Genomic DNA, 246,401 nt, shown 5'->3' with positions numbered 1-246,401 from the left:
AAATGGTCCACAGTAACCCCCTTCTCCCCTACACAGTGAGACAAAAAATGAATTATTATCGATATAATTTTTTTAATCATCGATAAGAACTGACCGCTTCAGCCATAATGATTTTTGGTATTTTATATCAACCACTTCCACAAATATAAAGGCCTGTGGTTTTAATTCAAAAAAGTTATGTAACTTTAAAAACAACCTTGCACATGTCTCAGTGTGTACCACCCGTGGTACATTTTTATTTGAAACCAATTTATTCTTTTGTTTATAATAAGCAGGTTTCCATGGTAAACTTTAGGCAAACTTTTTACTGTAATATTGCAGCATCATATTCTTTCCATTAAAATAAGATCAGCTTGTTGGTAAAAAATAAGCAATGTATTTAGAACCATAAAGTTTAGACATTCGTTAAGTCCATATAATCAGAAACGCAACGGTATATCAATTTATTTATGGATATTTTAAACTGAATTTTGCAATGTAAAATCAAAAGAGAATTGCGCATTTTTCAACCACTTGAACTAAGTTTTCATCTCATATTTTTGTTTTTTTTTTTAATTTGGTCCAACGTATTAAATATTGCCTCGAAAAATGCTAAAATTGTTTTTTTTTTTTTCGGATATTTTAGTTGTTTATTTGAAATTTACACTTAAAGTAAGCGTTTTAAATAAAAATCACAAGAATAACTTTCGGCTTTAGATAACATAAATTATTAAAGAAATGATTTTGAAGTGAAAAAAAAATTTTTATACTTAATTTGTTCAAAAAGTGTTATATGTTAATAGGTTACCATAAAAATTTTCTTTAAACTTTTCGACATAGCATATTGGCATCATAATAATATATCCATTAAAACAAGTTTCAGCTTGTGGGTTGAAATCGACATTTTTCGACAAAAGCCACCCGCGTAGCATGCTTAGCAAGAAATAAAACCTAGTTTATTTGAGATTATTTATTTCCAAAGCAATACATAATCCAACACTAGTTTTAGAAATAACTAAATAGGATAATTCGTTTTTTCTAAGATCGTTTCGTTTTTTACAAATGGCGCTAAAAGATGTCTTAATTCTTGTAAACAAAGATGCTATCAATTTAAAAAAGGGACTAACTTTGTAACAAATTGTTCTAGGACCACTTTTTTTCTTTCAAATTTGTAAAAAAATGCAGGCTTTCCAAATATGAAAAAATAATTTTACTGCAGGCAATAGTTAAAAAGTTATTTTAATTGTTTATAAGCAAAAAATCGACATGTTTTTGCAAAATTATCTTTTAGTATTTAAAATCATTTTTTTTTTCAGTTTTTTTAATAATATTATTGAAATAAATCTTCTTTTAGAGGTTAGCGGTATAATTACTATACCTAACTACGCTGCACGAACGACATCCGAATGAAGTCAGTCAAGACTATGTCGACAATATAGCGTCGAACTATTGGCTGACATCAGAAAAGATGTTCCCTGAAACAGAAAGTTCATTACTCGCCATTCAGGATCAGGTTATACCAACCAAAAATTACCTGAAATATATCGTCAAAGACCCTCAGGTCCAAAACGACAAATAACGATATGGATGTCAAGCCCAAGAAACTATCCAACATCTTACCGGGGCCTGCCAGGCATTTGCTGCAACTGAATATAAGGAACGGCATGACTCAGTAGGGAAGATCCTACATCAAGAGATAGCTTTTAAACTGGAACTTCTACAAACAAACCATGTCCGATATTATCAAAACGTTCCTGAGAGTATGCTTGAGAATGACAACTACAAGCTATACTGGGATCGCACTGTGCTCACAGACCAAACTGTAGCACATAATAGACCAGATCTCGTGTTAGTTAATAAACTCACAAGACAAACAACATTTATCGATGTGGCGATATCTAACAACAATAATATGCGTGTTAAGTACAACGAAAAGATCGCCAAGTACAGAGATCTGGAAATACAAATAAGGAGACAATGGAGAATGGAAAGTGCCCAGACGATACCTATTATTCTTTCTACCACTGAAGTCATCTCGAAGAACCTCCTTGAATAATAAAAAAGCTGGGTCTAAATAAATATCTATATAAGATCATGCAGAAAGCTGTGTTACTTTCGACGTCCAGTTGCGTGCGAAAATTTTTGGGGATACACCGACGTACCAAGTCACCTAGGACTCGATAACATGGAAAGAGTCCCACCAGAGCTCAATCCTTTTGATACCGTAGGTATCTGGGATGAGTGAATTTTCTCCTTAAAGGGAGTGTGAGCCGTATGGCTAAATCTGAATAATAATAATTGATTCATTATGAAAGATCATTTACATGATATAGGATAAGTCGAATAAAAAATATAAAATACTTATAAAACATCACAATTTCAGAATTAAAAGGTAAAAAAAAGTACATAGGATTAATTATTTACATCACCCAGATATTCCCTTACACTGTAAAAACAATTTTGCAATAGAATTAATTTACCTCGAAATTTACTTAAATTCGTTTCAGATTTAATACCGTTGGGAAGATGATTGAAAAGTCTTATACCCATATAATACTGGGATTTTTCAAATCGTGCTGTATTATGTTTTGGTACTCTGATGAAGTCATTTTGCCTAGTTGATGCCTACTGGTGATAATCAGAGTTTACATGAAAAGTAGTTACATTGTCTTTTATATGTAGTATACATTTAAAATATATATATATATATATATATATATATATATATATATATATATATATATATATATATATATAGAAGGTACTGTTAAAATGTTGTATTTTTTAAAATATTGTCGACATGAATGCCTATATGGTAAATTAAAAATTAACCAAATTATCCTTTTCTGAGAGACAAACACTCTCTCATTCATGCTGGATATCACTTACTCATGTAACCTCTACAAAAATGAACAAAGTAGACAAATAAACATGGAGATTATGTGAAAATGTAGAAGAAATGACCTAATCTATTGTTTGTAACTGGAGAGTAATTATTCGCCAGCATCACATAAGTATATTTAAAACCTAATCAGATAACAAATTTATCTCCAAAATAGGGTCTCTTATATATTAAAGATTTTTGTAATAAAAATATTCATGTATCGTATACATGGAGGATCTTTCAGGTGACACACAGTATAGAAAGGTCTACGTGGCCAAATTACACCTTGAAAATCTACAACTACGCAATGAGTTTTGGAAATTTTAGACAAATGATTATGCCTGCTGGAACAACCGCCAACCAAATTGACAATGTCTTGATATACAAAACGGCCGCAACAAGTGTACGAGATATAAAGAGCCGAAGAGGAGCATGCTGCGAATCTGAACATCTCATAGTACAGATAAAATACAGATGTAGAATTCAAAGAAACAGGAGGGACAGAAAGGAACAAACAACTGAACAACTAGATATACAAAAATTAAGACAAGATATCCAGCAGAACTATGAGACAGAAATAACACAAACATTGACAAATACAGGCAGTCTAGGCACCGAACAACATTGGGAAGAAATTAAAACACAAGTAATTGACGCAGCAAGAGAGATCATAGGCAAAAAAAGAAACAAACAAAAACAGAATCGTTCAATGACGAGTGTACAAATGCCATGCAGAAAAGAAATGAAGAGCATAAGAAATGTATGGAAAGAAGAACCAGAGAAAGAAGAGCAAGCTACGAATATGAAAGACGGAGGGCCAATAAAATATGTCGAAATATGTATAAGGAGAAAAGAAAATACGAGAACGGTAATATACAGAAAATGGAAGAAAATCGCCAAAGCAACAATATAAGTGAAGCGTATAGATATCTACGTAATTTAAGAGAAGGATGCAAACCCCGAACAAATCTATGCAGAAATCAAGAAGGGCAAATAACCAGGGATCCAAAAGAAATAAAATCAGTCTGGAAAACTTATTTCCAAACTCTCCTAGAGGCGCAAGAAAATGAAGAACATATTGACATGCATCACATTGAGGGAGACACAGAAAATATAGAACCTCCGACGATGGAAGAGGTAAAACAAGCAATACGAGCCCAGAAGAATAACAAGGTTTCAGTTATTGACAGCGTCGCCTCTAAGGGGTCTATATAAACTAGGTAGCGAACACCTAGTAAGACAAATGCATATGCTTATGAACAAGATTTGAAATGAGGAAAAGATCCCTAGCGACTGGAAAACCGAGATTATATGCCCAATCTATAAGGGAATAAACTCATCAACAGCAACTGTCAGAGTACAAAATGAGATCACTGAAAACTGTTCAATAGTCAAATGATTAAAACAAGGAGACGGGCTGGCAGCGACACTATTCAACCTGACTCTTAATTATCTGATTAGACAGCTGAATATAGGAAGAAGTAGTCTCCTAACAAATAAATCAATACAGATTGCCGCCTATGGCGATGACATTAGCATCATGTCTCGCAGAATAGAAGAGGCTGCAGAAATATATTCACAATTAAAAACAGGGACAGAAGAGACCGGACTAGAAATAAATATTCAAAAGCAAAGGCAAAAAAACTAACACAGGCAAGAGCCAGGAGAAACAGACGCACAGTTGAATAAGAGGACGATATTGAAACTGTAGAAATTTTCACATATCTGGGAGTTGCATTAAACACGGATGGAACAGAAGAACCAGAAATTCAAAACAGAATAGTAAAGGGAAACAAAGCTTACTTTTCACTTGCCCATGTGTTGCGCTCCAAAAACACACACTGGAGATCGAAATTCAGGGTCTACAAAACTATTATCAGACCAATAGTATGTTATGGATGTGAGACATGGCTGATGATAGAAGACACAAAATGAAAGCTAGAAGTATTTAAAAGAACAGACCTAAGAAAGATATTTGGACCTATTAATGAAAACGGACTGTGGAGATCCAGGTACAACCATGAACTTTACCAACTGTTCAAAGAGTCACCGATCTCAGAATTCGTAAAACTTCAGAGACTTCAATTTGCTGGTTATGTAGGTAGTGGGAATGGAGACTGGAAGATTGCCAAAAAAGCCCTAGATAGTAAAATGCGGGGCGCAAGACCAAAAGGAAGGACACGGAAAAGGTGAGAGGATGAAGTGGCAGCGAAAGCGCAAAATTTGCTAGACGTGAGAACCTGGAGACGATCGGCGCGGGACCGACAAGGTTGGAGGCATATTTTGAAGAAGTCTAAGGCTCGATTTGGGCTGTAGCGCCATTGGAGAAAGAGAGAGAGATTATGCCTCTTGATCTATAGGTAAATATTTCCATAACCTCCAAGGTGCTACTTTCAGAAAAATTTTAGTTCTCGACTTTCGTGAGCAACAAAGTATCAATTTATTAATGATATGTTGACCGCAAATATTTATATTATTGTTTATATTCACAATTTGTTTTTTCAAAATTGTATTAATATGTTTATCAGTTAGAGTCCAACATAATTGATGGGCGTTATTTTTATAAATACAAATAGTGAAAATAAAATTAGTAACTACTGTATAAATCACTTTAGACGCAATGCTTTTATCATATCTTTTCAGTGGAATTCCAGCTTGTGGTTTCCTCTAGCAGATAACAGAGTCAAATATTTTAAACTTCGTGGTACATCTTTTTGTATAAACGGTAATTTTTAAATGCATCAGAAAACATAATAAACAGTAGTTTTATAAATGAGAGAACAGCAAAGCAAAAGATATATTCCGTAGTGCTAAAGAACTGGTAATAAAAGTATGGAGCTAAATAGAATTCGACTGTTAAGTGAAGATAATTTGTTGAAGGCAATTAAAGACGTGAGTAATGTTCGTTTTTTTTTTCGGATTTTTATTTTTATTCCGTCATCATTCAGAATCGGATTACCTAATTAAATTTTTTTCCATGGTCACACCAATATTATCCGGTCTGCTTGACAAATTGCGTTTCCGATTAAAAATTCTTTGATCTGTCCTATTTCTTTTAGCCCTACTTCTAGAAACAACTACGCGATATTACGTATTGGTTGATTGATCACATCTGCGTTGAACGAGTTGTAAAAGTCTTAACCTAAGCTCTCTAATTTTAGCATCAATGTGTGCCACACCTAGACTTTACTTAATCAATTCATTGTTAATTTTCTTCGTTTTTGGCACTCTAACCACTTCACTGATCCATATAAGCGTTTTCATTCCTGTAACATGCATTGATTATTCTTTCTTTGTTTGATTAGAATTTTTCTATCACGTAATACACAACTCGTGTCTTTCATTACTATGTGTAATACCGATCCTAGATACTTAAAACTATTACTTTTAGCAATCATTACGCCATACAAGTTGATCATCTCATTTGCAGTACAAACTCCGTCTTTAAATAAACATTTAGGCCAATTAAGTTGGATTTTTACTCAACACAACTGTACAGACGTGTTTGACAGTTTAAATGTGTAGTAAGAGATATTACAAAAAGACTCTCATCTAGGGATTCATCAAATTTTTAGTGGGAATATTTTTAACTCAACTTAACTCAACTCAATACGCCAAAATCTTTATTTGGCTCATAACTTAAAAGCTTGTCTATTTAGAGATTTGACGTCAACAAATAACTTAAAAAAAAGTTACACAAAATGAGATATGCTAAATTAAAATCGGATGATAAACAAAAAAGTTATTGCAAAATTAACAACATCGCTGTTTTTGAATATTGTTAATAATTTTTTATTTTTTATTGTTTATTAAAATTTATTGAAATGTACCTGAACTTAAGGGTCTTATCGTGTTTGAATTGTGTGCAAAAGATGGGCCAGATCGGTTGAATAGTTTTTGCTAAATTTAATTTCTTGATTGTTGAAATTGGTGAATGGTGAATTTTTGAAAAATGAGCTAATTTCTAAGCCCGGTCCAGACAATTTGACTAAATATATCTGAATAACCCAGAGCTTATTTTTTTTTGTTAAGACGTATATTAATACCATTGCGAAAAAGAGGGAGAAAAAAAATTACGTTTATTATGTACACAAAATGATTTAATAATAAATAGCACCTTTTAAGCTTATAAACATTTACAGTAACATTATAGTACAGTCAAATTAAATCACAAGAAATATACGGAAAACTGGATAAAAACACAACGTTTAGAAAAAAAAAGAGGTCTTATGACCTTTAGGAGCCAAGATAGCCGCTTTTTTAAATCATTGTTACGTTATTTATTAACATTAAGTCTGAAATTAACCAATCTTTTATAAGAAAAGTCAAAGTTTTTAACAAAGCTTTTAACAAACAAAATTATTGAAAATTGTTTAATCAGGAGTGTTGTAAACAAAGAGTACTTTTCGTTCCGACTCGAGTAAAATGAGTGAGGATAGCCGGGTACACGTAAACTCATCACCAATTACTATAAATACCCTTTGACATAGTACAAACTCATCACCGCCATAAAAGTAGGGTTTTCAAAATAGACCCTGAGAGATCGGTAAACTGATCACTGGCGTACCTGCACCCCGGATCAGGTGTAGACCATAAAATCCCAGCAAACGGCTAGTTTTTGCTAATTTCACAGTATAATCCAAATCCAGATGTCTTAAATGCAACTGCAATTTATTGGTTTTAATTTGGGAATTCCACAAAATTCTATTGATAGCTACCTAAAATCATGCGAAATGAAAAATTTCTGTTCATTTGCCCTTGTTTCTTCAACATGGATAGTGAACTGCTAATTGATTACGTCTTGAGCCAACGCGGACAAAAAATAATGATTATCAATAATTTCAAATTTCAATAAAACTCTAAAAAAATCGAATTGCCTTTTGTGGACTTGTGCGACGAAAGGGTGTAAGGCTAAATGTCATACAACTGGTGAGTAGAAATTTTATACCGTTTTTGTTTAGTTGTTTCGCACTAGTTTTCGCGAATCGTCCTAATCAAACAGGTAAACAATATATACAGGGTATCCAATTAAGTCGGCACCATATGTGAAACCTTTTTATTTTTAGTTTTATGAATTTTGTTATATAAAATAATGATGTTACACAAAAAGTTTTGAATGATGTAAAACCTAGAATACAACGATCAGATATTAAATTTTTTTAGTTGTATACGCGGTTTGTCAAAAAAATGAATTGTGGATATTCTCAAGTCTTAATAAAATTCATGTTGTTTAACGAACCGCGTAAATGACTGAAGAATACTAATATCTGATTCTGATGATTGAAGTTTTAGATCATTCAGAACTAGAGAATAAATTTTTCTTCATAAAACTAAAATTAAAAAAATTTTCTATATGGTACCGACTATATATATATATATATATATATATATATATATATATATATATATATATATATATACATGAAAAAGCGATAAACGCTTGTAGTCAACGCTGATCAGTTAAACTACAAAACACAACTATTTGGGTGTGCAGTTGAAGATAGGACAAAGAAGTACTCTGTTTAGTCTACCAAGCTTTCGCAAATCTTTATTTGCATCATCAGGGTGCTACAATAAACAAAATTAGTACAAATTACAGAATAAAAATTATTTTGTATCTTACACTAATTGAGGTTAATTGTCATGATGTTTATAAAATGAAATGAACAACTCATCTGACTCCTACAAATAATGGCGAAAACTAACCAAAAAATGTAAAAAAATTGCTTTTAAAAGCACTCTAATATGCGTTGATGATTACTTCAAATTTAAAAATTTCCGCCAATGATGCCATAAAATGTAAAGCTTTGCACGTGTAAAAAATTAAGTTTCCTTCGACTTCAATGCACTAATAGCACACTTAAGTTTTTAGCTTTTCCTATTTTTTAGACATTTTATATTTAGGTACTTCCTGTCCAAAATCGTCTATTATTTTCGAGATAGTCAAATAACGCCAAAACAGTAAGACTTAGACCGAATATATGCTTAACAAATTATTTCGAGAATTCAATGAGGAATATAAAAATGCAATGAAAATCAAATAACGAAGTTGGGACTACTTCCGATATAAACAAAAATAGCACATGTTGACAAATATTTTCATTTTAAAGTTCACTATCGAAATCCTATGTAACAAAATGTTTAGATCTTAAAACCATTTAGATTGGCAGATACGTCTAATAGGCCACACCGTGAGACATATTAATATCTCAGTTAAATTTTAAAGCAACTTGCTTAAAATAATTTCTGATTTTATTAAATTATCACATAAACGAGAAGTATAACAGGTAAGAGGCAATCTTTCGCATTAGAAACCAGGCAAAAATCCCGGTGATGAGTTTACCTATCTGCGGTGATGAGTTTACCAATCTCCAAAGGATGCCGGTGATCAGTTTACTATATCTCCGACGGTCTAATAATTTTATGGGGGGCTATATAGTGATGAGTTCGTACACGTCCGGATAGCCGAATGATGTGCCAGCCACGCTTTTTAAAAATTCAACAAGTTTCAAGATAGAGCGCTCGGAAAAAAATACCATATTCGTAATAAATAAATAAATAACATAAATCGTTGGATTGGAAGAAGAAGAGCCATCGAACGGCCAGCAAGATCCCCGGATTTAATAAATTTAGATTATTTTTATGTTATTTAGTTATTTAAAAAGCATATTAAGCAAAATGCATTTGGCATTTGTGGACTTGAGAAAGGCGTATGACTCTGTATGACTCTGTACCAAGGTCAGAACTATGGGAGGCAATGTACAAATTAGAAATACAGACAGAACTCATAAAAGCTACAAAAGCTCTGTATAAAGAAAATAAAGTGTTCATTAAAATGGGAACAAGAATCATAGGAGACTTCACCACAACAAAAGGGCTCCTGCAGGGTTGTTCCATATCTCCAACCCTATTCAAAATATACTTAGAGAACGCCTTGTCTACATGGAAAAGAAAATGCGAAGGCATGGGAGTACCGGTACGGAACGAATACCTATATACGTTAAGCTTTGCAGACGATCAAGCAGTGATTGCACAAGACCAAGACGACCTCAGCTACATGATAAAGAAACTACAAAAAGAATATACCAAGGCTGGCCTAGATATTAACCTCGCGAAAACCTATCTACAAGTGAAGAAGACATAGAAGATCTACAGATTGATGACAACGTAACAATCAAAGGAAAGGATAAATTCAAATACTTGGGGTTTATAATCACGAAAAGGGCAACAACAGAGGAAGAAATTATACAAAGGAAAATATGAAATGACTGCGAAGATGCTGCAGAGTAACAAGAATGGATATGACGAAATAAAGCAAAGAACATCAATAGAAACAGACATACTAACATGCATAGAACAAAAAAGACTAAAGTGGTATGGACATGTAAGAAGAACTAGTGACAGCAGATGGATAAAAAGAATAACCGAATGGAGCCCCATTCCCCAGGAGGAAGGAGGAAAAGAGGACGATCCCGAAAATCCTGGAGGAACGGAGTAGACGACGCCATTAGTAAGAGAAGTCTAAACGATAGAGAATGGGACAACAGAGAGAGATGGAAACGGTTGAGCGAGGGAAGGCAGTAAATACTGTAGAATCCCTGAATATATATGTATATATATATATTTAAAAGGAACAACGTGGTCTCGAATAGCACAAGATAGAAAAATATGGGCGCAAATGAGCGCAAATTATTAGAACAACGAATAACTAAAACATCGTCGAATAATAATAAGAACATAGAATAACATTGAAATAAGGGAGGCTGCACCGTAATTGGAAACGGTTGATAAAGCTGCACATGATGATGATGATGATGATATATTTAAAAAGCAAAGTGTATGTAAATAGGTAACAGACTATCCACGAACTGAAAGACAAAATTGCAGAAGAGATAACACTAATTTCTTCTCTTTTCTAATCGGAAACGATTAGAAAAGTCTTAGATGAATTTTCACTTATATTGAATATCTGTTTCCAAAGACAAGGTGGTCATATTGAACACCACCTTTCATTTTTTTCTTTAGGTGCTTTCTGTTTATACAGCTATATTAATTACAAAATAAACATTTTAAATCGTTGGTGCATGTAATATAAATAACCACCATTTTTATACTATTTCATACTGGGTGTCACAGATATCTTTATGTTTCCGTACTTGACGCGCGCATTGTATAAATAAAATTGCAAAATTTTTATATATAAAACGTGGAAAATAGCAAGTTCATTAGCGAAAGCGAATTGTTAATTATTTAAATTATTTTTTACAATGTATTTGCAACATTATTTGGTTATAACTTAACTTATTTGGTCTAAAGGTGGCACCTTTTTGGACGCGCGATAAATTGTTTAATTCTACTATATTATAGAATCTTTCCTGGTTAATTAATTTCATTTCTTTTAGAGCGGCAATGACGATATTGCAAATCTGTTAAAAGACAAAGGTATAGATGGAAAATCATTCTTGGTAAGAAATAAAACCGTTGCTAAAAACAAACTACCTGTTTAAACAATTTGATTTTAGGAATTTCAAGAACTACAAGCAATAAGTTGGAAGTTACCTCGAATTCAAGTTAAAAATCTAACTACATTCATAAGTCAAGTGAAACAAGATCCTTCGGTTCTCGTAAATTGCCTACCCGATCCTCAACCTTTTTCGCCACGCCGTGTTTTTCCAGTTCCAGGTAAATCCACTGTAGTTAAACCTCCAGTCAAATTACCCAATATACCGCACATTGAAAGTAATAATACTCGGTTTAATAAACCTCCTTTGGAGCTTAAGTTTCCTCTAAGCAGCCCCGATGTACCCCCTGTACCAAAACCTATAGAAAACCAACCGCCTGCTAAATCAGAATCTGGAATGTCAATTGCCAGAATAAAAGAAAGGCCGGCTTTTCCATTACCACGAAGAGCTAGTACCAAACCAATCGAACCTCCTGATGATCCGCAGGTCGATTACGGATACCTGACACCAGACGATATTGGCACCAAATACCCATCTTTCGCAGATCAATCTGCTCCAAAACAAAGAGTACTTCCATCCTCAAATAATAAATTATCAAAAGCCTTAAATACCACCAACAACCATCAAATAAACGTTGCTAGTGAAGATGATGCTCCAGCTTTGCCCCCGTTAAGAAACTTGCCGCGTATAGAATCTAAAAAATCACCAGTAGGGAATAGAAAATTACCACCTGTTCCACCTGAAAGCCCTGACATAAAGAGAAGGTCAGCAAGTTTAGAACCTCCTACAAATCGTAGATTTCAACAAGTTGCCCCTGTAGAGCCAGAAGATGAAAACGACGATAATAATATTTATGATGATGTACTAGAAGAGCAGAAACATAAGAAACAAGAACTGGTAAGTCATACTGTCTTTTTTATCCATATATTATCTAACTCAATATTTTCCTGTGGTTACTTTTTTATGTGTTATAACCAAGTGTTAATAATCAAGTTTTAGACATGTACATTAATATACTTGACTATTGTTTTATCTAAAATAGCAATTCCTTTTTATACACATTTGATTCGATTTAATTTTCATCATCTTTTGTGTGCGTCCCACATGAAGCCTTTATCCAGGGTAGTGAGTTAGGTGGTGGTTTATAATTACATATTAACAAATAATGATCAAAAATGCACTCTTGTACTATTTTTCGTCAATAAAAAGAAAAGTATTTACGATTAAATTTAAAATATTTATCTAATAATTCGTGTAAGAAAATTCGTGCCTTTTATTAATGTTGATATACATGTTTGTAAACTTTTGTAAAAATGAATCGTTTCATGTGTTTGGGTTCAATTATTGGTTCAAGTAATGGGTCCAATGTAAAAAACCGAAAATATTTGCTTTTTGCGCCCATATTTTTGTCTATAACTCGAGTGTTATTGCTAGTACAAAAAATACTTATAGGAAGTAAAAGTTTACATAATAATCCCAATATTTGGGAAAAGTGCAAAAAAGGGAGTTTCTCTTAAATTTTTCGTCCCCTCAGACATAACTTACAGCCTTTATATTTTGCCTAAAAAACTTAATACGACTGAAATATTTGCTAAATTTCGTTAGAATCGATTTAACAGTTTTGGAATTCAAGTTCTTAAAAAAATTGCAAAATTTCCAAATATTGCTATGCCCAAAATATTTATAATAATGTCTTATCTGGGACATATAGTAAGGGGAAGTCGATATAAAATATTACAACTGATCCTTAAAGGCAAAATAGAGGGTCGTGGAGGTGTAGGAAGAAAACAAGTTTCTTGGTTAAAAAACATTCGTGAATGGACACAGATATCAAATGCAGGACAATTATTCCATATTGCAGATCGAGAAGCCTTCGCAATGGTGATCGCCAACGTTGGATAATTTTGATATGGCACGCGAAGAAGAAGAAGTAAGTCAATACCATATTGAGGATACTTTTATGTTTTAAATAGAATACATATAAAATCAGATTTTGGTGTTTATTGAGAGTAAACTAAACGTAAGACCAAATACTTACCATGTCGGGATAGTATCATGAGTTTTTTTTCTAATTTTTCCTCAGATTTCAGTGGCGGATCCAAGGGGGGGGTCACTGGGGTCATGACCACCTCCAAAACAAAATTATATATCAATCAAATAATCTTAAAAAAAATAATTTAAAACCCATCAACCCTATAAGCAGGAAGTCAAGAGTTAAAATGATTCAAACTCATTTATTCTAGGGGTAAGTGTGGAATTATACGGTAGCCTTTTTAAATTGCTCTTTAAAAAAATCAACAATTCTAATTAGAGTAATACCTCGACTAAGACGTCTACGAATTCAGAGTTACGCGATTTTCAAATTTTGTCAATTCGTCATTTGAGTGCCAAAGAATCGTTCGATTATCGATGAGATAGAATTACCGTCCACACATTATTGCTCATTCAATGTAAATAACATGACTTTTCGCACGAAATCCGCACATTTTTGTTTTCTATTAGGTATTTCTTATCTTCAGTTTTGTCTACGAATTGGTTGTTTGTAATTTAAATATGTATTATAATTATTAATAATGTGTGCTACATTTTATAATTTATCTATAATAAATATCAAAGTGAATATTGTTATTGCATTAGCTCTGTCTGATACGTTAGTGAATACAAATAAAGGAACTGGGGGGCTGCTGTCCAAGATATTTGTGAAACTGTGAAACAGTAGTTTGTCTTAGTGATGTTTTAGGTACAACTGTATCACTTATTCGCCTTCTTCGGTCACCAAAATTAGATTTTAAGTAGGCTACTGAGGCCATAGAGGACACTAAATGCATTCTTCAAAATAAAAGATCAAATGCTGAATCTGTTTTTAGCAAACTTTACTCTGAAGTAAACAAATAGCTGAACAACTAGACATTGAACTGAAGACGCCTCGTATAGTTTCTCGTCAAACCTGTCGTCAAAACCAATCTGCTAACTCTTGTGAAGAATATTTCCGAAGATCTATTTATTTACCCCTTTTAGACAATATCTTAACTGATTTAGAAGAACAACTTTCACCAAAAGTTATGAATCTATTTAATCTTCGAGTTACCTAAAACTGATAACACACCAGAAGATAAAGTTGCATTAAAAAAAATTGTTGACACCTTCCAGGATATTATTGGAGCAACTATTTACTGCATATTCCACAGTAGAACAAGAGTTTTCACTGTGGATTCAAAAGTGGAAAAGAGTCGTGCAAAATAATTGAAAACTTCCTGATTGTATTTTAGAAGTATTAGAAAATTGCGATATTCATATGTATTCAAATATCAGAATATTTCTGCAAATATTAATTACACTGCTAGTCAGTGCAGCAACAACGGAGCGTTCTACGCTTAAGCGTCTAAAGACTTGGCTTAGAAATAGAACTTCTGCGGAAAGGTTAACTGGTTTAGCACTCATCAATGTGTATCCTGAAATTTCTCTAGATGCTGATGCAATCATATAGCGATTTGCTAAATCGGATAGGCGAAAAGAATACATTTTTATAAAATTATATAATATTTACTTATCTTATTCTTATAGTATTTTTAATCACTGAATTTTTATTTACCTCTCGTTGTCGGCTATTGCTGACAATTCGTGAGAAAAATTTCAATACTGAGTACAAAAATATTTTACTCATTTATAGCCTATTATGCCTAATAATTATAGAAATAACTATTCCTTAATTATATTATGTTTTTTGTTGAATAAATCAATTTAAATAAAATGCTGTTTACACTTATTCTTAAGATTTCTTCTTCATTACAGAAGGGTGGCTATAACTACAGCAAATTGCTCTCTATCTTGAGCTGTTCTTAGTATTGAATGTGTGTCCATGCCTGTCCAGTCTCTTACATTCTTCAGCCAGGAGCATTTTTTTCTTTTTGGACCTCTTTTTCCTTCTACTTTCCCTTCCATTATGAGTCGTAGAAAATTATATTTTTCTTCTCTGTAAATATATCCTAGATAACTCGTTTTTCTGTTGTTTACAATATTTAGGAGTTCTCTCTCAGTCCTCATTCTTCTCAGCACTTCGTTATTGGTCACGTGCTCTGTCCACGAAATCTTCAGCATTCTTCGAAAAACTCACATTTCAAAGGCTTCTATACGCCTCATACTTGTAATTCCGAGAGTCCATGTTGCCACTCCGTATAGCAATAAGGAATAAATGAATGTTTTTACAAATTAATATCGGATATCCAACGATAAGAAAGAGTTTATTAGGAATGTTAAATACATTAATTAATGTTTACACTTACATTGAGATATTGTATTTAAATTACTTAACTTTGGTTTATACTTATTTATCCTTCGTTTGTTCTTGATTTTGTAGCTATGGGATAGGTGGGCTTAAATTGTCTTTAAAATAACTAGTTTAAATTGACAGTCCTTGATTTTTCAGTATTTATATTTTAATAACGTTCCTTTGGTTTAATAGTCTTGTACACTTGATTTTACTGTCATAGAGTATGTCGGTTTAAATTATTATTTTTTGTTTAAGTTTATGATCCCTTAATGTTGTACCCTTCTTTGCACCCGTAGGGTATTTGGGTTTTAATAACTTTTCATTTGTTTAATATATCGCTTAAAATAATTATTGAGAAAATGGTTCCCTTACATGAGGCACAAATTATATCAATCGTAAAGGTGCAAAAATCTTAATTCTATATCAAAATCACTCTCAAGAACCACCCCCCCCCCCCGCGACAAAATATTTCTAGGGATCAGCCATTGAAAGGTGCAAAAATTTAAATCCTGTATCAAAATCACACTCAAGACCCATGACCCCCCCTGACAAAAATTTCTGGATCCTCCATTGCATGCTTTACTGCGGAATCACTAACAGGAGAATTTTACTGTCATCATTGTATGTGGTTGTCTTTTTAAAGACGGAACACATGCTATGCCTTTTTCTGACGGGTATTCTTAAGTTAAAGTTTATTTCATATAATTGAATGAACTATTTTACAATAAAGTCGTCCCAGGAACGCAACTCAACAATACTGGCAAAACTATTTTAAAGTCGTCTACTTTAAAAATGTATAATATATGTCTGAATTATAAATGATAATAATTAAATAATAAATACGAGAATTTTTCATTAAGTATCAAAAAACAAAATTTGTTTAATTTATTAATGTTTTGTATTTTGAGAACGATTTCCGAAGTGGAACTCGAAACGTCAAAAATAATTTTAAACTTAAATTGTGGCTTATTCCCAACGAAAATAGTAATTGCATTAAGATGACACAAGAAAATAGCTTCAGAACAGGGTACTTTTTTGTTTATTCCCTATGTATACTCAAAGATTCCTTTCTCTTCCTTTTAATTTTTAGATCTTGAAGAACGAGTGTTTTGGAAGAACAATTGAAACAATTTTGATGAGATATCTTTGTAGTAGCCTTTCACTACTCTCAATTTTGTACCAAATGTGTTCTACAAACGCTTTTACTTTATGCTAGACTTCCAAAAATAAATACACAGTTCAGTTACAGTTCTCCAGAATTATCCAATCCACATCCTGCTCTGCAGATGGAATATCTGCATGCTTTTATTAAAGCATGAAATAGTTAAATACTACGCTTAGGTACCGTAATTTCGGGTGACTTTGACTCACTTTCGAAGTTTGAACGTAGATTTCAGTATTCTAAATACATAAAAGTATATTTCTTAATTTATTTGTATTTGAGTTTTTAACTACTTTTTTACAAAAATTCACTGAAACACAACGAAGCGCTTACTTTCTTACAAAAAAAATAAAAATGTGGTGTGCAAAGTCACCCGCTGGTGTCGGGTGACTTTGTTTCAAGCTACATTTTTCATTAATTCTCTGTGATTATTAGTGTTTGGGCTTAAGTCACCCTACAAGATGAATAATAAATAAACATTTTATTAGTTAAAAAAATATTTATTTAAATTTCAAACAAAAAAAAACTAAAACTAAAATGAAACTCTACATAGGACCCTCGGTTTACAAAGAACATCATTTTTAAACAAAAAATGAACAATAAAACAATTTACAAGCTTGTTTTTGAATCTGGAAAGAAATATCGGTTATGTACAAGTTCCAATTGCTCTGTGAAATCAATATTACCCAGGTGGTAGGATTTTCTTACGTTGACTTCGGGCCGTTGCCACAAACTTCAATTTTGCCAAGTTTTAAAGTACTTATTGGCACTCCAAATTCTATTGCAGCTTTTCTTTGAGGTAGGACTCCATTTCTGATAGCTTCTAGAGCTCTTTCTACTGTGTCTGCCATGTAATTTCCATAATTTCTACTACCAGCAACACGTTTGTAATTTGAGGGCATCTAAAAAAAGTCGTTAGTTCTATACAGTTAACAAACTCTGCAGTTGTTACAAGGCTAAATTCAAATTAAAAATCAGCATTTACTTACTTCAATTTAAATATAGAACCAACGATAAACCAAAATCCAACATTCAACAAACTGGGCCAAAGTCACCCGAAAACCGTTAAATTCTGTACCACTTTGCAAATATAACAACCGACCTTATTAGCATCTACGTTTAGACTGAAATACTGACGCCAGGCGGGTAAGAATTCACAGATATTCAATGTGCAGCTATGCAATTAATCTTACTCTTGGAAGTATTATTGGTTGCCAACCAATTTTTACAGTCAAGAAATCTTACGTAAAATGGCTATATTTTAAAAATTCATTTTTTTCTTATTATAACCAGTATTACCGTGATTTATTAAAATTTTCCTAAAGTTAATATGGTACTGATGGTGAGGTATAATGAAATTTACATGATAATATAGTACATACGCACTAGTTACTAAAATATCTTTTTCCCAAAATGAGCCAAAGTCACCCTGGCGGGCCAAAGTCACCCGAAATTACGGTACATGAATTTAGGTACTTTTATTTTTCTGTATGTAACAAATACAACTGTTTTAGTTCCTAGTTAATACTGACGATTATTCATATTTATATACCTACATTTTTAGACACCTGGCGCTGTACAAAAACCTTTTGAGCCGGTCAAAAAGCATCCAAGCAATATTCCGGAAAATATCAATAACAATACACTTGATAGAGATAGCCAGAATAAACGAGGGAATTTCTTGGGAAATCTTGGTAAACTTTTGGCAGAAAAATGGACTCCTCCAAAAACCGAAAATACAATCAGTTACAACTACGAGAATCATATGCTGAAAAGTGAGACTACACCTACATCAAAATCTACGTTTTCGTTTAAAGATCGTCCATTACCAGAAATTCCGAAAGAGTATCAACCAACATACAGAAAAAATTCATTCAAAGATACAGAAACTGTTTCAAGTAATCAGAATACATTATCGCGCAATAATAGAGAAAAGGGAAAGGGATACAATCAACCTCAAACAGTCAAACATTTTCAACAAAGAATAAATCCTGAAGCCGAACATGCAGACAACGAACACGAAGATGAGGAGCAGGTTTATGAAAATGTCAACGAACAAAATAATTCTAACACATCAGGTAACTTCTTTATTTTTTGTCAGTAGCTATTCATTTTAAACGTTTTCTGTTCATTTATTTGAGATATGCTTTACCAAATTCTACGGTTATCAAATGTTCATTCTGGCCTGAGATCTATTTGTAAAAAAGCTATTTTTTGAGCAAAAGGAAGAAAATTTGTTTTGAGGTCTGTAACCTTTTTCCGCAATTATTAAAATAACCTCAAAAATGGACGCTATGACTTCACACATATGGCTTATGATAAATTGTGTTTTCAATAAATATATGCTTATAAGTATCTGCTTTCACGACCGGCGTACCGTTAAATTTTTACTGCGTTACATTTTTACTCTAGAGTAAAATTATAACGTTAAATTTTTACTCTATAGTAGAAGCTACAGTTAGAATGCAGTGTAGGTAAGATATGCAATGTATTTCGAACCAAACAATAACATGAAGAAAAATACTATAAAAAAAAGTAAAATATATCAAACACACCTTGTCAATATTTATCAATTTTCAATAGCTTCCATTGTAAACACATTCTTTGGGAAATAAATAAAGTCATTAGAAGAAGCGAATCAGTTTTAATCCCCATTGTCCATGCAAAGGAAATGTCTCTTCGTCGATTAGGGTACTGGCTATTAGGCCAAAAACTTATTGGCAATAACTGTGAAAGCTCAGTTCTTTTTTTTTGTTTAAATGGCATAGGCAAGTGCCATACAGCTAGTCACAACATGAAAATATTCTACCCAGAAGATTGTGTAGTACAATATAAAAAGATACTATAAATTTCAAACTTAAGTAGCATTACAAATTTTAAGCATTAAAATTATTATTAAGGATAGGATAGAGATAAAACATGGACACTCGTTTCTCGTCTAGGGATCCATCAAGACATTGCTTTTAAGACAAACTAGATTGGGTCACGGATAAAAGGTAATAACAAATGGGGTAAAACAGAGGTTAGGATTCTAATTACAGTTAAATATTAAGCTTACTTTTGCAAATAAATTCCATCAAACATTCATTTACAACTCTTATATTTAGAGATAGCAGATAGCACATATTGTACGGAGGAAAAATTTTGATGTTTACCAAATTTTTTATTAGAATTTCAGTTTGTTTTGTGTATTTTTTACATTCGAAGAAAATGTGATCTAGATCACCTTCTTTTTGACAGTCTGGACATAATGGATGACTAGGATAGCAGGCGTGTCCAAATTTTATTCTAATTATGGATGTTATATACCTTCGTGGAACAGAATAATTTTTAAACCAATAATCACTTGGGATTAAAGGCTGTATAGAAGCATATTGCGAGGAAGACTGCGTACTATATATATTCCAAGATTGTTTCCATTTACTATTGATATTATTTTTAATTATTGTTAATGCGTCTTGTCTACAGATTTGGTGACCAGCTTGCGTTCCGGTATCAATGGCCTTTTTAGCTAATAGGTCAACATGTTCGTTGTATTTAAGACCTATATGTGCTTTAACCCACAAAAAATGAACAACTCTTCGGTTTTTATAAATGTCATAAACAAGTTTTTTAATTTGAAAGACATATTTATATGAGTTATTACTAGGAAAATTTAAAGTTTCAATGGCTAACATAACAGACAATGAGTCAGATACTATTGTAACAGATGTATTCTGAGTGTTTTCAAAGTATCTTAATGCTTCATATATTGCTACAGCTTCAGCACTAAAAATTGAAAATCTAGGATTTAGTCGACAAAGTTTTTCGGTATTAGTTGATGGAATGTAGAAAGCACACCCAGTACCAACAATAGAATTTGAGGCATCCGTATAAATAACTAAAGAGTCTGACAGACTAGATAAACAGGACCTCAAAATATTCGAGCTAACAGAAGAATTTACATGGTAATTCGGTTGTATCACAGTAATGGGTTGCAAGCACGAATAAAAATGTTCGATGTTAAGATCTGATTTAAAGTCATAATCAAAATTTGTCAGGCTTCTAAAAGCCTCACAAAGTATAGGTGAGTTCTTAAGTCTCCAATATCGATTAGTTAAATCTTCTTCGTTCAGTTTTCTGATATTTGAGTAGAGAGTAGTGTTACGATTTTGTATATTAATAACAAACTTTTGACTGAGGTATTCTCTTCTATAGCCCAAGGGATTTTCTAGAGCTTCCACATGTAGAGCATTAATAGGCGTCGATTTCATGGCACCCAAACAAATACGCAATGCTGCGTTTTGAAACACATCTATTGTTTTCAGAATATGTTTACTTGCTGAACCATATAATATGCATCCATAATCGATAATTGATCTAATATAAGATCGGAAGAAAAGCAAAGAAGTTTCCACATCTGCACCCCACCATGTTTTTGTAAATGATTTGAGGAAATTTAGACCCTTCTTACATCTATCCAACATAAACTCAACGTGAAGTTTCCAAGTTAACTTGCGATCGAGAATCATTCCCAAATATTTAATTGAAGAACTGAAATTAAAATCATACCCATTCAATTTTATCTGATTTATTTTTGGGATATTGTGTCGAGTGAAAATACTAATACTTGATTTACTTGATGCAATTTCAAACCCATTTTGTTTGAACCAATTTTTGGATCTACCATGTATTTTTTCTAAAGTTTGAATGCAGTTATCGTATTTTTTGGTGTATCGTATGATTCTTAGTGCGCCAGTAAAACGTGTGATGTTAAATGTATTCAACTATCATCTGAACTTAAAAAATGGTGACAGCTTGACTATTACTGGTAAAAAAGTTTCGAAAATGTGCGGTGTGAGTGTTCGCAAAATTTATGACATTCGCGAAGAGGCCCAGCAAGGCGAACTGAAACAGTTTCCAGTCCAATTTACGTGAGAATGCTTACGATGAAGGAGTGAAATCTCTTCTTCTTCTTCTTTAAGTGCCGTGTCTCGATCGGAGGTTGGATATCATCATCACTATTTTTACTCTATCTACTGCTGCTCTGAAGAGTTCTATAGAACTGCATTTAAACCAGTCCCTTAAATTCTTCAACCATGACACTCTCCTTCTTTCTATACTCCTTCCTCCTCTTATCTTTCCCTGTATTATCAGCCTCAGCAGTTCATATCGCTGTCCCCTCATCACGTGTCCCAGATATTGTAACTTTATATTTTTATTTTGTTTATTATTTCGCATTCTTTGCCCATTTCTTGCAGTACTTCCATGTTAGTTTTCTTCTGTGTCCATGCTATTCTAAGCATTCTCCTGTAACACCACATTTCAAAGGACTGTAACTTATTTATGTGTTCTTGCTTTAATGTCCAGCTTTTAAGTCCATATTGCAGTATCGAAAACACGTAGCATCTCAGTGCTCTTACTCTAAGTTCTAATCTAAGGTGTTTGTTGCAGAGAATTGTTTTCATTTTTACAAACGCATTTCTTGCTATTTCTATCCTGGCCTTTATTTCGATTGTTTGATCTGTGAAATCTCGGATAAGGAAAATTGTCCATGATTTTTATTTGGAAAACATACCACCAACCGGTGACAGCATAATGAATAGGGTGAAGAATGATGAGGACCTTCCAGCTCCTACTAAACGACATGGGTTTTGAATATGGTAAAAGAGGTCGAGATTCGATAATGATGAAAAGAAAAGATATCATATCCTGGGGACACAACTCAGACAAATAAAAACATTGAGGAAGAAGGATAATGTTAACCTTGTTTATACCGATGAGTCTAAGACTAACGTCGGTGCTTCAGTCAAAAAGCCCTTCATAAAAGGGCTCTCTACTGGACTGAAACCTCCAACTAAAAGAGGTCCTCGGTTTGTTCTTGATGCTGAAAGCGTGACCCGAATTAACTTTCTTGGCCAAGAAGAGAACCGCTAATTACCACGACGAAATGAACGGGGATCTATATGAAATATGGTTTGAGAAGACGTTAATTCCAAACTTGGCGAAACACAAAGAAAACGTTGTCGTTTTGAAAAACGCGTCATACCACTCCCGCAAATTTGATTTCCCGAAAAAATTGTAGAATAAAAGGCAAATCAAAGATTGGCTAATCGAAAAGAACATTTTCTTCGAGAAAGATTAGCTAAAAAGTGAATTACTGGATACTGCGGTCAAATTTAGAGACAAGTACAAAATTGAAACAATTGCGGATTTGAGTTTAAGATTTTGAGACTGTCGCCTTACCTTTGCGAGCTGAATCCGATTGAGATGGTATGGAGTCAAGTGAAAAGGTATGTGGCTTCAAACGACGTCGATTTTAAAGAAAAAATTGATAAAAGAAGCTTACCAACGCGTATCTAAAGAGCAGTGGCATAATTATGTGAACCACGTCAAGAAAGTAGTAGAAAAAATGTTTGCGGTGGACAATTTGTAGGAAGATATTGAAGCGGTGATATTTAATATAGGAGATGATTCAGAGGATGAAAACGATTTAGATATGGATTGCGATTAGTTTTAATTAACGAGAAATATCTCAGATTCAATGCTCATTTGTTTTTTTAGTACTGTACGTACAGTACATTTCAGTTATGATTTTCTTGTTTATTTTAGGTATATATGTATATATGCAATATGTATAATAGCAATAGTGGTCAAATAAGATATCTTTAATCAAATAACAGGCAGATATCCAGCACAGTTTTTTATTAAAAAAACTGTACTCGATATCTGCCTTTTATTTGATTAAAGTTCATTTATTCGAGCATTCAACCACATATCACTTAAAATAAGTTATCGTCTGAAAGCTCTTACAATTCCCTGAAAACTAGTCTTTAAATTTTTAAATTTCGTCTAGTACTTTATTTGAATTATTAAAAATAAAATACTTTTGAAAATTATAATTTTTAAATAGGTAAAAGAAATAAGAATACGACTTACTCACAATCTATTTAATTCTACCACCAATGACCGGTTTCGCATACTACAATTTACTATGCATCTTCAGGTCTTACGGTACATGGTAAACTAAATGCTGAAATTACAAAAACCCGCATTAGGGTGCTGTCTGGTAAAGACAGACAGCACCCTAATGCGGGTTTGGGAATGGGAGCTACTCAGCCACAGTGGCTCCCATTGCTCCAATGTACGTTTTTTATTTAAAATGTTTAAAATAAAAAACGGCATAATTTAACAAAAAATCAGATGTAATGCAGTGAAGCTACTATTATGACCCTATAGTGATAAAATAATTTGGATCTGAAAAAAAACAGTAATACGGTTTAAAACGAACTGATTTAAATAATCGCTATACCTATGGGCCATCACAGTTTAAGGTCAAGCAGTTTACTGCTTTTAGCAGTTCCAATTCGTAATAATAAGGTGGCCCACATTACCCACTGGTTCTCATTCCTCCATCTGCCCTATGTGATTTTCGGTGATTTTTACTTCTTTTATGACTAATAAATTTACCTTTTTTCTTTCATTTATTAAAACCAGCAGATGTTGACAACATAACAAAATTTATAGATTAGAATAAAACTTAACCTTATAATTGTATATGTGTAAATATTAATTATTATTGGATGAAATAATTTGTGATATATATTTGAATGTATTTAATGCTGGACTAAAATATCTAAAGTTAATGTTTTGACATATTTCTTCTATTGGCAACAGTGAAAGTAGTATCTCAAAAGTGCACAAAAATAGTTCTGATCTAAACAGATCAGACCAGGCAAGATATATGCCATGCAAGACGGACTTGCACAGCATGAGACTTGCATAGCCTAGATGTAAAGCTATCTTAACGCTAGGTAATTTAGAGTAATTTATGAATATGTTTTCTCAAGTGTTAACGATAAAAAATCAAAGATAATTTTCAGACGAATTCGATGCCCCAGAATATGAAAACAACGAATCCTTCAGTCATAACCAAAACGTCCGCAATAAGACGTTGTTAGTAGAGGCATTGCAAAGACAATCTGCAAAATCAAACGAGTCAACAAGAAAACAAATTGATGACAAATCTTCACACAATGTGCCAACTACACCAGATTTTGTTAAAGAAGAAAGAGAGGGTGGGGTATTTTATGGAAATATCGACCAACCTAGATCATTTCCGTATTCTTCTAAGCGATCTCCATTTAGAAGTAATGTTCCTTCGATTGGAGAAGATGACACAGATGCACCAGAATATGGGAATATAGATGAGTCGGATACCAATACCAGTTTAACTCAAGAAAGGCGACTGGCAACAAATAGAAGTAAGTAGAAGAGGTGAATGCTTTTAAGCTTTTTTTATACAGTATGGTTTTTAATTTATACTAAACCGTTTTCACTGAAAATATCATCTTCTTTTTCTACTTTTGTTTTTAATTAGTCATACTTCATATTTTTCTTTAACGTTTTTTTTATGATGTATTATTATCTGCAAAACCTCTAAAAGTTATCTATAAAGGAACAGCTGTTGAATCTTGTTGTCATTGTTGAGCTATCTGTTGAAACAGCTGTAGTAATAAAAACATTGTAATGAATTTTGTGGAAAGTTTTTAAAGCAAAAGTTTTCAGTGTTTTATTGTTAGATAAAATGAATTTTTATCAAGTAAAGGTCGAATCCATCACTTATTTATAGTAACAGTTTTTTTTTTAATTATAATAACCAAAGAACTCTATAATTATTTTGTATTTCAGCCAATTTTAACTCGCCAGCCAGCCAAAAACCACTGAACCAAACTCAAACCCAGTCAGCGGTGAGAACTTCTGTACCGAGTATACTAGCTTTAAAATTAAACGAAGCTTTAAAAGCTCGAGAAAAAAAACTTCAAGAAAACATTAACAAAAATGCGCCTAATAAAAATAATTTTGCAAAAATTGCTCCTCCGAATGAGAGCGATAGCGAAGATAATAAATCTGAAAGAATTATTGGGTTAAGAAAACGCATACCTGAGGATTCGTTCGCCAACCAAGCTTTTTATGGAAATGTAAACGATTCCATTAGACAAGAATTACATGAACATCGTCCAGAATTAGAAGAGGAACGAAAGACTAATGCTGACTTAATTTGTAAGTAAATTTAAGGAGTTAATTTATTTAAATAGATTAGATATACATTTTTCAAGTTCCTGATTATAGTTCCCGAAGTTGTAGTTGCCTCCACATACTATGGAGTTGCCTTAGTCATTTTGATCTACTAAAGTTCATTTATATTTTGTTTTGGCGTAAGTTGCCTTGGTATCTTTTAGTGTTTGGATCAGGAATTTTCGATTGATATTATCATTGACACTCTTAAAGTAATTGAAGAGGTGGTGAGTATCTAAATCAGGGGTTCCTAAACTGGGGGCGTGAGACAAGTTGACATTTTTCTAAAATTCTAAATTAACCGTGATGTTTAGAAAATTAAAACAAACCACTGTAACATCTGACTTTACTAAATAAACTTGAAATCGAAGGCTTGAAAGAATGGAATGTGAGCTGTTCAATGTGACAATAGCGCGCATTTGGCAACCGAGCATTTCCAGGAACTGCCTTCCTCCTTCCCTCCCACGCCAGACATAGACCAGCTAACTTTAGCTAACCAATTGTGACTCAGTGTTTGAGATACCTCGGACCTAGCGTAATTTGAAGGTCAGAAGATATTGTAGTCAAGATGAGCTCAGCAAAGAAACGCAAGTATAATGATGATTATATCAAATACGGATTTATTTCTATGCTTAAAGATAATTTCGAACACCCTGTGTGTAATTTGCTGTGAAGTATTATGCAATGAGACCTAATCGTCTCGAAAGACATTTGTTATCCAAACATAACTTTTTTAAGAACAAACCAAAGGAATTTCTTGCTACAAAATCTGAAAATTTAAAACGCATGAAGTTGGATAGTACTGGTTCTACTGCCCAGTCATCTGAAAAAGTGCTTGAAGCTTCAGATGAGCTATCACTTCTTATTGCTAAAGAAAAGAATAGCCATATTATTGGGGAGATGCTTGTTAAACCGTATCTGTTAAAGGCAGTTGATATTGTTCTTGAAACACTGAGTAAGCAAAAGTTATCGCAAATATCTCTTTTTGAAAACACTGTGAAATGCCGCAATGATGATATGGCCGAAGACATATAAAACCAAGTAGTTGATGCAGTAAAACAATCGCCATTTTTTGCTATTCAACTAGATAAGAGTACACACATAACACAATGTTCTCAGTTAATTGTTTATATGTTGGGTATATTGAAAACGAAAAATAAAACACGAGCTACTCTTTTCTACAGAGTTGGAAACCACGACAAAAGCTATTGACGTTATGAAAGCAGTGTCAGACTTTTTTTACAAACATGAACTCTCTTGGCAAAAACTAATGGGTGTATGTATGGATGGCGTGCCTTCAATGCTTGGCTCTCGCTCAGGCTTTGTGCAATTAGTAAGAGAAAAAAATTCTGATGTGACTGGGATACATTGTTTTATACTTTGACAAGCCTTGGCAGCAAAAACTTTCACAGATGAACTCAATGCTGTCTTAAAGTTGTGTATTAAAGTAGAAATTACAAAAAACAGTTCGTTAAATACTCGACTGTTTAAAACTCTTTGTGAAGATTTAGGAAGTGGTCACAAAACACTGGTATTTCATATAGCAGTACGATGGCTCTCAAAAGGAAACATGTTGGAAATATTATTTGACCTTCGAAACGAAGTAATCACCTTCTTGGAACATCAAAAGCAAACTATGAATGAACATGAAATAAGCGTGGCCTTCAAAAACATTATACCCAAGTAATATTGACTTATTTGTCAGACATCTTTGGAGACTACAATCTAGTTACTCTTCGTGATGCGATCAAGATGTATATTGAGAAATTGCAACTTTGGAGGCGTAAAATATCAGCAAACCCCTGCAATTATTTAAATTTCCCTAACGTAGAGTCAATCTCAGAAGAAACACGCTTCAAGGACATTTATGAAATATCAAGTTTGAAAATCTAAATATCAAACCATTTGGAGAATCTAATTGAAGAGTTCCAGACTTGTGACAACAGTATTTACAGAATGTCAACTGACCCATTTCATGTCCACATAGACTCCCTCTCTGAATCACTTCAAGTAAATGTTTTGCAAATAAAACATGATTCCTCTGTCAAATACAACTTTGATATGATGGACGAACCTTCACTTTGGTTTAAATGTTTCAAAGTGTATCCTATCTACGAATAGGCATACTAGTAAAGAAAATGCAAGCATATCCATCTCACTAACCAACCTAATCTATTTTTCTTTTATTAATAATATTTGTATTTTATGAAAACTGATATTGTTGTATCTTATGGCAGTATAAATAAATGTTTTTTATAAACCTCTAAACAAAAGAGGACGTGGTACAAAAAAGTTGGGGAACCCCTGGTCTATATCAAATTTAGCAGTTTTTTCTAAGATTTGTCTCAGTTTAAAGATTTGATCTATTGATGATTTCTGTATTTCTGATTGGTGATTTTGAACCGAATTGATATGACCCAACTATATGTTTCGCATACGATATTAGTCGCTGATATACTATGTTGGAAAGTATTTTATGTGCCGTATGTGGCAACGTAATTGCTCGATAATTTTCACATTGGAGGTCTCCTTTTTTGTATAACTGCACGATTATTCCAATATTCCATTCCAGTGGAAGTTATTTATTTTCCATATGCTCACTATTAATTCGTGCATTACGCATAGTAAGTCTTCGCCTTGTTTTGTCAGCTCTGCACTAATATTATCAGATCCAGGCGACTGGCTTTTTAGTTTTTGACAATTGCTTTCACTTCTACTACTGAAGGTGGGTTTGCTTCTCTTTTGTATCAAGAATCCAGTTTAATTTCGTCATCGAATTCCTTGCTATTCTCTTCGATTTCTTCCCTAAAGAAACCCGTCCCTCGCTTTAGTATTTCCCTCTATTATGTAAGCAGGCTTCCCCCTTTATCTCTACATATTCCTGTTCTTGGTTTAAAATCCTTTCTACTCTTGTTTAATTTTTGGAAGAATTTTCTATTTTCTGTCGTATTCCATCTTTTTCTTTCTTAGGTGTACTTTTTTTCTCTTCCTTTCTTAGTCTTTTATATTCTCATGTCTAATATCTCTTTCGCTGCTTCTTGTATATTGTTTTTACATGTTTTCCATTATCATGGCTAAGGAATCTGAGAGAATGGTTTAACTACATCTTATTGTAACTATTCGGAGCAACAGGCATCAAAGTTCCTATAGCTATGATGAAATCCAACCTCCGATAGAAGGAACTTTAAGAAGTAGATGAAGTAATCAATCTTGTTCATATGTTTCTGTCAAGAGCATTTGTTTAGAATCTCTATTCATAGTCTTGACTAAGATTTACTACTACTTTTTACTTTGTATATATGTCTATTCTTATCCAAAATAATTTATACCTTGATTTAAATTTATTATCTTATTCTAGGTTTTATAAAATTTTCTTGTTTTGTTTTACCTGTTTTCAAAAGTTTCTATTTGTTTCTAAAGTTTGTTCGTTTTATTGGTTTCTTCTGCATACGTTCCTTGGTATCGTTTGATTTAAATAAACAGATGTTTGAATAAATTTTTGTGATTAAAATGTAATCTAAACTATAAACTAAATATTACCTTCTGACCATAGACGTAGGTATTAACATAGACAGAGTATACTGACCGCGCCTACTGACGACAAGATCTCTTGCTCTTGCGGTTGTTCAATCGGTCTCTCTCTAGCGCATTGAAACTTCTCATTCTTTCTCCCCCTCACCAAAAAGACATAACAAACAACGTATACAGGAGTGTATTCAGCTAAGGGGTCGCCAAACACATTAATAATTTTTTAAGAAGAGACAGCAAACAACGAAATAAGAGATGATGTCGTCACTTAGCTCTAGTCATCTGACTGCTCAATCTATGTTAATATATACGTCACTATTTCTAATAGCACAACAGCTGAAAATAATTACAGGAATTTTATCGTCATCAGTGGTACTAAAGTCGTAGTTGAGTCTTGACCTTCCATAATCTGTTCGGCAAGTCATCCCTGCCCACTTTAATTTTTATGAAGGATATTACATCCTTACCGATCTTTCAATATATTTCTTATAGATATCGAAGAACCTAATGTAATTTAATTTTTAGTCAACATCAACCACGAGCCATTCTACAGAAACACGGATAGAAAAGGAGCAAAACAGCTCTTAAGGAATTTCACCGACGGTGCTTTTTTGTTTCGTCCAAGTGAAAAGTATTTCTTGGTTCTCACTATCAAATACAACAAAAAGTTTTATAATCTAGGGATAGAAAGAACAGTAAATAATAAAATTCGCTTGAATGCCGACATGAGTAGTATTTCTCCTGAATTTGAAACTTTGAAAGCGTTCGTTGAGTACTTTACCAAAGAAGCAGTCACGTTTTCAGACCAGGGTACGATTCTAGAAATATATTTGAATCCAGTTCTACCAGCTGATATTTTTTAACATAGGATATTTTATACGCAATTGTCAATATTTGTTTTTATTAAAGTAGAAAATACTAATGTATACCTTGTATTTTTTTGTTTCCATTGTTCCATCAATGTCCGTAATTAATCACTTCGATATCTCACCACCGAAATAGTTATAAATAATTACAGAAAAGAGATCCGATATTAAGATAAATTGGTGAATAACAAAACAGTTATTATCACACCATTATTACTTACTATATTATAACTACTATAACATCCAATAGTATAATGAAAAGAAATTTTAAAAATTCGGTGTCTTTTAAAACAAATTTCCCAACTACAGTTTAATTATAATTGAGTGGTAAAAAATTCTTAAAAAATGCGAGTGCAATATAATTGTGTCTTTACGTTGGTAAACGAGCTTTTATAAAGATTTTTAAGCGAGGAGAGATTTAAAGATCATTTTATTACTTTCTTGTCTTGTAAATTCCAAAAGCAATGAAATGTTTTACGGTCGGCTATTAAAAAACCCTTTTAGGTAAAATAGAACAATAAAAAATGCAGGTGTATAAAAAGTTTCGGTTCAAATTGTTTTTTATGACCATAAAAGGTGCTCAGACCATAATATTTCTTAGAATATATAAAGGAGTTTGATTTATGAGCTAATAAAAATTTTACATTTAAGACATTTAACAAAACTCGATTTTTTTGTGATAAAGTAAATGTGTTACACGGTCGGATTCTGTAAGAGCCGAATTATGAAATTACGTGGCTGTAAAAAAGGGTATGGCGATAAAGCAAAATAAAACAAATTCCTAATATACCGCCGGAAAAATAAAGTTAGTATGACAGATATAAAAAGTGTTAAAGAAAAGACATCGTAAAATTTATCAAGACACAAATACACATCTAGAAAGGAAAGATTCAGAAGCAGCTATCAAGGAAATCACCCAATGGAAATAAGTAAGATGTAGACCACAAGGAAGACACAAATCGAGATTGGATAACCAGAATAATTGAAGACTTTAGGAAGATGAGAGTAAGATAATGAGACGCAGGAAAGAATGGAGAAATATTGTAGAGGACGCCAAGAGCTAATTAATTGTAAACCTAAAAGTTAATGCGGGATATTCCCCACGACAAATGAATCGGAAGAGCCCAAAAAGGACGATAATCACATTATCGTCAGTGGATCAGTATAATAATTATTATGTAAATTATTATGTATTATGTAAAGCATGAAAAGCTGCGTACACACTTGTGCATTCATCAAGAATGAGCATGCGGTGCCGAAGAAAAGGGAAGCATATCCCCGCATGAGCAGTGAGTCAGAAGTAGACGCCCGAACACCGAACACGAAATCTAGTCTGGCCTATCAAGTCATGGTCAACCGAAAGCTACTAGTTGCCAGTTTTTCCTACACTTATATACAGAAAATCATAAAAAAAGATAAATATGCCTGATCTATATATATATATATATATATATATATATATATATATATATATATATATATATATATATATATATATATATATATATATATATATATATATTTATATATAATATAGTAATAATATTGTGAAAGTCATAATGGACCTTGCGTTAGTAAATAAAATGTTCATAAACATTAACTTTCATTTGGTCACCTTCTCTATGGCATTTTAACATCAGATGTAAACTTTAAAACTGAGGTACGCACATGGAACATTATTGTACCTATTTAGTATAAATTATCTTAGGTACGCTAATAGTTTCAAGCGGATCAGCTCTTTCGTTCAGGAACGCCATCGCATCTAAAGCAAACCATTTAGACATAGTATTTTCACGTGGGTTTTTAAGATTTAAGACTTGCCCACTATACTCAGCAGTTAATAATAAAGAATTTACTTCTTATCTGTCATCTTCCCGATTAAAAGAGCATGATAAATTGACTTGAATGTTATTCATAGTAATATTCCACTAAATTGCTTTTTTGTATCACAAATTACAATAAAGTTGTAAAAACTTAGGTACTCAATAATTTTTTCGAGAAAAACATTGTACCTATACAATGTTAAAAAAAATATTCATCAATAATAAAATTTTTCAATATTCTAACATCGGATATTTTGTTAAATAACTTTATATTTACATAAGGTAGAAGGCAGGATAAAAGTTATCTTTGTAGATGTTATTTAATTCATAGTTGAAAAACATTGTAAGTAGAGTTACAATGTTATTCATATCAGGTGTCGATATATTGTAACGTAACTTGTCTGGATGAGAAGTGGGGGATTAAAAGAGAAATAGAAAATGATATAATTCGGTACTGAAAGAAAGGGGGGAAATAAAGGGCGCCACATAGTCATTTGTCGAGGGACGAGGAAAACTCGACACTTGACCTATAAGAATTCAAATAAATTGACAGATAGGCTAAACCACCCTAGAATAAAGAAAGGAAGATTATAGGAGAGCATTAAATAAAAAAATGGCTACAAATTAACAATTTTTATTACTTAAAAGTTCAGCCAGATAGAAGTATTATGGAATGTGAACACAATAGCAAAGTAAACATAAATAAAACAAAACATATAGCGAAAAAAACAAAAAGTAAATTTAGTCAAATCAGGTAGGTATTAAACAAATACTTCTAAAATTAGATGGAATACCTTTATAACTGGGTAAAGCTGTAAGATGCTGAATTCAAATAGTAAAATTTAGCAAAGGTATTAGCAAAGAATATAGACGCTTAAGCGTCTATATTCTTTGGTATTAGCATTAGCGAAGAATAATGACGCATACGCGTCTAATATTACATCGCTGCATACTCCACAGAGTAGCAGAGTAAGTACATAGCCCCCAATATCAACGATGCAAAATGACGACACAGCTAAAAATATTTAAGAAATTTTAATTTCTATTAGGTAAATCAGTATGTAGGTATTTTTACATAAAGAATATTTTGATATTTTTCTTTAAAAAATTTGGATAGTTGACCTATTTATTCTCTTTAATAAACCTATACTTTTATAAGCTTTTATTTTTAAATACCTGTTAAAAAAAGTTTATATTTTTCCGTTAAAACAAAGGCAAGCCTCAAATCAAAATTAAATGATTAAATGCTAAGGAAATTCCGTCCAAGTTTCAATTAACTTTTTCCGCTAATATTTCTCCCACCCAAGTTCGTAATCGTAAGACGATCATTGTTTTTTGAAGAAACGTAACCAGTAAATTAGAAATTAATAACAAAAAACATTTGGAAATACCATCGAGTTTATTATGGGAAATACTTGTATTTCCTCAAAATTAGTTGAGCCACAGAATACTAAGTTGTGATTAGTATTCTGTGGTTGAGCGAATTGTCAAATAATAACACATAAAAAGAACAAGAAGAAGAAGTTCTTGTTATTGATATTTTTATTTTAGGTTATAACATAACTAACAATAAAAAAACAACTCTCGTTGAGAGACTCAACGATTTTAATTTTAATGTGCTATCACAGTTTCGGTGGTATAGACCATATAGTGTATAAAAAATCTGGTATAGACAACAACCAGTATTCTCACTCCGCTTTGGCGGCGAAAGTTGTTATTTATACCAAAGAATTTAGACGCATAATCTATATTGAAATATTTTAACTGAAACTTAGTAAGAATAAAGCTCAGATGGAATTAGATAACCATTTATGTGTTGACACCAATGATACATCTAAGTAAGTAAAAAAATAACATGCTTTACTTATTTACTTTTATAACAAATTCATTACAAATCTTATCTTCATCATTCTGGCTTTACAACCCTGCGTGGGTCCTAGCCTCCTCAAGAATTTCTTTCCAGTCGTCCCTATCCACCGCCTTCCTCCGCCAAGCATGTATTCCCATATTTCTCATGTCTTCATCCATGTTATCAAGAAACCTTGTTCTGGGTCTTCCTCTTCTCTGAAAAATGGGTCTATCAAGAAGCGTTTTTCTAGCTGGATCATTTTGTTCCATCCGCATTACATGCCCTATCCCGACCCTATGTATCGTCTTCTCCACACTCCATTGTTATTCACTGCTCCATAGCATAGTACTTTTCTTTCGAAACATACTAAAATATTATACATGACTGGGCATATTATTGTTTTGTAGAGTTTTATTTTTGTATTTCTCAATATAATTGTGGATGTAAGGAGGAAATTGAGCCCAAAATAGCATCTGTTGGACAAACAAAGTCTGTGGTTTATCTCTAAGGTACTATTATTTTCAATGTTAAGGAGTTATCCCAGGTATACAAAATCGTTCACTGCTTCGATAACATTGTTTTCTATAACAAGTGATCATAGGATTTGTGGTTGCATGCTTATTTTCATATACTTCATTTTGTTGGTGTTTATTATTAAACCCATTTTTGTAGCTGATTCTTTTAATGCTACATACGCCTTTGTACATAATTTTCCATTCTCCCAAAAAAATTGATATCATCAGCATAGGCCAGAATTTGCACTGATTTATTATATATTGAACCAATGGTTGTGATTTGTGGCATACATATTACTTTTTCCAGAACCAGATTGAACAGTATACAGGACAGAGGGTCATTATAAATCTTGCCATCAAATATTTAATCTAACAAGGTGAATTAGCATCAAATCTAGTAAAACTAATAAATAAGGCTCAAAAGTTATAATTTTCATTTGATGTATTTATAGTATTTTGAAGAAATGTTGCCATTGAAATTGTCTGTGTAAATATTCGTTCATATAAAATTAAAATATGTTATATTTTTACTTTCCATTTCTAAACCACAGCATTTCCATCAGTATGAGACTAAACTTCCATCCCAAACCCCATCCCAAACAACTTGTATTTTTTCTTTCTCTTTTAATATGTCTTATATTAGCTTCTAACAATTAATAGGTTTTTATATTACAAAAAAGAGCAATCAGAACTCTACTTAACTTGAAATACAGGGATTCATGTAGAGGTAATTTCAAAAAGCTAAACATACTAACAATGGCTGGAACATACATACATATGAATGCTTACTTTTCATTTTTAAAAATAGACATAAATTCTTGAAACACATAACAAACCATAATATTAATACATGAAACAATCTCATAAACTATAATATACCAATACATAGACTAACAGCATCTGAGAAAACCACAGAATATGCCTATATTAAATTCTTTAATAAACTGCCTTACAGCATCAAAATAGAAACTGACATAAATAAATATAGAAAGTCTGTTCAACAGTTGCTCATACATCTTGAACCATACAAAGTGGAAAAATACCCTCAAGCTGACCTGCAGGCAGACTGAATGATAGGACCCTGAAAGGGCTCTTATCTGAATCTAAATGTCACTGTTATTATTATATTTTAATATTACTTTTATGTTAAGAGTAGGTTGTAATAGCAACCATTATAAATTGTAATTGACACCATTCTCTCTATTGACAATTTATATTTGTGTGTAACTTGTGAATCCTGAGAATAAAGCTTTTTTCTATTCTATTCTATTCTAATATAATTTTCTAATAACTACATCTGAGTAAATGATGAACTGGAATTATTTTTTTTACACATACCTGTTTCATTTTTTGTTTTTACTATTTATTGGTTATTTAATGTAATTATTTCAGATTGGGACAATGTGAAGTATGTGGAGTCTCAAGTGCAAAATACACATGTCCAAAATGTGAAGTAAAAACATGTGCATTGAAGTGTAGTAAGATCCATAAATTAGAACTAAATTGTGATGGCATAAGAGATCCTACAAAGTTTATTTCTTCTGCTAAGTTTTCAAATGCGGATTTGCTCAGTGATTACAGGTTTTTAGAAGAAATTTCCAGGTCTATGAGTGGAGGTGTGAGCAAACTACTTAAACGAAATAATCATCAATCGCAGGTACTACACACTTTTAACTCTAGAAGTTTAATTCATTTATTATCAGGTGGCCAACTAAGAATGGCCCTCAGGAATGGATTATAATACAGGCTCAGGTTAAACAATTTATAAAAAGTGGTCTCCAGAAAAACCTGTAAATTATTTACAGATTGTGAGTCCACCTCTAGATAATTACTATTTTAATGTGAATAAGCCACAATTGAAGTTTAAAATAAGTTTATTGACGTTTCAATTTCTACTTAGGAAATCCTTCTCAAAATACAAACATTAATAAATTAAACAAATTTTGTTTTTTGTCGCTTGGTGAATAATCAATGGTTAATTTTGTCAGACTCATTTATATTGACCATTCAGATATATATTATACATTTTAAAGTAGATGACTTTTATAGCCCCGTAGGTTGAGTGTACATAACCTAAAAATGCATTTTTTTTTAAACCCTATAACTTTTTTTTCAGTGTTCTGAAACAAAATAGTAATCGGTGATCTGAACGCAAAAATCGGAAGGGAAGAAATATATCTACCGCACATTGGTAAATATACTCTCCATAATAATACTAATTCAAATGGACACCGAGCAGTCACCTTCGCAGCCTCAAAGAACATGATCGTAGGAAGCACATGTTTTCTACACAAAAAAATACATATGGGGACTTGGACCTCGCCTGATGGATTAACGAACAACCAAATTGATCATGTGATCATAGATGCTAGACATTTCTCCAACCTTATGGATGTCCGCACCTATCGAGGCGCCAATATTGATTCAGATCATTTTCTAGTTGGCACAAGAATTCGGGCTAGAATCTAAGAAGGAGAGAAGTACCAAAACAAGGCGCCTTAATATTGAACTCCTCAAAAACCCGCAAACGGTAGAAAGGTTTCAAAACTATATCGAAACTAAATACATAACTAAAGAGAATCTAACAATTAGTGAACAATGGGAAATGTGTAAAAATTACATTAAAGACGCAGCAAATAACATTCTAGGGCCGCAAAGACCACCACCACGCAATGAGTGGTTTGATGCTGAGTGCGAGGACATTACAAGAAGAAAGAACAATGCATATAAACTGATGCAGCAAAGAAGAACCCGAGAAAAAGAACAAAAATATAAAGATCTCAGAAGAGAAGAGAAGTACATCCACGGGGAAAAAAGCGAATTTATGAAAATAGAATATTGGAAGAACTTGAGGCATTAAAAAAGGAAAATCAAACAAGAAAATTCTATAAAAATCTAAATAAAGCAAGAAAAGTATTTAAACCAAGGATCGGACTATGTAAGGATAAGGAGGGGCATATACTCAATACAAAAGAAGAAGTATTGAAAAGGTGGTGAAACACTATAAAGAACTGCTTACTATCGAAGTAGAAGATCCAAATCAACCACCCCAGGAGCAAACAACAATACACCATTGGAGCCTCCATCAATTCAGGAAGTACGGGATGCAATAAAACATCTAAAAAATAATAAATCTCCAGGAAGTGATGGTATACCCGCGGAACTTATTAAATGTGGAGGTGCTACTCTGACTAATCATATATATATATATATATATATATATATATATATATATATATATATATATATATATATATATATATATATATATACATCCCGCTATCCGTTTAAACTCTTTTCACGTTGCAGTAATTTAGCATCACCAAGAATTGCTATCATTTTCTATTTATAAATTGTGTATGTTCGTTTAGTGCACCTTTGTAGGCTTGGCACTGTTGTCGGTTTTTCAATATTCCGATTTTTTTTATATATTTAAGTTTTTACGTCATACCTACGTTTTAACATCGAGCGGTAAAATCACTGTATTTGGCATCATTTTAGAGCCAATAGATGTTGCCGGTATTAATCCTTAAAATAATATTTTAGATACCTAAATATCGATCGCTTTGGGTTCAAGTTCAAAGAACGACATTGAAACTACCTGCTCACAAGTTGCAGTCTCAACGGGTTTTTTTCTTCGTTTAGATGTTATATTTATTCAACCTAGATATTTTTGCCCAGAGAATCGTGTAGGGGAATATTTTACATAAATTTCAATTTACAACCTGTTTAGTCGAAGCTATCGATGAATAGTTTGAGATAAATATTATGGTTTTATGGTATTGAGGCCTTAATTATTGGTTGTGATCCTGTTAATGTTTGAAATTTTGATTTCCATTCCGGAAATCGTTCTCAAAAAACGTTTTTTTGTACAAAATGTGTATACACATGTTTACATAATTTGTACAATAAACAAAGTTATTGTAAAATAATAGTGGAAATCAAAACGTTAAATATTAGTTAATTAAAAATGTAATTTTCATCTCAATAACGACCAATAATTGTGGCTTAATCACATAAAAAAATAATATTTGACTTTGACCATGCAATAAGAAAGTAGTTCACGGAACCTCGCTAAATAGTTTAAAAAAATCTTATACAGAAATTTAAATTCTAAATAGTATGAGGGGTAGCTGACGAAAAATTCGTAAAGACGTACACTTGATTTTGCTTTGTTTTTTTTTAAACAATCTTAAAAGGCAAAAAAAAATTTTTTTGCTTATAAAACGTTTTGTATACATTCTAAAGAAAAATAATTTAAATCAAAGTTGTAGACCATAAAAAGTTTTTTATGTAGAGAAATACCAAATTTAAATACATAAATAATTGATATAATTTCAAAAAACCGTAAACTTATTAAAGATATTATGTTTGTAGTAATTTATAAATGTTAATAACTTTGTTTTTTGCCTAACGACAGGTAATATAGCTACTTGAAATTATGGCAATTGATCAGTTATTAAAGTGTGCTAAATATCAAGCAGATCAAAAAATATTTTACAATTTATTCAATTTGTTTATGACAGAAACCGATTATTTAAACAACCGTACTTGTCCAAACAGTATGACTCTACAAGTATTTTGTAACTTGCAATCGATTCTTTGCGCTTTCAGTTTTAGGGTATATTAAAAAAACTTAAACATATTATTAAATTTTTTATTAAAAACAGTTTGAATAGGGGACTTTTTAGTTTTTAGACCACTTCACGTTTTTTCAGTTTCTTTGACAAGTGAGGATTGTCTATTCGCTTATTTCTTAATATGGGCTATGAGCAATTATCTAGTCAAGTCAACACTATTATAGAAGTTACCCATACTTTTCCAGTACTCATTCAGACGGTTCATCTTAATTGTCCCCATATGGAACATAAGTCCGAGAAAAGTCTTAAATTCTGTTTGTGTTGTCTCTTTCCAAAACGCAATCCTCGATTTTTCTGAACGACTTTGTGCAAATATTTCGTCAGAGTCAATCAGAGTCACTTCCATCATTCATTTAATCTACATCGTCCTCGACAGATGCTTCTAACAATGATTGTAATTCAGCAGTGGTCAATCTACGTTTATGTTCACATCTAGCTTTTTTAGATGTCGAAGGCATATTATTTACATCCATCTTTTTATAAATACTATAACTCACTTTTACGGAGGTAATTAACAATAAAAACGTTCTACTAGAAACTATCAACTTACGACTTCCAATACTATAGGCCACTTGAGGCACAATACGTTTTTACTCAATAATAGTTGCTGTATAAGAAAAATTATTTTTTAATGTGCTTCAATGAAGCACACTAGACATATTGCAGTATTGCCATCACATTCTTCACAGTATGTTTTAACTTTCTACTAGTCATGCTTCTTCTTAAAAGTTTGTAACATCTTGTACACTTTCTTCTCTTTGTATTATCTACATCGCTTTGCCTGAGATGGTATTTTTGGGTGTAACTGGTCGTGAGGGTTACAACATTTCTTTAATTGCAAATGCTTTCGCGAACTCCAGTCTGAACATAAGGATAGGTTGTCGCTTTTTTTACGTTTTCTATTATTTAGCAACTTAGAATTGACTACTACGGTATTAAATGCGGCATTAAATATTAATTTCACTGCCACTTTCCGGTACCACTTCAGAATTTTGCGTATTGGGCTTTGGTAAGAAGCCACTTGATCACTAAAATCAACACTCTTTTTCACCAAGTTATAATCGAGAATAGTTTGTGGTTTTAGTACTTGTGTATAATTTTTCTTTTCATTTGATTAAACCAAGATACAACTATTATGTTTAAATGTTGTAAGGATTAAAGCTGGTCTTTTGTCGACCCATTTTATCACTTGTAAAATCAATTATGGGGTTAAGTTTCATCGTGAGTAGCTCGTTGCAACTTTTTTAATCGAGATTTTGGTTTTACATGTTTTTATAGTAAAACATCTGCACATGAATAATTCGTTTCTTGAACAATGATTTCAATTCAACGACCAATATTCTAAAATAAGGTGTTATTACGTCGTCCGGAATATTATAAACTGGTTCTCTTTCACAAAGCATTGGAAATATGGTTTACATTCTATATTTAGAAAAATCTGTTACTGCAACTCTTGTTCGACTAAACTAAACTAAATTAATACACAAAACAAATTAATCTATTTTTTTTTATAGAAATGCAGATTCCTGTTGGATTTTTATCAGTGCGGCATGAGTCACTGGTGTCTCGTATATCCGGACCTCTTATCGCATTACAAACATAATTCTCAATTAGCAGTGCGGTACAAGATACATTTAGGTCGTATAATCTTAAAGCCGTAATAAGACCATAAGACCGTATGTTATAAATAAATATATTCCTATAAGAATTATCTTGAAAGATGAAAAAATACAATAAAAAAGTGCAATATTAAGTGTTATTAAAAAAATAATAAGTCATTCACGGGCGTACAGTTAAAAACAAAAGTTTTCAGTGTTCTATTGCTTGATTATTATTATCTGGTATTCTGAAAATGTTGACATTTTTTCCTGGTCTGATCTTCCTCAACTAACGTCATCTTTCTTATTTGGTGGGTTGTATTGTTCAGGTCTCTTTAAGTGTTTTTGTTGCTATCCATAGTGAATGATTTTTTTTAGACAATGTACTAATGTAGTGTTCAAATGTGGAATTGCGTGCATCATGTAGCGCTGATCTTAATTGTCTGATTATCTATCTCTTGCTCTTCATTTTTCGACTATTAGTTGTATAATATAATTCTGAGTGTTATTTGTGTTTTCTTGATTTGGAATTGTTAATCTTGTAGCTCCATATGAAATAGTAGAAGATGAAAACGACAGCATATTCATCGATAAAAAAAGGAAACGCGATAAAGATATCTGAAACAACTGTTTTATGTTTTACCAAAACAGATGAACAGAGCACTATAAAGAGGAAGTAGAATTAGCTATGAAACAGCTTAAATGGGGAAAAGAAGTAAGCTTAGACCAAATACCAGCAGGAATTATTCAACTGAGGAAAAAAATTAAATGGATATTTTACGCTAATATTTCACGTTCTGCGACGCATTCCACGTTTGACACACTGTCTTGTTTAGTTTTCTGTCATTCTATTTGTTAAATCCTATCTCATTCTCATCACAGCCTCAAGGAGCAGTAAATGTGTGCACTGAACAGAAGGCATATGTCTAACAGTGAACGTTGGAGATTTTTCGAGTTTATCATGTCTTCTTCTTTAAGTGCCTCTCCTATCGGAGATTGGATATCATTAGGGCGATTCTAATTTTATTTACTGCTGTTTTGAATAATTCGTTAGTGGTACAGCCAAACCACTCTCTTAAATTTCTCATCCAGGACATTCTTATACGGCCTGGATTTCTGCGTCCTTGGATTTTTCCTCGCATTATATTTTGTAGGAATGTGTACTTTTGTCCTCTCATCAGGTGGCCAAACTATTCAAGTTTTCTATTTTTTATATTCAGTATAACTTTTGGATCGTTATTTATTCTGCGTATTACCTCTTCATTTGTAATTTTATCCACCCAACTTATTTTTAGTATACGGCGGTAGCACCACATCTCAAAGCTTTCAAGATTTTTAACATTCTTCTGTTTAAGAGCCCATGCCTCAACAACCGTAAAGCAAAGTACTGAATACATACTAAGTAGTTAACTAAAAGTGGACGTATGCAAAGATATGCATGACGTAATCGTATGGTATTCGCTAATAATCCTGTCACGTAATATGTCACACACTTCTGTGCGTTATTTCGTTTTATTGCTGCCAGTTTAAGGTGTTATTACATGCCGCCATGTTTAATTTTTCTCCACCATCGTATTATCTCCGTTAAATCCTATCATTTTAGGCTCCATATGTCATGATTAGACCTATAGGACCGGAGATACGCAACTAAGGCTCTTTTGACATAACATATATAGGAGCAAAGATATATACCTAAGGTCCTTTTGGTGTTAATGTATTTGATTTCTACGTCGTAGTATTCTATTGGTTAAATTGTACCATTTGAGGTACTGTACGTCACGATTGGACAAATAGGATCAAAGATACATAACTAAGGCCCTTTTGCCAGGCTACTCTATTTAATTTTTATATCTCATTGTATTCTATTAGTTAAATTCTATCATTTGAGGTACGAAACGTCCCGATTGGACTAATAGGACCGCAGATACATAACTAAGGCCCTTTTGACAAGCTGATGTATTTTATTTTTCTATGTTATTGTAATCGATTGGTTAAATCCTTTGAAGTCATTTGAAGTACTGTACGTCACGATTGGGCCACTAAAAACGAAGATACGTAACTAAGGCCCTTTTGACGTGATGCTGTATTTGATTTCTATGTCATTGTATTCTATTGGTTAAGTGCTATCATTTGAGGTATCGTACGTCACGATTGGACTAATAGGACCGAAGATACATAACTAAGGCCATTTTGACATGCTACTTTATTTAATTTTTATATCTCATTGTATTTTATTTGTCAAATCCTTTCATTTGAGGTACTGCACATCATGATTGGACTAATAGAACTAAAGATACACAACTAAGGCCCTTTTGACATTTTTCTGCATTTGATTTTTCTATCCCATTGTATTATTTATGTTAAATCCTATCATTAGAGGTACTATACGTCACGATTGGACTAATAGGACCGAAGATACGTGACTACGGCCCTTTGGACATGTTGCTGTATTTCATTTTTTTATTTCATTGTTTCCAATTGGTTAAATCCTGTCATTTGAGATAGTGTACGTCACGATTGGACTTATAGAAACGAAGATATATAATTAAGGCCTTTTTGACATGCTGCTATATCTGATTTTTCTGTCTTATTGTATTTTATTGGTTAAATCCTATCATTTGAGGGGCTGTACGTCGCGACTGGACGAATTGGAGTGAAGATACAATAGGTAGTTGCAATATATCATAACCCGTTCCTTTTAACCAAACATGATTCCAAAATGATTTGTGGATGAAAAAAATATATATATATATTCTTAAATTTACTATTTCGTTGTGGGCAATATTATATTCAACAGCGATGCCAAATTTCTGATGCTAAAATGATTGATAATGAAAGTGGGATATACATTTTCATGTATATAATGGCAGCGAGTAAACGGTAAAACCCTGAACTAAATATATATAATATTTTCACTGTACCATCATTTTAGACTCAAACATTTTCTGGAATAAACTTATATAACTCAGTAAGGGATAAAAAGAGAAAGCGGATATTTTAAAATACCAACACGGTATCAAAACTCTAATCAATGAGATGGTTAAAATTCTTGTAACAAGTACAGGAAAACAGTTATTGAGGTCTTGTAAAGTAGCGTCGATATACAGATGCTACTTTGCAAGACGATGCTAAATTGATGGGAAAAGCATAATGTATCGATGCGAAAATGATAGTAGGATGTATATATATATATATATATTATATATATATATATATATATATATATATATATATATATATATATATATATATATATATATATATATATATATATAAAATCATACTGAGAGCCTGGAATGAGGAACAAATCCCAGAAGAGTGGTGTATTGGGATCGTTTGCCCGCTACACAAAAAGGGCGATGAATTGGAATGTAGAAACTATAGGGGAATAACCCTCCTTAATACAACATACAAAATATTTTCGAGTATTTTATATGGTTGCCTGAGTGAATATCAGAGTGGTTTTAGGCCTAGTCGATCAACAACAGACCAGATCTTTGTGCTAAGGCAAATACTGGAAAAAACCAATGAATTCAATATCGACACATACCATCTTTTCGTAGATTTTAAATCGGCCTATGATAGTGTCCTAAGAAATAAATTGTATGAAGCCATGGATGAATTCCACATCCCCGATAAACTGATAAGATTGGTTAAGGCTACAATGCGTAAAGTTGTTTGCAAAGTCGAAATACAGGGCGAACAATCACAGGCATTTGAAACGCATGTTGGGCTGCGACAGGGCGATGCGCTGGCGTGTCTCCTTTTCAACATAGCTTTGGAAAAGGCGGTCAGGGATGCCCAAATAGACAGCAGAGGAAACATTTTTAATAAATCATCCCAAATTTTGGCATATGCAGATGATGTTGATCTAGTTGCCCGCACAACACGCAAGCTAGAAGAAATGTATACCACCTTGTCAAACGCCTCAAAAAAATATGGGCCTGCAAGTAAATGAAAATAAAACTAAGATAATGGCATCAACACCCAACAATAGAGCCAGAAACATCGGCCACCAATTCACGGTTGATAATTCTACCTATGAAGTGGTGGACAAATTCACATACTTAGGCTCCCTGATCACCAAGGAGAACGTCATGACGGAAGAAATCAAGCGAAGAATAATCCTAGCAAACAAATGCTATTTTGGACTGAGTAGACATATGAGAAGCAGAAACTTAAGCCAAAAAACAAAAATAACCATATACAAAACCCTTATACAACCAGTCTTGACATATGGGTCGGAGACATGGACCATTTCCAAGGCAGATGAAAATCTCCTGCTTATATTTGAACGAAGGATCCTGAGAAGAATATTTGGTGGCATCTGTGAAAATGGTGTTTGGAGAAGGAGGTACAACTACGAGATATATCACAGATATAAACATATATTTGGTGGTAAAGACGTAGTATCCTTTATAAAAATAGGAAGACTAAGATGGGCAGGACATCTGGCAAGATCACAGCAGAACAACCCTCCTAGAAGAATCCTTATGTCACAACCTGTGGGAAGTAGAAGTAGGGGTAGACCAAAACTCAGATGGAGGGATGGTGTAGATGAGGATGGTAGACAAATAGGCGCAGCAAACTGGCAACAGTTGGCAATGGATAGAACTGACTGGCGTAATAGACTTGGGAAAGTCAAGGCTCTTTTATAGGGCTGTAGCACCAATGATGATGATGATAACTTTTTTTTGGAGGAAATGGAAATACCCTCGAGTTTTAAAATTTTATTGAGCATTGATTTCGCGCGCGTAAATGACATTCAAAATCGCCGATCGCTTCAATCTTTGTTTCTGAGAGAACAGTTAATTCTACACAAAAAATGCTAATAAAAGTTCTGTTCAAAATTGTCTTAGCTACATTTTTTATTTAAAACATTTTTTCCTATGGCGTACAGATTCTTAATAAATCGATGTTTTTCCGCCTCCCCCCACTTTGCATGGGGGATTTTAGGAAAAAGTCCAGGGGTAAAAGTAGTAAACCTTTGTGCATCACTTTTAGTGTCCTAAAATTGACATTTTTTGTATAGATTCTTAATAAAAAAATTAGTATTTTATCATAATTCAATTAGTTTGTACATGTTCCTTTTTGTAATTAATTGGTTATTAGTTTATAAACTGATAATATGATATGTCAAATCTTTACATTATTCTGGTAAGAAATCAGTGGTCATACATTTAAACGAATGCTACTGATCAGAACACATTTATTGCCTATCGATATTTATATAAATAATTTATTTCTTCCAATATAGTCAAAGGCTTGTCTGGATTGGATTGAATCATTTTTGGATTGTTTGTGTAACTATGTGGATCGCATCTGTAGTGGATCTGCCTTCTCTGAATCCTTGCTGGTAGTCCCCAATTTTTTTCTCTGTAAATTGAGTGAGTTTTTGCTTGATGACGGCTGTTAGAATTTTATATGTTGTGCTCAGTAGAGATATTGCTCTATAGTTGTTACAGTTTGTTACTTCTCCTTTGTTAAATATTGGTATAATTCTGCCTTCTTTCCAATACTCGGGCATTTCTTCTGCTTCCCATATTATAACTATTAGGTTATAGATTCTTGTTAATAACTTTTCTCCTCTATTTTTAATCAGCTCATTGGGAACTTCATCTGGCTGGGTGTTCTTTTCTGTTTCATTTTTTGAATGATGTCTAAATATTCATTTTATGTTGGTATCCCTATTTCATTATCTCTATTGTCCATTGCGCCTACTTTCTCTTCCGGGCTTTCTTTGCATCTGCTTGCTTGTATTATATGGCATTGTATTTTTGCAAACATCTCGTTTACATTTTCTCCCCTCGCATTTACATTTAATTTAAATGGGGTGTTCATATGTGCTATATTATTTTTTTTAATTGTGCTCATATCAGATCGATCGGATTTAATTAATAATGATCCGGTGAAGTTTTTCGTTTATATCATGTTAACGCTCAACACTGCACTCATGAAATACTCGCGATATACTCGATTTATTTTATTATTTGCGTTCGAGGTTACACAGTTGTAAGTATTTTAATACTATCGCAACAGATCATGCTCATGCTGTTCATCCCTAGGTATTCAGATAGGTGTTGACTGTGCTAATATGGATAATTCCTGGTTACTAAGTTTGTAACGAAATATTTTGCCTACCATAGAAGTATTAATACATGGGGTAGAAAATTGAGGGAAGAGAAACTATGGGGGTGGAGAAGGGTAAGCAAAATAATCGCTACTTGTGCGAACGGGCACTCAGGCTTTGGTAGGAGAGCTGGGGTCGTGGATAAGTAAAAGACAAGAGGGTTTGGATTGGGGCAACTACAGAAAAATGAAATAAAGGGTCATAAATCTCTTGGAACAAACAAAAACAAAACGAAACAGGAAACACCCCAAGAAATTCATTATAGGGCGCCACTTGAGGTGCCTAATTATACCTATTACAACCAGCTAGTTGTAACTGGAGATATAATTATCAGAAATGCTAAACGGCTGTTTAGGGCATTGAGGTTTGAGGTGGAAACTGGCACATTGGACACACCATGTCAACGCTTCTTAAAAACTGGACAATGGAAATGTTGATATATTTATAAACACATTACTTGAGTAAAATACCACTTCTCTAACATATTTGTCGGTTTTCTTTTTTACCGACCTCTAAAACATCTTCATTCTTCCGTTATCTCTATCAACCTCATCAACTGCACTTAAAACTCAACACTGCTACTATACTGCACATTTTCGAATGACAAAAGACGAAAAAAACAAAAAAAACATTACGAATTAAAAGAAAAATTCGGACTAACACCGAAACCACTGCCTCTAACAGCGGCCCCACTGAGAGTGACGAAATTATCTAAAAAAATTGCTCACAAAACTTAGAACAAACAAAGCACTTATGGTATAAACTAAACACAACGGAAATTAAGACGTAGATTAATTTGAAAACGCAATATCGGGCGGTTTGAACAAAGAAACATCGAAGAATTTGCGCCTGTGACATAAATAAACAATAAAATAATTTATTATCGGCGGCGGCGACCTAAAGAAAGAACGAAAGATTATATGGGTTTTAAATTGAAGGATACGAACTAAGAAACATTGAAAAAATTCTTCGTTATTCTAATGCATATATAAGGGAATTTGTATGGTGATAATAAATCAGTATTTAGCCGATATCTAATTGGTTACCGACAATCCTATAGAATATCGATTATATGCAGATTTCAGTAGAGTGGGAATATAAAAATTTCCAAAATAAGAAATCGAATATTGTAATTATTCGGGAATTGATTTGCTCCTAATTTTCCAAATTCATATTACAGAATTAAGTTTATATTTCAGATCAAGTTGGCACCTACTTATATTTATATAGTAAATAAGAACTTTAGTGTTATCAAATATTAAGAAATATATCATCATAATACCTTATTTCTTTCTAGGGTTTACCACAGTTAAAAAATGCTGCTCGAATACGAAAAATCAACCTAAAATTTCTTCCTGTACATTTTACTAAAAGAAAAAATAATACAACTTGCTTCAACTCAGAAAATAACACAATATTCTGGCATATAGAGTGGATATTTGTCAATGCAGATGTCACACTGTATGACACAAATATATCTGAAACCCAAAAACTCGGTGTTCTCCTAGAGAGGCATTTAACACAAACAGATGAAAGTTTAATGGAACAGTTGCAGTACTACAAAAGTGTAGGAGTTCCTGGGTTTAAACTACTCTTAAGGGCCGAGCAGACTGCTGGGAAAAAATTCTTTGAGTTAGATAGTAATTTAATGCTGCAAGAATGTCTAAAGGGGAAATTAATAATAGAGCACCCTACTATTTATGTCGTACTGAAAAACTTGGCGCATGAATATGAAGTTCTAGATTCAGGTAATTTTTTATTTTATTAGTTGCACTTAAATTAATACATTTTTGGATCACTGCCATCCCAACAATCTCAAAGTATTGATTTTAATTAAACTGCTCGTCCAAAGTTAATGATATAGTTAGAAATTGTTGTGAGTTGTGAAAATAAAAGTATGTTTTCAATATAAATAGGAAACATTTATTTATTTCGAAATAAATTAACATCTGTTTTATGTCCAAACCCTACTACGTAAAAAAGGTGACAAGATCCCAACAAGGAGACTTTGTTAAGCACATCTTGTCTTGTTTCAATTCAAAGTTGAGACAATAGCTACCTTAACTGTTAAAGAATTTGACGGTCAGCTGGTGTGCATGTAACACCTTCTTTAGTTAGTTAATCTAAACAGCTATACTTCATCTAATTTACTCACCGTTGCACGTCATCCGCGTCATAGCCCGTGAGGTCACATGATACCAACACGAAATATTTAGGCGGTAGGTGTGTTCTTTTTTAGAATCACTTTGCCGAGTACACTGGCATTACAGCCACTAGACATATTTTATTATATACGCGTAGAAATAATATTTAAAGATTTCTATTAATGTTAACTTAAAGAAATACACAATAATGTTTCATTTAATTTGTATAAATGCATTATAAAGCGTTTTTATGAAGAACATTTGTTCGGAACACACTGTAACTGTAATCGAACGAAGGTGATATTTTGGCATAAATTGGTAACACTTATTTGACAGTTGACGGCGGTGTTGACTAATGTTAATAAGTAATGAAAAAAGTGTTGTTTTTGTTTAAGTATTCCATTTTACATCTTTATACGACGCATACAAGCGGCTCAAATTGTTTTTAACAAGAATATTTTTTAACTCTTGTTTTGTTTCTATTTATTTACATTAAATATGAATTTGTTTTATTGTATGACCTATTTAATTTAAAATGGATTCAGGATTTTTTTATACTTTGGCAACTATGTCAACTTCGATATCTGTCAATGATAATGACGTGCCACGGTAAGTAAATTAGATGGACTGTAAGTGCTGAGCTAAACAGGTGCAAACTTTTAAATGAGGTAGGTATTGCTGGTCATATAATCCTATTTAATACGACACTGAAATTTCAAAAAAAAAAAATTAACACAAATAACTCGGTTCAGTTACTCAAACATTTATTTATATCTACAACAGTTGCCCGATCAGCCTGTTGCAGGACAAGATCAGGTATATTCACAGCACCATCTGTGCATCTTATTCTTGGCTTCACCTCTACAATCACTTCTTCTTCTTTACAGCTACTTTCAAGTGTGCAACGAGCTGATCGTGTATCTTGATTATCTGTCATTGTGCGTCTGGGCATTTTTGCAATAAATGGCTTAAGCTCTAAAACTAAAATAATAAAACCCCTTCAAGTAATTATAGAACTACGAACATGAGCTGCCATTGATGACCAGCAAAAAGTGGTACATCTTGTATGTCAGAAACATACAGACAAATATTAATCTATATGTGCTAAAAAAATCAAATCAGAAATATCTTAAATGCCAAGGACAGAAAAACAAAGGAGCTTCTCAACCTATTCCTCGTTCACTTAGAGTCCGCTAATAATAATAAAGAAGTATATAAAATACAAAAAAGCAGAACTTAACCATACAAGTAGAATCCCCAAAACCTAACGACGGGCCAGATCAATGCATGCGATGTTGAATACATGAAGGGATAAAGTAACAAACCATTTGTCAGCATCAAGTGCAGTGGAACCCACAGCACAAAACAAAAAACTCTCAAATGCCAATAGTATAAGCACACCAAGAGATACTGTAACAAACCTTGTGTCAGGGGCAAATGTAGTGGAGCCCACAGCGCATCAAACTGCATAAAACCAAAGAACTCTCCTGCACAATTTGCACTTTGCGGGAGTACACATCTTGCTAATTATAAAGGTTGTAACTTCTATCACAACATTCTGAAGGGCCCAAATATTTTAAAATATAGACAAAACGTATAATCAAACAACAATTAGGAGACAAGACAATTAGGGATAAAAAAGCTAACATCAATGTCAGTAAGTCATAATATGACCTGTGCAAACGAAGTAAGCAACGATAATACCCATTAGGATTAAAACGACAAAGCAACAGTTATATTGTAACGTACTATGGCCTGGTAGGGAAGAAAGAATGTCCAGAAGTTGGGTATTATGGTGGGTAATATAAAAATTAACCCAAGGAGAAGTTTAGTATTAAAATTTAAGTTGGGCGAAGAATTCTAGGGGACAGGCAAGGTTGCATACTGTCGCTGTTATTTTTTAATGCTTATACAACATCTTGAGACTCATAATTCAAGGAAAAGTAGAGGGTAGGAAAAGCGTAGGAAGAAGACGCGTTTCCTGGCTGAAGAACCTGAGAGAGTTGTTTGGGTGCAGCTCAAGGCAATTGTTCAGAGCAGCTGTCTCGAAGGTCAGAATAGCCATGATGATTGCCAACCTTCGTCGCGAAGATGGCACTTAAAAAAGAAGAAGAAGAATTCTAGGTCCAAGTACGTTCACTTTGCAATTTGCAGGTGTTTTGAAGGACACAACGGCGAGCTTTGGGATGTGGGTCTACAGATCGCTTATTAGGAACGGGGATTCTGAAGTCAGAAAGAATAAACAAAATGAATCCTACTTACTGAAAGAAAATGGACAAAATTGGAACAAATTAAAAGGAAAAAGGACGCCACCCTGTCTTTTCTGTGAGGAACAAGAAAAACTCTTTAAAAACCAAAATACATATATAAACATATGTATGTATATATATATATATATATATATATATATATATATATATATATATATATATATATATAGGGATTCTACAGTATTCACTGCCTTCCCTCGCTCAACCGTTTCCATCTCTCTTTGTTGTTCCATTCTCCATCGTTTAGTCCTCTCTTACTCATGGCGTCGTCTACTTCGTTCCTCCAGGATTTTCGGGGTCGTCCTCTTTTCCTCCTTCCTATGGGGCTCCATTCAGTTATTCTTTTTATCCATCTGCTGTCGCTAGCTCTTCTTACATGTCCATACCACTTTAGTCTTTTTTGTTCTATATATGTTAGTATGTCTGTTTCTATTGATGTTCTTTGCTTTATTTCGTCATTACTTCTCCTATCCATTCTTGTTACTCTGCAGCATCTTCGCAGGCATTCCATCTCTGTTGCTATTATCTTACTGCTATATAAATATATACTGATATATAAACAAATATCAGGAAAAAATCACCAAAATATCTATAAAAACAAATAACAAGAAACAGTCACACCTACCTTATAATGTACGTTCAGCAACCTGCTAGCATTTATTTATATTTGGTTCAAGGGAAAAGAAGTTTTTTAGAGAAATAAAAAATACTATATTGTTACATACGAGCTATATTTATTATTCGCTGAAACATAGATTCAACTGGGCATATTAATTTACATCTTAAAAGCAAAAATGTCCATTACAATTATTTGATACTTTCTTACATCTTTATATAATGTAAAATAATAATTTCTACCGACGACCTGGTAAAATATTTGTGTTAAAGATGATCTCATGCTCTGACTTACAGCATTTAATCGTGTAGACCATCTTTTCTTACTCTCAGATTTCAATGTCAGTGACACATATTTTTGGAGAACTTCCCAGAGTGAATTTGAAGCCACAAAGAAAGAATACATAAATTGAAGGAGCACATGGAACAAAATATGTTAGCTTGTTCTCCTGAAGTACTGGACTGAACTGTTTTATATTTCCCCGCCATATCTGCCTAATAAACTCTTCAAATTTTGCTGCCCCTTTAAAATGTTGAAGGGGCAGGTGCCTCCCTGTCCCTTCCTAGTTCGGACCTGGTGTATACAGAAGGTAGTCTTTAAAGATTCGCGAGATTGTTTAGACTGGTTCTACTTCCCCAGGACACTGACTTATAAAGAAGAAGACTTATGAACTCACTGAAGATTAGACTTATTTTACTGTTTGCAAGGATTTTTCATTGGATTGAATCTCTAATTTTTTCCTGCAAAGGTGCTGCATACCATTAGGGCTTTTGTGGCACCGATCATATATTTTTTATGCTTTTCGCAGATGAGTTTGTTATCTTGGATAAGGTTTAGATATTTCACATTGTTTTATACTCAACCGTGCTCCTATCTATTCTTATTGGTTTAAGGTTGAGTTTTCATTTCTTTGTAGATAATATCAAGGTGGTTTTAAGGGTTGATCGTAAGTTCCACCTTTTTGAACCATTAATTTGTATAATTCAGTCCTCCCTTAATTATTTCATAGAGGAGATATTTTCTAACTTACCGTTCACAATTATGAGCCGCAATTTCCCTTTAAGGGCAGACTGTAGTCGTAGAGATTAGAGAAGAGTGGAGAAAGTATCTTACTTTATTTTATTTACATTTCCACTGCTTGAGTACGGACTATGTAGAGTAGCTACTTAGAGATCAGCCATCATTCATTTAGTTCTCTTATGACTATATCATGTGGAGCGTTGACAAATGCCTGTTCTTTATCTAGAAATCAGCATACCAGTATTTATTTTTTACTCAAAGCATCCTCTATCTCAGTCATTAATTGTACTAATACCGATCTGTGGAGTTTCTCGCTTGTTTCTGTTCTGGTATAATTGTCACAAAGTTTTTTCATCTTTTTTAAAGCAAATGGTGTGAGGCTAATTGGTCTCAAAGATTTTTGATATGTAGAATCATTTTTCTCTACTTTGGGAATCGTAAAATTAATTTGCAATTCGTAAAAAATTTAGATTTTTCTATTAAGACAACAGAATCGTGTATAAGGAGGCCGTTGTACAGGCAAAATTACACTGCTTGAGATAGAACAGATACTTTTCCAAATGGGGATGGTAAAGTTTTTTATTAAGTGTATTGAGTGAATCAGAGATTAAGTTGAAAAAAAAAATCGGTTGCCTGTAAAGTCGGTTTTACGGGCGAAGATTTTACGTGACAACGTCTTTTTCTCGGTAGAATATTTATTGATATGAATATTATTAAATTGCACAATAGGAACAAGGAATTGAATGAAAATAAGAATTGCACAAATTTTAACTATAGAAATATATTTTGTTTACTAAAACATTGTACATGTAAACTTAAACTTAACTAACTTCTATTTGAGTGATTTTGTTGAGGATAGGACGATGATAGGAGAAATATGAAATGAAAGGAAGTGTTTCTGCTGTAATGTGTCTTGAACGCCAGGAACGCTCGAGAAAGACAGAGACACAAGCACGGAAGCACGCACCGATTCAACGCGCCTATATTAGTAAACAAATTAATAATTGTAAAAGTAAACCTCAAGAATTTTACAATAATTAGAATTAATACATAATATATATATATATATATATATATATATATATATATATATATATATATATATATATATATATATGTATATATATATATGTATATATAAATATAATATAAAGGATGTTGAGTAAGTTTTTTTTGCCAATAATTTACTTTATATTCTTTTTTTTTGAGGTGAAAGAGTGTTTACATCCATATTTAATAATCGTAATACACATTTAATAACAATCGTTAATAAACCTAAACCACACGATAATTAATACAAATTAATATACGTATCGTAAAGTCTACAAACAATTTTTAGCACTGCCTGACTGCCTAACAAAATTCACCAGCCAGCGGAAGTTAAACGCAAATAATGACGACGGTGTAAACAGTTCCTTAGAAGGTATAGTTTTGTACGACCCATCGATGCTTGCATTGAGTGATCATGCGACCTTGGATTCCATGTTTTAAACGGCCGGGGTATAATTCTCTAGTGCTGCGCGCGCAGCGGACCGATCATGTTTGAGTGGGAGAGAGACGCAAGGCATTCGCCGGTCCGGCGGGCCTCTCTCTCGTTCGGTGACTCACTGTAACAGACGTGAGCGGGCGTTACACTTTTTCATGAATGACTCCGAGCCACAACCTAATTTAACCCATTAGTGCTCAGAACTAAAAAAGTTTGAAAGTTGTAAATTTTTTTATAGATTTTATTACAAATAGTGTTACATATTTACTAAAAAATACATAAAAAAATCAAGGTCTGTCAAAAGGTTGTCAAAATGAGTGGCAACTTTAGTTGCCACTGAGCGCTTACGGTTTGGTAATAACCAAAAATTTTCTATGTAACAGAAATGTATTAAAAACTAATCGTGATTTAACAAAACTAAAGATACATATTATGGAAATTATTTATGGAAAGTTTCAAAGCAAGTCACATGTAGGGGTACATTACATTTATTACACAAGTATGTTGTTCTTCTTTGACACATTTTACATCTGCGGTACTTTGAGTCTCCTTTCGCGATAATGTGATTTTTCTTGTCCGTTCTTAGATCTTCCAAAACAGCGGAAGTGGAAAACGATGTATGCGGCCCGGGTTTAGTTGGAGAACAACCATATTTTGTAAGAAGCTGTAATACTACTTGTCTTCTAAATTGCAAGTATGGTAATTCGTGACCTAGAAGCCTATATAAAAGCCAACCTTGAACACAACATTCATCCACAGACCAAGCATAGAGTGGCCACCACCATTTTTTATTGCGAATTTTGCATCTATATTGAGCAGTGAACTGATCATTTAGGTCAACACCTCCCATATTAGAATTATAGTGGGAAATGGCATCAGGCATTTTAATCATCATCTTCTTTTTTTCACGTTTACTAAACCGCTGAACATTTTTAAACGGCACTTCTGTGTGGGGCAGTTTGATAATACTGTTACAACAGCATTGTCATTCCATCTAATGGCTGTTAGCTTTCCATTAGATGTGGAATGTGTCGTCCCTCTATCACATTTCTTGAAAGATTCTTTCGGAGGTAAATTCATCCACTTTGCTATTCTATTTTCTCGCAATGTTCCAGTTCCCCCCAAGTCTCGTTTAGACAGTTCTTCAAGTAAGGACACAGAAGTGAATAAATTGTCAAAATATAATTTAGTCCCGCTAGGAACGTTGGCATATTCAGCAAGTCCTAGTACTACATTTCCTCCTTGTCCGAGTCCCGTATCAGGAAGCTTTGTATGTGCACCGCAGTATGGTTCAGCATGAGACACAAATCCATTAAGGCTTTCTAAAACCCACAATTTAAACCCAAAACGAATAGGTTTGCCCCGTATAAATTGTTTTGTAGGATGACGTCCATAATACGGGACTATGCTCTCATCTATAGCAACTGAATTTCCAACTGGTACTTGCTTGAATGAATTATTTAGATAATCAAACAGAGGGCGGACCTTGTAAAACCTGTCAGTGTTTATCTGCGAGTTATCATTTAGATGGAGATACCGTAATATATCCTCAAATCGACGTCTTCGCATTGCTTCTGCAACTATAGCTACCTTGCAGTCAGGTTCATTTTGCCAATACATCCGCTTACTCGGCAGTTGGTGGTAACCAGATAATAAGATTATTCCCAAGAAGACAGAAATTTCATCATAACTTACATTTAAACTATGCACTCCCTTTTTTCCGGCATAAAGATTAGTTTGTGTAATGATATGTTCAATTAGAGTATCAGTAAAAAAGCATTTGAAAGCTTGAAGTGGAGAATTTACTGAGTTTTTTAAAAATTCCATAGTCGATGGTCCAGAGGGTATAGTAACGGCAGGTAAATTCCAACTGTTTTCTTTATTTTGAGACCAAACACTGTTTGAAGATGCAATTATTTTCGCTTTTTATTTCCAATAGGTTTTGAAGTACCTGGCTGTGACAAATCAATATTTTTTTCATCCAAACAGATATTTACTGTACTGTTTGCTAATACTGTACTGTTTGCTGTACTAATCGCTTCTGATCTGAGGATTCTACCTGGTAAATGATTTGGATTTCCTTCAGTTTTCGTCATCTGATAAATCTGAATCTTCGTCTGTATCAGCTTCAGCAGATTCTATAGGAGGAACTATTCCTACAGACCTGATTCTTCTAAAAAAACTTGATCCGTAATTTTCTTCACAAGCTTACATAATTTCATCTACGCTAAACGTATTATCTTCAGACCTAAAAGAAAAAAATAAATCATTCTAGTGCTCAGTGGCAACTAAAGTTGCCACGTGAATTTAGGGTACCATAATTATGTTATAATTCAATGAACAGTTAATTTTCTTAGATCAGTATATATAATAAACCTTTGGTTTAAAATGAATTGAGTATGAACACAAAATATTATAAATTAACTAAAAAATACTTACATTTTTTAGGACTAAGTTTGGTTGCTGCAAAACTCTAATATTGAAATAAATACTAACGAGTACCTATCAAGTTTACAAGCAAATTTGTAGGTTATAAATACATGTGGACACGCTAAAAATTATATACCACTTAAAAATAGGTCACACACAATACACAAGAGATTTTACGGGTGTTGAAAGTCACTGGCAACTAAAGTTGCCACTGAGCGCTAATGGGTTAAGACGTTGTCACGTCAAAATAAATGAGAAAAACAACAAACTTGTCTTTTTTTACTTATGCTACATTAATATTAAATCACTCTAGTATATGGGTATATATAGAAAAATATACATCTGTGGATTATATTTATTTAACAGATTGCGAAAATGTTACCAATTTAGTTTACTCTAATAATAGAATCATATTTATTTTCTGGTATAGCATAAGGAACATTATTTTCAAAAGTTTCAATATGATACTCTCCGGTTATTTGTTGATTTTGTAGTTCTTCAGTCAAAGCATTCATTTCTTTTTTGTTCTTGGCATCAGGTTCTTTATTAAAGAATGATTTTTTGGATATGTCATGACCCGTGTTTTTAACGGAACTAGTTTCAGATTTAATAGACTGTTTTGTAGTTTCAACACTATTTTGGACTCCAGTAGAATGATCGACATTTTCTTTCATATCCTCCTTTATTACTGATTTATTAGTTTTTTTACTGGTTGCAGATTCTGCTTGAAATGCTGCACTTTCTAAATTTAATCTTTCATTTCCCATTTCGGGTTCCTTATTCTTAGTAGAGAGAACTCGTTTGAAATTTCTGTATTTTGCTGCCCCATAAAATATTCCTGCTATCAAAAGGCCGAATCGAAGTAATTTCAAAAATGGAGAAAGTTTAACGTGATCTGGTGCGGACATGGTCTAAAGCAGTAAAATTGAATTTTGAAAAATATTGTTCAATAAATTTACAATGACATATCGTTATTTCGAAGGATGAAAGTCTTCTCAAAATGACAAAAGTCATAATTACTTCTTCTTTTAAGGAGGTACAGTCCAAAGTGGGTCTTGGCTTCGTTTAATTTTTGGATCTAGCGTTGCCGGTCACGTGCAAAAATGTCGTTAAATCATTTTTGGCAATCTGTGTAGCCGATTCTCACTATATGAGCAGCCCATCGAAGTCCCTGGAGCCTAGTAAACACGGAAATAGGTATTTCTTTGAATAGTTAATACAGTTTATGCTTGTATGATCTTCATATCCAATTTTTGTTAAACAGTCCAAAGAATTCTTCTTTTAAATCTTTCATTTTTGCATTTTGTGTCATTATTCATGAATCGTATCCATAATATTACTGGTGTATTGATGGTTTTATAGATCTTAATCTTTGATTTCTGGCGTACCTTTTTTGAATTTCAAAATGGAAGATTATTAAATTATAGAAGAGCAACCTCTATGGTTGGTAACAAAACTGTGGTGACAATCTCTTATTGCTTTAGAGTAGAGTACCTGTATATGATTGTGAGACTTGAGCGTCGTATTTAATGCAATTTCAGAGAACAGCTCGCCTTACAATTATAAAATTTAGATTTGTTTATATATTCTCCATTCTCAGAGTATAAATTAAATTTTTTAGGATTACTCTAGACTGTGAGATCTCTTTTCTATCAGCAGAAAACAGTCTGTTATTGCATAAATTGCTGCCAATACTGCTGTTGATCTAGTGGGATATTATCCTAGCTGCGGATTTTTTTGGTGTGAAGAAACTTACTTTTTTAGTTTGATTTACTGAGAGCGGACCATGTTTTATGTTCAAATTTTAGAGTTAATATCACCGAGGCGGGATCATCTTTGATCATTAAGCCCCAAAAGTTTATTTTTGAGAGAGTCAAAATGTACTTTTGTATGACAAGTTAAAGGTCCTTCCTAATGGCTCTCGAAATTTTAATTTGTAAATTCATCTTTAGCGAGACTCAGGAAGAAAAATTTAAGGGCTGAATGAAGATGGTCCGGGATTGCAAAGGCATAATTTTATTTGACTATCTTGAAAAAGGTAAAACTATCAATAGCCAATATTATTGTGCATTATTGGACAAATTGAAGCAGGAACTCAGTGAGAAACGACTTCATTATGGCGTTATGACAATGGCAAAAATTCATGAGTTAAGCTTCGAATTGTTTTTTCATCTGGCTTATTCTTATGATTTTGCCCCCTCCGGTTATTATGTGTTCCCAAATTTGCAGAAGGCTCATAAATAAAAAAATCAGCTGAAACGAAGAGATAATTTATTTAGGCAGCCAAAACAGGCAGTATTTTAAATAAAAAAAAATAAATTATCTGTTTCTAGTTCCTAGCTGATTTTTTTAGTTATCGTACTGCCTATTTTTCACGACCGGGCCAACCTTTAGTTGTAAATTGTACGGTGGTAAACCAAGCACACGTATTAGTTCGTTACACAGTTGATATATTTGCAGGAATGCAGTGGACTAACGATGCAGTGGACTAACGATTTGATTTTAAATTATTAAGTTTAAGTCATCTATATCCTTGTTCTATGCTGCTAAAATTATTATCAGTTTGATTAACTTATCGTGCACTTCCTTCTATTGTGGATTCAATACTGGTACTGGTTAATATCTCCAAAGTTTTTTAATTTAGCTTTATAAGACGTCTTCAAAACTACAAATTGGTCAATATATGGCATCAACATTAATGGCAAAAAGTTAAACCATCTCAGATTCACTGTTCCACTGGATCGCACATGTCACTCGGAGCTGGGGTTCTACAAAAATTGTTGTGTGTGTGTGTGTGTGTGTTAGAGAAGTAAGCAAGCTCAGTGAATCGACTATAACAAAAAGAATTCTTATTATGCAACTCTATTTTTTGGGCTCTATATTTTTTTGGGCGAGCTATTTCTTATTATTCAATCTTTTGTAAAAGTTATTACTGTCCGCTCTTTATTTTCGGTTTAATAATTCAATTTATTTTTTAGACAATGAAGATGACACTGGGGATGTTCAGTTGGGAACTGACGTGATAAATAACATAATAAAAAACGAAGAAAAAGAAACAAAATCGAACAAACACAGTTTATTATTTACATCATAAATGACGAATAGTTTTAAGCTTTTTCAAATAAAATTTATATATGTTTATTTACTTTTTTTACCTCGTAATATGTCGTTGTAAAGTCCCGAAGATTACATACGAACGACAAGAAACTCGAAAAGGTTTCTTGAAGATGCGACGAAGTATGCAGTCAGAACAATAGAAATTTGAAGAAGTTTTTAGAACATTCGATCATATACAGAAAAATGTAAACAACGTAGAAGAGAAGATCAAACAATTAGAGACCATGATAACTAATACGAAAGTGCTACCACCAGTTAATGCAGTAGTTTTAGATCCGGTAGTGAAAGAAGAATCACCTAGAGACGAAACGACACATCATATGAGATTCAAATTGCCACCATTTGATGGAAAGTCTTCTTGGTCCATATACCTTAGCCATTTTGAAGCTATTGCTACAGCCAATTATTGGACAGAACAAGAAAAGGCTGTTGCCTTGACTGCTGCTTTACGGGGTGATGCTGCAGATATCCTAAGATCGATTCCTAAGGGTCAATCAAAATGTTACCAGACCTTGTTCACTCGACTAGACAAACGTTACGGAGATGCCCATCTACAACAAGTCTACAAGGCGCAACTAAGAAATAGAATTCAGCGAGCAAATGAAAATTTACAAGAATTTGAAGCAGATGTTGCTCGTATAGTGCGGTTGGCTTATCCGGAGGTACCAGACAACATTCTAGAAGAAATTGCTGTAGATACCTTCGTCAATGGGTTAAAAGAAAGTGAATTACAGAAAGCTTTACGACTAGCAAGACCGAAAGTTTTAGATGAAGCGCTCGCCATTGCCTTGGAACACGAGACAGCTAGTGGAGCTTCACGGAGCTATCGAGTACGAACCTCTGAAGAGAGCGACGAACAAAACAATAAACGTCTGGAGGAAATCATACGGAAAGTAGTTCGTAACACGATGCCGAAGAGGCGCGAAATCAGATGTTGGAATGGTGGCGACGTAGGTCACATTCGCCGTAAATTGCAAGCAAATAATACAACAGTAGAAAGCTAGAACATATCGAACACTGGGCTGGACACAGTCATTCAAATGCTGATGCTCAGTCAAGACGTCCATACAGTGCAAATCGTAATCATTGTCTTAAATTAGAAGAACGACTTTGCCCCGTGAGACGAACCACCGTCATTAATGATCAATGGCAGCATCAACAGCTACAAGAGGCTCAAGCAGATGATCCATGTATAAAAAGAGTATTGGATTGGATGCGTCGAAGTAAAAGTCCTTCTTGGCAAGAAATTAGTGCATGTAGTCCAGAAGTCAAGTGTTACTGGAGCCAATGAAATTGCTTAGTGCTAAAAGGTGATCTTCTGTATAGAACCTTTGAGAACGATGATGGTACAGAAACTAAGCTTCAGTTGATTGTACATAAAAGTAAAGTGTCAGAAGTATTGAGTCAGTTGCATGACGGTGCATCAGGTGAACACTTTGGTATTACGAAGACTCTGCAAAAGGTTCGAGAACGGTTCTATTGGGTGAACTGTAAAGATGATGTAAGAAGATGGTGCCGGAAATGTGAACTGTGTGCAACCAGTAATGGTCCAGTTCGTAAAAAGAGGGCACCCATGAAACAGTACAATGTTGGTAGCCCTATGGAAAGAGTAGCAATCGACATTGCAAGTCCACTTCCAGAGACGAATGATGGAAATAAATATATCCTGGTAGCCATGGATTATTTTACGAAATGGACTAAGGCCTATGCGATACCCAATCAAGAAGCTGCTACCGTTGCAGAGGTAATTGTTAAAGAATTCTTTAGCCGATTTGGTGTTCCCTTGGAGATCCACTCCGACCAATTGCGAAACTTCGAGTCAACCCTTTTCCAAAACGTTTGTAAATTGATTGGTGTCAATAAGACCCGAACGACACCCCTGCATCCTCAATCAGATGTAATGGTCGAGAGGATGAACCGAACGATGGGTAAATACCTGTCCAAAGTTGTATCAGAACATCAAAGAGATTGGGACCAGCACATTCATTTATTCCTAATGGCCTACCGCTCGGCCTGATGTTAGGTCGTGAAGTTCGTTTGCCCTGCGACCTAGAGTTTGGCTGAAGACCTTCCGAAGAACATGTCAGCGAAGATTATGTCGACCGCCTGAAGTTAAGAATGAACAACATTCATGAACTTGCCCGACAACACATCCAGATAGCCAGTGACAGAATCAATATGATTCTCGATGTAAGAGTGAAAGCTATGAAGTAGGTGATCTTGTTTGGCTTTATAATCCACAACGTCGTCGAGGCTTGTCTCCTAAATTGCAAAGACAATGGGAAGGTCCGTATGAAATTAAAAAGAGAATAAATGACGTAATATACCGAATTAAGAAGTTGCCGAAAGGTAAACCAAAAGTAGTACACATAAATCGTCTTGCACCTTATGCTGGCTCAAATGAAACAGAAGAAGCACGAACCCTTCAACATGAGATCAAAGATGACCGGCGACCAAGCTTTAATGAATTCATGTCACATTACGCAGGGAGAAAGAGTGCTAGATTCGGCGTGACCACAGAAGTTCAGCAGGATCTTTTTAGGGTTCCACATAACGTCTCTCTAGCCCACTGTGTTGCCCAAGATCTTGAAATGATTAAGGGAATCTCATCCGTATTTTATTTTATAAGTTTGGTCGTTTGGACGAGTTAAAAGACCAGCAGCCTAAAGTTTGAAGAGTACTGAGATTAGGAGATGGTTCTCAATCTTTGCTGTATATGGTGACCAGGAAGTAGTATACAGACAGGGCAAGCTACGAGGATATATGGCGTGCTCTAACTAATCTGAAGAAAATCGTGTGCAATTATGACATCAAGAATTTGGCCTTACCTAAGCTAGGCCATGCACTGGATTGGAAGATTGTCAACAGCATGCTAGAAGTGATCTTCCGAGAAACCGGCGTACGAATTACTGAGGGGTTCATGCAGAACTGGAGAGTCCCGTAGATTCCGCCATCCTGGGCCTACATATAAAGTTGCTGATCGGGACGCTCAGATCTAAGGGGGGATCAAGCCTCTATCGAGAGCATGCCTCGACGTGTTCAATCTCTTTTAGTAGCCAAAGGCGGACATACAAAATATTAAATTTATCCCTACTTTGTAAAAATTATACTTTTTTAATAAATAAAAGTTTTTTGTTAACTTTTTAATAGTACAGTTTAATTACCTAAGAGTTAATATTCACAAAAAAGAACAAAACAGTAATTTTTTCAAATATATCCATAATCATGAGAGAAATAACTTCATATAGTAAATTTTTCCTTGTTTGGCCAGGTACTGTAAATCAAATTATATAAAAAGTAAAAACAATAATTATACGATTTATTCTATTTAAAATTTTACAATTCTAAAGTACATACAATATTTAAATTTTTTAAATATATTATTTATTAGATATACATAGTAACTACAGTTCAACAGCTAATAATACAATAGATATATTTTAAAATAAAGTTCAACAACAATTATTTGGACATTAGTTAGTGCTGATCGCTTAAAATTGTTTAAATATTTATTTAGTGTTTCACCCAAAAAGGAGAAGAATATTTTAATACTTACATAACAGATACTGAATATGTTGTAAATATTATAAAAATATTTAAAAAATATGAACAAAGCAATTTCTTTGTTTCTCATTAGCTTCTTAATACCCATTTCTTGATGTTAATAATTTGCGAGCAACAACTAGAAGTGTACTGCTCAATTTCAGGGATCGAATGAATAATTATCTGAGGCAATGCCTGAAGAAGTACTTAAAAGAGGTCGATACAATTATAAAGCAGATGCAATTTTAATAGATATATTATATATAGGTAGGTACATAGGTTAAGTTGGATTAAAATAAAAATTGCAAAAAGAAACTTCGAATCTAAGTAACGATGATAAAATAAAGACAGAAGACTACTTCTATAAAGCAAGGAATTATGAAAATTAAGAAAAGTGATAATCCTGTCAACAAATAATTAACAAACATTGTACAGAAAACCTAGAATTTGTAGTCAATTAGATTGAATTCAGTATTTTATTGTCACGTGACGTTTGTGATGACGTATATTGGTCTAAAATTAGAATAAACTCTGAATCTAAGTATACATAACTGTAATTGTTTTCTTACATTACTATTGTTTAGGCTGAAATAACGTAGGCATCATATTTGATAAAAGTAACACTCATTTATATTAATTTAATGATGACTCAGTAGGGATTCCCTTTCTGGCAATTGCCTGACTTTCATGCTACCATCAGCTCCGCACGAAAATAATCGAGAATGATTATCGATGTGTAACTGGGTGACTCCTTGACCAATGTTCTTGAAGAAACTGCTACGAGCATGTTCTGCTGGTAGGGATAGAAGGACATTTGGAACCGTCACACCCCAGATCTACAAAACAAAATAAAAATTAATTGCAATGAGATTAACTCTTATATTTTTATTACATAAGAAATTTCCGATCAAGTTAGAGAAAATTTGAAAATGTGTCGTTTTTTATACTAGAATTAAATCGTCATCCACTGATAAAAACTAGTTAAAAACTTCAGTTGTACTACAGCTCCCGAATAGTTGGACCTCCAATTAAATTAGTTTGTTTTTCCAGTCGATCATGTCCTTGACAACTGTTACCAATATGCCGCGCTAATCCTCGTGCCCTTATCTATGTCTTTTTTTGTACATCTTTTTCTAATTCCAATATGCAGCGATATCGTTTGTCTGAGGGATAGTTCTCACTTTTGGCAAATGTTAAACATAACTTGGCCTACTTATTTTTTTGAAAAATGGTACAAACATTCCCTCTTATCGGTATATTTCTTAGTCACTGCATTGCATATATCTTGGAGATAGTTCAAGTTTTCGATATATGTGTCAGCGCGGGTAGGATTTGGTTGATATATTGGCAGTTTGGTTTCTTGGCCTAAGTTTCTCTTCTTTATATGGTTACTCTACCAAAAGCAACACCTATTCACAAGCACTATCCTTCATTATAGAATGGGAGTTAACAATGGTTCCTTCGTTGAGGAGTTAACAATGGTTCTGGGAAAACCTAAGTAGACAAATTTGTTTAATAGCTCAAATTGTAATCATCCATATTGAACTTTTGACCAGTGCTTATAGCTTTAGCTTTGCTTTTAGGGATCGATGTAAATACGTTGTCTTTCGTTTAATTTCTTGTGAGGTTAATATTATTGCGAAACAGACATACTACCATATATAGAACAAAAAAGACTAAAGTGGTATGAACATGTAAGAAGAACTAGCGACAGCAGATGGATAAAGAGAATAACCGAATGGAGAACTATAGAAAGGAGGAAAAGAGGACGACCCCGAAGATCCTGGAGGAACGAAGTAGACGACGCCATGAGTAAGAGAGGCCTAAACGATGGAGAATAGAACAACAGAGAGAGATGGAAACGGTTGAGCGAGGGAAGGCAGTGAATACTGTAGAATCCCTATATATATATATATATATATATATATATATATATATATATATATATATATATATATATATATATATATATATATAAATTTACAAAAGGAAAATCCCTTTTTTCCAATATATCGAAAACTGTTAGATATTTTATATTGAAAATGGACATGTGTGCCCCATAAAAAACTTATAGGGGTTTTGTTGCCTTCAACCCCCAAATGTTTGTGTACGTTCCAATTAAATTATTATTGTGGCGCCATTGGTTAAACACAATGTTTTTAACACATTTTGCCTCTTAATACTTATTAGATAAGCCAGTTTATATCGAGATGAGACTTCTTTTTTCTTATGTTTCAAAAATTCTGCAGTTGGCTGTATGACATTTGTTGCTGTTGTGTAGGAATACTAGTCAGTAATAACTATTCCAATTATTGTGCATTTAAGATTATTAAGAAAAACTAAATTTTCTATTACAATGGCGTACACGTTTTCAGAAATGGCGGATACATTTAATTCTGGGTAAGTTTGAGCAGGCTAAATTAGGGTTTTAGATAATTATTGGGAATGCCAAGGGAATATGGCAGCAGCTGCAAGGCGTTATGCGGAAAAATATTCTAATCAAAAACGGTAAATTTTAACGGTAAACACTCGGAAATGTCAATTTTATTAATCGTGTTTTGGGGGTCGTGAAGGGGCCGTGATGCGCCTATTGGTCACCCAGAGGTGCAGATCTTAACCCAATATACTTTTGCATCTGGGGGTTTTATAAAATGGGCGTATATTCTGTAGCAATTATAAACGAACAACACCTAAGGAATAGAATCATGGAAGCTGCAAATCGATTTCGTCAGAAGTCCAGAATTTTTCAAAATATTCAATTTTCCTTTTTAAAACGTTGACGAATGCGTAGTCAAGAAAATGGAGGTCATTTTGAACATTTGTAAAATCCATCACATATTTGTAAGTGGTTAAGTAAGATTATAGAGACCTGGTAATAATATGAACATTTATTTATAATTAAAATTTTGTTAGATACTCAGAAATGTTGAAACATATAAAAAAAGAAGCCGCATCTCGATAAAAACTAGCTTATCGAAAAAGTATTAAAAGGCAAAATGTTTTAAAAACATGGTGTTTAACTAATGGTGCCATAATAATAATTTAATTGGAAAGTACACATACATTTCGGGGGGTTTAAGGGAACAAAATCCCCATAAACTTTTTATAGGGTGCATAAATTTCACAGATATTTTTTAAGATGTTCCTGCCATAAGAAAACCACATGTTTATTTTCAATATAAAATTTCTCATAGTTTTCGATATACAGTAGAACCCCTCTCGTCCGCCCTCGGATAGTCCGACGCTCCGGGTAATCCGACCTGCTTGGCTTCGCGGAAATCCCCGGCGGTCGATTTGTTTACGACGAAAATTTCTCCGAAAATCACAATCCATTCTGTCAGTATTATTTCGAACTTTGTGAGTTAAAGTGTGTACATTATTTTCAACATGTCAGGAGCAAAACGTAAACACGTTACGCGTTCGTTAAGTGAAAAACTTGCAGTGCTTCAAAGGCTGGACAAAGGTGAATCACTACAAAAAATTGCCAAGGAACTGAATGTAGGCGTTACGACTATTAAGGATTGGAGAAAAAATCGAAAAGAAATTGAATCACATACAATGACGATAGTAGATGGAGAAAACGCTCTTAAAAAGCGAAAAACATTAAAAAAGCCTAAACGTGAACTGCTTGATAGTGCTCTATTAATGTGGTTCAGTCAAGAAAGAAGGAAGGGAACTCCGATATCTGGCCCAATTATAAAAGAAAAGGCAATAATTTTGCACAAAAAACTAGAAGTCGGAAGTGAATTTAAAGCCAGTGAAGGCTGGATTGATCGTTGGAAAACCCGTCATGGTATCCGGTTTGTCTCAATTTGTGGTGAAAAATTATCTGCTGACGTCGAGGCGGCTAAGGAGTTTTCTGTGAAGTTTCAACAAATTGTAAAAGAAAATGAACTGTTACCTTGCCAAGTCTATAACATAGACGAGACAGGCCTAAACTATAAAATGCTTCCAAACAAAACCTTAAGTGCGTCAAATGAAACCGTAGCGGGAACGAAACGCATGAAAGATAGGCTAACTGTTGCTCCTTGTAGCAATGCTGATGGAAAACACAAGCTTTCGCTGTTTGTCATAGGCAAATCTAAGAAGCCCAAGGCTTTCAAAAACATAAACTTATCATCCGTGCCGGTTTATTATCGCAACCAAAAATCTGCTTGGATGGACTGCAATCTTTTCAAATCTTGGTTTTTTGACGAGTTTGTGCCATGTGTTGAGAAGGACTTGACGAAAAAAAATCTTCCTGTTCGAGCTCTACTGCTATTAGACAACGCACCATCGCACCCTTCTGAGGAAGATTTAGTAAAAGGGAATATAAAAGCTATCTTCCTCCCACCAAATGTCACATCACTTATCCAGCCTATGGACCAGGGCGTGATAGAATGTTTTAAAAGGCGTTATCGCCGAAAATACATAAGCTCGATTTTAGAAAAATCCGAAGAAGGATGTGATATTTTCCAAGCCATGAAATCACTCAACATTAAAGATGCTATCTATACAATGGCTGAGTCTTGGGCAGAACTAAATCCTGACACGCTAAGAAAATCTTGGCGTAAGCTTTGGCCAGAAGTTATGATCGAAATTGACCAGGTCGAAGATGAGCAAAACGACGTGCAGGAAATCGTTACCAATCTTCAGACCCTGGATGCAAATATACCTGCTAGTGAAGTTGAGGAGTGGATTGAACAATGTGACAAAAACTGCGAAACCAGTGAAGTGCTGAACGATAACGAAATTGTTGCCGCTGTTATGGAACGTGACGGTGACGGAATCGTGAACTCAGAATCCGACAGTAATGATGATGACGAGCCTCCTGTCCGGATTTCACACACCGATGCCAAGAATGCTTTTGAAATTGGCCTTCAGTACATTGAGCAGAACTCAGCATCAACACCGATGGACATCGTGTGGATGAAAAAATGGAGGAACATTGCAGCTAAATCCAGAATTTCATCTTGTAAACAAAAATCTATTACTGATTTTTTTACTAAGTAGGCCTACATAGGTAAGCACTAATTTCTATGCTACCTTTTTTGACATTATATATTTACATACATATTTAATAAATAATGTACAAACAAAAGCTTTCTTGTATTTTATTGAAATATAATTATTTATTATATCACTGTAGAGAATAATACAGTCGTTTTTTAAAAACACATACATACGTCATACACAATGACTTTTTCTGATAATCCGATCTTTCTTGCGTTCCGACCATACTGCTAGTCCCGAGGGTGACGGATTAGAGGGGTTCTACTGTATTGAAAAAACCAATTTTCATTTTGTAACTTCAAAGGACTGTAATTTTTTTTTATGTGCACATTTGTACTAAGGTAAGTTAGGTTCAATTGAACTATTTGTGGTCCTAGAATATGTGATTTAATTTATGCCATACCTTTTTGTTACACCATATATTGTAAATCTTTTATAAGCATTTAAAATAAGTTCTGGTGCATACCTCACAAAACTGTTGATTTTACCTTTTTTTTTAAATGAATTTATACTAACCTTAATATCTCCATCGGCAGATCCAGTGGCGAAATAGTCTTCGTGAGGGTCGATGGCTATACATTTTACAGCGCTTTCGTGAGCTTGGAATTTGTGCCTTATTGCCTTGGATCGGACGTCGATGAGACAGACATCACCCTTTTTACCAGCCGATATTAGAACCTGGTGCTGTGGGGCAAATACTAAACTGCCGGCACCTTGATCGTGGCAGGTGAACGGCATTACTAACGCCTTTCCGTGCGGAAGAATCGAGTCCCAAATGCAGACGTTTTTACTCTCGGAACTGTGTCCAGCTAAAATTATATTGACATTTTAAAGATGTGAAGGTTATACATAGTTAATCCAGTGTTGACAATATTAAATAAAATAAACTGCGGTAACATTGTCCTTCAAGGAAACTTAAGTCAATATTGGAAACAAGCTATAAAACAAAAAGTTATGTAAGTTATGTATCACACCATAACTTTTAAACTGACGGCAATAAATTATGAACTGTTTATCGTAATTGAAGAATAAAACTCTAGCTTCATTGTTTTTTTTATTTGTTTTTGTTGTTAAATCTCGGTTCTAAAATTTTGAAGGGTATCCGATATGAAATTGAGGGAGTGAAATATTTTAATTTTGATATTGTGATTAAATTTAAAAAGAGCTTTTCTGTGTAAATAAAACTTAGTTTTTTTGTCTAAACAGCCTATTTTAATAGCGTTCAGAATCAGGTGCAGAACTTGTACTCGAGGTTCCCAAAATGTGGTATATAGCTACTCGATGCAAAACAAGTCTAAGATCGACTGCCAACTAACCAATTACCAGCAGATGGAAATGGAGATATTTTTGGAAAAGTAAGGTAAGAATTGGTATAACTTTGTGCAAACAGATAATACCAGGAGAAAGAGGACGAAAGTTGCAATCACAGAACAGAAAATGTTCACACAATAGTAACAAAAGGTAGGTAGGTAGTAGAAGTCCCATGTTTTAGGATTGCCTCACTTATAGATAACACGCTCTCGAACAGGAACTTTCCAAGTGATTATGGAAAATTCCAAAAGTGTAATTTTAGTGTTAGTCCAAAAATTAAACAAATTTTGTTTTTTTTGTTACTTGGTGAAAAATTCTTTTATTTAATTTTATCTGGCTTGTTCATATTGATAACACTGGGGAACAATTTGAAACACACTTTCTGTTGAGTTAAATTTTTTAGCTATTATATTTGTTATATTTTTTAGCTGTTTTCTATACAATTAGGCATGCTGGTTTCAAAACTGTTTTTAGTTTTCTTCTATCACGTCACGTTCGTTTTCTAGGTAGGAAGGGCGCATGTTGGTGGGGGGAATGACGCGCTAATAACTGCAACTGGGCTAGACTTACCTGTTCACTTCAGTTACGTCTGTTATACTGTGGTGAAACGTGTGTTAGTTAGCAGTATTTAGTATTTCGTTACTGAAGTAGAACTACTTATTGTGTTTAAGCTGAAACGTTTCCTTATGGCTACCTCTGCTCCTACACGTCGTAAGTGCGAAAACAGCCCCGATTCGTTTTGTTATATATGTAGCAGTTTTACCATTCCCAGTCAAAGGACAAACATCAGTACATTTGTCAGACAAGCATATTTTGCCTATTTTAAAGTGAAACTTGGTGATCAATGTAAACAGTGTGTTGAGTATATCTATGATTTGGCGTGAGCGCAAAGATCATTCAAGTGATTGTTACTTTTGTATAGTGGAAACATCAGGATATAACAAGAAACAAAATGTAAGATAGAGTATCCTAGTTTACTGTCAGCTATACGCCCAGTGCCGCATTCAGCCGAAATGCCCGTGCCAGTTTTCAATGAATTTCCCTCTTTGGAAGAAGGGGAATACGGATATGGTGCAGATGAAGGCGACTCCAACAATGAAGAATTTGGAAATTTGAAGATGTCTCCGTACGTAAGGGATTCGAGCAGCAAGAGTTAAATGATTTGGTACGAGATTTGGGACTATCCAAAGAAACTTCAGAGCTCTTAGCATCACGACTCAATGAGAAAAACTTGCTTGAAAAGGGAGCCAAGGGCATTTCTGCAATATTTTCAAAGTGATGGTGGATTTGTCTTTTGCCATATTGTAAGTGGTTTAGTGAAAGAATTGGGAATTTCAAGGTATAACGCAACTGACTGGCGACTGTTTATAGATAGTTTAAAGCGGAGTTTGACGTGTGTTATCCTCCACAATGGACATTTATTTGGTTTAGTTCCAATTGGCCATTCAGTTTGTTTGCGTGAAGAATATGACGACATAAAGAAAGTCATTGATCTGTTGCAAAATCACATGCACCAATGGATCATTTGTGTTGACTTTAAAATGGTCTGCTTCCTACTTGGTACGTGGATACACGAAGTATTTCTGCTTTTTGTGTATGTGGGACAGCAGAGCTCGTGCGTAACATTGGGGGCAGCCGAATTGGCCGCCAAGACCGGACCTGAGACCTGGTGATCCAAACATTGTACATCAGCCACTTGTCGACAGAAAGAATATTACATTTCCATCTCTGCATATAAAATTGGGTCTCATGAAGCAATTTGTTAAAGCTTTGCCAACTGAACGAGACTATTTCAAGTATCTCGTGTCGAAATTTTCTAGCGTGTCATTTAAAAAGATGAAGGCCGGTGTTTTTGATGGTCCATAGATGCGGCAACTTCTTGCAGATGAACATTTCGTGGTAACAATGTCAAAAATTGAAAAGAATGCGTGGTTGGCATTCAAAAACATTGTTAAAAACTTTCTTGAAAATACACGAGCATTGAATTACGCCGACATTGTCCAGCAACTCTTGGAGAGCTCATAAAAGCTAGGTTGCAACATGAGCATTAAAGTGCATTTTTTACATAGCCACCTTGCTAATTTCACGGACAGTCTTGGTACGCTGAGTGATGAGCAGGGTGAGCGTTTCCATCAAGATTTAAAGGTCATGGAAGCACGGTATCAAAGTAGATGGGACATACATATGATGGCTGACTATTGTTGGAGCATCAAGTGCGAACATACACAAACTGAACACACCAGAAAAAGATATAAACGAAAATTTTTGTCTTAATTTGTAAGTACTGTTCATTAATTAAACAATTTTATTTGTATGAACTCGATTTAACTTACATTAATTATTTTGTAAACTGTAGATTTGATACGACGACAAAAATTAGTAGAAAACAAGTGTCAGATCTACCTCAACAAAAAATGTGTTCCCCAGTGTAATTCTTTGTTCAACTTCAGATTTGCAGATGAGACCATGATACTATGATTAAGAAGATAAGATATTGCGCATAAGTCGTGACGTAATTGGAGACCTGTACGTTCGTAATGTCAGTTTTTTGTATGTGTCAATAAATAATCTTTAATAAATAGTTTGGAAATATCCTTTTGTGTACGCTTATTGTAATTATTAAACCTTTTTTTAATATTATTATTTTGCTAATCGAATAATTTCATCACAGAATGCATAAAAATCCCATTTAACTTTAACAAGAATTCAAATTCTGGTCTCCAATGACGGCATGCGCGAACACGACCGATTTTGTGCTACATGAAGATCCTATCTTGTTATTCATAGTATCATGGATGAGACTATCCTAATCGCGGAGACTATGCAATACTTACATACACTTCTGGTAAGAGTAAAATATGCTAGCGAACAACGTGGCCTAACACTGAACGTTAAAAAAACGAAGTTTATGAGAATTTCAAAAGCATAACGAGAAAAATTATATGCAAGAGGAGAGTCGGTAGAAAAAGTAAGCCAATACAAATATCTGGGTATTATTGTTAATGAGAATTGTACAGACTATACAGAAGAAATAAGAATGAGAATTGGACAAGCTAGAGAAGTGGCTTATAAGTGAAAGTAAGAATATTGTGCTCATACGTATTTTCAGTGTTTCTCTATGAAATTGATTAGTAATCAGCTATAAGCATTTGAGATGTGGATCTAACGATGAGCATTAAAAATAAGTTGGGTGGACAGAGTAACAATGAATGAAAAAAGAAAAATATATACTAAATACAATTAAGATAAAGAAATTATAATATCAAGATCATGTGATGGAAGAAGATAAGCATTTATTATTCCAGATGATAATACAAGGAAAAGTACAAAGAAAGGGAAGAATTATCCTACAGTTCCGTAGAACTAGTCAGAACTGCAGAGTCAAAAGTAAAAATGGACATGATAATTACCAAAGAATCCTCTATTGAAATTAGGATCAACAATAGATCTTTTTCCTATATTCTTATGCCTTTTCTATCACTTGAAGGAAAAGTCCTATAGTCTTGAAACTTGATGTAAGGAAAAACCTTACTGAATTTGGGATCAATATCTCTTCTTTTTCTTCTTCTATTGTTATGACCTTCCTTTTTTCTTAAAGGAAAAAATGCTAGAGACGAAACTTGGTACATGGATCTCTTCTAATGTTTTTATACCTGTATCTTTTTAGTAAAGGAAATATCAAGTAAGAACTACACTGGATTTAAGATCAAGAGATCTTCTTCGTTTCACGTTCTTACGCCTTTTATTTTTCTTGATAAAAAGTCTTAGTCTTCCAACTTAATAATCGATTTCTCTTGATCCAAGAAAGAACCCTATTGAATTTGGCGTCAATATATATTCTTCTTCTTCTCTTCTGATCTTTAATATCCCAAAGTCGGTCTCACCTCCATCTAACACCGAATTCGCGGTTGGCCTATGCTTCTTCTTCTAATAGTGGTTATTGTCGTTAGCTTTTTAGCAATGATATTGTCACGCATTCGTATTATGTGTCCAGCCCATCTAAGTCGCTGTATTTTAATGAACGTTACGACATCTGGTTTATAAAGAGTTGGTATAATTCGAAATTATATCTTTTGCGCCACTGCCCTTGATCGTTTATAGCTTCAAAGAATTTGCGGAGTATCTTAAGCTCGAATATTCCCAAAAGTCTTCATCCTTCTGCATTAGAGTCCATGTTTTCGCCCCATATGTAAGGGCCGGCCTCAGCAGTATTTTGTATATAATAATTTTAGTTCTTCTTTGGATATTTCTTGAGTGGAATTGTTTTTTGAGTCCATTGTATGCCCTATTTCTAAGATTTATTCGTCTTTTAATTTCTTCGCTTGTTTTGTTCATAGTAGTCACTAGCGAGCCAAGGTATATGTTAAGCTGTCAACACCTTCAAAGGTATGACTTCCAAAGACTGTTTCCCGTTCCTCATTTGCTATTAGATCCTTAGTAACCAACATGCAACCATGAAAGGTGTGTTCCGTCGTCTCCAAGAATAATCATAAACGGTAAGACATGGTCTTCTAGAAACTTTGTCAGGTATCTATGCGTAGTCAATGTCCAATTCTCGATAAAGACTAATTCTGTGCGAGCGTCAAATTATATGCCTCCCCATGACATAACTCACCCTCCACCAAATGGAAGTCGCTCGACAATACATGCTTGAGCATATCTCTTGCTTGGATGCCGCCACTCTTACTTGTTTGTCTGAGCCCGTAAAAAAGAATATCGATTCATCGGAAAACAATACACGACTTCAATCCTGTATTGTCCCAGCAAAGTGTTCTCGTGCAAAATTCAATCTGGCAATTCGGTGTTCACCAGAAAGCGGCGGTCCGGTACTCTAGTTCCAGAAGATAAACCAGCAGCATGAAATACCCTCCTAACTAGCTAGTCACTTACGTTTACATTTCTCACTTCTTGCAGATGATTTCGAAGGGAAACTGCTGTGACCGTCGAAAGGACAAAGCGGCTATCTCTAGCTGTTGTAATTCTGCCTCCATATGAACCAGGTCTTAGAGTAAGCAGACCGAAATTTTGCTGATTGCAACACTGACAGTGACCACTACACAAACAATTTCCAATTTACATTAAAACTACGCTGATAATAGTTTTTAGGAATCAAGGCAAGGGGCCTTATTTATCTCAAACGCTTATCTAATATCGAAAAACAACTATTTTTTCAAGCAATTCATAAGTAAACTATGTTACAACCGAAAATAGTTTAAGATAATTAATATAACAGTAAAAGAAAAAAGAATAATAATTTCTAAAATAAATTCAAATTACGGGGTGATCCTAATTTTATGCTCGGTAGTGTATTTCTAGTTCATTTTTGTATCTGTATTAATCCGATTTCATACATACTTCTACTTTTTACATTTTAAGGCTATATCCAGATTTTGCCTCACATAAACTTTTGATGTTTTACATAAAGTTATATAAAAATATCAAAATAAACAAACATACTATTTTCTTTTATCCTTTAACAAAGCATAATATTGTATACGTTACAGTGCAACTTTTATTGATATCATTTGAGGGTATTTAACTTTACTGTCTATTAAAACTTACCTGTAGCTAAAAGACTGCATGAACCAAGAAATACAAAGTCGCTGATGCCCTTATTATGGCACTGAAGTGTCTGAAAGGTAAAAGCAACAAATTAATTATGAACTAATGATAAGCGCGTAGAAAGGAAGGACTCTATACCTTCAATTAGAACGTCGAAAAAGAGTCACACCAAAAAGTGTAGGAGGTAATACAAGCAATCAAAACAAAAATACAGGATAGGGTTATTTAATTACCAATCCAGCTATTTCGTTTTCTATCTGATAGTTTGATTTAGCATTTGCCTTTCCATAGATCATTGTGTTTTCATTATCATGTCTATGTTGATATATTTTTTAGATAAGGTCAAACCACAATTAATTGTAATCATAATTACATTTTCTTATTTTCTTTTTGAGGTTTCAATTTCTAATCCCGAAATCGTTTTCAAAAAATTCTGAAAAACAAAAAAACAAAATGTAAAAATGATCTGTAACTTATAAACGTTTTTTATAAAAGTTCAAAAGTGTAAACATGGCTGATACCTATAAAAGACTACATAAATAATTCAACATACGTTTGCTGTGATTATTTTATATATTATTATTTATTAATGTTTGCATATTGAGAACGATTTCCGAAGTGAAAATTGAAACGTCAATAAACTTACTTTTAACCTTCAATTGTGGCTTATTCCCAATAAAATTGTAATTAAGAATGTTTCACTTCTAAAAAAATTATAATGCCCAAGTATCTCTCCCATTTCTAATTGTGTTTTGTAAAATTTTTGTTTTAAGTGTTACTGATCTTTGAAGTAAATAAGGTCTTCTCAAAGATTAAAAAAGGAAGTATTTAGTAATCTAAAAAACATATACTTACGAAAAATGGTCTTGTGGCATTAACACTCAAACCCACTTGGAATAAACTTAAGTTTCCATCGGAATCTGCGACACCAAACTTATTGCCGTGCTGAGAAAATCTCACTCTGGTTACTTTGGCATACGTTCCAGGAGGTCTGGGTACAGCTACGGGTTGTTGGTGACCCCATTCCCATAAGTGTACTGAACCATCTTGACCTCCAGTCAAATCTTAAATGCATAAAAAATAAATATGTACATATAATTTCATGTTAATCGTTGTAAAGTATATCATTTCAAAAGAATTTCCTTTGGTTAAATGATAAATTGACAACAAAGATCTTAGAATTATCAGAAACATTTACTACAATCAAACGGCCAAAATCAAAATAGAAGACCAGTTAACTGATAAAACTGCAATAGAACGTGGAGTACGACAGGGCTGTATTTTGTCTCCATTGTTGTTCAATATTTATTCTGAATGGGTATTTAAGGAAGATTTAGACGGTTGTGCGAAAGGAATACTAATAAACGGTGAATGGTTGAATAACATTAGATCTGCAGATGACACTATAGTTTTTGTCGATAATCTGAATGACTTACAGATATTAACAAATCGCATAACAGAAGTCAGCAACAGATACGGACTAGCTCTTAACATTTTAAACCATTTCTTAACATAGAAAACCAAATTTATGACAATTAGTAAAAAACCAATACTAAACGCTCAACTTACAATCAACCAACAGAATATCGAAAGAGTCGAGCAATATACATATCTAGGCACCAATTTAAATAGCCAATGGGACCACTCAACAGAAATTAAACAGCGAATAATAAAAGCAAAAGCAGCATTCGTTAGAATGAAAACCATTTTCAACAGTCGAGACATATCATTAAAAACAAAATGCCGTCTATTGAACTGCTACATATTCACAATTCTGCTCTACGGAATGGAAGCGTGGACACTGACTGTTGCATCTATGAATCGGCTCGAAGCTTTCGAAATGCAGTGTTATAGGCGCATCTTACGTATATCCTTACGTATATCCCGAATGTGAAATTCTCATGACCGTCAAAACTAAAAAGTTGGAATATCTAGGACATGTAATGAGAAATCAAGAACGTTACGGCCTTCTTCCAAGGGAAGGTAAATGGTAAGAGAGGACCGGGAAGAAGACGCATTTCCTGGCTTCAAAATTTACGAAAGTGGTATAACACGACTACCACTGAACTGTTCCGCGCTGCAATAAACAAAGTAAAGATAGCCGTGATGATCGCCAACATCCGGAACGGATAGGCACTTTAAGAAGAAGAAGAAATGATAAATGAATTGGTCAACAATATACCAGTCAGAAATGTAGCACTTAAAAAGAAAACAATAAATATCTTAGATTTGTCTTCACTCACTCTGTTTACAGGGGCCTATTATATTGAGTTGTTTCTAGCATATATTGTCAATAACAGTTCCACCTCCTTCGATCATTCTTCTAATGTCTTCATTTCTAATTATTTCTAGTTTGTATTGTTATGCTGATTTGAGAAAGTCCATTTCTGATGTCAGCAGTTTGTTTTCTGTTCAGCGACTGAATTGCTAAACGTAGCTCCCATATATGAGTGAGACCCATATATAAGACAACCACAAATTTACAACTTTGTTATATTTCCAATATTTTTTGTCAAATTCTGAATTTAATGCTCCTATGATCTTTCGATCATAGGAGCATTAGCCCAGTCCTAACATATGGTTCAGAAACCTGGACTTTAACAAAAAGCAATGAAAACATGTTAGGATGTTTCGAAAGAAAAATACTAAGGCGCATCTATGGAGCGGTAAATGAAAATGGTGTCTGGAGAAGACGATACAACTTCGAACTCTATAGGATATACCAGGAACCAGATATCGTAAAACACATAAAGATATGACGTCTGAGGTGGGTAGGCCATGTAATGCGGATGGAGCAAACCGACCCAGCTAGAAAAACGCTCCTTGATAGACCTATTGGTCAAAGAGGAAGAGGAAGACCCAGAACAAGATTCCTAGATAACATCGATGAAGACATGAGAAATATGGAAATACGTGCTTGGCGGAGGAAGGCGATGGATAGGGACGACTGGAGAAAAATTCTTGGGGAGGCTAGGACCCACACAGGGTTGTAAAGCCCAAATGATGATGATGATGATCTTTCGATCAGAATTTATTATGAAAGTGTTTATACTTTTCAGTATCATGAAATTGCTTGCCAAAGTAATTAATTATAATTTTGGAAAGTTTTTGTTTTTTATTTCATCCTATTCCAGGGTAAAATTACTTGATCGGCCAAATAATGTAGAGTTTATATAGGAATCCCATGCCATTGCATTTTCTTTAGCGTAGAATAGTGCTTTATCCACGTCTATATTAAACATAATTTGGAACATATTAGATTCTTGATGTAGTTTTTTAGTTACTTTAAATGAGATGCAAGGGCGGCCATCGGGGTAGGCAAGGAAGGCGCCGCCTACCGTTCTACTACCAACTATTCAAATGTCCAATAATAAACTATTTATTAATATAAATTAGTTAATTTAAAATTGTGATTTATAAATCTTGACACCTATTTAAAATAAAAAAACTATTTTTTTATATTCTCTTCGAAGTTAATTATTTTACGCTCCTCGTAGTAGTAAAAGGCACACAATAGAATTTTATTATCATATTTAATTGGTGTTACGATTGTTTTAGCAAATCAAGAACTTGCATTTCGCGGTCGAGATGAAAGCCATAATTCTTCAAATATGGGTAATTTTAAAGAAATTTTTAATTTAACAATTAAACGCGATCAGGAAATCCATAGTCATATTAAAATAATAGAAGGGGTGTTCACAGGTTTATTAAAAACAATTCAAAACGATTTAATAGATTGTCTTGCTGATTATATTAAAAATGAAATTTCAAGAGAAATTAATGAACCTCAGTTTTTTTCTATATTAGCGAAAAATCATCGTGTACTTTAACAATCCGGTTTGTTAACAAAATTGGTCAGGTAACAGAAAGACTTTTGGGTTTTTTTGATATTAGTGAGAATAGATCTGCAGATGCTCTATATAGTTTTAATTACAAACGTTCTTGAGCCATATGATTATAAAAATAAATTGATTGCCTAATATTTCGATGGCGCAAGTGTAATGGCCGTCTCTTTAAATGGATTGCAGTCAAAAATTAAAGCAGATGCTCCAAAAGCTTTTTTTTCACATTGTTGTGTGACATAGATTAAATTTCGTTTTACAAGACGACTCAAAATGTATTAGAAATTGTAGGATATTTTTTGCAAGGGTTACATCAATTCCTGGTTTTTTTAATTATTCGGCAAAAAGAACATTTATTCTGAATTCAATTCTAAATCGAAGTATTTCAACAAATTGTGAAGGTAGATGGACTTTAAAGTCAAAAATTGTAAGCGTTGTTAATTCAAAATGGAATGAGTTAATTTCAGTTTCCAATTAAATTATCGAACACGCAAATTCGGCAGCCGAATCTATAAATGGTTATTACAAAGAGGTTATTTACAAAATTTTTAAAATTTTGAGTTTGCTTTTCTTCTTTGCCTTTATAACGAAATATGTAATATAACTGACATATTGTACAAAATTTTACAACTAAAATGTTTAGATATAAATTTGAGTCAAAAAGAAATAGATATCTTTGTGAAGAATAAGACAACTTCATAACGATCAGGCTTTTAATAATTTATTTTCTGTGGCTGAAACAAGGGTATCAGAATTTAACTCAAACCCACCTAAAATAATAAAAGAATCGTCCGATGTGGACCGGACTACAAAATATAAAGCTTTATATTTTGAAATTATAGATAATATTATGCAACTAGAAGTTCGTTTTAAAAATTTAAATGATTTATATTTTTTTAGGCTTGCAAATTCTTCACAATTTCAAAATTTTTCAAAAAGTTTTTCACATAATTTGATAAATAGTGTAATAAAACAATATTCTGAATTATTTGATAAACAAAAATTAATTAATGAACTAAGTGTCATTTACGAAGACGAACAATTTTATACTTTAAATGTTATTAAAATTTTGCAATATTTTAACGAGAATGAATTATTAGAAATAAAAAGAAAAAGACAGTTAAGATTTGATTTCACGTACAGGGCGCCTGCGCATCCGCTTATACGTATTTCGGCCTAATAGGCCTCATCAGAAAGGCTTTCGCAGTCGCTCTGAACGTGAAAATAAATCTTTTCTGTCTTAGGAAGCAGCTCTAACATGGCTTCGTATAGACGCAAATAGCGACATCTGATAATAAAATCCGTAAACTAATTTTCGAAACCAAATTCAGAATTTCGCTTTAATCTGTGCCTTCTAAATATTGCAAGGCAAAACAGACGTTGATAAAGATGTTATTAGAGACATGAGGAATCTAAAAATTGCATTCCCAACAAATCTCCTCAACTAAGCAAAATTCTTAGCGAATTGGTTTCTAGTACTCGTACAGAGTATATCGGAATAAAAAGGAAAAGACAGTTAAGATTTGATTTCACGTACAGGGCGCCTGCGCATCCGCTTATAAGTATTTCGGCCTAATAGGCCTCATCAGAACGGCTTGCGCAGTCGCTCTGAACGTGAAAATAAATCTTTTCTGTCTTAGGAAGCAACTCTAACATGGCTTCGTATAGACGCAAATAGCGACATCTGATAATAAAATCCGTAAACTAATTTTCGAAACCAAATTCAGAATTTCGCTTTAATCAAATTTAAAAATATTTTATGGTGCATACAAATTATTTGTTTTAATTGCTACTATACAGGCAACTTCAGTTTCCATTGAACGCATTTTTTCATGTTTAAAAAGAATTAAAAACTATTTAAGAAACGCTATGTCGCAAAATCGACTGACAGCTTTATCTTTTCTTTCAATTGAAAAGGATTTTCTTTTCAGTTTGTCTAACAATAAACAATTTTACGACATTTTATGACAATAAGTTTGCTTCTGCCAAAGGCAGGCGCATTAATTTAATTTATCGGAAATAAAATCCGTTAAACTATTTTTTGGTAAGGCATTTTGGTTTACAAGAATGAAACATAAAAATACAAAAAAATATATATATAAAAACAAAAAATGGTACTTTGGTACCCCCAAAAAAATCTTTATTTTCCCCTTTTCAGCTTTTCCACTCTTCAGAACGGCCGGCATCTTAAGCTTTTCAAGCATATATTGACATCTGGCTGATGGTTTATCCCACAATCCGCCTTTGGGCTGTGGGATACTGCGGTTAGGATACACGCCAGCGAATTCGAATTTTAGTGGCAGAGAATAGAGGGGCTTTTTAAACGGCCTATTCTTCTGAGTAGCGATGGGATAATCATGGGATAAGGAAACATGGCGTTCGGGAGACGCGAGATCGAGTGACGACCTGGCGGATGAGCCTGGGGTGACAAGGAAGGGTTCTTCCCGAATCTACTCGTGGCACTCTAGTTTTCGGATGAATAGTGTCATGGTCGATTTGGAAGGGACCGGGATTCTGGCGGGGATGTGTTCTAAACACAATATGTACATTAACACACGAACTGTTTCACTTCCGAGTTTTTTCAAGAAATAGGTCCCTCAAATCTGCTTTTTTAAAAGTATATAGGACCTATACCCAAGAAAAATGAAAATTATAAATATATATAACTAAAGGTATATGTGTCGCCTACCCGCATACTGAGGTCACGAGCCGCCACTGATAAGAAGATGTTCAGCGTTTTAACTATTTTTACATAAGAAGTTATGATCGTGTACATTTGTTCACCTTCTGTGTGTCGTGCTCGTTTTCAAGCGTTGGCCATAGTCGTATTAAAAAGTTGATGCAGTGTTTCTTGGTCGGCAGCCAGATGGCACAATTCTTCGACCGTTCGACCCGCCCATTGTCTAATATTACGCAGCCAGGACAGTTTTCTTCCGATCCAGCGTTTTTCTTCGATTTTGCCTGAATTATTAACCGGTGTAAGCGATATTTAGGTCCTCTCATTATATTTCCGAAGTAATGGACCTTTCTCATTTTTATGATGTTGATCAATTATCGTTGTTTGTACATGGTCTCTAGCACACGTTCGTTAGATATGTGTGCTGTCCACTGGATTCTGAGCATGCGACGGTAGTTATAATTTATTAAGTTTTTTTATTTTTGTTGTTCAGGTTTCACATCCATAGAACAAAGTGGACCAGACGTAGCACTTCAATACTCTTAGACGTGTGGTCAATGACAGACTTATACTGCACAATATAGAACGCCAGTTAATAAAGCTTTTTCGTGCAAATTCTATTCTGGTCGAAATTTCCTCGCCACTTTCAACTCTGCAGTCAATCCAACTACCAAGATATCTAAAGTATTCCACTCTTTCCAGGGTTTTGTTATCTAATTTTAGTACTGGGTCTTCGATATTAATTTTTCCAACCACCATCCATTTTGTTTTCTTTGCGTTGATTGTTATGCCATTTTCAGTGCATTCGTTGTTTACAGCGTTCAATAGGGTTTAAAGCTCTTCTAGACTCCCTGTCATTATGGCGGTATTATCTGCGTATCTCATGTTGTTAATAATTTCACCACCGATTTTGACTTTCGCGACGATTATTTAATGCTATCTCAAAAACTGGTTCATTGTAGGCGTTAAATCGGTTAAACAACATCGGTGACATCCCTGTCTGACATCAAGCTTAATAAAAACTTAAGCTGAAACCTCTTGGTCCACCTCACTACAAGCGGTCTGATTGTAGTAAAGATTTTTGAGCAATCTAATATCATACGTGTCCAGACCAATTGAGTCCAAGCATTGAAATAGTAGTGCAGGTGGTACTTTATCAAAAGCGTTTTCGAAATCTATAAAGCATACGTAAATATTTTTTCTAAACTCAACGATCTTTTGTAAGAGTATTCGCATGCAAAAAACAGCCTCCCGAGTACCCATACCGTTTCGGAAACCAAACTGCTCATCACCAGTTATCCCCTCACACAGTTTATATATGCGACAAAGCAATATTTTCATAAAAAAATTGAGCGTATGACTCATTAAACTGATAATTCGATAGTCGCTATACTGTCTGGCATTCCTTTTCTTGGGAATAGTGATAAATATTGATTCTAACCAGTTGTCTAGTAATTTACGACTGCTGTAAATCTTGTTAAAGAACGAGGTGATAATCTCAACAATCTCATCATAATAGTAGTAACAATTCTGTAGGTATTTTGTCAGGACCAGAAGCCTTCCTTCGTCACGCTTGGTCAATGGCCTTCTGAACTTCTGAGATTAGAATCGGTGGGCCAGTATCTCGGTTAGATGTAATTTCTTGGTAGATTCTTTGGTCATTTTTAAATAACTCTGTTATGTAATTTTCTTATTCGGTACAGCGCTCTTTAATATCACTTGAAATTCTACCACCAGAATCTTGTAATATATTTTACCTGTAAATTCTGCTGTTGGGAATTCTAGTAGCCATCAGTCTTTTGCTACTTTAATTTGTTTTCGGATTAGTTTTATGAGTTTCATTGTATTTTTCTCTGTTTATGAATCTGTTGGATGGCTTTAACTATTGTAATATGGATGAGAATATTACTAGCGATTCACAATATTAAAAATAATGACTGGAAGGTTGTCATAGTATTGACTTAATAATTAATAATAAATTATATTCAAAAATACTTACATAAAGGTAACAATGGATGTGCAGTGATTCTTCTGATACCATCGATTTTGTGTTTGAGAACCTAGTAAAAATAATTGAAATAAAAAATATTTACCTATTATTGATAAGTTAAAACTAAATGTATATTGCTTAAAATATTATTTCGTTGATACAAAAACAGTAAGCTCTGAATTTTAAGCGTGTTAGTGAATTTTTAATTCTTAAACTATAACGTTTATTAAGTTTTATAGTTAAATCTTAAATTTCAGAATGACAACTGTTCCAAATAACAAACGACGTTATCATGCATCTAACACATTAAATTTTTAAAAAATATCTAATGAGAGAACATTAAAATATTTAGAGAAATTCAAATCAAACTAGACACAATGATGAATGGGTATTAATGAGACAATGAAGCGGGCACTATTAAAGAAACATATAATCTATATTAGAAAATCAGAAGGGTTCTCAATCGAAATATTCGATCAATGTTTACTGTACTTCTCATTTCCGGAATGTCATTTTGTATTTTCTTCACTCTCTTCATTTTCATGTCAATACAATTATGTACATATAACAAATATAGAGCAGTATATAAATTTTGGCTCTTGCTCTATCAGGTAAATACATCACATTTTTAGCACCACTGGACGTGAAGTCCTAAGGTTTTGGTGATGAGACTCCACACTGTTTCCTGTTACATTCTCAACTTTAGCAGTGGATTTTTCCGTTACTCAGGATAGCCACTTGTTGCTTGGTCATCCTGTTCTTCACTTTCCTGCAAAAATTTTGCGTTGTACTTTTTTGTCACTTGGTTTTTCATATTGCAGTATACTTTCCCTATGGCCCAGTCATCGGATTCTTTGTGCTCGCACCTCTGCCGTTATCGATGACTTTCCATAGGGTTCCATGACTTCTTGTCCATCCTTCTCCTGTTTTTCTTCTTCTTTGGATTTGTCTTAGTACTTTTCTTTCCCACATTCAATACATTGTGTTGTGTTCAAGGTTCAAAATTCACTGCCATAAAGCATAACTATCCTTATAAATTGTGGTATATAACCTTACTTCGGTCGTCTTAGAGACATATTTTGATTCTAGAATTCTCAATTCCCGTGCTTTGTGACTTTTGTTTTATGTGGCTTATATGGAGTCCTAGATATAGAGTTGGGTAAGTAGCAGTTATCTCGGCTTTTAAACTTATATTCTTTGTTTCATTCATCATTTCTTGTTTATTTCTCATTCAGTTTTAATCTTGCTTTATTTACTCCTCTTTCTAGTCTCCTTGTGGCTTTTTATCTCGCAATCAATACCAAGTCGTTAAACATCGGTTTGTGTGTAATAAATGTATCTTGAGTATTTATATTGTTTGTGTCGTAGACACAGGATTTCGTTGTTGTACTCCACAATTTGCTTTGACAACTGCTCACTTTATTGTATTTATTTGTTCATCTTATTTGTATCAGTTTAGTGAGTTTTTGGTATGTTGTATGGTTGGTGGAATTTATCATACTATACGCTTGCTTAAACTTTTGAAACAATACATCTACTACTAGGTTGCATTCGTAATTACTGTTCAAGGTTTGTTGTCAATGAACATCTGGTCTATTACTAATCTTCATCTTCTAAAATTCTCATGATATTTTTCTATAAACCTTCTCATAAAATCCTGTTTATTTCTTAAGAAATTTTGAAAAAATCTTCTTCACGAGCCATATCCGAGTTATATCAGACGTTGGCGACCACCATTGCGAAGGCTTCGAGATCTTCTGCCACATAGAGTAATTAATTTTCTTGCATTTGATATCTCAGTGCATTTACGAATGTTTTTAACCAAGAAACTTGTTTTCTTCCTACACCTAAACGGCCTTCTATTTTGCCTTTAAGGATTAGTTGTAATATCCTATATCGATTTCCCCTCAATATATGTCTCAGATAAGACATTTTCAGATGTTTAACCGTACAGAGGGAACTCGTTTTTTAAATATGTTGCTTATTTCTTTTACTTTTTTGTGAACATTAAAAAAGTCGTGCCTAGATACCACATCATCAATTTCTTCGCACCTTTTTCTCATCCATCTTTCTTTTGCTAATTTAACTCCCTTTTAATTCTTCTCTGTAGATGTCTATATTCTGTTTCATTCATTTTTTCATGACATTTATAAGTCGACGTTGTTCTATCAATTCCAAAATGCCTTCTGTCATCTACTGATTTTTCTTGATTAAGTTATTTCTATACTCATTGTTTGTAGAGATTTTGTTAACTTGTTTTTTAAACTCATTCCATAGTTCTTCCAAATCTTCTAGTTGTTCTCCGATGTTCTTTATTCTATTGTTAAATTTTTTTTAATGTTATCTTTCATGCTTATATCGTCAAAATTAATTATTTAGGTTTGTGTCGTTGGATTCGTTTTAACCTTAGTTTAATATCTGCCATAAGAGGTTGGTAATCCGATCCAATATCTGCTTCTGGAAATGTAGTGACTTTGTTAGTGAGGAAGCGCTCACTTACAAGTATATAATCTGTTTGGTTTCTTAAAGACCCTGCTGCTACCATCATCAAATGAAGCTTTCCATGTATACAGTCGTCGCTTGAGTAGTTTATACCAGGTGTTTGCAATGACCATGTTGTTATCTTTACAAAATTCATACCATCTCTGTTCTCTATCGTTAGGTTGTCCAAGACCATAAGGACCTAAAGTTTGACCTCGTCGAGCTTCCCCAATTTTTGCATTGAAGTCGCCTCTAATATATAAACTTTCATGTTTATTAAGCTTCTGTAAAATGTCTAGGATTTGATCATAGAGATTTTCAACTTCATCGCCATATTTCCTATCTGCAGTCAGGGCATATATTTGAAGTATATTGAATATATTGAAAAAATCTATACATCTCAAATCAGTACAAACTGCAGGCTCACCTTTCTTTAATACAGGAACTAAAACTACATCAGATCAGTTTTATGGCATATTTTCATCATCAGTTGGCGCTACAGCCCTTCGTGAGCCTTGGCCTGCTTCAAAACATTCTTCCATCCTTCCCTATCGAGTGTCTGTCTTCTCCAGCCCCTCACTCCAATCTCCCTCAGATCTTCCTGTACATCGTCCAGATATCTGAGTTTAGGTCGCCCCCTTCTTCTTCTTCCGACCGGCCTGTTTAGCATAGTTATTTTAGTGGGATCACTCTCATCCATCCGCATAACGTGGCCCACCCACCTTAGGCGGTTTATTTTGATGGTCTTCACAATATCTGCATCACCAAAAAGTCTATAGAGTTCATGTATATTTGAAGTATATTGAATATATTGAAAAAATCTATACATCTCAAATCACTACAAACTGCAGGCTCACCTTTCTTTAATACAGGAACTAAAACTACATCAGATCAGTTTTATGGCATCTTTTCATCATCAGTTAGCGCTACAGCCCTTCGTGAGCCTTGGCCTGCTTCAAAACATTCTTCCATCCTTCCCTATCGAGTGTCTGTTTTCTCCAGCCCCTCACTCCAATCTCCCTCAGATCTTCCTGTACATCGTCCAGATATCTGAGTTTAGGTCGCCCCCTTCTTCTTCTTCCGACCGGCCTGTTTAGCATAGATATTTTAGTGGGATCACTCTCATCCATCCGCATAACGTGGCCCACCCACCTTAGGCGGTTTATTTTGATGGTCTTCACAATATCTGCATCACCAAAAAGTCTATAGAGTTCATGTATATTTGAAGTATATTGAATATATTGAAAAAATCTATACATCTCAAATCAGTACAAACTGCAGGCTCACCTTTCTTTAATACAGGAACTAAAACTACATCAGATCAGTTTTATGGCATCTTTTACTTGACCCCAATTAAAGTTACTATTTTATTTATCACTGCATCAGTCTTTCACGATACTAATTCCATTGTCTTCAGCACTTTTATTATTCTTGAGTTATCCGATAATTTATTCTTCTTCACTTGTAGGAGCACTCATCTTCTCTTGGTTTTGTTCTGGATCTACCAGATCTTTAGATGTATTTTATTTGTTACCTCTTATAACTTTTTAGAAATATTGTTTCTATCGATCTAAAATCATCTGCTGTTTGTCTTAATAAACATTCCTAATATCCTTGTTATTACAATTTTCTTCAATTTTTTAATTTTTTATTTTTAGAGATTCTGTTTTATTCCGAAGACACATGTTCTTGACAACTGAGTATGTCAGCCACATTTTAAGATATAATAAGTACGAACTCTTAAAATTGATAATAGAAGTAAATATCAAAGGAAGAAGAGTCAGCACGACAGTTTTTTGAAAAGTAGTAGTTAAAGTTCAAATTTCAATGACAATAGCCAACGTTCACTTTAGATTTCAACAATTAAACACTTGAAATTGCTTTGTTTTCTTCGGTTAAGTTTCTTCGTTGCTTTTTAATTATGCTTTGGTAGCCTTCTTTAACACTACTTTCTGCTGACAGCTTGTTTCCCAGTTCTGAAACGTACTGACCTCTATATTTCTGATCCCTTATATTTCCTCTATCGTATACTTTTTGATGTGATCGTTTGGAAAATCTATTATCTATTATCTATTATCTCTAATTAGCAGGAAATGCTATTAGACCTAAATACAAAATCAAAAGAAATAGGACTAAAAGTAAATCTAGAAAAAACTAGATATCTAACAAATGAATCTCTAGATATAACTGAGTATGTAACTCACAATTTCGTTTTCGCAAAGGCCTAGGAACGCATGAAGCTCTTTTTTCACTTAATATACTGATACAAAGATGCCTGGACATCAATCAAGATATATACGTATGTTTTATTGACTATAATAAAGCATTCGATAAAGTACGACATAAACAATTAATGAATGTCCTGAATCAAAGAAGATTGACTACAACGACCTCAGGATCATATCAAATTTATACTACAAACAGCGAGCAAAAGTACGTGTTAACGAACAGCTGTCAGAAGAAATTGAAATAAGATGTGGAGTGAGACACGGATACGTATTGTCGCCAATTCTTTTTAATGCCTACTCCGAAGAGATCCTGAAAAACGCTCTTGAGGGTGAAACAGCTGGAATAAAGGTAAATGGAGTTTCCATTAACAACATTAGATATGCGGACGACATGTGATCTTAGCCGAAAATATTGAAGATCTTCAGAGACTGGTGACCAGAATAGCGGAGTATGGAAAAGAGTATGGTCTAACAATGAATGTCAAGAAGACGAAATTTATGAGAATATCGAAAACTCAAAGAAATAACGAGAATCTTCTAATAAACGGAACCAACGTCGAACAAGTGGACAAATATGCATATCTGGGAACAATGATTAACTCCACAAATGATTATACTCAGGAGATCAAAATCAGAATAGAAAAGGCTAGAGCAAATTTCAACAAAATGAGAAGAGTGCTATATACAAGGGATTTAAAATTGGAACTAAGAGTTAGGTTGGCGAGGTGCTATGTTTTTTCGACTTTATTTTATGGAATGGAATCTTGGACCTTGAATGCGACATCAATGAAAAAACTGGAACCATTCGAGCTGTGGGTGTACACAAGATATCTGACAATATCGTGGACAGAATACATCACAAACAAAGAGGTTCTGAGAAGGATGAATAAAGAAATAGAAGTTTCAAATATAATAAAAACAAGAAAATTGGAATATCTCGGACATATTACACGTGGATAGAAATACACCTTGCTCCAACTGATTATGCAGGGAAAGATCCAAGGAAAGAGAAGCCTAGGGAGGCGTAGAATGTCATGGCTGCGCAACCTGAGAGAGTGGTACGGATGTACATCAAATGAACTTTTCAGAGCAGCTGTCTCAAAAGTCCGAATAGCTATGATGATTGCTGACCTCCGCCGCGGAGATGGCACTTGAAGCAGAAGATATAACTCTAGACAATAATAATATAGAAAAGGTTGAGTCATAATAGGACAAAAGTCGAATAGGACAAAAAATCGAATTAACAAAGCATAATTTAAAGGCTGGCTTATAAATAAGATGTTCCTTAGCATGGGCAGCATTCGGAAGATTACAAACAGGATTTAAATCAAACTTACCAAATACTTTAAAAGACAAAAACATTTGATCAATATGTGCTGCCGGTACTGACATATGGCACTGGAGCTATGGGCTTTTAAAAACAACATAGCCCATAAATTCCAAGTGACTCAGGGAGCTATGGAACGGAGAATGCCCAACACTAAGCAAACCGATCGCAAGTCCAATGAAGAAATAAGAAGACGAACAAAAGTTACAGATGTAATCCAAAAGATTGCCATGTTAAAATGGAACTGGGCAGAATATACAGGAAGAATGGAAGACAACCGATGAACAAAGCGAGTTATTGAATGGCGACCAAGAGCAAACAAGAGAAATAGAGACAGACCTCAAACCAGATGGACTGACGACATCAAGCGCGAATGGCTGGTCACGAATGGATGCAAAAAACAACAAACAGAAATGAATGGATACACCTAAGGGAGGCTAGGACGATGGATGGAATGGTTGTTGATGATGATGATGATGAAGGTAGTCATCAGTAACTTCTTTCTTTACATAATGTGTATCGCCAACAATCAAAATAGCTTATCGCAATAATCGCAATAACTTGCTATGACCAATTCCTCCGAAAGGTAAGTGTAAAAACGAAGAACAGAAAGGGATAAAGGTGTAATGATTGTTAAATTAGTTAAGGCTATAAATTACTCGACTATTTGGAGTGAAAAATCAATAAAATGTTTTAATAATTATGATCGATAACAGAAAACACAGTAAAATAATCAGAAGACAATTGAACTACAGTAGTTAATGGACTTAAAATAATAAGAAATAATTAACAAAGTAGTCCTTCAACTACATACCCAAAAAAAATCCGTTTAAATTGAATATCATACCGATACTTTAACATTTCAACAATATTTATTGGATTTTACAAATAACTAAAAATTATAATTAGTTTAATTAAACTAGTAACTAATTAATATATAGTTATTTTACCACAATAACCAATATAATTCGGTTTTATCATTTCTATCTCCCAGTATCTACCATGCAATCTCCTTTTTCAATCATTTTAAAAATTAAAATCAAATCCATGCAATATCTACACGTACTATATCTTTTAAAACGAGATAATGTCAAAATATTATTCGGAAGTTGTATTAAACAATCACACGAGCCATTTGAAACTGTCTAGTGCTTTCTACATCCTACTGACGAACAATGTGCTAGTGTTAGTGATGAAAATAATATTCAAGATGCTCAAATAATATATGTATGCACTAAATACTAAATGAAATAAAAACAACGAAAGTACGAAGTAGTGTCTAAATCAAAGCTTTGATGGGCTATAAATAATACATATCTATATTAATGAGACTTTTTATGTTAAACGGTGGGATAGACTATTATTACAGTTTCTTTTTATTCTTTGACTACTGTTTATAAAAAATCGTTTAAATAATAATTTACACCATTTACAAAAAAAACAACAACACACAACAAAACAACACCAACACTAAAGCTTCATTAATCTTTAACATTTCTATTTTCTAACATTCATTTATGTCACAAATAAAACTGTGACAACGTTGCCCAGTTGTTAACTAATTTAACTTAGCATTGTTTAAAGCAAGCTCTTTAAAGAAGAAAGGCGTATAAAAAATCATATTTTTAATATTATCACATTTGTACCTAGCTATATATGGTTTATTATTAGTCATTACTAACTAACCTGTTTTTAATATTCCGATTTAAGCTATTTCGTCAATATTAACAAAATGTGTTAACATTAAGGGAAGCTTTGTCAACCACTTTCTCGTTAGCCACCAGGTTTTCACGTTAATCGAACGAGTATTGTTAGAAATATTCTTAGGAGACAGTAATAAACGAGATATTTTTAGAAATATCCAGACACAGAACGAACGTCACTCAAAACAATGGAACGAATTGCTATTCTTTAAGTAGTGGTAATTAAGTGGTAATGATCTGGATACATAATCAGTCAGAAAATGGACAGATGAATACATATTCTGTTCAGAGCGTTACAATTTACGGTGCGAAGGTGAGGAACGTTACCCCAAAGCTCATACAAACAAAATACGGAAATAGACAATTTGAGTCGAATCTGCGGTAGAACGATACCTGAAAGGGTCAGAAACTAAGAAATACGAAATGAAATGAAAATTAAGCGTACTAAGTGAGGAGATAGGCAGTTAACGTGGTTTGTACATGTAAAAAGGATAATAGAAAACAGATAATCCCGGAAGATGAGTGGATTCCTCCTAAAAAAAGAACAGAGAAGTTGGGGAGACGTTATCGAATACGCATTGACTGCAAAAATTGTACGAAGTCCGTATACTTATACAAAGGTATCATCATTATTCTGGTTTTACAACCCTGTGTGGGTGCTAGCCTCCTCAAGAATTTCTCTCCAGTCGTCCCTATCAATCGCCTTCCTCCTATCAATCGCCTTCCTCCGCCAACCACGTATTCTCATATTTCTCGTGTCTTCATTGATGTTATCAAGGAACCTTGTTCTGGGTCTTTACGCATTACATGTCCTATAAAACTCAGACGTCCTATCTTAATATATTTTACGGTATCTGGTTCCTGGAATATTCTATAAAGTTTTAAGTAGTATAGTCTTCTCCACACTCTATTGTCATTCACCGCTCATAGATTCTCCTTAGTACTTTTCTTTCGAAAAATTCTTCTATGTTTTCATTACTTTTTGTTAACAGTGCAGGTCTCTGAACCATATGTTAGGACTGAGCGTATTATTCTTTTGTAGAAGTTAACTTTTGTATTTCTTGATAAAAATTGAGGATTTACGAAGGATATTGAGCCCAAAATAGCATCTGTTGGTCGTGCAAAATCCGCGGTTTATCTCTGCGGTAGTATTATTTTAAGTGTTGAGGAGCGCTCCCAAGTATACAAATTCGTTCACTGCTTCGATGACATAACAAGTGGCTTAGGATTTGTGGTTGCGTGCTTATTTTCATGTACTTCAATTTGTTGGTGTTTATTATTAAACCCATTTTTGTAGATGAATATTTTAATGCTAGATACGCCTCTCGTATAGCATTTTCCGATCTCCCAACAATATTGATATCATCAGCATAGGCAATCTTTGCACTAATTTATTATTATATTGAACCGGTGGTTGTGATTTGTGACATACGTATTACTTTTTTCATAGCTCGATTGAATATTATACAAAAGAGAGGGTCTCTCTGGCACAGCCCGTTATTTGTTTTAAAAGGTTCAGACAGTTCCTCCTGGATTTGTACTCTACATTCAACTTTTTTAAGATTTAGTTTTGTTAAATTGACCAACTGATTTGGTATTCCTAGCTCTTTTATTGCTTTATACATTGTAGCATTTCTATTTCCTTTCGTATGTATCCTAAACACCGAAAAATATTTTCAATTGTTTTGCGTCGCTGAGATTGATAATATAAACATTTTAAGTTTGTTTATATACCACAGATAGGTATTTCTTTGATCGTGATGCCGCTTTAGGATATTTTGCGCGTAAAATAAACAGGAATCTTTTCGCTGATGCGGACAAGGGACCGGTTTTGGAAGAATGAAATGACTGCAATAGATCACGATACGAGTCAGGTCATTCTTTAGTCCGAATTTTTCTTTTTTAAATTCGTAATGTTTTTTTGTTATTCGTTTTTTGTCATCGGAAATTGGTTAGTAAACAGTTAGAAGTAGAGATTTGGATTTGGAGAGATACCTTTCGGGTGTAGTCTTCAAAAGCCGGCAATTTTTTTTTGTGGAGAGGTGAATTTGGTCTCAAAGCGCAATGTGGCAGTTTTTGTTGAGTTAATCACCGATTGGTTGAGCTGTGCCCTATGTGAGGGATTTGTAAGATGGCGTTTGCAACCATTAGAGGTCCGATAATCCGAAGCCCGAATCAGTTCCAACTTCTCAAGAATTGAGAAGTTGGAACGTCCGTTTTTATGTTCCATGGTAAACCAATTCCAGCTTGAGTGGGACACAGTTGTGTGTTGTTTGCAGTATTTTGGTTCAATTCCCATCCCAAAAAACTTTCTTAAAGAAAATACATCAGCCAGTGATACCAGGTACTTTTTGTTAAAATTTCTAAGTAAAAATAGACATTTTTCATTAATAAAAAATTAGCTTTCATGACAAACTAAAAAATTGTAAATAAATGTTTATTAATAAATTAATAAATGTAAAAAAAGTTTTATGGATTAGCTAATTGTCATATTGGTTAAATACAATTAATTTTAAAATATAATTAATATTTCAAAAAGTTTTGATATTTCATTTCGATATATTATGACAGTCAGTATTATCTTTTTCTGACAACTGGTACATAACCATAAACTTGAATTGTTTTGTTTGAAGGTTAACCTCAATGTAAGCTACGCTGAAAAATCTAGATATTTTCATTTTAATAATAATTTAAATTCCTATACGTGTCCCCAACGTCTGGAGCTTGTTGTAAATCGTTACAAATAGCGCCATTGTAAGTTTTGTTGATAAATTTTGTTAATATTATTTGTAATAACTGTTGATGTGAATTAATAATAAATATGTAATGTTTTTCTCTAAACCAGGAGTTGTAGAATTATTTCCTTTAAAAAGATTTTCACTCTTTAATATTTTTTAGGACAGAAAAGCCTTTCTTTCTATCCAGCAAGCGGATTCTTTTAAACGGCGTCCATTTCAAATAGTCTAGGAACCTTCTTGTGTTGTTACCCAGGAAATCTATGTAAGTATTTTTTTATTTCTTTCTTTGTAGTTACCCTATCCAGCCCCTCTTTTATTCACTTACGACCCAGCTCTCCAACCAAACCAAGAGTGGCCGTTCGCAAACGTTTCGGTTTGTTTACCCCATCTCCAGCCCAAAAATTGCTCAGTCCCTACTTTCAACCCACTATAAGTGATACCCTATGTGGCAGTATGTGGTAGGCAAATTATACCGTTACAACATTTCTCTTCTATATACAGAGTCGTAGGCTGCTTTGTAGTCTATAAATATGTGATGAATATTTATGCCATAATCCAGTGTTTTTTCTAAAATTTGTCTCAGAGTTGCAATCTGATGAATTGTCTATTTACCACTTCTGAAACTAGCCTGGCATTTTCCTACTATTATTCTGCTTATAGTGTCATACGGTGGCATAGTATTGTGGAAAATATTTTATATGCTGCATTTAGAAGCATAATTCCACTGTCGTTAAAGCATTCAGGTTATACAAATGTTCAGCATATGGTATTCCAGGACAAATAATTACATTATGTAAGTGAGAGGCGCTCAATAAAACGTTGACAAAGTAACATAGTAAGTCAGGACAAGAATAAATAAAGCGGCCAGGTGATCTCACAAGTAATAAATGGGAATAGAATAGTTGAAAAGGGAAACGATTTTAAAGAATATCGTGTAGTAGCTAATGAATTTAACTTTAATGAATAATAGAAGTTTACCAATATTACAAAATTAGGTAAAACTTTCTAAACATAAGTGGTTTTTACTGGTAGTTGCTTTTGGAAGTGTTGTTTTAATTTATAAATAATAACTCAAGATTATTTACGTAATTTAATTTAATAACTCAATTCCGCACGAACGTTAAAACGAATAAATTTCTTCTGGTCTTCGAAATTTTATACCAGTTTATTTTAACATATTTCCTTCTGCCCATTAACATATTATGGTTCTAAGTTTCTAAATATTAGTATTTTGTTTTCGTGTACACATTATCTATATTTGACATGTCAAAAAATATACATACTTGCAAAATATTTATATTTAAGCTTCCCATTTATTGTTTTATTTAACAAGTTTTCCAAAAAACTTGTATTTTTGGAAGCTATCTTAAACGATTTTCTATATACATCAAATCTATTTAAAACATCAACAAGCAACAAAAACTAAATAAACATTAAAAAGCTCTAAAAGAAAAGAGCAGAGTGTTAGAAGACACACCGGTCGAAGCATGTGAGCTGATCGAAGCAGAACGTGGTGGACAAAATTGGCATCATGACAACCCGGAAAGGTTAATCCCTTCATCTACACATACATATATTACCTCTGTTAGATAGATATTTCTGTACAAAGTTTCTAATGCAATTGGAGGAATAAGACAAAAAATGATCTTAAAAAAATATTTTTTGGAAACAAATAATCATGTGCTGTATGTTCTGTTCTTGGTGTACATTATCAAAATTCGTAAAACTTTTATGAGTTCACATGTGTATATTCTTTATCTTATGAATAATAAGTATAAATTTAATATAATTAAAAATGTTATTTATTCAAATTTGAATATAATTTTAGTACTTTTTGATGATTGTTTTATGGACCGGTAAAGTCTTTTATGATCTTATTTTAATTTTTTATCGTTAATAGGTGGACAATTAATTTTAGGCAAAAACAACAGTTTTTTCAGCTATTTTCTTGTGGCATTTTAAAGTAATTACTATTTAAATGGTAATAAGCCACGTTTATTGACGTATCAATTTCCACTTCGGAAATCGTTCTCAAAATACAAACATTAGTAAATTAAACAAATCTTGTTTTTTTGTTACTTGGTGTAAAATTCTTCTAATAATTTAATTTTATCTGACTCATTTATATTGACAATTCAGACATACATTATACATTTTAAAGTAGACAAAATGATATTGCCAATATTGTTGAGTTGCGTTCCTGGGACTTTACTTGTAAGATAATTCATTCGATTACAGGAAATCAACTTTAACTGGAAAATATCCGTCAGAAAAAATCATAGCATGTAATTCGTCTTTAAATAGACAAGTACATGCCATGATGACAGTAAAATTCTCCTGTTAGTGATTCCATAGTAAATTATGAGGAAAAAACCAGGAAAAAAACCTCATAATACTATCCCGACATGGTAAGTACTTGGTCGTACATTTAGTTTACCTTCAATGAACAACAAATTCTGATTTTGTTAGAGGCATCTGGCAATGTTTTGACAAACACTTTTATCTTGTTTATTCTTGCTTAAAATCATGAATGCTTTTTCTATTTGTTGAACAAGATATTGTAAGTATTGAAGATTTGCTTTTCAATATGATATCAAATTCTGATTTTGATTATAGTTTACATATAGATATGAAAATTCATATAAGAATCAAAGAAATATACATTTTAATAAATTTAATACTCTTTTAGAACAAAACAGTATACCTTCACACTTTAGATAACCTCAATAGAAATAATGACATATTAGCGACAGTTGTCAATCTATCAAATAGACATTTAAATGCAACGGAGAGTTTAATACTGTCAAAGGGTCTAAACTTTGCTGCTACTCATCCAGCTATTCTATTTCAAAATTAGATATAATAAGCTCAGTGGAGAAAATATCTCAATGTTTACCAACCCACGAAAAGGAAGAATACAGAGTATTATGTAAACTTGAATTGGAAAAGTTTATTGAAGGTAAAATTACTGTACGACCAAATACTTACCATGTCGGGATAGTATTATGGAGTTTTTTCCTGGTTTTTCCCTCATAATTTACTATGAAATCACTAACAGGAGAATTTTACTGTCATCATGGCATATACTTGTCTCTTTAAAGACGAATTACATGCTATGATTTTTTCTGACGGATATTTTCCAATTAAAGTTGATTTCCTGTAATCGAATGAATTATCTTACAAGTAAAGTCCCAGGAACGCAACTCAACAATATTGGCAATATCATTTTGTCTACTTTAAAATGTATAAGTATGTCTGAATTGTCAATATAAACGAGTCAGATAAAAAATTTTTACCAAGTAACAAAAAAAATTGTTTAATTTACTAATGTTTGTATTTTGAGACCGATTTCCAAAATGGAAATTTAAACGTCAATAAACTTACTTTAACCTTTCATTGTGGCTTATTCCCATTTAAATAGTAATTATTTTGAATGATTTTTATGAGTTTTATTACATTCTCGGCAAATATATCCCCACACTCTAACGTAGTCAAACTTTTATTAATGATATTTATTTAAAACATTAAAAAAAGAAGAAATCAAGGCCGAACTGGATGGTTTATGACAGCGAATAAGCAGCGACAGTTTAGCAACAATAAAATTCTGGGCATGTATATAATACTGTACAAGAACATGTTTCCGCACTGCCAACCCAAAACGGACACGTGTGTCTTATCCGCAGACCATTTTGGAAATAATAAAATGCAGTAGTTGGTAAACTAGGGACCCATTTAATTATTTGAAAAAGCAATAACTAGCATGTATTGTTTTAGATTTATTGGACTATTTCAATGCAATCAGGAAAGATCTAAAATAAGATTACTTCAGAGAAAAATCTCTTTTTGAAGGGATAAAAAGTTGGAAAAGTATATAATCAAGTGTTTTGAGTGAAAAGAAGATTACGTTGAAAAATAAATAAATGAAAATAAAAAAAAAAATTCCATTATTTACTTAGACTAGATTAGAGTAATTACCATCCATATGTTAATTCTCACGATTTGATAACATGGTAATTAGCCAGAGGAATCATGTGAATATATTTCCATAATATTGAACAAGCCTTTCTGACTCACACAGATACATGATACGCAAAACGGAGTTTATGCCTGTAGAAAGAACTAGAAAGGGCAAATTATAAAAGTCCAACAAATAGAAAAAGCATATGAATTGTAGCATTTTTTATCCCCAAGTATATCATAAGAACGTCATATAAAAGCATTCATGATTTTAAGCAAGAATACACAAGATAAACGTATTTGTCAAAACATTGCCAGATGCCTCTAACGAAAGTAAGTGCTATCGTTTTCTTGTTTCGTGCCTCTTTTATTTTTACGTAAATTTAAAACAATATCTTAGAAGATTCAACAAAAAACGAGTTTGTAAAATCAAAGGTCGAATACTATTGCGCGGACAATAATTTACGTGCCAAAGAGGGGACTCGCTTCACATAATACATTTTTTTCTTTGTACATTTTCTTAATTAAATCTCATATTACATCATCTTTTTCTTATTACTCCAGAGAATAATTTTATTGGTATATTATGAGTTAGTAATAATAATAAAATATTGATTATTTCCAAGATAGATGGTTTTTAAAATATACTTGTCACAAGTAAGACTTTTTTGACAACAATAATTTTGAAGTAATAGACTTTTTCAAACAACCAATTCATTAAAGCGAATTGAATTATGATGTAAATTTAATTTTTTGAAACAGTAAATTAATATAATCTCTAAATTATTTTGATTTTATTTAAACAGCCGAACATTTTTGAATATTGAGCTATTTTTGAAGAACCTAAAACTATCACCAGTTCCAGGTGTTTAAGGTTTTAAAATCGGCAATTATCTGACTATACTATGTATGTATATATGAAAATTATAGTATTCTACATATTATTATTATTCTTCTCTAAAAAGTTCTATGATTACCCCTAATAAATTTACAAAAGTTAAGGTTACGCACCATAAATATACCGTGACATCGAAAGTAATGCGATGTATTCAGTCATCTCTTCAGTGTATTCATGTATTCAGTATCTACCATCCTCTTATTATTTTGAGATCGTAAATTTTTTTTAATTGATTTTAGCTATTGATTTAATAATAGTAAGAAAAGCCAGTAAAACAATAATACACGATGTAAGAGCACACAAAGTAGCAGAATGAGCAAGTAATAACCGATTATTACTAGGGAAATTTACATACACGGGAAGACGACAAAAATATAATATCCAGAGAGATGAGGAGATGCAAAAAAATCGCAAATACAATGTACAAAGGAGAACTTCTACAAAAATTTGATATTCGAACAGTATATCATAACAGGCGAGACCCCAACAGAAATATATCAACACCTAAAGAAAAAGCACAACACAGGTATTGAACAACACAAAGAATAAATATTTAGATAAATCCAGTGACGACCCAGAAAAGATGATTAAAAGGAAAAAAATACGTTTCATCAATGGCTAAAAGACCGAACCCCAGGAATACGATAGGAATATGTCACCCTCAAACAACAAGGGAAGCAAAAAACAAGGCTATACAAGAACGAATAATGGGAGAGAATGTGCAGAGACATGGATAACACGATAGGGTATAACAGATCAACGAAAGTATGGAAAAAAATACTAAACATCATTAAGAAAATAATAATAAAAAAGCATTACACAAAATTATTACAGGAGAATAGACCTGAGTATATCTCACAAGACCCGGTGACATAATAACGGAGGAAGCCGAAATCACAAAGGAAGATATAACTAAAGGAAGATATAAGTAAAAAAACAAAGCACTAGTATCAGGGAACATAAAAATGGAACTGCTGAAATATGAAGGCGCAAGGATTGTATACTTTATAAGTGTGTTTTTCAATACCATCGAAGAAGGAGAGATGAGTGGAATATATCATATATGTCTTCCATTTTCAAAAAAGGTAACAATATGTCAACAAATAACTATAAAGGGATCAGTGTAATGCCTTTAATAGGAAAAAATCTTTTCCACAATTATAAAAGAAAAAACAGAACAACACATGGACCATTATGGCGAAGAACATGCCGGATGCCGAAAAGCCAGATCATGTCTAGATGCTATTTCGTCATGAGACAAGTGATACAAAAGAACAAAGAGAAAAATTATTGAAACACATGTAACTTTTATCGACTTAGAGAAAGCAAACGATAGCGTGCCCAGGAAACAACTATGGGAAGTAATTAGAAGAATGCACGTTAGAGAGAAATGGGTTAATATAACACAAATATTGTATAAAGAAACAGAGGTGCAAATAAAGTTAGGAAATGAAAAAACAAAAGCAATCAGCACAACAAAAGGCCTCAAACAGGGATGTGGTTTATCACCTACACTTTGTAGGTGGGCATACCAGTACAAGAGAATATAATTACATTCACTTTTCGCAGATGACCAAGTCATCTTTGCACAAGACAGGGAGGACATGAAATATATGATAAGGATATTAAAGGAAGAATATGAGCTGTGGGAATTCAAGATAAATATGTGTAAGAATACTTACGTATTGAGACTATTGATAGAAGAGACTATTAAGAGTTAATAAAAGTCTTATAACTTTATAATACTTTAAATTTTTTTTTTTAAATACTTTAGGGTCAATGATAAGCTGAGACGGTACTTGTATGAAACATATAGAAACGGAAATAGCACAGGGAAAACAAGCCACGAAAAAACTCCATGGGGTGATATGGAACAACACTCTAACAAGAGTATTAAAAAACAGAGAAAAAACATAGAAAACAAAAAAAAAAACAAAAAAAAAAGATGTTTCAGAGCATAGTGGTGAATATTACTCTATATGAAGCGGAAGTATGGCCAATGACAACAACAACCTTTATGAGAAGATGTCTACAAATCGCCAGAGATGATAGAATAAGAACAGAGGAAATATGGACAGGAATGGAAGTAGAATGCTCAATTACAAAGAAGTTGGAAAACAAAATCGAACTGGTAACCGCCGGGAAGAAGACGGAGAGGAAGACCTGCTATAAGATGGAAAACGTACATAGAAAACGCCATGATAAACAGAGACCTCAAAGAAGGTGACTGGGAGAATAGAATGTTGTGGAAGACGAAAGCAGCGAAATCATAATGGGAAACAGCCGAAGAAGAAGAAAAGTTGTTACACATAATTTAAGCAATTCAATTTCCCTGGCTGTTATATATTCTCTTTTTTGTCTTATATATGTCTTATGTCTTTATGTCTTATATGTCTTTATGTCTTATATGAATATATAACACCCTGACAAGAAGTATCCTGACATATGGGTCCGAAAACTGGACAATAAACAAGAGAAATAGAGGTAGAATAAGAGCAGTAGAAATGGAGTTCCTGAGGAGAAGCTGTAGACTTACAAAAAGAGACAGAATTGAAAACGCAGAGATTAAGCGGAGAATGGGAGTGCAATCAGACATAATCGACTATATAGAGGAGAAGAGACTATCCTGGTACGGCCACGTCAGAAGAGCGGACAGAGGACGCTGGATAAACAAAATCACAGAATGGAGCCCGATTGGAAGAAAAAAGAGAGGAAGACCCCGAAGGTCATTCAGAGATGAAATCGACGAGGCTATGGAGAAAAGAACCCTGAGAGATGGAGACTGGAATGACAGGGAAAATTGGAGAAAACGGTTGAGTGAAGGAAGACAGTGAAAACTGTGGAAATCCTTAGTAGTAGTAGTATTTCCCTGGCATTATCTTCTTTTTCCACTTCTACTTGTTTTTTCTCCATATATCTTTTCTTGCTGCTCATTTTCTACTCGCTTCTATACTATTCTCTAAACATCCGCATTATTTATAAGTATTTTTTTGTAATGGAGCAAGTTTAGCTTACATTTTTTATTCTACTGATATTCTACATTTCTTATCACACTATTCTAAATTTCCTTCTCTTTTGATTTTACGACTGCTTCCTCGGCATTTTTTGTTACGATCAATACCAGCTGTTTCCATTCATTCTCTGTCGTCTCTTCTTTTTTCTATTTAAGAGGCTTGTTTACTTGAAACCCATCTGCGGTCCAAAAAAAAAATATGGACACGATTACCTTTTAACGCCTTTTTCAGTGGCCCAGAGATGTGAAAATCGCAAGGCAATAAATCTGGACTACTGCGTGGTTGCTCTAATATTCTCCATTTCATTCGTTGTACATTTTATTATACTACTTTGGCAACATGAATCCGAGCATTGTAGTGCAGAAGAATGATACCACGTGAGAGCTTTCCTGGATGTTTTCGTCTTATTACTTGATGGAGCTTGTTCAAAGTTTCAGTATACAGATTTGCGTTGATATGTACTCTAGGTTCTGTAAACTTTATGAGCAAGAGTCTTTCATGGTCGAAAAAAAATGTTAACATGACCTTACCGCTTATGACACCAAGAAGCATTCGCAATCTTTTATGGTCCTCTGACAAAAGGCGAGGAACACGTTGCGCACAAAGTTTGCTACAAAGTTGCGCAGTTGTCCAGTTTGTGTACGATACAATCGATTCTGATTGAAGTTCGACAATTTTCTCTAATCAAGCCTTTAACATATGTCACATTATTATCTTATGATGCAGTACTCAATGCACCTAGTCGCGGTTTAATTCGTATCCTCTCTTCCACTCTTAAATATTCGAGGCAATTTTTTGACAGGCCCATAATCTATTTTTTATCGTTAATTTGTATTTTTGCCACTAGTGTAGTGATCTTTGTAGTTTTGTTTCCAGTAAGATATTGCTTACGAGTCTTTGTCTCCATCTATTATACGTGTGCTCCTTTTTTGATAGTTCCTGATATTCTCCATACTCCTTTATAGTTTTTAGACTTTTTAGAAGTAAGACCACACTATATTATTTAATGTTTCATCGATTATATCATAGAATACTTATTTTCACGGTCTTTTCAACTGTACAGAATTATGTATATAATATTCGTAAGAAAACTATTAAGAAGAAATGGTTTATTATGTAAATTTTAATACATTTTTCAGTTTTTCGATTTAGATATTTATCCCTTTCACAGAAATTTAATCCATTGGTGAAAATCTATGCAGAACCTACATAATCATTATTAAGAGTAAAACATGAGCAGTTAAATTTAAAAGTGGTGACACATTGATTGGAGATATACAATCTTAATAATGGAAAAAAATTACACAATTAAGTTTGGAACTCATTATCTTCAAACTTAAATCCTTCCCCTTCCCCCTTAAATTTTTTTCGATAATAACCTACTTTGTTTTTCATCTTCTCTAATCTAATCTAATCTTCTCTAACTATCACTAATATTCAATAACGTTCCAAAATGAAGAAATACCACAGACTTTTTAATTTATTTCTGCATACATTTTACGTGTACCTGACCATTTTCGGAATCTGTAGAAAACAATAATTTTCGTATTATTTTTTGTAGATAATGACTATTTTAATGGAATATCAGCTGACTATCTACTAGATATTATGCACTTAACTCACTTTTATAATAGTTCCATTTTCTACATCTATCTTGGATAATAATAAAGCATATCAGGTATATTTTTGATGTATTAACTACTTACGACAACTGTTCAAATACATTCTTACTTTACTTTCTGTCAAAATCACACTCTAGATAATACCTACTTAATTTACATTTCAAAAACAAACCCAATATTATAAAAATGGTAAATTTTAAATTTTAATAGTATTCAGATAAACAAGACATTGCAAAAACACGTACAGCGCCGACGTATACCTAAATGTTAATAGTTAATGTTTTTGTTTTCCTATTAATCTTCTCTAAAAGTATTTGACAATTTTTTGACTCTTAGTTCGCCGATAAATCACGACTCATTGATAAACATTTTTGTATCTGCCTTCAATAGCTAAGTATACTATTATAAAGGGAAACAAAACCTTTAAAAGTTTATTATTCTTTGTTATCATTAAATTATTATCACTTAGATCTATACTATTTTCAATTCGAAAACAAGAGTCCAAGAGTTGCAAACAATAATACGCTTGAATCTGAATCACGCGAACAGTAAGTTCAGATCTGTAAATATTACTCATCGAACGTAGACATGCTTCGATTTCTGACCAATGCTAAAGTGACTACGCCGGTGCTGAAGAGACCTAATCTCTGAGCGCCTGCTCCGTTATGTTAATGTTGAACTTATCTTAAAAATAAGTGTAGTTAGACCAGAGAAATTAGCAAGATAAAAGCCTTTTACGTGACACTCTTTGATACAGATATCTAACGATTGCTTTTGATAAATTTGGTGATAGTAATATGTAATAAACAAAATATGCAAAAGATTAAAAGAACTAAGATACGAATCTACAAGACCATAATCCGAATACTAGACCTTATAAATGAGAACAACATGTGGCGAATCAGATACAATTATGAAATATATATATATATATATATATATATATATATATATATATATATATATATATATATATATATATATATATATATATATATATATATATCATACGAACCACCTTTATCTCAGTATGTCCGCCTACAGCGTCTTCAAATGACAGGCAATGTATTTAGGATGGAAGAAAATAAGCTTGAATGCAAGAATGAAAGGAAAGAGACCTATTAGAAGACCGAGAAAGCGATGGGAGGACGATTTGGATAAGGACGCCAAAAATCTCCTTGGCAGTCGATCGTGGATTAGAATGGCTGCAGACTGTAGCGGAGAGAGGCTTGATGAGGAAGGCCAGAGATAGAATTGCGCAGTATGGCCATAGGATGGATGGAAACAATATATAAACAATGCAAGATAGGTATTTGATTTTAAATACTAAAGGTAAAGACCGGCAAATTATATAAAAAATTCACACAATTTTACTGAAAAAGCATAGAAAATATTTTAAACTGAGAGTGTGTAAGTACAGTTGTTTTCGTTAATTTGTTCTTTAATAAGCATAAACATAGCTTTAAAAGTGGATTTTTTAAAAATGATTAATACCTTTTCTAAAAATTCACAAAAAATTTAATTTCTCGTAAAAACTGGGACACAATCACATATTTTCAGCTATAAAAATTTCAAGTTTTACTTAATTGTTATTGCAAAATTGAAATTGTTTATCCCAGGAAGCTTTTATATACAATGTTATTATGTTTAATGAATTCTGAATGCACTAAATTGAAGAGAAAGGTTTATTTTATCAAATTAAATCATTTAACAATTAAAAAGTTTATGTAAAATATTGTAAAATAGGTTTACAAAAGTACTGTGATTTTAAGTTTGTATACATGTAAAAAATACAATGTCCTACGACCCTTAGAACCCGAGTTAGCCCTTTTTTCAATTCTCGATTTTACTATTTCCAAAATTGAATTCCTAAATTCAAATTGATAAAAATCGCAATATCTCCGGTTGTAATCAACAAAAATCGATGTTTTTTTTTTAATTTGCAGAATTGCATATTCTAAGTTCTAGGTTCTAAGGGTCCTAGGACATTATATATTTTTTTAAATTGATGTAAAAATCCCATCATTTCGAATAAAAATAAATACACTTTTAAATTTGAGTGTTTGAGTTATTTTAAATGTTTTATAAGCCTAAAATCGCAGTACTTTTGTAAAGCTATTTTACAATGTTTAGCATAAACTTCTTGAAATTTTTATAGCTGAATAGTTGTAATACTGTCCCTATTCTCATGCGAAATTAAAGTATTTTGTGCATTTTTAGAAATTATATTAATAATTGAAAAAAATCGACTTATGAAGTTGTTTTTGCAATAATTAGTAACAAATTAACAAAAATAACTATACAAACTCTCATTTTAAAAGATTTTCTATGCTTTTCCATTAAAATTGTGTCACTTTTTCTTATAATTTACCATCTTCACGTTTATTATTTAAAATAAAATAGCCTTACATTGTTTATAAGTAAAAAATGATGTTTAATTTTGTTTATTACATATTGTTATCTATCACCAAATTTATCAAAAGCAGTTATTAGGTACCTGTTTTGGGGAAATTTTTACTTCCCTGCTTTAACTGCATAGCTGACTTATTATCAATACCTGCTCTTCTTTTTGAGCTTCTGTCAAAATAATTATTATAAAATTACTGTCTTTATTTGTGATTGCTGAACGAAACAAGTACATCACATTCAGGCCATTATCTCATTCATTATCCTCTTCATCTCAAATAATTCCCATAATTCTTGTGCTTTAAGGTAAAAAATCTTCTAGGATTATGACAAACTTCGAACTCGTGAATAATTGGAGATGATTTAAAATAGTCAGTGTAGCATTTTTCCATGTAGTTAAATCTAGTTATGTCTGTTGAATCGTTATTACGATTTTTTGTACAGATATTTATATTGTTTCCATATCGTTGTCGTGTGAATATTTATATTTTTGCGTAAAAATGCATATTCGCAATGTGTTTCTTTTTTTAAAAATACCCTTAAATGTTGTAAGTGTTTTATGTTAATCCTGTCTCCCAAAAATAATGCTGATCTGAATTCAACTAAAATTCAAATTAACTTGTATGTTGTGAATATAGACCTAATTTGAAAAAAAAAACTTACAACACTAGTTCCCCTTCCGCTCTGACCAGCAGTTCCCGCCTGTGGACTTCCCGGTTGTGTGTCCTTCCCTTTGTCGGTGGAACTTTGAATTACTAAGAATGGGGGAACCGTAGGATCTGGTACCTCTTTGTTGAAATTGAGTATGTCCAGTTCACATTCGTCTTCTAACCATGCAGGTAACTCTAGTAGAAGAGAAATATCCATTTCCTGAAGCTCTCTTGGTGTGGCAATCGCTATAAGACCACTGGTTACCTTTAAAACAGTTTTTTTTGACGTTTTTATGACACAGTTAAATTCATTCTACATTTATAAAAACTTTATATCTTTTAAAAATATCCGAAAACGGGTAACGATAAGCTTTCTAAAAGTAAATAAAATTGATTTAGCAATATTTACCTGGTTTAAGGAGAACGCAGATATCGAATCTTGTTCTTTATGAATAATTCTGACAGGTTCTAAAACAGTCGGTTCAGGATGAGGTAAAATTTCTTCTACAGCGCCAGAAGATCTTCTTTTCCCAAATACTGCTCTTATAAATATATCTTGGACTAATTCTTGACGAACTAAATACGTCCAGAGGTGCCTAGCTGCTGCAGCTGAACTTTTACCACTGAACGGCGTGTTGTGCGGTTCCAAAAGTTGCCTGAATCACAATAAACAGCATTAATATGTATGCATGCAATATGTTACAATATTGGATACAGAACACAATTGGATAAAAAAAGCAAATTGTAAACAATAAGATTTGTTAAGGAGTGTAAATTTTCTCGACGGTTGTTTTTTAATTGTACATTGGTTTCGGGATTTAAAGGTCATAGTTTAGAAGAATTATTTCTTTCTGACATTTCGTTCTAATTGTGCGAATTGTATCAGCTCTTTGATGAGCCAGATGTCATAACGTTTTGACTGCAAGGAACGACTTTACTGCAAGATAGTTCATTCGATTACATGAAATCAATAAAAATATCTGTCAGAAAAAAATCATAGCATGTGATTCGTCTTTATAAATCGACCGAAAGGAACAGAATAACTTAGAACGAGAACCTATACGAGCATCCAAAATAACAATTCAATTCAAAACAACAAACACATTGAGATCTGATAAAATGTGTTAGGCTTTCACGGCCATCGTCTAACTTGTTAAACTGTTTGTTCGGGCTGTTAGGCCGCTGTCTTCTGAGATTAGTTTTCGAAGTTTCGCCAACACTAGGGGTTGGAATCTTCTGGACATGTTACTACTTCGCTTGTACGCTGAAACTGACGTCGCGTTGTACTGCGGAGGCCATATTTATATTCTCTACTCGCCTCCCCTCCACTGGTTTTGGTGTGAGGGGCCGTGTCGTCGTTTGTAGTAGCTTTTCTTTCTTCGTATTTTGCGGGAAGGGTTTTTGTGGATTTTAATAAATATAATATCCATGTTTTGTTGATTTTTAGTCCTTCTTCTATCCGATTAAAATTATTTGGGTGCTTGTAATGAAGACAACCGATTACAAATCGAAAATACAAAATCTTCTAGATCCTGCGGTATATAGAAAACTTAAAAAAATCCCACAGCAGTCACCCTACGGAAAATCAATAGTCTTATAAAATCTTCGTCCATACCAGAGGATATAAAGCCAAGAATATGCAACAGCGAAGCAGTCCCACCACGCTTGTATGGCTTACCGAGAATACACAAATACGATGTACCCCTACGCCCTATTGTGAGCTCCATAGGATCTCCATCTTACAGCCTTGCTAAACATCTGGCCGATATTTTACAACCATATAGGAAAAAACAATGCCTTTGTAAAAGAATCCACCCATTTCATCGAGAAGTTCAAAGGAATAACTTTACAGGAATCTGATATTCTTGTTAGCTTTGATGTTGTTTCTCTATTTACAAGAGTTCCCCTAGAAGACATTCTGAATTTAATTAAAGGACTAGTTGACTAAGGGACAAAAGTGCTTATAAGCTCAAGAATTAAATAATTTAAAAACGGAAGTACTTTTTATCCTAGAAGTGAACCAAAACACTAATGGATAAAATTATTTACCTATACTTCTGTATAACTGGACCGTTTGAGTTTTCAACGAAACATCCAGGTATATACTCGGGCGGCGTTTGTCTGCTTTCAAGCTCCTTCTTTAAACTCTCTTGCCAACACGTCAACTTCCTTAAACTACTGTGAATCAATGGACTTGCTACTGGTAGTTCGGATGTTTCCAAACCAGCAACCTAAAAAAATAATATTTTGAATGTTTTAGTTTATTTTGGTAAAGAATGGTATAAAAGTGAAATACATACTGCCAAAAATTCGTTGATTTTATTTTGAACTATTCTAAGGGTAGCCAATCGCAACACCAACCAAGAATAAGAGTTCGGATCTGAATGCTCGTTGTTAACTGTTTTAATGGTTTTAGTTACAGGAGCATCAAATACATCTTCGTCTTCGTCTTCTTCTTCTATATCGCTTTCTACTTCCTCAATGTAATCAATGGTTGCGGGCTAAAACATTAAATTTCTATAGATAGATCGAGCACTGTAAATAAATAAAACATAACATATAAAATACATGATAAATATATGATGCACCTAAACTTTTGACAAAAAACAGCAATTAAAGTATAATTTGTTTAGTTAAAAATAGTTAAAAACTCTTTGAAAACAATTTCCAAGCTAGAAGTTGTCACCTCAAATCTAATACTTCTGATAATATTTGTGGTGAATTATAAAAATACATAATAATTATAATACTAGACAATTAGACCATTTTATAATTTGAACAAATCATTTGGAATATGAAATTAATATGCACTTAATATTCCAATAAAAAGCATAATATTCACTGCCGTTTGTCAGAGCCAATGGAACTTAAAATTTCTTAATGACTTAAAAAAACTGATACGAATATATCTGGGACTGTGAATTTAATATTAATAATTCTCTACTCGTAAATACGTCCACCATTTATTCATATATACGTAAATATATAAAATTTCATTTATGGTGAAGTCCGAAATGATGTATTTTCACCACAAGTGACCGGATTAGTCTGATAGGCGAAACAATCGACAGCTCGGCATTCCTTCGTAAGAAGTGGCGTATCTATCTGCTAAGAGCAAATTCAGAGCAAGCAGTCGAAGAATGGGAGTTCACCCCCACCTAGCAATTATGGCCTCAGTATTCTGCAATTCATAAGGTTTAGTGTTAAGTGGTTATTCAGAAAAAGGTTCTACTATAACAGGCTTCCACTATGCGTAACTAAACTAATAAAAACATTGCGTTAAGGCTTTAAAAAAATAGACGGAGAAAGTTAGGGAAAGGCATGTTCTTCCATTAGGACCACGCACCAGCACAAAAGTCCTTTCAGCTATTCGTGATGCAGGTTTCGAAATTGTGGAGCATCCCCCTCCATATTTGGCACCAGGTGACTACAGTCCGTTCCCAAAACTCAAAAACCTTAGGGAAAAAAATTTCGAGCAATGATATATCAGTCGTCTAAAACGAGACGACTACTAGAAACAACAGAGATGAAAATACTTCGACGAATATCAGGGAAAAGTCTGTTGGATAGGGAGACAAGCGACAAACATAAGAAGAGCATGCAATATAGAAGACATACATGGATGGGTGACAAAACGGAAACAGGAATGAAACGAACACATTAGTAGAATGGAAGAGGATAGGATAGTACGAATAGAACGAGATAAGTCACCTAATCGACGAAGAAGTATTGGCAGACCAAGAAAAAGATGGTGCGATAATTTTAACAATTTTGGAGGCTAGTATCGAAGAAGAAACAGGCTTTAAAGCCTACATACAAGAAGGAAGAAGATATCATATATATTATATCATAGAGAGCTTCAAGATTCCTGTGAAAAAGGAACTGAAGTATCTAGAAATAACTATTGACACTTGTAGGATATTGGGAAGGCATTTAGAAATTTTAACAAAAAGACATAGAAGATAGCAAAGTTGGCCTGATTAATGTCAAACACAAGTGGTCCGACTAGTAAAAAAAGGGCAGTACTTTAATAAAAAGAGGGGAGCGCCGGTGTGGATATCGGCAGTTAAGAAGCAAACATATAGGCAGATACTTGAGGGCACAACGAAAATGTCTATTGAGGATGACCTCGGCTTAACGTATGTCGTCAACCATCAAGTCATCACAGGGTAGAATTACTGGCTGAAGAGGGAGCATTAATATTCAACATGGGCAGGGCACGACTTTTATTCCGTCTTTATAAGGGAGGGTGGTCAGAAATCTTCCAAAGAAATCTCAGTCCAGGACGCCGCGCCGCTTGACTGACTTTAGTGCATCATCCGTTCCTCCTAGTCCCGGCGATAGTTCTCTAGGTACTTTAAAACGCCCTCTCGTCGCCGAGTCTACGCCGAATGCCTACCTGCTAGAACAGACCCTCCTCTGTCATTCAGAGCTTCGGAAGCGGAATGGCCGCTGTAAGATCGAGCATCACTTCCGAAGCACTAACTTCGTTTATCCAGACTGTCAGCAAGGACGCTCCCTATCCCGTTTTTCCCTTTTTTTACGAACACCGTTCCATGTAGCGCGTGGAAGACCTTTATCGCTCCTATATAACCCAACAATCTAGAACTTATAAAGAAGAGATGGTATGCCAGACAACTTTTGTGAAATGGCAGGAAAGGTGAGGTGCAAACCAGAAAAAAGAATAATGGTCAAAGAGGCTTATACCTAATTTTGCCCCTTGGATTAAATACGAACATAAAACTAAGGACTATTGGCTGACACAACTGCTCACTGGACATGAAATATTTCAGGAATACGTTAAGGGTTTCGGAAAGGAAACCACAGACTCCTGCATGTATTACAATGAACGTGACACTGCGGAGCACACAATCTTTATCTGCGAGATATGACACAGAAAGCGACAGGAAGTCAACCTGCTCTTGGCAGAGGAACTAACTCCGGACAATATAACCAAGCAAATGATAGAAAGCGACGGCAACTGGATAGTGGTACAGTAAGCAATAATGCGCATCATGCTCAGTCAAGAAACCGAAGAAATACAAATGCAACGCGACTTAACTAACTGAGTTAAAAACATAGAGACAACCAAAGTTATCTGAAATTACGTCAGAAATGATATTTCTGGATGCCTAATACGTGGCGAAAAAATTAGTTTTAGTGGATAGAGATGGTAGGACTGCAACTTTGTTTTGATCCTTTCTTTATTCTTATTGGTGTTCTTCATCTGACTGCGTTTTAATCACGATATTTGTTTTTCTGTGCATACTATTAATTGTTTTGACGAAGTGAATTGGGTGTCTCTTTTTTCCATAAGTTAAAATAGTTTATTTCCGGTTAGGTTAGGAGTGTATTTTACATAGACATATATTACAAGATAAAGTGACTGTTGCAATACAGTGGCATTCCCTCAGTGCGACAGAGAAAACTGACACAAAGCAGTCACTGCATCTCTGTCTAATGGGCCGGATTTATCGACCACGTGGCCTTCTCATTGGTCATTTAGGTCGCCTAGCAAATTAGACAGAGATGTAGGGACTACTTTACGTCAGTTTTTTTGTCGCACTGGGGGAACGGGGTGGTATATATATATATATATATATATATATATATATATATATATATATATATATATATATATATAACGATTCGATTAACCTTGGGTAAGCCTTTACGTGTCAAGTTCAAAGCTACCATACATTTCAATCCTTATAAATAACTTTTTTCTGCACATAGTAACAAAAAACACCACTATGTTACTAGCAAAGTTTTTTAATATTCTAACTCTACAATTCTAAGTTACGGTAAGATCAATAATGTTTTAATAGATAATATATGGTAGCTAATTATAATTTATTCTCTTTCAGCCCTGAAGAAGCCAAATTAATTCTCTTTGGCGAAAACGTTCGGCGAAACAATTGATACACATTAGAGTATTTCTTGCAGATTTCCCCAATATTTAAGAGTTTACTGATGATGATGAGCAATGAGTATTTTTAATAATAATATAGGGTTTTTATCGCGGTTCTCAAAGAATTAGTTTGTAAGTACTTTTTTAAATTATCTTTATTAGATCTACTATGAAACACACATATATATCTAAACTAGCTAATGTAAATTTAAAATAAACTATCTTTAAATTGAAATTCTTATGAAACTAATTAAATTCTATAGACAATGTAAAATTTAAACAAACTATCTTCAAAATTGAAATTGTTATGACACTAACTAAATTATATTAACAAAATTTTTGTACCTTTCTGTCACTGAATGCCTAAATGAACTGTTTTCCACTATATAGATTATAATCACCACTCAAATGTCTTCTTCTCAGCTTCGGTTATCCTTGTTTTTATGAAATTACTTTTTCCAATTATCAGCTTCCACCAATTTCAGATATTTTTCTTCACAGCATTTATAAACGACCAAGCAAACCAGCAAACAGCATTTATATTTATTCTTCTTTTCTATATACCAATATCCAATCACCAAAAATATTATTTAATTTTAATATTCAATTAATACTTCTTCCATTATCATCATTTATACATAACATAATTTTTAATCTTCCATAATATTTTCTTTATACTGTTTCTTGATCTTGATTTAACTCACTATATTGAACAATTGTAACTGATTGACTGCCTCTAACTAATTTTCATACTAAAACTGGCCATCATAGTAACTGTAATTCATAACTGATTGACTAACTGAATGGACTTTCTTACTAAACTTTCTGACTGACTGACCTTCTGAATCCAAATCACCGGGTATTTATATCTTTTTGGATGTTCCAGAACCATCTGGTAAGAAATCATGTTCCATTTGTTCTATTCAATACATGTCTGAATTTTCTGGAACAAACCATTTCGCAAACAAGGCCATCTCCGGTGATCTAGAGAATTCCATACTTTTCTATTAATAATTTTGTTGACATTTAGGCTTTTCAGATCAGAATATACACTTAAATCATTAACTTAACATTCTAATTTAATAAACTACACATTTTATTATTATAACCCCACTTTATATTCACAACCATTCCTTAAATGTCACTTCAGAGTATGTATATCTGGTTGCCTAGTCACATGGCTCACTTAAATATATTTACAACATTATAATTATATAAAAAAAATACTTTTTATATGCTAATTTCTTAAAAATGCCCTCACATAAATAATTTTTATTAAATTCTCTAGTATATAACTTCTTAAAATAACCAAATACTTGTTATATATGATATTATCTAGTATATAACTTATAAATTATTTTCTTTAAACACCAATCATATCAATACCCCAAAATAATATTTAAAATAAATAATTTACTTATTATTTTTTTAAATATTAATTTTCTTATCCACATACCTTAATAAATTAATAATTCAATTTTTTTAAATACATCCCTGTTCGCTATCTATGTCAAACTGTCATGTCAAATAGAGCAATTGGAGGCTATATGAGAAAATAAACATATAATCTAATCATCTATTATTGTGTTATGTTTAGTTATAGACAAAATCTAGGAATTATTTCCATTCAACAGGCTTTCATCCATATAAATTGGTAAGTTTTACACTTTATTATGTTAGAAAGACATTTATAAAATCAATTTTGTATCTAACCCCAAATTATGATTTTTAGGGTACAAAATAATTTCCATATGTACAAGACAACAAGTATGATGTCAAATTGATTCACAATAATGAAATCTACCATTTATTTAACAAATCAAGTCTATTGAATAAAATGGATATATCAGTAAGCTGTTTGTGTTGTTAAAATTAGCGTTAAAAGTATAGAAAACATTATTCATTCTCTTCATAATACTTAAAGATGTCGTTGATATGAAACATGCCTCTTAGTCTATTCTCTGCATCTATTAACACATAACTATTTAGTCCATTCTGATTTTCAATTCTGTATGGACCTTCAAACATTGGTTGTAATTTCTTACAACGGTTTTCTTTAACATTACTTTTTCTAAGTGAACGAATTAACACTTTATCTCCCTTTTGAAATGTGATTGGTTTTTTTATTTTTCTACTTCCTTCCTTTTATTTTTCTACTTTACTACCTCACATAAATAATTTTTATTAAATTCTCTAGTATATAACTTCTTAAAATAACCAAATACTTGTTATATCTGATATTATCTAGTATATAACTTATAAATTATTTTCTTTAAACACCAATCATATCAATATATATATATATATATATATATATATATATATATATATATATATATATATATATATATATACACATATTGCATTCAATAGACTGAGATTTCTATAGTTTTGAGATGTGTTACCTTCGCCCTTTTTAAACAGTAAGATAACTTATGCCGTTTGTCACGTTTTAGGTATTTTAGATTACAACCAAGATTGATTTTAAGATATAGTATTTCTAAGTGTAGCTAGAGACCTCCATATTTAAATTTCATGTTCCATGCTTATTTGATCTGCTTCGCTTGCTTCTCTATTTTTTGATTTTGTGATTGCCTCTATAAGTTACTGTATTGTGAAATTGTCCATTCCATATGTTCTTGTAACATGCGATGTTAGTGTTATTTGCCATTCAAACACTTTTTTCCGCTACTGTTAATTTACCAATACCGCTAAAATAGTTTCTTTCAAAATATGCTCGACAAAACCTCACCCTAATTGACGTTTGCTGCACATGTTAAGATACTTTTATTTTTATTTATTTTATTTTATTTATTTATTTTTATTTATTTATATTTTATTATTGCCTAATAGATCACATAAAAGCACTTACCTTTTGTAATAAATACGCCAAAATACTCATTTCAGGAGGAACAAATTGCTCTCTATAAGTTGGTTTATCTTCCTTCATTTTAGATGGTTGTTGACCTAAAAGCTTGGTATTAAGTTTGACTCTTTGTTTACTCAGCCATGTGGCAGGTCCATTAGTTTCATCGGTAGAAGGAGTTTTGACACTTTGTTGGGAAAGATACTGAGGGTGATGGGGATTTCCCGCTAGACTAGCTGTGCGTAGAAGCTTTTTGATACCTCCTCCAAATAATCTAAAGCATGGAAAAATAACAGATTAGAATTTAAAAATAGGTAAAACAGGTTCTTATAATAAAAGTAAATACCATAAATATCTTACCCGATTATACAGTATCAAAAGTCTAAGCTGAGAAACAAGTAAGACAACTAAATAGAAGAACATTGAGCTGAGAAAGCGACATTAAAGAATATTTAATAAATATAAATGTCGATTTAATATGTTTACGTATGTTTCTTATTTTTATTATAGCCCAGGCTGTAGGTGAAAAAATGAGCATCAATTAGTGAATTTTTGAAACTTATTCTGTGTTGTACAGGGCGATGTCAGAAACATCTCCTCAGTGTGAAACAATAATTTTTGTTTTTGGCCCATTTCTTAATAGGACTTTAAACAGGTAAAATATACACTTTTTGATTATAGAATAGAATAGAAATATGCTTTATTGTAACTGAAAATTGTACAATTTTATGGACACAGCTTACAAAAAGTAAAAAAAAAATAACAATAACAAATAAAATTTACTAAAATTACATAAATCGTCAATATCACAAAATAAAAGATAATAAAATATACAATTCATTGCAAACCTAAATTGCAAATTGCATAATAAATTCTTACGAACTAATAAGTTTAAGTTGCTGCATGTGATACCCAAATATATATAAAAATACTTTAGTTGCTTGCACATAAACGTACTGTGTAATTTCTTAGTTATTCGTTAAGAAACTCTTCCACTGAATAATATGGTCTTTCAGATATATATGCTTTTGTCAATTTACAGAACTTAAGGAAAGAATTTGTAGATTTAAGTTGCAAAGGGAGATTTCTTTACTAACTCAGTGGACGGGATCGGTAAATACACATCAAAGGTTGAATTTCTGGTGGAGTAGTCATGAATTAGATCTTGCTGAAAAAACATGTAGGTGTTTACGAATTAAGCAAATAGTTTCTAGAATATAAGATGAGACTCGAACAAAGAAAAATATGTTAATTTGGAAGATGCTAAATTGATTTCCTCCGAAACAGATCTTATTGCATAGCAGGCTGAGGCTAGTTTCTTACTTAATAAATCGATATGAAGGGACCATTTAAGGTTGCTGTCTATAAAAATACCAAGAAATTTTATAGAATCAACGATACTGATCTTGCTGTTATTAAAAGGCAAGGGATGAAGAGCTCCTTTACAGGATAATAAAAATAAATATGTTAAAAGAAAGTAAATTAGAGTCGGACCAGGTTTTTATTTTAAGTAGATCAGAAGTTATAGTTGCATGAAGACTTGTAATATTAGAGTTCCTCCAGGTAATACTCGTATCATCAGCAAAAATTGTGATGTTATTTATAAAGATAAGGAAATGTAGAGGACCCAATCCTGATTCGGCTGTTTTGATAAGATTTAGATAGGTTCTTCTGTACTTGGAGACACATTCAGTGACAAAGACGTTGGTACTAAATTTCTTGATGTACAGTAGTGAACGCATATTCTTGGCTGATATGCGGATACCTTTGGCAGTCCAGGGTTTGTGATGTTTTGACTTAATTGTAATTAAAGAAAATGCCTTATTGAAAATACAGACAAGCCTATCTAAAAAATCACTGAAATTATAATCCACGTCCACAGAGGGAAAGTGCCACCCAGAACTCAAGCACAAATTTTGGAATTTACGAAAGTTCTGAGCGGAAAAAATCCTACCTAAACGTTGGGTTTTCGAGGATTCAGATTGTTGTGAAGCATAAGGTACGTGACTATAAAATATAGCCATACAATTATAAGAGTACATTGATGATGATGATAATTAAGCTTAAAGGCTATAGCGGGATAAGATGGTCAAAAGTGCCCCCGCACCGATCAGCAGAGCGACTTGTGCTTTCAATAAAGCATATAAAAACATAATTTCATCAAATTTTTAGCTTCCCAGGGGCCATAGAACCTCTTAAATCTAAAAAAGAAGCTTTTTTCTTACTTTATTTTTTTCTGGACGCAATTTTGCTTTAAAAAATCTGAAAAAATTCATGAAGATGTACCTTTCAAGGACAAAATAGCTTGATTTTTTTTTTAATTTTTATGTTGAAAATTGAGCCAAGAAAAAATCATTGAAATTTTCAATAATTTCTTAGGTTATGTTAATAATTTTTGGCTAACTTTTAAATAGTAATTTTTTATGTATTTTTTCGTTCTTTTGAATGGTCAAGACAGAATTTTCAATTTCTGAGCGGAAAACATCGAAAAATTAAAAAACTGTTTTTTTACTCATTTATTTGCACATAACCTCAAAACTCAGTTGGTAATTGAACATTTTTTCTTCCACATTATGAAATTCCATTGTAAAAGTCCCCATTTAACTCTTTCATAAATATACAATTCGAAAATACCACGTTTTTTTATTCTTTTCGAACTTTTTTTACCTTACCTCAAAATCATATAGTTAGATGTATGCTTTTCCAGCTATTCTCTTACGGGCTATGAATCATCATTGTTAAAATAATCATTTTTAATTTACAAATTCTCAAATTACGAAAAATCGTGTTTTTCTAATATTTTCCCACTTTATTGGCTCATTACCTTAAAATCTAGTTGCTAAATGATCGAATTTACGCGTATTTTTGATCGCACCCTTCAATTTTGTTATACCACTTGTCCTTTTTTTTTACATAGTCAAAAGTAGAAAAAAACCATTAGCTTTAAGATTTCCCTTCCTTAACAATTGTTTTTATCGATTTTAATCATGATTTTATTCGCATATCACTTTTTGTGCGCAAGCCTTAGCTGATAATGCATATTGCCTACATAGTGCCAAATGTTTATCAAAATAAATAAGTTACTAGATAATCATAGAGCACGACTATGGGATATATCATCCCTTTGTCCTAAAATCCATTGCGAGTTAATATCGAAAATCTCGAGTCGTATTAAAATTCTCGAAGTAGTTGGTCAAATCGAAGTTTAGAGTTGAATATTATAATTGCCATATTATATCCTATAGGCGCGCGTATCGTACTCTATGGGCTAACACAGTCAAAGCGATACGAAGGCGACACTAAGACGAAAGCAGTGGCGACAACTACAATGTCTGCTACGCGCATATCCATGACAACGACAATGGGAGTATGCGCGTTGCAGACATTGTTTCTGCCGCCACTGCTTTCGCCTTGGTGTCGCCTCCGTATCGCTTTGACTGTCTTAGCCTTATTATCAAATAATCCTCTTCTTCTAAAATCCGTTGCAATATTATCGAGGATCTTGATCACATAGAAAAGTATCGAAAGAATCGAGTATATTAAAATTATCACATAGAATTTTTACATCTGATGTTGAACCAGTCATAGATGAGAATAGTAATGAGGACTAAAATGTAATTCAATTTTTAAACTGTTAATTTAAATAACCTATTGTATAACAATTTCATAATATTAAATATTTTTGAAACCAAATATTTTATATATCTCCTCGTTTATATCCAAATGAATTTATAAAACAATTTTTAGAATGTTAAAAAAATATTTGAAAAATAATAATAATATTCTTGTTCTATTGAGGTGATCCTAGAGATATATCACTTTATGCAATTAACGAGTCAAAAATAGAAATATTGCTTAGAAACAGTTTTTTTCAAGTTTTGGCAATTGAAGAAAAAAAAAGACAAGTGGTATAACAAAATTGAAGGGTGCGAAATATGCTGAAATTCGATCATTTAGCTACTGGATTTTAAGGTTATGAGCCAATAAAGTAGGAAAATATTAGTAAAACACGATTTTTTCGCAATTTGAGATTTTGTAAGTTAAAAATGATTATTTTAACAATGATGATTCATAGCCCGTAAGAAAATAGATGGAAAAGCATACATCTAACTATCTGATTTTGATGTAAGGTAAAAAAAAGTGCGAAAAGGATCAAAACCGTGGTATTTTCGAATTATATCTTTATGGAAGAGTTAAATGAGGACTTTTACAATAGAATTTCATAATGTGGAAGAAAAAATGTAGAAAAATGTTGAATTACCAACTGAGTTTTGAGGTTATGTGCAAATAAATGAGTAAAAAAACAGTTTTTTTATTTTCGATGTTTTCCGCTCAGAAATTGAAAATTATGTCTTGGCCATTGAAAAAAAAATACATAAAAAATTACTATTTAAAAGTTAGCCAACAATTATTAACATAACCTAAGAAATTATTGAAAATTTCAATGAGTTTTCTTAGGCTCAATTTTCAACATAAAAATTTGAAAAAAAAATCAGGCTATTTTTTTGTATTTGAAAGATACATCTTCAAGAATTTTTTCAGATTTTTTTAAGCAAAATTGCGTCCAGAAAAAAATAAAGTCGAAGAAAGCTTCTTTTTTAGATTTAAGAGGTTCTACGGCCCCTGGGAAGCTAAAAATTTTTATGGAGTCATGTTTTTATATGCTTTATTGAAAGTATAAATCGCGGTGCTGATCGGTGCAGGGGCACTTTTAACCATCTGATCCCGTTATAGCCTTTGGGCTTTTATAAGTTTAGTTTAATTCCGATCAATTTTTATTGCATAATTACAGCTCAAAGTTGAAAAACGGTACTTTATTAAAATGTCTCTTTTAATAGTCGACCAAATAAAATTTCATTAAACCGCATCGGTACATTTGTTGCTAAGACATGATAATTTATGTATCCCAAGACAAAAAAGTACAAAGCTACAACTTTTGAAAAAATAAATAATAGAGACCTAACCTAAGGATTATTACAATAAAACTACAATTGCCATTTGGATCGCCAACCTTCGAAAGGAGACGGCGCAATGAGAAGAAGAACCTAAGGATCACTCACTCTATTCCTAAAGACATATATTTTACCACTATATCGTAAAACCAAACCTAAAAATGTTTTTACCTCTTATTTATTACATTACAAATATGGTTAAAGCAGCGCTTCTATATCAGCAATCTAATGCATTAAAAATTATAATACAAGCATTTTTACAAAAAAAATATGACCATTTTAATAAAGTAACGTTTTTCATTTTGAGCGCTAATTATGCAATAGCAATATGCGATATATCATAAATAAATAATTAACAAAAATTTTCTGTTGCACGGATTGGGTAGTTGTTCCTGACATCGCCTTTATAATACAGAGTAGGTTAGGTTAGGTTAGGTTAGGTCATTTCAATCAGTTGCTTCCATTAAGTCCTCGTAGACACACCGTCTCAGGACTTGCAACTTCAACGTGGAGTCATATGTCGCCATGTTACCTAATCCAACGGTAACTTTAGCATCCTAGCAATTTATATAATATAATGTAAAACAAATGTAACTAAATTTTTGTTAACGGGTTTTTACCCATGTATTTAGTGGCTACATTCATGTGCACCTAGACACTGATGATGGAATAATGGATTCCGAAAACGTTTTGTCTATAACAGCCCATTTGGGTTTTTAAAAATATATACCTTTTACAAAGGATTTTTAATAAATTTTTTTAATATATGGTATACAGCCAAATACAGGAACGTAGATTCCTTGTGGATTTTAACAGAGTAGGTGTTTCAAAAAGTCACTAATTAGTGCATGAAATCGACCTGTTTGTTTACTCACAGTTTGGGCTTTACGACCTAAAGCACCTCATTACAGTTCATTATCAATTAATAATTCACCTAGAGTTTTCAGAGTTTTGTATTAATTATAACGTATTTTGTCTATGTCAAGAATTATTATACAAGCCAAAAATAACAGTTGTATGGATTGTTTTAGCTTTCTTTTTCTTCTTTCTTACAAAAGAAAGAAAGAGAACTGTTTTAGCCAAATGTGCAAATATGTAATTAAAGTGGTATTTTATTGCAATTTGTATTAAAAACAAAACTTGTGTTTTGACTTGTTTTTTATCTGTTATAAACCGGTTGAACTGCAGCTAATTCACTTATTTGGATGCTCATTCCAGAATTCTGGAATCCTGTACCAGTTTGTACAGATATAAATGTATGTGTACCATCACCAGAGCATATTTTTTCTCTCAATATACTTGAGCACCGTTCGATTATAATTTTTCTATTTCGATTTTGTATTAATTCAGTTCAGTTCCCCTTTAATGTTCATATAATCCTACCATTTAACAACTTTTTTTGGAGGATTGGTGTTTGAGTCGCCTTTTTGTTGCAGCTTATCTTTATTGTAAATATTTTTTTCATTACATATCCTTTATGAACAATACAATAATATTTAAAACATTGTAAAACATACGTCCTAATAAATTCATATTGGCATGGCCTGAAACAATATAAAAAAGAAACTTAAAAATTATACTTACTTTCCCCATACATCTGAATCAAATATGTGCGCATTGACGTGGAACAAAATAATACAATCATATGTAACCAGTCCATACAATACTAAGGAGAGATATACAGCTGTAAAAGATTCGCAGAGGATAACAGTTAGCCTAGGAGTGTCGTCGTCCTTTTCCCTCGCGAGGAGAGATCTCAAACTCGTAACACCCGGCCACTTAGATGGAATGGTTATTATAGAATGGCCTTCGTTAACAGATATCCGTCTTTTCCGACCTACTAAGAATGTAGCGCCGATTTCCTGAGAAAAAAGGTATAATAAGAAAAAATTATATTGAAATTATATTGATAAACATTGTAATTATTTAAAAATAAACTCTAATAGGGTGTTTTGACATTAATCTACCTTAGTTTTTCTCAATTTTGACATCTGTCATCCCATGCATTATGTCTGTTAAAATTTTAGTTTGGTTTGAATAGTTGTCAAAACCAAGCAAGAAAAAGTCAAATATCGTTAAGACCATTCACTTAAAAGAAAAGGAAAGAACACAGAAATAAAAGTTACACTAGATACACTAAAATCTTTTGGCAATGATAAAACGCAATTGCAAGATTTTTTCGCCGAGACATGACTGATGATAAAACACAAGTCAATTTCTACACTTTAGAGATCAGTAGTGATTTAAAAGCCGTGAAGACCCACCGAAGAATACCAAGCGATCAACAAGAAGATGATGGAGACATTTTTTGGGATGTAAACAATATTTATTTACTTTGGTTACTTGAAAAATGGCAAAACGATAATTGTAGCTCTATTGTACCGTTTTCAGCGCCGATTTGTTGGAAAAAGACCGGCTTTCTCACAAAAAATATCTGCCACAAAGGATCAACCACCCAGGCTATTCCCAGATTTAAACTCATATGATTATTTTCTGTATTCAACTATAAGAAAATATCTAAAACGACGCCGTGTTGTAACAAACGATGAGCTAATAGCCGAAAATATTTTGAAAAGCTCATGCAAAATGACTTTTTGGTAGAAATAAAAAGTTGGTTATTTGTGCCAGATTAATGTCATACCATCCTCGTATATTATATCTATATGTTTTTGTTGATACGCATACATATGCAACATATTCTTCTTAGTTAAAATAAATATTAAATAAAATGGTATGACTAAATTAATGTTTTAGTTACCTGAGCTTCTTGCAACGAATTTTTGAAGGTATCTGAATCACACAGTGATTGATAAATGCAAGCAGATAAAGCTATTGCTAGATCCCTTATGACTAGTAACTGATTCTGTCCAGTATGTGGCTGTTGTAATTCCATCAACTAAAATGAAGTATTATTTATGTAAATATTTACAACTGGTAAATATGCACTAGCAACTAATGTTTCATTACACATTCTAAATTGATTGGCATAAGAAAAAACTTAGTAAAAATTATTTTACCTATTGATTTTAAAACTTTTACTTACTGTTTGTAGCATGTCATGCGTCAAACACTGCAGATATCTGATGGGATCAGCAACAACAGTTTTACTACTAGCAACACTGGCAGCTAATAGTGGTAGACTTGTAGGGAATGGAAGTGGACTAAGAAGTTGTTGATGAGTTTTTTCCTGTTGCAGTTCTTGTAGCAATAACATTAACTCCATTCGTACGGATGCCAAGCCACCAGTAGCACCGTGAAGCGAACAGTAACTTAATAAGGTGCGTAACAAAGTTTCGTTGGCTAAAAGATAAGAATTATTATTTCTGTGTTAAATATAAAGAAACGGAAAAGTTTTCTAGGACACAAATCTACGTAACTTTTCAACTAGTACTTAGGAGGAGTCAAAAGAAATAAAACATACCTCTTAACCAGCGCTTTCTCTTAGCTGCGCGTTGCACTTTGGCTTCGAAGTCGAGTTTTTCTTGAACTAATATCTCATGAAGAGTAGGTTTACCAGAAGCATCAACGCTAGCAATGTTTTCAGGTTCCGGACTTTGTTCTATATCTGGCATATTTGATACATTGGACGAGGTATAATTGCACAGTTCTCTAAGAGCTTCTACCTCCTTTTCCAACCACATATAAAGCTGGTACCTCAATTGGCCTCCTATAATAAAACATTTTATACGATCTTAATAAAATGACAGCAAGTGGCATTAAAAAATATAATATAGTATATGTAACAATGGTTTAATATTGACTGCACCTAAATTTAGCATTTTTTTTAAATAACGTTGAAATAACAAATAAATGAAGTATCATTTTTCCTTGTACAATAATGTCATTAATTATAAATCGATTTATCATTCATTATCTTTGCTCTTATCCCTATGCATGGTTGGCTTCCTTAATAGCATATGTCCATAAGTTTATATCTTGGGTAATACCAATATTAATCTCCTTTGTAGATGGAAGCGTCTTGCCTAAGAGTGTCCAATACGACCTTATTTGGCCTTCTTTTTATTCTGCTTTACATTTTTTTGTTGTCTGTTACAGTTTAGCCAAAATTTATTCCCAGATGTTATAGTCTTGGCAGTGTGATAATCCTTGACCATTATTTAATGTTCACTATCACTCGATATTAAATACACTCGTATTTAAAGACTTACCAAATACTTTACAGGCAAAAACTTTCGACCAGTACGTGTTGCCGGTACTTACATATGGAACTGAAACATGGACTGTTAACAACAACATAGTCCACAAACTCCAAGTGACTGAAAGAGCTATGGAACGGAAAATACTCAACATTAAGCTCAGCGGTCGCAATGAAGAAATGAGAAGACGAATAAAAGTTACAGATGTAATCCAAAAGATTGCCATGTTAGAATGGAACTGGGCAGGACACATAGGAAGAATGGAAGACAACCGTTGGACGAAGCGAATTATTGAATGGAGACCAAGAGCAAACACGAGAAGTAGAGGCAGACATCAAACCAGATGGACCGATGACATCAAGCGAATGGATGCAAAAAACAACAATAGAAATGAATGGACACGCCTAAGGGAGGCTTACATCCGACGAATGATGAAATAGCTGTTGATGACAATCACTCAATCCACCGATATAGAGATATTTGGTCGTTTGAATGTTGACTCTTAAACCATAAATTTTGCACTGTTCAATTAAATTGCGCATCATGTACTCATGATTTCATATCATGGTTTTTTTTTTCGTCTTTATAGAGGGGGGTCTGGAATCTTCAAAAGACATCTCAGTACAGGCTGATATAACTGCTTGGTTACTTGCAAACTGCAATATTTAAAGTGTTGTGTTTTGGAGTTCTATTTTGTGGTGTTTTCTATTTTCTTTTTCACTGTTTTAAATCTACTGGAATATGAATTTTGAACAATGTTAGGGATATATGTAACATCCTTGTACCAGATCTTTCTGTTTCCAAAAGGATGTTTATGATCTAGCAGGCAAAGTGCGAACGTAGAATCTGTTTTTCTATTATTGAAAGCAGTTTTGTGTTCAGCTATACGTTTGTTAAAGGTTCTACAACTTTGACCTATGTAAGTTTTTGGACAGTCACCACGTTTAAGTTCGTATAACTTCGCACTGTTTAAGTGCTTTTTCTTTTTTCTCTTGTTGTTCTTAATATACTTGTTTAGGTACTGGGTTTTTTCTGTGGTGGTAGAGTGTTTACTGCTATCTCGAAGTTATCTTTTGACGTGGGAATTTCTGTAAATGTATGTAACATGCTATAGTAGGCTATCAATTTGTGTTGTTTAGGATGAGATGATGAATTGTGTATAGTCGTGTCAGTATAGGTAGGTTAAAGAAAAACAGAGAACTAATGTTTGTTTTCAATTCTGAAAATTTTTAAATCTAGAAAATTTCAGACGTTTGGGGGGCGGTATTATTAGGTCGTGGATCTCACAATTTAACCGATCCTCATCAATACTGGTACCGTATGAGAGATCATCAGCGTACATGGTTTCTGAGTTTGTAAAAACTCCAAAGGACACCTCCTTTGGATTAAAAAAAAATCAAGGCACACAACATTTGGTTAGATCTTCAATTTTGTGTTTAGACATAGATAGAGATGTTTTTGTACAAATTTTTAAACATTTTCTACCAGCCTTCATTCAATAAACCGTCGTACAATGACGTATGATTCGACGTATGTTGTATGTTAATTTCTTGTAGTTCCAACCATGGATATTCGTATAAAAATTAAAAAAACACGCACAACACCGTAAAAACGAAACCTAGCACAAAAAATGTGATCGGGGTATAATATAACGTGGACCAAAACAGTTGAATACATACCGTCAACTTCAAATCCGGTAGCTAAGGTGGAAAGCTCTTCCATTAAAATCTTCAAACATGCTACAAATTTTAACTGCTGTGCCATGATATCGATGTGCTGTTGTTTTTCTTCTTCGTTATCTTTATCGTCCGTATCGTCTATTATTTCATCCTCCTTTTCTTCCTCTTTTTTCTTACCAATAGACATATTTAAACCTCCATCAGAATCTTCGGACTCTTCATGCTCATCATCACTCCATTTCAATTCGAAATCGTCAGTTTTAACACCGGATCCAGTTGCAGGGGCCCCCCAGTCAATATCACAACTAAAATACATCAGATGGATATACATATATAAAAATATTTAAAAATCTTACCTAAGCTGAGGTTTACTATCCCATGATGTAACGGTTCCAGTAGCAATAGTTGAATTATCCTGAACATTACACTTACTGGATTCGGCTGATTGCTGTTTAGGTTTCTCAGATACAACAAACGGAAGTTTCGATAAAACTTCAAGAGCCAGAGCGGGACAACCGGCTCTAAAATGTCCATGTGCAGTAGCAAAATATAACTGTCTCTCCAAAGGCGTAACCCATTCGTCTACGACAATTTGTTTACCACCTGGAATCCATACCTTTCTTTTACCATAGTTGGACAAATGTTGCCGAACTAAAATATACATAACAATGCAAAAACGTAAGAAACTTTACTGTTAACTAACTTAAAAAAATTAAAATTTATCAAAATTTTGACCACACTAATCGGAATTGGTTTTTAATGCATAAACTAACCTAGAAGAGGATGAGTTCTAAGGTACACGTAAAAGTTAAATACATTCGGATCTGCCTCTTTCGTTTCTCGAGCTTCTTCATCGTGAGCAGGATGTTGGGTACCAGCGTTACCTACCAACAATGTATCTAAAGAGGGCTGATACTCTTTCAGTGTCCACAGAGCCATTGATCGTAAGAAGGGGTCTGGATGTGCCTTAGTCATATCTTGGTTTTCTCCATTTTCGTCACGCCCTAAAAATAAATACAGAATTTACTCGTACTAAATGAATCATTTTTTAGTTTATCAAAAAACCTAAAATATGTGACCAAAAAGAAACCTAAATATATGACCATGCTGATGTTACGTTGATGATGACCACTTCGATGATTAGTCGAAAAACAATATTAATAACAAAAGAAAAAAATATTAAATACCTAATATTTCTTGGTATAATAATTTCTTTAGGTATTCGCCATCTCCCTGGTAAATTCTAACGATGATGAGAGCTAATTGCAAGTCTTGCAATCGATGAAGACATATTTCTACAGCATCTTTCAGATTTCCAGCTAACAAGAAAAACGCAGCTGCATGATCGAATCGTTGTTTTCCCAAAAGAGCATATGCATTTTTAAGAGCTGCTTTGCGCCATCTGTCTTCGCTGAAATTGTTAGAAAAGAAGGCAGTCATTCGGTCATCTCTTTTGGATCTGTAAAAAATCAATCATTAGCATATTAGCATCAAAAAGGAACCATGGTGTTAATATATTGGAGTTTGTTATCATTTTTAAGAGGATCCTACCAAGTTATATACGTAAACTGTAAGTTTTACAGAAAACCTGATTACCGATCGATATAGTGAAGTCGTTTTACCCTGTCGTATTTCGGATTAACGCCCGAAAAATAATTTATGACTCTAGTTACAGCCGCTCTGTTATGCTTTCCCTTTTCTACCTGCTTTGTGGTATCGAACCTTCTACTGGTCGGCTGTAGTACTTGAGGATAAATCAGCGCTGCCAAAACAATTTTTTTATAAATCGTGAAAAAACGCAAATTGAATGCTTTGTGATGATAATTTATTGAAAAAACTTTTATAATTTTATTTCAAATAAAATTGTCTCGAGGAGTGCATCCATTCCTTGCGGTCGCATAACTGGATAATTTTAGTTGTTATATTTGCAAAAATAATAAACAGTCTGCGGAGTCGAGGCTCTCCATTGACCGGACTCATCGGCCAATGACGCGCCCTGCCACCGAGGCCCCGCCCCCTCGTGTATATATTCAGAGAGCTCCGAAAAATCTCGCTATTAGTATTCAACGATCGCCGGTTTTCAATAGTGACAATGGATAACGTACAAGAAAACGATAGAACACCTAAATAAGTTTTTATCTCCGAGTGAGCGTCGAATTGTGTTGAAAGTGGAAAATTATTTTACTTTAGAAAAAATCAACATGGGACCAATTACATCAGTACTGGCAGTTCAAAAATGGACAAGTGCAGCTTGTGGAATTTCAGAACGGACCTTGCAAAGAGTTCGCAAAATGAGTGAGGAGGAATTAAGTAAGGAAAATAAAAGGATTCGTTTGCATCCGAAAACCCTCGACTTGCCACAAGGTATTAAAATCTCAATCAAAAATATCATTTATGACATGTACAAAGCAAAAGAACAAGTTACAAGAAAGAAACTTATTCAAAAAATAAAGGACAGAGAACTTTGTGATATGGGTTTGACCAGTTTATCAAAAGTATTAAAAGCTATGAGTTTTAGATACAAAAAAACCAATAATCGTAAAGTGTTGTGCGAGCTGTCCAATGTTGTTGGAAAAAGGTGGAAATTTATAAGAAACTATTTAAAAAACAAGAATTCCGAATTTGCCAGACAATTTGTGTTTCTTGACGAAACATGGATTTTTGCGAAAGGAAATAATACCAAATCATCCTGGCAAGATGATTCTACCAAATGCTATTCGAGTACTAGTGCGAGTAATGGCAAAATATATTGCATGCAGGAAATACGGAAGGTTTTATACCCAATGCTAGTCTTATATTTTCTTCGACAAAAAAAACTGATGATTGCCACGGAAATATGGACGCCGATATTTTTGAACATTGGTTTGAGGAAAAATTATTAAAAAATCTGGAAAATCAGTCATTAATAGTCTTAGACAATGCTTCGTATCACACCAGAGAGGAGGAAAAGTTTCCCACAAGCAGCTGGAAAAAAGAAGACTTAAGAAAGTGGATGTCGGAGAAAAATATAGAACACGAACATCTAGTTTTAAAAGCTGAATTATTAAATAAGTGCAAAGAACACATTACTGAGAAAAAATTTGTCGTTGACCAAATTGCACTAAAATATGGTCATGAGGTCCTAAGACTACCACCATATCACTTCCAGTACAATCCAATTGAATTGGTATGGGGCATCACTAAAAACTACTATGATAAACATGCATGTAAGACCACCGACGAAGCCAGCGTTTTACAACTCTGGCAAGATGCACTAAACCAAGTCAATGAGGAAGAATGGCGGAAATGTATTGAGCATACTGAAAAAAAAAATTAGAGTCATATGAAATAGAACAAGTTATTGATGAAGTAAGACCTTTAATTATTCGTAATGATGAATATTCAGATGAATCGGATAACGAGTCAGATAGTGATGATACCTGTCCATAGATTAAGACGTAGATAGAAAAATTAACACAAAAGGGTAAGAACCACCAAAAAAAAAAAACAAAAACCGCATGCAGGAGAGAGCCGGAGGCACGCCGCACGACGCTCTTGAATGCAAGCATAAAAAAAATTAGATTAGCAAGTAAGGTAGATTAAGGACATGACTGGACGAATGACTGGGTATTAGACGACGGATGAAAGGATTCGATGCTTGCTCGCTCTCGACTACACTTGGTGCAGAAAAGGGAAAGCAAGTATCGGCACACACAACCATCATTAGATCGCCGAACAATTGCTTTGACCGGTAGTGATAAAGCCAAATGGGCTAACCTACCACTTAAATGTAAATACACGGAAATCTCCCATTGCCTGACGGGAGATACCGCGAAATAGTCGAGACCTGGCTCCAAAGACCAGGGGGCGGAGGAAAGCCGGGGCTGGTTGTACCGCAGGAGGACAACCTACCTCGGTGGGTTTGGGAAGGTGTGTGTGGGAAGTAGGAATAAGTCTTTGTTTTATATAGATATATATCTTTATAGATATATTTATAAAATATATAAAAATAAAAATATAATACAAAATTTTGAACACCCAGTATTAACATTGGCAAATTTTTTTATGCTTAAATAAAAATAGAGTTTAGTACACGCTGAAAAAGAATTTTTGTTTTTTCAGCATAAATATTAACCACAATATTAATTTTTGAAGTTGCATGTGTAATATGAAATATTTTTCAAAAACTTTAAATATATCAAAAACGGCTATTTTTTCGAGAATGGTATCCCAATAAAAATCGATCCAGAATTTTACGTAGATTCTAAAAAAAAATAACAAAAAGCACAGTTTCTATTTAAAATAAGAAACTTAATGGCGACTTCCGGTACAACCGGAAGTGCTAGAAGAATCCAAATATTTAAAAAATGAAGAATGCTTTGCATAACCCATTATTCCAAGTTTGCAGAAACCAGTGACTACCAGAACTTTGAAAACTTTTAACCAACATGTTGCGTGAATGACCCTGTATATTTCATACTCAATGTTTATCAATTTACATTATAATATTCAATTATTATAAAACATAATACAAAGTTATTTTATTAAAAAAATCACTAATGTCGTATTATCAAATTAAGAAAACCGCACATTTTTAATTTGAGAACCGCTGACTACCTGTGGCAAATCTGAACAGACACTTTTATTACTTATACGACAGGCTAAAACGATCCTACTATATACCCTTTTTTATATACATTAACTACAACAAACACTTGCATTTAAAATTACAAATTTTATTGACTTTTTGATTTTCAATTCGGAAATCGTACTCAAAATTCAAATAATCCAATCAATATAATATTAAATTTTAATTACAATTATTATGGTTTATTCTCAGAAAAATGAATATATATCAGGTAATGTAAAACATTCCACAAGAAAATGACTCCAAGCCATAGTAAAAAACCGATGATGACAAATAAAAGAACATTATTATACATAAGGGAAAGAATTATCAAAAAAAAACTAACTTTGACAATCCCAGAGTTTTACAGAAAAAACGTTAAATTAGGGACATTTTCGCTAAAAAATTATATTCATAAAAACTAGGTGTTATTGCAAAACTTACTTTAATAATCGATAAAGTAAGAAAACAACAGTATTAAAAAATACTGGAGTTAACAAATGCAATAGGTCAATACACCATTAACAATTTCAAGTAGTCAAATACATTATCGTGGCTGAATGGAACAAGTTATCCAAAGCCATTAATTAAATAAAAAAAAAATACTGTAAGACTGTAATACGGTAATTTATAAAACTGCTGTAAATAGCTTACCTGTACAATCCCCAGAGAAGATTTTTCTTATTCAAAGCCAAATAATATAAAGCCGCGTCCATTGGGTCTTGATTTACTTGAAAAGAGGCTTTAGCAAGTACTTGCACTAAAATTTTTAGCAGATTTAAATTTCTTATCCACCATCCGACTCCAAGTTCCCTTAGTTGTGGCCAAGTGGGTTCTCCTTTCGCATAACTAGGAATTAGATTTAATAGTTCTTCTTGGCTTTCTGAATGATAGGCCCATGCTAAATTGTTGTTGCCAACACCTTGTTTTTGGAACTGTGTTCTTTGAACCAATGGAAGACATCTGAAAATATAAATCAATTTAACGTTCCGTCTTCCAGGTTGGAAGCCGTTTCCCAAATACAAGTCTTTTGGTATTTTAGGCACTAGATATAATTTTTATAAATTAAATGTATCTATTTAGACTAAAATAAATATAATACCTTAGTAAATATCCATAATGCTTCATGGCCAACAAAAATCTTAAACCGCAATCATCCAAATTTTCAGTCATCAATTCTTCATTTTGTCCGATTAAATTTTCTTTAATCATAGCTGATTTTGCAGCGTCGATTGCAAATCTTTCTGCCAGATCCGTATTGCATGTTGCTACAGTATCAGCCAGCGCCAAAAGATGCATTTGGTCCAAACTCGACAAACCTATTACAAAGTAATCACTAAAATTATCTTTATTAATTAGAATTGTATAGGTTGAAAAGATCTTTAAATTTTTTAGGGCGAAAAACATTGAAGATCAAACCAAGATTCAGTGAAACATACATAATGGATACAAGGCAAATAATGATGAAAAACAAATATAATTACAAAGCAAACATGGCAAATATTCTTATTTAAACTCCTAGAACTAATATGTCAATACTTAGAAGTAACAAAACAGGGAAAAACGCATTTTTCAGTAACTTATAAATCAGTAATTCAGGAAAGAGATCCATTAGACCTTAAAATAAATACTACCAATACGAAGAAGATAATGTAGAAATACTGAATCTACGGAATAATTATACAAAAAAGAATATCGGAGAAAATTTGCTGGGAATAAAATATTAGAAAACGATAACATCGAGGAAAGCTGGGAAAAACTCAAAAATAACATAATTACCGCAGCAACAGAATCACTTGGAGAGAGGGAAGTAACAAACATTAACATATCAAAAAAGAAAAGATCATGGTTTAGAAAGGAAGTGAAGACAAAATGTGAAAAAAGAAGAAAGCCTTTTTACAATACTAAACACAACAAACACAACAGACATACAACCACTATAAACGAATCAGAAATGAAACGAGTACTTTAGATAGACAAATAAAAAGGGAACACTGGTAGAGCTTCTCAAAACAGATGGAACACGACTTTTACGGAAAACAGAAATAAATATGGAGAATGATCAGAGGACAAAGAAAAGAGATGAAGGAACTAATAAAAACGAAACACATTCAGAACTAAAGGTGACGATAATGAACAACCAACACCAGAGATGACGGCAAACCAAAAAATAAATGGAAAGACAGTTAAGATTTGATTTCACGTACAGTGCGTTTGTGTATCCGCTTATACGTATTTCATCCTAAAAGAAATCTTTGGAGCGGCTATTCACAACCGCTCTGAACGTGAAAACAAACTTTCCTGTCATAATAATAAAATGAAAAAATAAATATTGAGAAGGAAGAAGTGAAAGAAACAGAAAATCACCAGGAAAGGCAGAGTACCGAAAGAAAAGTAAGGAGGACCAGATCTGACCAAACAGCTACTAAAAGTAACTCAAAAATAATAGACCAAAACAGAATTTCTCAAGAATAGAGATCAAGCATCCAAATACCTCTCTTCAAAAAGGGAGATAAATCGAACCCGGAAAAATACAGAGGAATAAATTTATTAAACACAACACTAAAATTAACAACTGAATGATAATAATGTGATAATAAATAAACTGAATGAAATTATAACACTAGCAGAAGAACAACAAGGTTTTAAGTCAGGAAAATCATGCACCGACGTTATATTTATAATGAGGCAAGTGCAAGACAAATAATTAGAATACAACAATCCGGCATATCTATGTTTCGTGGACCTTAAGAAGGCATTTGACCGAGTCAAATTAAAGGACGTTATCCACTTATTATACTCAAGAGAGATACCTTTAGGAATAATCAAAACGATCGAAAATACCTACCAAAACAACAGAATAAAAGTAAAAGTAGAAGAACTACCTGACCCTATTGAAGCTAAGCCCAACGGGATAAGACAAGGAGATTCCCTGAGTCCTCTATTGTTCAACCTGATTATGGATAAAATATAAAAAAGTAAGAACTTGAGAAAAGTCAGAAAAAGCATACCAAATGGGAGAAAAACTTAAATAATTTTAAAAAACTTAAAATAATCTGCTATGTCGATGACGCAATCAAGTGAAGATGATTTACAACGTATGCTGCACCAATTTAATAAAATATGTTAATTTAACATGTTAATTTCCCCAAAAAAGACAAAATGCATGGTTATAACATCAAATTTACCAAGATGTAACTTAGAGCTGGAAGGTCAGATAATAGAACAAGTGATAGAGTTTAAATATCTAGGCATCACATTATCTAGCTGTGGAAAGCTCGAAACAGAAGTGGAAGATCAAGTGAACAGAGCAAATAGAGCCGCAGGTTGCCTGAATGAAACAATATTGAAAAGAATTTACAAAACACTCATAAGACCAATATTCGCATACGCGGCAGAAACACGATCTGACACAGAGAGAACAAAAAGAAAGTTTGAAAGAAACAGCAGAGATGAAAACACTAAAAAATTAACGGTAAAACACTATGGAACAGAGCTAGAAGTACAGATATATGACGTATGTAGATGCAAGGTGGAGAACACCAAGGACTTTGTAAGAAATAGAAGAGTAGAATGGAACGATCAATATAAGCAGAATGACAACAAATAGGACGGCAAGAGACGGTTCCCCAATAGGAAGACGATCAGTAGGAAGACCACGAAAACGATGGAGTGACAACTTACTGGAGGAACATTAAAAAACAGACAGAGTCATGTCTACATAAAAATAAGAAGAAGAAAAAGAAGACTAAGAGAAATTAATCATGACCAGATATAAGAATATACGGGCAATACATAAAAATTTAAATATCTGGGTTCTTGGCTAACACCTGACTTAGATCCTGATTCAGATGTTAGATCTCCAATGAAACAGTCAAGATATGCCTTTAAAAAAATGAGAAATCTATTATGTAACCAGTCACTCAATATCAATTTACGCTTCGATTCGTTCACTGTTATGTATACTCAGTTCTTTTACATATCTGTGAAACCTGGACACTAAGAGTAAGTAGATGCTTAGAAGCCTTTGAAGTATGGATCTATAAAACACTTTTAAAAATTCCCTAGACGAATCATGTACGCCATGGGAAAGTTCTTTAAAGGCTCAATAAAGAGAGTTGATCTGTAACACAAAAGAGACAAAAACTTCATACTTTGACCATGTTATAAGAAGCAGTAGAGCAAAGCTTTTGAAATTAATTATTAAAGGGAAAAAATAAGCCAAAAGATTGGAGTGCTTTGGACTCACATTCACTGCCGTACAAGATACACATTATTACTCTGAGATTGTTGCTAATCTTCAATAGAACATAGTACCATAAAAAGAATGAAGAATACAAAAAGGGCCTTCCAATAAGGACTTTCCAAATTTGACCGTTGATACTTGGGGCACATTGTGAGAGGCGAAAAGTACGAACTTTTAAGAAATATCATGCAGGGCAAAATTAAGGGCAAAAGAAGTGTGGGAAGAAGAAAAATATCGTGGCTTCGTAATCTACGTGAATGGTTCGGGTGTAGTTCGATTGAACATTTTAGGCGAGCTGCTAACAAAGTCGCAGTGGCCATGATGATTTCCAATCTCCGCTAGGAGTGGCACGAGAAGAAGAAGAAGGCCATATTGTTAAAGATACATCTATCAAATTTGCTGTCATTTACTCAGTCTGTTTGTCAAATCACTATGGATGGATATACCTTACAACCAACAGGTGCAAATGATGGTTTTGATGAAACTGTTTTATCAAAATGGGTGTTCTGTTCGTGTTACATTCCGCGCGTTTCACCAAATGGTAAGTTCAATGTGTATCATATTTTGATCAGACGCTACACTTAGCCTAATCAACTGATTTATTCAAACTAGAAAAAAATCAAATACGGTTTTAAAAAATTTGTTCTCTTCGTTCATAGAAAAAATTTCACCTGTATACCCGGTTTTTGAAAACTCTAATAAGAATTTTACAAATTAAAATGGCATGTTTATTTTTTCCCATGCAGTTAATTTATTTTTCATTAAAACAAAATTTGTCCCTGAATTAAAAGTTTGGCAAAGTTAACCTTATTATATTGGGAATATAATCACGACGTGCATCAGATTTTTATAGAGTTCAAACAGGCTTATGATTCAATTAATCGTGCAACATTACGGAAGGCAATGATCGAGCTCGGCGTACCCAAGAAACTAGCTGCTGTAACACAAATGTGTGTAAGTAACTCTTTTGCACAAGTTAGAATAGGGGGAAAAATATTAAATGCTTTCTGCGTAAATTCTGGACTGAGACAGGGAGATCCGTTGTCCCCATTGCTGTTTAACCTGGCCTTAGAATATGTCATGCGAAAGATATATCCAAAAATCAAACCAGACATTACTGCTCGGGGAGCAAAAATCATACTCGCCTTTGCCGATGACGTAGACGCAGTAGCACAATCAACATTAGAAATTAAGGATATTTTCTCGAGCTTTGAAGAAGCTGCATTAAACATCGGTCTAAAAATAAATGAAGACAAAACAAAATACATGGTCGTCTCAAAACAAGAACGACGGCGAATAAGGCAAAACATTACTATAAATGATCACAACTTGGAAGTGGTTGAAGAATTTAAATATCTAGCAGCAACAATCACAAATGACAACAAAGGAGAGCGAGAAGTTGAAACGAGAATAATGACAGGAAACAGATCTTTCTTTGCAATGCAACATCTAATAAAGTCAAAACTTCTTTCGCGAGACACAAAAATCCGGATATATAAGACTATAATACGACCAGCAGTCGCGTATGGAAGCGAAACATGGACGCTAACAAAAAGAGAAATAAATAAATTGCTGATGTGGGAACGTAAAATTCTTCGAATGATATATGGCCCTTGCAGAGACAGCGTGACAAACGAATGGAGGGGCAGATACAATAACGAGCTAGAGTCTCTATTCGGAAAAGAAAATCTAGTCAGATATATAAAGGCCAATAGACTCAGATGGGCAGAGCATGTGATACGCAGTAACGACAATCGCCTTATTAACAATGTATTCTGGGAAAGGCCAGAGGGAAGAAGGTCTGTATGGCGGCCTAGAAAAAGGTGGAAAGATGCAGCCAAAGAAGATCTAGGGAAAATGGGAGTGCGACAATGGGAATTACTGGCACAGGACTGACAAACATGGAAGGCAATAGTAAACGCGCAAAGACTCACGAAGAGTTGTAGCGCCATTGATTATGATGACCTTTAAGTTAACCTTATATTTAAAAAATGTAACTTTTCTTGCAAACATGAACCACAGCTCGTGCTAAATTTCCAGAGTTTCAAAAGGTACAAGTTGTTTTGAATAATACTATAACATCGCCCTATATAATATTTGTTTAGTGATTCATCCGTAGTATCGTTTTATTAAATTCTATGCCGAATTCACAATGATAGGAGGGTCTTAGAATTCTGGACTTAAGAACATGAATATTAAGAACTTCATGAATGAACAATTGATCGAGAATTGCCGAAGAAGAATATAGAAAGAAAAAGGTTGTATTATTTATAAAAAAAACATTGAAATTGCTTTATTTAGGACTCTATGTGCGTGAAAAATGTTTAACAAATTTCTTTAATTTAGAACTTCCTTTTGTTGTACCGCTTCTATCGGGGATTTCAAAATCTCAAGAATATAATGTACCTTATTTACCTAGGCGAGGCAATGAAAAAGCACTAAACCATCAATTTTCCGCAGTAAGATGAATCGCTATGCAACTTTTTACATGCGAGTCTGGGGTATGTCAGTAAAGTTTGTGAACAAAACTGATGTCCGGGAGATGAAAATTGCATTTTTTGCATAAGGGAAATTCATTTCTAAAGTGCATAAAAAATGAAAAATTTGGAACTCGGAAAATATCGACGGGAATGGGTTCAATTTTACTACTCGGGGATTTTCGAGATCCCTGAACACGAACATCATGACGGCGATGGTCGCCAAGGTACCTAGTGCCCAGCTTTGACCTCTTCCCATGAAGTTTTATGTTAATTTCATTCAACGACAGTCGAAAGTAATTACTCGGGTGATTTTTGAGGTCACTGAATAAAAATAATATCATTGATAAGCGTTCTCAGATACAACTTTATAGAATATCTTCTAAAAATGAGACCTAATGGTTAAAAAATTGAGTGACATCGTGTAAGACTCCCAATAACTACCTACTTAGATTAACACTATCAAAAACACGCACAATCAATATAAAACTTTGGAAGAAAAACCGCGACCTTGTTCTTCACACAAAAAGAGTAAATAGCTAAATTATAAAATAACTATTTTGTATGTATATAAAGATAGTATTCAAAATATTAACTTACCTGGTAAATGAATGTGTGTTAAAAGTCTAGACAATATCCTCCCTTGCTTTGGAGTAAAATGCGTAACACCCACATTTCTTTCTGACGGTCTACGCTGGTCCTCCTGATCTTCCAACAAGTTTTCCAAACTTTCCTCCATTGCAACATTGCTATCAAATAACTCATTGTAATCTTTCTGTTCTTCTTGGCTGGTAGATGACTCTTTATCAGCGGCTAGAAGAGTCCACAATGGCAGAGGTGGAATATTGTTGATTTCATCATAGTCCAAGTTGATTTCGCCGATGCTGGTTCTATGTTCAGGACTTCCCGGTGGGTAACTGACGGATAGAGTGCGACTACGTGTCCAGCCTTGTATTTCTTCTGATGGGTCTTGGTTACCACCTATGCATTTGACTAAGTGGGCCAAAATAGCTTTTACCCACCTTTAAACATTAAAATTTATATAAAATGTAATTATTGATAATAAAGATGGTATTCAACATTATTAGGAAAATTTGAAGTACCTTATTTTTCCAGAATTCAATAATTCCATAAGTTGTTTAGGATGATACTGTGGCAAAACTGGACAAGCTATTCGAGAAGCCTCGAATAATCCATAATCTGGCATATAATCAACATTCTGTTCCTTGTTTCTTTTCCTGTCTAGAATTTGCAAGTTTACGGAACTTATTCTTCCAAGAGTAGGTACAGATGCTAGTTTTTTCTGGTTCTCTTGGGTTAAAGTTCGAAAATCGACATCTCGTCCTAAGAAAGATATATATTCTATTAAAAACACCTAAATGGTATTTAAAATACTACTAAATTAAATATACACAAAAAAAAACGACAACATGGCACAATTTTTTTAGTGCATGTAGCAATTTTGCTCCTTATGTTCGGACACGTGTAAGAGGTGCCATTGATTTTAGTTAGTAATTTGAAGAAGAAGTTATGAAGAATTTGGAGTGCGGGTGCTGTTTAGGCGAGCGGTTTACCCCTATAAGTAGAGCATCAACCGACTAAAATTCTTTTTGCATTTCTAATAATAATTTTCAACAAAAAAATGCAAATAACTCGAAAAGAAAGCATTTTTCGAAAAATTATCAAGAGAGAAAAAGTGTTTATTTTGATGAGATACACCTAAAAAAATTGATTCCGAAGCAATTCGGTGAAATTGCTTTTTTGTATTAGTTATTTGTTAATAACAATTGCCGGCCCACTTGTAAAAATTAAAAAAAAATACATTTCATCTTGGAAAAATATATAGAATCGAATAAAAAACGTTTGGTGCATTAGAAATACAAAAAGAATTTTAGTCGGTATATTCTGTTTCTAAGCGTCTTTTGAGGGGTAAACCGCTCGCCTAGTTGAATGAGGAGAAAATATCATTCAGGGATAAATATATTCATAAAAGAACGTTTAAAACCGATCGAAATCATTTACGGCTTGTAAATATTTATGACCCATCTTCACCTTCCTTTTCTACCAAGAAGTGAATGACTGAGTTTAACTCTGACCCAGATGATTACCTCGGAAGTATCAAAGATGTACATCTTGTTTCAGGTATTGAACATGGAAGAGCTTTGCGCAAGACGGGTACGTCAGGTCAACGCACCTATCTACAAAAGTCTTAGCAATGGGGAAATTGAGAAATCTGTACTATGAAGTGCTGAATATGAACCCTAATTTCCATAATAACCTGCGTTGGAGTTCCATTTATTTTGAGTACTTTGACGTATTTGCAGATGAACATTACAGAGAGGGGATCACAGCATTGGAATACCGCTCGATGGTATGTATTGGTTTTAGAGGGAATTACCTTTAAAAAATAAGACTTATTTGAGAGCATAAATTGCCATTTTCACTAACAGGCCAAGAACTTTTCAGACTACTCACGTATACATATACTATAGTACACCAAAATTCTTGTAGTTATTTTTTTATTGAAATGCCATCTATTGCCCCAGTGTCGTATATTAATGGCGTAGAACCAGCGTATCTCTATCTTGGAAGACAACTGCTATACCTCAAGTGGGAAAAATTTAGGAAATACGTCATTTCTGTGTTCCTTTTACAAATAGTACTATCTGTGTGTCGAACTATTTAAAGAATTGAGAAAATCCAACAGTGGAAGACTGATAATAAGTTTCTAAACATGACAATGCCAACTCTCCAGTATCGGCTTGAATGACTCTTTTCCCACAGCTTTTTTTAGTAGCAGATGACTTCTATTTTCGCCCATAAAAAAAGCCAGCTGGCTCCTCTACAAGGCAAATGAGGCTCTGGATTCTTATGCATGGGTTTTCCCGGCGGAAATCTTCACGATCTTAATCTGTGCATAGGAGATAGTGGATATAGCTTATTTCGGCAGAATTATCAGCATATATGCTCAGACAGAACGTTCTGGAAGAACGCGCAGTTGACTCCAAGCTAATTCTGGACTTTATAAAAGGGCTCTAATCTCCGCAAAGTCGGACCTTCCTAGAGTATAATATCCCAACTCCCCTATTTAAGTTTAGGATATTACCAAATGGTTATGCTCACTGACTATTGGAGACTTAAACGGCGTCTACATCAACTTGTGTTAGTCTATAATATATATGCCTATGTTATAAGGAGGGCAAAACACCCTCACATATCCTGTACCATGTCTCTGTTGTTGATGTATGTTTCATGCTCGTTTATCCTGACACTTAGCGGTCTTGCTGTTTCTCCCATATAGAAATTGTTGCATTCACAGGGTATTTTATAGATGCAGTTCTGTGATCTTTCTTGCGTGTTATTGGGTTTGGTTTTGGAAAGGATAGATTTTAGTGTGTTGGTTGTTTTGAATGTTGTTGTAATGTACTTATTTCCTAATATTTTTCTGATAAGCCCTTTACCTATGGTATTGTCATCTTCTGAATCTTTTTTAGTGAGTGTTTCTGGATTGCTGGAAATCGAAACGTCAAACATTGGTTGAAAATGTAATTTTCATTTCAATCAGTTGTGACTTAATCCCATACAAACATAATATTTATCAATAATAAGTAGTAAAGAACACATCTCTACTGCACAGAGTATAGGTTTATTCTAATTTAATAATAACAATAATAATATATGATCACTCTCATATATTAAATTAACTAAAAGAGTTATATAATTGCTCTGATATCAGCGCCGTTATGAAAGCGCAACGGGTAAGATGATTGGAACACGTAATGAAGTAGTTTGATGAGAATGATGTCAAAGATGGTCTTAAAGAGGGGTCCAATAGCTTAAAGAAGAAAGGAGAGTCATATACTAAGATGGATTAATTATGTTCAAGAGGATCTAAGAAGTATGAGGGATGACTAGCGAGAAAGAGTTCATAATATTTTCAGTAGACAGGAGGCGTGATTATTTGACCATGTTATTTACTTCGTATATACGTAAATGTGTAAGTATGAAATGTCTATGAGATATAAGCCCTAGGTTTTCATATCCTATAGAGCAGTTTAAATAATAAAAAATACCATTTATTGTACAATAAAATGCTTAGACTACCGGGAATAAGTCCATTGTATCCATCAACGTTCGAACTAGGCCATAAAGATCTAAATCCACACCACTGCCCTTACAATATAATATAGACATGGCACTCGATATGTGAGCAAATCTCAGATATGCAAACTTGCATTGGATAACGAGCAAAGAGTACAACGGAAAGATTCATCAATAATCATGAAAGAAACAGACATGAAAAAAAAGTCAAAGCAGCTCTCACTCTAATTAATGAAGAACAACATGTAGCAAACCCATCAACAGAATGTAGCAGGCTTTGCTTGTCAATACTAAAAGAATAAGTCAATAACAAGAATATACCAATAATTCGTCCTGTTAAGGATGAGTTCGGTGCTTGGTGAATTGTCCACGAATTACATTAAAGCTAAAAAAACGCAACAACTGTGTACACATTTTCCGATCTGTGAAAAATTCATTTACTTAGTAAGCGACAAGTTGATTATAAAATGAAATATAATAAATATAAAAGTTGATTATAAAATGAAAGAAAATGAAAGAAAACGGTGAAATATGTATGACATTTTACAGATTTTTAAATGTTTCGTTCTTTTAGCTTTAATGTAGTTCGCAGATAACTCACTACGCACCGCAACTCATCCTTAATAGGACGAATAGCTAAATAATAGGAAGTCAGAGACATGCCATCTACGATTTATACAAAATACATATGCAACACACAATACACAAACATATAAACTACCCAAACATAGAATACTAGAAAACACATACAACAGTCAGAATTTAATATTCCGACGTTAAAAAGACCACCCTCGGATTTTTTTCAACCATAAGCATGCTATTGCCTACAGGATTGAGGCCAAGTAAGTCATCAATTTTCAAAAACGTAACCTTCAACATAAATTTATTGGTTATATATTTTCGTAGAATTTTTTAAAATAACCATTTTTTTAAATGATTTCCGGAGTGGAAATCGAAACGTCAAACATTAGTTAAGAGTGTAATTTTCATTCAAATCAGTTGTAGCTTAATCCCATATAAATATAATATTTATCTTAGACATGCCTAGTTTCAGAACCTAGTTAATATTGAAAAGAATTTGCCTTCGGTAACTTTACACATATTTACGGTCTTTCCTTTTTAACTTTTCCAAATCTGCCTTTTTCATAGACCATACCTTGCTTGCGTATGTGAATGTGGCTCTTATTACAGTCTTATAAATTCTAAGTTTTGTTCTCCTGTTTTATTCTCTTTTGCCATTCTCGCTTTTAGTTTCAATTTCCTCTGATGTTTCTCCTCTATAATACCAACATAGGTATAATGTCTTTCGAATTCTATCTCTTCGGAAATATCTCTTTGCAATTATTTTTCTTTTTGCTATTATGGCAAGATCGTTAACAAAAGCTAGACACTGATTAGTAAATGGCCCAGTCGTTTTATTCTTACTCCTTCTGATAGTACTTCACAACATCAAGTTGAAAAGGACCGTGGAGAGCGGGTCGTCCTATTTTAGATCTTTGTTCACTTCAAATTTCTATATTTTCTATCTACTTCAATCAGATCTATTCTGTAACTTTTAACAAGTCGAATAGAAATGACCAAGTCGAATCGTAATTACCCGAAATCGGAATGTTGGATATCTATCGCGTCGTTTTTGTGTTTGGATTGGCATTCTGTAACTCATATCGTAATCGGTGTAATCGAAAACGCCAACTTCTACTTGACGCGCTCAGAAGTTGGTGGCAACCCCGCACACAAAAGAGAAATAAGTGTTCTGTGACGTTATGTTACTGGAAAGGCTAATGCGCGCGAAAAATTCATCAAAAAAGAAGATTATATTTGAAGCTTGTCGTCAAGTAGTTTTGATTTGTTTTGGTTAAGTTTAAAAAGTTCGTTACAAGAATACAAATGACAAGCGGAACATCTGCTGAGCAGTTAAATTATTTAATAAACTTTATCTAAATAAATAACACCACAGACTAAAAAATGAAGCAGCTACAAAAAATGAATCAAGCGCTAATTTATATCAACAAGTCAACAAATAAATGTCAAAACAATAATGATACCAATGCGCATGCGTCAAGACCAATTTTGATGTCAAAACTTGTCTCGACAGAGCTTGTCTAGTCGAAATCAATTTCTATACAACATTACGATAGTAGAGGTCGAGATGAGTTACAGAATACCGATTCCTACAATTCCGATCCGACTTGCTGACCTCTATTCGATTTGTAGTTACAGAATAGGGCTGATTATAATTATTCAAAGTCATTTTCACTTATATTACCAAATTAATTAGCACTTTGCAAATATTCTGTCCCTATTAATTCTATTACACATCTGCTTAAAATCCAAAAACAAAGCATAGATAACCATCTCGTGCTCTCATATCAATGGGGCTTAACCCGTATAAATCATAAACCGTGTACAATCAATGGAAAAAGAAAACTGCTTTAGATGACAAATATTAGATTTTACTTGTGTTTCTCAAAACTAAACTATTAACCTTCTTGTAACTGTTAATCTAACTAAACATTTTACTTACCGTTCTTTCCATCGACTTCGCTAACTTGATTTTGTAAATTAGGATTCTGAGGCTTCCATTGCGTATAAACGTGCATCTCTGAATCCATACCAACCACCAAAATACCATCTCTCACCCAACTAATCTGCATAGGTAATGCAGGTAAGCCATCGGCAGTTTGCAGTTCGATTTTCCTTAAAGTCATCCACTTGAAATCATCAACGAACATAGGTTGAGCCAAAGAACTGGCTTTTCTCAAAATCGGTCTGTAATTGTTTAGACTTTCTTTCATAGCCTTAACGTTGGCTTGTGCTAAGTCTGTGGAGAGAGGAGTGTATAGCATTATCTTGCTACCAACTGCTACTGTTAAAATATGCGATCCATCCTCATTTGAAACCCAATCTAACTGCACAATATGTTTCTGCGTTAAAGGACATATATTACCCTTCTCAGAAATAGATTTTCTCAAAGATTGTAGGGTAGTAAAGCTTGGTACAGCCAGTAGGGTTGATTTAATGCAAGGTTCGGTAGCTAAAGTTTGCCTATCATCTCCAGCAAATGTATGCAACACTTCATTAATTCTTTGTTTTTTCTTTAACGTTTTAGAATCGTATAAATAGCTCAAATCTAGATGTTTATTAATATCGATACGTGGAAGATAAATATTTTTGAGGTGAATTACGTCTTCCAATATCCACTCGCTACCTCCAGTCGATTCACATTCGTATATAGCAACACATAAATTTATAAATCTAGAATCTTGATCGCTTTTATTAGGCCTGGTAAAGCTCTTTCCATATTTGTAAGCACAAGCAAGTCTTCCAGAATATGCAACACTAATGTTTAGTACCTGTAAAAAAAAAATAATTGGTATACACGTCAAATTTGACCAATTATTAAGATTTAAACCATACTAACCTGTCCCTCTATTTCAATAGCGGACTCCTTAATCATGTTCCATTCGCTCCAGACTTGCCCAGTATTAACTATCGATCCATCCTCTTCCAACATCAAATGGCTTAGGTCTTTTACTTGTTTCGGATTGGTCGAAACTGTCCAAAATCTGATGATTCCATCGGTGCACGCGGTAGCAAAACAGTAGGGGGCCAAACAGGCAGGGTAGATGGAAGCAGAACTCAAGTGACCCGCAGCTGGAGTAGCATGTACTATTTCTACACCATCTGAGAGGGGTAATATTTGTTTGATTTCTCTAGTGACTGTTAGATTGATATGAGGGCTGACCTGAATCCAAAAAATATTTTTGTTGAAACAGCTACAGAAATAAGAAAGCATGAAAACTGTCAGAAGCCATCCGTCAAGACACGGATTGGAGCAGACTGACAATGATCTTCAGATCTCGGTAAATTAAGTAGCTTCTTAAAAAAATGCTGCGACTATTTTCCTATCTTTAATTCGTATACTTATCAAAATATACGTTTAAGGGAAAAACAAAGCGACAAATGCAAATATGTTGGCAAAAAATGACATTTTTTTCGATATTTTTTATTTAAGTAAACAATTTTTTTATATCCAATATATCTTACCTTCGAGGGTTTTAGATGCAACGACTCTAAACTATTCTTTCTGGACAGATCATTCTCATCTTGAACCAAAACAGAATCTGGTACATACATCTGGCTACTAGTAAGGGAGTACTCGGTGTCGGTTGAAGAAATGATTAATTTCCACATATGTATAATGGTATTTTGATCTGTACAGTCTAAAAGGACTATAAAGAATGGTTCTTTGAACACCGACGCCTGCTGTAGGTCAACCATAGCGTCATTTCCAGATAGGTTAATAGGAGTACTTTTCTGACCTAAAATTATACACGTTACTTACATGAGACCAAAGAGGGAGGGAGAGATAGAGATACGGCAAGCGAAATAATAATAAGCAGCACTCAGTGGTAATAAGTAAATTAATTAACAAATAATAAAAATATCATCATCAATGGTTCGATAACAGGTCTCTATCTCTGTCACTGAATACATCACCAAGTGCAGAATAACCTATCTAAAACTTATCAAAACAGCTTAAAAAGCATATTATCGAAATCGTCTGGGAAGCTCTAAAAGTGTTGCAAAAGAAACTTGATCCATAATAAACGATCTTCGAAATAAAACTAACACAGCTCAAACATTTTCCCTTTCAAACCCTAAAAATCTAAATGAATAAATCGTTAATGTGTGTAAAAAAATATAACATCAACTATTTTGCCACAACAAGGTCCCATTTCCTATCTCCACAATTTAAAAAAGGTCCCGAATTCATTCTATATACGACCAGTTGATAAATCTGAACTGATCCAAACAATCAATATATCAAAGCAAATCAATACATCTTCCTGTAGTACTGATGGACTATCCATAAAAATTTTCTCAAATCCCCCAAAAAATGTGTTGGAAGTCCTGATCTCACTTAACGATTCCTTTGAAAAAAGTATATTTCCAGAGTGCCTAAAGACAGCCATTATTCCTCTTTACCAGGGAAGTGAAAAATCTAATGCCTGCAATTATAGACCTATTGCCTTACTACTTTATTGCCCGATAAACGCCCGAAATTATTGCACAATAAAAGCCCGACTTTCTCGTTGAAAACAACATTTTATCACACAATCAGTTCGGCCTTTTATCTAATAAACGTAACAGTGATGCTATGTTTTCTGTGCTACATGAGGTTTACCAAGCACTAAACAATAATCTTTACACTGCCACTGTTTTTGTGACTATGCTAAAGTTTTTGATTGTGTAAGTCATGACATTTTGATAAAAAAACTAAATTTCTACGGAATTTGAGGTATTTCTTTAAATTAGTATCAATCTTACTTGGAGAATAGCAAACAACTAGTTAGAGCAAATGATACTGACCCTAGTCACAAAAGCATTGTATGTGGAGTACCACAAGATTCAGTATTGGGACCTCTACTTTTCCTTTTCTTTATAAATGACATCACTAATTTAAAAATCGATGCAAACATTTTTCTTTTTGCTGATGATGCCAGTATCACCTGCAGCAACTAACTCTTCATGCAACTATAACTTCTAATCTACTTACAATAAAAATCTGGTCCGACTCTAATTTACTTTCTTTTAACGTGGATAAGACAGTAGCATTATTCCATAAAGGAGCTCTTCAGCCCGTGCTTCTTAATAACAGCCACGTTAGTACCGTTGAGTCTGTAAAATTTCTTGGTATTTTTATAGACTGCAACCTCGGTCCCTTCATATCGATTTGTTAAGTAAGGCACTAGCCTCAGTCTGCTAAGCAATAAGATCTGTTTCGAAGTTTTTCGGTTTTCCTTTTTTGGGGTTCTAGTACATCTGCCCAATCTGATGATATAATTAAATTACAAAAAAGAGCAATACGGTATCTGTTTGGCCTCAGAAGAACTAAACATTGCAAAAGCTACTTCAAAAATCACGAAATTTTAACGCTTCCCTCTTTATATATAAGTATTTTAGAAACTATTTGCTTAATTCGTAAACACCTACATGTTTTTCCAGCAAGACCTCATCATGACTACTCCACCAGAAATTCAACCTTTGATGTTTATTTACCAAAACCGATAAACAAATTTTTACTTTAGTTTTTTACTGTTTTTCTTAATTCGAAGCGGACTTTACGAAGTAAAGGATTTTAAAAATGATTAGTGCTGAATAAGTAAGTGACACATAAATTAAAAACAAGTTTTTAGATACTCACCAGTAATAAGTTGTTCTTGATAGACATGAAGAAACGTAGTGTTTTGCCATTTTATGGCTTCTGATACAGTTTCCAATTGTATAATACATCCAGGTCTTGAAGTACTCTGTTGAGATACAATATTAATATTTTCTAGAAGACTCTCTTGATTAAATGACGACAAATCTGACAAACCATCGCTTTCATCGTACTTTCTGTTTTCTTTGAAAGATAAATCGGCTAATAGGGTCCTAGCATCAATAACTGCTTGATAGACTCTGAGACATTGGCCGTCTGAAGCTACAAAGCACGCGCTAGGAGAATTCGAAAGATTGCCTAGTGTAGTGGAGGGAAGCAGTGTTGGTATCCATGCTACGTTACTGAAAGCTGACGGTTCCGGTGAGCTGATTCTAGCCAGTTCACATATTCCACCAGATTTCGATAACGGGCCTACTGCATCGACTTTCCACAGAATTAGTTCGCTGCAGAAACCCTAGAAGATTAAATTCTATAAATATTAATATTGAAAAAAACTACAGGATATGTTTTGTGATGATAGAATTAATGTCTAAAAAATGTCTGTTACTGTTACTGCAAATAAAGCAATTTATATTGTGATTTTTCCAGGAAGATATATTTTCCTTCACAATTGCCAAACTTTCCTAGGATAGGAATTTCACAAATTTTATGAAATCTGCGATCTGTTAGTTCTTCTAGCTAATGGTTCATTTTAATTCTCCACGTAGCGTCTTTTCAAGCTTTACCATCTGTCGTATATAAAAGCCTGTTTAAAATTGTTATATAGGTTACAGATTGAGATATATAAATACCGCAAGTTAGACGGGGTTGGAAACATGAGGAAGAGGCCTATGTTCAGCAGTGGACTCTTGAGGCTGGATGATGATGATGATGAGTACTCCAAGCATATATAGATCCAAACACATTGCATCAATGAAATATCAAACTTACCGTTTTGTTGTGTTCTTTGGACTTCTCTTCAATGATGTTGTGATGACTTGTTGTCAGCAGCAGAGGTAATACAGGGTGACAAGTAATATCGTTGACTCTAAACCTATGACCAGAAGCTCTACTCTTATATCCAATGCTTAATACTTGACTGAACTTGCTCTTGTCTGCAAAAGTGATTTGCCACAAGTTTAGAGTGCCGTTATCGTGTTTCGTTACCAACGAAACTACAGGGGTGGCTTCGTTTTGATCTTCTGGAGGTGGTAGTAAAACCTAAAGAAGCAAAGCAAAAATGTAAGTATCTTTATGTAATTTGTTTTATTATATTAGCCTACCTTGGAAGAAGACTGATATATCAAAATGTGACAATTTTGACATATGTGATAAAATTAAAATGTCTTCATTTGAAAATTCACTTTTAAACTTTAACCTCAACTTCTTTACAAGACTGACAAAATAAAATAATGCATTATTCTTCACAGAAAGTATTGTATTATCTTATTGTGTTTTTGAGAAAGGATGGCAAAAAAATATATCTCAAAATATGACAATATTGTGCAAAATATCGAACTAACTTTTCGATTAACAATAACGATACTTCTACCATCTGACGGCCATAGGCATAAACCAAATTTATGATGTTATCACACAAAAGAATATAGAATATATGAAATCTGTTAACTAACATAGTCCATTTTTCACTTTTTTGAGATATAATGGTCGTCTTCTTGCAAGGTAGTGATATATTAGCAGGATAATTATCAAAAACTAATAAGTGAACTCAATCTTACATCTTTTTGTGACTTATTTTCGTCTTCTTCCTTTACACTCGTTAGATTCCTATCGTAAATAACGTCTTTATGAATGGCATCCTTGACCAAATGTTTAAGTAGAGGTGTAGTATTATAAAGACTAACAGTCGTTGACATACTCATAGAGTCGCCCAGTGGGAAAGCAGATGGTATGCGGGTAGAAAATGACACTTGAGCTTGTCTGAATGAACCCGGATGAAATTCGTCCAACCATTCTACCACCCTAAAACAAACGCAAATAACATTAAAATCGCTTCAGTTAGGATAACTTATGGTATAAAGGTCACACGAGTTAAAAATATTGGACAACTACGATTCTTTCGCATAAATAGATAATTCGCAAATATATCAAGAGTTAATAGAGATACAAGGGTGATTTGACTATATATCTAGCCTTCAATATTCACACGGAGCTAAAACTGCCGAATACAGTGGATGGTCGATTAATTCGTATCACTTCTTCTCCTTAGTCTTCTATCATCCATTTTTGGGCATAGACCTCACCCAACTCCTTTCATCGATCTCTATTCTGAGCAACATACTTCCAATTCCCATACATCCAATGGCACTACAGCCCAAATCGGGCCTTGGCCTCCTTCAACAAGCTTCTCCAATCATCTCGATTTACCGCTGTTCTTTTCCATGAACGCGTTCCCAGGCAGTTCTTGGCATCCTCATCGACTTCGTCTTCCCATCTCTTTTTAGGTCTTCCAACAGGTCTTCTTCCCTGCCCACCGTAATCTCTGCAGTTTAGTGTATTGTGCTAGAGTTGGTTCGCTATATTGCTCGTATATTTCTCTATTATACCTAATTCGCCAGTTGTTGTTTTCACTTATTGGGCCCAGTATCCTACGTAATATTTTTCTTTATACTTCCAATTTGTTCCGGCTATTTTTTTGATTTCATCAACCGATCTCATCTGTGGTCTTCGTCTTGGTCGTCTACCATAGGATCTCCAATGTTGTATTGTGGCGTTCTCGTTGGTTTTTTCTCTAACAGTGTGGCCTGCGAGTTTCATTTTTATGCAACGTGCCATTTTTATATACTATATAGATTATAAATAATTAGTTGTAAAAAATAATTACCAAATTAGAAAGCTTCCATCGACTGGATGAATACTAAATAACAAGTCAGGACTGTGATGCCAATCTCTAAGGAAACTTTCGATTCGTACATCAACCCCGTCTGATCCACCAGATTCCATCGCAGGTTCTTCAGACTCCTCTGAATCTGGATTATCTACTACAGGTCTGTAAAAAACAATTGCCATTATATCAATTAAACCTAACAAAAATATCTTCTAACATAGTAGGTAAATATCGGAATTACCTGGCGAATTCTTCTAAAAACAATTCTGCTTGCAGACTGAATTGCATTTCTTTATTGTCCAGCCAGTGAAGAACAAACGCCGGTTTTGGACTGCAGTAGTTAATGCTTGGAACAAGTGGTATGTCGGTTTCAGCATTCACCGACGCAGCCAGATGAAAATGTAGACCTGGAGTTATACCTAGACAAAAATATGTTGTTAAAATAAAACAATATATCTGTCATTCTAAACTTTCCCATGACCGTGCCGGGTAATTCATTTATTAAAAGATGAAATTATTTGTAATAACTTTTAAAATACATTTTTTAACAGCAAAATATTTTAGCTATGTGGTCATCATACTTTTAGCTACATCATTGTAACGTGTATCTTCAATTTTAATTTTTTTTAATAATTCAAGTTTTTTGATTTTATTGAGCTGTATAACACCGAGTTACTTGATTGTAAAATTATATTCTGTGAACAAGTGGGAACTTGTATAAATTTTGACTTTTCAAGAGTCTAGATTCAATCCGAGAGGTGTGGGAAACAAACCACATTCCAGCGGGCTGGAAAAAAGGTAACATTATCAAGCTTCCAAAAAAGGCAACCTCACACTGTGCAAAAATTGGAGAGGAATAACCTTGCTTACTGTCATAAATAAAATTTTCACGACCATCATACTGAAAAGAATAACACACAAGGTTGAGTTTCGAGCTAATCAAGCAGGCTTTAGACCAGAATCCTCCTGCATAGACCACATTAATACTGTGAGGGTAATAATGGAACAATCGGTTGAATGGAACACCCCCCTATACATGGTTTTTGTTGATTTTGAACGTGCCTTTGATAGCTTGTCTCACGCTGCTCTATGGAAAATTTTAGAGCTAAGAAACATCCCGCAAAAAATAATTTCTATTATAAAGTCACTATATACTGATGCGAAATGCAGCGTGACACACAATCGGATCAACAGTGACGAATTCGACGTACTTACTGGAGTTAGAAAGGGATGCGTCCTTTCTCCGTTTCTTTTTAACATAGCTAGAGACTATGTTCTCTCCAAACTAGACTCCGACACAAGAGGGATACAATGGACGTTAACCACACGCCTAAGCGATCTAGAATGCGCGGACGATATCTGCCTATTAGGTCAAAGGTTCCAAGATCTGGCTTACCAATTGGAAACACTTTCCACTGAAGCCAATAAAATAGGTTTGAAAATCAATATTAGTAAAAGGAACAAGACGCTATTTACTATCGACAATATGCAGATTGAAAATGTGGAAAACTTTACGTATCTTGGAAGTGTCATAACAGAAAACGGAGGTACAGAAGACGATATTCGTATGAGGATACGAAAAGCCCAACAAGCTTTCAGCACGCTCAACCCTGTTTGGAGATCTGGCGAGTATACTACAAGGACAAGATCCGAATATTCCGATCAAATGTCATGTCTGTCACTTTCCAGGTTTCACATCCGTAGAGTAGAACAAACACCCTCACAGACAAACTGCAGGTCTTTGTTAACAAATGTCTACGAAGAATTGTTCGTATATTCTGGCCTAACACCATCAGAAACGAAGATCTGCTACACCTGACCGAACAAAAGAGGGTACAAAATGAAATTAAGTCCAGAAAGTGGGGTTGGATCGGTCACACACTCCGAAAAAATAGTTCCAGTATCGCAAAGACTGCCCTAGAGTGGAATCCCCAAGGGAAAAGAAAAAGAGGTCGCCCAGTACAAACTTGGAGAAGATCCATCATGGACGAGATAAGAGGCCAAGGAAAGTCTTGAAAGAAGAGTCTAGATTACGAACTTGTGTGTATGTGCGGTTGTTTGAGTTCGATTAATTACATAATGGCTCGTAAATAATTTACGGGGAATGCATTACGTCAGTTGCTGGATAAAACTGATAATATAAGTGAATATGAAATTATTAAGGATGGGAAGAGTAGCATAGAGGAAAATATAAAAGAAGAAATTCATGTTCATCATGAAGTGTAAGTCGAAGAATGTGTAAGACGACGACGATAATCAAATAGGAGATTTTTCTAACACCGTTACAGGTTATAAGTCAAAGCGCATCATCGTGTAAACGAAAATGACCGTTCTTCGAAAAAACAAGCATCTTCGAGGCTTGAAAACTCAAATGTAAATTATTATTATTGTATAATATATATTAAGTTGTTAAGTCCCTTAATTGAAGTTTAAACATTCAGTTTCAAGATTCTGAAGAGCAATCGGAGCTTATTTCAATTTTTAAGCTGCCGCACTGTATGGTGCGTCTTTGTCTCATCGTGCATCTCAACAAATATTGACATTTATTAAAATTTTAAATCGCTTATAACTCGAAAACAGTCAACTTTAGAGAAAAATGGCAAGAAACCTTTTTTGTTTAAAACGACACAAATAATCTAAAAAATGTTTTCTGGAGGGGCACTGTGATTTTTTGAATTTGTTTAAAAAATTTTTGAATGCGAATAAGCAAAGAAACTGAATCAGAATCATTTTCCCTACGGAAGGGATCTCACAACATGGACTATATTCTATTATTTAAGTAAATGAAAAATAAAAAGTCGTACCTGTGCCATGATATCCATAGGAATGAAAATCGTGAACGCTATATGTAGATGGTAACGTTGGTATAAGTGGAGATGTATAGCCTTTACCATGTCCCTGATCTTTTGCGTTACGTCTTATGTGAAAGCAGGTCCTAAAACAATTATATGTTAAAATTATATTTAAAAAATATAATTAAATAAATATAAATATAAACAAATATAATTAAAAAAATTATATTTGTGTCGTTTTTATTAAGCGTTATTAGCGGCACGGTTTCATTTTTGTAAGTGTTAATTTTCACCAAACACTAATATTTTAAATGTTCTAAAATCTTCCGCTATTCCGGTCTATGAGGGATTTTACGCTTTCAGTTCATGATTTTTAGGGTTTCTGGATCTTGTTCTACTTGCTCGATATATCTTAGCCTATATAGGTTAATTATAATTAGATTTTGGTTTCCCCTCAGAAGCTCATAAAAACACTTTATTTTTCCCTTTCGCTCAGACTCCCCCACGACGCTATATAGGCATTTTATTACATTCTTTGAACCTTTTGGCAATATTTAAAATTCTTTTTTTATTACTAAGAAAATGCCCATAAAAGGTCTACACACATTAACTATTAAACCATCTCTTCTTTTAACAAATTATAGTACGGAAATGGATTTTGGTTAGTTTTCTCCTTTATTTCGTTTTTTAATTCTTTTAGGACAACAAACACCGCAGTGTTTTAATATAAAATTGTCCTGAGTAATTTTGTTTCAGGATCTATAAAATAAATGGAAAAAATGTTAAATATCCCTCATTGTAAGAAATGACATACACTAGAAGGGCTGGTATGGTTTACCCACAAGTCCATATTTTGGAAAGATCGGTTATGATTATGTAACATATCTACAAACAATAACTATAAAGTGCTTTTTACGAGATACTATCAAACTCATCTATTTCATTTTGCAATTTTGCGTTTGGATGCTGATTTAACTTTTTTCCGATATTTGCTAATTTCGGATGGACTAAGATATTCCCCATAAGGTAATTCGCTCATTATCAGGATATTTCTGATTAAACACAAGAAAAACTACACAATTGCAGTCTAGTAGCAAAGAATATAGACGCATATAGAAGGACATTTCAAATGGGCGATTTGATCACGGTTATTATACTTTAAAACGCTCGTGAAGAGGGCGACTGCATAAACTCAAACAGTGGCCGTGGGCTTAAAATCATATCATGAAAGATATAGTTAATAGGAAGGGGGAAAGGAGTACGAACCAGAGTTATTTAACTTCTGATTGGATTGATCTGCAAACTGTCTTTTTTTGTTTTTTTTTCACAATAAAATCACAATTCACAATTTTATTTTTAATATATTAAATTGTTAAATTTTTAATTTAAAACTTAAAAAGTATGAAATTTTCGATATTACAAGTATTTGTTTTTATTACATGTAAATAAAATTTTAAAAAAACTTGAATTAAAAATAGGTTTGTTCAAACACAACGAAAAACCGTTACATAACTTTGTATTATACTGTCTTTCTTTCCAAAAATCTACGAAACATTTTTCGTAGAAAAGAAATTATCAAAATATATTCAAACCAAAATTTCATTTTCTCAAGACTTTTCATTAAACTTTTTAGACTATTTTGGAAATTATTTCATTGAATAATTGTGTCGTTCAAAAAAGTATTCAATGAAACTTTTACTAAATTTTGAAAATTTCTATTTTGCCGAAACTTTTTATCCATAATCTTTTAATAACAACTCTGTTGCGAGAGGGTTGACGGTATTCTCAGGAAGTCTCTTTTTATCCTTGGGATTTGCTATGGTCCATGTCCTAGCAGCCATTTTTGCTTTTTTCCTCATCTTCCTTTATTGAGCTCTAGAGAGGAGTTATTTGTGACTTACTTATTTTTTAAATTTAAAAATCCGAAATTATACTTTAAAATTTCGAAATTTCAAATTGTAAAAGAGATCAGGAATTACTTTTTGGTCGAAACACCTTACAATCTTTTGGGCTTTCTCTCCCGGTGATTGACTTTTAATTAATTTTAATTGCTCCCAGTAATTGCTCTGACATGACCGCTCCCTAGTGGTACAAATAAGGAACTAAAATATTGTTCAATTTATTCTTCTCTATAACATGTGTTACACTCTCTTTACGTTACGACCTCTGCCGAGACGAAAAAAATTACAGTGAAAGGTCCTTCTATATGCGTCTATATTCTTTGCTAGTAGGTTAGTACCACGTAAACAACAATGGATTTCGCTCTCAACTGGCGAGTTAGTCGGACACGTGCCTTAGCCACGTGGTACATCAACTTCATTATTATTGGTTAACGTGGGTATGTCGGTGTTTGCACCAAAGTCGGCTGTACCCATGTCAGGTTTTGAATCTAGAGCTTGTTTGGTATCCTTAATATTTCATGTAGGATGTCGACTTTTATATTAAAATTATACAGCCATCGGTAGATTTATATATTACGAGTAGAATGACGTATAAATATCAAAATCGTAAACAATGTGACTTGTCGGTCATCGGTAGATTTATATATTACGAGTAGAATGACGTATAAATATCAAAATCGTAAACAATGTGACTTGTCGGGTTTTGTATTTAGACGCCTGATATCAGAGTTGTTTGACGATGACAGAAATAATAATACTTGTATTGATGGTTCAGAAATTATGAAATCAGAGGTAGCACGTGCTATAAAAAATGCTATAATTAAAAAAGCTTGTAGTTCAGATGATAGGTACATCGACTGTGTTGCTAATACTAATAGATGAATATAACATAAAAGTAGTAGTAAAACTTTGTAATGCAATATATAACACTGGAGTGATTCCCACAGACTGCCTCAAGTCTACTTTTGTCGCAATACTCAAAAAACATAATGCTACGAAATGCTCAGAATATCGATTAATTAGCCTAATGAGTCACACTGCTCAGATTTTTCTAATAATACCTCACAACAGAATTAGGCAAAAATGAGACGAAGATCTCCAAGAAACCTAATTTGGTTTTAGAAATGCTATCGATCTAAGAATATTCATAAACTAACGAAATTCTTTTGGTGTATCGTCAATACATGATCCACTTATAAGTTACGATGAATACTGCAAAGTGACTTTTCTTTTTTTGCATCTTGGAAAATTCTTCTTCTTCTTCTCATTGCGCCGTCTCCTTTCGAAGGTTGGCGATCCAAATGGCAATTGTAGTTTTGGAAACTGCGGCGCGAAAGATCTCTGCGGATGAGCGGTCGAACCATTTCCTCAGGTCTTTCAGCCACGAGTTCTGGCGTCTTCCTACTGATCTTTTGCCCTGTACTTTTCCTTCCAGTATAACTTGAAGTAATTCATATCTTTCGCCTCTCAACACATGACCCAAGTATTGCATTTTCCTCTCTTTGATTATGAATTTGATATTGGAAAATTAGCTGTGCCAAAATTTCAGAAAATACTTTTGAAATGTTGTACTATAATGTATTAATGTTATAAATAGGTTTATATTAATTTTTTTTTTTTAATAACTCTTAAACATATGCTTAAAATATTGAAAATTTACTCTACCCCCCTTAATTTATCCTTGTTTTTGTTGATACGCCTACACAATTATTATTTCTGAATCTTCACTGGCTTAGTGTAAGTCAAATTATACTGTTTTATGGTTTTGACTTTTAAATCTTTTTACCCATATGATCTTTTGGGGTCTATATAGTCCTTAAGACACGTGCCGAGATCCGCTAACCTTTAAGAAGAGGAATTATAATTATAAAAATATTTAAGAGTTATAAAAACACTACATCCTGGCTTGCCCTACTTGGTATAATTAATTAAATTGGTACAAAATATTATTGCATCAACTCTTATGAACTTCTTTGTTAAGTGACAAATAAAATATTCACAATCGTTAAAGGCTGTTGGACGATCACTCTGGGATGAATACATAAAAATTATAAAGATGTAATTGTAATAATGAACATAATATAATACAATATATCCAATTAAACAACACACTAGGGCAGGTCTATATACTTACTTCATATGTTTGAGGCGTTGCATAAATCGATGTTTGTGTCTGTGTGTTCTAAATTTGGGATGGTGTGCCTGTGGGTCTAGTTGAGATAAATTGACCAAGCCATCTTCTGGTAAAACGGTTTCCACCCACAAGCGACAGATGTTGTCTTTGCAAGAAGTTACCAGCATGTTTGATACTGATCCCCTAAAAGTATTTGTAAAATAAATTTGACATAAAATCAGTATCGAAAAATGGAAATTAAACATTTATTATAAAGTTCATACGCTTATGAAATTTTTTTTTCAAATGCCGTGAATAATATTGTATATATTTAAAAAAAGATATTTTTTGAAATCAACTGGTAAAATTTAACCAGTGGAGGACTCCCAGGGTTAGTGTCAACAGTTTTTCCCTGGAGTAATGTTTTTTAATATTTTTTAAATTCTTTTGTTCATTTTTGAATGGTCTTATCGGTATTTGCTAAACAACAGTGTGCATGTATTTGTATAATTTACAAATTATGATTGCTAGTGTAATTTGCCCTTCACAATTTTGTTCAACTGATAAGCACTTTCCTTACCTTCAATGTACTATTAATAAAATTTGGAATATTAATTAAAACTAAATAACAAAAAATAATACATCTTATGGCGTAAGGAGAGTTGCCATTTAATACAAATAAAAAATGCGATGGAATTTGCTATATATAAAAAATAGAAATACATTTTTTTTTAATTTCTTTTATGACCCCAGCTAATTAAATATTTTCTACACTTCTTCTTATTGTGCCTATCCGTTACTGATGTTGGACACTAACATGGCTATTCTGACTTTGTTGACTGCTGCCCTGAAAAGTCCGGTAGTGATTAAGTTAAACCATTTTCGCAGGTTATGCAGCCAGGATATTCTTCTTCGTCCTGGATCTCTTTTCCCATGCACTTTACCTTGAAGTATGGTCCGAACTAGGTCATATCGTTGTTCATTGCGCATTGGTCCAGGTATTCTAGTTTGCGACGTTTTATGGTTACGACTAGTTCGCGCCCTTTACCCATTCTATGTAGTACTTCTTCGTTGGTAACTCTGTCTATCCAGGAAATTCCCAACATGGGTCTATAGCATCACATCTCAAATGCTTCAAGTCTCTTCAGTGATGCTTCAGTTAAGGTCAATGACTCCAACGCCATATAAAAGAACGGAGAATACGTAGCATTTTAGTAAACGAACTTTTATTTCCAATTTTATATCGTGGCCGTTAAAGATTTTTTTCCATTTTGACGAAAGCTGATCTTGCCTTCTCGATCCACAATCGATTTTCTACACAAACAACCCCAAAAGGAAAATTCACTTTTGATAAAGTAGAATTTGGAACAGCTTTAATACTGTACTGTTTAATCAACCCACAATCTTCCAAATATACGAACTACAAAAATTTTGACACGTCCCTACTACTTACAATATATTGAGTTAGTTAAAAATTATCTAACTAGTTGTAGAATTTTGTTTAAAAGCAAATATTTACAATACCGTTAATTTTAGCTGAATTAAAGGTTATTGCTGTTTATCGACATATGAAGAGATTTTATAAAATATTTAAATTTTTTTGCTGCAATGACGTAAAAAGTAGGGAACAATTTTTACCACTAGATGAAAATAGGTACAAAATAAAATTATGAATCACAAAATCACAAAACAAAACGTAACTATCAACAAAATTTTCTGCTAACTTCCAAAACAAAAACACTTTGCAATATATTTTCGTACAGGACTTACTTTGGCATATATTTACTAGTAGTCCTCCAAGAAATATGAGTCACAGCCCTTGGATGAGCAATATATACAAAACTATAGTCCAATTCCAGAGGTCCTTCCATGCTTTTTGACGTAAAGAGCACTGAAAAATATATGAAAATATCATACACATACAAACAATTAAAGAGCTTCTATAAGTGTTTTCTTGTGGAATGTCTAAGTAAAATATTATATTTTTATGGGATTAAGCCACATTTAATTGTATTAAAAACTACATTTTATATATTTTTTTCGATTTTTAACTTCCTCTCCGGAAGAAAAGAGTCTTTTTTAAAAAAGATTTCCGGAGTGAAAGTCGAACGATTAAGTAAATGAGCATACTGTGCCTAGAAATATTAGGCATAAGCGAAAATGTATTGTGCAGGACTCGTTCCGGTAAAACATTTGTCATGGATATAAAACGGAATATTACTTTGGAAACGACACCCGTGATCATCTAGAGAGAGTTAAAATAATTATCTCCAGGAGAATCCAAACAACTGCACTCTTCACCTTTAAAACGCATTTTAATTTTGGTCGATAGGGCACTATAATTAAAAGATATTGAATTTTTACCGTCGAATTGATACAAAATTTTATTTAAAAAATTGATTTCGCGCTGATATTAAAAATCGCCAGTCGGTTCAAGCATTGTTTCTTACACAAAAAGTGCTAATAATCATGTTTAAAACATTTTTTTCTACGGTGTACAGATTTGGTAAATCGATGCCCCCCCCCCTTCACCCAAGAAGGGTGTTTTAGAGGGAAGTCCGGGAGTAAGAGAGGCAAACTTTTTGGCATCTTTTTTGGGGTCCCAAAATTGACATTCTCGGCAAAATTCAGCTCATTCGTATAATTTCTAGAGGTTCAGGAGTATTTTTATCTCTGGCGACTGGAGTATCAACCAGAAATAAAAATCAAGTGGTATATATACAGAGAGTGGCGTTGTAATGTAGCTCGCATACTAATTAAATGCCAGGGAAATGTCTATAAATAATTTGGTAATAGATGTTCATCATCTGAGGTGCAACTGTAATGTGAAAACTAAATGTCGTTGAAGTTGATCTGAATATTTCGAACTGCCGGTATTTGATCTTGCAAGAGCTGGAAGTATTTTTGAACATTTGCATTATCTTCAGTTTATTCTAGTCCAATTGTTCAATCTTCTATGGATATTCCGTCCACTGAGCAATACTCATAGCAATACTAATTTATTTTTACAAATCTAGTACAATAAATGAAATTGGGAAAAGATTATTATTTCCATGAGTTCTCTTTATCATATTTTCACAACATCCTATCCCCTTAAAAGGATCATCACGAATAATTTCATGAGTAGTCTGATCTTAGAGTTGCCAGATGTGATTTTCTAAATCCCCCACTTAGAAACTGAAATTCCCCCAAATTTAAGCTCAAATCCCCCAAACTTAAAATTTTGTCGCATAATTACAATTTTTATAAATTTGAAAAGACTGTAGACTGGAACAGACTGTACTATAATTTTTTATACTATTTATACTAAAACAATGAATTAGAATAATTTTTCATATTAAAAAATGAGAATAATTTTACTTCACGATTTATAAAAACTGATGTCACCAGTGATGTCACTTATATTTAAAAATTAAAATTAAATTTAAAAAACACAATTAGAAAATTGGACGCCAGTGATTATGTGTAAAATTGGGACGACTAGGCTCTGAATCCCATTTGTTCTTTTATTAACTCAATAATTACCCAATTTCTTAGCCTTCCGTTTTGGCTATATTCTGCATCCAACGTGACTTTAATCCACAGCCGATATATGGAAATACATATTCCTAAAACTTACGTCACCACACGACGGTGTTCTGTAGGACAAAATGATCTATATTTCAAAACTGAAGGCCTATATTTTTGTAAAATATTTAGATAAGTACATTTTTTTGGATGCCTTAAATGTATCTACTGAAAAAACCAGATATGTATATTATTTATTTATGTAGGTCGTAGGAAATAGCCTTTTCTAGTCAGTTCTATCTAGATTCGCAAATTTAATTAATGATGATCCCTAAAATCCGCCACAATTTCCCCCCCAAATAATCCCCCATCCATTTTAGCTTATAAAAATTCCCCCAGACCCTTTGAAATTACCCCAAAAATGGGGGGAAATACCCCAATCTGGCAGCTCTAAGAGTTCAACTCTGTAAGGCTTACAGTTCTGTCACGTCAGCTTCTTCTTCTTTCTTGGGTCATTCCATTTCAACAAAGTTGATCTGATGGGTTTTTTTAGTTTCCATTTGTACAGCCAAATTTTTCAAATTTATGGATAATTGACTTAATAGTACTGTTTTTTGCATTGAAGCAAGAATACACATATTGTTTAAGAATTTGTAATATTTTATGTCCCGCTACAATAAGTGCCATACACACGTTAAAATATTGCCGAATCTGTATATTGAAGACTATTGAAAGGACAAATTATGTTATAGTCATCAAAAGTAGTAAAAATGTAACAGGTAGGTCTATGGCTTACTCTTCTGTCACGAAGTGCAATAAAAAAATAAAACTTTCTACATTAAAATCTACAAATACATACCATGCCTATTTTCATACCAAATTTTAACAAGTCTGTCATTTTCTCCACAAGTTGCGAAAAGAGTACCATCAGGACTAAATGCCAAATGTTGGACAGGAATGGCAGTATTAGCTTTCCAAACGCATTGCCATGAAGTTTGTTCTTGCTCTAAAATAGAAACATAAATAATTTGACACAACTCTCCAAATAACAGAAATATCAAATTTTACTTTATTTTGAAACTCTCTGTATATTAATATATATGAATATTATACTGTATTAGTAAATATAATGTCTAAAATAATTAAATACCTTGTGGTTTATCGGGTTCATCATGAGGATCATCACCATCTTGATGACCTCCTCCTAGAGTAAATGTTACGGATGTTTGTTTAATATCTTCGTCTGCCTGTGATTTTAAATGCCACAATTGGACATAAGTACCAGCTGTCAATAAACGGGTACCTTCCAAGTTCCAACTTAATGCACGCGTTGCAGAATCAGTTTTTAAAGTACCGGTTTGTACCCACCTATAATCTAAACCCTACAAAGTGGTAACACATTATTTAATATCAATAAAATCTATTAACAGCACATATTGTTGGAAAGTTTATGACGCAAACAACAAATTAGATCTTAAAATTCGGTAGTTAATTTCTGACATTTGTAATCTGCAGAGTCAGGCAAATATGCAAAAGTGCATTTGCATATTTTTGTATTTTCTTTTGAATTTTGCATATATGTACTGGTATATTTAAGAAGTGCACCTAATAGGTTTTCAAAACGAATTTTTTTGTTGATTCATGGTTCAATACCTGAAATTTCCAAAATAATATTATCCTTATCTTAATCCATTAACAATTCTTAAATAAATACCTTAAAAAAGAAATGAAAAATTCACAAGAATTAGCTATTGGGGCCTCTTGTTGTGTTTTGGATTATGTGACAGTCGTTTTAGTGGTTTTATTAACTTAGGTAAGGAAAATTTCAACGACTAAACCTTTTTTTTTCTTTATAGAGGGGGGGTCTGGAATCTTCGAAAGACATCTCAGTCCAGGACGCCGCCTGACTAACTTTAGTGCAAGATTCGTTCTTCGTACTCCCGGCGATAGTTCCCGAGGTACTTTAAAATGCCTTCTCGTCGCCGGGTCTACGCCGAACGCCTACCTGCTAAACCAGACCCTCCTCTGTCATCCAGCGATCCGGAAGCGGAATGGCCGCTGTAAGGCCGGCATCACTTCCGAAGCACTACCTTTGTTCTTTCATTCTCCATTGATACACATCCACACTCTATTCATCAGCAAGGAGGCTCCCTGTCTCGTTCCAGGTAGCGCGTAGAAGACACTCAGCGCTCCTAGTTCGGCATCATTCCCAGATGGGCATTTCCTCCTTCCCCACAGTCTGACCCACGCATTCTAACTCATACAGTGTGACCCACTTTTCTAGCTTCACCTTTCAGCATCATTCACTCTTACCTTTAGCGTTGGTCCAGCTGTCTTTCTTCCTCTTCCTTTTTCTTGATCACTGCACGGATATAGCTGTGTATGTTAGTCCAACCTAATTTATTTCAATCATTCTCTCAATCATTTCTCTCACTGTAACAAAATTCACACCTGTCTCTCTCTCCATTCTGTTCCTTTCCACTATCCATCTGCTGCAATCTAACATCGTATGTGTCACAGTGTCCGAGTATCCACAGTATAGGCATTCATCTGTATCAGCCTTTCCGATCCTATAGAGGTAGGCCCTAAAACACCCGTGTCCTGTGAGCACCTGCGTCAGGAAATAATCCAGTCGCCTGTGGCCACAGTCCACCCAATCTCTTATGTTCGGGATCAGCATTTTCGTCCACTGTGCCACATCTTCTGTGTTGTTCCATTCTTCTTGCCATCTTTCAACTGACCTTTCCCTTTCCTGTCTTCTCTCGGCCACAGTAAGGATTGGGCCTCTTCTCTCATAAAGCTCTTTTCTTTCCACCGCCAAAACATGCAACGGAACACATCCAGTGATGGTCCATAAATAACGACAACCTAAAAAGTTGTTATTTTGTTTCACATTTAAATAGTTTAGATACCCCTCGATCTAAAACTTATTTATTTAACATACTGAAGCAATTTTTTTTGCATGATTCCATGAGAAAAAAATTCCAAATAGTTGAGTATTGCAAAACTGCTTTACACAAGGACAAAAAAATTAGTTAGAATCGGGAGAAAAAAGCAAAATTCTATATCTATAGTAGAAACCCTCAATTCAGAAGAGTGATATCATAGTTTAAACGCGGAATATCCTCAAATTTAAATGTACACAGCGGCCCTCGAAAACTGCCTGTTTTCTCGATTGCAATTTGCGTTTCCTCATAAGAAATTACAGAATATATAAAGTAGTATATTTATTTGTGCTTCTCTATAGAAAAACTGACCAGGAGTTGTCGTACAGTGTAGCCAAATCTTGTTCACAAGTAGTAATTATGGTCATACAAAACCTGTATTCTTCCACGCAACGATTATTACCGTCGTAAAAATACAAAAAAACATGATTTTTTCAATAGTAAAAATTAAGCACAAAATTGTAATGAAATAAATTTTATTTATATGTTCCGTTTCGTTACATATTTAAATTTATAAAATAAAAATCGATATTTTAAAACATTATTTTTCAGTCGTTTGGCAATGTTGGAATTAGCGAGGAAATTCCGTTTACAATTCGGACGCAGACATGCCAGAAAAACTAGTTTTTATTATTTTTTCGCCGGAGGAATGGTTCTTTTATAATGTTATACATGGGCGTTTCTATGGGTAATGTATTTTGTGAGTACATTTTATGTGATAAGTTGGTAAACTTATTGTTGTCAATACTGTTTTAACAATAATGTATTGTAGTATTGATAAAACGTGTTATTGATAATAAGAGTGTTATATTTTGTCGTTTTATAGTAAATTTTTAGTTATATTCTTATACAGAATTGTTGAAATTATTGTATATATAGTATATACACAGATTATTGAAATACAATGGACGAAAAACCGAGTTGTTCCAAGAGAAGACAGCAAAATTCTGATGTTGATTCCAAAAATGAAAAGCCGCAAAAGAGACGGAAAATGTTAACGTCCGAGGGAAGGTAATGATACGAAACGTTTATGAAGGAATTGTCGGCAGAAAAATGGAATTAAATGTTAGCCAAGCGATCGACATTTGTAGCAGTTTAACAAAAGTATCCGTTAGCTGTATTTATCGTGTACTTAAAAATATATCGGAAAATAAAAAGCAAGAAAAAGGTAAAACTAGAGGTAGGAAAAGCATTGTTTTCGATGACGAGACAAGGAATATTATACGTTGAAAAATTCATTCATTTTATTTTCGAAGTGAAATTCCAACACAGAAAAAAATTTCTCAAGAGCTAAAAAACGATGACTCTTTACCCAAGATATCTCATAGGGTCTTAATCAGAACCATGCGCGAAATGAACTTTCGATATGTAAAACGCAACAGAAAAAGTATGCTATTACAAAAAAATGAAATTATTCCGTGAAGAAAATATTTAGAAGAAATACGAAAAATTCGCAGCACTGAATGCAAAATTTATTATTTGGATGAAACCTGGATTAACGAAGGTCATACAGTTGGAAAAGTTTGGCATTATTTAAATGTCAAAAGCAAACGCGAAGCATTTATAGAAGGCTGGTCTACAGGATTAAAAGCTCCATCAGGAAAGGGACGGCGTTTAATTATCACCCATATAGGAAGTGATACAGGGTTCTTTGATGATGGTTTGCTTCAATTTAAGTCAAAAAAAAAACAGGTGATTATCATAATCAAATGACTTCCGAAGTATTTGAGCGCTGGTTTAAGAGAATCTTACCAAAATTGGAATCTGGGTCTGTGGTTGTTATGGACAATGCGCCATATCATAGCCGCAGACTAGAACAATTACCGACGACGGCATGGCGGAAAGGGAGAATTCAAGAATGGCTTACAGAAAAGGGGATTGCATACGAAGAATCAATGCTCAAAATTCAACTACTTGACATTGTACGGTTAAGGAAAAGTGAATATCTTAAATATGTTGTGGATGAAACTGCAAAAGATTATGGTGTCAAAGTTCTACGTCTACCACCTTATCATTGCGAACTTAATCCCATTGAACTTATCTGGGCGCAAGTGAAAGGAAAAGTAGCACGCAATAACAAAACGCTCAAATTAAACGAAGTTAAGGAACTTTTGATTCAAGCAGTCCTCCATGTAACTCCAGAGAAATGGGCTAAATGTATAGGCCATATAATTAAAGAAGAATATCGTATGTGGGAACTTGACACTCATGTCAAAGTTTTACTAGAGCCAATTATAATTACACCAGGTGAAGATAATGACAGCGATAGCAGCACTGCATCTTCAGATTTAGACAGCGAATAATATTTTCTAATAGTTTAGTAAGCATCAGCATAAAAAAACCAAAAACAAAAAAAAACGAGAAGAACATAGTAAGTGTGTATAGTGTTTGTGTTAGAATAGAACAATGTTTTGTTACATCCAAAATTATTTTTATTTTGTTTTTATAGAATTTTATTTTGTTTTATAGGATTTTATTTTGTTTTGTTTTATACTGTTTAAGTGTTTTGTTTATTTTATTTAATGGGACAGTATGGCTCTTGGCGAACACCCATTTAAAAAGTGACGCGCCACAAGACATACCTCTCGGGTGGTGGGGAAACTGTCTTAAAATTTGTTTTAAAAAAAATTCATTGTGTAACTCTTTAAGGACGGGTCACGTCAAAAGACGTTTTAGCGTAACTTCCGCGACAGCCTGGTGGCACCAGTAAGCTTTCTGCAAAATTACTTGTTTTTTATAGCTTTTTGTTTGTGTCATTCAGTATTTTTAGGAGACTGTATGGAATAAGCCACATAATATTTATTTATAGGTTTAATTTACTGATTTTTCGATCTCTATATAAAGAGATCGTTTTCAAATATACAAGTGATAGTAATATTTATTTTTCTATGGCTTTTTGCTTGTCGTTCTGTATATTTAGAAATAATGGTGGGAATAAGTAACAATATATTTAATTGAAATGTTTAATTTACTGACGTTTCGATGTCTATATAAAGAGATCGTTTTCAAATATACAAATGATAGCAATATTTATTTTTCTGTGGCTTTTTGCTTGTGGCATTCCGTATTTTTAGGGAGAATGTTGGAAATAAGCCACAATACATCTATTTACATGTTTATTTTACAGACGTTTCGATCTCTAGTACAGAGACCGTTTTTAAAGTTAAGAAAAAAAAAAAGAAAATAATATAAGAATATATAAATATATAATAATAAACAAATAAAATAAATATAACTATAATTTATATCTTTGAAAACAGTCTTTGGATATAGAGATGGAAACTTCAGTAAAAACCTGCAGATAAATATATTGTGGCCTATTTTGAACAATAATATTTAAACAATATAATATAATTAACGTTGAAATAAAAGTGAGTGTACGCCACTGGATTTTCATACGTCTTTCCCCACTTCTACGCCTTCAAACGATGACTCACTCTCCCAAATAGTGAAATTAGAGTTTAGGTGTTTACAATCAACTAATCTGAAATCAAGTGAGTAAGAAATATTTAACCATGAATTATGCGAAGCATTGTTAAGCTCAAATATACCTTTGTACAAATTATCAAACGAAAATTTGCTCCTGTTTCTGAGAAATAACGGCAAATCGAATATTCCCAGTGAAAGAAGCTTGAGAAGAAACGAGGTGGATTCTGTATATTCTGCGGTAGTGAGTAAAATAAAATAAGATATAGGAGATAATTTTTTTTATGTATGTGTGAATGAAATAATTAGTTGACTGTTACATCGCACATTTATTAATCGGAGCTTTTTCAAGATTTTTGCAAAAGAGTTTAGCAAAACCTTTTCTTTATTTAGCTGTTCCCAAAGAAAAATGTTTGCTCTTTGTTTCAGGTGCTGCACCCTTACATGTAGGAAATAATTTGAAACATTTTTATCCACGTTTAGTACATACAATTTGCTTAGCACATGGTTTAAATAGAGTCACAGAAGAAATTAGAAATAAATTTCGCCTTGTTAATAATTTAATTTCAAATATAAAAAAATATTTCTTAAGTCACCTATAAGAACTCAGTTGTAAAGAGATCATTTGTCGAATCTTCCTCTTCCACCAAAACCTATTGGATGGGGAATCAAATTTAAAGGATGCAATTTTTATGCAGAAAATTTTACACAATTGAGGCCAGTGATAGTGGAATTAACTGACGATTGTTTCGAACCACTAAAACATTAGAAAGAATTGGTTAAAAATCAAATAGTACAACTTTCATACATAAAATCAAACTATGATTTTGTGTCACGTTGTATCCTTCAGCTACAGGATACAAGTTTGTCTTTAATTGAAGCAGTTAAATTAATAAAAAAAATTTGAACTACATATCTTGCAAAATTTGTGAGGGTCAAATTGGCGAAGACATTTTAGAAAAATTTAATTCAGTCAATGAAACAAACAATTGTTTCATATTTCCTCTAAGGTTGCAAATGCTTTAAGTAGAATGTTTGATGAAACATTAAATGTATAATATGCATTTATGTGTATGTTTACGTTTATGTTTGTATATTTTCTATATACAAACATATGTATACAGATAGGCGTAACTTTTTGTTGGAAAATTTTGAAAAATATTTAATCACATATATTTTTTTAAATAAATAACCATGTATATATATTTATCTAGTTGAAATGTTGACTGCAGAGTACGAATCCAGGGGGATCTCTCTGAACCTTTTAAAACAAATAACGGGCGGGGAGAGCCACTCTCCTGTATACTATTCAATCGAGCTCTGGAAAAAGTTATACGTACTTCACAAATCACAACTACTGGTTCAATATATAACAAATCTGTGCAAGTCCTAGCATATGTTGATGATATCAATATTGTTGGGAGAACGGAAAACGCAGCACGAGAGGCGTACGTAGCACTAAAGGAAGCAGCTACAAAAATGGGTTTAATAATAAACACCAATAAAACGAAATACATGAAAATAGGTACGCAACCACAAATACTACGGCCACTTGTTATAGAAAACGACGTCATCAAAGCAGTTAACGAATTTGTATACCTGGGAACGCCCATCAATACTGAAAATGACACTACCTCAGAGATAAACCGCAGAATTTGCACGGCTAATAGATGCTATTTTGGGCTTAATCTCCTTTTCTATCTACAGTTATATCAAGAAATACAAAAGTAAAACTCTACAAAACAATAATACGCCCAGTCCTAACACATGGTTCAGAAACCTGGACTTTAACAAAAAGCAATGAAAACATGTTAGGATGTTTCGAAAGAAAAATACTAAGGTGAATCTATGGAGCGGTAAATGAAAATGGTGTCTAGAGAAGACGATACAACTTCGAACCATGTAATGCGGATGGAGCAAACCGACCCAGCTAGAAAAACGCTCCTTGATAGACCTATTGGTCAAAGAAGAAGAGGAAGACCCAGTACAAGATTCCTAGATAACATAGATCAAGATATGAGAAATATGGAAATATGTGCTTTTCCATATTTTTTCCAAAATTTATTTATCTAATTAAAGTAATTGCTTAAAAGTTTTGTTTTATTTTATAATACAAGATTAACAACTAATATTTTATAAAATTAATATATTTAAACAGTTTATGACGTGCATATGTTGTTTAAATAAATGCATATACATGCATTATGAGCATATATCTTACTTTTCAGCCCGCATATTTGCCTGACAGACAGACAGACATGAGAGACATTCAGTTACAATTTTTTGAGGAAAAGAAAAGTTGTAGAGAGTACAGGAAATTCATATAAACTGTGATGGAAATTTATAGCATCATATATTTTTAAATATAACAGTTTGGAGAAGAAATAGTGAAATATGGTTATCAGGCATGAGTAACAGCATACTAGTACAAAAGAAACTTTATGCGATGAACTAAGTTTAAAAAGTACCTACTTTTCTTTTTCCTTCATATAAACTTTATCTAATTTCGTTAAAAATTCCTTTTTTATATAATTTTGTAACACATATATGACTGTCACAAATAAAATGCAATATATTAAACATGTTATTGCAAAGAAAAAGAATAAAAACCTGTTTGTGCATATTCATATAACAATGTATCAATGTATCAAATTTTAAAATACAACCTATCTTTTTCACAGAGTTATTATGTCACTATTATTTTTTACATTATGTACTCTATAAGTAAACTTTTAATTGATTATCATGAAATGAAACAACAATCATGAAGAACAATGTTCTGTTTTAGCAAGTACCTATAGTTTTAAAATTGTAGACACAAGGTTCTCAGAAATGCTGATGTTTTAGTGTTATTACAATAACATGATACCCTGAATGCTACTAATATAATAAATGAATGAATATTTTTAGATTATTTTTTATTTGTTAAATAAAATTATTGTGTTATTGATGCATATAATTACAAATAAAAAAACTCATATGACAAAATATTGATAACAATAAATAATGTTTACATGAAAATACACAAACTACAAAAAGCACAATCATCATGCTTTTAATCTTTATACTCAAAACAAAACCATGTTAGGCAATTAGTTTTGCAAATTTAATATACCTTAATATTTGTAGTCAGCTTTAAACTAGCCCTCTGAAATTAAACAATGTTACAACTACACTATTTATCTAAGTATATATTTAAATGCTCAAAACATATACATACATGTAAAGAATTGTTATGGATTAGGGGTGTTGGTTCGTATATACAAACAACATCATCATAGGAAGCAGCAATCTTTCCAGTATCACTAGAACAATCTATAGATGTTATCCTTATGTAGTCATGTATGGCACCTGGTATTATTTGCACTCTTTCAAAGTTTGAGGCTAGAATAACTATGTTACAACCTGCTGCATATGCCTAAAAATAATTATGTGATATTTATTAATTTAATAAACAAACATCAGAATAAAGTTAAATAATTGAATGCTGTGCCATTGTGTGTGATTAATAATATATTATAAATCTTTTGAGACACTTACATTAACAGCAAGAGAAGAGAAGCAACTAAAAATTTTTCAGAGGAAGATTATGAGAAAAGTACTGTGACTAAAGAGAGAAAACAAAGAGGATGCAAGACAATGGATGAATCACGAAATACAAGAATGAATGGTCAAGAAAAAAATGGAAATGGATTGGCCATACTTTGAGGAAAGATAAAAGTAACATAGCAAGACAGGCACTTTTATAGCAACCAGAGGGGAAATGAAAGAGAGGAAGAGCAGACGACATAGAAAAGAACTAGAACAAGAGAACCTAAAAAAATTTAACTAAGATGGGGTGAAGTCAAAATCGGAGTAAGAAATAAAAGATAATGGAAATAACTAGTACACAGTTTATCCAGAGAATAAATAAGAAGAAAGGTGCATTGACCTGGCCAGTCAGCAATCTTACACTTTTGGCCAAGAAATGCATAAGTGACAAATACTCCACAAGGAGGGATGGAACTAGAAAGAGAAAGAGAGAAAATGCATGAAGCTGAATAATATCCTGGCTTAAGATACTTAAGAACACAAGGGAATGGTTTAAATGCATCAACGCAGAACTATATAGAGTGGCACTCAGCAAGATCCATACAGCTAGCATGTTTTGTTCAGTCCTTGGCATGTATCCCTTTAATATTTCTTGCCTTTAAATTTTAAATTAATCAGAATCATTTTTGATTTGATACATCATTATTGTGCACATTTAATTTTATAAAAAACTATTGAAAGATAGAAAATTAAGGTTAGTATTTCAGGATTAAAACTTAATGTTCCTGTAATGTTTACTTAACATGTTTGTAAAATATTTTTATCAGCATATTAGACATAAAACTATAAACAGCAAGTGTGATTCAGGAGAAGTCTTTATTTCCAGTTAACATTCATCTTATAAAACTGTCCACAACAATTTTAAGTAGATATAACAATCATTTTAAAAATGTAATTAACTACTTACAGTAAAAGGAACACCTTCAACTGAACCTACAGCGAAGCATTTATCGCCAGCATTGCAGGCACCACTAACAATTTGATGTAGATTCATCTTAAATATTTTGATATACACAATTACACATATTTGCACACTTTTTTAACATCAAGTATTCCTTCCTATAACATTAAAATGTTAGTAAAATCAATTTATTGACAACTTGCACCATATCATCACGTGTTGTCAGCTGTCATTATGACATATCAGCTGATAGAATCTGAAGGAGTCATAGGTGTACTTATTTTTTTTTTATAAGGATATGACACAAATATTGTAACAAACATTATAAATACTCAACATTTAAAAAATTTAAAATTTGGGTTTTAATTAAATAAGAAAAAGTTAAGAATTAATAAAAATCTATAGACACTTACAAAATCATTACCTACATAATTTATTGTTTTCGACAAATATTTTATAAATAGTAATAAAACTGGAATATCATTACCATATTGGTTTCATCAGTCTCTCTTGATTCATTCTAACCACGTAGCTATAACATAATAGCTAGGCTTCTTTAATTTTTACTTAGTTTGGTTGTACTTTACTTAAACGTTCTCTTATTAAGTACATACCTCGATCCGATTCCTGTCTATTCTGATTATACCTACTCAGTAATCTTCTTATAGGCACTTCGTCTCAACGCTTTGTAGTACTTTTTTAATCTACATGATCCTAATTGCGTGATATATTCGAGCAATACTTTTGATTTGTGCATTTATTTCCACTTCTTGGGAATCTCTAAAAATCACAAAAAAAATGCGAAGAAGATATGGGTCCGGAACAATTTAGCTTTCGAAACGGTATGGGAATTGAGAAGCTTTGTTCAGTTTCCTTGTTCTCATGCAAAAGTGTCGGGATCAACAAAAAGATGTCTACTTGTGCTTTATAGATTATGAAAAGGCTTTTGACAAAGTCAAACACGATCAGCTAATAGAATGCTTGCAAAAAAGAACCTGGATCCAAACGACATTAATACAATACGTGAACTCTACTGGAACCAAAACGTCTCTGTCAGAACTGAAATGGGTGATACTGAAACCATAAACATCCAAAGAGGAGTTAGACAAGGTTGTATACTATCACCATTATTATTCAACTTGTACTCAGAGGACATCTTTGCACATGCTCTAGATGAAGCACAAGAAGAAATAAAAGTCAATGGAAAAATCGTGAACAATATCAGGTATGCCGATGATATAAGTAGTACTGATTGCTAGCAGTGAAGAAGAACTACAAATTCTCTTAACCAAAGTAGTGCGAGAAGGAGAACTATACGGCCTTAAGGTGAATGTAAAAAAACCAACACAATGGTAATTTCAAAAAAACACACACCAGTTATAAACATACTAGTCAACAACAATCTAGTTGAACAGGTGAAAAAGTATCTAGGCTGTTGGATACATGAACCTTAGACCAAGAACAAGAGGTTAAATGTAGAATAGAGCAGGCAAGAAACACCTTCTTAAAGATGCGACAGTTAGTCACTACCCGTAATCTTGATTTGTCCCTACGATAAAGTGTTATGTATATAGTGTACTATTACACGGCGTAGAAGCTTGGACGTTAACAGTCAGCTCGTTACGACGTTTAGAGAGCTTTGAGATGTGGGTATTTCGTCGTATGCTGAAAATTCCATGGACCGACCGCGTTTAGAAATGAAGAAGTTTTAAGGCGTATGAATAGAGAACGTGAACTCACAGAAATTATCAAGAAGCGTAAAACGTCTTATCTTGGACACATATTTAGACACGACAGGTATAACTTCCTTCAGCTTATTATAGAAGGGAAAATAGAAGGCAGACGCGGCCCGGGTAGACGACAAATGACCTGGCTGCGCAACATCAAAGATTGAACAGGATTAGAATTTCAAAGTTTAATAAGGAAAGCCCAAAATAGGGAAGACTTTGCAGAGGTCATCGCCAACCTTCGCTAAGAGAACGGCACCTAAAGAAGAAGAAGGGAATCTCTACTATCTATAATAGGATTCATAAATATTAAAAGTTTTCGACTTGATTTAATGTGTCGTTGAATTTATTTTTAAAACGTTTTTCTGTTTTTTCGTCTTATAAGTTTATCAACCGCTTTCAAGTTTTTATGTCCAATATATAATTTTAAAGTTTCTGTTCTGGTTTCTTTGATTACATCATCCAATACAGAGTTAAATAGGATGGGACCTAGTAGGGGAAATTGGGTAACAGTGAGACATGGGTAACAGTGAGACACTTAAAATATCTTCCCTCCTTTTCGCCACGTGTAGATATCATTACTTGCACGTGCTTGCTGTATTCAAGGTTACCGATTTCTAATATGTTCGGCGGTCGTGCAGTTTCAGTTTAGCATTTACCGTGATTGAGTGTTTGGTGGGCACTAAGTAAAATAATACAGGTACTTTAAGAATTTTTTATAAAAGCATGTTAATTATTAGGATTTTTTTATTATTACTATGATATTGTGTGTAGATTAATAAACATGATGCCATAGTTTAGCAATGCAAACTAAGTTTTATAATAATAAAAATAATATTTTTTAAATTTTATGGCAAATGGGTAACAGTAAGACATGTCTCACTGTTACCCAGATGTTATAAAAAATTACATTTTGTATTTTTTTCTAAAATTTCTAGTATACCTAAAAGGAACTTTTCAAAATGCCCAGAAATCCACCGAGGAAGACAAATCATGGAACATTCTCGGAAGAAACCATGAGAAGGGCAGTTGAAGCTATACTAATTGGTCCCAGCATTAGATCTGTAGCAAGACAGGAACAAATAAGTGTTCAAACTCTAGCTAGGTAATTAATTGTGCTTAATAATGCTCTACAAATAGTTGCAATATTTATTTTTTTCAGATATGTGCAAAAAAGAAAGTCCAGTGAAGACGGATTGATTCAATATACCCCTAACTACGCAGTAAATAAGATATTTAGTACCGATCAAGAAAAAATCTTGGCTGGCCTACGAATTGGCATTCACAAACAATTTGAAGACGCCTCTGCAATGGTCCCTTAATAAAATGGCAGGAGAGGAATGGATGAAGAATGGAGAAGAAACCCAAAGATTACTTTGAGAACTCCCGAAGGATATAGTCTATCACGGGCCATATCCTTTAATAAGCACAACGTAGATATGTTCTTCGATAATTTATCCAATGCGATCAAACGCAATGAAAGATTTAGCGACGGAACACGTATTTATAACCTTGATGAAACGGCTACAGTGACGTGACAGTGACTGTACAAAAATCATCAAAAGTTTTAGCTGAAAAAGGCGTAAAGCAAGTCAATAAAGTGACGAGTGGAGAAAAAGGCGTGCTTGTAACAACATGTGCAATTGTAAGTGCTACACGTAATCATTTACCACCTGCGATGGTTTTCCCACGCGTTTATTTTAAGAAGCACATGATTGCTGGTGCTCCACCTGGTACTTTAGGATTTGCGTCTCCGTCCGGATGGATGAATTCTGACCTATTTTTGAAAGTAATGGAACACTTCATTCTACACACCTCCAGTTCAAAGCACAATCCAAGTCTTTTGCTTTATAACAATTACAAGGGTCACCTTTCTATCCAGGTTATAAATCTTATTAAGGAAAATGGCATTACCATTGTAATTTTTCCACCACATTCAACCAATAATCTACAGCCTTTAGATGTTTGTATTTTCAAGCCTTTCAGCTTGGCTTATATTGCTGCTATAGATAGCTGGCTGATGCATCATCCTGGAAAGCCAGTTACTATTTATGAAGTTGCAGGTTGTGTGGCGAGGCATACCAGAAGGCAATGACTCCATGAAATATTACCTCAGCCTTAAAAAAATGTGGAATATATCCATTCGACAGGGAAATATTCACAGACATCGACTTTTTGCCTTGCTCCGTCAATGATAGACGTCAGTTGCCAATGGATGGTAACCAAACCCCCCCTCGCGATCCAGTTCACGAGAAAGCTGGAGAAAAAAATAGATTTATAACTCCGGAAGAGATTCGTAGACATACTAAGGCTGAACTTAGAAAAGAAACATCCAAAAGCCGAAGAAAGGGAAAAAGCATATAGCTACTGACACTCCAGAGAAACTTAAGCTAGAAGAAAGGTAGAATAAAAAGAAAACAAATATAGGGGCAATAGACTTGCAGAAAGCAAAAAGTGTTAAGCGAAAGATAAAAGAGAGTGATGAAGACGAAGCAGATGGAGAATGGCATTCTGATGCATCATCTGAACATTTTAAACCAGAAGTAGACCCAACAGCTTTTGAAGATTTATCAAGAACTCCTGAAGTCGATGATTTTGTTCTGGTAGAATTTAAACCAGAAAACACCAAATCAAAACTAGTTTACTATATCGGAAAGCTACTTTCTTGTGTGATAGATGCAAATGAGATGGATGCCACTTTTATGATGAAAAGTGAGAAGATTGATTCTAAATTTGACTTTACCACAGCTTCAGATATTGCCACAATTTCAGTAAACTACATTAAGATGATATTGCCAAGGTCATTTGTTATGGTCATACTAAACGTCAAAATTCATTTTTCTCATTCGATATAAATTTCAATTTAATAAATGTACGTTAATTCCGACCACTATTTTTTAATAAATAAGTACTTTGTAACTTAATCTTATTTTTATTTGTTTTTTTTATGTAAGTATATATTTTGTAACTTAATTTTTTTTATGTTTTCTTTCATATAAATAATATTATACTGTCTCGCTGTTACCCATGCATGGGTAACACTGAGACAAATGACAACTTGACCTTATATGTCAAATACAAACTAAAAAAACCAAGCAATTTTCAAATTTGACTTTTTCGTTTGCAATGAACGCATGTGAGAGTACAATCCTGAAGAAATTTTGTTTATATATGTCATAGTAGTGGACTTATGGTTAAATGAAAAAAAAGTGTCTCACTGTTACCCAGTTTCCCATACCTCTCTTTAACTTAGTTCATCATTGACTATAAATTCTTCGGATTCCATATATTATTTGTTCCGACTCTGTTCCTTATGTTCTCGTATAGGCTCATAATAGTTTTCCTAAGTTTCCATTTTCTCCAACTTTGCAATGGAATTATGTCAACTAGTGGAAAGAATAGAACACATCAGTAAGAAGGCAGGTCTCAAAATAAAGAAAAGCTCCATATGGCTCCAGTAGGCACTAACTCTAATCTTTCAACTTAATAATTAGAATTCATCACTTTTTTTATTCATTACTGCACTGTAATAATGATTTTCCCATTATTTACGGTCCACGTACTCAACAGCAGCATTAAAAAAATAAACAGACAGCCCAAGCCGAGTGTCTGTTTATTTTTATTTATTTATTATGTCATATCAGTAGGTTATGATTACGGTCACGGGGCTCTAGGCACAATGTATGGAGACTCTTTGTCAGTTGTCACTACTTGTCAACTTTCGACTCTCAGGATATAGGTACAGGGTGAAACAAAAATCCTACAGCCTGATAAACGAAATTGCATGTACCGCACAAGAGTTTAATGGAACAAACAAATTAATTATTTTTCAAATCTTTTATCTTTATTAAACTTTAACTAAACAACAAATTCAATGAACAACTTAACAATAAATATAAAACAACTTAACGCAACTATCAAATGAACGAGTGATTAATAAACTTCATGGTTAAATACACATCACTTAAAAATATATCATTCCTGATCAATCCTTCAATTCCTGCTTTTAATTTATGCTGCAACATTACTTTCAGTTCTGCCACTATTTCGGGGTTTTTATCCATATAGTGATTTCTTAGAAGGTTGTTAATTCTGTTTAAATCGCCAACTGACAAAGGTTCAGTAGTTATTTCAAACTTATGTATTTCTGATGGGTATACTCCTATCCATTTGGCTTTAGGTACAGCCAGATGATGAGAAAGATGAGCGTTTTTCTGAAAATTATAAATTTATACTAATATGAAACTTTTTATAAATATAAGATGTATATAATAACTACGTCTAGATGAAGTTGAAACAGAAGTCCATACTAAGGTGGTTTGATATTGTATAATTCTTTCTATAGTTCATCCCAAACCCTTCTTTCAGTGCGTCATAGTTGATCGAATTCTCTCTAACACATTAAGCTAGAAGTGACAGAAAAAAACGTGAGTCTGTGATTATTATACATAGAACTTAGAAAATGATTTATCGTAAAGCTATAATAATTCTACTTACGGATGTATAATTGGTTGTAGTTTAGAATACGCTAAATAGATATCCAATCAACGATGCGCATAAATATAATTTGACGCAGATTGTCTCGATCGTGACAGTACTTTCACAATGTCAACTGATAAAATGATAATTGTCATTCCAGGTTAGTATTATCAGAGATTTTACAGTGAAAATTTTGTATTTACATAAAAATATTTTAAATATACCGGAATATATCGAGAAAGAACAAAGACTAATATTAAAATTATTAAATTATTTTCAATTAGAAAAAGAGAGATTACGATCCTACAACTGTCAAATTTAACTAAAATGTCATGCAATAATTCTCGACATTCTTAAAATCCTATATGACGTCAAAATTAGTGACGCACTGAAAGAAGGGTTTGGGAGAGACTGTAAGCACTTTTATTCAAAAACTTAATTACTACTCATTAAATTCCAGTTTATATACATTTTCTGACGTTTCAAACTTTACGCACTATTTTGGGACATTTCGATGATGTCTACAGTCCACCTAATTTACTTACCGTTGCACGTCATTATCATTGACAGAGATCGAAGTTGACATAGTTGCCAAAGTATAAAAAAATCCTGAATCCATTTTAAATCAAATAGGTCACATAATTATTGCAAAAGAGCTACCATCTCTTTACAACGACTATTGAAATTCTTACGTGACATTTTTGAAATAGAACACACTAATTTTGTTCTACAAAGAACAGATTTTATTAAATAGGTAAAAATATAAAACAAGAGGTATTATTCACTTTATAATTCAAAATAATAAAGTACAAAAAGTGTCAACACCGCAACTGTCAAATTAGTGTTACCAATTTATGCCAAAATATCACCTTAGTTCGATTACAGTTACAGTGTGTTCCTAAGAAATGCTCTTTATAAAAACGCTTTATAATACATTTATACAAATTAAATGAAACACATTATTGTGTATTTTTTTAAGTTAACATTAATAGAAATCTTTAAATATTATTTCTACGAGTATATAATAAAATATGTCTGGTGGTTGTAATGCCAGTGTACTCGGCAAAGTGATTCTAAAAAACACACCTACCGACTAAATATTTCGTGTTGGTATCATGTGACCTCACGGGCTATGACGCGAATGACGTGCAACGGTAAGTAAATAAGATGAAGTATAGAATATTCTAGATTTTTATTTCGTCTTCTTTGTCAAGTGACTTTTCTATATGTAATATATTTTACGGAACTGTCATAACACTGCTCCTTCATTTATAGTTATTCGTCTCGAATAACTGGTCTATCAGCGACCGATTGAAGCCAACCAAGGTGGATCAGTTCCATGGTACGGAGCTAATCTCTCCACATGAACTACCTTGGGTTTACTTGTAGCCGAAAACTGGATGCGATAGATTAGATCGTTTATTTTCTGTATGACGGTGTATGGATCCTCATAGGATACTCATAGAAGTTTAGGACAAAATCCTTTCTTACTTTTGGGATTGTATAACCATACTGGATCACCTCTTTCGAACATTATCCCGGTAGCATGCATGTCGAGTTTTTTCATCTTTTCTTTTAAATAATCGATGTACATCAGGGATGAATGTTCTTCTTCACGGGGAAGCAATCTTGCAAAAATAAGATCTTGAGGAAGCTTGATTTGTCTACCGGTGATCATCATCGATGGAAGATACCCGACCCAGGAGTCTTGCCAGAGGAAATGAAATGTTTTATTGCTATATTGATTCTAATTGGTTATAATAATCTTCCTAGCAAGCATTCCATAACCTTCCTAGTATGTATTGGGAGCAAAGTATTGACACTAGAAACGAACTTGAGCTATGAGACGCAACAGATTTGAGCAAATTTTGAGGCTTATTCACTTGAATTCTAACGCAAATATTGATAAGAGTGATAAACTCTGGAAAATACGGCCATTTATAAATAAAGTGAAGGACAGATTCAGAAAGTATTTTGTTCCTGAAAAAGATCTGGCGTTCGACGAAAGTATGGTCAAATACTACGGTAAACATATCTGCAAGCAATTTTTAAGAGCCAAACCCATACGTTTGGTTATAAATTCTGGTGCCTAAATACAGTGATGGGCTATTTGATTGATTTCAAAATATATCAAGGAAAATCTGTAACTCCTGATATTGGCATATAAAGAAACTTTGGAAAGGCGGCAGCACCACTGGTGAAAATGATAGAAGAACTAGGTACCTGATAATCTGAAATCTTTTCCATTCTTATTTTACTTTGACATTTAATTTATTTACTACATTCAGTTTATTTACGTTTGAAAGGATACGGAGGCACCGGCACTATAAGGGAAAACCGTTTACCTAGAAGCTGTCATTTATTAGCTAAAAGTTAGATGTTATTCGCAAAAGGAAAAAAAAAACACATGCAAGTTAACAGACCAGCAGTACTTGCAGAGTAAAACAAAAAATGGGTGGTACTGATCGAATGGATCAGAATGTGATCAGATTCGGATTAGAAACAAAAAATGGCACTGGACATTGTTAACATGGGTTCTTGATGTTTCAGTCAATTACGCATGGTGTTTGTATCGAAAATTAAACATTCTCAGATGTTCCAAATAGACTTTCGAATGACTATCGTGCAAGTTTATTTGAAGAAATATTCATCTCCCAAAGGCACTTTCAGGACTCCATCCCCATCTTCTAATGCGCAAAGAGTAGCCGATAAAATTAGATATGATAGGATGGAACACCTAGTGGATAAAATCCTAAACGACAAAAGAAGACGTTGTTCAGGAAGATTTTGCAAAAGGTCAACACACACTATGTGTAAAAAATGTAACGTATCACACAACCCAAAATGTTTAAATTCCTTTTTCATTATTTTAAGTTTTTAAATAAATAGAACTGTTTACAGATATATTTTGTAGTTTTTACACCCATTAGCTCCTAGCGTTACATATATGTAACATCATATACTGAGTGATTTATAAATCCGAATGCGTAGTATTTTTTTACTAAAACTACTCCCAAAAAAATATTAGCATCACATTAAAAACTGCGAAAAAATAATCGGGGCACTAATGGGTTAAAAAAAATTTAAATTGTTGTTTTATTCTTTTTTTCATTGCCAGTTATTTTATCTTGTAAAAGACTAAAGATATTCGTTTTCCCGAAGTATAAGTAGTATATAAGGACTTTTAGTTGTAATATAACTTTCTAGGGAAACCTTTCTATCAAATTGCCATAGTGTGTGTTTACAACAATGTTTTTTGAGAGTTGTAATATTATTTTTTAGATCTGGGCATATAATGGCTAGTAAACATGTGTTAAAGATATTTAGTATTACTGAATTTTTCAGTAATGACAACAAAACTACTATTAACTACGAGAAAACGAATATATTAAGTCTTTTACAGGGTAAAATCACTAGCACTCGAAAAATAATAAAACATTAGTTTAATAGTTTTTGAACTTAGTAAGTAAATTCAATGATTTCTTGATTAATTTTGAAATAACTCCAATAAAAAAAACAAAATACCTTACAATACAGTAAAAAATAAATAAAGCCTTAATTAAACAATAACATAACCTTAAAATATGAACAGTAAGAGTAAATATCTTAATACTTTAACTCTGAACCAACCGCGCAGAATGAATGTTCATAACCAAAAGTTCTTATATAATATTTAAACAATTAAAAAACCAATATTTCCAACTTCTTATGAGACAAATACACACAAATTAGAAATGTTTGGAAAGGTTTTCTAAGCCGCGCCCATTGTGACGTCAGAAATTAGGTAGTTCGTTAAGTACTACTACTACTACTTCACTTTCACTCTCAGCTTTGTTTATACCTATATATTTTCTGACGTTCCAAACCTTAAGAAGTATTTCGGCATATTTAAATGACGTTTAAAAAGTCTAGATTTTTAATTCGTGTTCTAATTTGTCAAGTGACTTTTCTGTATGGAATAAATCTTACGAAACTGTGTATAGTAGAATTTCACTATTTGGGAGAGTGATTCATCGTTTAAACGCTGAATATCCTCAAATTTAAATGTACACAGCGGCCCTCGAAAACTACCTGCTTTCTCAATTGCAATTTGCGTTTTCTCATAAGAAATTACACAATATTATAAGTAGTATATTTATTTGTGCTTCTCTATAGAAAAACTGACCTGGAATTGTCGTACAATGTAGCCAATTCTTGTTCACAAGTAGTAATTATGGTCATACAAAACCTGTATTCTTCCACGCAGCGATTATTACCGTCATAAAAATACCAAAAAATATAATTTTTTCAATAGTAAAAATTAAGCACAAAATTGTAATTAAATAAATTTTATTTATATGTTCCGTTTCGTTACATTTTTAAATTAATAAAATAAAAATCGATATTTTAGAACAATATTTTTCAATCGTTTGGCAACTTTGGAATTAGCGACGGAACTCCGTTTCAATTCCGACCCACAGAAAGCCGTAAAACTAGTTTTTGTCGAGCAAGTGCCCGTCAATAATAGGTCATTTACATTGCCGTTTCTGAGGGTAGGGCATGTGTTGCATTTTGTGAATATATTTTATGCGATAAGTTTGTGTTATTGATAAAACGTGTTATTGATAATACGAGTGTTATGGTTTGTCGTTTTATAGTAAATTTTTAGTTATATCCTGTGATTATTTGGTTTGAGTTTTATTGGAGTTGGACGAAAAACCGAGTTGTTCCAAGAGAAGACAGCAAAATTCTAATGTTGATTCCAAAAATGAAAAGCCGCAAAAGAGACGGAAAATGTTAACGTCCGAAGAGAAGGTAATGATACGAAACGTTTATGAAGGAATTGTTGGCAGAAAAATGGCATTAAATGTTAGCCAAGCGGTCGACATTTGTAGCAGTTTAACAAAAGTATCCGTTAGCTGTATTTATCGTGTACTTAAAAATACATCGGAAAATAAAAAGCAAGAAAAAGGTAAAACTAGAGGTAGAAAAAGCATTGTTTTGAATGACGAGACAAGGAATATTATACGTCGAAAAATTCTTTCATTTTATTTTTGGAGTGAAATTCCAACACTGAAAAATATTTCTCAAGAGCTCAAAAACGATGACTCTTTACCCAAGATATCTCGTAGAGTCTTAATCAGGACCATGCGCGAAATGAACTTTCGATATGTAAAACTCAACAGAAAAAGTATGCTATTAGAAAAAAATAAAATTATTGTGTGGAGAAGAAAATATTTAGAAGAAATACGCAAAATTCGCAGCACTGGACGCAAAATATGTTACTTGGATGAAACCTGGATTAACGAAGGTCATATAGTTGGAAAAGTTTGGCAAGATTTAAATGTCAAAAGTAAACGCGAAGCATTTATAGAAGGCTGATCTACAGGATTAAAAACTCCATCAGGAAAGGGACGGCGTTTAATCATCACCCATATAGGAAGTGATACAGGGTTTCTTGATGATGGTTTTCTTCAATTTGAGTCAAAAAAAGGGGATTATGAAAGAAATTGAAAGGGAGGATTCAAGAATGGCTTACAGAAAAGGGGATTGCATACGAAGAATCAATGCTCAAAATTTAGCTACTTGACATTGCACGGTTAAGGAAAAGTGAATATCTTAAATATGCTGTAGATGAAACTGCAAAAGGTTATGGTGTCAAAGTTCTGCGTCAACCACCTTATCATTGCGAACTTAATCCCATTGAACTTATCTGGACGCAAGTCAAAGGAGAAGTAGCACGCAATAACAAAACGTTCAAATTAAACGAAATTAAGAAACTTTTGATTCAAACAATCCTCCATGTAACTCCAGAGAAATGGGCTAAATGTATAGGCCACATAATTAAAGAAGAACATCGTATGTGGGAACTTGACACTCATATCGAAGTTTTAGTAGAGCCAATTATAATTACACCAGGTGGTGAAGATAATGACAGAGATAGCAGCACTGCATCTTCAGGTTTAGACAGCGAATAATATTTTCTAATAGTTTAATAAGAACATCAGCGTAAAAAAAACCAAAAACAAAAAAAAAACGAAAAGAACATAGTAAGAGTGTATAGTGTTTGTGTTTAAATATAATAGTACAATGTTTTGTTTTTTTTTTTATTTTGTTTTATAGGATTTTATTTTGTTTTGTTTTACTGTTTAAGTGTTTTGTTCATTTTATTTAATAAGACAATATGGCTCTTGGCGAACACCCATTTAAAAAAAGTAACGCGCCACAAGACATACCTCTGGGGTGGTGTGGAAACTGTCTTAAAATTTGTTTTAAAAAAATTTCATTGTGTAACTCTTTAATAACGGGTCACGTCAAAAGACGTTTTAGCGTAACTTCCGCGACAGCCGGTTGGTATCAGTAAACTTTCTGCAAAATTACTTGTTTTTTATAGCTTTTTGTTTGTGGCATTCTGTATTTTTAGGGGAATGTGGGGAATGAGCCACAAAATATTTATTCATATGTTTATTTATTGACGTTTCGATCTCTATATCTAGAGATCGTTTTCAATTATACAAATGATAGTAATATTTATTTTCTATGGCTTTTCGCTTTTCGTTCTGTATTTTTAGAAATAATGTTGGGAATAAGCCACAATATATTTATTCAAATGTTTAAATTACGGACGTTTTGATCTCTATAAAGAGACCGTTTTTAAACATACAAATGACAGATATATTTATTTTTCTATAGCTTCTTGTTTGTGGAATTCTGTATTTTTAGAGAAAAGGTTGGAAATAAGCCACAATATATCTATTTACATGTTTAATATACTGACGTTTCGATCTCTATTCCATTTTTAAAGATAAAAAAAAAAGAAAATATACAATATAAGATTATAAAAATATATAATAATAAACCAATAAAATAAATATAACAACTATTATTTATATCTCTGAAAGCGATCTTTGGATATAAAGATCGAAACGTCAGTAAAAACTTGTAAATAAATATATTGTGGCCTATTTCGAACATTAATATTTGAAAAATAAAATATAATTAACGTTAAAATAAAAGTGAGTGTACGTCACTGGATTTTTATACGTCTTTCCGCATTTCTGCGCCTTTAAACGATGAATCACTCTCTCAAATAGTAAAATTATACCATAACAATATTTAAATTAACCTTCGACGGATGGAGTTATCTATGAACAAAATGCTTTCGATTTTGACATAATATGTCGTTTAAGGCATGACGTCTATAAAAAATTTAAGCAAATTTTTTTATAGTTTTGTAACGTAGTTATGAAACTATATTCTTGTATTTTGATAATTACTATATTTTTTGGAAATAAACCATAATTATAATTAAGTATAATTTATTTTTCACGTTTTGAATTCCACTTCGGAAATCGTATTTTGAGAACGACTTCCCCAGTTGGAAAACGAAACATTACAAATAAAACATTTTTAATTATAACTGTGTTTTATTTCAAGAAAACATGGCAATGGATTTGTAACGTTATTCGTGGCCACAATTTTCTTTAATAAAGATAAATAGCCTAATTATCCATAATATGATGATGACGATGATGTTGCAAATATGATACTTACAAAAGATCCAAACTTATAATTCAACATAATCTGTATGCCGTGAGGATCTGCGTCTACCAAAATAAACACAGGGAGTGCCATTGTGGTCCATAGTTTTCTTAAAAACAGTTGTGTATTCAAATCGGGATAACCTTTACCTGTTATCATAATAAACGGTAACTTTAGTTTAGCTTGGAAGTCTTCGTCAATCAGTTTTTGAAAAACAGCTTCCTTTTCGACTACTAGTATAAATCGAGCTGTTGAATGTAATTCTGCTATATCTTCTATATCTTGGGGTATTAGTGTAGCTAAAACGGACAAATAAAAGAATTTGAGAATTAACAACTTAATTTACATTAATTGAGTAGTATTTGTTTAGAGGATAAAATATACCTATCTGTATCTATATGAAATTCATATATCCTACCTTTATAACAAATGATCTAATGATAATATAGTCCAGTATGCATATATTTAGGGCTAGTTGTAAATAAAGTTGGTTGTAACAACAGCGTGTGAAAGTACTTGGCAGTGAGTCACGAATAAGTTATGGTGAGCACCTGTGGTTGGTGAGGCGCACGGCCTTGCTGGGGGATAATGCCTAACATCGGCGGCATAAGTCTGAAAGGAGGAGGGTTTTGCAGGATGGGGTGTGCAATCCATAATCACCTACGTGGCCCTAGTCAGGAGTGGGGCGGTAGAAATGTCGTCATACCGTAAGATTTTGACACGTACAGACAACAATAATATTACATGTGACAAGCGCCTAGAGAACTGTCTTTGCGGCGGCACTGTAAGCTGCGTTCTTACCCACATCTTGGCATATGAAAAGACCCACTTATTTCGACTAAATCGGAACACGGGTGTGACTTAGAATGCGCTGAGTGAGGAGAGAGCCACATATATACAGAAATGGCAAGCTAAATGGGATGCTACGGTGTATATGGCACAGGGGATTAAGTCCCTCATACCGTACTTAAAGATTTGGTTCGAAAGTGGGCACCGGCCACTCTTACTGCGACTTGGTCGACACTGTGACATATAATCTGTTGGAATATGTACGATGTTGTATGGAAAGGAGTAAATCTGTGAGACATATAATAAAGAGCATGAGAATGGACGAAAGTACGTGGGCTAGGACCCACTTATATCCATGGATTTGCTTGACATTTTTCTGGCAATTCGTTTGTTGCCAATATGTGCTTTTCCTCTGGGGGAGGTTACCACCCCAACTATGGGGGTGGAAAAAGTTCATAAAAACGATTTTTGGTAGTCGCTAGAAAAGTGAACTTTAAGACAAACATGTTTAGATTTTTTTCGAAAAGTCAATATTTTTTGAGCACATATTGCCATAGGGTAGGTTTTGATCTTTGATCTATTTTTTTTAACTACTGTTAAAATTTCATGCAAATCGATGTATATAAAATAAATTCAGGGGTTTTCTACTATTTTACCGTTATATCCTGGACTATAAGGAGATTGAAAAGAGACACGACAGCCTGAGCTATTTTAGGTGTAGTTCCAGGGTGATGAGTAAAGCTCAGATGAGAATCGGGTGAATGGGGCGTCGCGTCGTCGTGTGTGGGAGCCCTGAGACGCCTGAGACCTACTTTGGTAGATGCCCAGAGAGAGTAGACGTCGAGAAGACGGAGATGAGATGTGGGCGCAGGGCTAAAGATATGATAGACCAGAGCGGTCTTGGTATGCACTCGCGGAACAAAATGTGAATGAGCGGAAGGGGGGTTTTAGTGGGTAGGTTCTCACTCTGGCGGGTATTGCATTTGAGCTCACCATATGAAACAAAATCGATTAATAAGGTACGCCTGGAATATTTTTTAAGGGAACTCAAAAAGTTTTATTAAGTATTTAAACTAAAGTTATTAAGTCTATTGGCAGCATGCTAGCGAATGCAAGTAACTAAGATTGAGAATATACATGGAAACGAAGATGAAAAAATAATCAACAAAGGGACGTCTAATTGTAGTTAGAACGTTCACTATGTCAAACAATTAAGAGGTTTCGTCGACCAGAAGGAAAACGCAATCAAAAAGGAGGACTGAGGACTGAGGATTCTGAGGACTTTATTACCATTCAATATTTTCAATCTAAACAGTACTCAAAAATGTCTTTTAAAAAAGTTTTGAATACGGAATTTGGATAAACAGAATTTCTTTTCGTCTCTCGCGGTTCGAATTATATACGTTCTAATGTAAATTGAAGATTCAAGTGGATGAAGGAGCTATGTAAAATTTTTCTAAAAACCGTTTTTTTAATGGACAAAGGTATTATGTACCTATTTATCACGTGGCACCATAAAAATTATAAGATTCTTAACAGAAGTCTAGAATTTTAATGGATGAAGGAGTTATGTCACATTATTTTCGACTGAACAGTGGAAGAAGGTATTATAGTCATATGAATGATGGCGTTAAGTGACACACATAACCCCTTCATCCACTGACTAGCCATTTTGTTTTACTTGGTGAGTCGGTATTGCGCGGACGTGTTCTGTCAGTATTCCAGTATTTTACAGTAATATCATAATATTAATGCTAGTTAACATTTAAAATGAGTTCCAGAGGTAAATAAATGTTAAAGCTAGTCCAAGAACAAATAGACTGTAAACAAAATTTGACAAATGATAAAAATGTATTTACAACGAGTTCTAACCTCAAAATTGTGTTTTCAAATGTAACGGGTAATTACAATTCTCTTGTAACAATAATTGTTTCAAACTTAATTATTAAGTTTGATTATATTTTAGGGAATAGGTATTACCACAATATTTACATAAAAGTGTAAGTGATCTGGTTGAAATAGATTACCCAACCATCATCTATTACAATTTTTTACACTTCAGTGTATTTCCGAGGATTTCCCAATTTTTGAAAATAATTTTTAAACAATACTTAATTAGGAAGTATGAAATGAATTCATACAAACGTATTAAAAATACTATTGAACTTATTTTGATGGTAATATAAATAAAAGATAAATTGCGTTATCGAATTTATTTTTAAGTAAAATATAAATGCATTTTGACTTTTTTAAAATTGGTAGATCTAAGGGACATTTCGGTAGATTGGTAGATAGGTATCAAATTCGGTAGATCTACCGATAAATCGGTAGATGAAATATCACTGGTTTCTATTCACTTTTATAAGTAAATACATAGTTGCTTTATTTCAAATTTGGATGGGACGCAACCATTCTTGCCAGACAACGGTGAAGATACTTTCCGAATAATGAATTAAGCAGTTCTTCAAGAACAAGTGACACGGAGGATGAAGAAAGAGCGGACCACAGTCATGTAAAAAACCTTGTTGAAAGTAGATTCATTTCTAGAGACAAAGAAGGAAGCAGGATTATTCAAAAGCCTTCTAACGAGTCTAAAGAGGCTAACCAAGGAAATGAAAAAAAAAAAAAATAAAGAAAGCAACAGATCTTTTCTAAAACAGCAAAAGTTTTCAAAAAAAAAGAGATCCAAATACCTGGAACAAACGCAAAGCAGCTTTTAATAGATCAAAAGGCAAAGAATACTTGTCCTACAAAAACATTCTCGTTCCAAGAAAGAAGCCGAAAGAAGGTATTCTTTGTAGACAAGGCTGTAGACTTTCTTGTAGTACTAAATTTTCAGAAGATGTCAGAAAGGCATTTTTTGATGAATTTTATAGACTTGGTATTAATGCAAAAAATGCTTTATTATTTAAATCAATCACTAAAAAACAGTATTAAGGAAAAAAAATGCTGTAAAACATAAAACTGCGTCATATAAATATAATGTTATAAAAGATGGAATTACCGAAAAAGTGTGCAAAGAAGCATTATGTGCTGTATACTAAATAGACAGGAAGAAAAACTTGATATTATAAAGAGTCGTATTAATAATGGTGTTGCAGCACGTTTTGCAGATAATAGGAGTAAGCACTCCAACAGACCATACAAAATAGACCAATATGTTATAGATTTTGTGATAGAGCACATAAGTAATTTTCCTGTAGAAATATGTGAGCAAAATGTATGAGTTCTATCTTGAGGAATGAAATCTAGCAGGACTTCTTGGAAAATTCAAAATTAAAAAATGTTCATATTTCAACATTTTTGCGACAGAGTTTAATTTATCATTTGGATACCCAAAGAGTGATACGTGTCGTATCTGTGATGGTGGTGAATCTAACGAAGGGCATAAAGAAAACTACAAAGCAGCAACTAAAGCGCTCAAAGTTGACAAGGAAAAAGCAAAAGTTTCAGAAAAACAATACTGCAGCCAAAAACAACCACGTTCAAAGCACTTTACCTTAGGCAAATGTGGTTTTACAATTTTTGAGTGCACATTACAAAAAAAGGCATGTTTTTGTACCTGGACTGAAGATCTTGCAAACAGAGGAAGTGCCGAAATATGCAGTTCTCTACTTAGATATATTGAAGTTGACGAAAGCATCACCAAAAGGGATTATCTGATCATTTGGTCCGATTCATGTGCAAACCAGAACAAACACTTGCACATGATTAACCTTTATCAGTATCTCATTTTGAAGGGTTGTATTGACCACAAAATTCCTGATGTTGGCCATACTTTCCTAGACTGTGACAGAGATTTTCGAAGAATGGAGAAGGTTTTACGAAAACACGATACAATATATGTACCAGAAAGGTACCGGGAAATAATTTCAAAAGCTAGCCGAAAAAATCAAGTTATCGATATGACTCAACACTTCAGAAAGATTGATGATCTACCGCAAAAACTTCATCTTATTAATAAAAAAAGGATGAACTAAATGGATAAGTCTAGAAGAGTGTGGTTCCTATTTGTATAAGGAACCAATGACGAAACAGTTCCATTTAGAAAAGTATATATTCTTCAAAATAAGAATAGAACAAAAGCTCCAGAGAATATTGAAATCGAAAGAATTCAGGAGAAATATGGGACTATCTCTGAAGAAAAAAATTCTTCCATAAAACAGTAGGTGTTGATTTACATTTTCTATAATTTTACAGTGGATGAAGGTGTTATGTAATGTTTTTTTTATTTTGTTGAGACATAATTTTTTGGTGTATTTTTTTGTCAATAACATATTTCATATATTAGTAACAACAAAGAGAAGTTTTTATCTAAGAATAGTGCATGTGATAAAAGTTTACGATGAAAAACTTCAAACTTAATTTTCTTAAAATCTGAATTTTGTAACATTGCACCTTTATTCACTGGTGTCTTCAATTGTTTCCTGTTAACATTAAGTTTTAGTATATAGGAGTTTTTTATAATTCGAATTTCTGAACATTGTTCAGCAAAAGTTAAGCCAAAAGTAAATGAAAAACTATGAAAATCTATAATATTAAACTAAAAGGAGAAAATATGATTTCTATAAAAACAGGTATTTGGACTTGCATTTTTCTATTTATCATTTTTACATACCAGATATATTGCAGTCCACGACTGAACCATGTGTCGTAAAAATTTTTAAATCCCCTAACACTAATCCTTTCTGGCTAACCACATTGAAAGCCCACGGTCCTACGTCCAGGATACAACTGATTGCATTTATAGCACGGTCGATGTAATTTTGATTTTTTACAAAATGTTTCATCTGGTAAAAAAGCTCTCTAGAACAAAAATAAAAATAAGATGAAATGCACTGATTGTGACCGCTTAAAAAGGTACCACTATTGCATAAATAATTTATTAAAAATCCTTTATAAAAGGTATATAATTGAAATACCCAATCGGGCTATATCACAAAACGTTTTCGGAATCTGCATTCCATCATCAGTGTTTCTAGGTGTACATGTTTTGAGCCACTAAATATTTATGTAAAAACCCGTTAAATGTTATTGGTGTAAATTTGGATTACATTATTCGATCTTATATGTTAAGATGTTAAAGTTATCAGTGGACTTGATAACATAACAACGTACGACTCTTCATGAAGTTGTTGGTCCTGAGACAAAGTGTCTACGAGGACTTGTTGATAGCAACTATGTACAAAGGTGTACAAAGGAAATTATTTTATAAATATAAATTAAAATGAATTTAAAAAAAATTCACAAATAACATTGATTTACTTAATAAGTATGTATTACAGCGGTGTTAAAAAGCCCTGCATCACCTTAACAAATACATGAAAATAGAAGTTTAAGGCATTTACCTTAAATATTTTTTAACCATTTACTATCTACATCAAACAAGCACTTAAACACAATATAATAAAATGGAAACACAGCAAAAATTTTGATTAATTAACAAAAATGTAGTTCGGAAATTTTTTTATTCAATATTACAAAAATTAGCCTATTTACATCAAGACGATATTGTACATCACATTGAACTAATTTAAACTAATTTTAATATTTAATTGGCCAAACCTTGTTTTAATAACTAGTTCACATCTTTTGAGCATGGTATTTATTAATTTTTGCAGTTCTTCCATGGAAATACAGTGATGCCAAGCGTGGATTAGAGATTCGATTAATTTCATTTTATTTGTGGGTTTGCTTTTGGAAATGATGTTTAATATCCTTTGCCACAAATTCTCGATAGGATTGAGGTCCGGGGATTGCGCTGGCCAATCCATCCTATCAATTTCATTACTCTCCATCCAAGCTTTAACCAATTTTGCTCTATGGCAAGGAGCATTATCATCCTGAAAAATAAATTTTTCTTCGCCAAACAGGTCTTTTCCATTACGCAGCATCTTATTCTGTAGTACCTCAATGTATTTGGTAGCATTAATCATCCCAGAGACAACGTGTAGGCGACCAACTGCTCGAGCGGACATGCAACCCCATATCATAACAGAGGTTGGATGTTTAATTGTGGGAAGAACACAGTTTGGAGAAAATTCTTCACCAGGAAATCTTTTGGGGTAGGCATTTCCAGCATGATTATTAATATTGAAAGTGAATTCATCACTAAACAGTACACTGCCACTGCTCTGATGTCCAGATTCGTTGTTCCTTGGCCCATTTCAAATGGTGCAATCTTTGCTTTTCTGAAAGCAGTGGTTTCTTCCGTTCCTTACATCCTCTAAGTCCAAAACTAGCAGTTTTTACTCACAGTGGAAGTGCACACGCTTACACCTGTAGACTCAGACCACAGCTTCGTCAATTGGATGGAATTAAGGCTTTTGTCTGTCAGACTTGTTCTTCTTAACGCAGCGTCATCCCGAACAGAAGTTTTCTTTGGTCGGCCACTACGCGGTCTGTCGTCGATTTTTCCTCGTTCAGCATACTTCTTAATGACTCTAATTACTGTAGATTGATTACAGTTTACTGCGGATGCTATTTCGCGACTAGATTTGTCGTTTTTATGGTGAAAAATAATTTCAAAACGCTTTTCGTCCGATAATTTAGTTTGTTTGGTCTGGGATGATATTTTGACCTTTTTATCAAAAATCAAAGAGCGAATAAATGTGTTAGGGAAACTACAGTGTTTATATAGTCAAAATATGTGGCAAATTTGTCATTAAGATTCAATTTAATAGTACTTTAACGACTTAATAATCACCTCATAATTTTCTCGGATTATGGGAAATCCCTTCAATCAGATTATTTTAATCTTTTCTGTAGAATTTTGAGCTAGTAATTAAAAAACATTAGTAAGTATGCCGATAATGCTAATTACAAGCACAAACTCAAAATGAATTAGCGAAAATATACAAAAAACTTGTGTTAAACCTCAAAACCTATAAGGTGCTTAGGTGATGCAGGACTTTTTAACACCACTGTAGGATTTCAAAAAACTTTGATATAAAAAGTTTAGGAAGAGGGCGTATGGCGCATTTGTTTAGAGTTAGGGTTGGCGCCTTTTTAAGAGTTTGGGTTGACGCCTTTTTTAGACAAATAATTATAGATGAAGATTTACCTTTTTGTTACTTTAGTGTTTGTTTCCAATAACGCCTGGATTTTTTTCATGAGAAGCAAGATTAGCTTAAATTTCTGTGAACTTCGTTTTGATTTGGACGAAATTTTGGTCCTACATGTTTTCAATTCTACTCTAAAAATTATATACCTAATTTAAATATAAATAATCGACTTAAAAAAAAGAAGTTAAGCCACAACAATGAACATGATTCTAAACATAAAAAAGTCTTGAAAACATGAAAAATTCTGGTACTTTTGTACTTTCATATTTCAGTTAAATGATTTAATTGTTGTTTTGAGTAATTAGATTTGCAATATCTTTCAGTTGAATGAGGTAAATTTTTTAAATCGAAATATCCTATTTTATTTGGTTTGTGCTGAAAATAATAAACGAGGCGAGCAAAAAAGTTTTTCCCTCTTAATAGACCCGGTTAACTCATGGTATAAAGAATAAGAAATTGTATCATGCGATCAACCAGTCATATTTATTATACCAATTTACATTAAATCCACGATTTTGACTATTATCTTACGATTTAACAGAAGTTAAATTTAGCTGTGATCTTTCTAAGGTTTTAATAATATATGCTTTAGTATCTATACTTAAAGAATTAAAATTATTTGTGAGCAGCCAGTCGATTATATTTTCAGATATTTTGATTTCGTTGTACTTATCCATTTTATATAAACAACAAACAAGGGTACATAAATTGTAAAAATAACCTTACCAAGCTAAGAACAACACAAATCAAAGATACGAAATACAAATCAAACACATAAAATCACACCAAAAAAATAACCTGATACTTTACTTAACTTTATAGAAAATAAGTAAATAAAACAAGCGAGGCTGCTCTCCCTTGCCTCCATAATTCTGCAAATTATGAGGTAAAGCGACAAAAGTTTTATCTATCGAGTGTATTGTTCTTCTTCTTTATGTGCCGTCTTTTACCAAAGGTTGATGACCATCAAACGATAGGTTTCTCTGTTTTGTGCCGCATGTATTATGTTCGCAGCTTCTGGTATTTGAAACCATTCTCTCAAGTTTCTCAGCCAGGATTTCTTCTTTCTGCCCAAACCTCTTCTACCTTCAATCTTGCCTTCCACGATAAGCTGTAGCAGACTGTACTTATCATTACGGAACACATGGCCCAGGTATGACGCTTTCCTCCTTTTAACAGTTGTTAACAATATCACCTCTTTACCCATTCGTCTTAATACCTCTGTGTTGGTCACTCTGTCTGTCCAAGGTATTCTCAGTATGCGTCGATACAGCCACATTTCTAGAGACGCTAACTTCTTTATAGTTACTGCTGTTAACGTCCACCCTTCAACTCCGTAAAGTAGCGTAGAGAGTATGTAGCATTTCGTGGCGTGCCATCGGAGGTTAACGATTAGGTGGCGGTTGCTTAAGAGCTTTCTCATTTTGATGAATTTGGATCTTGCTATTTCAATTCGGATCTTAATCTCTACATCTGGGTTCCACTTATCATTTACTGTATATCCCAAATATTTAAATCGGTGTACTCTTTCAATACGTTCGGCTTCAATATTCAGGTCGATATGTTGAATGTTCTTTTTACTGATCACCATAAATTTAGTTTTCTTTCTATTGATCTTCAGTCCAAATTGGTTGCCAGTTGTATTTACTCTATTTAGCATCATCTGTAAATCTTCGATGTTATAGGCCAGTATAACAGTATCATCTGCATATCGAAAATTACTTATTGGTACGCCATTAATCTTGATGCCCTCGTTGTACTCTTCCAGTGCCTCTAGAAATATTTGTTCCGTGTACAGGTTGAAAAGCCGTTGAAAGAATACAACCCTGTCTAACCCCTCTCGAAATGGTTACGTTTTCACTCACCATATGTCCATTTTTCATGTGGGCTGTTTGATTCCAATATAGATTTTTTATAATCTGGATGTCCTTAGTGTCAAGTCCTATAAGATTAATGGTAAAGTAATAGTTCTATGAGTTTGTCATGTTTGATAGTATCGAATGTTTTCTCATAGTCGATAAAACAGGAGTAAACATCTTTCTGTTGATCCAGAAATTTTTGAATCAAGACTTGTATTGCAAAGAGCGGCTCTTGAGTTCCAAAACCGCATCTAAAACCGAACTGTGTTTTACTTATGCTGTGTTCTAATTTTGCTCGTATTCAGAAATGGATAATACGCAAGAATACTTTAAGGGTGTGACTCATTAAACTTATAAGGCGATATTCACTACACATCTTAGAATTCGATTTCTTGGGAAGGGGCATAAATGTAGATTTCAACCAGTCCGATGGAATTTGACCAGTATCGTATATCTTATTAAACAGTTCTAGTACTACATTCAGGTTGTTCTCGTTAAAAGCTTTTAAAAATTCGACTGGTATTTCATCGCATCCTGTTGCTTTCCCATCTTTCGTTTGATCTATAGCTTTTATCACCTCACTTTTCAATTTGCCCAAGTCTGTAACTGTTCTTCTTTATCTACAATAAGTTTGTTGTTCTCGTCTATTAACCCACCAAACTGTTTTTTCTTGTAAGTATAAGTAAACTCCTTGATTTTTTTATGAATATTAAAACTATCGTGTCTTCGTTCTAGCTCTTCTATCTCTTGACGTTTTTCTTGTAACCATTTCTCTTTGGATTCTTTTATCTTTCTGCTGACAGCTCTATCCCGTTCTTTATATTGTTCGGGATTATTCTTATTTTCCCTCCTTCTGTCCATAAGGTGTAATATTTCATCTGTCATCCATTCGTTCTTCTTCTTCCGCTCATGGTTACCAATGACTTCTTTCGCACCGTTGCATATAGCGTCCCTTAAGTTGATCCAGTCTCTTTCAATATCATCAGTATTGGTTGTTAAAGCAACATTACTGTAAATGCTGAGTGTATTGTACGTATTGGGAAAATATATTGCTGCCTCCGCGACGTTTGTCGTAAAATCGTAACGTTGATGTTCATAAATCGAAGGCTAGCCTCCCTTGCTAATTATGCGCGCAGCGTGAGGCCGCAATTGCGTGTTCCAATGCTAATGATTCGTGCGTACGAATATTTGTGATAGTATACTACTGGTAGTGTACTTTATATATAAGAACGCTTTTTGTTTCTCGCGATTCAAAAAAAAAACAGTATAACGTGTGTAAAAAATGTATAGGGAGGCTAAGCCTCCATTGCCTCCTCTGACGAGCCGCCACTGCTGAAAACCATTATATATGAATCTATGTTTTAACTTAAAGCATCGAGGTAGAATCTATGGAGAAGCTATGAGCATATTAACGTGTGTATTAAAAACGGCGTAGGTAGGCGTGGCTAACGGTGATACCAATAGGGCGGTGGGATCATGGCCGGACTCAATAATATTAAAACTACTATAAAAATGTGACTAGTTATTCAGAAGATTTAATCATAATCTAAAAAATGCAATACATTTTTAATAAACTATGATTTATTTATCCCGCGGTAAACACTAAAAACACGATATATTATACATAAAGATAAATTAATACAGTCAAATATTATTAATTTATTCTCTGAAGTACGGGCCATTACTTTGTTTACATATTTGTATACTAACCTGTAAAATGTTATTCCTGAAGATTTTTTATTAACATTGCTTCTGATACTGCAACTACGGTACTGTAATATTATTACCGTTTCTATAAAAGTATTATAAAACTAAAAATATTCGAAAAACAACAAACGTAAACAAACATATACGATCTGTCAAAAGTGTCAAAACAATCTTAACAATATGGCCGAAGTGAGGTCGTTTTTAGTCACGTGATGCCCTCTCCATAGATTTTAACTCGATGACTTAAAGCCTAGTATTATTTGAGTGTGGATATTTGAGAGGTGCACATGTCACATAAGTCTCCTATCTAGGTTGACTCAGAAATACTTTACCTCCTGAGAAAAAATACAAAACTTAAACCAACAAGTGAAAAAAAAAGGTAAAAAAGATAAATTTCTCCTCTTAATTCTAAGGTTAATAAAAAATAAAAAAATACATACGTATCTTGAACATATTTTTTAAAATCATGACGTCTGTACTCTAAAACTGGTTCTCTTTCATTTACTATATCCTCGTATACTACCACAAAAACATTACGTATTTTTCTTAATATGTCATTTGCGTCATAATATGGTACACACTCTGGTTTCCCCTCGAAAAGTAACGATTCCTTTTTTAAAAACATGTCGAAATCTTGTGTATTTTTGAACTTTTCTGGATCTGCAAAAACAAAAAATATAAAAAAGTTTATTTAAATCGAATAAATATTTTTAACACGTGCAGCTGATAGAGAGAAATATTAAAAGTATATTTTTGTTTATTTTATTCCCTTCCCTATTTCCCTTTAGGTTATGTACCCCTTAAAGTCTTCATGTCTCTTTTTCTAAAATGGATATAATTCTACAGAATGATCGACAAAAATCGTAATTAGAGCAGATTTTGTAATAAGACTTATTTTAGATGGTTAGTCACTCCCATACAAGGATTTCAAAATATATATTACATAACCTAACATGTATATAATTTACTGATTTCTTTAAGACCCAATTTTAAGTTATTTAAGAAAAGACTACAAAATGACTTTGGTTAAACAAGAGAAACAGGTGCAACACGAAACTATACAAACGGTGGAAAAACTCTGCTACTTAGTCATTGGTTAACTGCAATAACACACACATATAAAGAAATAAAAAAAGAATATGTTATATATGGCTAGCCGCTGTTTTTTTGGCCTAGATCTTCAACTAACAGCGAAAAATATGTCAAGACCAACAAAGTGCTAACTTTATAAAACAATAATACGCCCAGTGCTCACCTACAGATCGGAAACATGGGCAATGACGACCCAAGATGAAGAGTTACTACGAATCTTTGAAAGAACAGTATTGAGGACCATATATGGCGGAGTTAACGAACAGAGTCTGTGGAGAAGACGACATTTGGTGATGCAGATATCGTAAAAAACATCAAAATAAACCGCCTAAGATGGATGGGCCACGTTATGCGGATGGATGAAAGTGATCCTTCTAAAATAACCGTGCTAAATAGGCCGGTCGGAAAAAGAAGAAGGGGGCGACCTAAACTCAGGTATCTGGACGACGTTCAGGAGGATTTGAAGGGAGATTAGAGTAAGAAGATAGAGAAGACAGACACTTGACAGTGAAGGATGGAAGAATGTTTTAAGGCAGGACAGGGCTAAAGAAAATGCCGAATGAATGAGAAACATAATGAACGATCTCCTTAGAAGAGAGAAATTTCCCACGGTATGGAAAGCGCGAAACCTTATCCCCATCCCTAAAACTGAGAAAGAAATGAAAAAACTGGATGCTTTTAGACCAATATGCTTGCTAAATACACTAGGCAAGCTATTTGAAATTCTCATAAAGTCACGCCTCGAAAAAAAAAACAAAATAAAAGAAAAGGCAGGCCTGTTGGACCGCCAGTATTGGTTCAGAAAAGGCAGATCTACCATAGATGCCATAAAGAGGTTAGTAAGGAAGAAAGAAGCATAGAGGGGTTGGTGGATGGTGGCACTCTTTCTGGATATCAAAAACGCATTCAGCAACGCGAGCTAGGGGAAAATTATCAGACTATTAGAAGAAATGGAAATATTCCCATACCAGCAGAATTTAGTGAGGGATTATTTCACAGACAGAAGCATTAATATAACTAACTATGATACAATGAAGACATCTGCCAAAGTGCCACAGGGCTCAGTTTTAGGTTCGCTATACTGAAATTCACTCTATAATGACATACTGGAAATAAACCTAGAAGAGGGAATACAGGTAATTGCTTATGCAGACGACCTGTCATACTAGTGGAGCACTTCGAGAATGGGCTCATACTGGATAGGGCAAACACAGCCTTTGAACTAGTTAGGATGTGGCTAGGGGAGAAAGAACTGACGCTAGCTACACAGGAGACGGAGGGCATAATCTTCAACGGTCCAAGATCGAGAGAACATATTTCAGTCACTTTTGCAGGAGAAAATATCCTACCTGTCAAGAAAGTCAAATATTTGGAAGTAATACTGGACACTAAATAGAGCTTCGGTGAACATTGCTTCGAAAGTTGCCTTACAAGTCATAGCAGGGGTGCCACCAATTCATCTACTAGTGAGAGAAAGAGCAATCACGTACGGCATGAGGGACAACGACTAAGCAGACGAGAGAGGAACGAAACCGAAGAGTTGGTAGACGAAATCATCAATCTATAGAGGATTCTCTGGTTTCTTTGAGAGTTGCCTTAAATTCGATAAGTACTAAACAATTCAATGATTTTCAAAAGCTGCTAAAGTGGATTCCAGCGAGGTTTCACGATTTTTTTCAAACTCTAGTGTATAAGATACAATTCAGATTATTGATAATTAGCGGCAGTGACCCTGCAACAAGAAGTTTTTTTAGTACTCGTATTAATGGTTTTGTTACAAATAGTTCCGTATAATATTTTTATTTCTTTATGTTGTTACGATAAATGTGAATCATACCCACTGGCCCCCTCTTATACCTGCGATTGGAACTTTCCAGATGAGGATCAAATAATATCGTTGGCGTCGTGACCGAAGGTTAAAGAAGCAGGCTGAAATTTCTAGATAAACAAATCAGGTATAAAACGAACGATTTGAGATTTAAAAGGACAGTCGAAAACAAGTGTCGATTAATAAATTGTTCGCGCGGCTATTTAAATTGTGACCGGTGTGAATGTTTTAAATAAATTATATAAGTGTAAATAAATTAATATTTAAGTGTTTCTATGTAGATTAAATAAATAAATGTATGTAAATAAACTCATAAAGTGTTGTAAAGTGTAGAACATTTTTATAATAAATAAAGTCAATAAATTAGATTTATAAAAACAGTTCAATATCTAAACATTTCCTTAAATTCTGTAAAATAGCTATGATATTTTTCGTAATAGAGCTCCGTCTTTGCCATAAGATGGGTGGCAAAATTAATATTAAGTCACAGTCAAAAATTGATTTTTCAGAGCAAAAATGTGTTAAGTCCATTTTTTTCCAGAAACAGTAATAGGTATTTAAAAAATTTTCTTTTTATTGGTAAAAAGAACAATGATCATAAGTAGACTTTGGCAAATATGCAAATAAAAATGTAGAAAATATGCGCATAAATATGCACGTGTTTACCCGAAAATATGCAAATATTTTACAAAATATGCATACAAATAAATAAAAAAATCGTAAAATAGTAACAATTTTATTTAAAAAAAAAGTGTACATAACTAAATATTTCCTACTATTCATTAAGATTTACATTTATTTTAAGTAACTACATCATTTTTAAGTAAGAATAAACTTATTTAGAATTATGGTAACAATAAATGACCAAGTGGTGTTCAAAATTTTCTAACAAAAACTTGTGGCTTCTGTCTGAATACATATATTTATATATGGAAAAACTTCGTTCAACATCAACAGATGTAACGGGAGCATTTTTCAAACTAACCAAAACATTTGGTTCTAAATTAATTGTTTCCGAAATATTTCCAGCTAGAACACTGACTACTTCAGAAAGAATATGGTAACCTTTATTTTTTTCCATAGTAGCTTCAAATTTTTTTAAAATATCTTTTCCAATATTACCTCTAACGTTCCGACAACATGACGCAAATTCTTTTATTAAGGCTGTACTTTCGAACAATGACAGTTTTGGTGATTCTAACTGAGTAATTGTTTTTTGAAAAAAACTAAAATTTGATTTTATAAATGAAAGTTCTTGTTGAAGCAAGTTACTCTGAAAAGTTTGTTTAGAATCCAAAAGAGATTGGGAACTTTCATCTGTTAACGTATCAATTATGTTCGTTATTTTAACAAAATGATCTGCATAAAAATTAGCTGCTTCTAACCATGTTCCCCATCGCGTTAAAATAGGTTGTGGTGGAAGAGGAATGTTAGGTAGCATTTCTTTATAAAGTTGAATTCTTATAGGAGATTTAAGAAATACTTTTTTGACACTGGATATCATGGTATTTACAAGAGGAAACTTTTTTCGTATTTCCTCTGCAACTCTGTTTAATCCATGCGCTACACAAGTAACATGTATTAAATCTGGGAAAAATATTTTTAAATTTTGTCCTGCTTTCACCATATAAGGAGCAGCATCCGATAAAATAAGCAGTAATTTATTAGAAGGAATAGTTGTCGGAAGAAAAAAAGTTGCTAATGTTTCTTGTATAAAACGCGAAATTGTTAAAGCATTTGTTTTCTCAAGTTGCTGGCATGAAATAAGATGAGATTTTGGTAAGGTATCTTCTTTAAGAACACCAATCAATAAATGAGCAATATACTTTCCTGAGGAATCAGTGGTTTCGTCTACAGATATGTAAAAATAATTATCTGCAATTTCTTCCTTAATATTAATTAACACCGACGAGTATAGCCCGTTCACATTATTTCTTCTTAGAGACCGATCACTTGGAACATTAAGTTTGCAATATTTTTTTAGAAACGAACTAAAATTTATATTTGCTTATTTTGAAAGCGGTATGTTTGCAGACACTAATGCGCGACACAAGTTTTCATTAAAAGTTTCTTGCTCATCTAATTTTTTTGAAGTAGATTGGAAACATTTAGCCATTGAAGTTTGATGTTTTCCTCCTATTTTTCCTTTTTTTGCAATGTGTGAAGCAGTTCTCACATGTTGGTCTATCTGAAATTTCTTCTCACATGCTATCTATAAATAAAAATAAAAACCTTTATTTTAACCCAACCTTTAAAATATAAAAATATACAAGGTGTTTTTGGTTAATCAAATAACTGGTTTGGAAAAAAAAACACTCGCTAAGTGTTTTAAATGCAGTATTAATCCACCAATTTATTTCATGTTACTAACCATTAGTACATCATATAACTTATTTTAAAATTCAACAAAAGTTTTTTTTTGTTAATTCAATTACAATAAAAATAATTGTGTTTTAGAATAGCTGACTTCATAAAAAAAAATAAAGGTGAAAAATTTTTCTAAATACACAAAATTGTATTGTACCATGGACAATTTTTTCTCACTAAAGGAAGCTATTTTTCATTTAAAAACAACCTACGAGTACTAAATTTCAAGTAAATACGTTTATTGGTTTTAAAGTTATTGTTGTTATTAACTAAAAGAATTTAATTTTTTTTAATTTTAACACCCTGTATCTCGAAAAGTAAATAAGTTTGACCCCTCATTAACTATATCGTTTTGTTCAATTTTTCGAGAAGTATCTACAGTCAAACGTTGTAAGTGTCATTTGGAAACACCCTGTATGTATGAAATATTAGATATTTAATAGAAAATATTAGATACTTACAATTTTGCCACAGACTGAACAGTAGATTTTTCCCATATCCATAGACAGCTCTTTATAAGGTTTAATCCAAGTTGAAGCACTGGTTGTTTTAGGCATTATAAAATCACAATCTTCCTTTTTGTTACGCACAACGAGTGTTTACGCTTTGAATATCAAAACAAAAATTATTTACAAATCTGAGCATCAAATTAGAAATGTTTAGGTACCTAATTCAATAAACTGGGAGATTTTGGAAAATCCCTAAATTAGGAACAAAACTATTAGCCGTTTACCTGCTGTTAAGATACAATAAATTGTAGATAGATTTGGGGATTAGATCATAAAATGCAAATGAGCGAACCCTTAGCGATTATCCAATAACTGAATGCCTCAGTGACCGAGACTTTCTAAGAATGTTGAGGGCTACTTAAATTGATCTTCTTTGAAATTGTAAATGTTTTGTACCTGTAGAGATTACGTACTTAGATCATTTCTTGATTAAAATGACTACAAAATTTTATACAAGAATTGAAATAAATTGGTATGTTTAAAAATTTTCAAATACAGTATAAAAATCTGAACTTTTATGCACTTTATGCAAACTTTTATACAAATATGCCAAAATATGAAATATTTGCATAAAATATGCACAATATGCAATATGCATATTTGCCGAAGTCTAATCATAAGTCACATTTATAAGAATTTGCTAAATAAAATTTAATGTATTAAATGGAAAATGTTACAGAACACTAAAAAGAATTTTTATTTTCGCTTTTCCGTAAAATTTATATTTTGTGACTTTATACACTTTTGTTCTGAGGTAGGGTTTTAAAATTATCAAATATTCCATACACTTATACGAAAAGAATATGTTAATTGTAAGGGCATCGTGATAGGTTGTATTTAAAAAATTGAAGGTTCTATTAATATTTTTAGAGTATTGGTGCTGTATCCATTTCTAAGCACGCCAGCTCTACTGGTTGATATGTGCCAAATTTGCTATTTATTTTTTTTTTGTGATGACCTTTTGTGAAATTTAATAATATATTATTATACTAAAACAGAAATTAAAATAGTAATTAAACTAAAATAATATTAAATAGAAAAAATATAACCTGCTGTTATTTCCCATTTACTGCCATCCGTTACACAAGACGAAGACGTCGATTTCGAACTAAGACTTACTGATTTTCTAAGTTGTGATTCAGGTTCTATATAGTTTTGGGTAAGTTTCTCGATAACCTCCTTGATACATGTTTTAGTTCCATTCATCTCATTATTAAGAGTAACATTCTTTCTGAACTTCTTAAGCCTTACAAGAAAATTAAAAATGAATAAATTTTATTATGTGCAAAATGTACCATATTGTATACCAGCACAATTTCTAGCATTAAAATGTCTTAGGTTACTAATTTGAACTACTTGCTGGTATCCTGTACAACAAAAATAAAAATATTTTAGAAAATTTAAGTTTGATTGTGCAACTCTAAGTGGTTGGTAGGCTTATAATCTCGCATTTTGCGTATTCGCTCAGGATCCAATATGCTACTGAGATGTGCTAAATTTACTTTAATCGAATTCAAAGCTTGATCGGGATGGATACAAAAAGGTCAAAGTTGTGATGGATGTCATATGCCTGATAAAATGACTGTCCTAAATGTATAATTGATTGTTAGTTAACTTTAGAATTAATGTAGGGCAATTTGATTTTTTTGTTACACAATTGACCTCCGATATAAATGATATTATAAAGAAATCCTTTATATTACAAAAAATGTATCAAAAGATTCACGTAAAGAAATGTCTTACCTACATATTTTTATGTTCCCTTTTTTCAATCGTTTGACATAAGCAATTCTTTTGTTTCGTGATTTTACATCCAGCGATGTTTTCTGTACACATTTTAAAAATCGTTGTCCATTGCTGTCCGTTTCAGAATCAATTAGTTGTTGTCTTTTTTTATGTTTTTCATATTCTTTACTGAGCATTAAGAGTAGGTCATCATCTGGACTACTACGAGACGCATCATAGGAGGGTTCGCTAGTAACATTTTCAGTTTGATGTTCCTTTGATGTCCTGTCTATTTCTTTAGATATATTATTTTTGGTACTAGTGTATATTTCTTTAAGACACGCATTTTTCAACAGATTACCTAGTCGTTCTGAGTTCTTGGTAGTTGTTGACTTTTCAGAAGGAATATCTAAAATAAATTATAATTACCGTATATAATTTACATTTATTTCTCTAGGCTTGCTAGTTCTGTATCTAGGTCGTCTCCAGATAGCGGATAGAAAAATGTTCCCAAGAAGGCTGTATGAAATAATGCTAGGTTGATGCTATTGCAGTTATCAAAAAACTAAAAAAATTATGATAAAGAGATTAGAGACTTTATTCAAATCTACAGTAGTCAGAAAGAAATAAAGAGCTAAAAGAGGAATCTTTATATATATAGAGCTATTAACAAGAGAATCGTGAGATTAAACATAAATCATCTTCGATAAAACCAGACATTTTTAGTAAAATACACTCTGAATAAATACAAGAATAGTGACCAAAATGGTCAATATAAATACAAACTAAGGAACGTATGTCCAAAAATTGGTAACACTTGAAGTTATCTTGAACGGAGCTATGACAGGTGACATTCTAGACAGATACGGAGAAAACACTTTAAATGACTTCTGATAGAAAGATAGAAATACAAGGTGTTAGTAAATAAGTGCGACAAACTTCAGCTGGTGATTCTGCATGAAAAATAATGACAGTTGGCCATATAGACGTATGTCTGCAAATGCTTCGTTTCCGAGATACAAGGTGTTAAAAATTTTCTTACAAACTGGCGATTTATTTATTACCCTGAAACCCATTAAATATATTATATGCATATACAATTTAGTAGGTTTTAAGAGGTAGTTATTGCGTATTTTTACGACATACAGTTGTTGATCAATTTTTTAGAGCCACCTATTAAAATTCTTTATTAAATTAAATTTTGTTTTACAAAAAGGGTATATAATTGAGCTATAAAATATATTATTGTGTCTGTTTCCATTTGATTATCTTGTAACATATTATGAAAGTATAATAAATAGTCTGGCAACAGTGGTAACACAGTGGACGTGGCAATACGTGACTCAAATGCCATTGTTTGTCAGTGATGTCTAGCCTAACTTGCAACTCGTGTGCATATTGTTTTGTATTCTTGGAGTTTAGAGGTATAATAAATACTTTCCATTGCTCTCTAGTGATATACTGACAGCGGTATACTATTTTTTTTTGTAAATTTAGCAAACATTGCATGTTCGTTAAACCAATGGTACCAGAACATCATGAAAAAGGCCAAAGACATCTCACCAAGGAAAATAGCAGAAATAAAAACTTTCTTATTTAACACAGCAAAGAAGCGATAAATCAAATAAATAAGACGATCACAAAGGCAATAAGAAAAGACATAAGAAGCTACAATGTAGAAAAAACAAAACAGGCAAAACAGTCAATAGAGCAAAATAAGAACATGAAAGTTTTGAAGAGGAGCGTACAAAAGGGGAAAATAGAAATTGACAAACTGAGAAACAGAACTGGAGAAGAAACAACGAACAGAGATGAAATATTAAGAATAGTCGAAGAGTTCTACACAGAGTTATATAGATCAAGAAAAAAAGATAACAATACGGAACCTCCAATTACACTAAAACCTGGGGTATTAAACCAAGGATCAGATTTAATGACCGATATAACAAAATCAGAAATCAAAGAAGCCCTGAAGAAAATGAAAAATAATCGAACCCCGGGTGAAGATGGAATAGTATCAGAAGCACTAAAAATTAGAGGGGATGTATTACTTGAAAAAATTAAACAACTTTTCAATATCTGCCTTCACAGCGCCAATATTCTAACAGACTGAAACAACGCTACTATGATTCTATTACACAAAGCAGGAGACAAAGCAAATTTAGAGAATTACAGACCGATTAGCCTCCTCAGCCATATATATAAGTTGTTTACGCGAATACTAGTTAAGAGAATGGAAAGAAAATTAGAGACTTATCAACCAAGGGAACAGGCAGGATTCCGAAAAAGTTACGGAACAAATGACCACCTACAAAGTATAAAAACCCTAATAGAGAAAGCAGTGGAATACAATAAACCTCTAGTTCTAATAATTATCGATTTTCACAAAGCCTTTGACACAGTTGAGCTAAGCAAAATATTACAGGCGCTTAAAGAATGCAGGCTAGATTATAGATATACTAAATTATTATACAAAACATACCTGCAGGCAACAACCACTGTCAGATTACATACTAACAGTAATCGCATAAAAATAAAACGGGGGGTTAGACAAGCAGACCCAATGTCACCTAAACTTTTTAATACGGTGCTAGAACATGCTTTTAAGAATTTGGATTGGATGACAAAGGGAATAAAAATAGATGGAGAATATCTAAACAACTTACGTTTCGCCGATGATATACTTATAATAGCTGAAGATCTAGGTATGGCAAGAGATATGGTACAGGAACTCGTTGTGGCTACAGAAAGTGTAGGTTTAAATATAAATATCTCGAAAACAAAAATCATGACCAATTTGGTACCCAACCAGAACATCAGTATTGGTGGGAAAGAAATAGAACTCGTAGATAGATATAAATACCTGGGACATGAAATTATGATTGGCAGGGATAACCAGACTCATGAACTGAAGAGAAGAATTGGCCTTGGGTGGGCAGCATTTAGAAAACTGAGAGAAACTTTTAAAAGTGAGCTGCCCACATGCCTAAAGAGAAAGGTATTTGATCAGTGCGTCCTCACAGTCTTGACGTACGGAGCAGAAACACTTACCTTAACAAAAGCAGCAGCTACCAAACTGAGAGTCACGCAGAGAAGAATGGAGCGGTCCATGTTAGGAATAACTCTGCGAGACAGAATAACCAACGAAGACATCAGGAGAAGAACCGGAGTGACTGACATCATCGAGAAGATAGCCAGACTAAAATGGAGATGGGCAAGACACATAGCCAGAATGACAGATGGGCGATGGACAAAGAGGGTATTGGAATGGAGGTCAAGGGAAGACAAGAGAAGCGTCGGTCGACCACCTACAAGATGGACTGACGATTTAAGAAGACTCGATAAAAACTGGATAAGAGCGGCGCAAGATAGACGGGGTTGGAAACATGAGGAAGAGGCCTATGTTCAGGAGTGGACTCTTGAGGCTGGATGATGATTTAACACTAATCACTCAAGAGAAAAATAGCATGAAATTCTAAAGTTTGAAGGGCAACTGTGGACCGTATAAAGAAAAAACTTGACAAAAAATTGGATTTGAAAATGACGCAAAACAAAAATGTGGTCAAAAAAAATTATAACACTACGAGATGAAAGAAAAATTGGAGGTATTGTCTTGGCAAACAGAAAAAACCTCTAAGGATTTTAACGAAAATGATGCAGGCATCAATATTTCATCAATAGCAGCTCTTCGGAGAATAAAGGACCTAGGGTTTTCAACCAATCGCCCTGTAAAAAAGACGCTACTCACACCGGCCATGAAGAAAAAAAGGCTTCAATGTTCTAAAGACCAAAAATATTGGACCATTAATGGTTGGATTTAGGTAAATAACAATACTTAACATTGTTTTTTTAATGTAGTTTACAGTTGATCAATTTGTCCATGATTCTAAAGTAATAATAATATTCCAGGTTTGTTTTTCGGACGAATCTAACGTGCAAATCCTCATGGATAGAGCTGAATTTGTGAGGAGAAGACTTGGGGAAAAATACAAAGCAGAGTGGCTCTAATTTATTTTTAAATACGCCACTGAAATATTTTAAATAAAAGATCATTTTTAAATTTCTCGTTTAATTTGTGACAAAAAATCTCTCTTACCTATTTTTATATAAGCCGCCGTTTTTATATAAGACAAAAATAAAACATCTTAACACGTATTTTTCATTTCTTTAATACATTGCCTTGTAGACTATAAGTCTGTAAGTTATAAGAATATAAACCGCTGACTGCGGGCGACCCCAATAAGTACGAACTGTACAACCAAAAGATTGTTGAAGCTACTATAGAAGAAGCAGTTCTCGAGTTAATTGCGTAGTCACCTGAAACAAGTACTGGAAAAACACATATTGAATGTAAGCAACTTCGTTGTATTTAAAATTCTTTAATTTAATGGCTTAATGGATATTCAATTGTAACCGTTCCATATCCAATGTGTGCAAGCTCTACTACCTATAGACTTTTTTCAGCACCTATTTTTTGTCAATTAATTCTTCATCTTCTTCATCAAATCAAAACTTTCAGATTCAGTTTTTAGACTTGGAGTAATTGTTAATCATTTAATCAGTCCATGTTTTCTCCAAAACGACTAACAGGTGAATCTTACCTTGGTTTAATACAGGAAGAGTTACCTACTATTTTTAAAGAAATTCCTCTACAGCTGCGACAACACTTATGGTTTATGCATGATGGTGCACCAGAACATTTTAGCATTAATGCATGTGATAACTTAGATACAGTATATTCAAATCTTTGGATAGGTAGGGGAGGTACAAAAAATTGGACTACTCGATCGCCGGATATAAATCCTTCATATTCTTGCATTTGGGGTTTTCTTAAGTCGTTAGTTTATTACACCCCCGTCGAGAATGTTGATGACTTGAGTAATTGAGTTATAGCCAGCTGTCAGACAATAAGAAATACACGAGGAATATTTGCGCAAATATGGTCATTTTAAACATTTATTGTTGTAGCTTTGTGCTTCTTTTAAAGTTTTTATTAGTGCTAGTTTCTGTTATTCTTCTGGTTTAATGTTGTACTTCATGGTTTTTAATAATATATTAATGAAATGAAACATACGCTTTAAGATGTTTTATTTTTTCGCCGTTTAAAAACGGCGCCTCATATGAACAATTAGCTAGAAAATTTTTTTGTAACAAATTAAACGAGAAATTCAAAAACGATTTTTGTTTAAAATATGTCAGTGGCGTACCATTTTTCCTTTTAATAATTCAGACCATTAACGTAATGACCATGCGCTCCAATGATGAGTATAAAATTGTTAATTGTATGTGTAAAATGCGCAATAACTGCCTCTTAAAACGTAAGAAATTATCAATAATAACCATTAAAGACTAGTAAACCTAGCAACAAAATAAAAACTATCTATTAAAAGCACGAAGTTTGCCCACAAAGACATCCTTAAGGGTTCCTGTCTACCTCCAAATGGTAAATATACCAATCAAATAGAGCATGTGCTTATTCAAAGAGAATATAGCCATAGCAATCATTGTCTGGTAATCGTAAAACTTAACCAAACATTTAAAAGAAAAAATAACAGCTAAAAAGAAAAATACAGACAAAAATTAACATAAAAGGCGACCACAACCAATGCAGAAGTCAAAATGGTGACCTGTCAACAACAAGGGAATATGTATTGAATAGATGGGTGGAATACTTTAACCAGGCACTTAATATAAAAAAAGAAGAAGAAAGCCTGGAAAACGAAAGAGATGAGGCAAGCAAAATAGACGAGAGGAAAGAGGAACCCTAAAATAGCTACAACAGCTGCAAAAATGGTTTTAATAATAAACACAAACAAACAAATTATATGAAAAGAAGGATTCAATCACAAAACCTACGGGAACTTGCTATAGAAAACGACTTCATCGAAGAGTGAACAAATTTGTATACCTGGGAGCGCTCGTTAAGACTGAAAATAAACCTACCGGCAAGATAAACCGCAGTATTTGCACGGCCAGCAGATACTATTTTGGGCTCAATCTCCTTCTTAAATCCTCAATTATATCGAGAAAGACAAAAATAAAACTCTACAAAACAATAATAGGACCCACGCAAAGTTATAAAGCCAGAATGATGATGATGATTCAAGTAAAATTGGAAGAGTATACACAACAAATAATAGTGGAGTATGAATGTAGTTTTCGAAAAAGCAGATCAGTTATAGATCATATTGTTACATTGAAGCAAACCGAGAAATGTTCTATGAGTATAATGTTCCTATCCACGCTAACTTTATCGATTTAAAACAAGCATATGATTCAGTAAATCAACAAACATTACTGAATTTATTATTTAATGTAATTAAAATGACAATTAGCAATGTAAACATGAAGATCAAATACAACGAAAAACTGTCAAATAGTTTCGAAACCAAACAAGATTTAAAGCAAGAAGATCCCTTGTCTGCAACCCTGTTTAATCTGTGTCTAGGATGAACGCTAAGAGATAGCTATTTAAACAGAACAGGGACTTTACAGAACAAAGCGCTAGCAGATAATGGCTGATGCAGATGATGTTGCGATTCTGGATAAATATGCAGATGTATTGAAAGACCTATGCAGTTTATTGTAAACCTAAGCAGAAAAACTCAACTTTGTCATTGATGGAAAAAAATCAAAGTACATACATAAAATTTAGAGCAACTCAAACAAGATTAAGAGAACTTTATTTTCAAGATCAACGAGAACGTGAACGTCAACGACAACGCCCCAGAATTAGAACAAGTTAAGAATTTCACTTACCTGGTAACTAATTTACACGAGAGCAGAAAAGATGACTGAGTTGGAAGCAAGAATACAAAAAGGAAATGTTAGGGCAGATCAGATACCAGCGTATTCTAATCTAAGCAGTAGATTTATTTCGGAATTTTAAACAACTGCCTTAGCCTTTTTATTTTTCTCTACACTGGGCCAGTATTCGAACGCTCTTCCAGAAGAGCATTTCGGCAGTGAAGCGAAATGAGGTCGACCGCCTGCCCGCTTGGCTATCTGACCAACAAAAGAATGAATATACAGAATATGAAACACATGAAGCAGAAACTATAGAAACATTTTTTTACCACAAAAACTTAAAAAACGTAGGGGAGCACACAATAACTACAAAGAAATGAACAATAGGAAAGCTAATCCATACATCGAGATTGATACATTAGAAGAATAAGAAAGGACTAGTATTTTTAATACATTTCTTAAAAAAAGCGACAGCTATACCTAACACAAGAATAAACATTTTAGAAGAAAAAGTAAACATGGAAAACAGTATGCTCAATTTACTCCAGTAGTCAAAGACGCAAATGCCACTGAATCTCTAAAAATCATAGAAACAAGCTAAATTTTGCTGAAAATGTCAATTTTGGAACTCTAAAAAAGATACAATAAAGTTTATAACTCCTACTACGGGGCTTGAGATAATTTTAAACAAAAATTTTTATTAATTTGACATGAAAAATTCAATATCAATCAAAACCGGGGGGTGAGTGGTAAACTTTTTTACATATTTTTTGGTGTCCCAAAATAGACATTATCAGCAAATTTAGCATGTTTGTATAATTTTTAGAGGTCAAATTTCTGACCACTGGGTTCCCAAATAGACGACTAATATAGACGAGCTGCTAACCAGGAAATTTACTTTTATGTTTATTTAAAAACATTGTTTAACTAAAATATTTGTGCATATTAAAATAAAAAAACTTACCTCCTTTGTGGACAGAACTTCTTTGGGCAGCGCACATGTCATTTTGCAAGTTTATATAGGCCTTATCCATTGCGTTTTCATGAACTGTTGCATACACGATATGCTCTGGATTAAATAATTGTTTTACATCGGCAGTTTCAATGTTTTTACTTTTACCTTGTATCATAGACGTTTCGATTTGGGACAAAACAAAAGGTGAAAGTTGCTCGTTATGTTTGACAGGGGTTTTAAAGTTTTTGATCTTATAATTCTCAAAAGCGTCTGAGTTCTTTTTTAAAACATCATAATTATTTTGATGCAAATCTGTCCTAAACATTAATGAATTATGTCCTGCAACACTTTTACATTTTTCATTATCCTTAGTCACGTTTTGGTCAACAAATTCTTTTGGCAACTGTGATTTGGATATATCTTGTAGAATTGTTTTATTTTCAAATAAATAAGAAGATTTCGCAGTTTCAACTTTAGTAGTGCTTTTATTATTCTCCGAATCACTTGTACTCACATTTTCTTCTATAGCATTAACATTTTTGAAATAATCTCCGCCTGCCGTTTTTCCTATCTTTTCCATATTTCCATTCACCGATTCTGATTTAGTATTATCAGATTTTTGAAAACGTAAAAACTTTTTAATTCCTTTATCATTAGAAGCCGAATTTTCGACATTATTGTTACTTTTTCGTTTAATGTTCTTATTATGCTCCCAATCTAGTCCAATGTTATTGTCATTTCTGACATTTAAATTTTTAAACATATCTTCTCTTATCTTTTTTTGTAAATTTTCTATATCCTCATTCACCTTTTCTGAATCAATATTAATGGATCTCTTCTCTTCTTTTCTCTTTTTTTGTAACTTGTTTGTATCCTCATTTATCTTTTCTGAATCAATATTAAGAGGTCTCTGAAAACATTGTAAAAACTTCCTAAGTATGTCATTAGTACAGTTTGAATATTCTCCACTTTTATCAATTTTTTGTTCAAGTACAATGTTTACATTGCTTTCCCAATTTTCCCTATTATTATTATCATATATTATCATATTAGCAGGAAGCTGAAAATGTAAATCGTTCTTAAGACTTTCACTAGTACGTGCTGAATTTTCGATATTATTACCAATTTTTCTGTTTATATTTAGTTTATTTTTCTCATTCTGTTGCCAACTTCTTTCAGCTTTATTCTCAGTTTTAGCACTAAAATTTATAAACATACCTTTCCTGTTGGCTTTTTCTACTTTGCCTGTATCCTCAATAATATTTTCTGAATTAATCGCGTTAGGCCTTTGATAACACTGTAAAAACTTCCTTAGGCTCTCATTAGTGTACGCTGAATGTTCAACATCAATTTTTCTTTCCACTACCTTCAATTCAATGCTTTCAATGTTTTGCCTATTTTTTTCAGTGTTATTCTTATTTCTAACGTTAGAATTGTTAAAAGTATATTTTCCTTCATTTTTTTCTTCCTGTTTCATATTTTCATTTGTCACTCCTGATTTAATATAATTAGGTTTCTGATAATGTAGTAAATATTTTCTAAGAATTTCATTAGTATATGCTGGATTTCCGATATTATTACTAATTTTTCTGTTAACTGTAAGTTTATTGTTTTTATTATGTTGCCAACCTCTTTCATCTTTATTCTCAGTTCTAGCATTAAAACTTTTAATCATGTCTTCCCCATTGACTTTTTGTATCATGCCTGTATCCTCATTCATAGTTTCTGAATTAATAGGGTTAGGCCTTTGATAATACTGTAAAAACTTCCTTAGACTCTCATTAGTGTATGCCGAATGTTCAACATTATCCATTTTTCTTTCTACCACCTTTGTTTTAATGCTTTCAATGTTTTGCCCATTATTTTCATTGTTATTCTCATTTCCAACGTTACAATTGTTAAAAATATCTTTTCCTTCATTTGTTTCTTTCTGTCTCATATTCTCAATTATCACTTCTGGTTTAATATTACTAGGTTTCTGATAATGTCGTAAAAATTTTCTAAGGATTTCATTAGTAGGTGCTGAATTTTCAATATTTTTATCAATTTTTCTTTCTTCTTTGCTCATTTCAGTGTTATTTCTTATATTAAAATTATTGAGAACATTATCTCTTTTAATAATTGAAATTTTGTCACTAGAAAAAACATTCAAAAACGCACTTGTTTCTGTATCATTCTGAGAACTAGATTTTAATGTAGAAGGTAACAAAGATTCTTGTTCAGTCTTGGTATTGTTTAAGAGGTCATTAAATAGTCCCATATATTTGGTTGAATTTGTATTATGGTCCTTTCCAACTCTATAATTTTTCAATTTTCCTAAAGCTCTTAAATTTGTTTTAGTAAAATGGTTTTGGGGTTTTTGAACATTTCTGTATTTTTTAAACACATCTGTTTTCAATATCTTTACAGAATTTTCATTATCTGTCGTTTTTTGATTGTAAGTGTAAGTTTTACTCTCACTTTTTGTTATTTTGTAATAATCTTTTATTGATGCATTTCTTGGAAATTTTTTGGAAGCTTCACTGATCTCCGCAGGGCTAATGTTTATGTATGGGGCAGCCATATCTAAAGTAGTAGAAACATTTAAAATAAAAATATTCTATTTATAGAAAAATATTCAATTATAGTAGGGGAAAGCGGTGTAATTTGGACCAGTGTGTAAAACGTAACTCTCAAAATTGGACATTTAGTGACATCTTACTAATTCGCATCAAGTTAGAATCTATGGAGAGGGCATCACGTGACTAAAAACGACCTCACTTCGGCCATATTGTTAAGATTGTTTTGACACTTTTGACAGATCGTATATATGTTTGTTTACGTTTGTTGTTTTTCGAATATTTTTAGTTTTATAATACTTTTATAGAAACTGTAATAATATATTGTCATAGTGCATAATAATGGTTTCTTGTTCTCAACGTAGTTGCAGTAGCACAAGCAATGTTAATAAAAAATCTTCAGGAATAACGTTCTTTAGGTTAGTATACAAATATGTAAACAAAGTAATGGCCCGTACTTCAGAGAATAAATTAATAGTATTTGACTGTATTAATTTATCTTTATGTATCATATATCGTGTTTTTAGTGTTTACCGCGGGATAAATAAATCATAGTTTATTAAAAATGTATTGCACTTTTTTAGATTATGATTAAATCTTCTGAATAACTAGTCATATTTTTATAGTAGTTTTAATATTATTGAGTCCGGCCATGATCCCACCGCCATATTGGTATCATCGTTAGCCACGCCTACCTACGCCGTTTTTAATACACACGTTAATATGCTCATAGCTTCTCCATAGATTCTAACTTGATGCTAATTCCAAAGAATATAGACGCTTAAAGCGTCTATATTCTTTGGAATTGGACGTTTGAATTTGGACGCTTAAAGCGTCTATATTCTTTGCTAATTTGTTGCGAATCATCCCTAACCAAATGAATGTAAAACACAACCTCGTTCGAATGAGTTCTGAAAGTCTATTCTGAACACGAGATGTGATGTAAAGTTAAGTGAAAAATGTAGATATTTAGATATTTTAAAATGATAATAATATTATTTTGATTAGTACCTATACGGGTTTCGTCAAACCTCTGGAGTTCTTTTAGTACGACTAAATTATGGAATGTATAAAAAATGTTTATAAAGAAATTTTTATACAGGGTCAGTCGAAACAACAGAATGAACCAAAGTTGTGTTTTTTTTGCACCCTGCATATTAGTATTGCATTTTGTAAGAAATATTACAACTTTTCTTTTGTTATAAGATTGTACATACCTAGCATGACTCGTCCTGTAGATATTTAAAAAAAACTATAGCTGTTGCTATAGTTCTTTAGATTTTTTATTAAATTTTTTTGCAAAAATAATAATTTCAATCTGATTTTATATACATTCATTAAAATATCCAAGATTAAAATAAAAACGTATGCTATACTACTTAGTTGAATTTAATAACTCATTATGTTACAAAATAATATTTACCATACTAATAAAATGTAATCAATATACAGTCCATCTAATTTGAGAAAATCTAATCTAATTTGAGAAAAAAAGAAAAAACCGTATGTTCCCTTTTTGTTCTCTATGTGTCAGAGTTAAAACACACCAGCAAAAAGATGACAAACTAAGTTTTACTATCTGTACCTAAATTTTAAAAATTTTAGAATGTATTTTATCCATTATTTTATATTTTATATGTGTGTTATTAATGTTGAGTGTCAATGCTTATACAAATAATCTCAACGACTAGTAAGTTGCACTGAAGAATTGTGATATTTTATAAATATTTACATATTTTTCTTATTACAGTGTCTTCAAAAAGGAATAAAACCATTCCGAAAGCTAGACAAAAAGTCAAAAGAGTGTTTCATTAACATCCCGGCCAATTTTCTGACTGCAACCCTAATAAACTGTGTTGTTTGTTTATATCGACAGTCACTAATATCCAGTAATTCCTATATATATATATATATATATATATATATATATACATATAATTATTAATAATGTATAAATTTATTAATCAAAAATCTGTAAAAACCTGTATAGTTCCTCTCATATTCACAAAGCGAAACACATCAGGTATACACAACCTTTTATTAAAAGAAGAGTTGTAAAATTTTCTATCTAAAATTATATCTAAATATATCTAAAATTATCTAAAAATATCTAAATTTATTTCCTATCCTTTTAAGCTTTTCCGATAATCCTTTTATGTATGGTATTGTTATTTTCCTCGTATTATTCCTTGCATATGCTGTAGGATCTCGTTCTAAGTTGTTTTGTTCTATTCGATCGATTGTTGAAAATTCCTTATTTATAAACGACAAAGGATAATCATTTTTTAATAAAACAGATGTTAACAAATGTTTTCCTCCAAGAACGAATTTTCGTCAGAACAAGTAATTTTGGCTCTATCGTATAAGGATTTAATAATTCCCTTTTTAATATTAATATTGTGATTTGATTTGAAATTTAAATATCTGTTGGTGTGTGTTGGTTTTCTATACACCTGAGTTTCGTATCCAGATAAGATGATGATGATGATGATAGTGTGTTTGGCATGGAAACCAGTCCTTTTGCCACAGATTTTTAAATGATTTATGTTATGTTTATCAATTAAAAACTTGATTGTACTAAATTTATATTATATATCCGGATGCATATAAGTGATTACATATGAGTTCGTATATAGATTTCTGATTCAATGACAGTAGGTGGGTTATGTTTACTGGAAGTTGCACATTACTTTTAACTAGGTTTTCATGAAACGTAGATGAGAGTGCTTTATTTTTAATACATCCAAACAGGATGTGATTAACATCACACTGGGAAATATTATCGCATAAACACTTTCCTGATTCTATAATGTTTAATCTAGCCAGGTGAGCAGGAACAGCACCGTGACCAGTTTTTAATCTTGTGATAGTTGCTGCTGATCGTTTAGATATATTATAATGGAATATGTGTGGTAATTCTGTTAGGGATGGTAACGTAGGATGGATCTTGTAATAATGATTATTTGAAGTATTCGCCAATATTTTCCATCTGTCTTGCCAGTTAAAATTTATTTTTTTAGTATAAAAATTGGTTAGGTCTGATACTGTGTAAATATGTTCTTGTATACCTGAATGAGTAGAATCCTTAGCGAGCTCGTCTACTATTTCATTACCTTTTATCCCGGAGTGACTTTTTGCCCAAATAAATGTTATATCTTTGTTTCTCATTTTTTGTTTAATGTCACATATCAGCTCACATGTTTTATGGTTTAACTCAGTATTATTAAGTCCACTAAGAATTGACTTAGAGTCTGAGATGATCACAGCATCTTGCAAATTTGCGTGCTCTAGCCAATCCAGAGCTTTCCTAATAGCTACCGCTTCTGCAGTGTAAATAGAGCAATGTGGAGGAAGCTTTATTTTAAGTGATTTGTTTTTGGAAGGAATATACACTGCAGACCCTACTTTCCCATCGTTCAGTTTAGAACCATCTGTGTAAATTATAGTTTCATTAGTATATTCACTCAATATGGAGTTCAACAGCTTGTTATTTATTTGATGTGAATCTGAATATTTCGGAAATATAATATTTAATTTTTTTAAGATTGTATTAAATTCTAATTTATAAGATGGTTTAATATAATTTGTTGAAAGTGTAACCGGTAAATCATTGGTTTCCAGAAAGGCATCTGCTAATGGTGGTGAATTTTTTATTCTCCAATAATTGTTTACTAGATTTTGAATGGATAACTCATACAGCATACTTAGTAGGCCACTTGTTCTAGCCCTTAATTTTAATACATATTTTGTTGCTAATAAATTTCTACGATATTCTAATGGCATTTCATTACTTTCAGCAAGTAACAGGGGGCATGGTGTTGATTTCATAGCACCCAAAGTTAATCTCAAACTTTTAAACTGAATACGATCTATTTTTAGTAAATGTGTTTTGCTTGCTGATCCGTATAACACACATCCGTAATCCAAAATTGATCGCACGTAGGTCCTGTAAAACATCAATGCAACTTTGGGATCAGCACCCCATTTTCTGCAAGTGACACATTTAAGAAGATTAATGCCTTTCTCACATCTTTTTTTTACATATTGGACATGTTTAGACCATAGTAATTTGGGGTCTAGGATTATACCAAGATATTTATATTCAGTGACAACGGGTATATCATATCCTGACAGGTGTAGACTATCAGGCGTACGTAACCTATGTCTTGTAAATATCATAATGGCAGATTTTTCTGGGGATATAGTAAGTTCGTGGTCTTTAGTCCAATTATCTACTAGTTTCATGATGTGTTCCAGGACCTCCACACAATCGTCATATGAATCACGGACGGAGTAAATACATATATCATCGGCGTACTGTATACATTTTATGGAATCAACAAAAATGTCGTGTATACTTGCCGAAAATATGTTGAAGAGAATTGGGCTTAATACAGACCCCTGTGGTAATCCTGTATGAGTTATTCGTGGACCATATAACTGATTACTATGGTCTCTGATATATAAAGTTCGGTTGCTAAAAAGATTAACTATATTAGCGGATAAATTTGTGGAAAACCCCAGTTTGCATAACTTTGAATGCATTACTGTTAAATTAACACAGTCGTAAGCGCCTTTAAGGTCTAGAAAAAAACATGCTAAATATTTATTTTTTGAAAAATTTAGTTGGATATCTGTTGTTAAGTGACTTATTGCATCTAGTGTTCCCAGACCAGATCGAAATCCGTATTGAGTGCTTGGCAAAAGATTATAGTGTTCGACTGTCCAGTTAAGACGATTTTTAATAATTCTTTCGAAAGTTTTTGTTATACAAGACAATAGAGAAATGGGTCGATAAGACGATGAGAGAGTTTTGTCTTTGTTGGGTTTGATAAAAAGACATATAATTGTTTCTTTCATTTTGTCAATGTAATTTCCTTTCAAAAGCCAATCATTAAATATTTTTAATAAATGATTTTTTGCCTTATCGGGAAGGTGGTTAATTATGGAATAAGTAATATAATCTTTCCCGGGCGCAGTAGATTTTGATATTTTAATAGCTGCATCCAGTTCTTGGATGTTTATTGGATTTTCTAGTAATTTAAATTTACTGGAATTGCATATTGATACGTGTTTTAATTGGTCTTGAACGTATGGTGGAGCGAACTTGTCAAGTAACTCTTCTATTAGCTCTGTTGAAATTGGTTGTGTCTTTGAATGATAATTTTTGTTAGCCATTTTATTAACAAATTTCCATATTTTGTTGAGCGGTGTATTTTTATTGATAGTATTTACAAAGTTGATCCAAGATGTTTTTTGTTTTTTCATAAAAACAACTTTGCATTTGGCTTGGATGTGTTTAAATTTTAGATAATTTTCAAGATTTGAGACAATATTATACTCTCGAAAAGCTTTTTTTCGACACGATATTAAATTTTTACATTCGTCGTCCCACCATACGGGAAGACCGGATTTTGGTTGAAATGATTTTTGAGTAATCATAGCAGAGTCTGCAGCTTCGCTAATTGTTTTTATTAAGTTATTAAACATTTCCAAAGATGTAACATCTATAGAATGAGTATCTAGAAGGCATTTTTCTAAGTAATTTTCAAATATAGACCAGTTCGCTGAAGACTCTTTCCATTTTGTGGAGGTATGGATTGTTCTTGGGGAATATTTCAAATCTAGGGTGATTTGGATAGGGATGTGGATTGTACCTAGTGAGTCATTTAGAGGATTCCAGGTAGTAAAGCCTGTTAAATGAGGAGATACTAATGTTAAGTCTATCATTGAAGGACGTTCGTTTGGTCTGGATATTTTGGTTGGTCTTCCGTCATTGAGTAAAATTAGATTAGTATTGTCTAAAGCGTCAGCTAAAATATTACCTTGTGCACTATCCTGTATGGAACCCCACCTACAGTGATGACTATTAAAGTCGCCCCCAATTAAAACTCTGCCTTTAATTTGTCCAAATAAATTTTCCCAATCTTTGGATGAGACATATATTTTAGGAGGTTTGTAAACACATACTATTGATAATTTAACTTGTTCTAGAAAAACACCGCAAACCTCTATATTTGGATTATAATTTGTTTTGAATTTTATATCTGAAAAGGAAATGTTGTTTGCAACTAAAACAGCAACGCCTCCATAGCCATCACGTCGATCAACTCTAACATTATTAAAACCTTTAATATATAAATTTTTATTTTGTGACAACCAAGTTTCGTTCAGAAGAATGACATCAATTGTATGACTTTCTAGAAAATTAAGCAAATTAGTCTTTTGTTTTATAATAGATTGGCAGTTCCACTGAAGAATATTAAGTGTTCTATGATTCCCCATCACTATCGTTGTCTGATAAACAAGAAAGTATATTTCTGATTTCATTTTGAGTGACTTTTTGGAATTCAACTGAGACTAGTTTGGGGTCAATTTGTTTAATTATTCTTTCTAAAGCAAATGGAATTTCTTGTAGAATTTGTAATTGTATTTTTTCTTTATATGCTATAAACTCATTACGATATGGGTTAGGAATTATAGGATGTGACACTGATTTTGTTTTAGAAGTTGAAGGAAATTGTAAGGCAGTTTTACATTGAGTCGGGGATATGGCTTTTCGTTTAAGAGGATTAGAAGTTTGTTTAGGTTTAGGAACGAATGAATTGTTTACTGTACGGTCATTTGCCGCAGTCGGGAGTTGGGGAAAGTTATTTAGGTTACTAAGCAATTCAAATTTATTATGTGTCGTGATTTTGGCATAGGATGGATTTTTTGCTAAAAACTCAGCTTCTTTAAATGTAGTATTCTCAATCGCCATTATTTTTTTAATATTATATTGATGTTGATAAGCTGGGCATTGTTTCGTTAGAGTCGTATGATCGTTTGTTTTACAGTGAAGACAATATTGTGAGTTACTACAACGGGAGTTGTCTTCGTGTTCTTTGCCACAATTTTTGCATAAGCTGAAAGTGGACTTACACTGTCTGAGAGTATGACCAAATTTAAAACAATTTAAACACTGTACCACAGGGTATATGTATTGTTCAACTTGAAACCTTACCAAATCTAACGTAATATATTGAGGAATAATATTTCCTTCAAATGTTAAAATTACCATTTGCCTAGGAACAAAAATAGTTTCATTATCTGAATCAATAAGTTTTCTTTTCATACGTCTTACCTCGGTTATTTTTTGGTCGGAAATAATATTATTCATCATATAATTTTCGTCCAAAAAAGTATCAACTTGTCTAATTATTCCTTTTTTGTGATTAAAAAAATTCGGAATGTAAGCAATAAATTTGTTAGAAATAATTATGTCGTGATTGACTAAACTATTTGCACAAGTGTAAGAATTAAAAATTACTTTCACTTTATTTCTACCGACGAGTTTAATATCGACAACATCTTTCTTAAAAAAGTTATTAATGAATAAATAATGACCTACTCGGACTGGTGATAAACGTTTAATATTTGGGTCGATGGACTCGACAAAAACAAAAAACGGGCCTTTATCAGAGGATTTATACCTATTATTTAAATCAAAACGGGCACTTACTGCCTCCATATTTTCACCTTTATCAGGGGGTGGCTTTTCGCCACCCGAAGAATCATCCATTTTTAAATATAAAGAACAATCCTACCTTGTTTTATTATTCCTTACTATTTAAAAAACTAAACTTTAACTGCTTAGAAATTGAAAACTAATTAGCACTTTATTGATGTGGACACTATCGATGCCAGCACACAACTGGTATCCAGATAAAGAAGAGACAATAACATTTACCATGGAAAAGGAATATAATAACACATTACCTTTTCTGGATGTTTTAATCTCTAAGAACGATACTGGATACGAAACTCAGGTGTATAGAAAACCAACACACACCAACAGATATTTAAATTTCAAATCAAATCACAATATTAATATTAAAAAGGGAATTATTAAATCCTTATACGATAGAGCCAAAATTACTTGTTCTAACGAAAATTCGTTCTTGGAGGAAAAACATTTGTTAACATCTGTTTTATTAAAAAATGATTATCCTTTATCGTTTATAAATAAGGAATTTTCAACAATCGATCGAATAGAACAAAACAACTTAGAACGAGATCCTACAGCATATGCAAGGAATAATACGAGGAAAATAACAATACCATACATAAAAGGATTATCGGAAAAGCTTAAAAGGATAGGAAATAAATTCAACATTTCAACAACATTCAAAACAACAAATACGTTGAGATCTATTTTGTCCAAAACCAAACCTAACAATGAACAAGAAAGGACAAAGAATTGCATTTATAAAATACCTTGTGAATGCGATCAGTTTTATTTAGGTGAAACATCAAGACCATTAAATATTAGAATAAGTGAACATCAATCCTATATAAAAAATAGAGAATTTGATAGATCTCAAATCTGTAAACACGCATGGGATAATGAACATAGGGTTCAATGGAATGATTCAAATATAGTCCTAAAAGAAACGGATGGTAAAAAGAGAAAAATCAAAGAAGCGGCTCTAATTATGCTAAATGAGACCAATTGTGTCGCGAATTCCTCGGCAGAATGTAGTAGGATCTGGTTATCCATATTGAAAGAGGAAGTTATTAAAAGGAAAATACCAGTATTGGTAAGTCAGTAACATATGGAGAATACATCATTTATGTGTTTTAAATAACAAACATATAAAATCGGAATTTGGTGTTTATTGAGGGTAAACTAAATGCACGATCAAATACTTACCATGTCGGGATAGTATTATGAGGTTTTTTTCCTGGTTTTTTCCCTCATAATTTACTATGGAATCACTAACAGGAGAATTTTATTGTCATCATGGCATATATTTGTCTTTTTAAAGACGAATTACATGTTATGATCTTTTCTGACGGATATTCTCAAGTTAAAGTTGATTTCATGTAATCGAATGAACTATCTTATAAATAAAGTCGTCCCAGGAACGCAACTCAACAATATTGGCAATATCATTTTAAAGTCGTCTACTTTAAAATGTATAAGGTATGTCTGAATTGTCAATATAGATGAGTCAGATAAAATTAAATTATTAGAAGAATTTTTCACTAAGTAACAAAAAACAAAATTTGTTTAATTTACTAATGTTTGTATTTTGAGAACGATTTCCGAAGTGGAAATTGAAACGTCAATAAACGTATTTTAACCTTTAATTGTGGCTTATTCCCATTTAAATAGTAATTAATTTAAAATGCCACAAGAAAATAGCTTCAGAACAAAATTTTAAGGATGACCACGACAGGTAATAGAAGAAGTATGAGGGGTAAATGGTAAATGGAAAATGGTAAATGGAAACTAAAAAATATGGATGTGACAATAAAAGCTGAGAAGTCGAAACAAATTACGATAAATAAAGCTGCAAATGTCTTTTCGGTTCCAAAATAAACTTTAAAGTGAAAAATAGAAATACAAAAAAAGGTATAAAAAAATATTCTTCTGGAAGCATTTATATAATAGAAAGGCAACCAAATTTAACATCAACACGAAAAAGATGTTGTTAATCACATTCTTCAGTCAGAAATAATGTTTTACGATTTAACACGTTACTAATGAAACTAGCTTACGAAATAGCTGAAAAAAATAATATTAAAACAAGAATTAATGTTGAAAAGGAGTCAGATGTTAAATAATGATACGCATGTAAGTTAAAAGAAGAGGTGAAGGGTATGTGAACTTACATTCAGGCAACAGGCTCTACTACAAAGGCAAAGAAGATTATACGGTGGAGTAGGTTTCTTATTCAACAAGAAGAGAAAATCACAAATTCAAATTATTCATTGTTTTTTGGATAGGGTTACATACATGATCTTCAAACTAAATTCACAAACCAGAATAAAGATTGCGCAGGTTTATGCTCCAACTGAAAAAGCAACTGATGATCAAATAAATAATTGATAGAACACAAAATAAGCAATGAAACTAAACAACAAATAAAGGAAAAAATACTACTAGAGGAAAACAAACGCCACACTCAAGCATACGTAGAACTTAAGTCATTAAAACAACACAGACCTAAAATGTCTAAGAACTACACTAGGTGTCCAAAAAATTATCAAAATTAAAGACACGAATAATAAGGAAGAGAGAACAAATATAAAATAACAAAGATAGTTGAAGACTTTTACAAAACCTTGTACAGCTTGCAAAGCCAGCCTAATGAGCCAACAAAATAAAACGTCAAAAGAAAAATAAAAAAGGTAGGATCAGAGGTACTACAAAATATGGAGGGATTCGAAATTGAAAGAGCTTTAAAAGAGCTAAAAAATAATAAAGCTCCAGGACAAGACGGTATAATTGCCAAGCTCTTGATGACAAGCAAGACAGTAACAATTCCTATACTAACAGAGCTAATTAATAGATCTCTCCATAATAGCAAAATACCTAAAGACTGGAGCGAGAGTCTAGTAGTACTCTAACTCAAAAAAGGGGAAAATGTGACCTACAGAATTATAGAACTATATCGTTGCTCAGTCAAGTATACAGATTGAACGAATTTAAAACGGAACATACGAAATCAATGTATTTCGGCTCAACTCCGCTCTAGGTGGTTGGCCAACAAAAGGTTGTCAAATAATTATATTATAATAATCCAATACTTCAGCGGGCTGCTGGATTCTGAACTCATTCAAGAACAAGTCAAAACTCCACCCAAATAGGTTGCCTAGAATCACTGTGAAACTAGACTAAACAAGCAGTTATTATGCTGTCAAACCACCTATCGCTTCCTTATAGTCCAAGAGATAGAGCTGAAATTTTGAACTGATCAGTAATATGACATTTCTCTATTGGAATATATTCATTGTAACTGGGTTAAGACTTTGCCTTACAGGCGGACGCCCTTCGTGGTACAGGGGGTGGCTCTACAGGGATGAAGTTGTCATTTTTTTCGGAAAAATTAAAGATCGATAATATGGCTGAAAATTTGCCCAGAGTAAGATCTTGGTATAACTAGACGAAATCCCAAAGGGCGGACGCGAGAGTGGATACATAAGGGGTGGCGGACAGGGGTGAAGTTGCAATTTTTTGGGGAAAAATTAACGATAAGTAATATGTCCGCCATTTTCATGGCTCATTATTTAGCCCCTAAAAACTCTAAATCCAAAAGGGCGGACAGCTGGGTTGGTACAGAGAGCCATAAAACGGGGTCAAATGTACCACTTGCCTGCGCATTTTAGGTCTCGGTAACAATTTATATTTAAGAAAAAAATGTGATTTGTAAAGTAAATATGACTTTAGTTTGAAAAAAAAAAACATTATCATATCATTTTAAAACTACAAAATATTCTATAAAAGATTCAGAGGAAGACGTAGAGTTTTATCAAATGTTTTAGAAAAGTTTTTCTAATTTTTTTTTCTTATCGGAAAAATCGTTTAAAAATTTTTGGAAAAAAATCATGGTATAACCGACAAAAAATCGAAAGGATTCTGAAATTAGATTTTACCTCAAAAAATTACGAAAATTTTCATTTACGGAAATTTTTTTGGAAAATTTTGAGGAAAACTACTTTACGCTTTTCAGAATAGTAACAGAAGTAAGCATACAAATTTTCAAATCAATCGGTATAAAAATATGATAATAAAATCAGTTTAAAAATTGTTACCGAGACCTAAAATGCGGAGGCAGGTGGTACATTTGACCCCGTTTTATAGCTCTCTGTACCAACCCAGCTCTCCGCCCTTTTGGATTTAGAGTTTTTAGGGGCTAAATAATTAGCCATGAAAATGGCGGACATATTACTTATCATTCATTTTTCCCCAAAAAATTGCAACTTCACCCCTGTCCGCCACCCCTTATGTATCCACTCTCGTGTCCGCCCTTTGGGATTTCGTCTAGTTATACCAAGATCTTACTCCGGGCAAATTTTCAGCCATATTATCGATCGTTAATTTTTCCGAGAAAAATTATAACTTCATCCCTGTATAGCCACCCCCTGTACCACGAGGGGCGTACGCCTGTAAGGCAAAGTCTTAACCCAGTTACAATGAATATATTCCAATAGAGAAATGTCATATTACTGATCAGTTCAAAATTTCGGATCTATCTCTCCGACTATTAGGCAAGCTCCTCTTTCCTTTATCTAAGCAGTCAGATTCAGATGGATATTTTGAGCGGTGTTGCCAATCTCATTCCTCTAGATGTTTTTCAAATAAGGTGTTAACCATAAAATATTTACAGGAAAGAAAGGAAATAACTACAAACCATTAAGTTTATTTTTGTTATTAGTCTGTTGTAGTAGATTGGTAAATACAATGAAAAATATAGGCAAATATCCGATTTATTTAAAGATACGAAGAAGATATAACTCTCAAAAAGATCCGCAAATCGGATTATTACACGGCGATTGGCAACATTGACTTTGGGCGGCGCTAAAGACTATGGTGCGTCCTGAAAGGAGACAGATAGTTGAACGATATTTTATACAATATCTATCACCGGGTATGGATTTATTTTTGTCCAAGTTTTATATTGGTCCACTATTTCAAATGCAGTTCAAACAGACATATATTAAATTGTATGTTCCGTTTTAAATTCGTTTAATCTGTATAAACTGTTTATGAGAATTATTATTAATTGGTTGACTTAAAAAATGGATAATTACCGACCGGTTGAACACGCTGGTTTCGCAAAGGATATAGTACATCAGATCATCTGTTGACAATGAGAACACTGATAGAGAAGATAAATGAGTACCAACTACCAGCATTCCTTGCACTCATAGACTATGAAAAGACATTTGATAGTATCGATATGTAGACTATAGAAAAAACTTTTAATAATTGTAGAATAGATTCGAGATGTAGGCAACTAATACCTAAGATATATGAAAACGCAACTATAATAGTACAACTAGACGAAAATATAAATCCCATCCCCGTTAAGAAAGAAGTTAGACAAGACGAGTAATATATCCAAAGCTTTTTAATCTAGCCCTAGAAGACGTCTTCAAAACTACAAATTGGTCAACATATGGCATCAACGTTAATGGCAACAAATTAACCTTTCAGCGGTCGCGGCTTTTGTACCAACAAGAATGGTCGTGCGTATTTCCTAGATACGCTAAATGCTAATTAGTTATTTTAAGATGTAGGTAATGAAATATTGTAATATTAATACAAAATATATTCGGTGGAAGATTGATACACTGTATTTCTTAAACTTTTTTATTAAATTTCATTAAAAACAACAACGGTGTCATAAATCCCAGATGTCTCCTAGATATTGCACATTACACATATTATTGTATCGCAGTTTTGCAGTCTTGACAAATATGCTTTGAATGTTCCATACAGATGAATTTCTGACAAATTTCACAGCTGAAGAGCATTTGAAAGTAGTCGAAGGTATTTTCTTCCAAGTATTTTTTCGTTATTATTGGTGGAACAGATTATATAACTATTAATCACGGCTACATTTAACATTGAAAAAAATACTACCATCGGCCATCTTCTGGTGCTCCTGGCAACATTGTAAGAAGCACAAAGTTTGTCTACTGTATCTACACCTTCCTTTGCCCTGTTATAGAATGTTATAATCTCGGGTTTCTTTTGGTCACCTGTTCCTTCGTCGATTGCTGCGTCATCATGTAGGCTTGAAACTAATATTACGTTTTTATAGCGCTTAGGCACGTAGGAAACAAGAGTCATGTCCTTCCGACACCCAAAAATACTAGTATTGGTCTCACGCTTTTTTATAACTTTAAATTCATTGGGAATTTGGGTCTTATTTTTTTTCATCGTTTGTACAAAGGCAATTTTTTTCTCATCAAGATCTTTTATCAAATCAAAATCAGAAAACCAGTTGTCAGTGGTCAGTGTTCTCCCCGTATTAAAGATAGGTATTGCCAACCTTTTTACCACGTCTCGTGGTTTGTTACTTATGGAGAATGTGCCATCTGGTCGAGTCCCTGCATAAATTTCCATGTTATAAGTGTAAAAGATGCGAGCGTCAACCATGGCATAAATTTTGATCCCATATTTATTGGGTTTTTTGGTGATGTATTGAATAAAGGAGCATCTTCCACGAAATGCCTCTAGTTTCTCGTCAATTGTAACATTTTTCCCAAGCGAGTAGCATTTTTGGCAATTAGACACAAACTCCTCGAAAATATTCCTTATTGGGGCCAAGCGATCCATTTTTTTACGTTCTACTCTGATAGCTATGTCATCAAAACGTAATGCTCTCATTAAAAATATAAATCTTCTCCAACTCATCACTCTTTTGAAATCATCCATTTTCCATAGTTCTTCAAGGTTAACTCGATTACCATGGTAAATGCCCGCCAAATAAAGCAAGCCCAAAAGGGCTGGTATTTCTAGTTTGTCTGTATCCCTGGCATCTCTTGGACGACAATAATTGGATCTTACAGAACTTATGTACTTATTTGTGAAGTTCACGATGCTCTCAATCATAGGATAAGTTATGAGGCACTTCCAAATATCAACGATGTCTGTGAGGTTCTTAGCTGGTCCAATGACCCCAGGGAGACGGAGTAATATATTGCGAGGTGGTCGCTTACTTTTTTTGTTTGGATTTTTTTGCCAAATCCATGAGTCGAAAACTTTTCCATTTTTCTTTAGATGAGCTATATAAGCCTCGTCATCACGTTCCGAAACATGTTCCTCTTCGTCTGTATCGCTATCATACATACGTGTATCGTCATCCGACTCAGCAAACATCAAATTTGTAACAGCTTCTATATCAGTGGGATCATTGAGATTGAAAATCTTCTTCTTATCCGCTATTTCTAAAATAAAATAAACAAAATGGAACTAATTGTCACAAATGGTCGCGTGTATATGAGAGATACAGACCTCTTATATCAACGTAGAAAGTTTTTAACACAAAAAATGCATGAAATAGTAATATTTTATCAATATTACAATAGGAATAATGTAACTATAACAAAAAAACATGTTATAAAAACTTACCTAAAAAGTCGCGCGTATATCTGAAATACAAATGCAAAATTCTCAGCAACGTACTATCCCTTGACAGGTTATTTGTGCACTGGAAGGCTGCTTTAGTAATGGAGTAGGAATAGCGAAAAGCACCCCATCGCAGCGCAGCGTAGGCAATAGATATTATACTAATTCTATTACCTGTGTATCTACCACATACGCGCGACCGCTGGAAGGTTAAACCACTTCAGATTCACTGACGACATCGTGATTATAGCGAGCACATTCGAGGAATTACAAATTATGATGAAGGAACTCGCAGACAGCTGCCAATACGTCGGGTTTAAAATGAATATGACAAAAACAAAAACAATGACTAACACAGACGACCCCAGACGTACTACTATAGAACACAAGTCCAGTAATATATCTACCTAGGCCAAATTCTGCAACTTGACAAAAAGAACCAAAGTGCGGAAATCACTAGAAGAGCAGGACTGGCATGGCTAGGATTTGGAATAAAATCCTGTCCATGCCAGAAAAATAATAAAATACAAGTAATGGATTTTGACAAGAGCTATGAGTCATGCAGATGCAGTACACAAGTTTACCTGTTATTTACAAGGTCGTAGCTCTTATCAAAATCCATTACTTATACCTCAATACTTAAGGAGCAAAGTGTTCAACCAATGCATCCTTCTTATCCTGACATATGGATGTCAAACCTGGACCTTAACGAAGGCAAATATAAATATACTAGCCACAACAAAAGGGGCAATGAAAAAAGCAATGTTCAGTATACGACTGTCAGATAAAAAGAGAAACGACTTGGTGAGATTAAAAACAAAAGTTGAGGATATATAAACAAATTCAAATGGAGCTTCGTAGCTCACACTACTAGACAAAAAGACCAATGTAGGAACGCCACAATATAATATTGGAGACCTTAGATGGAAGGAGTTGGGAAAGGTTTCATGGAACGACATACAAACATAACTCTACGTTTACCTGAAGCAGCTTCTCTAGCTCAGGCTGCAGGATTTAATACAATGATAGTTCATAAGATTTTGACGGTTATGAGAAAGTAACTAAGGAAAATGGTATTGTTGCAGATTGTGTCTTTAATTTCGATGGGACATCTCATACTTATATACAAAAGCCACACCAAATAATTGCTCAAAGAGTAAAACACCAGATAGGAGCCATACCGTCCGTGGAAAGAGGACAAATGTTATTGGAATATACGAAATGAGTGCCACTGGCATCTCCATTCCACTTAGGTATACTTATTTTTCACGCTGCATACCTTAATGCATAATAGAAGGGCTAAAGTCCTTCTTCTCTTCAGACATTACAACAAAATTATATGACAGGTCAGAAACTGTTGATGATAACATCAGCGAACTGCTAGGCAAATCCTTTCTTAGAGCAGCTTCTATAAAAACATTTCTGAATAGTTTTAGAAGAACATAACTATGGCCTGCCGACCATTTTGTTTTCAACGACGCAGATTTTGCAGCTGCAGCAGTATCCGAACGACAGCTCAAACAGATCAAACTGGCGCCAATATTTTTGTAACAGCCAACGGTAAACTGCAACAGATTTTAATACTTCCTTGCCTTCTGGGACCATTACTGTATCTACTTATTGACGAACCGAATAACAATCAGTCCTGCAAGACAATGGGCCTTAGAAACAACAATAGATACCTAAGCTAGAATACAACCTGTTTTCCGAAGGTTCTTTCTTAATTATGTCTTTACCTAGCCCATCCAAATCACTATCTCCCTGGAAAATACTCTTTAAAATATCCTCTAGCTATAGAGCCATATCACAATTTTTTGGAAACTAGTCCATTTAAAAAGTCTGAATATGCCACTTAAAAATTCATGATACAAAACTAGAAAACAAACAATCTGTCCAGAATGCGTACTATATTTCGTTGAAAATAATTCATCATTTACTTTCAAGCAATATATCCATGGAGTCTCGAAAGAAAAAGAGAATTACTTCGTCAGGTCTAGTCCTAACTTCAACACCCTATAAAGAACAGTTAGAAATTCAACAAACTCCAAAAACAAATACACATCAACATCAACAAGGAAATCAGCGAGAAAAAGGAAATCGAAAAAAAAAAGAAAAGAGGAAAATTTAAACAAAAGATAAACAAAATTGGATTAAGTGTGAAACATGTAAGAGAAGGGTACATGAAGCTTGTCCCTAACTGATGAGACTTGAAGGTTAACTACGAGTATTATTTCTGCGATAGCTCTCAAAGTATTTTTTAATGTAAATTAAAAATTAATAAAAATGTCTAATTTTTTTTCTCATATTGATCAAAGTTTATTATAAAAGCCAATAAAACCGAATTACCCGACAAACAAAACCAATTTACACGGCAAAAGTTCAAATTATGCATAAAGTGTTTATATAAAATTATTTTTTTAAATGTAATTATAACCATTTTCTCCATTCTTGGGAGTAATATTAATTAGAACAGATAAGTAGAAGACGCAAAAAATTATTATCTTGTTATGGAAAACGTCCAATATATCGAAATTTGAACGGTTCAGACTAAATTTGAACCGTTTTGCATGATTTTTTATTATAACCGACTTTTTAAGAACTTAATAACAATTTTAAAAGAATAATTTGTGTAAGCGGCAACAATGTGAACCATTTTTGCGCTGTATTTATCGTGATGTTGATCTGTGGAATGTGTTTATATAGTTTTGTTAATGATTACTACAGAGAAAGTTGTCTGCTGTTACTGTTGTTGCGAATTTGGTTGCGAACTAGTATTTTGTTTTATGGGTGAAATATGTCCCAACAGTCTTGTTTTCTTCTAGATTAGTAGAAAGATATTGACGCAGAAAGAGCTAGAGGAGGAGGTAGCAGCCACTTTTGTTAGCGATACAAAATCAGATTTCGATCCTTTTGAGACTAGTGGCTCCGATGATGAAGACTACAATCCATCAAGAAGCGAAGGAGATGTAGAACGAGAGCTTCACGAAATATAATCAGGTTTCGAGGGCAATAAGATGGATGAAGAGAATCAGATGATATGATACGGGCTTGTATGACTTTGTTAGGAAGTCTACCAACTGATGGAAGAAAGTATTTTTTCGCTTTCTGATGATGGCTGTTGGAAATTTTCATGTACTGCGCAATGATCTAAAAAGGAAAGAAAAACACCATTTTTGCCTTGTAATTAGTGTACCTGAGTGACTTATTTCATTGGGAAGAAGCCATGCTGCTGTTAACGAAAAGCCTCCACTTTACTTGGACGTCCTCCAGCAAACGCACAAAAAAAATGTTTAACGTTGGAGATCATTTGCCTATCGAAGGGAAGATCCGAAGAAAATGTCAACGATGTTTTTCTCAGAAAAAAGAAAAACAAACCACTTCGCTATGTCAGAGCTGCAATGAAGGTACCCTAGTGCAAAACCTGTTTCATACCTTTTTATTTACATTAAATAAATAAATATTTCAAAATATGAGATTTTATTTGCATTTTCGATTTTTCTTTACTAAAATAAAGTAAGATTTTTGTGTCTGATGGGTTATTATAGTCCCACATATATGTTCCAAAAAAGTCAGCCTGGGACATATATGTCCCGGACAAAATGGCGGATCTCAAGATAAAATTAATCTCAATCACTTTTATTTTTGCCTAATTATACGTTTTAGACAAAAAAAGTTTCATACCAATTCTGAAAAAAAAAATCCAACTCGAAGGGGTTAAGGGGTCCAAATTACACAGCTTTCCGTTATTTAGGAGAAATATTATAGTTTTTTATAAGAAATATATTAGTCAAGAACACAAGACTATAACAAATACGTAGTAATAAAGATATTTAGAACAGAAAATCATATAAATGTTCTCATGTTATGAGATGATACAGTTTTAAATAATATATATATATATATATATATATATATATATATATATATATAAACATATAAATATATATATATATGTTTATATATATACATATATATATATGTATATATAAACATATATATATATATATATATATATATATATATATATATATATATATATATATATATATATTGTTATGATGTGTTTTTTGTTTGAATGATGAGCAATGAGTATTTTTAATAATATAATAAGTATATAGGGTTTTTATCGCGGTTCTCAAAGAATTAGCTTGTAAGTACTTTTTAAATTATCTTTATTATAACTATTATGAAACACACATATATATATCTAACCTAGCCAATGTAAATTTAAAATAAACTATCTTTAAATTGATATTCTTATAAAACTAATTAAATTCTATAGACAATCTAAAATTTAAACAAAACTATCTTCAAAATTGAAATTGTTATGACACTAACTAAATTATATTAACAAAATTTTGTACCTTTCTTTCACTGAATGCCTAAATGAACTGTTTTCTACTATATAGATTCTAATCACCACTGAATGTCTTCGTACTTCAGTTATCCTTGTTTTTTGTGAAATTACTTTTTCCAATTATCAGCTTCTACCAATTTAAGATATAGTTTTCTTCACCAGCATTTATACACCACCAACCAAACCAGCAAACAGCATTTATATTTATTCTTCTTTTCAATATACCAATATCCAATTATTATAAGTTGATTTATACTAATCTCCAACCATAATATAATTTAATTTCTTCCAATATACCTTTTTTTATCTTCAATAATTATTTGTGTATAATTATAAATGTGCATTAAATTATATGCATAATTTTTAATCTTCATTTAACTCACTATATTAAACTATTGGACTATTTGTACTTGATTCACTGACTCTAACTAACTTTCATAATAAACTGGCCTGACTTCTGACTAAAACTTTCTAAAAACTGCCTAAACTTCAGAATAAAAACTTAAAAACTCCCGCTTGAATCCAAATCACGGGTATTTATATGTTTTTGGATTTCTAGAACCATCTGGTAAGATATCATGTTCTAATTTGTTCTATCAAATACTTGTCTGAATTTTCTGGAACAAACCATTTCGCAAACATGGCCATCTCCGGAGATCCAGAGAATTCCATTCTTTTCTATTAATAATTTTGTTTACATTTAGGCTTTTCAGATCGGAATATATAATTAAATTAGTAACTAACACTCTAATTTAATAAAATACACATTTCAAACAATATATTATATAACCCCACTTTATATTCCCTTATGATTAATTTCTATCTGTCAAATTACTCCGAGAGTATTTTTGGTTGCCTATGCACATGGCTCACTTATATATATTTACAATATTAAAATACAACTTTTTACAATTATTATATGCTAATTTCTTAAAATGCCCTCACATAAATATATTTTTATAAAATTCTCTAGTATATAACTTATTTAAAATAATCAAATACTTTTTTATATCTAATATTATGTAGTATATAACTTATAAATTATTTTCTATAAACCCTAATTGTCACAATACCCCAAAAATAATATTTAAAATAAATAATTTACTTATTATTTTTTTAAATATTAATTTTCTCATACCTTATTAAATTTAATAAATTAATAATTCAATTTTTTTTTATTATTTAAAATGTGTTAAATACATCCCTGTCCGCTGTCTATGTCAAAACAGAGAACAACGGAGCACAGTTCGGCTATTCTATGGTCAAACTGTCATGTCAAATGGAGCAATGGATGCGATATCAGAGAATAAAATATAATCTTAATTAAAATATAATCGATATGGTGTTCTGTTTGTTTATAGACAAAATCTAGGAATTATTTTCATTCAAAATAACTTCATCAATATAAATTGGTAAGTTTTTCCACTTTATTATATTAGAAAGACATTTTTATAGCAATTATAGTATCTAACCCCAAATTATGATTTTTAGGGTACCAAACAATTTCCATATGTACAAAATTCAACAAGTATGATGTCAAATTTATTCACAACAAACAAATCTACCATCTATCTATGAAATGGATCTATCAGTAAGTTATTAGTGTTATTATAATTGTGTTAAAGGTATAGAAATCATTATTCAATCTCTTCATGATATTGAAAAATGTCGTTGATATGAAATATGCCTCTTAGTCTGTTCTCTGCATCTATTAACACATAACTATTTAGTCCATTCTGATTTTCAATTGTATATGGACCTTCAAACATTGGTTGTAATTTCTTACAACGGTTTTCTTTAACATTACTTTTTCTAAGTGAACGAATTAACACTAGGTCTCCTTTTTGAAATGTGATTGGTTTTTTTATATTTTGATTTTGTCTTCTGATATATTTTTCAGCTTTCCTCCTAATTCGGTTATTCACTTTCTGCATTACTTGTTCTAACATATCCTGATTATATTCACTAATCCACTTTCTGTTTCCTATATGGCCAAACATTAAATATTCTGGTACTTCCTCTGTATTCAAATTATGTGTATTATTTAAAAAATATTCTACTTGTGGTATATGTTGCTGCCAAGTTTCGTGTTGATTTTGACACAGTATCCTTAAATATTTTATAACTTCTTTAATATATCTTTCTGCAGGATTTGCCTGAGGATGTCTGATACTTGTAAAATGAATGTTGATTCCCTTTTTCTCACAAAATGTCCGAAATTTTTGGTTGTTAAAATATGTAGCATTATCTATTATGCAATTTCTAAATGGTCCTATTTCTTCGAAAAATTGATTAATATATAATTTTAATGTTTTAACATTTGTTCTAGAGCAGGGATATAGTTTAATAAATTTTGTATATAAATCAACTATCACTAGTATATGCTTTTTTCCTGTTGGACTGAGAACTAAATTTGAAATAAAATCCATGGAAACTGTATTTAGTTTTTCATATACAACATTAGATTTATATGTGTTCTGGTTTTTGAAATTCTTTTCTTTGTTTAGTTGACATATTGGGCATTGGGTAGTAATTTCTTTTGCTATACTTATGTCATTCTTTGCAAAATAATTGTCCCTAAATAGCATCCATAGCTTTCTTGAACCAATATGCATATAATTGTTATGTAAATTTTTCAATATTTTCTTTGCTAAAGTTCTAGTTATTACATATACTTCTATGCCATTTATTATTTTATAATATACCCCATCTTTCCTAAGGACTTTTTGTTTTTCACTCAAATTGATCTGATCTCTTATAATTTCTTCTTTAGAATATAATCCAGTACTTTCTACTAATTGATTTAATCCAATTTTTATTGTTCGCTGCCCTTTTTGTGATGTATTTTCTAACCTTGATAAAGCATCTGCCACTATATTGGATTTTCCAGAAATGTATTTGATTTCAAAGCAGTATTCACTAAGTATTAGACTCCACCGATGTATTCTACTGTTTCCATATTTGTTATTTAATATAGACGTTAAAGCTTGGTGATCTGTTTCTATTGTAAATTCATTGCCCAACAAATAAAATCTTAAATTTGTGACACAGTGTATTATACTTGCTAGTTCTAATTCTGAAACTGAGTAACCCTTTTCATGTGGCTTTGTGATTCTTGAAATGAATTGTATTGGGTATTCGACCCCATCATGTATTTGTAATAATACCCCTGATAATCTCTCTATTGATGCATCTGTTCTTAGTATGAATGGCTGTGTATAGTCAGGATAGTATATTTTCAAATTTGACAGAAAAATGTTTTTAATTTCTTGGAATGCTAGTTCTCTTCTCTGATCCATCTCCATTTTACACCTTTTCTCAGTAGTTCAAGTAATGGAATTTCTTTTATACTTAGATCTGGTATCATCCTTTTATAATAATTAATTATTCCAATAAATCCTCTTAAAGTTCTTAAATTGTGTGGTGTTTTATATTCCTGAATGACTTGTGTCCGTTCTGGATCCATTTCGATTCCCTTAGTGTTAAGTTTATAACCTAGATATATGACTTCTTTTTGAAAAAATGTACATTTTTCTTGATTTATTTTTAGTCCAACTTTGTCTAATCTATTTATTATAATTTTTAGGTGTTTCTCATGATCTTCAGCCGTTTTAGAAAAAATTAATATATCATCAATGTAGTGAATTACAAAATGTTCATATTGATCCAAAATATCATGAAGACATCTACATAGAGCACTGCAAGATGATTGAAGTCCAAATGGTACTACTTTGAATTGATATACTACTCCATCTATCTGAAATCCTGTATACTGTCTACTTTTTCTTTCTAGAGGTATTAACCAGAAACTATGCTGTAAATCAATTTTAGTGAAAAATGACATTCCTGTAATTCTTCCTAATATTCCATCTATACTCATTGGTGCTTCAAATTGCTTTTCAGTAATCTTGTTAATATTCCTTGCATCCAAACATAACCTGATTTCACCTGATCTTTTTCGTACTACTACTATGGGGTTAATAAAACGTGTGTCTGCCTTCTCAATGATTCCATCTTCTAACATATTATTAATTGTTTTGTTTACTTCTTCTCTGTATTTATATGGTATTGGGTATGATTTTGTTTTAAAATCTTTTTCTTCTTTAACTTTTATACTATGGATATAATTTTGTGCAATTCTATTTTCTTTATTGACAAGTCCCTTGTGTTGCTGCAATATGGAAATGACTATTGATTTATATTCTTCAGGGCAATTTAAAACTTTTATCATATCTTCTTCTTTATAAATAAAATTATTCTTCATTATGTACTCATTATTCCTTGCTTCCAATTTTACGCACTCCGCCTCGTAGGCATCCATCTGCTTAAAATTTCCATTCCTTAAATATTCACTACAATAATTATTCTTTACATTCTTTTGGGACATTTCCCTATCATCAAAATACATTTCTTCTTCATAAACATCACTATTTTCTTTTAATAATATCCTATCAACTCTTATTCCTTCTTCTACCTCATCTTTCTGCATAAATTTAATTATTTGCCCTTCCAAAGTTACCATTTTTTTTTCAAAATCTATCTTTACTTTCTTCTTTTCCAATTCATCATTTCCCATTAATATATCAACACATAAATCCTTGACAATAAATCCTTGCATATTAATTTCTTTATTAAGAATATTAATTTTAAAATTGGCTAGTTTATCAATTTCACCCAACTTCTTATTATTTGCACCAACAATTTTAATTTTTGGAATCTTTATTATATCTGATAGTTTTAATGTATTAAAAATAAAATTCTCCGAGACTAAAGTACTTTCTGAACCAGTATCTATCATAATTTTAATCATTTTATTTTTGGCCAAAGCATTTATATAAATTAAATTAATAGAGTCAATAATTTTATCCTCATCTAAAGAAATAAATTCAGAAGGTTTTTCATAATAGCAATGGCCTAACTTGTAATTCAGAAAGTTTACTGCACAAAATTTTGATTATTAGAATTGTCAGATTGTATCTGACCACTTGGATCTGATGTCCTATGTCTTTCCCTACTATGACTTCTACTCACATTTTCTTGCCTTGTACTATTTCGTTCCCTGTCTTCGCAGCTTCTATTCCTTCGAACACAATTTACCTGTCTGTTATAGTTAGGTCGCTCTGTATTTCTTCTATTGTTAAAATCTTGTCTATTATTATTAGTACTGTTATTAAAATGTTGTCTATTATAACTAGTATTGTTATTACAATTTTGTCTAATTTGATTACTGTTATTATTATTAAAATTTTGTAAATTATTACCATACCTAGTATTATTGTTATATGATTGTCTATATTGTTGATTATCATTTTTTTTATATTGAAAGTTATTATTGTTTTTTCTGTTGTTAGTATTACTTGTCATATTGCCTCTTTGTATTCTTTGAATAAAATTAATAAAACTATCTATTGTTTGAATATTTTGTACAGTTACGGTTTGCACAACATCAGCATCAAAATGTCTAGATACATTTAAGACTGTTTCATCCTCTCTAAGTGGTGGTTCTAAATATTTTGCAACTGTTATCAATTTCAATGCATAATCTACCATATTTGATTTTAAATTTTGATTATACTTTCCAAAATATAGAATTTCTCTAAACTTGGCTTGCTCTAATTCACCCCAATAATAATTTAAAAATTTATTTTCAAATGTTTGAAAATTATCTAAATCATTTTCAATACTAGCAAACCAAGTTGCTGCATTGTCATTTAATGTCATTCTAATATAATCTTTAATATCATTAATATTATTCACAAATCTTAATTTATGTTTTAAACTATTTATGTATACTCTAGGATGCAAATTTTTTATATTACCAGAGAATTTAATCCCAGTCTCATTTGTTAAATTTAAGTAAGGTCTTCCTATGTCTCTCATTTGTGAAATATCATCTATTCTCTGTTCCACATTTCTTATTTGATTATTATTTATTTGGATATTTTGTTGTATATCGTCTAATTTTTCTTCTGTGTTTCTTCTGTCTTCGTTAATTTTTACTTCTAAGTTACATTTCTGTAACTCTATTTTCTGTTCTATATCTATCTTATTATCTTGAATAATCCTCTTTACTTCTGTCCTCTCATTTTTTATCCTTTTCTTGTAGTCATGCTGTATATTTTTTATTTCATTTGCTACTTTCTTCTCTGCAGCTTCAAGTTTTTTATCCATTTGTTTTTCCATTTGTTTTACAATTTTATTATTATTATCTTCTATTTTCTTTTCTAATTTTCTATAATTCTCTTCCAATTTTTGTTCCATTTTTTTCATGTCTTCTTTGACTTCTTTTGAATTCTCTTCCATTTTTTTCGTATTCTCTTCTATTGTCTTGTTCATCTGCATCATTAATGACATCAAAGCTGCCATATTGACATTTTCCTCTCTTTCTGGATTCATTTCTGCAGTATCTTGTGGAGCTTGAACTAAACTCTCCTCTTGTATAGGTTGTGTTTCTACTTCCACATCTTCTTCATTGTTTTTGCTTCTTGTACCTTTCTTTCCTTGAGACATTTTGAGACTTTACTTGTTCAAATATAATTAAAAATAAAATCTATAATTTTTTCTTTCTACTGATAATTAATTTAATTATATGAGAGCACTTATCTTCCCAAACTAATTCTTTTAAATAGAGAGCCACCGCGTTGGGTGCCAAATTGTTATGATGTGTTTTTTGTTTGAATGATGAGCAATGAGTATTTTTAATAATATAATAAGTATATAGGGTTTTTATCGCGGTTCTCAAAGAATTAGCTTGTAAGTACTTTTTAAATTATCTTTATTATAACTATTATGAAACACACATATATATATCTAACCTAGCCAATGTAAATTTAAAATAAACTATCTTTAAATTGATATTCTTATAAAACTAATTAAATTCTATAGACAATCTAAAATTTAAACAAAACTATCTTCAAAATTGAAATTGTTATGACACTAACTAAATTATATTAACAAAATTTTGTACCTTTCTTTCACTGAATGCCTAAATGAACTGTTTTCTACTATATAGATTCTAATCACCACTGAATGTCTTCGTACTTCAGTTATCCTTGTTTTTTGTGAAATTACTTTTTCCAATTATCAGCTTCTACCAATTTAAGATATAGTTTTCTTCACCAGCATTTATACACCACCAACCAAACCAGCAAACAGCATTTATATTTATTCTTCTTTTCAATATACCAATATCCAATTATTATAAGTTGATTTATACTAATCTCCAACCATAATATAATTTAATTTCTTCCAATATACCTTTTTTTATCTTCAATAATTATTTGTGTATAATTATAAATGTGCATTAAATTATATGCATAATTTTTAATCTTCATTTAACTCACTATATTAAACTATTGGACTATTTGTACTTGATTCACTGACTCTAACTAACTTTCATAATAAACTGGCCTGACTTCTGACTAAAACTTTCTAAAAACTGCCTAAACTTCAGAATAAAAACTTAAAAACTCCCGCTTGAATCCAAATCACGGGTATTTATATGTTTTTGGATTTCTAGAACCATCTGGTAAGATATCATGTTCTAATTTGTTCTATCAAATACTTGTCTGAATTTTCTGGAACAAACCATTTCGCAAACATGGCCATCTCCGGAGATCCAGAGAATTCCATTCTTTTCTATTAATAATTTTGTTTACATTTAGGCTTTTCAGATCAGAATATATAATTAAATTAGTAACTAACACTCTAATTTAATAAAATACACATTTCAAACAATATATTATATAACCCCACTTTATATTCCCTTATGATTAATTTCTATCTGTCAAATTACTCCGAGAGTATTTTTGGTTGCCTATGCACATGGCTCACTTATATATATTTACAATATTAAAATACAACTTTTTACAATTATTATATGCTAATTTCTTAAAATGCCCTCACATAAATATATTTTTATAAAATTCTCTAGTATATAACTTATTTAAAATAATCAAATACTTTTTTATATCTAATATTATGTAGTATATAACTTATAAATTATTTTCTATAAACCCTAATTGTCACAATATATATATATATATATATATATATATATATATATATATATATATATATATATATATATATGTTTATATATACATATATATATATATATGTATATATATAAACATATAAATATATATATATATATGTTTATATATATACATATATATATATATGTATATATAAACATATATATATATATATATATATATATATATATATATATATATATATATATATATATGTTTATTGGAATATCTTTAATAATTCTTGCAATTCCGATCACCGGCTGGCTGACTGGTGTCCGTTCTACTGACCTTCTGCGTCTTACAATCTTGGCTATTATCATCCCCCATTTTCGTTACATATTGGTTTTGAGTTCGTTCTTCATTCTCTTGCTCATCGAACTAGGCCTGGATATGGCATTGTTGTTTTATATTCTGTATCTTATTGGGCGCCACCTAGTTTTTTCTACTATGGATCTGAATCTTTCCATTTCAGCTGTGCTTATGGCCTTTTTGTTTTCTTTGTCTTAGCTCTGGTTTAAATCGCGTAAATATTTGTCCAATACAGGCTTTCATTATTCTTGTTATTTTTTTCAATCACAGATACTTGTATCTTTATATTATATATCTTGGTGCCTTGTTATATTTGCCACTAAAAATCTTAACGACTGGTTTATGATTTTCTTTTCGGTCTCTAATTTGCAACTTCTTATTTTCTAGTTTTACCCATAGCGAGATATAACGACCAAGTGAGGGAAAACTTAAGACCATTAGGAATGTGAAATTAGAAAACCAAGTCAAATAATAGGAGAAACTGAAAACTAATCCTGGAACAAGTTAGTACCCACAATGGGCTGTAGAGGTAATATTGATGATGATGTGTCCCATTTTGTACCAAATTAACATTTTGACTCTATCTTATTTTATTCATTATAAAATTAAACAGAAATTGGGGTAAAGTGGCAAGTTGTCTCATCACTGTATCTATTATTTCTTCAATTACAGTTTTTATTTCAGTTAACAGTCAGAAGGTCTTTTATAGTCCTTATCATTTTTGAGGTAGGTTTTTCTAAGTGTATTTATTCTATTAAGATACTAATGAAAATGAAAAAAAAATCTACAAAAAGTTTTCCAGAAATTGAAACAAAAACGCAATATATGAAAATGAAAGGAGGCAGAATAGATTATAGCAAACATATTAAAATGAAAGGAGCAGAGGCTGTCTATAATTTTGAAAAAGTGACAGAATTTGATTACATAAGCGTAACCATAACGAACACGGGAAAAGAAGATTGATAAAAGAGATAAGATAGATAAAGAGGAGCAGAGCGATAAGATCACTATACAATAGACACAAGTCAATACTGAAAGCTAAAATGTGTCCATGACACCGAAATTGCGACACTAATAGTGAGACAGTAATAAGACCTATAGTGATGTATACCAGCGGAATGTGGATTATGAACCAACAGGAAGAAAATAAAGTAGAGATCTGGGACAGAAATGTACTAGAAAATTTATTAGAGCAATACAGAAGCAGATAATATTTAGAGTAAGCGAACAAATGAAGAATATGTATGGGAAACATATGAAAAATAAGCATAGGAAAAAATAGAAGGACATAACCCCATGATTAGGAAGTAGGCCTACTGGGAAAATAAAGGCAAACTATTTCTTCAATCGACATAGAAAGGACTGTGTGTTTGTCTCACTTAATGTCCACCCAGTAAACTAATAGCATATTATATATTTAGAGATTAAACTATATCAACGTCTGATTTGAAAAACACATCTATGAAGTAAGTAAAATCTTACCATATAGGTACCTAATTAAAATTAAGATACCTTCCATGGGTCCTACATGATAAAATATTTTATGTATAAATATCCGCTGTTTTAAGAAGTAGAGTTTTATTTATAGTGTATAGAGTTATTTATTATTAGACAACCTAAAGTTTTACAAATTCAGACAACGAAACCTACCCACCTTGAGGTCTCAGTTGAGCAGTAGCTGTCACTTTAATATCATTCTAGCAAGCAGTAGTATTCTATAATTTTGTTAATAGATATTAACCAAAAAGGTATATCACACCCCACTATACCGTTATATTCTTTGATACCGCTAACGACAGTCATTTTTTAACTTTGCAAATGATGTAAGTTAATGTTGGTTAATTTTTTCGAACATGGAAGTAGTTTCATATTAGGTAATAACCAGATATTGTTATAAATACGTAGAATTATAAACCTGTTTCTGATTCTAAAGATGAAGTGCAAAGAGTGACAATACTAATAAAAATTCTTATGCCATACATACAGAACAAGAATAGGAACGAAACAAAATGGAGAGAAAGTTAGAAATACGATCGGATACTTTCAAACTAAATACCAAACCCACCGATTTGGTCTGAAATTTGATGATTTTTTTACTATTAACCATAAATTCTTGTAAGTTAATAGTGCTTTTAAATTTTTTTATTAATACCTACTCTTAGAAATTCTGAACCTAATCAATTATTAGATTTTGTAATTCGGATTTTGTTATGAGTTATGAGTTTGTTGCCGAGTATGTCACACCCCAAAACACCAGACATAATGTGGTTAGTTTCAATGTTTCAATCACCACACTAACGCAGAGAAGGAAATAATTGAAATTCAGCCAACACTACAACCAGGCATCTTAAGTTGCCTACATTTGGCGCAAATTGGCTACTAATTTATAAGATCAGCGGTTATAGGATTATTAATTTTCTCATATTTAGAATAGAATAGAAATATTCGTTATTGTCACTGAAAATTGTTCAATTTTATGGACAAAGCTTACAAAAGTAAAAAAAATAATAATTAAAATAACAAATAAAATTTACTAAAATTACATACCTAAATCGTCAATATCACATATTTATCATTTAAAAAGGTATCATTAGAGGAACATAAATTTGCTTTCGATTAATGATTATAATGCTAATAAAATATTAACAATTGAATATTATCCAGCCCAAAATAGTTTATCTTCAAATTTAAGTAAAATTACTCAGAACAATTACAATATGTCGTTAACTTGAATGAAAACAAAATCTTATAAAGTTTAGTTACGAAAAATAAGTAATTAGTATTTTACACATAAATATAGACTATATAGAATTAATTTTATAAAATAGGTTTTATAAAATAAAACCTACCTATTTTATAAGGAAATTTATTTAAGAAAATATTTCTATCAAGTTTACATTAAAAAACAAACATAGTAATAGGTATTATTAATAACAAAAGAGGAATCTTGTTATTAGAAGAAAATTGTATATTCGGAACTAATTATTGGAAAATATCTAATTTTACTTACCAATAAATTCAAAGGTAAATCTTATTTGTTATATATCTTTAGAATAATAAATACATCGGCAAATGTTTTGTCTTGACACACATAGATTTGTAATTCATAATAATGGCAGCGCTGTGTTGCCAATTTCAATAATTTTCTTTAATAAATCAAAAATATATTTTGCAAAAATTTAAGTAAAAATATTACTTATAAAAATAATATTGTATTGGTTATACACGGTAAAATATACCTATTTTATTTGGGTTTTTTAAAAATAGATAGATAAAAGGGTACAATACAGTAAATAAACGTACCAGGTTGAATTGTATAGGTCAATTACAATACATTGCATATTATTGGTATATAAATCGGTACCTCGGAGGTAAAGGACACTATGTCCATTTTCTTACTTTTTCAGGAGAGTAGTTTTAAAATTTTTTAAATTTTTAATCAGTAAATACTCAAATGTTTCTTATATTTAACCAAGATTAATGTATTATTATTGTGGTGTGTATAATCGTTTTTCATTCCATGAAGTGTTATATACCTGAGGTTTACCGTTCATTATTAAATTTTTTTTTTAAATGTGTAGTTGGACATAGTGTTGTTTGCCTCTAACAACTTTTTTAAATAATGTTACTATTATTTTATTAGAGGTAAATATTATAATGTTATAATAATTAAGTAAAATTATAGACGACAAGTTTCAAAATTGTTAAAGATGCTCCATATCATCTTCATCTTCTTGTGGGTAATCGTTTGTGGCTACATCGCTATGTATTAAATTTTGATAAAACGCATGACAGACTGACGGAACAAAAGGCAGTAGTGCAATTAAGTCATTGTACTTTTGTTTTGTGATTGGTA

General features: G+C 32.8%; 4 protein-coding genes across 7 annotated transcripts; 2 read left to right on the top strand and 2 right to left on the bottom strand.

Moving 5' to 3' along the window:
- The first annotated feature begins 5,538 nt into the window (after nt 1-5,538).
- Nucleotides 5,539-30,268, top strand: LOC140445145 (uncharacterized). Its single transcript, XM_072537001.1, has 7 exons — nt 5,539-5,755; nt 11,266-11,328; nt 11,386-12,222; nt 18,322-18,835; nt 24,620-25,000; nt 25,428-25,799; nt 29,868-30,268. Exons 1-7 carry the CDS (start codon nt 5,696-5,698, stop codon nt 30,203-30,205), a joined length of 2,565 nt encoding a protein of 854 aa, XP_072393102.1. The 5' UTR covers nt 5,539-5,695; the 3' UTR covers nt 30,206-30,268.
- A 3,303-nt stretch (nt 30,269-33,571) lies between these two features.
- Nucleotides 33,572-59,870, top strand: LOC140445144 (box C/D snoRNA protein 1). Its single transcript, XM_072537000.1, has 4 exons — nt 33,572-33,869; nt 35,788-36,052; nt 48,061-48,511; nt 59,708-59,870. Exons 1-4 carry the CDS (start codon nt 33,823-33,825, stop codon nt 59,821-59,823), a joined length of 879 nt encoding a protein of 292 aa, XP_072393101.1. The 5' UTR covers nt 33,572-33,822; the 3' UTR covers nt 59,824-59,870.
- A 3,271-nt stretch (nt 59,871-63,141) lies between these two features.
- Nucleotides 63,142-172,232, bottom strand: Rbcn-3A (rabconnectin-3 alpha). Of its 4 annotated transcripts, XM_072536996.1 has the most exons (39): nt 172,018-172,232; nt 170,740-170,937; nt 170,635-170,667; nt 162,299-162,530; nt 162,008-162,154; nt 159,412-159,532; nt 157,663-157,845; nt 153,640-153,770; nt 151,077-151,254; nt 150,833-150,997; nt 149,727-149,970; nt 148,939-149,208; nt 147,991-148,462; nt 145,830-146,104; nt 145,204-145,527; nt 144,307-145,135; nt 138,785-139,025; nt 138,282-138,703; nt 132,061-132,277; nt 131,613-131,921; nt 127,540-127,811; nt 127,126-127,356; nt 126,709-127,003; nt 126,353-126,657; nt 123,938-124,183; nt 123,560-123,816; nt 123,275-123,412; nt 122,101-122,378; nt 115,571-115,838; nt 109,088-109,288; nt 108,837-109,018; nt 107,197-107,443; nt 106,801-107,052; nt 95,718-95,801; nt 83,773-83,833; nt 76,110-76,318; nt 75,255-75,324; nt 68,898-69,190; nt 63,142-64,225 (listed from the first exon to the last, which is right to left on the bottom strand). In XM_072536996.1, exons 1-39 carry the CDS (start codon nt 172,102-172,104, stop codon nt 64,028-64,030), a joined length of 9,165 nt encoding a protein of 3,054 aa, XP_072393097.1. In that variant the 5' UTR covers nt 172,105-172,232; the 3' UTR covers nt 63,142-64,027. The 4 variants fall into 4 exon arrangements, with proteins under 4 accessions (XP_072393097.1, XP_072393099.1, XP_072393098.1 ...); XM_072536998.1 differs by lacking the exon at nt 95,718-95,801 and having other exon boundaries at nt 63,143-64,225; XM_072536997.1 differs by lacking the exon at nt 170,635-170,667 and having other exon boundaries at nt 63,143-64,225.
- A 5,343-nt stretch (nt 172,233-177,575) lies between these two features.
- mei-W68 (meiotic W68) lies at nt 177,576-245,600 on the bottom strand. Its single transcript, XM_072538770.1, has 9 exons — nt 245,556-245,600; nt 212,390-214,945; nt 204,697-205,087; nt 204,003-204,199; nt 197,598-197,817; nt 193,591-193,722; nt 191,146-191,333; nt 185,751-186,037; nt 177,576-177,952 (listed from the first exon to the last, which is right to left on the bottom strand). Exons 2-9 carry the CDS (start codon nt 214,941-214,943, stop codon nt 177,656-177,658), a joined length of 4,266 nt encoding a protein of 1,421 aa, XP_072394871.1. The 5' UTR covers nt 214,944-214,945; nt 245,556-245,600; the 3' UTR covers nt 177,576-177,655.
- Between the last annotated feature and the right edge of the window lie 801 nt (nt 245,601-246,401).

Source organism: Diabrotica undecimpunctata, chromosome 7 (genome assembly GCF_040954645.1).
Source record: "Diabrotica undecimpunctata isolate CICGRU chromosome 7, icDiaUnde3, whole genome shotgun sequence".
Classification (NCBI taxonomy): Eukaryota; Metazoa; Arthropoda; class Insecta; order Coleoptera; family Chrysomelidae; genus Diabrotica; species Diabrotica undecimpunctata.
This window is presented reverse-complemented; position numbering and strand designations above follow the sequence as displayed.

What these genes read in the sequence shown, in the direction of transcription:
- mei-W68 (XM_072538770.1), bottom strand. Translation starts at nt 214,943, where the DNA reads ATGGCTGCCCCATACATAAACATTAGCCCTGCGGAGATCAGTGAAGCT. An exon ending in GGGAACATAAAAATATGTAG is followed by an intron (nt 204,200 to 204,696) that starts GTAAGACATTTC and finishes TTTTCTTGTAAG; the next exon opens with GCTTAAGAAGTTCAGAAAGA. An exon ending in ATTATAAGTTTGGATCTTTT is followed by an intron (nt 177,953 to 185,750) that starts GTAAGTATCATA and finishes TATAATTTTCAG; the next exon opens with AAAAACGCTCATCTTTCTCA.
- Rbcn-3A (XM_072536996.1), bottom strand. Translation starts at nt 172,104, where the DNA reads ATGAATCTACATCAAATTGTTAGTGGTGCCTGCAATGCTGGCGATAAA. An exon ending in CTATGGATATCATGGCACAG is followed by an intron (nt 151,255 to 153,639) that starts GTACGACTTTTT and finishes ATTTTTGTCTAG; the next exon opens with GTATAACTCCAGGTCTACAT. An exon ending in CCAGTTATACAGAAGTATAG is followed by an intron (nt 107,444 to 108,836) that starts GTAAATAATTTT and finishes ATTGTGATTCAG; the next exon opens with GCAACTTTTGGAACCGCACA.
- LOC140445145 (XM_072537001.1), top strand. Translation starts at nt 5,696, where the DNA reads ATGGAGCTAAATAGAATTCGACTGTTAAGTGAAGATAATTTGTTGAAG. An exon ending in AACATAAGAAACAAGAACTG is followed by an intron (nt 12,223 to 18,321) that starts GTAAGTCATACT and finishes CTACATTTTTAG; the next exon opens with ACACCTGGCGCTGTACAAAA. An exon ending in GCGACTGGCAACAAATAGAA is followed by an intron (nt 25,001 to 25,427) that starts GTAAGTAGAAGA and finishes TTTGTATTTCAG; the next exon opens with CCAATTTTAACTCGCCAGCC.
- LOC140445144 (XM_072537000.1), top strand. Translation starts at nt 33,823, where the DNA reads ATGGAATTAGATAACCATTTATGTGTTGACACCAATGATACATCTAA. An exon ending in GACACCAATGATACATCTAA is followed by an intron (nt 33,870 to 35,787) that starts GTAAGTAAAAAA and finishes TAATTATTTCAG; the next exon opens with ATTGGGACAATGTGAAGTAT. An exon ending in ATATGAAGTTCTAGATTCAG is followed by an intron (nt 48,512 to 59,707) that starts GTAATTTTTTAT and finishes TTTATTTTTTAG; the next exon opens with ACAATGAAGATGACACTGGG.